Source organism: Miniopterus natalensis, chromosome 2, assembly GCF_054644295.1.
Source record: "Miniopterus natalensis isolate mMinNat1 chromosome 2, mMinNat1.hap1, whole genome shotgun sequence".
Lineage (NCBI taxonomy): Eukaryota > Metazoa > Chordata > Mammalia > Chiroptera > Miniopteridae > Miniopterus > Miniopterus natalensis.
In genome coordinates, this window is record NC_142082.1 from 7,868,626 (window position 1) to 8,156,124 (window position 287,499).

Consider the following 287,499-nt stretch of genomic DNA (forward strand, 5'->3'; position numbering starts at 1 on the left):
TCAGTCACTGAAAAATTAGTTACGTCAATAAGCAAGTTATATTGTTATTATAGATTATGTTTAATATTCTGTTTTAGAGAAAGTACAATGTAATACAGAACACATTTAAAATCATCACCTATTAAAAGTCTATCACTGGGTCTTTTTAAACTAATATTTTTAAATGAAAATAAACTTCTACTTTGGTATCACCATTAATAAAGATATTAGGTATAGGTATAGATACAAATATATACACACCTCTGTATAAATTACTTCAATGTTAAATTTTATTGCAAATAATAAAATATTCATTTTTCAATTTCATATGTATTACATTTCTTCTTTGCAACATTTCTATATTTGTTAATTTTTTTGTAATATACAATGGAAATTGAGTTTTATTTTAAAGAGGTTTGAATACACAAATGTATAATATAAAACATAACCTCCTTCCCAATAATCGCTCCCTCCCTCTCGCAGAAATAACTACCTTTGGCTGCTTAATGCTTCATTCTCCAGATGTTTTTCCATATATACTAACATAAATTATTTTGAAATAAAAGTATATTTGAAAATATTCTATCATTTTATGTTTCACTAAACCACCCTTAGATATCTGTGTTAATATTTGTATACTTAATTCATTTTAAGAGCCTATATGGTATTCCATTCTGTGTCTGTACCATAATTTATAAAACTTACCCCTAACTAATGTATATATTGGTTGCGCCTAATTTCTCCTTGTAATTTAGCTTCTTGAACGATCTTTTATTCTTTCTACTGCAAACCTCCTCCCCACCCCAATTTGGTGTTTTCTGGTGACCTAGGGCCACTTTCTTTCTTTTTCTCTTAGCCTATTTTCTGAAGTGTTTTTCTGACTTTTAAGTCTTGTCCTTTCCTTTTGAATCTTCTCTTTTCACTCTCCCATTTTCTTCCCATTTAGGACAAAGGTCCTCTTACACAAAAGTCTCTCCCCTCCGGTGCCAGTGTGCTCCCCTCACACTCTCTCCGACCCCAGCAGCGAAGAGAAAGAGGGGCCGAGTATTACATTTCTGATAAGAAACAAGAGGCTGCTACTGCCAGGGAGCCTTGTCAAGATCTCCCTCATTCTGAGCACTCCATTCCCACGTGAACGACAATGAATGGAGATTTCACCCGCCCACCCCACATTGTTCAAGTTGTCCTTTGCCCTTCCTGTCAAATCTTGGCACCCAGGAGACAGCAGAACATGTTTTGAATTCAACCCTGGGGAGCCACTGATCGGTATCACTGGGCTCTTCTTACCCATTAGCTGTTTTCTTTCTGTGCCTGCCCGGAGTGATGCCTAAGCTACTCCTTGTCGTGGCCCCTCGGTGGGCCAGGCCAGCCCCTGTAGGGTGGGATGGCGCTCTCCATGCACTGGCCAGAGCGCCACAGGCAGAGCAGTAGAGCATGGGCGCAGCTCAAGGCCTGGGTTCTCTTACTGCTTCAGCTGCAGGCTCCCAGGCTGTGGGGACAGCTAACATAGTTTACCTCTTTGTGACCTCATTTGTCAAATACCAAGAAGAGTATTAACTGTCCACTTAACTCACAGAATACTGTAAGATAGAAATTTATGAAACACATTAAAAATAAGACTCCAAAGAAACAGAATTTATTATTTTATGTCTCTTCTAGTACATATATTTTAACTGACTTCCGTTTTTACATCTGTAACTCATTCCTGGTTTTTCCTGCCATACCTCCCTGTTCCTTCTCATGAATTAGTTCTTACTCATGGGACACAGAAAATATATTTATATTTACCTCCACTGAGATCTTCTTTCAGCAGAGTTATTTTTGGGGGGTGGGAGGTTGGGTTTAGAGAGAAAGAAAGACATAGCTGTTGTAATATTTTTATCTTGATTTTTTAAAATGTTGCTCAAAAATATTTTATATATGAAACATTCTCTGGAATGTTTTCATGATTATCAAGGCCTTAATTCTAAATGGCTACATTAAAATGAGCATAAAAACTTTATAGGGAGACTAAGTTCCTAATGATAGTAAGCTAGGTACTTAAAAAAAAAGAAAATAGAATAATTCTTCCAAGCCCTGGATAAGTTGGTTAGGAAAACCAAGTATCTAAACCAACTAAGCATTTGCCTGACTCTGGACCAATGTCTTAATCTCTCTGCATTTGAACTTTCCAACTTTAATACTGGTGGAACTTGATGCTAGATGCCAATCACCTTCTCATCATAAGGTAGCAGATGGTAGGATGATTAGAACAAATCAGAACATGACACTGAACTCCTCAGGAGAAAGGTGTTTTAGTGTTTTTCAGATTTAAAAATGAGAAACATTTTAGGAATTTAAATGGGACAAGATTTCAGAAAATTGTAGATCTCATATTCTGATATTGTTTATGGTCAAAGAAAAGGCTGAGAAATTCTTTAACTGTCATGAAATATTTTTTTTAATTAAAAAATAGAGTCTTGGCCTTTGTATAAGGGTCTTCTTTTCCTTGGTTGAAAACAGCCTGTTGCTAAGCAAAGATTACTATCACTTCCTCTCTAGCTCGGTTCTTCCTTCCCCAATTCATCTTAATACCATAGCAATGCATTCTAGAGCTAAATTATTGTTTCAGCCTTTGATTCTTAAAGAAAGAGGAAAATGCAAATCTGTCTTTATTAAAAAGTGCACAATTTCTAATAGGTTATATAGTCGCATAATTCATCTGTCTGAATAATCAAGATCATTTGGATTTTCAAACACAACACAACGATGACAAAAGAAAACCCAAAGACGCAGAATTCAGGAGAATTATACAATCCTGGATACCATATTGCTGATTAGATTATAATTTAATGATCCCACTGAGCATTTCATCTTTGCTGTAAAAACGACAGAGACTCGGGCCGCAAGTAGAAGGAAAGGCCTTAGTAGAACATGTAACTTGTAATGTGAGACAGCCAATGTCCCAAGCATACAGCTTAAGTAAACTAAGGGAAATCTAATCTGCCCAGTTGGGAAATAACAGTGTATTAAAGATTTCAGAAGGGAGCTGAGCATAAGTAGTGTTAATCACTAGGACAAAGTCCCAAATAACTACATGGCTTTAATGAGGAGATCTGACATAAGTAGTACCAACAAAAGTACTAATGACATGTAAAATTAAGGACTAAGCCTTCACATCATCGAGGTCTGGGGAACTCACTCTCTAACATTCTTTCTCAAAAGGAGGATCCTATGAAACGCTGGCAGAGGCATGTGGTAAGCTGAACAGCCTGCTAGCTGCTTAGATTATCTGAAGTAGTTATGTGTCCGGATTTGTAGTTATGCTGGTCCAGTTTGGCTTGACTACCCTGAACCAGCTATGAAGGAACCCAGTCTGTCCAGAGGATTAGAAACTGGAAGCATGAACAGCCCCTGACAAAGTAAGTCCCAGACTTCATCTCTTTTTTACACCCCCTCTCCCCAGCTCTTGCCCTTTCCACGACCTGCCAAAATCTATATTCAATATGCAGCATCTAAAATGAGTCCAGAATGTGTAGAGAGCATTCATGAAGAGCATGAGTTTTAGAGCTGACAGACCGAGCTTGGCTTATGCTGGGAGTCTAAGAACGAGAGATAGACGTGAAGCTAGCCACAGCAAGTGGTATGTAGGGTCGGAGCCGACCACGCCCGACAGCCCCACAATGTAATACAAGGTGGAGGCTTTGGTCCCACATTATCAGCTGACCAGAGGGGCCGGAGAATGAGATTAGCCTCATAAGCAACCAATCATCCTACACAATGGAACCTTAATAAAAAACTGAGTCACAAGGCTCAGGTGAACTTCTCTAGTTGGCAATATTCCATCTGTTACACACACATACCAAGAAAGCGCATCCAAGACCCCATGGAGAGCACACAATGGATGCTCCGCATTTAGCATCTTGCCTGGATTCTGCCCTATGCACTTCCCCCCTTGGATGACTTTAATCCGTATCCTTTCCCTGTAGTAAGCCATATATATAACAGCTTTCAGTATGTTCTGAGTCCTATGAGCAAATTATCAGACCCGCAGGGGGTTTGGGGAACATCCCAGAACACGCAGTTGGTGCCAGAAGTGAGGGTGGTCTTGGGGAGAGCTGTTTTCCCACTAACTCTGCAGTTTCCTAAACTTCCAAGGGGTTAGCTCTAAACATCAGCAATATCCTATCTCAGTTAGGATTTTTAAAAATGTGGTCCTTTTCCCTCATCTACTACATGTGTATATGTATGTATATATGTTTGAGTAGGGTGTGTGTGTGTGTGTGTGTGCGCGTGCGCGCACATACCCCCAATGGAACACTGTGTTTTTGATGCTAGGAAAGAATCTCTTAAAAGGCAACATTGGAAGCACCTTAATATTTTGTGCTCCAAATTTTAAAGGTATAAATAGATCTCTATAAACTTAGAAAAAACATGAGAGAATGGGCATCAACTACTTAACAGAAATTATCTAGGCCAATTGGTAAGAGATAAGCAAAAGTGGGGTTGCTGTATATTATTTATTCTCTATAAATATCATTTAAGTGGTATGATTAAGGGTCATTTTTCTTTTTTACGTTTTTCGGGATTTTCCAAATTAATGAAAGAATAAATGTATACTGGGCAAATTTAGAAACATATACTAACATGTATTAGAATTTTAGAAATATAAACATTTGACAGTACTTTATGGTCACAGGAAATACAAAACATTTAATTTCATTTACATACATACTCTTGTCACAGAGAAGACTAATGGGTGAACAAAGCTTTCAAGCACAAAACATTTTATATTATTATAAAATTCTGTAGAGGCCCGGCCAGGCATGGCTCAGCGGTTGAGCGTTGACCTAGGATCCAGGCGATTGGGGTTCGATTCGCGGTCAGGCCACATGCCCAGGTTGTGGGCTCGATCAATGATTCTCTCATCATTGATGTTTCTATCTCTCTCTCCCTCTTCTTCCCTCTCTCTGAAATCAATAAAGATATATTATTAAAAAAAAAAATTCTGTAGAGGAAATAAAATGGGAAACAGGATGTCAAGGAGTAAAAGGAGTGATGTAACATAGCCAACTGTAAAGAATAAGCTTGTTCTGGAATTTTAAAAAATAGATGATGGTGGCTATCAAATCTCTATAGTACTTTGTATTCAATTTGATTTGTTTAAAAGAATGATATTAACAATTTTATTTTAAAATTTCAGGATTTGCCGTATGTCAGAAGTTATATCTCTTCTATTATCTAAACTTTTGTTGAGTAATTTTACACATGAACTTAAAAGTTTGTGAAGGGCGCATGTTTTCTAAATCATTTTAGGGGTACATGAGTAAAAGGTTTCATGGCAACTCATGTTAACTATAAACTACATTTGGCAATCAGTAGAAAATGCAATTCAATCTAATCCAAGGAGACTCTGCCACCTGGTGGCTTAAAAATCTTCATGGTTACCAGGCAGAAATAAAAACCTCTCCTTTAACATCATTAAACCTCTCCTTTAATGATGATGAACTGATTCATAAAATACAGAATCAGGGAAGTGAATTATTTGATTACAAGACATATGAGTACAGAGGAGGAAATAAAATTATTAATTCTGAATATTACCATTGCAAAAACTACCTTTGGTAGTTTTTGACTAGGCGGGAAAATATCTACAATCTCTCACCTACGATCAACTAATTTCAGAAATTCTTAAAATGATAATTCAGTTATCTTTTGTAAACTTAAGTAAAACCAATTTTCATCAGCAATTTTATTGTAGAGAAACAAAAAAAATTGTTTTTTGATCCTTTGATGTGCACTGTGGAAAAGTGAAATCACCAAAGGTCCCATTATTTGTAGCACTTTATTGAGAAAACATATGTAAATTCTTGTTACTTGCTTGCAATGGCTGTTTGAAATTCCTGTTAACTAATGATGTTTTAATTTATTAATCTTTCTGTCAAAAATAAGCGAAAAACAAAAAAATACGTACTTTGTCATAGGGACTCTGGTAGCTATATTTCTAACTTCCTGAACATCCTTCAACAACTCAAAATTATAAGGTAATAGAACTTTTTAAATGGTCCCATTTCTGGTATAAGAGAGTGGAACTTACATGTGCGTTCTTCTACTGTATCCCTAGATAACCTGGAGTAGGCAGAAGAGAAAATATATTGAAACAAATCTGCCAATTTGACTTCAATTCCAGTTAAAGTGGAGATGGGGCTGATTTTTCTCTCGTTAAAAAATCTATAGAAAATGTAACATAAAAATGATCATTTCACATCCCATGATGAAAAGAAGATACGAAGTCAGGAATCCGGCACCAGCCTTTTTCTCTGTTCCACTCATTTAAAAGTCCCTGGACGACAAATTAATTATTGAATATTTCCAGTTGATTACCCCAAAAGCATAAGGAGGCTTTATCAGCATTTAGTTTCTATCTCTCAATTTTATGTATTTATTTTAAAAATATTTTTAGTGATTTTTAGAGAGAAAGGGAGGAGAGAGAGAAACATCAATGTAAGAGCGAAACGTCAATTGGCTGCCTCCTGCTCGCCCGGGGGACCAGGGATCGAGCCTGCAACCCGGGCATGTGCTCTGACCAGGGATCGAGCCTGCAGCCTTTCAGTGTATGGGACAACGCCAACCCACTGAGCCACACCAGCCAGGCTCTGTCTCTTGATTTTAAACTGTAGGTCAACTTACGCCAACATAATTTACTCTTGCAATTTCCCCACGCCGAGTTTACTTATGCGCCAGAGTTCTGTGTGCACAAAATCATGATTTGGTTGAACTGACGGTTTTTTAGCTTCGAATAGGTTTAAGTAAAGCACTAATAGTTAGGCCTCTCAGAATAAAGAATTCCGTTCTCTTCTTTTGAGTACATCCAGAATCGGAAAATATTCTGGCTGAATGAGACTCTTATTGCAGGACGCTCAGCCGATCACTCCTGGACCCCTCGCTCACCCACTTTAACTTGGCCGGCTGGCTTTTCAGGGGGAGGGCCTGGGTGGGCCTCCCGCTCTGCACGTCATCAGTGAGAAGATTCATGTCAGCTTTTCTGTCTGGAGAGAGGGCAGTTCAGAAAATAGGGACTTGGCGTGGACCTGGCGTCGCATGAAATCAATCAGGTGACTATGACACTTGAGAAACCCAGGACCTCTGACCATCTACGTCACAGGGAGTAATGATGGAAAAGGCCATCTTGGGTGGTTCTGAAGCTGCAGCATCCGCTCAGGTACCGCAGGGGACAGGGCTGGGCCGCACTAAGCCCTGTCAGTGGCTCGAATTACTTTGTTGAGTATCTAAACCTCTAGTACTAGTTACAGGACAATATTGAACAAATGTCACAATGTATGTTTCCATAAATTAATTCACATAAACATATTCCCCCATTAGTATGAACATCCCACATTATAGTTTGGGGTAATTTTTTTGTCCAAAGAGTATTATTTGATCTCTTGGAACCCTATGAACAAAGTATCATAATGATACAATTTTTGCCTACATTTCAGAGAACTGCAATCATTTATTTGTTCCTAGATCCACTAAGTTTCATATCAGTAATATAAACTTATAAAGTCATAAAGTAGTATGAAGTACGAAGCCGTGTACCGTTTAACAGCCGTTCCTGAGGTTCTTCTAGAGTTCTCTACGGATGAATCACGGGAAGCGACTGGGGAGTCTCTTCTCCCTCAAACGCTAGCCTATAAAACGCGGTGCTCATGTTGGAAAGCCTGCCGAAGTGTACTGTGACCTCACACTTAGACGGAAGAGAACTACCTTTCGGTCATAACCAAAACCGCAAGCACCAGGCAAAAGATCCCTGCCAAAGCAGCAGTGTCTCCACGTAAACCGAGGCCTGGGCAGTGTGCGTGGCTGGGCCGCCTCAGCTGAGGCCCGGGATCACCCTCCTGGCCCACCCAGCGGAGGGAACACAAACTCCCTCAGTGCTGGGACACCATGCCAACCTATTCTAAGTCACCGTGGAACAGAGATCTCGAGGTCCTCTCCTGGTTTGAAACCAGAGCAGAGATGAAGACAAGCCTGAAAGCCATGTTGACAAGGAAATTATGAAATAAGCATAGTAATAAAAAGCAAGCTGAGTGGGAATCTCTGTGTCCCTCTTTAAACGAAGCCCCCATACAGTCAGGGGGGGCACCCTCCTTGGTCTGAAGTCAGGAGCAGGCATCTCGAGTTCTCGCCCGTTGCTGACCAGCTCCTTGCCTGGGTCCCTCTCTGGGCTCCGTTTCTGTGTATAGCAGGAGGGGAGTCGACCACATAGTTCCTAAGAGCCCTTACCCTTAGCTCTAAAATCCACTGGTTTTCCCTGTTCCCTTTCCCCCTAAACTCAGAAAATGTGTGTCTTAAATGTGTCTCTAAATGGCAACAAGGCACATGGTGGACTCATATTACGTTAATTGAATGCGTGAATTAGTTTCAGGACTAAGAACAAAAGGGTCTTCTTTGGCAATTATCTGATAAACTCTAACTTAGAGCTTTCTCTTTCAGGCTGAGAGGAGAGAATGCTACATATAGCAATCAGCTGAACTAAACTATCTCTTGTACTTGACTCCAGCTGGCTAGACCTGTGTGGCTCAGGGGCCCAATTCTCCTGTAAACTGAAAGAATGCTTTTATCCTGCCCAGATGCTCAGGTCCAGAATGGAAAATCTTGGCCACCTATGGAATGCACTATACAAACGAAGTTGAAGAGACACATCTCCTGACACAAAGAAAGCAGCTGACAGATAGATGATGTATGTTTCCTTCAAATATGAAGTGAAATATTAGAAGACAAGTTATTTTAAAACAGCTAATGTTGAACAGAAAATAAAAAGCATAGGAAACGCTGTAAATTTTGTGAAAGAACTAAAAACCTTTACCTCTATTACTTGTTTTTATTTCTTGGGTCAACTTTGCCTGAGACAAATTACTTTTCGATTTTTGAATTTCTCATGTAGGAAAAGTAAAGTTCAGGATAAGGAGAATTGGTCCAGATAAATTCTAGAGTCACTTCTAGTTCCCAGGATTCTATATAAAGCTTCTTTTCTGTTATAGAGGTAACAGAGCTCATCTCAAAAATTCATTTTAACACGGATAAACGTTAAGGACATTATGCTTAGCAAAATCAGTCAGTCACAAAAGGATAAACACTGCATGATTTCTCTATGAAGTGTATAAAGTAGTCAAAATCATAGAACAGAAAGCAGGAAGGTGGTTACTGTCTAGTGGGGGAGAGGGGAGGAATCAGTGCCGAGTGGGTAGAGTTTCGGTCTTACAAGGTGGAAAAGTTCTAGAGAGCTGTTGCACAACAGTGTGGATATACTTAACACTACTGAACTGTACACTTAAAAATTAAGATGGTGCCCGGCTGGCGTGGCTCAGCGGTTAAGCGTCGAACCATGAACCAGGAGGTCACTGGTTCGATTCCCGGTCAGGGCACATCCCGGGGTTGCGGGCTCGATCCTCAGTAGGGGGCGTGCAGGAGGCAGCCGATCAATGATTCTTTCTCATCATGGATGTTTCTCTTTCTCTCCCCCTCTCTCTTCCTCTCTCTGAAGTCAATAAAAATCTATTTTAAAAAATTTAAAAATTAAGATGGCAATTTAAACAGTATGTGTTTTTTACCGCAATAAAATTTTTGTTTTAGTAGAAGAATAAAGAGGAAATTCAAAACCACCCAAAGCTCAGTCACTTAGAGAAAATTTCTGTTAACCCACTGATGCTGTCCGCCGGGTCCGCTGACTGTCCTTCAACATGTAATGAGCGCCGACACTGGGCTGCTGTCTGCCAGGGACAAAATAGTGGACGTGAGCCAGCTCTCATGGGCAAGGAGATCAGCAACTCCAGTGAAGGGCAAGGACTCTGCAATAAGGGGACATGCAGAGAGTGACAGGCCAGCCAGGGAAGGAATGAGGGAAACAGTGGCTAACCGGAGACCTGGAGGCTGAGGCGACATCGAGGCAAAGGAAGGCACCGGCACCCTAGTCAGGAGGAGCGCGGGCAGACGTCCAGGCTACAGGTGCCCACGTGGCGCTTTGGACGGGCAGGAGGGCACCCAGAGATGAGCTGCAGGGTGTCAGAGGGCTCTGGGCCCCACGCTGCTGAACCCGAACACTTCCTGCGGGCAGCAGGGAGACATCGGAGAGTGTTAAGTGTGGAGTGGATGAGACTGGGCTCTAATTTAGGAAGACCTCTCTGGCGTCAATGTGGAAGGGACTGGAGGGGTCACGCCTGGCTGAGTGAGCACATTTAGGCGGCTGTTGCAGTGAGACGAGCAAAGGCACAGTCAAGATCACGTGGTGTTTATAGCTTTGGACTTACATTTTTTCATTTAGTTTCCGTAATTAGCATTATCCCATCTTACAAAAGTATTGGTCATCATTCTTAATGGCTTCATGGTATTTCATTGGGTGGATAGCTCATGATTTATTTAACTCCTCCTCTATGTTTCAAGGTTGTTTCTAAGCTTTTGTTATTCTGAAACAAGTGGGATAAATATTTTGGTGTAAGATCTTTATCCATATTTTAAAAACATTTTCACAAATGCTAAGATTCTACTAATTTCTAGCAGCAGATGACAAAAGAGGTATTGCGTAAAATATTATAATCTGAAGATTGAAGGCAATGCTACCAAAGGGGTGTGTGTGTGTGTGTGTGTGTGTGTGTGTGTGAATGTAAATAGTTTTATTTTGTCCTAAAAGACCAATCTGGACTGCAGACTTCCAAAGGAGACATAACCTAACACATACATCCCTTGTTTCATGGAACAGGGAAGGCTGCGGGTTTGAGCTCCCCAGTACATTACTATATCCAAGCAAAAGGTCAAGTGCTGCAAAAGGCCAAAGCTAAAAATAACGTGTGGCCCTGGTAAAATTAAGCAGTTGGTCAGGGGAAAGTGAGTCATACCAAACTAGCACTTGTATATCCCTCCGTACACTGTGGTAACCTCCACAGCCAGGGAAGGCAGACTGGTTCTTATATGAAAGTAATTTCAATAATGATACTAATAATTTTTAGTAACCACAGAGTAGTTTCATTCCTATAGCACTTTTGTTCCCAAAGAACCAAATCTGATTGGATTTAAATATAGGAAGAACTCTTTGGCTTCAATAATGGATTGGAGACGAAGGATGGTTCTCGTAGACCATCTATGGACCTGTCTGCCTCTTGTCCATTACTGCAAAGTCTGCAGGAAGACACTGCACCACAGACCTCAGGCTTCTCAGGAGCTGAGCCTCCCTGAAAGTTTACCCATGGTCTGGTAGGACTTAGTGGATTAGAAGATTGTGATTCTTTCTTCACTGTGATCCTGGACGTTTCTTGGGAGATCCAAATAACTAATGCCAGCTGGACTGTTTCTAAGGTTGCACCTCTTCAGGAAATCGTCCAAATAGTGTCCTTCAGATGCAAGTCAAACCTTTTCTGCACTGAAAAGAAACCCTCCTTTCCAACCCCTGAGAGACAGAAAGATCAGACACTGCTACTTTGCAAAGTTTCCACGTACATTCGGGTTTTTAAATATTTTTCTTCTTGTTAAGAGTTATGGGAAGATGGTGAAGAACAAGTTGGGTAATTTCTTCAGCCTTTTAAAAGAGTATCTCCTATGTATGTATAAGACATAACAGGGCTATGAAGTCCTAGGGACTAACTTCTTGGAGCTCACATTCTAACTGGAGGATTCAGGTAATGATTACATACAAAGTACACAGTCCAGAAGAGAGCTCATTCCTGCTACAACATCCAGGAAGAGAAAGGTGGCAGGAAAATGTTTCAATGGGAAGTTATTTCTTCTTAATTAGAACCCATAAGTTTAAGACAAACTTAATTTAAAATTTTATAAAATTGTGTCATTCTTAAAGTCATGAAAGATTATATAAAAACAAATGCTTAACACTTAGATCAAGCATTTTTTTCTAATTAGATAACAATCTATAGGTTCATTTTCTACCTTCATTTAACTCAACTGACTCACACCTTTGGAAGAACCAAAGCAAATTAGGTTGATTTTGTATTTTGCTTACTGTGTCCCCACCTAACCTGGGATTTCTAAAAATCAGGGATAGTTTTGCAGAGACTCACAGTAAAAGAAAAAAAAGCAGAGAGCCTTGATAAGATGTCATCTGAGAGGTCAAGACAGGGAATTAGTTACACAAATGACCACTGTGTACCTAATAAACCTTGAAATTAATAAGAACAAATCGAAAGAAAATATTCGTCATAAGAATTCTAACCAGCCTAACCCTACAAAACCTAACCACTTTGTTTCCAAGTTGATTTAAGAATGTTACTCAAATGACTAGAATTTACTAAATGCCAGCTATGTGCTTTCCAGTGGGGCTGCAGAGATCATTAAAACAAAGGACCTAACTTAGTATGGAAAAGAGACATGTCAATATAGGTGAAATGACACATTACCATTTACAGCCATTAAATCGGTTTTTAAAACTATTAAGATTGATAAATCTAAGTGTTGGCAAGTGTTATAGGCTGAATTGTGTTCCCCCCGAAATTCGTATGTTGAAGTTCTAACCCCCAGTAGCTCAGAATGTGACTGTATTTGGAGATAGGGTCTTTAAAGAGGTAGGTAAGGTAAAATGAGCATATTAGAGAGGGCCCTAATCCAATATCACTGGTGTCCTTGAAACAAGAGATTAGGACACAGATACTCACAGAGCGAAGGCCGTGTGAATGAAGACGCAGGGAAAAGACGGTGATCTGCAAGCCCGGCCGACAGCTGGGGCTTGGACTTCTGGCCTCTCCAACCTTGTCTTTCAGCCACTTCCCTACCTACATCAAGTGCATCTCTCTCTTCCTCTATTCTTGATGTTTTTCAGACATGGCTTCCAGATACGGCTAAAAAGGAAAACCACCAAAGTGAATCTTGATTTAAAATTATATAAATTCTCAAAAAAGTGAGTAGGTTTGACCCTTGGCATAAAGTATCATTTTATTTCAGGAGATAAAGATTGAAATCGGCGCCCTGCTGGCCTGGCTCAGGGTTGTGCTGTGGTAGAAACCGGACTGCAGGGGTTGGAGAGCAAGGCCGAGGGCAGGGAGCAGTCCTGATTCCTCGATGCCTGCCCTGCACAACCATTCTGCAGAGCTCCCCCAGCTCCGTGGCCCTCTGTCCAGCCTGAATGACCTGTACTAGTCATAAGGCCCTTGGCCAGGTGACATACCTGTGCAGGAGCTGTCGGTGTGGCTTGGGGCAGAAATATCTTCTCAGAAATGTAGACCCCACCAGCAGAAAGCCCGTAAGATCCACAGGACCCAAAGTGAGATATGATGGTAAGGGAACAAGGAAGGCTGGCCATGCCCGCTGTTGATGGGGCCAGGATTTGTTTCCATCATAGAAATGGCATCACAGTCATCCTCTTGCCCCGTCCCTCCCTCTCCTTCCTGATTCTGCTTAATTCACTCAGAAATTCAATCAACACCTACTGAGAACTGAGCACTTACCAAAGAGCTGGGATCCAAACTAGGCTGAGAGGAGGTCTCTGCTGCCAAGGAGTTTGGTCCAGGTGGGGACGGCTAATGTGCCACCGTGGGCCTGTGTGAGCGCAGTCCCAGGGCACCGACCGCAGCCACTGCGACCAGGAGGGCGGCTTACAGGGTGGGGCACGGGCGCCAGGGAAGTTACCCGAGAAGGCGACGCGGGGAGTGAATTTTGAAGGATGAACAGCAGTCGACTGGGCAAAGGGCGGGGGGAGCGCGCACAGAGGATGGCGAGCTGGACGGAAGCCATGAGAGGGAACAGCCGAGACGCAGGTGAGAGGCAGCAGGAGGTGTGTGCCGGTGACTCCACAGGGCTGGGGGGGAAGATGCTCCTGGACCGAGAGAGGTGAGGCCAGAGAGGGGGTGGGGCCGGGTGAAAGGGGCCTCGCGTAGCCGCCGCAGAAGCAGAGGCCGAGCAGGGGCTCCTCTTCACCCCACGGAGGGGCTGCAGGCGGAGCAGCAAACTCAGGCCCACGGGGCAGGCAGGCAGGCAGACAGACAGACAGACGCCGGCCCAGCAGAGGGCCAGGCCAGAGGCAGGGAAGACAGCCGAGAGGCACCGCGTCATCTGGGAGAGCCCGCACCTCCCCCTCGCCGAGCCCAGCCACCGCCAGCGCGGCCCGCAGCTCCGGCGCGTGGAGACGGAGAAATGCACCCTGCAAGCAGGTGCGGGGACGCGCCCCGGCCCCCGGAGGGCTCCGGGTTTTCCCTGCGGCCCCGAAGCAGGACCAGCCCCTTCCCGACCCGACCCGCACCCTCTTCCCCCCCTTCCCCCTCCGCACCCGGCAGCAGAAGCTCCGTCGGCTGACCCCGCGGCCCCAGGAGCCCACTCACCTGCGAGCCATTGCGGGGCCTCCCTGGGCACCGTCTGTCCCGGACGGGGCGGACCTGCGGGGCGGAACTGCGGGGCAGGGGCGGCCGTCGGGGAGCGCGCCGCGCGGGGGGGCAGCCTGCGGGAGGAGGGGGCGCGCTCCCCGGGTTCCCCGCCCATCCGGCCTCGCCGCCGCTGGGGACCCGCGGAAGGTCCGCGCGCCCCGCGCCTGGCGTCCTGCCGCCCGCCCGTCGGGCACCCGCGTGACGGGTCGGGCGCCCGGGTCGGAGCCGGCTTCTCCCAGCGCCCTCGGCCCCGCCCCGCCCTCGCTCACGCCCCGGGTCGCGTCGCGTCCACCCCCGGCCGCCCTACCTCGGCTGCTGTCCCCGGGGGTCCCCGTTACTGTTCCAGGAGGAGCCAGGCGGCGCTGGGCTCCGGGACGCGGGCTCCGCGCGCCGCGCCGTGGAGGTTGCCACGGGCAACGGGACCGCGCCCGCCGGCCCCGCCCCGCAGCGCCGCTCCGCACGCGGGGGAAGAGCCCCCGACAGGCCGAGAGGAGCGGTGCGGGGAGGAGACCCCCACCCGCAGGGCGCGAGCCCACCCGGCGGCTCCGGGAGCGGGTTGCGAGCGCCAGCCTGCGCCCCCCGTGCCAGGACCGGGGCGCGCCCCTTTTAGCAGTTGGTGGCCGGGCGGGGAGGCGCCCGAGGAATATCCGGGCTCTCTGAGCCCTGACCTGGGCCGGGCAGGGGAAGGGGGGGCGGGTGCAAGAGAGGAGCCGACCCGCAGGCGGCTCTGATCCCTCCGTGCGGCCGGCTCACCCCGCTCCTGCCGCGTCCAGCGGAGGGCGCGCGGGGCGAGGCGCGCAGCGGGCGCCGCCTCCACGGGCTCCCGGCCGGGCCGCCTCTGTTCCTCCGCGCAAACGCCCGGCTCCCGCAGCCCCTCCGCCGCCGGCTGCCCCGCTGCGCTCCCCTCGCCGCCTCCGCAGGACTCCCCAGGCTCGCGCTCAGCTTCCCGCGTCTTAGCGGAGTCGCGGGGCGCGGGGCGGGCGCGCGGTCCTGGGCCTTGGCGGGCACCGTCCGATAGTCTTCCCGCGTGGCCGGACCGTGCCGCATCCCCGCGAGCGGTGCGCGAGGACCCCCCTTGCTCCCCCCGCTCGTCACCCTCTTTAATTGTAGCTTCCTGGGGCCTGTAATGGTAGCTCACCGTGGGATTTTTTAATTTGTTTTTCTCTAGGTTGCATCATGGAAATGCTCATCCTTGGCTGCAGGCGCGGGGGTTGCCCGCGATCGAACCCAATACGCGTTCCCGCGGGGGTAACGTCGAACGCGTTTTCACACGCTTGCCAACCGCGCCCCTAACCTCGCCCAGGCCTTCACCCCGTTTAGGTTGGGTGAGGCTCTTTTCCCTCTCGGGCCGTGGTCTCCCTTCCCACGCTCACCCGTGTGCTGTGGACTGAATCGCGCTGCCCCCTGAAATCCTGATGTTGAAGTCCTGGCTCCCAGTACCTCTGAAGGAGAGTGTGTTTGAAGACAGGGCTTTAAAGAGGTAAATAAGGTAAAACGGGGCCGTTAGGGGTGGGCCCCATCCCATAGGACTGGTGTCCCTGTAAGAGGGGAGGTTGCAGCATCGCCGGAGGACTGCCGCGGGGGGGCGCTGTGAGAAGCCCGCCCCTGCAAGCCCAGGAGGCAGGCCTGGGGAAAGCCAAACCTGCGCCAGCCTTGATTTTCTACTTCCAGCCTGCAGAATTGTGAGAAAATAATTTTATGTTGAAGTCCCCAGTGTTTGGTAATTTTTTTCAGGGCAACCGTGGCAAACTGGTGCATGGTGTAATTGACTAATTGAAGTTTAAGAAGTCCAATTTGTCGATTATTTTCATGGTTCATTTTAGGTTTGGGTTTGTTTTTTTTACTTTTGTGTAAAATCCAGTCTTGATTTTTAAAATTTCTGATAAAATAGAATAAAATGGATAGTTTTAAAAGGTACAGCCATACAATAAAAACACTATATGGCCCCCCAAAAAAGCCAACTATCATGCTTCACAAGGAAACATTAGCAATATTACAATTAAAGTCAGGAAGAACACGGGTTGTCCGTTATGTCCGTTATTATTTAACATTTTTCTGATGATGCGGGTCAATGCAATTAAACAAGAGGAAAAAAAGCAAGGGGCACATTAATTGGAAAGATCATTTTACTTAAATGATAATAATTCACAGGTGATTTGATTTCTGACCTGGAAAACTCAAGGGAGTCAATTGAAAAATTGTTGCAGCAGTGTGAGACTTCTTTAACCTGATTCAGTCCAAATATAAAAAAGCCAATAGTCTTTCTATATGCAAACAACAATCTTGGGAGAAATATAAGAAATAATCTCATTTAAAATAGCACCAAGAAAACAAAGTATCTATTATGAATAAAAGTCACGAAACATCCATTGGTTTTCATGGGAAAACTATTGAATATTATAGAAATGTAAATTCTCCTTAAGTAGTTTTATAATTTAATGTAATCTCAATTAAAATATTTTACATTAGGCAAATATAGATAGAGACGTAGGTGTAAACAGTACAAGAGTATAGGAACCCCCAACAGATCTAAAAAAGAAGAGAAATGGAGTCACAGGAACACCACGCTGTCTTGATTCCTATAGCTTTAAAATATCTTGAAGTCCAGTAGCATTAGTCCTCTTAGTTCTGCTTTTTCAAAGTTGTTTTGGCTGTTCTATGTCCTTTGCATTTCCATATGAACTTTAGAATCAGTTTGTCAGTGTCTACCCTCCCCCCCCCCAAAAAAAACCTGCAGAGATTTTGATTGGGGTTGCATTAGATCTATTATGTCAGATTTATTCCTAACGATTTCATATTTTTGATGCTATTATAGATGTTATTTCTTTATTCAGTTTCCAAGTGTTCCTTGCTAGTATATAGAAATGCAATTTATTTTTGTACATTGATTTTGTATCCTACTAAACCTTGATATTGGATTTCTAACTTCCAGGACTGTGAAAGAATAAATTTCTGTTGTGTTACACCTCCCAGTTTGTGGTAATTTGTTACAGCAGCCCTAGGAAACTAATACAGAGATACTGAAATCTCTAATTGTCGATTTGTCTCCTTGCAGTTATATCAATTTTTGTGTCATGAATGAATCTTAAAGCTCTGGTTTTATATGCATAAATGTTTAGGCCTATTAGGTCCTCTTGATGAATCAACCTCTTTATAAAAGGACCTTTTTTATTCCTGATCCAGAATATTCCTTCTGTTACATCTTTTTCTACCTTTTCATGTTTAATCTATTTGTGTCTTTACGTTTAAAGTGCATTTCTTGTAGCCACATATACTTGGGTCTTGGTTTCTTTTCCCATGTGGCAATCTCTGCTTTGACTTAATAGCTTTTGTCTACTATTTTGAGACTGCAGTTGTATGTCTTTTTTTCTTTATGTTATTTTTTTTCCATCACTATTTATTCCCCCATGCTCCTTCTACCTCCAACCCCTCCCTGCAATCACCACATTGTTGTCCTGTCCATTTCTTCCTTTCTCTCTCTCTTTTTTAAGTTTTCGTTCAATCCCTCCACCCCAGAACCCCCTCTACCAGAACTGTCTGCCTGCTCACTATGAGTCTGTTTCTATTTTGTTTGTTAATTTATTTTCTTCATTAAATTCCACATATGAGTGAAATCGTATGATACTTGTCTTTCTTTCACTGGCTTATTTCACTTAGCATAATACTCTCCAGGTCCATCCATGATGTAGCAAAGGGTAAGATTTCCTTCCTTTTTACTGCTGAGTAATATTCCATTGTGTAAATGTCCCACAGCTTTTTTATCCACTCATCTACTGATGGACACTTGGGCTGCTTCCAAATCTTGGCTATTGTAAATAACACTGCAGTGAATATGAGGTGCACATATTCTTTCAAATTAATGTTTTGGGTTTCTTCAGATTCATTCCCAGAAGTGGAATCACTGGGTCATAAGGCAGTTCCATTTTTAATTTTTTGAGGTAACTCCACACTGCTTTCCACAGTAGCTGCACCCATCTGCATTCCCACCAGCAGTGCATGGGGATTCCCTTTTCTCCGCACCCTCGACAACATTTGTTGGTTCTAGGCATTTTTAAAAGTAGAGAGATTTTTATTTCTTAGCTTTGTGTACTATTTACAGGTGTTTTGTTTTGTTTTGTTTAAATATGTCTTTATTGATTTCAGAGATAGGAAAGGAGATGGAGAGAGAGAGATAGAAACATCAACGATGAGAGTCATTGATCGGCTGCAGCCCGCAACCCAGGCATGTGCCCTGACCGGGAATCAAACCCCGATCGCCTGGATCCTAGGTCGACGCTCAACCGCTGAGCCACGCCCGGCCGGGCTACAGGTGTTTTTTAAAAAAATATTGTTGAGGGAATTACAAATGTAGACTTAGATTACTATTTTGAGAATAGCTGTGTGTGATCTCCCTCTAGTGGCCACGTTGAATAATGGTTGTGAAATTCAAACAATTCTTCCAGAGCTTAACTTACCAATTCAAGTCCCGCATTATTTGATAGCTGTGTCATTCCTTGTTAATTTGATTTTTTGTGTTTTCTGAAGCAGTAAGTTAATATGTGTTATGGTCCCTAGAAACATTCAGTGCCTAAACAAGAAACTTGGCACTCCCCGAACCTGGCAAAATAGTAGCCACCTAAAATAACAATTGCGGTGTTATTAGCCTCTTAATAAGTAACTCAAAAATATATGTAATAGTTGACATAGGATAGACAAGGTAAATGTCATGTAAATGATGACTTTCAAAAACACGTAGAAGGAGAACAAATAGCATAAAATAAAATCAGCAGAAACAAAAATTTTAAATGTGCATAGTGATTCCTTTTCAACTTCCTTTGAGTTCATAATTATTTCAAAATAAAACCTTGAAAACGTCATTGGTCATGAGAAATGGAAATGGACCCAAACTCTCCAGCTCAAAGAATAAGAGTGTTAATTTAGAATTTTAAAAAAGGAAGAGGAAAATATAGAGTTTACAGGAACATACCTCAAACACAAAGGGTGGCTGAAAGTAAAGGAATACAAAAAGATAAATTAGGCAAACACAACCCGAAGGAGAGCAGCTGTTGCTGTGTTCATCAAGGGGGAAAGGACTTTAAGGCAAAAGTATCACTACAAATAAAGAGGACCAGACCTTAATGATAAAAAGTTAAATTCACCCAGAAGGTGTAACAGTGCAAATCCTGTGTGCCTTAAAAACAAAGCCCTAAAATATGTAAAGAAAAATTTGACAGAACTACAGTCCACCGTTAAAGTGGCTGTGATTTTATATGGCAGACAGTATGTTCTAGACAATCACATTTCTCCTGGTATAATTACTCCTGCTTTACACGATGACATTCCACACACCTGCATGTCACAGTGCACTACAGAAATGACGGTGGGTTCCTGGCGTCCCATTATTGGAAAAAATTTACGTTAGAAGTTGGAGCATGTTCTTTCCCTATTTCTTCTACAAACACTTCTTGAACAACTATTATGTTTAAGGTATCATGTTTAAAGAGTCGGTGGTTGTACGTATTTAGTTCAGCTGTTTAAGACACATGCATGAGCTGGAGTGTCATAGAGAGTTATAGAGAAAACTGCCCTGAAGCCCCTCTCCCCCGACACACTCTCAATTAAACGTGTGTCTTCTTTTGTTCATTGATTGATTGATTTTAGAGAGAAACATCGATTTGTTGTTCCACTAATTTACGCATTCATTGGTTGATTCTTGTATGCACCTTGACCAGAGATCGAACCCGCAACCTTGGCGTATCCAGATGTCACTCTAACCAACTGAGCTACCTGACCAGGGCTGCGTCTCCTTCTTAAAGAAATGTCCCCGATGGAACGAGCAATAGTAAAGAATTTCCAAAACTATGATGTCTTTAGTATATTAACTTTTAAAACCAAGAAAATGCTATAGCAAGAATGAATGTTGATCGACAAAGTCAGCTGTACAAAGCAACTTAATTTCAACCAGGAGACTCCGTTCTGCCAAGTGGTGGGAACAGTTAGGCTCCCCTTGTCTCTCTGCTGCTTTCTAATGGATTACATCTCAAGTCCAGGGATTTCTAAAGTACTAAGGATGGGGAGGGAGGCACCTGTGGCCTGGACCTTCATCTATCCCAGCTGCCAGGTCCTCGTTCCTTTCTGGTCTTCAGTCATCGCCCGTCAAGGTCACTCCTGACACCTGCCTCATTTCCAGCGGTGGGCTCTTCAGGCCTGGCTCCCCTCGGCTAACTGGTGGCCTTGAACGCGAGGCAGGAGCACCCTCTGGGCTATGCAGGGCCCCTCCCACTGGCAGGCTGGCCTCGCGCGTCCGGGAGCTCGGTGAGGCTGCCTGACCCTTGTGCGAAAACAGCTCTTTACTCTTTGATTCCCAGTCGGGGCACACGCCCAGGTTGTGGGCTGGACCCCGAGTAGGGGGCGTGCAGGAGGCAGCTGATGGGTGATTCTGCCTCTCTCCTCCCTTCCTCTCTAAACAAGCAATTAAAAAGAAGCATATTAGAGATGAGAGTGGGGGAGGAGTTGTGGATCTCTCTTCAGGGAGGGGGAGGGGAGTCCGCCTGTGCTGTTTGGGGGAGGGGGGTGCTGCCCCTGTTGGAAAGTCCCCAGGCTCTCTGCCTCTGGCAGCCGCTGAGTCCATTCTCCAGGGATGCGGGTCTTCGGGGAGAAGTCCCTCTGATCACTTTGTGTGTGTGTTTTCATGATTCAGAGGTTCCTCTGCCCCCAGAAATCACCTACTTCAAAATAATGATGCCTAAAATCCTCCTCACACAACTCTTTGGTTCACGCAATGTGAAAAATACAAGTTCTGACAGGTCACATTGAAAGGCATTCCCCTCGAAGTACAACGAGGGCCCTGCTTGGACTCACCTCACACCCTGCGGGAACGGCCTTGTCGGCAACACAAGGAAAGTGGATTCCCGAGGGAGCTGATCACTAAAGGGTGAGAAGCTCCTACAAACTCACACATTTTGCAGTTCCACTAGTTTGCTCGGCATTAGCTAAACAGGAGCTGGTGGCTGGAGCATTCTGCAGGAACGCTTGTGGTTTCTGAAGGTATGTCTGGTGTGTGTGTGTCCATTCAATAAGGTCACTATAGCCCAGCTGGGCGTGGCTCAGTGGTTGACGTGGCTCAGTGGTTGAGCATCGCCCTAGGATCCAGGCGATCGGGGTTCGATTCTCGGTCAGGGCACATGCCCTGGTTGTGGGCTGCAGCCCATCAATGACTCTCTCATCATTGATGTTTCTATCTTTCTCTCTCCCTCTCTTTTCCTCTCTCTGAAATCAATAAAGATATATTTTTTAAAAATTTAAAAAATAAGGTCACTATAAAGGCACTTGATTTTAAAGTCTATGTGAAGGCCTTGGGGGTGGGGAGTGGGTGCAGGGTGGAAGGGGTCAATGGGGAAAAGAGAGGATATCTAATATTTTCAACAATAAAGATAAATTTTAAAAAATAAAGACTATGTTAACTGAGGTATTGTTCTAATTAACTAAGCTACCCTGAGGAATAGCTGTAGAGAAATAGTGCATTTATTTTTTGTCTTTCAAAGCAATGCAGAATGAGTCTATTAAATACCTTTGACTGAAATTCAGCAATTCATATGTGACCTTATGTGATCAAAAAATAAAATTTTCAGAATTTGTTCCCCTTTGCTTAGCTGAAGTTTACCATGTAAACAAATATAATAGTGTGTTCAGGTTCCTAATGGTTTTAGATATACACCAACACACAGGCATTACATGGTCGCCACCATCAGCAAATCCTTCCGTGTTTTTCCTTCTTGGCCTTTGACTCATTAGCAGCTCCCATTCTCTATTCTCAATTTAGTAAAAGGGATTAATTCTTTAAAAGCTTCCACTAAAAGTCCAAAGACTAACTCAATACCTTCTTTCATTTCTACATAGCCCCATGCCCGCCTCCTCCAGCCTCCAGGATGCCAAGCCACGCTTGAAAGCAGAGTTTTCTCTCTTATCTCCCGGATGCCTGTCCATTCTCACCTTGGCAGAAAGCCACTGAGGACTGGGACTGGCGGGCGGACACATGTTCTGCTGAGCACCATTCTCCCAATGCCTGTGTAAGTGATACCTGGATCTTATGATCACAGGCAGCTCATGCTCCTGAGGGCACCCAAGGTCTCCCTTTTCTGAGAAAGTCAATGGAGGGAGAGGTCAGTGTATGGATTTCCATGGATAACCTCTCGTCACGGATTCTAGCTACAGCTCCTCCAGCATGGCAGGATCATTGGACGGAAGCCAGGGAGAAATATATCTCCCATTTAGAAAATATGAAAAATTAGTAAAATTAAGTATGACAAAGGTGGTATTTCCTGAGTTAAATATTAACTTCCTAAATTAAATATTAACATGGTATTTAATTTAATTTAAATGTCTGTTAAAAAGTCTTCTGGTGATGTTTAAATAATTGAACAAATTGACAGTAACAATTAATCCAGGCATACAAGCAGCTAAAACTTCTCATTTTTGAAGTGGTTGTAGAATTGCATATAAATTGTTCTTTTTTTAAAGATCAGTGATGAAATAAGCCATGGTATGGCGATTTCATAAATTAAAGCTATTGTAAGAACTTCATGCATGACAAACTAGAATTAGTAATATAAGACAAATAATTAAGAAAAGAGAATTAGGAATTAGTGTTGGGATACCCAAGAATGGTATGGAGAAAATGAAATTAGATCATACGTTCTTACAATATATAATGTAGTGTTAGATTTAAAAAATAACCACCACCCTGGCTTGTGTGGCTCCGTTGGTTGGAGCACGGAGTCATACACCGAAAGAATGTGGGTTCAGTTCCTGGTCAGGGCACATGCCAAGTTTTCGGGTTTGATCCCTGGTTGGGGCTTGTGTGGGAGACAAGCGATCGATCATTCTCTCTCACATCAATGTCTCTCTCACTCGCTCTCCCCCTCTCTCTAAAGTCAGTAAGCATGTCCTTTGGTGAGGATTAATAATAATAATAATAATAATAAATAAAAAACAAGAGAAGTAGAATAGACTAATTATCTGTTAGGACAAACAGACAAATAGGTTTACAAAAGAGATACATTTACATCAAAACATGAAGTATATCATCATAGTATAGATCTGTTCATATTTAAATAAAAGCACTTAGAACAATGTAATAACATAAATAACAAAAGAAAGACAAAATTAAAAATACTCAAGACATATTTATTGCCCCAAATATATAAAACATTGTTGTAAATATACAAAGTACTCTGCTTTCCTGCCATAAGTGGTCAAGGAACATTAACAATTTACGTAGAAGGAAACCCCTGACATTAAATTGAATCATATGGAATACGTATCATTTCATAGCAATTAAAGAGGCACAAATTAGAACTCATAAAATGACGCAAAAATAACTAAAAGATGCTTTTAAAGTTTTTTTTAAAGCCAGTGTTGGAGGAGGAGCTGTGGGAAACAAGAGTTGCATCTACATTGCTGGTGGGCTCCACATTTATGTAGCGCAACTTCTCAATATGCAGCAGGAGCCCGAAAAAACTTTCAGAACATTCCATCTATCCATTCCATTTCTGGGAATACATGAAAAGAAAAAACTTAAAGGGGAAAGTAAAATTTCTGCAGAAGTTTTATACAACAGCATTACTTTTCATAATGAACATAAGAAACATCTCTAATGCACAATTAGAAGGAAAATGAATTAGGCAATTACTCTATACTAACGGAATACAATACACTCTTATAATAAAAAATGACTGATACATGGATTGTGTTGATCCGTGGAAATCTGTATGTGAAGCTGTGGTAAGTAAAGTTAAGCAAGTGACAACTATGCCAACTGCTGAAGTGTGAGGTTCTTGGGGACTGAGCCGTATTTTGTATTGAATTCACAGGCCCAGACTTCGTTCCTGGTACTCAGTAAGTGCTCAAGTGTTTGTTGAATGAATGTGTAAATGGCTTTTCTGTTTATCCTGAGTTCCTGACCTCCTGCCTGCTGTGACCTTGGTATTTTTGCACCTTGCTGGCTTTCACACAGCTCAGCTGCATTTCTGAGCTGTAGCCTGCTTGGGCCTCAGCTAAATGCATGTCCTCCGCAGTCCTGGCACCCAGCTTGTGACCTCTGCTCTACTGAAGTCTCCAGACCCAGGGTGACACACAGTTGCAGCTCAACAAACACCTAACCTGATGTCTGCACTCATCTGCAAGCTTGTGGAAAACAAGCAAAAACAAACTTGTCAAGGTGCAAAAGAACACGAACAAACTTGGGAAAAGAATTGAGTAGGGCAAAGAGTTTAGAGTTAGAAATGAACTGCAGTCATTCTCGGGGAAGGAGCAGCTGTATTGGAAAACCTTTATGATGATAAGAACTGCCTAAAAAATGTTAAGGCTCAAAGCTCATAGTCATATATTTAAAAAGAAGAAAAAATAATTGCGATCAATTTCCTAGAACTAGAGAGCCTATGTCTCCCCAGGTGCCTGTTACAAAGAGGCAAATACAGCCAAGGATTTGACCTTCTCTTAATCTCCTGGTCCCCCAGCTACTCTGATGGGAAGGCCAGCAGTGAGAAGCCGCCAGCTGCCCGAGATGGGTCTGCCCAGGGTATGTGCTGAGATTCTGCTGAGAGCAAGAGGGGCCTATTTAAGCCCTTAAGATACTTGGAAAATACGTGCCCTATAAGGTCCCTGCTCCTAGTGTCATCAGGCTGTTAGGGATGACAGGCTGGCCTGGCAGAATAGCAACCAACACACACACACACACACAGACACACACACACACACACACACATACACACACACAGAGGCACACACACACACGCGCACACACACACACACACGCGCGCGCGCGCGCGTTGCTGAAACTATTCCCCTAGTGGCCCCGCGCTGGGCCTTTCGGGGCGCCCCTGAGCCCCAGGCACATCAATCTTTGATAGCAGAATGAATGGGTGAGCCACTGAACCGGGAGGAAAGGGGATTCAGCAGGTTGCCAGAGTCTCTTAGGAAATCACAGCATCAAGTGACTTCAGTGTTTATGTTGGAGGACCTGCGTCGTCAGAGCGCACACCTCCGAAGAGGCCCAGATGCAGGCGGCGAGCTGTGCGCAGAGGGGCACCATTCGGGGAAGAAGGGAAAACAGGCCTGCAATGCCCTGGCCAGGCGCGGCCCGTGCAGGCCCGAGGCTGGAGCCACCGCTGCGTGAGGCATCGGTCCCGTGTCCGTCCCCAAGCCGGCCCCCGCCTAAGCCTCCTTGTGCTATAAATACAGTGGCCCGCACGCTGCGGAGACACGGTGTTCCCTCGCCTCGCCGGGACAGATAACATGAATTTGCCCTTTAAACGTCCCAAGCCCAGGGCACAGCCCCCAGCCCACCCCTGCCTCCCGGAAGCGCCTTCGCCCCCTTTGCCCTCTGCCGGGGAGGGGGGCGGCGAGGGGGTGTCCAGGCACCTGCCCAGCCAATGCGCACGGCGCGCGCGGCCCCGGGGTCCCTCCTCCTCTCGCGAGAGGCCGGGCGGGGGATATAAGGAGGGATGCGGGGCGAGGCCGGCGGCCCCTTCGCGTCGCGCAGGGAAGGAGACGGGGTGGCTGTGCCCGGCCCGGCCAGAGCGAGAGCGAGAACGACAGCGCGGCTCCCCGAGGCTGTGTGCGCCCGGCTGTCATCATGAGTGACCAGGCTATGAGCTTCTTGAAGGACTTCCTGGCCGGCGGCATCGCCGCTGCCGTCTCCAAGACCGCGGTGGCCCCCATCGAGCGGGTCAAGCTGCTGCTGCAGGTGGGGACGCAGCGGGCGCGGGCGCGGGCGCGGGCGGGGGCAGGGCGCGCGGGACCCGGCGGGGCGCAGCGGCGCGGGGCGCGGGGCGCAGCAGACCCGCGCTAGGCCACAGGCCCCGGCGGCCTCCGCCAAGAGGAAGGTGCCCCCTGCGCAGGCAGGTCCAGCGTCAGTGGCAGATTCCTGGTGTCGGGTGGCGCCCAGCGGCCCGGTGGCTATATATGGAAACCCACCCCGAGTGGGTTCCAGCCAGCCAGATCCTGTGCCCGGGCCAGCACTGGCACGCCACTCGGGCCTCTTAGGTCGGCCTCACCTTCTGATTTGCAGTGTCCCCTGCGCCTTTTCACCTGCACCCGCCTTTTACAATAAAGACCTTAAAACAGTGATTACAGGAGAGCTCGGTTCCCGTGGCCCGTGCACTGTGCTAGAGGCGGACGGACGTGTTCCGTCCGTCTGTAGAGAGCCCTGTGAGATAGGTGTTCGCTCCTCCAACCTGACGGATGAAGAATCAGGCTTTGAGAGATTAGGGAGCGATTTTTGGAATGAACGCAGCCAGCCTTCCTTACTCATCCGTTCCCCACGTCTTTTCCCCTTCTGCCCAGTCACCGAATGGCATCCCCCCCCTGCCCCCCATCGATCCTGTTCTTCTCACTTGTCCCAAACACATGGGCCTGTCAGTGGGGACCTGGGCCTCTTCAGTGTGGGAGTCAGAATCATCAATAACAAGAAACCCCCCAACACATTGCTCACAACAGCCCCCCCCCCCCCAGTGGGTCACTTGGATAAGGCGCCTGAAAGCTGCAGGCCCTGACGCCCGGTGGACTTACTCTCTTTCCGTGAGGCCATGGACTCCTCAGAGTCCTGGTGTCGGGGAGGCTGGAGTGAGGCCCAGCCGCCCTCCCTCCTGCCCATCCTGCGTGCAGATCAGGGCGCGCGCCCTTCGGGGTGGGCACCTTCCATCATTTCTATGCCCCAGTGAGCCGTTAGCATGGCTCTGGCACCCAGGGAAAGTCCGATCCATAAATGACTCTCTTCGCACAATCAGATCATCTTTTCCATTTACTTGGGGCGGAACATTTTCTCTCAAATGCCCTGATCTTTGAGGCAAAATTGGATTTTTTGGCTTGTTATCCGAGTAGCTAACACTGATTTACCATATTTGAGTTTCCCTAACCATTTTTTTTTTTTTGCAATGTTCTTTCTCTCTTGCCCCCTTTTCCCTCTGCCCCCCTCCCTCCTCCTAACGCCGGACTCCTCCCCGCGCCCCTCCCCACGCCCCTTGCCCCCCCTCCCCGCGCCCCCCCACAGGTCCAGCATGCCAGCAAACAGATCAGTGCCGAGAAACAGTACAAAGGGATCATGGACTGCGTGGTGAGAATCCCCAAGGAGCAGGGCTTCCTCTCCTTCTGGAGGGGCAACCTGGCCAACGTGATCCGCTACTTCCCCACCCAAGCGCTCAACTTCGCCTTCAAGGACAAGTACAAGCAGATCTTCCTGGGGGGCGTGGACCGGCACAAGCAGTTCTGGCGCTACTTCGCGGGTAACCTGGCTTCCGGCGGGGCGGCTGGGGCCACCTCCCTCTGCTTTGTGTACCCGCTGGACTTTGCCAGGACCAGGCTGGCTGCCGACGTGGGCAAGGGCAGCGCCCAGCGCGAGTTCAGCGGCCTGGGCGACTGCCTCACCAAGATCTTCAAGTCCGACGGCCTCGGGGGCCTCTACCAGGGCTTCAGCGTCTCGGTCCAGGGCATCATCATCTACAGAGCTGCCTACTTCGGCGTCTACGACACTGCCAAGGGTGAGAGGGGCCCGGGGGCCCGGGCAGCCCACAGAGGGCTTGGTGGTCAGGACCCTTGTGTTTTCCTAGTCTCTGGGCTAAGCGGGGGCTCCCGAAGGAGGCGGCGGCAAGGTGTGGCCACGGCCAGAGGATCGCCCTTGCCCTCTCCTGAGACAGACTCTGGCCCTGAGCTATGGAGAGGAAGGGGGGCACCCTGGCCCCGCTCCTCCCGGGGCGCCGGCTGGTTACTGGGTGTCTCCGGGAGCCGCAGCCAGGGCAGCGGGGTCCCCTGGCCGCGGGCGGGGCGCAGGCGCCTCACCGCCCCCCGGCTTCTTGGCTCTGCCCGCAGGGATGCTGCCGGACCCCAAGAACGTGCACATATTCGTCAGCTGGATGATCGCGCAGTCGGTGACGGCGGTGGCGGGGCTGGTGTCCTACCCCTTTGACACCGTGCGCCGGAGGATGATGATGCAGTCGGGCCGCAAGGGGGGTAAGCGCGCACCCACGGGTCCAAGGCAGGCTCTGCCCTCGGGGAGCACTGTTTGCTCGTTTCCAATCTTCACTGTCCTGTTAAATTGGAAGGGGGTGAGCCCGCACCCACGGGTCTAAGGCAGGCTCTGCCCTGGGAGAGCACTGTTTAGTCGTTTCCAGTCTTCACTGTACTGACTGTTCAATTACATAAGAACTCGGGAAAGATTCTCAAGGAATTGATAGAGAACTTGGTTATCATGTAGATAAGGGCATCAGAAAGGAGGTATTTAAAGGTGAACCTCACCAGGTACCTAGCAGGATAGAGGCCTTAGGCCCTTTGTCTTGGAGCAGCGGTTTTCCACCACTGTGCCGCCAGCCTTTCAAAACATGCAGCACCTGCCTGTTTAGTTGGGGCACTGACCTTTCCCTTAGATTGTCAAATTAAAAAAATGACAACCGCCAACACAAAAATACCTGTCCAGTGTGGATGAATCACAATTATACCTTTTTTTGGTCAGATCGGCAAAAAGTGTGTATTTTTGTGTGTGCAGAATTTTAGTTTATGTGCCAAGAGGCGGAAAAGGCTGAAAACCGCTGCCTTAGAGCCTGGGTGCAGAAACAAGGCGAAAGAATTGAAGTAATTACCTGGTTTATTTATAAATGATTCTTAGCTAGTTATGACAAGCAGGGAAGGGTGATTTAGGTGGATGGCCTCAAGCCTCAGGCAGTCTGTTGTGATAGAAAAAGTTTTGGCTCCCATAGGTCGAAACATATGAAATAGCCATTTTTAAAGTAAAGAAAGTCAAGTGCTAGTTTCATTTGGTTCAACCTGATAGTTGTGGCTCGTTTCACTGTATAATCTTGGGCTAGTATAATCGGAGACTAGGCCTCAGTTTTCTCATCCATAAAAAGGGGCACTACCCAGTTTAATACTTCTGCTCCACTTTGCTCCCTGTTTTCCAGTTTGATGGTCTGTGAATTAGCTGGTTAATTGCCACAGTTCTCTCCTTGAGTTAAAGGAATAGGACTGACGAGAGCCTGCCTAACAGTTACACAGGAAAGGGGATGTCTAGTTGAATGCAGCATAGAGCTGGGACTTAGAGCTCAAGTGACTTTAACTCTGGTAACAGGATGTGCAGATGTCTTTCAGAGGAAAAGTCTCTTTCCTCCAGAATTACGGAGCCCTCACCAACATTTGTTTCCACAGCGGACATTATGTACACTGGGACACTGGACTGCTGGAGGAAGATCGCCAAGGATGAAGGAGGCAAGGCTTTCTTCAAAGGTGCCTGGTCCAATGTGTTGAGAGGCATGGGCGGTGCCTTTGTGTTGGTGTTGTATGATGAGATCAAAAAATTCGTCTAATGTAATTAAAACGAATTCATTGGTTCCAGACCCGTTGTGTGGTTTAATAGACTTTTCCTAGGGGAAGTAAAAAGAAAGATCTGGCATAAAACCAGACTGAAAGGAATACCTCAGAAAAAAAAAAAGCTTCACTGAGTGTTCATTAAACCACGAATGTATTTTGTATTTATTTTACATTTAAATTCCCACAGACAATATAAAGTAACGTATCATACTTGTATAATTAACTGAAGAACTGATAATAAAGAAGTAACCGAATGTGAAACCAATAAAGACCACTTAATGCATGTTCTCTACTGAATTCTTATTAACTGCCAAATGGATTAAAAATAAGACCATAAGTGCCCCTTTTCTAGCATGACTCATTTATAGATCAGTGGCCCAGCTTCTAAATGACAAATGTTATACTATGTATCATAGAGGTACCTAGGTGCTTTAAGTTCTGGCTTCCGAACCGGAGCAGGTTATGCACTCTTGCCTCATTCCACCCAGACAGAGGCTCAAAGTAATCTCCCCTTATTTCACTCACTCTTCAGGAATTCTGAGGTTCCCCTGAGAGCCTTAAATCATAGTTTCAAGAGTTTTGCATGTTAGGAAGGAAGTGCTTTGTATCAGTGCCACTGGAAAACTGTGAGACAATTTTATGGCAGGTGGACACTGCTCATTGAACATCATGGAGCATGTGAGTATCACTGACAATTAGGTTCTGCGGATTCGGAAAGGGGGCAGGAGTGAGGAGAGAGCACACTGGTAAGTAATGTTACCTTTGATACAATGAGTCTTGGTTGCGGGGGAGCTGAAATGTGGGAAGTGGTAGAAGGTGGGCCTTGAAGCAAATAACTAGACTTAGATACATGGCTCTAGAAAGCATCTGCCAGTGTTAGATACATGGCTAGAGGTTTCTGCTAACACTTCTGGGGGAGGGGGGTCAGTTTTAGATCTGAAGCATAAATTTTTGAGCAAGAGGGAAAGAATTACAATTTCAAGTGGGAAATGAGGTACTTTGGTCCAGAAGACAAACAGTTCATATAGTTCTAGCTTGTTGAGTTACCAGAAGGAAGCAAGTACCTGGATCCCAGGCAAAGCCTGAAAGGCGGGCACATTTGTTTCCCGATAGGTGGCTTGAGCCGTGCAGTGCCTCTGCACCGCTCCTTACCTTCCTTCCCAAGCTCCTCCACCTACTCAGTCCTGCATCCCCACTAAGACATCGGCTACTCTGTTGTACTTTAGTAACTAAGGTCTATGCTTTACCATATCCAAAGTTTTATCTATCCTAGTCTAGTAGATACCTCTTAGAGGAAATGGGACTGCTTCATTTGATGGCTGCCCAAACAAATTCAGGTTCAAGATTAACACACTTACTTCACTGTTAAGATCTGAGAATTACCTTTAAAAACAGTATATTTACAGTTTATAGAAGATTTCCATATTGGCAGACCAGGCAATGCAAACCAATGCACCCTCTGACAACTAAAAAAGGGGTTCTAAATATTTAAAATAAAAACCTGCATGAAGGCACTGGGGAGTAGCAAGGCATGGAAAGTTATGGGGCCAAGATTTTGGAAGAAGACAACCCAGAAGTCAAGTCTGATATATTTCCCCATCTGATGCTTTCCCCCACCGGGTGCCTCCAAGTTGTGGAAAATTCAGCTGAAAGGCTGAAGGACTGGTGAGTTTGGAAGGCACTTGGGGAGAGAGGCACAAAAATGAATCCTCGACCTGCCAAGGAAGGGGAGCCCTGGTAACCTGTTTTGGATTTAGATCCCAAAGGGGGACACCCTAGCAGTGAGAGTGAACAGGGAATAATAGTTTGGCCTTGCAGTCATGGATGCCAAGCTTCAGATCATCTCAATCACTTAACTGGATTAAGGTGATTTGAGATTTCAAGCACTCCTGCCGTCTGCCTGAAACAAAAGTCTGTCTGGAAGAAATACCATGCAGAGCAGGGGTCAACAAACATTTTCTCTGAAGTAATATTTTAGGCGTGGTTGGCCAGATGGTCTTGGACGCAAGACAGCTCTTAAGACAAGTGAGTGAGTTGTGGCTGTGTTCCACAAAACTTTATGGATGGACCAGAAATGTGAATTTCATACAATATTTACATGTCACAAAATACTCTTTTGACCTTAGAAAACCGATTCAAAAAAGTAAAAGCCACATAAACGGGCACTGAGCTGCTGATCTTGGTCCATGGCTGTCACTTACTGAGCTTGATCCAGAGCTTCAGGTTTTTCCCGAATAACTTCATATAAACCCAAACCACAAACACAACTTTAAAACATCCAACTGAAAATATAAAGAATCCATTATTTTAAAAGTGGAAGTCAGAATGGAACCCTGAAAATGTTTTGGACTTAATGAAAATAAAAATACCATGGTATCAAAACCTGTAAGAAACAGCTAAAACTATGCTAAGAAATGTATGGCCTTCCATGCATCTGTTAGAAAAGGCGGCTGAGAATCAGTGAACTATACATCCAACTCAAGAAGTTAGAAAATAACAGCAAATTAAACCCAAACACTAAAGTGGGAAGTAAATAACTAAGGTAACAAAATTAGTGAAAGAGACAATCAATGGTACTGAATGAACTGCAAATCTGAGTATGAGAGGCAACGTTTCTACAATATAGCAGAGTACCTTCACGCCCTCAGGTAAATGAAAATGTCACAAAATTAAATATTTTTAAAAAGTACTAGATAGAAAAGATTGATAAAGTGAACTAAATAAAAGAATTTCTGTTCAGAGACACCATTCATGGTGAAAAGGCAAGCCCAAAAAGGAGAAAACTCACACTGGGATTGTATCGTATCCAGAAAACACCACTGCTCCTACAAGTCAACAAGAGAAAGACATTTGACCAAGAGAAAAACAGGCCACACACAAAGGATATCCCAATGTCCAATAAAGATGAACAAGTGTTCCAATCGGATTAGAGCAGAGCAATTAAAATCACAATATCCCGCTACATACCCACCCAAACGGTTAAACGTAAAAATGACTGACACTAAATATCAGTGAGGACATGGAGCACAGGAACTAACACACTTCTGTGGGAGAGTCAACTGGTACTCACTTCGGAAATCTCTGCCATTCTCTCCCGAACGTGTAGATTCTCTGACCCAGCAACTGCACTCCGAAGAACATGTCCAATTAAAATGCACGCGCAGGAAATCAGGGCTCATCTACAGAAACCTTCCTACCATTATTCGAAATAGTCGACACCTGGAAACCACCCCCAATGCCCGGGAACCACAGGCTGGATAAATCACAACCCAGTCAGACTAGGACAGGGGTGAGAACGGTATCAGCTACCTGAGACAACACGGAAGAACGTCACAAACACAAATGTGTTCAGCAAAAGCCAGACACAAAAAAGTGTAATTCCATTCATGGGATTCAAAAACAGGCAAAATGACTATGGTGTTAAAAGGTAAGAGAGCAGTTGCCTTTTGGCAGGCAGAGAGTAACGACTGGGAGGGAGCCCCAGGGGCCTTGTGAGCTCTATTACCACAGCAGTCAGTTGTGGCCCAGGTGTTTGCTTCGGGACAACATAGGAACATTGATGTTTGGTGCCCTTTTCTGTTACTGTAAACAAAAATCTATAAAATGTCATTTTCTTGTGTATATTCAACCAAAGGACCACATCCCTCTCATATTCTTTAAAATATAATTTAAAATGAAAACTTCTCAAATTAATGAAATAATTAGGTTTTTCTAGTTAGAATGCATAACTGTATGGGAAGCAAATATATTTATTTATAATTCTGGATATTTTCTTCACGAAATATAGATTCTCAGAATGAAATAAAGAAAATCGGGCACACTCCCAACCTGGAGATCAGCTATAATCCCAATATATGAAATAAATGTGGTGTGGTTTTTGTGAAGTCTCATTGCAATAAACACACTGTATATTCAGAACCATAGGTTTTAATTCTTTTTTGGTGACTACCCAAGATCTTTTACTACCTATAACAGCAATGTGAAATTAGGTTCATAGGAAAAAACCCTGTATCATTAAATTATAGTAAAATTTTACGTTACCTCATACATTAAAAAACAGTGATCAGAATTTTTATATATTTATTTTTATCCTCACCTGAGGGTATTTTTTCTGTTGCTTTTTCACAGAGTGAAAGGGGGAGAGAGACACATCGATTGGCTGCCTCCCGATCAAGCCCCAGCGGGGCCGAGCCTACAAATGAGGTGCGTGCCCTTGGCCGGAAGCAAACCTGGGACCCTTTGGTCCGAAGGCTGACGCTCTAACCACTGAGCAAAATCGGCCAGGGCAGTAACCAGAATTTTAAAATCAGCTGGTGTCTGACAGCAAGTTTTAAAGAGTATTTCTTATCACTCATAATGCATATGAAAGGTTATAGATAGGCACTTTTAAAAGAAAAGCCTTCAATTTAAAACGGAACTTGCACTGTAGCATTGTAACAATTTTACAGAACAAATTAGACAATGTGGTTTAAAGAGATGATCAAGAACAGAATTTTAAACAAAATCTTTAAAAACTCTCTAATACCCTCCTTCCAACTTCATTCTCACTAATTCTTAGTCTTGTGCGTCATGTAAAAGTTACTATTCTAATTTTTCAAATGGGAAGAAGACCAAGCAATTGAGAGACAGACATAGGCTCAAAACTCAGTTATCTTTCTTTTCTTTCTTTCTTCACTATGCCAAGCTAGTTCTTTATGACTAAAACAAGTCACAATGGACTGGGAAATTTAAAATAGATAGTGATTTTTCAGTTTCTTACTGATCTTTATTCATGGAAATAAAGTAGTCATTAGCATTAAACACATTTTCTAGGATGGTATGCAATCATTTACAGGTAAAGACTTTGGCATTTAAGATATTACACATTTTATGAATTTAATTATAAAAATAAAACAAATTAACCTTGTATCTCCAACATTATATTGGTCATAATACTTCACAGTGTGCAGTACTGAAGTCTGGGATGCACACACTTGTATCCATCACAATGACCTCTTTTTAAAGTTGTCTAGATATCCACTTTGGACATTTGGGTTAATGGGTTGAAAACAACTCCATTCCACTATATTTAAAAGCAAACCAGAAAATTTTATTTGGAACAGTAGCTAAGAAAAGCACCTTTTTATGAAGAGTGAAAAAAGGAAGTAGGGGAAGCCCGAGATAATAACTGTCTCTTCGGAAATCATTTTAATAGTTAAAAATCTTTCACAGAATTTTATTGAAAAGGAGGCAATATTAGTTTAACATTTGACAGATATGAAAATAACTCCCGGTAAGAATCCTGCCTATAATTTAGACCTTGGATTAGTATAATTTCTAGTTGCAGAAGTAAATCTTCAAAGTATATACAGCAAGGTACAAGTGAACCAAATAAAAAGTAGTGCTAGACGATCCTTCACTTTTATGTTCTTGAAAATGAAAACAGTATAATTACCAGTCCTTCATAAAAATGCCCCTTAAACCATAACTTCAAAGTACCTTGAGAGAATATCAGTTTTCAATTTAGCTTTCTCCATACACTTATTGTATATAAATGTGATTGTAAATTGTTTTGAAGAAATGAATATTGTTCTTCTTGACTTTTCTTTCAAGTTGAATCCCTGTTATCACTAATATCAGACGCCCCTCTCATCAAGGCAGTACAAACCAAAGGCATTAATTTAGTTATCTATGAAATTGTGTTGTACAGAACATATGGCAAAGACCATATAAAATGTTCTAAGAGACTAATGCCATTATGGACATTAAAAGATTTGACATATATTTTTCCCTAACAACTTAAAATTCAATATAAATATATTGGCCACTCACTAATGAACAGATGTTCAAATGCTGAGTTTTAAATCCAGCGTTATCTTATCTCTCCTTAAAGACAGGTTGTTATACAAACATTACAAGTACAGTAAGTTAAAAAATAAAACCTTGCGTTAGTATAGCTCAAGTTCATATATAAAGCAGAACACGAAATGATGTAAAAACCTGTTTACCAAAACAAAGCATCCAATAACGATGAAGGAACATTACATCCCAAAGAAAGAAGCAGAACAACCCACAGTCAGGCTATGTTCACATGAATTATATTAGCACCACTGTTCCCAGACATTACATGCCCTACCCTACACGAAATCGATGAACACACACTAAGACCAAGAAATCCTGAATTGCTGTTTAGTAAAATGCAGTTTGTTTTCTGCATGCATGCTACAGAGCTTGAGTTAATCCAGAAAAACACAAATATTCTTACTGTGGTTACAGATCAAAAATTCCTATTAAAAAAAGGTTTGGCATTTAATATGGCAACTTTCCAAACATTCTAAGGATCTACTAAAAAGGCCAGTAATGAAAAACAGTGACAACAAGAACAGCAGACACAACCCTGACTGAGCTATAATTTCAGAGCCTACAGACTGAAAGAAAACAAAACAATTAGCAGACATTTAAAGTAGCCTCAACAAATATGTTATTTTCCCCCTTCATCATTTATATTTTCATTTTCTTTTTCAGCCCTTAAAAGCACTAGCTGGAGTTTCTAAAGTTGTGAGACAATGCACTTCTTTCTTGTTTATCTTTTCTCTTAATACAATAAATACTAACTATAACACAGCTTGTTAGCAGTATCACTTAAAACACTGTTCTGACACAACTCAGGATCTGCCTCTTGGCTCTTCAAACTGGCGGTGCTATTTTGCTGATTCAAAAACCACTTGGTTTTGCTTATGATGATCTGGTCCTTGGACAAACTATTCACAATGCAAGTAGACTGTAGTTCTAAGTCCTATCTCATTTCTCAGAACCATTACTAGTACTTTACCTGAATGTACAAAAACATGAAAAAGGAGCTTCTAAGTGGACCTTTCTAATACTTGCAGTTTGAAATGGTTTGGAATGGTTGATTCAATGTTAAGACCTAACTCAGCACACTTAGGCAGAGGTAGTAGATACCTCTGGCGAGTCATAAGGATTGCCCCAGTAAATTAGCTCCACCAATGAAAACAAATTTCAAGATTTTTTTCATTAATAAAAGTGTTACAATCAAGTTATGAGTCATACCACCTAAATCCTGAAGCAAACAGAAAACAAAGCCAGTCAAATATAGGAGTATTGCTCATGGCACAAAGCTTATAAGAAGTGAAAATAAAATAAAAATAAAATGAGACGTATATAGTTATTATCTCCAGGCCACTGTGCAGTGATACTATCACAACTGTTTTGTCAGCAGGAGAGCTGAATCGACCTCTATGCTGAGACAATATACATGCATTTCTCTATCAAATACATATACATCTCATATAAATACATCCTCATAGGAAACACTGGCTTTACATTAAATTATCTTTTGTGAAAACAACTTTCCATTGAAGTATAATAAATTACAATTTGCTGTTGTACAACTTAAAATTCTTAAAACAGCTGTTATAGATGTTTACACAGAGAATACAAGAGCACTTCAATAAAAATTGGATGAACAATGTTTAAAGTAAAAAGTTTTTATAACCAAGCTGTACGAACATTAGGAGGCTTAGGTCTTAGCAACAGGCCACCGTTTGTGTCAAAAACTGCTCCCTCACTCTTACAACTGAGACCACTGGTAGCACTAGATGTCCTGGATGCTCCTCCTGAAAATACACAAAAAATAAATGTTTTGAATTATTTAAACAAAATACATAAATTATCATCTGATATACTTCCTCTCCTAATTTTAAGTGCAGACTAAATTTTTCTTTTCTATCTCACATTTTTTTAATCCTCATCCTAGGATATGTTTACTGATTTTAGAGAGAGGGAGGGAGAGAGAGAGAGAAAGAGAAACATCAATTGTTTGCCTCCAATGCATATTTTAATTGGGGGGATTGAACCCACAACCTAGGTATGTGCCCTGACCTGGATCTGAACCTGCAACCTTTTGGTGTACGGAACGACATTCCAACTAACTGAGCCACGAACCTGGGGCTCACATATGTTTTTAATAGTTTACAGATTGCTAATTTTTGTTTTACTCAGTGAGGAAGACAAAGCACATACAAGGGCTGAAGATGCTACCAATAATTCTTAACTGGCTCCGGGAAATGTTTCAGCAACTTTTAAACAGCCCATCTGTTTACTTCTTCCTTTAATAAATATATTGAAGTTAAAAGTCTCTCTTCTACTATCTAAGAAAACTACTGGTATTTTCAACTGTTTTTTCTCCTGGTTTCCTTCCTATGCTGCTATTACCTGCTATAAATGGAACCTGAAATTAAGTGAACTAACACAAATAAAAACAAAGCATGCCAGTGAAAAATCATAAAATCCATTCCAGAAGTCAGTATTTCAAAACTCTATCATACTCTGGCGAGGTAGCTCAGTTGGTTAGAGCATCATTCTGATTCACCAAGGTTGCAGGTCTGATCCCTGGTAAGGGCACATACAAGAATCAACCAATGAGAGCATAAATAAGTGGAACAACAAATCGATGTTTCTCTCTCTCCCTTCCTCTCCAAGATCAACCAATAATAATAAAATAAAACTCTATCATAAGAACATAAGCTGTATTTTTTTTAAAAAAAGATAAAAGACACAAGCAAGCACAAAATAATCTTGAATATGCTTACTTAATGGGCTATACTGGCTGAGAGTTGACCTCGCTCTTCTTAAGGATGGTGATGAGTTGAGATAACCCATATTGCGATGATAGTCCATTAGCTGTTCTGAGCGTTTCATGCCAACAGTTGGTTTCACAGCTTCAAGTCTCTTCAATAAAGCCTTCATTTAAAGACAATCAATTTGAAAGTCAATATTAAACAGTAATCTTTTCCTAAAAGGACAACTATTTTTAGAACCTGAAATTCATGAAATAAAATAGAAAAGACTTTAAATCACTTGTTGACATACTATGTGAAAAAATATTTCAAATAATACACTTTCAGGAAAATCTAAGGGCTTTGACCTAGCCTATAGCCAAAACCACTCATTCTAACAACTGATTACAGGCACATCTCTTTTTAATACCAGGTTACAATCTTAGGAAAAGTGCTGTAAGTTGAAATACATTAAAGCTGACTTTCTCACAGAAATGATATAATGGGAATAATAATGCTTAAGAGCCCAGAAATGACCATAAACTTACTGAAGCTACTGTAAATCCTGCATCTGATTATATAGCAGCGGCTTTCAACCTGTTTCAACTTTCCAGTAGTGACTCCAGGGTGAAAGGACACTGAAGTAAGGCCCAGTGGACAGGGCTCTCCCACTCCTAATTTCTATTAGCCCAACTATGCTTTCTGAATTGTTTCATATACTGAAGATTCTGCATAAAATTTAGTTTGAAAAACACACAAGTTTTTGCTGTTAAGTATGAAAACCAACTACTATAGAATATAAAACTTTTTAAAGATTTAAAACCAGCTAGCCAAGGCAACACAGTATCCAATAACATGGTATTTTAATAGGACTCACTGAGAGTCTAATGTATAATGTTCCTAATTTTATTTTCCTTCTTCACAAATCAGAAGGTGAGTTTCTTTTGTTTGCTTCTCCCCAGGCATCAGAGAGAAAGGAATATTTAAGGAGACCAATAAATTGGGGAATTGATCCATGGCTGCGTTTTATTATTTTCTTTATTGATTTAAACTTTCTCTGTAGCACACTGAACTTTACTGAAGAAAATGCTGTTCTGCACACAAGATTCACACTAAAAATCAGCCTCATGTGTTCCATCACTGGATAAGTTTTCCCCTGCACAATCTTTTCCTTCTTCCTCAACTTAGGTTTTCTTTGCATTGTGGTAAAATATACATAACATAAAACTTACCATTTTAACCACTTTTAAGCATCAGTTCAGTGGTATTTAGCACATGTACATCATCGTGAACCATCACCACCAAACATTTCTACAACTTTTTCTCAACGGAGTGTTTTGCTCTTAGCATTTTCACCCCCTGCCCTTCTTCTATCCTGAGGTTCCATCATCAGTGTTCCTGAGCAATCCCAGAGAGGGAACAGATGGTGGTGGAAAAGTCAAAATATTCAGGGGAGAGCTGTTTAGAAAGGGAGAGGATGGACTTACAGAATAAAAAGAACTTGGAGACAAATGGCAGAGGTGCAGAGCACATGAAGCAGGCAGGCCAACTGAGAGAGCACAGCCTGCCAACTGTTCTTTTTGCATGAAATGACCTTCCCCAGTTTTTAGCCTTCAAAGGCTAGAAGGAAACTCCTCCGAAGGCTTACCCACACAGTGCTAGTGGTTCTCTTTGCTGAGCTGAAAGTTATGATTTAAACATGGTTCCATCTGTAAAGCCCATGGTCTTTCCATCATAACATTGTCCTCTTTTTGTAGACAGAGAAGCTGTATAACTTCGGTGGCAAAACCTCCTAAGATTGTACCTTCTCTATCTACAGTTTGTAGCTGCTATGAGCTATGTAAGATACTAGAAGGAATATAAGAAAAAATATAAAATACTGCCCCGTCATATAATTTATAACTTAGTTGGGAAGATAATTCCATTGCATGTCTAAGACATTTATAGCTGAGTAAGCAACTTCCTATGTATCACATCATCAATGTATTTCACTCGCAGAGCAATCTAATTGCCTAATTAGATTGCTGTTCTATAGAAAACTTGATATTGTCAGTTTCTAATTTTTTTGGTTATTTTGCTGACTGAAGTCCCAATATATTTTAGATAAACTCAGTTAAAGGAATGATTTCAGATAGAAATAGCTCTTGCTTGTAGAAACAATATCAAAACTATGAAGTAATGATACCAGCATAAATCCTAAAATCAAAAGTATATATACATTTCAATCTAGTCATCAATTTACAACTCCTGGTAAATCTTAAAAATGACTGTTCAAAATGTTGTAACACTTGTAATAGAGTGATAAAAAACCTAAGTTAGTTAGAAAGACCTGGATTTAAATCCTGGCTCTGCCACTGATTGTGTAACCTTGGTCAAAGGACTTAATAGGGATATTAACAATGAAATAAACCTCAAACAGTTTTGAGTAATAAGCGAGACAATGCATATGAAGTGCTCACAACAGTACCTGGCATATAGCAAGAACTTAGGAATTGAAAAATGGTAAGAATGGTTACTTATGTTCCAATTTATGGTTTACAAAATCTTAGAAATGCTACTCAAATCAGATTCTAATAATGAATCTCAAATTAGTTTGTCTAAATATTTTTCTTTTTTTTAAGCCTTGGAAGTTTCACCCTTTTTAGAAAGAAAAATAACCTAGCCTGAATCCTGTCTTCAGAGGCAGAAAGGTTAAAATGAATGAAAAATATGTTAATGATGTCAGCAGTTTTCTACAGAGAAGAGTTAATTTATTGTTTCTAAAGTGATAAAGCAAAGACCCTGAGGACATTAGAGAGTAACAAGTATCCTATACTGAGGGAAAATCAGGACCGTTCCCCATATTTTCTACAGCTGTAGTGATACTTAACTATCATTATATTTCTTTCTTTTATGGGAGGAGACAACAGACAAAGCAGAGAAGAAAGAAAGCCAGATTGAATGAACTACAGATTATTTCAAGATCTTAGAACAAAGGTGCCGATTATTCAACTGATCAACACTCATACTAGGGATGACATTTGCTGTAAATCTTTATCTCTGTGACAATGCATCAGCCCCCCTTTAACAGTTTCCCCTTTAAGAGCTCTAAAACTCCTCCTCTAGACCAGCAGACAAAGAACAGAAGAAAAAGGGAGGGTTTTATTTTTCACTTAATGTTTTTAAGAAAAGTCTGAATTTCTAAATTTATCTACACACTCCTTTTATTTTAACACAGGAACTCCTGAGTGGGAAGATTATGGTCTTACAATGGAAATAAGTTAACTTCATTTGAGCTCTAGGCTCTAATCCTGATACATTCCTGCAGAAATCTTACTACTTTTCTCATCTTGCTTCAGTTATTCCCCCTTCCCTCTTCTTTCACAGCTCAGGAAACTGATACACATTCAAAAGAATGAAACAATCTCATTTCTATTAGAGGGTAAAGTAAAACTATAAATTCAGTGACTCCCTCTTCTCTGCTAAGATTATTCTTGTGCTTTTCATTAAAATCACCGATTTCTAGTATGTTAAATAAAGATAATAAAATGTGGCTTAACAAGACTATTTCAAAATTCATCAATTAAAAAATGAGTCCCCTTTTAGAAATAAAAAAAGTTCCAACATAATTGAATCTATATGTAGCAAATACGCCCTCTACTGGATAAAGCTACTTTTTCTTTATTATTCCTTTGATTTATTTCCCTTGGTAAGGAGAGGGGGGAAAAGGTAGTGAAACAAATAATGAGGAAATCAAAATTCCTCAGAAAGGCAGATTAACAGAATACTTCTAACTCTAAAGCTCAGGATTCAATTGTAACCATCTCTTCGCTCTCCTTTTCCACCCTCCGTGCACAGCAGTACTACTTCGTTTTGAATGGTATCAGCCTCTGGATTGCTAAAAGCTAGACTCCTGGAATAGAACTGCTTTAGTCATCAAGCCTGTCAGCCATATGAATTGGTCTCTGTCACTGAAGACAGAGCACCAAAGGCATACAAATTATAAAAATTATAAAGTAACGGACGCTGCTTGTGCAGTACATCTGACACAGAAATAACCACAAGTGTGTGTGTTTGTGTGTGCGCACATACATGTGTTCTGACTATGAACAACCTAGCAAGCAGATTTAAAAGCATATCAGCTCAGCTCTGGACAGTGTGACTCAGCTGGTTGGAGCATCACCCTATGCATCAAAAGGCCACAGGTTCAATTCCTGGTCAAGCACATACCTAGGTTGCAGGTTCGATCCCAGGTCAGGGTACGTACTGGAGGCAACCAATCCATGTCTCTCTCACAGTGACGTACCCACCCCCCCACACTCTCTAAAATGCAATGGAAAAAAGATCCTTGGGTTAGCAGTTAAAACATAAATAAATAAAGTGAATCACAATAAAGTACCATCAGAGCCAATGTGGCTCTAAATAGCATTTAGTAGGGGGTAGTTATAAAATAAATATACAAAAATCATGTTTACAAAAGGAAGCAGTTAGAAAATGTAATGAAAAATATTTCATGCACAAAGCTTAAAAATATATAGTTTTAAACAAAACTACTCTACTTTACTAAAAAAGCTTTCAATAAATGGGAAGATAAACCATATTTCTGGATAAGAAGGTAATGCTAAGAGTGCCAACAAACTCTGCAATTAAAATGTAAATTTAACACAATTCCAATAAAAATTTATAATAGATTTTTAAATGAAAAAAGAATGTCATTATGAAGGACAAATGCAAAGGAATAGCCAAGAAAAGTTTTTAAAAGGTACAGAATTAGCTTGAAATTGCTACAATGATATACAGAAAGCTACCATGTAGATCACCACCCACCAACTCATTTCAGTGTGCTCTGCTGCTGTCTACTCCTTGCCACATGCAGAGTAACTCTCCTGAAGGACTTAAGACTTTGCTATTATTACAATTTCAGGTACGTATCTAGATAAACAGGACTGTACTGATGATGAAACATGAGTGTGAATTTTGGAAACTGTTTTAGTAGTTGTTAATATCAATTATTTTAGGACTGAATTTATGTGCTCATTAAGGATCTAATTTTAGTTTAAGACTCTGTGTGGGTTTAGAATCTTCTCTCACCCACTTACTAGCTCTATATCCTTGGGTTCACTATTTAAATCCTCTATGTGTCAGTTATTTCATTTCTAAGATGTGGATAAAAATAGTACTTACCTGAAAGAATTATTGCCAGGATTCAATAAGCTAATACTTGGAAGACACTAAGAAAAATGCCCGGCATTTAATAAGACCTCAGTAAACATCAGCAATTATTATGAATTTTATAAAGAAAATAATATGTTTCTAATGTGAAGATTTTCAATAGTCCCCATATATATTCCTTAGAACACTGAAGGATAACTATGTTTTTTAACAATGTCTTTCATACATTCAAGTAGCAGACCACCAAATTTGACCTTTTATTCTTTAAAATAAGTGATATATAAATTGTGTTAATTTCCAGGGACACAATAAAATGAAATAGATTTAGCTAGTGACTGAATACTTCACAGAAAATACATACATCTGACCCTTGGACACCTCCCTCACTACCGTAATGACTTAATAGATCTAGTCAAATAGATAAGAGTTTTCAGTATTTTCACTTAAGGTTCCCTTAAAATATGGTTTGCTAGAAATAAAATCTACATATTGTATCTTACAGGCTCCTAGTTCATTAGGTACTTCAAGCCAAATACATCTAAACCTACTTTTATATAATTGAGTTGGAAAATCAGGCTGTTTCTGGGTGACTTAAAAATCAATACAAGTGCATTTCCTTGAGGACTAAAAAATTTCAGTTACTTACCAAATTTTCTCTTTCAATCCTTTGTTGTTCTCTCTGTCTGTTGACAGCACTGTGATATAACTTAGGGGGATGACCAACTGATCTTCTAGGAATCATATTTTTGCTTCCTGGTTTTTCAGCCTGTCTCGAGAGTTCCTTCAAAAGCCTCTGATTTTCCCGATCAATCTGTCTCACCTCCTCTCTTGTGAAAGAGTAGTTTCTCCTAGGTGCTACTGAAGGCTGCTCTAAGAGATGTTTCTCTGGTCCCTTTTTATCCAAATCCAGAAAAGCTATAGAAATGAACAACAGAAGGAAAAATGACTAAAGAAAGTAGCACAGAAATATGACAGTACATGCTTTAACTCTTAAAAAGGAAAACTACATTAATTTATGAAAAGGTATGGATGAAATAATGTTAATGACATAAAATAATGGCTAGAAAATGGTAAAAACAAACTCAGAATATTCTGAAACTTTCAACTTAATCTGAAAATATTGTACTACAGGAGATTTTTGATCATAATATTGGCATTAAAACAAATACTTCTGAAAAGTCAAACATTTCATTCCTGACTAAACATAAACCAATATGAATACATTGTATAAAAAGTTTTTAACCAAGAAAAATATTTTGCATACTATGATTATCACATAAAAGTTTCTAAAAATATTAAGCTTGCTAAATGTTTCAGCTTAAGCCTGTACTAAAAATGAATACACTATATTAGATTAATAATATACTGGCACATTTGTTTTGTTTTTTTACATTTTTTAATGTAACCGTTACTTGTTTTTACTTGAGTAACTGTTAATTCTTTTACTGGCTCAGCATTTTTTACTGTTAAAAGCACAATGCCGTAAGGGGAAGAGGCATTTTTAACCCTCATCTAAAAATGTGAATGGTACAGAAAATTTAAACAGCTGAGCAAGGTCACAAAAACTGTAAGTCTACCTCCCTACATTTAACCAAAGACAATAAAAGATTACAGAAACTTAAATAAATTTTATTAACAGTGGCTTCCTGGTAGAAAAAAATGAGGAAATTAATGGTTGGTGATTTGTTGAAAACAATACCAAGTTAACAACAAAACCTGAATGAGAACACATTTAGAAAGACATAGGTGGGCTGAACATAATTATCTTGCTTCTAAATGCTCATTTTGTAGAATTTAATAAGGTTCCTAGATTAATTTAGCCATATATAAAAGCCTTTAAAATGAAATTATAAAGGGAATTAAAAGTAAATTATTCTCCTAATGGCATTTTAAGAAAGTTTCAAAAAGTAAAATAAGGCAATGGCAATAAACTAATTAAGTAAAGGAAGTTCAATTATTTTTAAAATTAGCATTCTAACTCTGATGGAAAAGTATACATATGAAGTGCTTAACTACTGACACCAGGTATTATGTTTTTCTAAAGTGGCTACAGACTTTAGTGTGCAGCAACCTCAAATATAGGGGTGGGCGAAAGGAGGTGTACAGTTGTAATACAGTAAATAAATAATAATACGAGAACAAACTGTCTTGTTTATTCACAACTGTACACCTCCTTTTGCCGACCCCTGTATATGGCCCACTGGTGTTTACAATTAAGATCTAAATTTTTTTTAACTTGAATAAACTTTCAGGGATGCAAACATTTATATAAATATATAAAAATGTAAATTCACATATTTATGAAATATGCTTTTCCCTAATTTTTTTCAATGAGACAATTTTGTTCAAACTTGTTACAGTATTTCAGTATCAGTGTCCCATCACTAGAGCCCTTTCTTGAGTCATTTAACACCATTTACTAGAAGTATCAGCTTCACCTTCACCTAAGCAGAGATACAGACAGCATTTTAAAAATTTTGTAAAGCTACCACTGAAAATTTTATCCCAAGCCATATTAAGACCTTATTCATATAATATTAGCTCTTTAATTTTTTAGCTCCATCCTGTAGGCATATTCATGATCCCTATTAAACAAACAAACAATGGTATTTGCTTTTTAAAGTGATTTTTAAAAGGTTTTTTTTTTTTTTAAATTCAAACTTATAAATTGACAGGTCACATTTCAAGGAATAATAATAAAATTTACTACATTTCTTGGTCTTTTTTGTGAACAACTTGTTAGATGAGAAATTCTGTGACATTCTTCGAGTCTCCTTCCTCTGAATCTGGCAGGCTTGTGACTATGTGGACCAATATGATACAGCCAAAGTGTGTCTTTCAAAGCTAGGTAGAAAAGGAGCTGCAGCCCTCCCTGCCTTGCTCCCTGGAATACTTGTCCTTGGGGCCTTGAGCCATCCTCTATGTCTGACTGCCCTCAGTCAGCTGCCAGGCTGCCAGGCTGTGAGGAAATCAAACCACATAGAGGGCCACTATGATCCTAGTTTTTGAGTTTTCCTAGGTTGCTGCTTTACATTACTACATTTTGTGATTTGTTATCAGAGCAGCAGTAACTAATACAAAATTTGTACCAGGAATTGGTGTACTATTGTAACAAAAACCTAAATTAGACAGCACTGGCTGAGACCATGTGACAAGTAGAGCTAGAAGGGCCTACGAGGAAGGGATTGCTGATGAAGTGGCAGAATTTTAGGAACAATGCTGGCTGTTTGACTAGTACCTAGTGCCACTGGTGGACTAGGCTAAGCAAATCACACAGAATGTTGAAACTATCAGTGGTTTATTTTATCCATAATAATAAGAAAGAAAAATGGACTGAAAAAGGAACTCGTCAATTTTCAAGCAAAATTTACAGACAATATAAAAGAGCGAGGACTTACGGGATTCAAAAATATGCTTTTCTTTTCTAGTCCTTCCTGGAAGAAGACTCTCAAAGGACTCCAAAGAGCTACAGGTAACTGAGGAACCCCGTCTGAGCAGACTCAGCTGCTCATGTCATTCCAAGCCCACACCTGACGTGAATGAAGGGCTCTCAGATGATCCTAGTCCCCTGACTTAGAGACTCTAATCTGGTAATTCTTTTTATTTTTTATTTATTTATTTTAAACATATCTTTATTAATTTCAGAGAGAGGAAAGGAGGGAGAGAGAGAGAGATAGAAACATCAATGATGAGAGAGTCACTGATCGGCTCCCTAGCCCACAAACCGGGCATGTGCCCTGACCGGGAATCGAATCCTGATCGCCTGGATCCTAGGTCGATGCTCAACTGCTGAGCCATGCCCGGCCGGGCTTAGAGACTCTAAACACTGGGGTAATTCATTATGTAGAAATAGCCACTGATACACCATCAATTGAAAAAATGTTGTATGACAGACAAAATACCCGTGGTCCAAGTGTAGTCCACAAACGGGCAGTTAAAGGTGTTTTTTTTTTTTTTTGGGGGGGGGTGTCTAATTGCTCTATCAATCTTTCATAATGATTATGGTTTTGTTAATTTCATCACTCAGCTCTGTTTTAGTTTTATCATACATTTCAAATCAATGGCTCTTAAATCCTTATTTAGAGTATTTGGTCAGTTTATTAATGTAAAACATTTTGTCCCTTTTAGTGCTAAACTCCACTATACACGTGACAGAAGAATGTAAAAAGCAAATCATATCAATATTATCAGTGAAGATAGTTTGTCCTTGCCACTCTAAAATCACTGAGCTTCACTTTTAACTCTGTTTCAAGTATTATGTTCTTTATCTACGAGTCTGGGGCTTCTCTCGATTTTAGCTTTTCTCAAATGTTTGTTAACACTTGGCAGTGTGTTGAGAATATCTGAGATTTCCTGCTCACCTACCTGAATCCTGTTCGCTGCAGCCTGCCAGCAAAGGGATAAAACACGCTGCCAGGGCGGGTGTGCAAGCAGCTAATCTCAGTACAGAACTCCCCCTCCCCCAGTTTTGCTTTCTGGGGTTCCAGTTACCTGTGGTGAACTGTGGCTCAAAAGTATTAAGTGGAAAACCCCAGAAATAAGCTATTCATAAGTTTTAAACTGTGTGCCATTCTGAGTAGCATGATGACATCTCACGCTGTCCCACCTGGGATGTCAATCATCCCTTGGTCCGGCACACCCATGCTTTCGTCCACCACCCACCCTTTAGTCACTTATAGCTGCCTGGATTATCAGATCAACTGTGGCAGTGTTGCTGTGCTTGTGACAGTTCAAGTAACCCTTATTTTACTTAATAATGGCCCCCAAGCCATTCACATTACTTTTTATCACAGTATGCCGTTGTGTTCTATTTTATTATTGTTGTTGTTAATCTCTTACTATGCCTAATTTATAAATTAAACTTTATCATAGGTATGTATATATAGGAAAAAAACATAGTATACACAGGGTTCAGTATAATCACCAATTTCAGGCATCCACAGGGTGCTTGGAACATATGCCGAGGAAAAAGGGGGACTACTGCAGAGGCACCCTCTTTCTTATGGAGTGTAATAGGGCCCACAGCTTCCCCTTGAATAGGCACTTGCTTCATTCCCTCCTATGTTGGTATCAGTTTAGCAGTAAGTTTAACCAGTGTCTTTGCTCATCTATGCTTCCTTAATCCCATTTCATTCTCTTATATTAACTTTTATTCTCAGGATATATCATCTAAAAAAATATCTATTTTATGCAGAATCTATGCAGTAAAATTTAAGGTGGAGCATTTCTAAATTATCTCTATTTTGTCCTACAGATTCTTCCTAAACTGACCCAATCTTACCTATACAAAGTACTTGAAACATATCTTCCTCTCTCTCTCTTAAAAAAATTTAAAAAAATAAAAGGCTGTCCATATCCAACTAAGTTTCAAAACTAGATTAGACAAGAACAGTGAGAGATACCTGCATTTACTTTCCATGGAACCAAATCATTTTTAGTGTCTTGGTATTAGACTGTGGTCCTTGGATCGGCAGTATTGGTATCACCAGCAGCCTGGCTAGAAATGTTGCTCCTTGGGTTCTTCTCTAGATTTACCGAACCAGAATCTGTATTTTAACAGGATCCCCAAGTAACATATATGAATATTAAGTTGGGAAGCTCTGGCCTAGTGGATAAAGTTGTTTGCCCAATTAGCATATATTTCTACTTTCCTCTTTCTTAACAGATACTTATTATTATTAATTAATTAATTAATTAACTTAAAGACATCTGTCCCTTTCCTTCAGGGAAGCTGACCTCTCTTGATTCCCACCCCTAACTCCAGGGAGTGTAACCCAATTCTGGGCAATGAGACCTAAGTGTAAGTCAGTAGAGTGCTTCTTTAAAAAGTTCCCTCCATTCTAAGAGAGCCAGGGGAAGCGACAGTTTCCCTTTCTCAGGACAGTCATGTTTGGATGTGAATACTAAAAAGTACTACAGGCATCTCCTAGTAGCCAACAGCAGGGCTGGGGAAACAAAGTGGTGAAATCTGGGTACCTGATGACATTTTTGAGCCACTGATTCTGTCAACCCTCAAGCCTTATCTATCTTGGACTTCCTAATATGTGAGAAACATTGTTTCATTAGAAATTTCTGCTTCTTGCATACAAAGTCATCCTAACCAATACAAATAATCATTGATGGTCCTGAACAAAAAGCTCAGAAATCAGACTATTTCCATTAGATTTTTTTTTAAACCTCACAATTCCATACAGTCAAGTGTTTTCATCCTAAAATAAATTGGCTGTGTCCTCTCATTCTCACTTGGAGAATAGAGTGATGCTTATAAATTTGTGGAATCAAATAGCACTTGTAAAACTAAAAAATGGGAACAGTGGGCCTTTAAAATGAAAATTATGTTTTAGACAAATAATACCATAAAGAAATAAAACCTGTAAGTCGTATTACACTCTTCAATCTTCTATAATATTATATCTTTCCAATATCCATGTTAACTTTCTTACCTAATGTTATAAGAAAAATTTCATAAGATATTTTAGAATGCCAAATGTTAAGCTGCTATTTTAAACACATATAAAACACAGTATAAATGATTAAGAACAACGCAGCAGTAAAAATTTAGCACAAAGGGGGCAAATATATATTAAGATGCATATTATTAATACAAAATATTAGTGAGCAATCTGCATTCTCATCAGATGGATTTTTATAGCTTAATTTTGACCACCTTCCAATTTTTGCATTAAAAATTGACTTAAAAAAAAAAAAAAAAAAGCCAGCCCTGTCACTACAAGGAAAACAACTGACAGTATTGTTGGCAATAATAAAACCCAAGCATTTTAGCAAAAATTTAAATTTTTGGTACACTTGAATTTGACAGCTTCCCAAGAGCTTTCTAATCAGACTGGTAGTGATATTAACGACTATGATTTCTGTGTAGTATATGATGAAATATGTCATTTGTAGCCCAGTGAACCAATATTTTCCAAATAACTCATCCATCACATTACAAAATCATTCAAAATGTTAGATAGATAATTCTAATGTAATAGACTATAAATTAATATTAGTTTCAAATTTCACATTGCAACTAACATTTAAGAAACTAATACTTTTGGAATATTGGTGTGGTAGCAAAAAATATCTAAACTTAACTGAAAAGGCTATTAAAATACTCCTCTATTTTCCAATCATATATCTGTGTAAGGCCATATTAATATACTTCAACAAAAACAATAAATCACAACAGTTGTATTCAGAAGCTGATATGAAAATCCAGTGATCTTCTGCCAGTCATTTGCAATTAGCAAAAATCAAAAAATCTTAGAAATATAACTGTTTCATAAAACATGTTACTTATGTTAATACATAATGGGTTTATTACTACTATTCTTTAATGAAATAATATAAATTTCTGATTTAACTTCTAATATGGTAAATGGAAATGTGAAAAAGATGGGATGCAGTTCTCAACTTGATGAATTATCAAACTGATGAATCATACAAACAATGTTACAGACTGGAAAGTGGCCATATTAAATTTTTTTTAGGTGAAAACTGTTACACTGGATGGCTTGATAAAGAATTAGAGAGTTTCCTTAGAGAAGAATATTTATCAAATATACTAAAGGTTATAATGCAGAAAGAGGCACATACTTATTCTGTGTGTTTCAGATGGCATATCTAAGACTAATGGATAATGGATACAAAATCAAATTTCAGTGAAACATGAAATACATTTCCTAACCATTAGAGCTGTGCAACAACAGAAGCTTCCTCAGTTCCTTCAGTTGACAAATATTGTCTATTACGTGCCAACACTTGCTGGATTTTGGGATTCTAGTAAGGAATAAGATGCTGACCCCTGCTGCTTACACTCGAAGCGGGGAGAAAAGCAAATTACACGACTTCCAGGGTCTAATAAGTATTCTGAGGAAGGAAACAGGCTTTTGGGACAGAGAAGCAGCAGTCAAGAGTGAGAAGCTACTCAAATAGAATGTTAAGAAAAGATCTCTGAAGAGGTGATATATAAACTGAGACCTGATACACAGAAGTAGCCATGCAAAGAAAAGGGCAACAGCAAAGTGCAAATGCCCCATAAGTGCAAACTGTTCCAAGAATACTAAGGAAGCAGTGAGACTGAAGCAAAGTAATAGGAGATTTAAGAAGGACGGAGGCAAAGAACATGACGTGGAGCAATGGTTCTCACCAACCTTAATAGCATAGTAGACCAACTGCATCAGAATGCCCTTGGCCGGGCCTAGGCATCAATATTTAACAGTTTGTTTTACTAGTTCCTTGGATGACACTAATGTACTGGGCCAGAGATAAGAATCACTGATACCTAGTCTGCTAGGCTATGATAAGGAATTTGGATTTTATTTATTCATTCATTTACTTTAGAGAGGGGGGGGCGGGGGGGAGAGGGAGAGGGAGAGGGAGAGGGAGAGGGAGAGAGGGAGAGGGGGAGAGGGAGAGAGGGAGAGGGGGAGAGGGAGAGGGAGAGAGGGAGAGGGAGAGGGAGAGAGGGAGAGAGGGAGAGAGGGAGAGAGGGAGAGAGGGAGAGGGAGGAGAGATACATCCATTTGTGATCTTCCCCAGGCACCCTGACCCGGGATCAAACTGGTGACCTTTAGGTGTACAGCACGATGCTCTAACCAACTGAACCACACTGGCCAGGGTTGGATTTTATTTTTAACATAAGAGTAAGCCCATTGAAGACGTAAGAAACTAGTAGAATTGATTTACTTTTAAAAGATCACTCTGGAAGCAGAGTGGCAAGAACAGAAAGTGCTTCAATCTTGAAAGTTCTAAGAGATTGAATGTCCCTTTATCAGGAAAGATATACTGAGTGGAGGCTTAGCCACTAGGTGGTGATGGCCAATGTGAAGAGTCTGATGTTTCAGACACAATACATAGGGACAATCAGAGCAAAGGGAAAAGCAAACCTACAAAAGAGGAAACATTAACAAGTGTAAACTGCTCCAAAATACATTTTTATCAATCTGACTGAGTTATTTGACTAAATAAGGGATTTATTTATGCCCTTACGTTTCCACCATTATTTAAATTACAAAGCTAAAGATTTAGCTTCATAATTCCTTCAACTACATTTCAAACAAAGAGAATCCTATTTACAACTTAAAAATGTTATGTTCAACTGACCTAACCTGCAAGCCCAATATTTTTAGCTATATTAACAAGTCCAAAGGAAAGTCTGAAGCTGCTTTTATTTCACTGGAATATATTGTTCATTTCAAACAAAATATGGATAATAATAAATTTTTACAGAAATATAGCAATAAAGATTATTCTAATAAAAATATTTATATTTTAAAGCCACTAAAATGCAAATTATGCTATTTCATCAACTACATAATCATTTTCAAGCCTTTATCTTAAAATCTGAATAGTATCCTATAGGTTACTCTGAGCTCTTTCATTTGCGAGCATTCTTGCCACTTTCCCTGGTATGAAGACAATAGGTCACGTTATTTTAACCTCAGTGCTGTTGCCTTTCTTAAAGAAGAAAGATAAATAGACGTAATGCCAAAGTTTCTATCAAATGTGGGAAAATGTGGCTCCACTTTGCTCAATTATCTTTATCCATTTGGTCCCTCTATGCACTTTGAGTTTGCATGGCATTTAAAAAAAAAAAAGTGTGAAGTATTTTCTAGGCCTAGCTGATTAGCTTTGAGATCATATAATGATATTCTTGATATTCTTATCGTAAAATGGAATATTTAGTAGTTATGATAATATCAATTATCCCAAACAACAAAACATATCTACTAGAAAAATCAACACAAATTCATAGCATTTAATATTTACACTCAATATACCTTTAAGTTTAATGTTTAAATTCAATATACGGTTTTGAAAAAGAAAAGTTACCTTTCAAGAGGTGATTCAGGTCCATTGTGTCACGTAAGGCTTTTTGTTTATATCTGTGGTCTAAATTGGAATCCAACACTGAAGACTTCGAGGTGAGATTGAACCCATGTTTTTCTTTCCCTTTGGCCGATTTCAAATTATTTTTTAAATCCTCAACATTTCCATACACTTCTTCACTCACGTTTTCTTGCTTTTTAACCTTTACTTTTTGATCGTTTGATGCGCTCAGTTCAAAAGACTGAACAGGGCTGATGTCTGGGGTTGATAAAGGAGTAACATCTGTCACAGTATCTTCAGATTCCTCAGTGTAGTCACCGACTTTTGGTTTAGTACTTGAAGGCTGTGTTCCTGTTTTTGTTCCTAGTTTATATTTCTGTTTTGGAGACAAGTGGGTTACATCAGAGAGATGTTTCAATGATGAAGAATCAGGTGTACAATTATCAGAGTCTGTACCTGAACAATCTGCACCTGAGCTTGAAGATGAGGCCAAAGAGGAAGAGGAACTGCTTTTGGAATACTTTTTACTTATGCCTTTTTTAATGTTACTGGATGGTTTAGCTGACTTGGACCTGACATGATGTTTCTTCCCATCATCACTGCTTTCCTCTCCATCTGTATAGTAATCATCTTCACCTGCCTTTCCCATTTTGGGAATTCTATTTGGAATGGTTACGTGTATTTTATGTCCTGTTGTAGCATCACACAATTTTCCTGATCCTGAAGAAGTGCTCAATGATAAAGAATTTCTGGTTTGTGTATCATCATTTTCTATATGGTGTTCTTCTGGAAGAGTTTCCTCTTTTCTTTCATTTCCTTTCTCAGTAAGATCATTTTCTTCTCTCTGCATTCCAAGTTTTGAGTTTACATTTTCCGCATCTTTGTCTGTTCTCTCTTTAGGGTTATCATTTTGCTTGTCAAAAACTGAGTTACTTTCACTTTTCTTTGCTTCTTCAAAGTCACTGTCAAAGAAAGAATGGTCCACTTCACCTTCTGATATATCTCCAAACCGATCCATAATGGCAAAAATATATCTGAAAACAGGAAAATGTAACCATCAGAGTAATTTTTGAGTACTTTTTATTTTTATATAGTAATTCATAGTTTTTCCAAACTGAGAAGATTGGGTAAACATATCAAGAGAAACATGACCTCCAAAAAAACAATAACCCAGCGAAGTGATGATGGAGCTATAGGAGCAATTACAAGTTGTGCCAATGATTTGAAAAATACGTCTAATAGTTCAGTTCACAAGAAAATCAAAATGGATCATATCAAGGCAGGCATATTACAAACATGGAAATTTAGGTGAACCCTAAGGAAAATCTGCCTTCTATAATTAAGTACAATTAGAGTGTAGAATAAGCTAAACCAGCCCACACATCATTTTAGTGAAAGCTGTCAGTGACGTTGGACAAACTTCGCCATTTCCGTACTTGTCTTTGCCCTATTCTGCTCCATCATTGCAGTGCTGACGCAGCAGCAGCAGAGAGGAGATGGCTCCTATGAAAAGTAAAGGCTGCCTCTATCCCCTCTTAAAGAGAAACTAACACTCTAAGGCACACACACAGGCTGTACAGGTAGCTCGGAGGCAAACCTCTAAAAATTTAATCACAAACTGTGACATAACCACATATGGAAGATGACGAAGAGTATGTTATGTCTCACTGTGTTAGAGGGAATCGGTATAAGACATTTTATAGTAGATAGGCTGTCTAAAATGGATAAATGAAAGGATATTATTTAGATATATGGAATTAAATATTGGAAGAAATGGATAAAAGTGTTCAAAGTAGTTGCCTCTAGCATGGTTCAGGGACCACTGTTTTGGTTATAGACCTTAAATTACCAGCTGACTTGTTGATTTAAAAATTCTTTAATACTTTATACAGTTGGAATTAAATTGGAAACAGCACTATAAAGTCATAGCCTTTAAAAAATATTTCTCATTCTTATTGGTCTTAGTAACAGTGCCACAATTTCTATTACTAATAATCTTGAATTGAGAGTGTGACCTCTATCTAATAATATTCACCACTAGAAAATTAATTAATTAAAAAAAAAATCAGGACCTTGGAAGACAGCTGATTCCATTTCTGGAACCGGGGAGGAGGGGACCCAAGAAGGGCCTGGAATATCTTACTATTGCCAGAAAGCGCAATGTTCAAACAGGCCTGAGAGAGTGGGAATAAAACAAAGGATCCAGTTTCAAAGGCGCTTTCACTGTACAAGCCAGACAATAGTGAAAACCAAAACACAGAACACACACAAAAAATGAAAAAGTAATTCTGTGGAAAGTCATGAGTTCAAACTGATATTCAGAAGGGGCAAGTAGTGAGTTATATTAAAGGAAAAGAATATATACATTTATAGTAACAATATATAGCTAACAATCCAATTATGTGCTCATTATATTCAATTTGATTAATTCCATTATATCCAATCAACCAATAAAAGGTTATATAATCTGTATCCTGAATCAGCCCTGATACTCTGCAGCCTGTAATTGTTTAAGTGACCTGGTAACTTATAAAAACAAGTATGAACATGATTTTAAAATTAATCGAAACTTGAACTATTAATACTAACGAGGTAAGTTAAACATGATTAATGACCTCTGTTTTAAAATTTTAAGTGACAGAAGGAAAACTCCTCCCAAAATTCTCAAAGTATACTCTCAAGTAATTTATAAACACTGAAACTTGTCTCTTAAAGGCATTTGGCAATTAATTTTTAGAGCCACAAAAAAGCCAACCTTTTGAATCAGTACCTTCATTTCTGGAAATTTATCCTAAGAAAATAATTTTAAAAATAAATATTATTAATTATAGCAGTTTGTAACATTGAAAACACTTGAATAGAGGAATATTATGATTCCATTAAAATAATTATCGGGGGTCAGCAAACTACTACGCATAGGCCAAATCTGGCCTGATAATTGTTTTGGTAAATGAAGTTTTATTGGAATACAGCCTGAAAAGGGTTCCCAGACCAAATTCCAATGTGGGAGAGGCTTCCCCACACCAAAAACAATTCTCAGACATCAACAGGGTGTCTGAGAATTCGACTCAATGATACTATCTACATCGGATTCCACAGAAAAAGGGCTCAGTCCCTCAAGACCACCTCCACTTGAGGCCCCAGTTGCCAACCCAGTGTGTTACCTGTGCTTTCTGACTAACCAGCTACAAGCTGGAGGTTCCAAGTGAGACAAAGCCGTAAGCCAGGACAAGAACAGGGAAACAAACAGAAGGTTAAACAAGCAGTTTGCAGCCATCTAGTAAATCCTATCTTCCCTAAACCAAGGACACTTAAGAGTATGTAAATAGTTAGCACTTCTCCTCCCCAACCACAGGATAAATAGCTTAAATTACCCACTTAAGGAAATAGCAGAAATTCAATTAGTGTTATTTGCCAACCATACTCGAGGACAGATGAAGTTAAGGGACTAAATCTCATTCTGGCACATCAGCAAAAAACTGATGAATATTCTATTGAGATCCTCCCCTAAACGCCCAGCCTTTAAAAGCCCTCAAAAGCAGCACCCTCCCTCCCAGTAGCACACCCAAGCCTCTCCCCTTCCCTGCTTCTTCCCCCTCAGGCAGAAGGACCCCCATGAGGCTTGCAACCAGGGCAGCAACGAGCAATGGCGGTTTGTCCGGGACAAACCCCCAGAACCTGTCTCCAGGGCCCTCTTTTCTCCGACTTAGTGAGCCAAAGCAGCCCAGCCTAGGCTCATTTTCCCTTCTAGTCACTCTCCTGTTATCCTAGGCCCTTCCCTGTCTCACTGTTCCCAGTTTTAATAAACGTTCTCTAGAAATCCTGTAGACTCATCTTGTGGAAATCTTTCCTGCATGAAGTCAAGAACCCATACAGTACCAGTCAGCCCTGGGCAGACCCACTCAGGGCCAGGTTCCCTTTCTGGTAATACAAGGATCCTCTCCAACTCAGGGTGCCAATCATAAATCCAGGTTGTTGCCTGTACTTCTGACTGACTGGCTATAAATCAGAGGTTCCCACAACCAGCCCTTGGGCTTGATTTGCTAGAAGAGTTCACAGAACTCAAGAAAATCTATTTACTCACATTAACAGCCAGATGAAGAGATACAAAGCAGGATGAGGTCCAGCATAAAAAGGAGCTTCTGTCCCAGTGAAAGCTCTCTGAAATAAGAACCAACCAGCTGTCGTGTCTGTGGTCCCCCTCCCCCCCCCATTTTTTACAGAGGCTTCATTGCATAGTCATGACTGACTAAGTTCTTGGCCATTGGCAATTCAATCTCTACCCTTACCCCCAGAGGAAGGGGACTGGGGGTGAGACTGAAAGTTCCTAACCTCTAATGTGATTGGTTATCCTGGAAACCAGTCCCCACCCTTGGGTGGAGTCCAAAAGTCATCTCATTAACATAACAAGAACACCATAACCACTTTCAACCCCTGGGAAATTCCAAGGGTTTTGGAAGGTGTTAGCCAGAAACTAGATGAGGATCAGATATCTTATAAATCACAATCCCATACAGCCTCACTCCAGGGTTTAGGTATTGTCTCTGACAGCTTTCTCACTACCACTGCAGAGTTGTGTAGTTGTGACAGAGACCCTATGGCTCACAAAGCCTAAAATATTTACCAACTGACTCTTCGCTGAAAAAAAGTTTGTGGATTCATGATTTACGTGATACATCAGCATGAAAAACGCAGTAAACAAAATTCTTACCCATACTGGATTAATACAATTTACACATTTAAACAAAAACTAGAAGGAAAAAAAAGGGCAAAAATTAAGAGTTGACCTGCTAGGAGACAAATCAGCAATCCCACCGTGTATTTTATATTTCCATTACTGTTATAATAGGGTCTATTCAACAAATTAAGCAAATAAATGATGACTGGGAGTCTACACAGTGAAAAAGAATGAACTGGACCTGCGATTCCCGGTTGTGTTCCTAGGTACGTGTACAAGGATGGTCATGACTGATATACTATACACCAGTCAAAAAGGATGAGCTGAGATCTACAAAATAATGTTTACTAAAAGAGCAGAATTAAACAATACAATTATGAAAAACTTAAAACACACATAATACTAAGTTCTTCATGGGCACAAACATAAAGTGACAGAGCATGGACTGGAAGGGCATATATTAAATATCTAAGAGTATGAGAAATAAAAGAGTTGTGATTATGTTTTCCTTTCTCACTTTGTTACATGGTTAAGAATACCTCCGAAGTAAAATTTTTTATAAGTTTTATGAGCCTTTGAGGGGAGAGAAGGAATAAGGGTGGGAAAAAGGGATAAAGAGGAAAAATTAAGAACCTGAGTAAAGGACTGTGGGACTGTGATCGTGGGTCATCACCAACTTAAAGAGTATGTACGACTGATGATTGTCAATCCACGTCTGCTGCCTGAATTCACAAAGAAAAACAAATCAAAAGGGCCACTGAATGGTGAACACCTCTTATAAACGTTGTTACTAAATTCCTCCCCAAAAGTTACCCTTTTTTGGTAAAATAATACACCCTGTAATTCAAAAAATCAAGGGCTGATATAAGAGTTGTGATTATTTTTTCCTTTCTCACTTTGTTACATGGTTAAGAATACCTTTGAAATAAAATTTTTTATAAGTTTCTTCAATTTTAAAAGCAAATGGTTTCACAGCACACCCCTGAACTTCTTGAATGAAGCAGCTGGTTCTGGGGGCTATGGTGAAGAGTCTAAAATGTAAATCATGATTAAGGGTTTACAGAACAGGCTAATAGCTAGTAAAAGTAACGACAAAGGATGTATTCAGATACTTAGGACTGAATGAAAAAAGATTTTAGAGCTGTTACTTGTAGTTCCAGAGGTAGAATTGGCATCAACAGATGGAGTGCATATGAAAGCCACTCTGAGTTTGAACGTTAGGACTGCTCAATAATGGACTGGGCTACTTTCTAAGATGAGGAGCCATGAGTCACTAGATAATGTTGGGGAAAAGACTGAATATCCACTTGCTGGAATGCTGTAGAGGGAATTCATGCATTAGGATATGCTCTTTCCCTCCCCTAAGATTATATGAAGTAGGTCTAACTGCCAAAGTCAAATGATTAGGTACTTCTTTGAAATTCCAGTTTTTCATATCTAACAGTTCCCTGCCTTGCTGTCCCCTTACCAGACTGGGTACTCCTCACAGTTAGCTCATCTTTATATTCCCACTGCCTAAAGCAGGATATGACAAATATTATTCAAACTATGTTTATCTGATGGACTTTGGAGACTTAAGACTGAGTGCTGGTTCTGCTCTTTGATATGTAAGCAGAAAAGTCACCTCTTTTCCCTGAGCTAGTTTCCCGGATGGTTCCCCACACCACACTACCCGGCTCCAATGCACTGACAAGGTCTGTGCAGTCCCTGCAGTCCCGCACAGATGTAAGCAGGCATCTCCCTGGGTGGCCACAGTGCGTGAGAGCTGGCGCACAGGCAAGCCTGGGAAACTTTTCAGGTTTAAATCTGCGTTGATAATATCCAACAGATACCGTTAATTTAAGGATTTAAACTAGCTCAGATGATTTAACTTAACTTACAGGAAAATTACCCAAACAATCCCATCCACTAAGCAATCCATCCTTTTGATAATATTTACTTCAAAGATAGTGAGATTTCCATTTATATTAGAGAATGTAAAAAAATACGGCATGGACTTAAAACAGTAACGATTCTCTTTACAACATATTGGGAAAGGGTAAAAAATTAAACGGTAGCTCATCAGACCTAAGCGACCCTTGCGTGGTGCTCAATGAAGACAGGTGTTTGCCAAAGCAGCCTGGGACACTCACCATCAGCACAGCTCCCAGTCAGCAGGAGAAAGGCTAACGCTCTCAAGGCTCATCAGGAGAAAGCACAAATCAGAATCTGGCATTTTTCAAACTCATTTTGCTACTGTGACATTACGTTTCTGTGGTCAGATATATAATACGGTCCAAAGAGGGTAACCGATCGCCCGCACGAAGCCCTAGGCCCAAAGTAAACAAGTCAACATCGGTGTTTCAGGAACTGAAGCTCCGTTCAGCACCGCTCCCGGCCCGCGAGGTGGCGGAGGGTAACCGACAGCCCCCCACGCCTCGGGTTCAGGTGCAAGTCCGCGGAGGTGGGCGGGGGAGACCTGAGTCCGCCTGCCGGTCGCCCCCGCTTCTCAATTCAGGGCTGAGCCCGACCCCCACGCCACCCGGAGCGCGCCATGCGGACAGGCCGTGCCCACCGAGGCTGGGGGTGCGGGCGGCCCACGGACCCGCGGCTCCGACGCCTCCACAGGGGTTACACCCGCCGCCCGAGGGGCCGGCCGGGCGCCCCCGACCCTCCCGCGCACTTCCTCATACCGACCCGGAGTGCTCGCCGCTGCCCCGGCTCCGGAGGGGAAACGGACCCCGAACCGAGAGGAGGCCGGCGGCCGCGGGAAGAAGAGGTCGCTCGCGCCCCGCTCACCTGGGTGCCGAGGCCGAAGTCGCCCCACGCGCCCCGCTCGCAGCCCGCGACGTTCCGAGCTCGTGCGCACGCGCAGGCGCGCCCCCGCAGCCTCTCCGCCCGGCTCCCAGCGGCGCGCTCGGCTTCCGGGGGCGGAGCGAGCGGAAGGAGGGACGGGAGCTCGTAGGGGCGGGGCGGCGGGCGGCGCGCGTCCGCGCTGCGCCGCTCCCCGCTGGCGGCCGAGGCCGCCCCGAGGGGCTCCAGCGGCCCCGCCCGCGCGGCGGGGGGCGCGGGAGGCCGGGTCGCGGCGCCCGAAGGGGACGGAACGTGAGGGAAGTCGTCGTCCTCCCGAGGGCCCGGGCCCGCGGTTGCCAGGGCGGCGTTCCGGCCTTAGTTGCCGCCGCCCCCGTAGTGAACGGCAATGCTGGTGAGCCTAATTGCTGTGGCTGATTTGGTGGGAAAAGTTGCTTTCATTGTCTTGTAATTCCTTACCAAAACAACACCAGGAATAATAAAAATGGGGCGGCTGTGTCTTTGTGATTGTTTATATCAGCAAGTTGCAGTTCAGACAACGCATTCCCCGGTGCAGAGGGTGGTCACACATTAGGAAGCCCTCTTACTGCTAGCAAACGAGGTGGGTAGTTCAATGTAAGAGAAAATCCATCTCTGTAGAGCACATTGAATGCCGTAATTTTTCGGTTTTGAATTCACAGGCACATAGTAGGTGTGGTAGAATAATGGTCCCAAAGATGTCCACCTCCTAATCCCTAGAACCTGTGAATATGCTACTTTACATGGGAAAGGGGGCTTGGCTATGTGATTAAGGGCGTTGAGGTGGGAAAAGGAACCTGGATTACCCAGGTGCGCACAATGTAATTACTAGGGTCCTTCTAAGAGGGGAGGCAAGAAAGTAATCAAAGTCAGTAATAGGAGACCTGGCCACAGAAGCAAGAGGTGACTAGTAGCATGGTGACTACATGGTGTACTTGAAAGTTACTAAGAGAGTACATCTTAAAAGTTCTCATCACAGGGGAAAATTTTTTCTAACTATGTGAGGTGATGGATGTTAACTAGACTTAGGATGATGACCATTTCGTAATATACACATATATCATTATGTTGTACACCCTAAGCTTATATAATGTTATATGTCAATTACATAAAACTGGAACAAATTAAAAAAAAATTTTTTTTTAATTAAAGAAAAAGAAGCAGCAAGAGATTGGAGATGTAAGGAGCTGTGAGCCAAAGCAAGCAGGCACCTGTGGGAACTGACAAAGGGAAGCAAGGGATTCTCTGCTGAAGCCTCCAGAAGGAAGACCATGCCAAGGCCTTACTTTTAGACTTTTGAACTCCAGAGCAGTAAGATAATAAATTTGTGTTGTTTTAAACCACTAGGTTTGTAGTAATTTGTTATAGCAGGAATAGGAAATTAATACAACAGGTACTCAATATTTTTTACATGAAAGTGAAAAGAAAGGAACTAAGGGTTAGCCATATCCTAGGGACACTCACTGAGGAACTGGCTCTAGTTTCATTCTTCACAGTGCGTTTTGTACTTGGTTGTAACTGCCAACAAGTACAGAGAATCATTTCTTTGTTCTTTTTGTGGGCTAAAAGGAAGGATTTCACTTGATTCTGCTTGATAAAACTATGCTGTCACCGTTTCCCAGGGATGTTGTCTTACTGTGGTCAAAGCTTATTATACAAAGGAGTTGAATAGACATTTTTCCAAAGAAGTTATATAAGTGGCCAATAAGCACATGAAAAAATGCTCAACATCACTAATCATTAGGGAAATGCAAATTAAAACCATGAGATACTACATACACATTAGGACGGCTAATATAAAAATAAAGAACAAAGTAACAAGGGTTGGCAAAGATGTGAAGAGACTGGAACCCGTGTTCATTGTTATTGGGAATGTAAAATGGTATGGCTGCTGTAACTGGCAGTTCCTCAAAAAATTGAACATGGAGTTACCATATGACCCAGCAATTTCACTTCTGGATATACACCCTAAAGAATTGAAAGCAGTCTCAGAGATATTTGTACAGCCATGTTCATAGTAGCATTAGCCAAAAGGTGGGAAAAACCCAGAAGTCCTTCAGCAAATGAGTGGAAAACAATATGTGGTATATACAAACAATGGAATTTTATTCGGCCTTGAAAGGAATGAAATTATGATACATTGCTACAATATGAATGAACCTTGAAGTCGTGAAAGTCATGTGAAGGTATACACAAAAGGGCAACTATTACATGACAACACTTATGAAGTACTTAAAATAGGCAAGTCATGGGAACAGAAATTAGAATAGAGATTGCCAGAGGCTGAGGGGAGAGGGGAATAGGGAGTTAGTGTTTAGTGGATCAGTTTCCATGTGGGATGATGGGTAGTGGTGATGGCTGTGCAACGCTGTGAATATGCTTAGTGCCACTGAAGTGTGCACTTAAAAATGGTAAAAATAGTAAATTCTGTGTATTATACCTTGATAAAAAATAAAAAGTAAGAGATTATTATATCTCATACTTTAATTTTGGCTCTTTTTCTGGGCTATGGATTTGTAAAGTTTTGCTTTTTCTCTGGTTTTCTTTTCCTGCAGGGAGCACTTCCTCAGTCATCTATATTGAATGAACAAACCAATGAATGTAGGAACTAGATTGTAAATAAGCTCCTTCAGGGCAGAGATTTTATTTGCTTTGTGCCCCTTCATAGTTCTGGTCATATAAGGTCATCAGCTCATAGGTGTAAAAAGTCCCCACATTCACTGAATCTGGACTCTTTCATCAGAAAAGATATAAATATCCCCAAAACCCCTTTTAAAATTGTTTCTCATTTATTTATAAACCTCTTGAAAGAAAATATAGGCTTGGCTATTTCTATAAAGAGCTATTAAAAGCCCTTTCCATATAATCTGGAAGTTTTTTCATCTATACTAAGCTTTTCTTTATGTTATAAGCAAATGTACACCAATGGAAAGTTGTCTTGTTTTTTTTTAAATTTAGGAATCAAGTTTTGAAGGATGAAATCTTTACTGGGTTAAGCTTATAAACCCATTTGAAATTAATTAAGTTCATATTTTTTAGTTTCTATAGGGGTAGTTCAGAATATCTAAATGCTATAATAAATAGAGGAAATTGAGAAAGCTAAATGACTTAGATTCGCAGACAAGGTAACCATTGAATTTGCCTTAACTCCTACAAAGAACAATTAGTAGCTCTCTTCTTGTCGCCATAGAACTTTGTAATGCCTTTATTATTATATGTATTACATTGCTTTATGCTTTCCCCCTCTGTCTTCTTCCTCCCTCCATCCCAAGTAGATTGTGAGCTCTTCAAGGACATAGACCATATTTTATACTATTTTCTAACAAAGCAGCTGGCTAATATTTTTGGACAGAATGAAAGAATGAGCAGAGTCACATACTACCTTCTAGAAGTTTACAGTCTATGTAAAAGCCAGATGAATGCCATTATTATTGTACTGGTTTTGTAAAGACATGATTTGTATAATGTAAAAAGCAGTGTGTGTTGTCCTTTGACATTACATTACTTGTAACTATTGTATTTGAAAGGTAGCATAATAAAGGAGAATCCTATGACCAGTTAGCTGTGTGATTTGGGGCAAGTCATTTAACCTCTCTGTGCCTCATCTGCAAAATGGGATTATAATACTTATCGCTCTTATAGAGTTGTAGTGAGGAACATATGTTGTAAAAATGACTTCCAATAGTTAAAGTTCCTATTCAAATATAGGATATTTTTATAACTGTTTTTTTTTTTGTCCACTCAATTATTCTAGATTTATTATCATAGAAGAATATCAGATTTATTCATTCAAAAATATTAAAGGCCTACTCTGTGCAAACCCTTGTTCTGGATTCTGATTAATTCTCTAACACTAATTTTTACTTCCCCAAATTATGTTCTCCTTCTTATAATAAATAAATGAAAAATCAGACACTGACTTAGGTGGTGTATAAAAGCTTTATATATAGTTGTACACTGCATCCCTTGCCCTATCCTTACCCAGGCTCTTTATCTCATAGGTAGATGGAAGCAGATTATGAAGAAATATCAAACCATCCATTCCAGGAACAAGAAATGTGAACTTTAACATTTGAGTGATAAGTCACGAGATGCTGCTGATTTTGGTGAGCGGCCAGATGAGCCACCAGAAACTAATTAGTGTATTCTGTCAAAGTACATTGTACTAGATTGTTACAGTAATGGAATCAATGAATTGCACCTCCCTATATTAAGCCCACGTGATTCCCAGTCAGGGCACGTACTAGGTTGCAGTCCGTTTCCCGGCGTACGGGAGGCAACTGATCGACATTTCTCTCTCACATTGATGTTTTTCTCTCCCTCACCTTCCTCTCTCTCTCTAATACCAATAAAAGCATCCTCTGGTGAGGATTAAAGTCATCATCATCATCATCATCCCATGTGTTGGCCCTCTCTCTCATTTAACTCTTGGTTGGGCCATATGATTTGCTTTGGCTGATGAGACATTAGCAGATGTAACTGGCAAAACCTTAAAAAGATGCACATTGCATCCCTGAGATTGCCATGTGAAGAAGCCCTAGTTAACCTCTTGGAGGATAAGAACACAGAGCAGAGACAAGCCATCTCCCAGGCCAAGCAGCCCCAGCCTGTGTACCGGGAGACCGGAACTCCAACAGTGACACAGGCAAGAAGAGCAGAACTGCCCAACTGCCCCCAGCCCAAATTGCTGACCTACAAAATCATAAGTAAATAATTGTCATTTGGTGGTAGTCTGTTATGCAACAATAGATAATTGATATACCACATTTCCCAAAACTTCAGGTCAAAACTTAAGTTACTCTTTTTGTGATCTACTCTTTATCTCGATGCCAGCTACTTTACTTTACAGTACTTTCTTTGTAACACTTTCTCTTGGAAGATTAATACAAAGACATTTCTGTCTGAAAGTTTCCAAATGTGAATATTTTTACTTACAGGCATAACTTGGAGATATTGCTGGTTTGTTTCCAGACCATCAATATAAAGTGAATATTGCAGTAAAGCAACTCGTGAATTTTTTGATTTTGCAGTGCATATAAAAGTTAGGTCTACACTAAACCGTGGTCTATTAAGTGTGTGTATTAGCATGTCTAAAATCAATGTATATACCTTAAATAAAAAATACTTTATTGCTAAAAATCCCTGTCACCTGAGCTTTGAGAGAGTTATAATCTTTGTGCTGGTGGAGGGTCTTGCCTCGATATTGTTGGCTGTTGACTGACTGGGTTGGTGGTAGTAAAAGGTTGGGGTAGCTGTGGAAAATTCTTAAAATAAGACAACAGTGAAGTTTGCTACTTTATCAACTAAGTTTATGTAATATTCTAAGTGCTTTGCTGTCATTTCAGCAATTTTCACAGCATCTTTACCAGGCATAGATTCTATCTCAAGAAACCACTTCCTTTGGTCATAAGAAGCAAATCCTCATCTGGTAAAGTTTTATCATGAGATTGCAGCAATTCATTCATGTATCTTCAGGCTCCACTTCTATTTCCACCACATCTGTAGTTACTTCCTCCACTGAAGTCTTGAATGCCTCAAAGTCATCCATGAGAATTGGATTCCACTTCTTCCAGACTCCTGTTAATGTTGATATTTTTGATCTCTTTCCAAGAATCACAAATGTTCTTTTTCTTTTAAAATATGTTTTTATTGATTTCAGAAAGGAAGGGAGAGGCAGAGATAGAAACGTCAATGATGAGTCATTGATCGACTGCCTTTGTACGCCCCCTACTGGGGATTGAGCCTGAAACCCAGGCATGTACCCTGACAAGGAATCAAACTGTTACCTCCTGATTCATAGGTCAGTGCTCAACCACTGAGCCACACAGGCTGGACACAAATGTTCTTAATGGCATCTAGAATGGTGAATTCTTTTCAGAAGGTTTTTTATTTACTTTGCCATATCCATCAGAGGAATCACTGTCTGTGGCAGCTGTAGCCTTACAAAATGTATTTCTTAAATAGTAGGACTTTAAAATCGAAATTACTCCTTGATCAACGGGCTGCAGAATGGATGTTGTGTTAGCAGGCATGAAAACAACTTTAATCTCATTGTACATCTCCATCAGAGCTCTTGGGGGAGTAACCAGGTGTATTGTCAATGAGCAGTAATATTTTGAAAGGAATCTTTCCTTTTTTTTCTGAGCAGTCTCAACAGTAGGCTTAAAATAGTCAGTAAACCATGTGGTAAACAGACGTGCTGTTCATCCCGGCTTTGTTCCATTTATAGAGCACAGGCAGAGTAGCTTTAGCGTGATTCTTAATGGCCCTAGGATTGTTGGAGTGGTAAATGAGCATTGGCTTCAACTTAGTCACCAGCTGCATCAGACCCTAACAAGAGAGTCAGTCTGTCCTTTGAAGCCAGGCATCGCCTTCTCTCTAGCTATAAAAGTCCTAGATGGCATCTTTTTCCAACAGAAGGCTGTTTTGTCTACATTGAAAACTGCTGTTTAGTGTAGCCACCTTCATCTATTTAGATCTGGGTAACTTGCTGCTTCACCTGCACTTTTATGTTATGGAGACTTGAACCAACCTCTGCTAGCTTCAGACTTTTCTTCTCCAGCTTCCTCATCGCTCTCAGCCTTCATAGAATTGAAGAGAGTTAGGGTCTTGCTGTAGATTGGGCTTTGGCTTAAGGGAATGTTGGGGCTGGTTTGATCTATCCAGACCACTAGCACTTTCTCCATATCAGCAATAAGGCTGTTTTGCTTTCTTATTATTCACATGTTCACTAGAGTAACACTTTTAATTTCCTTCAAGGACTTTTCTTTTGACTTCACAACTTGGCTAACTGGCACAGAGGCCTAGCTTTTGGCTTGTCTCAGCTTTCATATGCCTCCCTCACTTAAGCTTAATCATTTCTAGCTTTTGATTTAAAGTGAGAGACTAGTGGCGACTCGTTTCACTTGAACATTTAGAGGCCATTGTAGGGCTATTAAATGGCCTAATATCTATGTTGTTATGTTTGAGGGAATGGGGAAGCCCAAGGAGAAAGACTAGAACGGCCAGTCAGTAGAGCAGTCAGAGCACAACATTTATGGATTAAGTTCATCATCTTATATGGATGTGGTTCATGGCAGCCCCAAACATTACAGTAGTAACACCAAAGATCACAGCACCATAAAAATATAATAATAATGAAAAAGTTGGAAATATTGCAGAAATTACCAAAATGTCACTCAAAGGAAGAAAATGCTATTGGAAAACGGCACTGGTAGACTTGGTTGCCACAGGGTTGCTACAAACCTTCAATTTGTAAAAAATGCAATATCTGTGGAGTGCAGTAAAGCGAAGTGCAATAAAATGAGGTATGGCTGTACTAATTCAGCATAATTTATATATATGTGTTCTAAAAATTTGTTCAGATTCATCTTCCTCTTAGAAACGTTGCAATGTTTCCTTTAAGCCTTAGTATTATTTATTTTTAAAGTATTTTATGATTTCTTTTATTTTTGAAGTTTGGCCACACATATATCTCTATTTTTTGTAAACCACACTCTGCTTGAAAGTTACAAGAGAAAAAGAGGGGTTAACTGACCTGTTAGGGTCTTACAGTGAGTCAGTAGAAGAAAGTAAAATATCTAGGTCTTTTGATGTTAACATCTTTATTCACAGTTTTTCCCTAAGTGGGCAGGGGCAAATACTGTACTGTGGTTTTCTCGCTCGTCCTATGGCTACTTCCAAGTGGGCCTAATCCCAGGTGGGCCAGGGAGTTTAAAGAGAAATGTACTTGTGAAGGGGAAGATGTGTCACATTTTGACAGATATCAGGTGTTGTTTACCCATTTACACTGCCTAATATTTTAAATGTCATGTTTTTCACTTAATGTGTCCTCATAATGTCCCAGTGAGTTAAGCAGATGCCATTCCCACATTATGTAAGAGAATAATAAGATAGCCTACGGCACATTCAATTATGTCCTGTCAAAATGCACTGGCTTTAGGAATGCAAATAAAGCAGCCCAACTTAATTTGCTTTTTAACCCTTAGACCTGAAGGGACTCAACATCGACTTCTGGGAAGGAACACCAGGATTCTTATCTCCCTCAGTACCTCCTGATGCTACGCACTGCCTTGTACTCCCTTATCTTACCTGACTTCTGTGCTCCTCAAACCTTGCACAGAGTAGAGGCCAGTACTGCTTGTTAAGGGAATGTTTGAAGTGTCAGTGCTGACTTAGCAGTAGAATGGCATATGCTTTAAGGAAGTTTTCTCACCATTAGTGTTCATTTCTGCAGAGCTGCATTATTTTTGGGAACAGTATGCTGGTGTGTTGGAAAGATCGTGGTCTTAAGAGTTGCAGACCAGGGCTCCTAAAAGTCAGACCAGTTTCTCCTCTACTGGTTCAAGTTATAATCATTCAGCACTCGTCAGGGGCCTGGTTAAGATTAGATGAAACATGTCTAGTGCTTAGAACAGTATCTGGCTCACGGTGTTCAATTAGTTACTATTATTGTCAGCTCTGGGTTTAAATTGGAAAATGTGTATAAAGTCCTTTGCATACAGTCCTTGGCATGTAAATGATCAAAAAATACAGATATTATTGTTGGTAATAACTATATATGCTTTCCTTGAAATAATTTGGATTAGTGGAGTACACTTTGAGGAGCCCTAGTGGGATGAATGTTAACTATTTTATATATTTTTAAAAAACATTTTGATTTCAGAGAGAGGGAGAGGGAGAGATAGAAACATCAATGATGAGTCATCAATCGAGTGCCTCCTGCACGCCCCCTACTGGGAATTGAACCCACAACCCAGGCATGTGCCCTTCCTGGGAATGGAACCTCCATCTCCTGGATCCTAGGTCAGTGCTCAACTGCTGAGCCATACCTGCAGGGCAGTATTAATTATTTTAGAGACAAAAGGAATCCTTCAAAATCAGTTACACTGCTTTCTTTATTTTTTTAAAAGGGGGGGTTAGAAGGCAAGGAGAACAGTAAGGTAGTAACTTCTAATGTCATTATTTAGGCATGGCAAAGTCACATCTGGCATAAGGCATTATCTTCTTTTCTTTGACTTACAAGGTATAAGAAGTGTCATATGAAAATTAATATTTAAAACAAAAAAGATTTTTAAAAATGACACGTAAATATATTTTATATAGATATATAAAAGAATTCATTTATATGCTGTTTTGTTAGAGCTAAATGCTAGTGATAATTTTTAGACCTCTATGAATCTATGCCATTCCAGGGAAATTAATTAAAAAGACATGAATATATGGGTGGGCTGGTTATGTCTACGGACACCGTATTTCTTCTTTTGAGTAATAACCTCTTGGACAATACTTTGATTTAAAATAATAAATATCCACTAAATATTTTAGTTTACTCATGAATACTGTATATTTTCCTCTGTTGACATGACAGATGATTCCTTAGAAAAACACAGTATAGTCACAGTATTTAAAAAATATTTTTAATGCTTATTTCCCTTAACTATGCTTACTGGGAAGCAGGATATAACTGTTTTGGGAAAAAAATAGCGCTTTTAAACCTGAAATTCTTCATGATGACTGCAAACAGAGAATTTTGCTTATAAGTGTTTCCTATATCCTTTATTTCTCACTGCTTCCCTCATCTGTTTTCCTCTCCTTCCCTTTTCTATTCTGGATTTGTCTTCTCTATCATCCCCTCTTTTAAATAATCATTAATCTCTTTAGAATTCCTTATTTCCTTTAGAATTCCTTATTTATCCAGTAAAGATACATCTGCTGCTTTATTGGTCTTACTAGTAATTACTTGTATTTCTCTAGCACATTGGCATCTTCTCAGCAAGCAGGATCTGTATATTAACGCTGGGACTGTGATAGAAATATGTACTCTGAAAATTATTTGGACCACTTTCACTTGCGTGGGCAACAGCATTTGTATTGAATCCTTGGCAACAAAACATGTAGGGACTTGGAGCCAAAGTGATGAGGGAAGCTGGTACCCGCCTGGCACCAGGCCGAGTTCTTTGGGCCTTTGCACAACTAGGAATTGCAGGCTTCATTTACTCCACATTTGTCCGATTCCTGCCCCGAGGCGGCGGGACGGGAAAGGGAGGGGTGTTAGGGGAAACTGTTAAAAGTGAGTATCTGGAATGGCTGCCCATTTAATCTAAGTAGCACGTGAAAACGAGGCAGGAATTTGGGAGGCTGTAAGCAGGCGAGGAGGTTACTTGTCAGGGATGAACAGAGAGCGAGGATTAAAGGATCACCTGAGCTCCAGAATCACAAATGCTTCTGACACCTGCAGCGAAATTTTCCATCAACAGACGGTGCCCTGGGGGGAGCGGGAGGCCCGGGACCGCGCGTTTTCCGCAGCCACTGGTCGCGCCCCCTCCCCGGCGGGGCGCAGGCGGGTCAGACCCCTCCCCCTGCCCGGGGGCGGGCGCCTCGCAGCTGTCACTCAGCGGGCCACGGCCGCTCTCCGCCCCCCGCCTGACTCGCACTTCGGGGCCGCCCCCGCCCCGCCCCCCCGCCCCGCCCCGCCCTCCCGCCTCGCCTCGGGCTGCGCCGGCTTAAGTCACAACACTGCCAGGCTACCTGGGCGCGCCCGGCGGGGCAGCTGCGGGCCCCGCGCCGGGTGGCGGCGCTGAGGGGTCGCCGAGAGGAGCTCGGCGCGCCGGTCGGAGCCGTCCCCTCGGTGGGCTGCGGGCGGGGGCATGAGCGCGGACTCCCTCAGCCTCCGGAGCGGCGGCGGCGGCGAGGGCAGGGGGTGCCGCGCAGAGGCCACGGTCCAGGGCAGCGCCGGGGGACAGCGGGGCGGGAGATGTGCCTGTCCTTAGCGGCACAGGAAGCAGCATGCACCCCGATGCCACCGACAGCAGCGGCGCCGGCCTCGGCCCCGCGCCGGCCGTGGGCGCTCCGGGCGAGCGGCGGCCGGAGCCCCGGGAGGACGCGGCGGCCCCGAGGGGCCCTGGCGGCGGGAGCTGGTGGGTGCCGGTGGCGGTGGCCGCACTCGCCGCCGCGTCCCTCTCCTACCTGGGGCCCGGCTGCTGGCGGGGGGCCGGAGGCGCGGGGCCGTGCGCCGTCCTGCTCGGGCTCAGCCTGTACCTGGGCTGCGCCGCGGCCGCCTTCCTGCTGGGCACCCTGTTGTCCCTCGTCTGCCGGAGCCGGCGAGCCCCGCCGCCCGACTTCGCCGCCGCCTGGAGCCGGCTGGCCGCCCGCCGCCGGCCGGGGGTAAGTACCGGCCTCCTCCGCCTCGCGCGCCCTGCCTCGGCCCGACCCTCCCGCTTCCGGTGCCCGCCGCCCGCTCTCGGACGCGGTGGTCGCGGCGGGGCCCGTCCTCTCCCGCCCGGCGAGGGGCAGCGAGCGGTCCCGCGGCCCGCGGGGGCGGGCTCGGGGCTGCGGGGCCGCCCGCGGTGCGCGCTTCTGGGCGGTGTAGTCGCTCTAGGGCCGTCCTGGGTCTCAGCCGAGCCGGCCGAGCGACCACCCCGGGCCCTCGGGGCTGCCCCGCGGCTGGTGCACGGAGGAAGCCGTGTGTGGCGCGCCCTGTGCGCAGGCGCAGCGCCCGGCGGTGGTCGTTACGCGCGGTTCTGCGCCCGGGGCTCCCGGGAGGGTGACCTGAGGACCTTCTATGGAGGGGGAGCTCGGCTTAGGGAGAGCCCAGCGCGGCGCCGTCACTCCCGCAGCCCCTCACCCGCCGGCCCGCGTGCGCCTTCCACCACGACAGCCTGTCCCCACCATGTTGAGAAGTAACGCGGCGCCTGCTGGCCTGTGATTTAGGAAAGGCGGTGCAGAGTCGCCGGTGTGCCGCGAAAGGAAGGAGGGGTGTCGTCGGCGCGCAGGGCAGTGCTGGGGGAACACAGGAAAGACCATATTCTCGGGGAGCTTCCCCCGCTTCGCGCCAGACCCCGGCTCCCCTGCCGCGCGGCTTCCGGCCGGACCCTCGGAGGAAACGGACTGGATCGCAGCCCGGCTGCTCCGCCGAACGGTGCTCGCCAAACAAGTTGTCCAAGCCTGGGGGTAGCGGCTCAGCTCCGTGAGAGTATTTGTTTTGTGCTTGAGATACGACCTGCTTACTCCTTTGTGAAAATCATCCCTGCGCTTCGCGCAAACCACCCTCTCCCGAGCCTGAATGCGGCGCTGAGACAATGGCTGAGGGTGGCAGGTGAGGCGGCCAGGGGCTCACTCTGCGCGTTGACCAGCAGTCCAGCTTGTTAAGGAAGAGGAGCGTCTGTTTTCATAAGGAGTCTCAGAAATTAGTAGTATTTTTCTTAAAAACTTTCACTTGGCTGTCCATTTTTTTTCAGGTCTAATTTAGCGAGTCGGTGAGCAGGTATATTTTCCCTCTTTGTTTTGTCTACACTGATTAAAAAAAAAATAAGGACCCCATGATTTTGCTAGTTGGTTTGTCCATCACCGATCAATTGTAAGTGACGGTGCAATTCTTAAGAGTTACTGTGAGACGTTGTAATTCAGTATGTATGTATTGAGTATTTTGTACAAGCCAGGTGTGACTCTGGAAGCTGGGGTTGAATCAACAAGACACGAATGCCCAGCTCTCTAGAGATTATATTCTTACGGGGGATCAGATGATAAACAGATGAGGTACTTTTGGATATTGATAAGTGCTGTGAAACAAAAGTGGTTAAGAATGAAGTGGTCAGAGTGCTTAGTAAGTGGGGACAGAAAGTTTAGAAGGTGAGGTCAGGGTCAGAGTCTTAGTGTCGCCGTCTACCTCTGAGGGCCTGGAAGCCTCATACCCCCTTACCTGGAAAACGTTCTTCCAAACCTGCCAGCTCACTTGCACTTCTGGATAGGTAAAACTTGGATAATCCAGGAAGATGGTTTAGTAGACGAATTAGAGACAATAGTACTTTAAAGGTGACAGTAAATGAAACAGCATTTATAAGCATTCACGTACACCACCAGGAGATTTCCGGTATAATCTAAGGAAAGCAGATTATTGGTCAGTCTTTCGGAACTTGGATTTTTATAGTAGCCTTAAGTAAGAAAGTAAGTACATTAGGAAATTTACTTTCTAAGTTATAGGTTACTTAGAATTGAAATGCATATTATTCACATACAATTCCCTTTTTATAGTACTGGTGCCTTTAGTTGTGCTGTATTTCTAATATATGGTTAAGGGTTTAAAAAATGTTCTCTTCTTTATGAATGGAAGCATAAACATGTGGTGTAGTATAAAATATCTGCAGTTCTGTGGGGGTGGGAGCTAGACCACACAGGTCATCTAACATATGTGGAGGGGGAGGCTGCTTAGTACCGAACCAAATGGTGCTTCTTAAGATACAGAGATTACTTTACTATGGAAATTTTAATGCAGCATGAAGAAAAGAATCCTCATTTATTCTTATACATTTGAATTACTCCAGTGTCAGACATTTCAGACACTGGGATCTATCCTTCAATCAGTCTGTCCCTCCTTCCTTGGTTTTTCTTCTTGACTTCCTTCTGTAGAGGAAAAATTGCATACATTGTTAAAAGTAGGCAACTACAGAAGCCTACACTAAAAGGGAAAAGGTATTTTCACATCTAGGAGTGTTCAGATGCTTCTGCATGCTTCACAGTGTAGTTATTGGCTGTAAACTCCATGGGGTTAGGACCCACGATTGACACCATTTTTTATCCCTTGTGCTAGTAGGAACTCAAGAAGTGTTTGCTGATGATAATGAGGAAAATTATGTCTGTGGTCACTAACATAGTGTTTCCCCTTCTAATTATTCTGGTATATATTGGGCACCTCTGATGTGCAAGGATTTTGATTTTACTTGGATGAGAATCACTATTTAAAAAAAGTTGTGTTTTTCAATTATGGATGACATACAATATTATATTAGCTTCAGGTGTATAACCCAGTGATTGGACATTGTATAATTTACTAGACCACCCCGATAAGTCTAGTACCCATCTAACACCATACATAGTTATTACACTATTATTGACTATATTCCCTATGCTGTACTTTACATCCCCATGACTCTTCTGTAACTACCAATCCGTACTTCTTAATCTGTTCACCTTTTTCACCCATCCTCTCAACCCCTCCTCCCTTCTGTCAACCATAAGTTCTATCTCTGTGTCTATGAGTCTGATTCAGTTTTGTTTGTTTTGTTTTTTAGATTCCGCATATCAGTGAAATCATGCTATTTGTCTTACCCTTTAGGCCCATCCATGCTGTTGCAAATCGTAAGATTTCATTCTTTTTTATGGCCGAGTGATAGTCTGTTGTAAATATATATACTACAGCTTTTTTATCTGCTTGACTATTGATGGGCACTTGGGTTGCTTCCATAGCTTGGCTATTGTGCATATGGTCTTTCAAATTAGTGTTTTAGGTTTCTTTGGATAAATCCCCAGAAGTAGAATCGCTGGGTCATAAGGCAGTTCCATTTTTAATTTTTTGAGGAAACTCCATACTGTTTTCCATAGTGGCTGCACTAATCTTCAGGGTGGGAATCACTGTTGGTTAAAGTAGTAAAAATAATTTTTGTCTGAAGTAGAAATAACATCCAGTAGTATCTTTCAGGTACTGAGGAAACTTTTGTGCAAGGTCACGAAGGTTGATGCTAAAGTCTTGACAGTTGATACCTGGGCCTCACTTTAGGACAGCTTGGAGTTGGTTGTGGGCCAGCAGACTGAAGCTATGATGCTCTGGGGCTGGCCTTCTCCTCATGTGATAGTTGTTAGTCCAGCTTTGCTGAGTAGGCTGTCAGAGTCTAAGGTTGTGGTTTGGTCTTGTGCCAGGCCAGTTAACTCAGCTGGACCAAGAGCCTCGGATTCACTAGCCACGGTTACTTGACTCTAGTCAACAGCAAGAGAAATACGGCAAAAGTGAATCAATAGTTTAGAAAACTTACTTCCATTACTGGACCAGCAGAGTGCATCTGCATATAATAGAAAAAGGTCATGTGCTGATAACATGGGAAACTGAAGTCTACTGCCATGTAAAGAAAACAGTAATGAAATTCTTTGCAAAGTTTAGGCAGGGAAGTTCATGAACTTTGTCAGATCTTATTAATAATCATTACTGAGTATCTGCTCTATGTTTGCTATTCTGATCTTGTCAGATCATTTTTTGCTTAGTTAGTAGACAGAGTCTGTCTGAATGAATGGATTATTGTTTGAGATGAGAACAAATTTAAGTATCCCATGGACATTTTTAGATTTGAGATTTCAACCCCAGTTTCCTAGAGAATGGTCAGAGCCTAGCAGTAGGTGTCACTAAGCCCTTGGATAATTGCTGTCCGTAGTTCTGCAGCAGTCTTTTTGGTATTGGGAGCATCCAGAGATGAGCAGGATACTCCCTGAGGCAGCCCCCTCCGGCTGAGATTGGGTCGATGCAGAAGACTGGATGGACGGGCAGATGTTTGCAGAGACAGTAAAGACATTCACACAGCAATTCATAGCGCTGTGTGGCTTGGGTAGGACTTCTAGAATCCCTCAATGAGTTCTTTTACTAATACAAAAGTTCTTTGAGTAAGTTAATTTAGCTACTTGAGAGAAAAAGGAAAAGAAGTAGGAATTAGGTAGACTATACACAGCCTCTTTGTAACTTTCCTTTATTATGCTAATGTGATAAACTAATCCTCAATCATTTGATAATGGATAATGGCATAATATACTTACTGTCTTCAGAACATTTGTTTTTAGTTTAACTAGGGGATTTAATTCGGGGTGGCTAGTGGGAGAAATATTTTTGAGGAAGGTGTTTTTTTGAGAACCCCGTAAATGATAGGATCCTATGTAACTCTTGCTGTGGTGTAAGGGTTGTTTTACTTTGAATTCATACTATTTATAATTTTTAAATGTAATTTTTAACATAGGTTATATAATCACATGGTTTAAAAACATCGAACCATATAGAAGGGTGTTAAAAAAAAATCTCTCTTCCATATAGTCACTATTAATAGACACTGTCTGTTCTTCCAGATATATATTATGCTTATATCAGTAAATGCAAATATATACTCAAAAAAGTTTTTGATGCCTATAATCTCTTGATATATAAACAGTGATTACACACAAAGGAAGAATTATTTTCTGTATCTTTGTTATGAAGGAACTAGCTCTAAGGTTAGTAAACATAAGATGAAGTTATATATGAATAGTGATAGCTTCAAAGTAGGAAGATACATGATTAAACCTAGAACATAAAAAAAGCTAATCAGAACCAGCAAATATATCCTAAGGAAGAAAGTGTATATTGTATTTGAATTAGCAAAACTGTCTGAATGAAGGAAGCAATGTGTACTTTCATAATTTGTACAAAAATAAAATAAACCAAGCAAACTGTTGTACAGATGTAGTACATGTACCATTTGGGATTTGAGTTGCCAGCGAGTATATGAGATCACTCACAGGAACTGGGATTGGAAAGGTAGTTCGTCCAGGTCCTGGAAGTCCTTAGCTGAGAGAGTACAGTTGGAGTTTAGTCTGTAGGTGTGGCAGCTGTTGACATTTTCCAGCACCAAATTGATAGCATCAGGGCTGGGTTTTAGAAATGTTAAACAGAAAGATGATTGGGCTGGACTTAAGAGAAATACCGCACAGTTGTAGTGATAAAAAGTAAGAGTTAATGAAGCTGTGTGGATGGATCAAGAGGCAGTAAATTCAAGAGCGAGTGAGATTTTTCCTTGATGTTAATTATCAGTAGTAACCATTACAGATAGGTTTAAGAATCTTTTCACGAGTGTTGTAACATTGTGTTTAAACAATAAATTCATTCCCAAATCAAAGGGTCCTACTTTTTATTCACAAATGTGAAGATCTAAGTCTCCAAACTTGAATGTTCTATTTGGAGCCTTTATTTCTAACGCTCTTGAGTCTTAGGCTGCTTTTGTTTTGGGTGCATGCTATGATGTCACCCTAGTAATTGAATGTTGCCTTCTTAAAAATATCTTAGGTTTCATTTCCCAACCTTATCATTTGGGGGTAGGTGTCCTAGATTCCTTAAAATGTGTGAGTCCTTGTAGGCAGAATGTCGCACGCCATTGTAGTAAAAGTGACTCAGCAAGTTTGAGGTGAAGGGCTGAGGCTTTTCAAAATGAATAGGGTCTGTGGACGGCTGTCAGTATTAAAATGATGGCATACAAGGTTGCTGGGTTGTTTTTTTGCTTTGTTTTGTTTTAATTGCAGTTTTGCTTTTGAAAGAGAAAAACATCGCAAACTTGGAACTTATGTTTTTCCCCTTCATTCTTAGGTCACTTTCCAAACTAGGGTTGGTTGGTTGGGTGATGATGACGGGTAGGGGCAGCTCTTCCAGGGAGAGGGGTGTCTCTCCTGGATACCCGGAGGGCCTGAGCCTGGTCCAGTTACTCATTTCCACATCTTGCTTCAGTCCTGGGGTGGGTGCTTATATAGATTCTTCGAACACAGTGGAGCTTTCCAGAAAGCCTAGTGGATTTGGCTATATTTTGGTGGGCTGGTCAGCTCAGGTGCTGCTCTGGGAGAATGTGGTTATGAGTGTGAGATGGTCTGCTCTCTCTGTCCCTGGGGCTGGCCAGTGCTTATCAGTTCTTCTAGGCACGGGTCCATCCTGGTACATTTGTCAGCATCCTGGGATTTTCATGTGTGAACAGCCACAGCTGGATGTAAAGAGCAGTGAACACGGGATTCCAAGTAAAATGCCTCTGAGGTCAAGGGAAAATGGAATGCATTGTGCATTTTTAACATAAGACACATGAACTTGTTTAGGTCACTAGGGTCTATTTAATAAGCTTTCAAATTTAGTGTAGAATACATCTCTTGGAAAATTAGATGAGATTTCACAAATACTCATTTGTAAATTCAAACCTGAATTTCTGTAGTTCTCTCCCACCTGCACAATTGAGTTCACATTAATAGTAACTAAAAATTTTATAGGTGTTTGCTCATCTGCTCATGCAGGACCTCATTCGACAGTCCCCCTAACTCTGCCCACCCCATCTCCATTTCTGTGAGTCCATAGGCAGTGTCTCATGTATTTGTGAATAAGCTAACTTACCTTCTTCCATTTCTGGTGCCTGCAAACACTTGAGAGACCTATCTCTGCTGAAACCATAGCCAATGTATGAAAAAGTCCATTTCCTGCCTGGCTCCTATTGTCTCAGTTCCCTGGAGCTGCATATCCAGGAGGGCTTAGTCCTGTTGCTTTTTCTCTGAGCCAGAGCCACAGTGTGTGCTTTATCAAAGCTGGGAGTGTAGCCCTGCTGCTCTTACTTGGGCACACTTTAAATTAAACATTTTTTTACCTTGCTAGAAAAGCTGTAGTGCTTATGCCCTTGCTTGCATCTCCCAGTAATACAGCCCCTTCCCTTTTGTTTGTGGGTCCTCTTGCCACCTGCTTTGGAGCAGTCCCTGAGGTGCTAGGGCTTACTCTCCTTGCTTCAAAGCTTTCTCTAGTCTCACACACGAGCCACCACCCAAAAGGTCTCTTTTTCCTGTGCAAGTCAGTTCATGCAGATACACACTTGAGGGCTCCATGCAGGCTCTGCTAGCTTGTTAGACATGAAATTTACACTTAAATGAGCCAGAAATTTCTATATGTTTTTCCTGAGGCTGTTAATGTCATTTTTTTCCCCCTCATTTTTTTTTCCTGTTTCACTAAACTTTTCTGAGATTTTTGACCCCCTAGATAGGCTCAAGAAGTTGCTTTGTTTTCTAGATTTGAGTTTAAGTCATTCTTTTTTCCTTTTTTTAAAAAAACCCCAAAACATATATATATAATGTACATGTTATATATACATATACATATATATATATATCTTTATTGACTTCAGAGAAAGGAAGGGAGAGAGAGATAGAAACATTAATGATGAGAGAGTCCTCATTGATTGGCTGCCTCCTGCACCGCAACTCAGGCATGTTCTCTGACTGGGAATCGAACTGAGATCTCCTGGATCCTAGGCCGAGTTTAAGTCATTCTTGAAATCTCTCTTTTTTTGTTTGTTATGTTACCCTTAGGCAGTCTCACCCTTGAGCTCTGAACAATAACCATCTCTACAACTGAGGATTAAAGATTTATTCCTCAGGCTCAGATCTCACTTTGGGCCTCAGACTGATTTATTCAACTGTTTAATTTGACATTTCTGCTTGGCACTCACAATGGTGCCTGAAGTTCAGCAAGTCCAAGTGTCCCCATCCCTCTTCCATTGTTCCTTATGTCAGTGACTAGAACCTCTAAAAGCCAAATCCCATTGCCAGAAGACTGAGAGTCCTTCTTGACTTCTTCTCGCTCCCCATGTGCAGCCCATCATCAAGTCCTGTCTTTTTACCTCTTGTGTATCTTGCATTCATCCACTTATTTTTTTAACCCTCACCTGAGGATATGTGTGTTTTTTAAAATTGATTTTTAGAGAGAGAGAGAGAGAGAAATGGCTGTGAGAGAGAAACATTGATTAGTTGCTTCCTGTACGTGCCCCGACCAGAGATCGAACCTGCAACCTAAGTATGTGCCCTGACCAGGAATCAAACCTGCAGCCTTTTGGTGTATGGGATGACACTCCAACCAACTGAGCCACCTGACCAGGGCTCATCCACTTCTTTCCATCTCTTGGGCTTGGTCCCAACTACTGTCATGTCCCACCTAGATGACTGCAATGGCCTCTCAACTGGTCTGAGAAACTATTGGCTCCTCCTTCAATTCACCTTTTTTTAAAACTGCAAACCCAATCAAATCCCTCTTCAGCAACATGTTTTATTAAAACCCATCAGTAGCTTCCTGTTCTTCCTAGCTCTTCAGCCTAATCTCCTGTCATAACTGCCTTCATTCCTTCCCCTTCGTCCTCAGTTCTCAAAGTGCCAAGCTCCCTCTGTTAGTGGCTTCTTTGCTGATTGCTTCCGCTGCCCCCTTATGTAGTTAATTTTTCTAAGTCAGACTCCAGTCATCACTCTGCAGAGAAGCTTTCCCTATTTCCCAGCCGTATATATTCTCATAGTACCGTATGCCTTTCCTTTATTGTACTGACCACAATCGTAATTTTTACTCACTTGGGCAATTCTTTGTCTTTCTTTTTCATTGACCCTGAACTCCATGAAAGCAGAAACGCCCCTTAGTATCTTTAATGCTTAGCATGATTTAGTAGGTAAGCAAGAAATATTTCTTGAGTAAATAACTTGGAATCAATAGGGCATATGCATTGAGAGAATGGTTTTGGAGTCAGCTAGTTAACTGAATTTGAATCCTGGCTCTGCTCTAATAACTCAGTGACTTTGGGCAACTTGCCTAAGATTTCTAGATCTCAGTCTCCTTATCTGAAAAAATGGAGATACTGTAGTAAATACCTTCAAAGGTCGTTTGGAAAAATGTCATAGTATTTAAAAATTCAAATACTTAGTATTTATAAAAGTGCTTTGAATATAGAAAGTGTTAAATGGTAGATTTTACACTTTTACTTTAAAGAAAAACTTTTTATTATAAAATAAAAAAATGCAGAACCAGAAGATCACACAAAATAAATGTATACTTGGATGAATCATTATAAAAACAATACCCTTGTAACTTCTCCAAACCCCAATGTCAGCCCCTCCTGCTCTGCCTAAGCAACACCACCTTGACTTTATGGTAATCACTTCCTCACATGTCATTATAATCACTCAAATGTGCATCTGTGGACATTATAGTTTATTCTCATCTGTTAAAAAAATGTTTTCCCTCTTTTCTTTTCCTTACAGTTTATCTGTTAGACCTGGAGCATTTGTCCTGTAGTGTGTCCTGTAGCCTGGATTTTGCTGATTGCATTTGACTGATGCAGTTTAGCATGGTCCTCTCTCCTTCGTATGTCCTGCAGATTGGCAGCTGGGTCCAGAGGCTTGACCAAACTTGTGTTTGATCCCTTTGGCAGGACTATGTAGGTGGTGGTGTGAGCTTTCATTGGGAAGCCCATACTATCTGATTGTTATATTAGTAGTAGTTGATGCTCAGTCCCTAAATCCATTATTTGTTGGGGGTGTCAAAATGGTGATGTTTTGTCATTTATTTTTCATTTACTTTTTATATACTTGTTAAAAAGAGACACTTTCCTCTCATCTACTATTTGGTTACACAGTGGTACAGTTCATATAAAAGCAGAATAAATGCTAGATTCTTTCTCATTATCAGTGTCCAAGATAATGAGTTGGTTCTCCATCAGCCTCTGAAAGTGACCAATTAGTTGTGTGTTTTAAAAAAATATTATGAAATGGGTTTGAACATATTTGATTGGTTTCAGTCAGTTGTAATTATTATCTTTTGAAGCTTATATAATTACATCTTGGCTCCTGAGTCTTTTTGATATGACCCTCCTAGCCTTTGAAAGTTTTCTTGTATCTGATATAACAAGGTATTTCAGGTTCATTTTGAGCATTCATAATTCTGCTCCCACCTGGAAATAGCAATTTTTCCAGAAAGAGCCCTGATTTCTTTTCATAGGAAATGGTGTTTCAAGAACTCATTCTGCCTCAGCTCTGAGCAGCACAGCCACGCCCAGACCCAGCTGTTACAGGAGCCAGTGATGTTTGATAGGGTGAAGGACTGTCCTGGTTTGCTTAGAATGGTCTTGGTTTTAGCACTGAAAGTCCCATGCCTCAGGGGAAGAAAAAGAACTCATTCTAGATGTTAGGGAGGATCATTGCTCTTGTTTTGGTCATTGTTTCTTGGCCTTCTCTGTGGAGAGAGATGGAAAAAATAAATCTGGCTTTTGCAGATAACAGTCACCCAGTAGTTAAATTTTTATACACTCTATATTTTCTTAAAGGCAAGTAACACTTATTTTTAATAGTGCTTTGTAATTAGCTTTGGCATTTGCTTATCAGATCCTATTTTGGCATTGTTAGTGGCTTTAGGGAAGTGGCTTCTGTGGCCTCAGTTTGATTCATTTTACTCTAATCTGTGCCTGTGAGTACAGGGGATAAATATGTGTACTACAGGAGTCATATTGTGACTATAAAGTGAAGCCTTAGTGATTATTATAGCTAAACTCGATACTTAGTTGTACTTACTGTATGCAGGTGCATATATGCATTGCCCAAGTTAATTTTAATATCTACCATGTGAGGTAGGGACTGTCAATCTCATTTTGCAGATCGAAAATCTGAAATTCAGAGAGGCTAAAAATGTGTCCAGGCTACATAGCAAAGGGAAGAACTAAGAATTAAACCCAGGTCTCTCCTACTCTGGAGCTTGTACACCTAGCTGCTATCGGAAAGGTACCAGGCCTGGAGCGGGTCTATCTAGAGCTGGCTGATAGTGTGTGGGTTCTTGACTTTGTGCAGGAAAGACTTTACAACATGAGTACAGGTGATTTTTGAAAGTATGTTTATTAAAGCTGGTGACAGTGAGACAGGGAAGGGCCTGGGATAGAAGAAGCAACAGGAGAGAGCCTAGGTGGGGGCTGCTTTGGTTTTCTAGAAACTATGGGAAAGAAGTGAGCTAAGGTGGGGCTGCCTTAGCTCAGTGGAAGTTAGAGAAAAGGGGGCCTTGGAGACAGTTCAGGGGGTGAGCCTGGGATGAGCTGCTGCTGTCCATTGCTCCCCTGGTTGCAAGTCTCCTGGGGACCCTTAGAGTTTAGGAGATGCATGGCTGTGGGGGAAAAAGAGGAGGAGGGAAAGGGGAGGGCATGTTCCCAGGAGGAAGAGTGTGCACTGGGGTCTTGTCTTGAGGGTTTTAAAGACTGGGAATTTAATGGAGATCTTTAGGAATGATCTCAGTAGAATGTTCATCAGCTTTTCCAGCTGTATTCTTTCAGGGCCGTGGTCTCCACTGATTGGTTGGCACCAGGGCAGGGGGTCGTTAGTCAGTGCAGGTGGTCCTGGCATTGCTCGCCTGGTTTTGCTGCTTTTCTGGGCCTGGAGCTGAAATACAGCTGAGGCCCAGATGTCATCTGTAGGGAGGAAAGGTCAGGGGGTGTCTAAACCACATGACCAGCAATATGAAAAGTCAGAGGGTTAAAACCCTACTGCCAACAATATCCCAGGGGAGGAAAGGCCACCATGGGGGTGAGGCCTGCCACCAGTTTTGCCCATTGCTAGACACCTGGGGCTTTCCACCCTGGTGACCTTCTGTATCTGGCTGTAAATTGCTCTGCCAGTTTGTTCAGCTGTCTGTCTCAGTCTCCCCATTCCACTTGCCAAGGAATTTTCCTAGCTTCTTACTATCCTGCCTCATAGCCACTTTATTACCCTTCTAACTACTAAAGATAAATCTGGCCTGATTCAGGTTTTTAAAAAGCACTTGGGAATCTTTGGGTTATTCTAGGTCTGTTTAGGAATTTGTTGCTCCAGAGGTCTCAGAATGAAGTAGGATGCTGTCACAACTGCCCCTTCTGTGCTCATGACAATCATTACTAATCAAGTAAAGCTGTTGGGTTTTTTGTCCTGCTGAATCTGAATGAGGCCTCAGAATCCCTGTCAATATAGCAATCCAGGCAGCCGCTAAAAATTTACTAGTATTGGCACATCATGTGAAACCCATCTTTCATTCTGAGTGAGAACCTCATAGCCTGGCAATGGTCCCTTGGGGCTCCTGGAGCACTTTTTTGTGCCTCTCTTACTCTGTCATCACCATACTGAGTTTTCTCAACTATAATCCGTAAACACTTAATTCTAGGAGATGCTTTTAGGTGCACTGCAGAAACACAAAAGAGGAAGGATGAGACTGGTTTGATGGTCACAGCAATGTGAAAAACGAAGTTCTCGAAGCTTTACAATGAGCATTTTCATATCAACAGTCTGAGAACTACAGTAAACTGTTTTTAACTGTTTTTAACCCAGTGTTTTCTAAACATGACTGATCCTGTATCACCCTCTTTTCTTTTTTTCTTTTTTTTCTTTTTTAACACAGTCAATCAGGAGATTTATTAACTTAAAAAACAATAGATAATTCAGAGGTAGGACAGGCCCATGGGTGGGGCAGGTGCCGTGTGGGAAACATCAAGGCTCCAGCACCAGTTCTCTGTATGTTTCTTAGCTCTGCCCTCCGGTGAGTAGGATTAACCCTCAGTCCATTGGCTGCATGACTTCAGCAATCTGGGGCACACAGCCACACAAGATGATATCCAAAGGAAGAGTCACCTTTTGGAACAAGGAAAACGTTCTTAGAAATGCCTCTGGCATTGTTCCCCATCATCATCTTGGCCAGATTTGAGCAGGTACCCAATCCTGACCAGTTGTTGGCAGGGACAGGATTTCCATGACTGGCTTAGGAGTCTAGAAGTCGGGCATTTAGAGAGGAAGGAAGTAGTGGAGTCAAAACAATGAGCATTTCACTTCACATCACAGGTCTTCATGACTTCTCTTTTTAGCTTGTCTTTCACACCGTCACTCACTATTCACTTAAATGAATCAATGTGCTGCTCCTGAATTTACCTCTGTGTTGTGTGTGCGTGTGTACGCCCATGTGCCCCTGGGAAGACCTTTGCCCATTTCTGCACATTCTGTTCTGGCTGTTAAAGGTCCAATTCAATGGCTCTTCCATCCAGTCAACTTTACCATGTTCTTCATTTATACCCAATAAACATTTATTGAGGGGAGGAGAGGAAAAGTCTAGGTTAATTCCAGGTTTCTGGCCAGGTTTCTGACACAGGTCCCTTTGGTGCAGGTTTGCGATGGTAGAAGATACTGAAGTAACTTTTAGCCATGTCAGTTTTGAGATACCGTATTGATATGTTGTTAGTCCTACAACATGAGGGAGAGACTAGGGTGGAACTAGTAGATTTGTTGGTCGGTGTACATGTGATATTAAAATATAGGCTCGATGTGACTGCCAAGGGTAACCTGGAATGGTTGAAAAGCAGCGAGCTGAAGGGCAAGTAGAGGGGAGCCCACTGAGCCTGAGGAAAGCATTCAGAGACTGAGCAGGAGGGAGAAGCCCAGAGAGGCAGGGACAGATGACCAGTGGTGTGTCAGGGGGAGCCAAGAGGTCAGGAAGGAGCACTGAGACGCCTCCACTGGCTCTGACAACTCAGGTCTTAGAGACCTATGCCAGTGTTGTCTGGGGAGCTGAGGGTGGACATGGGGACAGGAATGATACTCTCCTGGGTGAAGAGCTAACCGGAGGCGAGGAAGCAGAGGCAGCACATGGACTATGCTTGAGAAGGCAGCATTTACAGGATGGTGTGTTGTGTGTGTTTGGGGGATTTTTTGTTGTTAAGGGGGCAGATTTAAGCACATTTCTGGGTTAAGGGAAATGTAGAGATGAAGGGCCTGAAACTCTCCGAGATGAGTATGCTTGGTAGCGCTGTGTGCAGGCAGACCGGAGCTGTGCACAGGTGGGGGGCCAGGCTTGAGACCAATGTGACAGTGGTGAAAATGGCAGCAGAGCTTGGTGGGAGGTTGGCAGGGAATTGAGGAATTTCATGCTGGGCCACCGCAACTTTCTTGATAAGCGGGAGGCAAAGTTAACTGCTAATGGGGAGGAGAATGATCTGTGTAAAGATTAATTTTAGGAGAGGTGGTAAATGTTTGGGAAAAGTTCTTGGAGAGAATAGCAGAAAAGCATTTATGGATCCCTCACTGTGTATCTCGCCCTATACTAAGTACTTTACATTCCATCTAATCCTCACAGTGACCCCATGAGATAGTTATTAGTATCCCCATTTTATGAAATAGGAAACAGTTTTAAAACAATGAAGTGACTTGCCAAAGGTGACAGAGGTAATGAATGAGGAATCTAGGCTTTTCCTGACCCTGAAGCCAACCCTCTTGATCTTTGTGCTCTTCTGCCCACAGGTGGATTGTTCTAGAGTTAGGGCAGGATGTGGTGGAGGCCTGGAGAATATGGTGACACCCATTGGTATGGATGTGATAATTTTGTAGGAGGAGCACTTAGCTCCTGCCTGAGGTGAAGCCATGAAGAAGACAGGCTGTGGACATGGTACTACTAGGTCTGGAAGCAGGAATGCTTGATGAGAGTTGCTCAGGTGTCAACTAGGCCACGAAGGAACTGAGGCCAGGAGGGAGCTGAAGGGTGTAGAGAAAAGGGAAGGTCAAAGGGATTGGACATCTCCTAACTATCATGCCAAAGCTTGTGGTGTGGCCATGAGAACAGGTGACCAAAGTGGAGCGGAGATGAGGGTCACTGGAGTTGAGGTCAAGGCACTTGTGGGTGTGATCTGCCCTGATGTTCCACATTGTATATCTTCTTACTCTCTTTTAACAAGGAATGGCCTCCAGAAGGTCTCTGGTAAATGTTGCCAGAGAAAGAAGAATGCAATATATACTCTGGAACCAGAGGGAATGGGAGAGGCTGGGGTGGGTAGAGTAGGGCTGCTGTCTCTTAACTATTTGCCCAAGGCCTGGTCATTCAGGGCATCTGCCTGTAACTCTACTTAGGGGCAGTTTTACCTATTGAATGCAGTAGAAATTAGGTATCAGAAAATAGAATGGTGGTTTTACAGGAGTACGTTTTATCCAAGTTAAATTTCCAAGAATTGTTTTTCATTCAGTGCCTGTACACAGTGTAGAATGTAGACCATTCCAGGAATACAATATTTTTTGATTCAAGCACAATATTTAAAATGATTCTCATTAATTTAAATGACTTTTCTTGTCTTTTAAAGTGATTAATGATTTGGTAATATTGTGGAATAGGAATTCTATACAGAAAGAGTTCATTCTACCTCCTTTCTTTATGAGAATACAAATGAAGCATTATAATTATCATTTCAGCTAACTAAGCAAAGTTGAAGTTAGGAGCAAATCTTTTGTGATTTATGTAAAATGATTGCGATAGCCCGGCCCGGTGTCTCAGTTGGTTAAGTTTCACCCATACACTAAAATGTTGCCAGTTAGATTTCTGGCCAGGGCATATACTGAGGTTTCAGGTTGTATTGCAGGTCATGGTGTGTATAGGAGGCAACCAATTGATGATTCTCTCCCACATTGATCTCCCTCCTTCCCTGCTACCCTCCCTTCCTCTCTTTCTAAAATCAAGAAAAAATATCCCCGGGCAAGGATTAATGAAAAAAAGAAGCTATTTAAAAAAAGAAAAAAAGATTACAATATACTCTTACATTAAAATAAACCTTATGAATAATAAAACACTTCTCAAGTTTTCTTTCAGGGGTCATATTTTGTCATGACAACCATTTAACAGTGTTTCTAAGTGTGGTCTAAGGGTCCATAAATAGTTCAGGAATTTTTGTTAAAAATACTGTACTTAACGCCCTGGCTGGGTAGTGCAGTTGGTTAGAGCACTGTCCTGCTACACCAAGGTTGAGGGTTCTATCCCTGGTCAGGGCACATACAGGAATCAACCAATGAATGCATAAATCAGTGGAATAACAAATCGATGTTTCTCTCTCTCTCTCTTTCTCTCTTTCTCTCTCTCTCTTTCTCTCCCTTCCTCTCTCCCTCTAAAAAGTCAATCAGTTAAAAACAAACTGTACTCATTCCAAAGATACAACTTAATCTTTCTGAATGAAGACTCTTGGGGGATAGGATCTAGAAATATGCATTTAAAGAAATTCCCTACGTGACTCTTGAAAAGTGAGTAGTGTGTTTTCATACAATGGATAGGGGCTTCCTGATGTCCACAAGGACCACTTTTAGCATTTACTCTGTTTATATACCTACGTGCTCAAGCATGCATTTCTCTGTTCTCTCTACATGGCCTATCTTTACTGTGTTTCTTTAGAGAGAAGGTTTTATTCTTTAAATTTTAGAACATTTATGTTAGAAATAGAATGAATAAATTTTATGATCTAGATCTAGTCTGAGGAAGATAACTTCTACTTACCACTTAGAAGGGATGTAAAAGTCATCCTCTTTGAGTTGATTCAGTGGAATTGTACTTTGAATTTTATGCCACTAGGATTTTTATGGCAATAATTCATTTCATACATCTCACTATCTTGTACATGTATATTATCTGGCCCACTTTGCCTGGAGCTCAGCTTTTTGCTTCAAGGGAATTATGGAAATAGAGATACCACTGATTCACATTACCAATGTAATATTTTTTTGACCAGGTACTAAATATTTTATCACCAGTTTTTATTTAAAAGCCAGTCAACAAATTAATTAGGAATGGAATTACGGTATTCCAGGACAGTAATGGAGTATAAAAAAAAAACAGTAATTGCTTTCATTGCTAAAGATCTCTGTGAAAAAGCCATTCTGTGTGACTCACTAGTTGTTGAGTTACGTGAAGGCCACGCTGGCTCCTTCATCACATATATCCTCAGTGGTTTCAGTGAGAACTCATGAAATGAGAATAATTTTTGTTATACACTTCAATATGTTTGAACTTCAAATCACTTCTGACACAATCTCATGGATCGACTGTATATTTGAATAACTTTTCTTTCGTGGCGTGGGCTGGAGAGCAAATGGTAGAGAAGATACCAGAATAGGAAGAATATTAGAATTCCTAAGCACGGCCTCCCAGAGTGGCGTGGCTCGTCAGTTACTCAAATACGAGCTTTCATCAAGAGTAGCTTAAGCCCCTTGTTCATAGAGAATGTATTTTACTCACCTTTGTCTCTCTAGTACTCAACTAAGTGGCAGACACACAGAGACCTCAGTCAATATTAGGTGATTGTATGAATTGATGGAAATGTGATTCAGATTATGGGAACCTATGCTTTCCCTTATGAACTCAAAATTGCAATGGAAGCCAGTGATAAAATGGTTACAGAATTTTTATTACACAAACCTTTCAGGAATGCAGAAAGCTAATGTTAGTTTTCAGTTGCCTTTCCTAAGCCAATTTGCTTTCCTTCACCCTTCTCTTCCAGCCCTACTGTCTGTTCTAATCTTGCCAGTTTGGTCAAACTGCTGCCTGCCCGTGTACTTTCAAGTGTATAATTTCAGTTTCCAAATCTGTGTCTGATTTGAATATACTTATATTTCTCTTGTAATCAAGTGGAGTGTGTTTTCCAAGGATCTTAACATTTGAGTGCTTGACATTGAAATAAAACACATTTTTCTTCCCTTGAGTCTAATTCTTCCAACTGAATGGAAAAGCAATCTTAAGTATATTAACCTACCTCAAATCTACCTCTATTGATAAGTTCATAGAGATTTTGCCTTTGTGTTCATATTAATTTTTCTCTTAGAACGTAGATTAGTAACCAAGAAACATTGCTAAAGGAACCTGCTTGTGACAGTAAAATGTGAACGGTCATAGTACTAATTGCATGTAATATAACTATAACCATTCTTTGGGAAGCAAGTTAACATTGTAAAAAATTTAGACTATGACTTTTGGAACCATAAGAACAACCTATATTTGTAAACTGCTTTATAATGTTTAAAGTACTTTTACATGCATTATCCTTCTGGAAATACATAATAATCTTTTAATATAAATAGGGTAGACATTGTTTACATTGAAGTGAATCTCAGAGAGGTGGACATGTTCATTATAACTCGGCAAGAAAATGACAAAGAATCAACTACAGCCTATTTTTGGGGGTCTTAATTGAGTGCTCTTGCCACTATAATGTGATATCGTATGCTTTTGCCATAGTAATAACAAGGGGATTGTGCCCCAGCACAAAGACATTTGAATTTCTTATTTGTTGAGAGAAGAGATCTGATTTCATACCCCTTCATAGGATCCAGTCTCAGGATCTATCCTGACTGATAATCATCTTTTATTATAGAAATGTAAACAGAACCTTGATTTCTACATTTGATGGATGCAGGCAGTGTTGGCCTTTAGCCTGAACACAACAATTCTTTGATAAATGGTGTAATAAGCTACAGAAGCTACTGATGATCTAATCTACTATTCATCTCCTGCCAAGTTCATTTTAGGTAAAATCATGTTAGGGGTTTATACTTCTGGAGGCCATGTTGGCTTGACTTTACTGCCTACGTTTCTCTCAGTGTAGAGAAGGCCCAGACCTGCCCCTGCCTCTTGTGTCCATTACTTATGTCCTTATCTGGAAATACTCTCAATGTTGGGCACAAAGTCCTTTGAGTGAAGTAAGGGCCTAAATCCAACTGTAAATTTCACAGGTACTTTTAGTATTTTTTAGAACATTTTTGGTGGTACATTTATAGAAATTAAAACATTTTTCATTTATAATAGGGAAAGATCGTGGGGCACAAAGTAAATGCACAGTAATAAAGAGAGAAGTTAAATTATGGTGTTTGTTATTCAAAACAATATGTTTCACATTTTTTATTACATAAAAGATGCTTGTTATGTATTATTGAATGTAAAAAGCCAAATGCAGAAGCTTGTGAATACTCTGATCCTAATTTCTTTAAAAAAATATGAAAATGAAAAAGTACCAATAATAACTGATAATTATTAATGTGTTGCCAGGCATTATTGTGCATCATGTACATTGACTCAGTTAATGCTCATAACCCTAAGAAGGTAGGTACTTGTTATCTTTACTTTACAGGTGAGGAAATTGAGGTAGAGAAAAGTAAGTTGCCCAAAGTTACGTAGTAACTGTTAGAGTCATCAAGTAGGAGAAAATACACCAAAATAACAAAAGTGATTATCTCTGGCTGATGGTATTATAGATCAATTTAATTTTTTCCTTACTAGATTTCCAGTTCAGTATGAAAGGATATAACTTAGGAACAGCCAGATGGAAGAGATGTATAGGGCAAGGTAAGGGGAAGGTAGGTACATGGAGCTTCCATGCCCTCCAAGCATGCCACTCTCCATCCAGAAGCTCTCTGAACTCCTGTCCTTTTGGGTTTTTATGGAGGCTTCATTAAAAGCATGATTGATTAAAACATTGGCCATTGGAGCCCAGCTGGGCGTGGCTCAGCGGTTGAGCATCGACATAGGATCCAGGCGATTGGGGTTCGATTCCAGGTCAGGGCACATGCCCGGGTTGTGGGCTCGATCCCCAGTCGGGAGCATGCAGGAGGCAGCCGATGAATGACGACTCTCTCATCATTGATGTTTCTGTCTCTCTCTCCCTCTCCTTCCTTTCTCTGAAATCAATAAAGATATTTTTAAAAAACAAAACAAAACAAAAAAACATTGGTTATTGGAGATTTCAGTTTAATTCTTTATAGTATAGAATGTGTCTCTGCTCTTTATGTAATTGGAAATAGCATTTTGAAAGAAATTAAAGCATGTTTGGAATCTAGAATAAACAATATGAGAACACTTCTAGGTTTGAATTTTAAAGAATAGCTTCCCTTGCTTATATCTAAAGTAGAAATTACACTTAATTAAGAGGGGGAAAAAAGACACACAAATAACCTCTGCTTTCTACCAGTATAATCTCCTTCAGTGATAACCACTCAGTATGTGTGTTTGACAATTTTCTTCTGTCGATAAGGAAAACAATCTTTTAGTTCATGATTAAACATTATAAAGCACAATGCAGGAAAGTGGCTTCTGATCAAGCCAGGTTTTGTTTTAATACTTAAATACTTCACCACTAATAGAAGGTTTAAAGGCACATACACCACATACACAGTAGAACATCTTCAGGTTACATATCCTTTCCCCTCTGTAAAGTACAGCTTCACAGGCAAAACTATTTCACGAACAAAATGTTCTATTCTATTGTGTCCTGCTCTGGTTGCTTAACTTTTCAACCCTTATTTCCTGCTTTCATTTCTACCATTCCTTTCTCTTTGGAAAATCAGTCAGCCATCCATCCAGCCAATCCACCCACTTGCCAGCCAACCAGCCAACCAACCAACCAACCGATTAGCCTGAATTTGTTGAAAGTTAGTGACATTTTGAATTTTATTAGTGATATTAGAGATATATGGCAGTATGTGCCAGGCATTCCGCTGAGTGCTTTCCGGGAGCCAGCAATTACAGACTAGATGCCCATGGTTTGATTATGGCTTGTGGTTTGGCCCAAATAGAGTAAGCAGTGATTGGAATAACAATGAATTACTTGGAAGTATCACCAAAAATTCTTGATCTCCTCTCTTTTTTGGAAGGAATTGGAACACCTAGCTGTATAGCAGTAGTAACCCCTTTAACTTGTATTCCTTACCAGGCTTCTGTTGTCTTTCTTCTTTTCTGGACCCCTGAATTAGTTTTTTTATTTAATCCTCTGATTTGTTTTAAGCCCACCTAAGCTAGAGAAGGAAATGGCTGGGTCAGGGATCCACCATTAGGAAAATGTGCTGTTGGACTTGGGAACTGGTGCTCTTTCCACTCTGCCTCCTGCCCTCATAGCTCCATAACGTGGCTACTCAGCTTCCATGGTGGGCATGACTCATTGCCTTGTCACCATCTTTTGTCAGGGTCTTAGTTAAAGGAGAGGCCTTTCAAGTTTCTTAGCCCTTTCCTGTCTTCCCGAGGAGGAATAGGTGTGATTCCTTCATTTCTTTGGTTTTAAATAAATTATTTTTTTTAAGGCTGCTGTAGAATATGATTGGTTTGAAAGGAGCCGTAGTTTTGAGAACATAATTTAAGAATGAGAATGTTCTGCATGGGATCCCAGTAAATAATCAGATGCTGAGAATATTTGGAAAGACTCTGCCATGGGACAGCTCCATGTGGTGAATGGTGATGATTGGGGGTTTATGTTTGTCTTCCTAGGAGAATTACTATTTCAATGGCTTTATAAGAAATTATACCCATCACTCCTTCAACTCTGTAAAGAGTTTTTCTTTTTAAAACAAAATACATTTAAAAATGTTTCCACGTATGAGTATATAATGAAGGAGAGAGGCAATCGTTTATTTGAGGAGTCCAGGTAATGGGCATGACAGGAACTACACGTCGTGGTTGTGGACTGGCTGTTCCAGCCCACCTGTGCTCCCGCAGGAAGCACACAACAAGCAATGTCATATTAACAGTAGACAATGAGGTATGCATCTTGGCCAGATTCCAGATGGTTCCTGGTGGTTTAGTTGCTAATGGTGTCAGAGGACCCAGGTCTCGGCAGGGATTCTCTGTGGGGGTTGTTTCCTCAGGAGAGGCCCCTGTAGCCACAGTACAGCCAGTGGTCTTAGCTCTCACACAGTTTAGTGTCTTACGGGTGTAGACTAAAAGCTGATATTCAGGAGTAAACAGAAAGCTGATGTGTTCTCAGGAAAGGGTTTTTGCATATGGCTTCTACTCCTTGATGCTGAAGATCAGGTTACATTCGTACATTAGAGACAAGCTTTCAAGTTTTACCCTGTCTCTGGAAAGCATTTCCAAAACGAACATTTACGTGTTGAGACCTCTCATTTTCTTTCTCCATAGAATCCCTGAGTGATTAAAAAGGACCTTGACAAGTGGGTATTAAGCTAGGTTTAAACCTTAAAATTAAGACAGATTTCACTTATTTTAATTAAATAAAAAATAAGGCCTGGTTTTTGCATGACAAGGGGCACTGGTTTACCAAAAGCTTTTGTGAGTGCGTAGTGTGGCGTGGATACCGAAAACCTAAGACAGGAGCTGGTCAGACTGCTCTTGAGGTCCTGATTTCGGAGGCAGGGTACTGGAGATTTCTGGAGATTTCTGTCCCTCATCCTTTGTGACAGTGGGGAAAGCGCACATACCTCTCTGTCTTTCCTGGAACCAGCCTTTTAGGAAAGCGGTTGTCAGGCAGAGAGGTGGGCTGTTCCTGAGGAAGGAGGCTCATGTTTGCCTTGAAAAGCACGTCTTTGGGGGAAGTCTTTGCCATGTGGAGTTTCTTTTTTCAAACTTGTAAATAGAAGGAAACTGAAGGCAGGTTTTGCTCGCCGTCCTCTGGGTGCAGGGATGGCTGCACCTTTTGCACTTGCTTTAGCCAGGTTCCCCCCTCCTCCCCTTTTCCTCTCTCCCCCCCCCCTTTTCCTCCCTCCCCTTCTTTCCTTCCCTCCCTCCCTTTCTCCTTTTCCTTCCCCTCCATGGGATAATAATTAATAAGTTCTGCCTTTGTAATCTGAAGTGTGTAGTAACTAACTTACGCTTGTGTAGAATTTAGAAATGAGACTGGCTCTGTAAATACTGTCCTTAAAAAAGGAATTTCCGCCCCAGCCGGTTTGGCTCAGTGGTTGGAGCGTCGCCCAGGGACTGAAGGGACCTGGGTTCAGTTTCGGCCAAGGGCACGCACCTCGGTTGCAGGTTGCAGGCTCCGTCCCCCCCTGCTGGGTCTGGCCGGGTGGGAGTCACCCGGTCGCTATGTCTCTCTCACATCGGTGTTTCTCTCCCCCCCCCCTCCACTCTCTCTGAAAAAGCAATGGAAAAAGAATCCTCGGGTGAAGATAAAAAAAGGGATTTCTATGCAGTTATGCAGCTATTTTTGGCCCATGGTGTTTTCTGTTGCCTTCCTGTTCTCCTCACTTACAGACGCCATCAGGGTGTGGGGTGCGACAGCAATGAAGGACCTTTTCCTTTCCAATCAGGGCCTAGTGACGCCTGGGGATGGGGAAGGAGAGTAAGCCAAACCACACCCTGACTCAGATGCAGTCAGGAGTGACAGCACGTTTATGTATGTTTTATATCTAAGTATGAAGCAGGGAGAGAAAAGAAATATGCAGACAGGTGGCAAGAAGCAGTAGAGCTGGACTAGGGAGACAAGAAAAAAAAGGTAAAAAGTAAGAATAAAAATACTGAGTTTTGAAGATAGACACAAGCACAGAGCATCTGCTTCTCTCCCAGCCCTTAGCGACAGCTTCCATTTTAAGAACCCAAATTCTGGGACTTTTCAAATAAGCGTAGTGCGATTTTGGTCTCATCATCTGATTAGTGTTGTACACTAAAACTACAATACCTATATCTGGGAAACTACTGAACTATTTGCCAAAGGCTTGAGAAGTTGTGATTAAAGCTATTTATCTGTATAGTGCTCTAAAAATACTAACTCAAGCAATTGTCTAAAAAAATCCATAAGTTGTTTAAATATATTCCTGATGTTCTAAAATTCTAGAATTTAAAAATTCTTCTCATTTCCTTAATTTTTTCTTTCACAAAATAAAAATTAAAAAATTTAAAAATTACAATAAAATGTACTGACCACTTAATATTCTAACAAGCTACTCAGGGACTAGAAAATAGTATTAAATAATTCAAAGTGTATTCTTTTATGCATTAAGTGGCTTTTTGACATATATGGAGTAGGATTATGATTATTTGAGGTTTTAAAAAAATATTCCTTGAGAATGTGTTGAATGTTATGTTAATTTTTAGCATAAAGGAATTATTTTCTTTCATGAGTGTAATTGTACACTTAAGGCTTTTAAGAGTATTTCAACTAAGGAAGCTTAAAACTATGGCTTTTTGTTTGATTTTAATAACAGTGATCACAAAAACAGATGACACTGTTGGCACTTGACCCAGTGGAGAGCATGAAACTAAGTCACCAACTAGAAATGTTCTACCACTGCTTGGGTGGCCCAGACGTTTGGGGTTGGTTGCAGCTGCGTTTGGGTGGCTTTCCTGAGAACAAAGTGATTGCCTCAGGCTTGTTGGTTGGAGGAGGGTGATAGTAGTATTAGCCATTTAGATCTCTTTAGTGAAGTGGTAATGTTAGTTGAGCACTTGTAAAATATACACTGCAAAAATAAAATGTAAAAAACACAACTCCACATTTTGTTAACATTACGTAGTTACTTTTTATCCTGCAAAACCAATAAGTTGGCCCATTACATTATGTATGCTTTTGATCATTTTGGTATGTGATCAGTTAGAGTTTTTTCCTCTTTAAGGCATTCTTACTAGCCTGATAGTGGGGTTTTAAATCTGTACATACAATTAAAATTTTTACCTTGCTGCTACATAGACATATGTGGAGTAAGAAGTTAAAATCCTATGCCCCTGCCTAGAGAAAACCACTTAGTCTGGTGTATGTGCTTCCAAACATTTTGCATGTTTTTGTACTTTCTACCATTCTGTTGATTTGTTTACTTCCATATTTGCATCATACTGTTTTGATACCTGAAAGAGAAAAAAAATCCTTCCTTAATTCTTTTTTTTTCAAAAAATTTTTAACCTTAAACATTTATTTGCTTTTCCAAAAGAACGTTATAATCTGATAAGCAACATTTTATTGCTGTTTAGATAGTATTTCATGCCTTTACTTTTATTTTTATGTATGATTTATTCATTCAGTAATCTGTATCTTTTCTCTTTTTCTTACATTTCAGAGTCCTGTGTATGGAAACTCACATGAGTCAGTTCAGTCTAGAAGGGTAGTAATTTCTCACAACATGGATAAAGCTCTGAAAGAAGGTAAGGAGTAAATGAGAGAACATGATTACCATGTAGCAGCAGTTCATTATATTCTGAAAGGAAAATAGTCTCTATTAATTTACCCAGCTTTCTCCTCTGCGTATAGCATTAGGATTTTTTTCTTCATGAATTTTTATTTGATGACTAAATAAGTGCATTCACGTTTTAGTAGAAGAGATGGGATTTAAACATTTTATTAAGTATGAATTCCTAGGTCACATGAAGTCAGCCAGCCATGTGGAGCTTGTTCTACCATATGAAGCAAGGATCTGTTCTCTGTTCCTAAAATACTTATCAAGAAATAGTTTCTTCTTTTAGATGTAACCTAGAGAAGGTGTATTGGGAAAAAATATACTCAGGCTGACCAATAGACAAACCAGTTAACCAGATTAAGGGATAGTGGTCAACTTTCCAAAAGAATGAAGGATGTACAGGTGAAATTTGTACTGAGGAAGGTTGAATGGGGGATCGTGGAGGGTACAGTGTTGTTATGTCTGCAAGTGGGCATAAGTCAGTGTAATTCTGAATACTAAAGTTTGATAGGGGGATAATAGATGGTAATAGAGGGAGATTTGACTTGGGGTGGTCAAATACCACATAATGTGGTCTACAGATGATGTGTTGTAGAGTTGTATACCTGAAACCTAGATAATTTCATTAACCAGTGTCACCACAATAAATTAATTAAAATTTTTAAAAAATAAAAGATAATGTATTTTAATTGAATTAAAGTTTAAAAAGCAATTTTAAAAATTAAATCCAAAAACACTGACAATTTCAGTTATATGTGCAAAAAAAGGTATGAGTTTTTCAAGTGAATACATGATATTAGATAGGAAGTTAAGAAAGAACTAAATAAATGATACATAAGCAAGTGTGTTTTACTTGTCATAGTTCACAGAAAACACCATATAACAAGTTGAAAAATGAATACTGTGTAAGTACAGAGACAGTTTGAAATTGTGTGGTTTTATAAAAATTTTAGAACAGGGACTGTAATTACACTTTAAAAATATTTCTGTTATATTAGTAAATTGTGATGACTTTGATAAAACTTACTGGATTTAAAATTTGACTTTTATTCTTAATCTCAAAACCATGCTTTTGAAAAGTAATTTCCAGTTGCTTTTATTGAGGTAAAATTAACATACTTTGAAATGCACAGATCTTAAATGTACAATTCAATAATTTCCAGAAATGTATATAATCATGTAACCACAACCTTCTCAGAAAATTTGCCTCATTAGTTAAGTGCATCCAGCAATTTTTTTATTTCAAATATTGTACTTTTCATGTTAAGAATTTCTTTGGTTCTTTTTTGCATTTTTTTGCTTCTCTGCTGATATTTCCTCACCTGTCACTTATTATTACTATTTTTATCTTTAATTCCTTGAACATACTTATAATAGCTACTTTAAAGTACTTGTATGCTAATTCTAACATCTAGGCCATCTTGGGGTTGGTTTCTATTGTTTCTTCTCTTAACTGTGTGTTACTTTTTTTGGATTTCTTCTCAGGTCTAATTATTTTTAACTGTGTACAGAACAATGTGAATGCTACTTTCTTGAAAAATGAATACTGTTTTCTTCTGGTAAATATTAGTTTTTGTTTTAGTATGCAGTTTAATTTCCCACTGATTACCTTGAAGATACATGGTTTTATACATTTTTTTTAGGGTGGATCTATTTGGATTTTGTACTTAGTCTAAGGTGAATCCCTTCTTCCTGGGATTTAGGCTTGACTCATCTGTCTCATGGTCCTACCACTGTTTCAGTGGAAACCCACAATCATACCTCTAACTGAGCAGGACTCCACCTCCAAACTGTTGCCCTGTAGTGGACAGCTATTGAAGTCTCTGCTTGGCTCTTTTAACCTTCCAGGTGTTTCAGCCTTCCACTGGTCTCCTTGTGGTCTTACCCCCATACATGTGTAGTTTAGAGTCATCAACTGGTCTGAGAGTTTATACCCAGGTTTTGTGGCTTTACCCTTTTTGGTATGTTCTGCTTTTATTTCTAGCTGCTTGGGTGGTTTCTAACTCTGTTTTTTGATATCTTAAAAACACACACACAAAACAGATGTTTAGTCTAAGTTTGAACTGCCTTGTGTGTCTAGGACCTTTGAGTGCCTTCAGGGGAAAGTTTTATAAATGTGAATTGTACCCAGTGCTAGTCCCTTCTTTCAAGGAAGTTTCTACCTACTTTGATAGCTCCTAGTGCCTTTAAGTAGTTCTTAAATTTTTTTCTTCAGTCTGATATAAACTATCCCACCATCCCTGGAACTGCAACTCCCTCAATTTTTTTTATTATTTTAAATTGTTGTTAAAGTACATGTAATGTAAAATTAACCATCTCAACCATTTTTAAGTATAAAGTTGAGTAGTGTTAAGTACATTTTCATTGTGCAAAGTCTCTAGAACTCTTTTCATATTGCAACACTGAAACTCTATACTTTATTAAACAATTCCCAATCCTCCTTGCCTAGCCCCTGGTAACCACCATTCTACTTTCTGTCTTTATGAATTTGACTCTTAAGTTCCCCATATAAGTAGAATCATACAGCATTTATCCTTTTGTAATTAGCTTATTTACTTAGCATCATGTCCTCAAGGTACATCAAGTGTTGCAGCATGTGTCAGAATTTACTTCCTTTTAAGGCTGAATAATACTCCATTTTATGTATATACCACATTTTGTTTATTCACTCATTACCCATCAGTGGACACTTGGGTTGCTTCTACCTTTTGGCTGTTGTGAATAGTGCTGCTCTGAACATGGTGTTTCTTTTTTTTTTTTTAATTTTATTTTTGTTCAAAATATTACAGATGTACCTTTTTCTCCCCAATGACCCGTTCCACCCCGTTCCTTCCCCCTCCCCAGTCCTTCTCCCCACCATTGTCCATGTCCTTGGGTTGTGCATATATGCATAAAATTCTTTGGTTACTCTCTCCCCCTCCACCCACCCGCCCTCCTCCATCCCTCTGACATTCGTCAGTCTCATCTATGCTTCCATGTCATTGAATCTATTCTGAACATGGTGTTTCTTTAATTTTTTTAAGACTTAGACATTTCTATGCACATAGGCATGGCATGTTTATCTAGGAAGGACCAATTTGTTTCAGGAATAATTTTGGGGGGAAAAGACAGGGCAGGGCTGAGACCTAGTTGACAAAAAACAGAACAAAAAACCCCCATGTTATCCTCAGGCTAATTTTTGTGCAGTGATTTCTTTTAGAAGAAAATATTATCCAAAGCCTTTGGGTAAGAACTTTAGTTAACTATATTTTGCTGCAGTAATTTTTTTGGCGTATTCTTAATGTTTACAATTTGCTGTCCTTTGTTTTAAGCCAAATGATTTACAAGGAAGTTAAACATTATATGAGCTACCAAAAGGAGAGTTATAGGCTGCTCTAAAGATGATTATTGAGAGTAAAATTTATGCAATTAGCAATAGTTATTAAAAAACAGTATGAATTTTGCAATAACTATATATGGTGCCAGTTGGGGTACTGGAAATGTTAAGGGGAACATTATGTAAAGTGTATGACTGTCTTACCACTCAGCTTTATACCTCAAACCAATACAAAATAAAATTGGGAAAAAAAGCAAACACAGGAAAAAATAAAATAAAAAAGATGCAGAGAGTACAGCCAAGAGAGTATTTCTCCCACTTAGCTCTCTGTCAGTGACAATTCTCACAGCCATGCAGACCATACCCCACACAGACCAAACCTAGAGTGAGGTTTCAGGTTTGACTAAGGTTTATCTAGTATATATATTTTAGTAATAAAGTGTATTAATCACATAGTCCTTGCCAATATGTTAACAAACTTAATATTCCAAAGCTTTTCTACACAGTAAGCAAAATAATTATTTATTTTTTAGATCCTCACCTGAGGATATGTTTTTTATTGATTTTAGAGAGAGAAGAAGGGGGAGAGAGAAAGAAATGTTGATGTGAGAGACACATCTATCGGTTGCCCCTTATACACACCCCAACCTGGGACTGAACCCACAACCTAGGTATGTGCCCTGACCAGGAATAGAACCTGCAACCTTCTGGTGTACGCTCCAACCAACTGAGCCACCTGGCCAAGGCAACAAAATAATTATTCAAAATATTTCATTGAAAACCAACATGAGACAAATTTAAACCAAAGTTACCTTCTAAAAAATTTGGACATTTAACTTAATAAGGAATTAGAACCTAAAAATGTGTTTTGAGAAGGCTAAGTGATTTTATAAGCATTTAGAATATCTGTGGTGATTATAATTTGCATGTGTAGAATATTTTAATTTACATTTCTAAACCCTGGTACCAGTATATTTAATTGAAATTCTGAATATTATAAGCTATTTTTAGTAGACTTGCCTTGATAAAATTGAGGTTCTTTTGGTATGTTGCAAATTATAACAGGGATACTTGTTAGGGCTATAGTAATTTGAGTTCAGTTTATATGAAATGCTTAAGAACAGTTATTTTAAAATTTCCCCCTGAAGTTAGTTTAAAATAGATAATGTGACTTGTTCTACCTTCGTGTAAGACTTCAGTGTGCTGAGTAGAAAGAATGTTTGGCAGGAGGCTTGGCTTTGCCACTGGTTGGCTTCGAGCAAGTTATTTCGCTTCTCAGAACCTCAGTTTGTGGAGGGGATGAAACTCAATTACTGTGTAGAAACCATGGTCTATTTGTTTGTTGCCAATAATTGAGATTGTAGGTTTGGTTCATTCCTGCTTTTGCAATTTAATTTCTTACATCTGGGTCAGAAATAATTTCTGCTTTTTTCTTAATGGAATAGTCCAGTTAGGGGCAAGATGTGTCTACTTTTTGCAGAATCTAGAAAACATAACAGCCATTTGTTCAAATTAATATCTGGAAGTGAGCAGAAAATTGCTGGAGGGCTTAGGAGATTCATTTGTTGGTTTTGCTTTTGTTTTGCCTTTTTTTCATGTTCAGTGGATATTGATTTCACCTTACATGCCAGAAGCCCTCTATAAATATTTATTTAATGAATAGTGAAAGATTGAGGTAGAACTGTTTTCTCTTTTCAGTGTCTGCCCTTAGTCCTTGCTCTTAGCAAGTAATTACTCTTAACTGTAAAGCTCAGTTATATTAGCTTCTCTGCATGAATGAGGCCAATGGAATCACTCTGAGGATTTATCTAAAAACCTTTGTATGTGTGTCTGTGAACAACATTTTTGATACTCTGTGTATGTTTTTGAACTTTGGGATTAAGATGCTATTTTGTAAATTGTTACAAAGCTGAGAAACTCTGGAAATATGGAAAAACATTGGATATGCTTTCATGGTTGATATTCTGAGAAAAATGCCATTACAGGATATTAAAACAAGAGTAATGCTTCCTCTGAGCTGTGGGCTTTTGCAGATATGTGGAATCGCCAGGGAGAGTGAATACCAGGCCTGAGCTGGAGATTCCATTTGCTACTCAGTTTTCTAAAAAAACGACACCCCCCCCTTTTCCTCCAAAAAACAAAACCAAACAAAGCAAAAAACCCAACAACTTAAAGTTGGTACATAGTGGCCAAGGTGAATAAAATGAGCACGAAATCTTAGGCTAAAAAGTTATTTGAGAACTACGGGTTAGTCATTTGGGTGCCAGGCGTGGAATAGGTCAGGGTCCTAATTTACAGTTTGTTCCACTGGATTCCTGGGGTAGATTAGCGTGTAGACAAGCAAAGCAGAGCAGGAAGATAAGTTATTTATCTGAAATGATGTATGGTCACATCAAAGTGGTGTTTGAAAAAGGAAAGGAAGAACCTAGCGAAATAAGTAGTGATTAAAAAAGAGCCCAGTGTCCTTGAGTTGGGTACAAGAGTATGTGGCCAAATGTTTTGCTTCCCTGGGGCCCTAGTAGGAGTCACCACTCAAGCCCAGACCTGCTTTCTTGCAAAGATCATTGGCTTCCTCTTTTTTTTCTATATTGACTTGAGCTGCCTTGAGTAACGTGGAAACCACTGTACACATGTGGCTTGTCCAAATTGAGCTGTGCTGACAGTGTGAAATACATACTAGCCTGTGAGGGAAGAGTCAGCATGAATAACAGCAAAATATTTCATTAGTGATTTATGATATTGATTGTATATTGAAATTATAATATTTTGAATATATTATATTCAAGCATATGATTAAAATTAATTTCCTGTTTCTTTTTCCTTTCTTAACGTGGCTATTAGACACTTAAGATTACAAATGTGGCTTTCCTATTTCTACTGGACGGCACTGGTGTTGGAGCTAAGGTTATTTAATTCCAAGGCATAGAATTCATCCAGAATTGAGAAAATAGAGACTAGGACTCTTCCAAAGAAGGTGGTCAGCCACAGCTGCTGAGACCGGTGTGATTTCTGACATATGGGGTTCTTCCTGCATTAGCCAGAGTCTTGTTAGGAGTCAGAAAACACATAGTAGTTGAACAGGGAAAGTTGTAACATAATTATTAACTTGTAATATGGGGTGAACTGAGGGGTAAAGAGAACTCTGAAGACTATGGGTGAGCAGATGATGGGAGCGCTATCTCTAGGGCTCTCTCTGGCTGAGGCAAAGCACTTTAGGAAGAGGATTCCCTCCTATAGGGAGCTGAGATCAGGTCTCAGTGGAGAGGGCACAGCCTTGGCCCACTTGTTGGTGGAGAAGTTTGGGGAGATACCGTAGGCTGGGGGAAGCCACCTATAGGGTGCCAGCAGAATTTTCTGGGAAGCTGCTCTCTGGGTGCTTTTGGAACTTGCTGGTGGTGAGCACCATCCAGTGCCCCTCATGTGCTGTCAGTGGCACGTCACAGAAACAACCCAAGAAGAGCACACAGGAACCAGGAAGAGCACCCCTTCTTCCTCAGTGACCCCCAGCACCCTCTGCTGATAAAACTTAACATTTTGACAGAGAAGAAATGGGTACAGGTCGAGCTCCAATATCAAAGCATGGCAAAAAAGGCTGAATTTGGAGCTGAGAGGCAATACATTGACAGCTGGCATGCCCATAAGTGCGTTGCCGTTGTCTAAGATGCTCTGTTTCAGATAGTTGGGCACCAAGATAGGCTATTTAGAAATTGGGCCATCCAGGAGAATCCAGGACATATGATCGCCGGTCACCACATTCCAAACTTCTAGTTAGATGAGAATCTCATTTTGAAAGATTTTAGGGAAGATTATGTCTTGTTTTGTTTTTTACTCCATGTTTCAGACAGTGAGTATTGAGTAGTAGGTGGCCAGTCTCTGGTGGAAATGCTGTTCGGTGTTGCTTCTTTCATCTGAGTTTTGCTCTCTGTTTATCCCCGGTAGTGTTTGACTACAGTTACAGAGATTATGTGCTGTCCTGGTATGGGAACCTCAGCAAAGATGAGGGACAGCTTTACAACCTGCTCCTGGAAGACTTTTGGGAAATCGCCAAACAGCTGCACCACAGACTGAGCCACGTGGATGTAGTTAAAGTCGTCTGCAATGATGTTGTGAGGACCTTGCTCACTCACTTCTGTGACCTGAAAGCTGCGAATGCCAGGTAAGTGTTCTAATATGAAAAACCTCCCTCTCCTTTTTTTCACATGGGCATCTTGTTCTCATTGACTAAGGGATCACAGCCAAGACAGAATTCTAGAATATTCTATCTTGCTGACACTTGGCTTGAAATGTAGACATATTGAGGGGAGTAATTACAGTGTTATGATGGAATAGATTTTTGAAAATAACTTTCTAACAGAAAACCACTTTAGAGACTTGTTTAATTTTGTAAATAACTTAAACAGTGAAATGAATTTTACCAAGACAGCACTATCATCAATTATTTATAGTATTATGGATACCTAGAAGTAGAAAATTTAGGTATAATGTTTGATACTGTGAAGAGTATCTGTGAGTTTACAATTTTTAGAAAAGTTTAAAGTTTGTTTTTGTTTGTTTGTTTTGTGTGTGAGTCCTGTGTTGAGCATCACCATACCTTGAAAATTGAATTTTAAAAGAAACTTAATATTGGAGCTTGTGGGATATAATTAGAGCTGTTTCAGTGTGAAAGCTGGTAATATTAGGCTTGCTGGCTTTTTGCACCGTTGCACTAGAGAGGTTTGTTCAGTAAGCGCTGGCATCCTTATTGGGCAGGTGTAACTCATATTCTTTTCCAAGAAGGGCTGTCATTTGAGTTTATCAGAAAGCCATCTCATTCTGCCCCTGATGTTGCTCAGTGGACCTCGTTGCTAAACACACTTGTAGAGCAGCCGCTGCCCATTCTCAGCTTATTGCCTCTCTCCCTATATTGTCTTCTCTCCCAGGGTCTTACCTGGCACAGGTTTATGGGACCAGAGTCCACCGAGCCAGCACATGCCTACTATTCTCCAACTTTCTGCCCCCTCAGTGTTTTGAAAACTGGCACCCATAGTAAAAAACTGGCACCCGTAGTAAAAAATACATTTTATATCCTGACCCAATTTAATATAACAGTACATGTGATAACTGATAACTGATATTTTTTGTTCTTTAACATTTTTTTAAAAATGTTGTTTGAGACTAAGTAAATTTTTATTTCTTGTGGGTCACAACCCATGGTTTGAAAAAACTGCTGTAGAGCAGTGGTTTTTGGTTTTTGGTCTCAGGAGCCGTCTGCTCTTCACAGTTATTGAAAGCCTAAAAGAGCTTTTGTTTGTGGGGTTATGTCTCGTGGTGTGCTGGGGCCAGCTTGTCCTGGTTTGCAGGAGCTGACTGCATATCTCTTCCCAACTTTGTGAGTTCAGTGGCATCACGTTATTAGCTTGTAATTGGCCATGGTGGGGTATTTACTCTGAAATGGGTGAATGCTGGGTGAAAATCAGAACTTTGTTTTTCCCGTTGGAGAGCCAGTTGTTAAACATTTACCAGCTCACCACTTATAGCTGTCAATATTTACCATATTAGATATTACAACTAAGAAACTTTAAAGTACAGGAATGCATGGTACACTTTCCATTAACCGTCAGAGTGATGATGTCGTCACACATCTTTTAGCCTCTGGAAAACCCCACTGTGCTTGTAAGACTGAGAGTGAAAAAAACAGATGACATTTTTATATTACTATGAATATAGTTCTGGCCTCAGAGACCTCCTGAAAGGGTCTTGGGGACACATAGGAATCTCCAGACCACCCTTTGAATATTGCTGTTTATAGAGAAATTAACTTCTAGTAAGGGAGTAAGTGAACTAATAAGAACACTGAGGGATAGGGCTGGTGGGTTACATCCCCAGAAGCTTCCACCTCTCCTTTCGAGGGTTTAGCAGCCCCTTGGAGCACCTGCTGATTTGCTATGGATCTGTTTATATATATAAAGTGTTCCACAGTTCTACCTGTCAGACACTGTCCAAGACTTGTTTGAATTCAGTGGAAGCTCCTTTTAAAGTAAATCATTTAAATTATGTTCCAATAGAGGACAGTATTTTAAATCAGTGTTTTATTCTAGTTAGAAGACTGCTGGATTTAGGTTTGGGAGAAGAGCAAGTGGTTAGAGAAATTAGTATTTTTATTGTTACCTAATTTTAACATGAGAATATATTTTTCATTGAGACACTTACCAGCTTCTGAAATTACTGCTTTTGTGAATAATATGAAGCTATTATAGATAAAGCATCAGAGTAATAGAAATAGAGAATTGATTTCATTTTAGGAGCTCCTTTTCCTTTGGGCTTCTAGTTGTCTTATGCCCAGGGTTGATTTATTTTACTGCTATCGAGGCTCTGCCTAGATGCTCTAGTAGATGATCCTTATTAAAGAAAAGATTCTATCACTGTCCTCTGGGATTATGGTTATTTGAAAAAGTGCCAGTAGGTCACTGGCATTTTGCATATAGATGATCATGTGTGCCCTGGAGGTGAACCCTGGAGAGCTAAGATCTGCCGGTCTATCATCATCTACACATCTCACAGTGAGACTGGTAGACTGCACATTTAGGTTTGTTAGCTGGCTCTGTCCTTGCCTGCCCAGGTGAACTGTGCCCTCGTCCTAGAAATCTCCACGAGTGTGCAGATATCCACTGGCTGCGAAATGGCGTGACAGCCTGGGAGGCTCCAGTTGAATTGGCCACTATCAGACGAGAATAAACTGCGTTAATAAAAGCAACACATCCTCTGGTGGATGGTTAGGCAGGTGTGTGGCGGCAGCCTTGCGGTCGGCCTGTGTTTATCTCCAGGCCAGCATGCTGTTGCTGCTCTGAGCCAGTCCAGACCTCGTTCAGTTCTTGCCTCTGCTTCCCCTTCCTTTGTCCCTTCTGTCTTGTTTAGCAGCTTTCAGAAAAATCTAAGAATGATTGTTTTTTATGCCATTAAATTGATAGCATCTTTAATTTTGTAGTCTCTTTCCAATCTCCGTGTTATGTGTACCAGTCAAGCACTGGCCTGCTGCTAAGGGGGAAGAATCGTCTTTTTATTCATGCATTTTCCTTTATCGCTGTGATTTTTTTCCTCCTCTCGTCTGTCCACCCTCTAACTGGAGAGTTATTTCTGCCATTTATTGCCTCTGTGATTTGGACCGTTCACTTAACCACGCAGATCCTTAATATTCTCACCTATAAAAGGGTGATGATCGTATATACTTCTCGGTGTAAATGGGAAATTGAAATAAGAATGTACATATGAAATTTACAGAAAGCCCTTGTCCTCACTCAAGGAATGAAAACCCAGAAGTAAGGAGTAGAAACTGCAGGAACAGATTCGTACTGAATAAAAAGGGTGCTGCTGGGGTTGGGCTGTGGCACACCAGAAAGCCGGGTGCCGTCTCCTGGCCTCGAAGCAGCCGTGTGACTCGTGATTCTTCCTCGGCTTCTGAAGCAATACCTGCTACCCACTTTCCAGGGAGCATCATGGGAATATCCTCCTCAGAGTTGGCAGAGGCTTCCAGGGAGGCATTCACCTTTCCCCTTTTCCAGAGACCAAGCTCGTTTGACGAGCCTTCTGACCTGGCTCACTCCGGTTTTCCCCTAACTTGGCTCTAGGAGGGAGAGGAATGGGAGGAAGTCTGAGGATCAGGCTCCTTTCATTGTCTGCCTTCTACTGGAACAGGGAAGGGACTGTGTACACTTTAAGAGGGATCTTGCTGTTATTTAAAGAAGCCTTTTTTGTAAAAGTGGATTGTGTTTTTGGCCTACTTCCCCCAGTAATAGTAACCAAATATATATCTTAAAGTGTCACCTTAAAAGTGCTAGAAATGACAAAGTAGCATCTAAATCTTACTATATAGAAATATCAACTCTAGCTGGCAGCATAGTTAGAGTTTAAAATAATTGAAGGTACCATTTTAAAAAGGTCAACATATATTAGCATATGTACAAAGGCTTGCTCTTAAAGATCTCTGTTCGTGTTGTTGGCCTTGCACATTCGGGTTGAATACCTGTAATTTGTTGGAGAAGACAAAGAGGAAACCTTTCTTTTTTAGTATATATATTCTAGAAACTGGGCTTTAATCTCTCGTGCGTAAAGAAATCACAGTTTACTTCTGAGAGACACTAGTCATAAGGCTGCAATATGCATTTATTTGTTTCATTTCCTCTGTAGTACCTAGTATGCTTCTTCCCCATCCATTTAGTGATTTTTTATTTTTTTTCCTCCCAGTATTGGCCAGAAGTTACTGTGAGAATCCCATAAACTTTGCCTCTTATCTGGAAAATATTGGAAAAATTACCTCCCTAATCTTTCTTGAATTACTATCAAGATACTGTATGGAAATGAGGTATAGAAAGTTCTGTCCACTCCTCTTCACTCAGATCCTCCAAATTAATGGCCCTTGGATGGGGATGGGGTCAGTGCCAACAGAGTCTGTGGCCAAGGTTGGCAAAACTGGGTGGAAAATAGTTGGGAGCCTCAGAAGGCGGTTTGCCATCCAGCTGTGTAGCATCAAGTCATGGTCTCTCCCCAGTGGAAATACCATAGATTTTTAATCCCATGATCACTAGTCAGGACAGTTGGCTGGTGCTCCTGGCTTATGCTTTGTTAGCGTTTTTCTTTGAAAAGTGGAGCTGTAGATCACACTTCTGAAGAGAATTCAGAGACTTAAAAATAACCTTGTTAAAGAAATACTCATACCTTTTGGATTGTTGCTATGATTTGGGAGTTATCTGTAACTGTTGATGCTACTTCTTAAGGCTTGAAATCCCAAAAGGCCATGCATTTGCATTTTTCCAGTGATTGAGAAAATGATTGACTATTGTTGTTGAGGAGTGGACACACTTATTAAAACCAATGTATTGCCCATTTGAAATATTTTTTACCTAACGGCATATAACCGAATTGTTTCTAGAATTTTCTTTCCTTTTTCCTCTCTCACGTATTTATTTTTTTAGACAAGAAGAACAGCCGAGGCCTTTTGTGTTGCATGCATGCTTAAGGAACTCGGTTGAAGAAGTACGATTCCTACAGACATGTTCTCGGGTTCTGGTGTTTTGTCTCCTCCCTTCAAAGGATGTCCAGTCTCTCAGCTTACGTATAATGCTTGCAGAAATTCTCACAACAAAAGGTAGACTTTCACAAGTAATCGATATTACTAATGCGATAATTGTGCAAATGCTTGTGCTACACACTGTGATTGATAACACTTTGTAGGACACCTGTGTGGACCTGCATACTAGAAATATGAGAATTAACATATTTTCAAAATTTACGTTTAAATGTCACTTAGAGAGTGCATCATTTGGCCATATGTGACAAACAGATTTTTATATAACATTACCAAATGCAGAGTCCATTTTGTTGTTTATTTTGACATAGGATAACCAACCCTATGCTCTCCATAGGGAAGCAACCATTTGGGGTAGCTTTTGAATTATCTAGGCCAACAATATATCATTAATGAAAGAGTATCTATAGTCAAACTCCAGTATGCATTTACTTTAAAATACCTTTGCTACAAGATTCACTGATAGTGCCTATATGTTATATCATGAACTTGGAGTAAATAAAAAAAGGAACTGTACCAATATGATGTGGTTACTAGAAAAAAGTATATCTAGGGAAATGTTTAGCCAGGATAAGAAAAATGAAAGAAGATAGAACCTAAGCAAAATATTTTCTATCTCAGAATTTCAAATAAATAGTGTTGCATTTAATATACATTGATTGACTGTCTCATTTATTATTTCAGGATTAGCCAGTGGTGCCCATTAGCTGATACAATCAACTTCAGAGAGAAAGGGAACCTTTGAACCTAAAGTTAATGAATGAATTTGTAATGGTGTCAGTGACTTTTTAACAACTTCCTCCCTGAGGTCCACTTTCAGCAGTTGGGAGAATGTTGACTTTCATCTTTTGGCAGACAAAACATTGAGTCTTATAAAGAAATAAAAGAAAGAAATCGATGTACTTAATTTTGATAGCTTTCTTAGCAATTTGGGATAAGCAGCTGTGCATTGGGTATGTTTGTATGTTTCCCACTTGGGTAGTTTAAAAATACTTCCCAAGTGTAGCTTCAAGTTTCTGATATAAAGACAACTCCTCCCTTTTTCAGCTGTGCCTTCTTCTTCCCACAGTCTTGAAGCCAGCTGTGGCGTTGCTTAGTAATCCAGATTACATTAACCAGATGCTGCTCGCCCAGCTGGAGCGCAGAGAACACATGAACGAACGTCACAAGAGAGCCTACACCTATGCTCCCTCCTATGAAGAGTTCATCAAGCTCATTAACAGCAACTCCGATGTTGAGTTCTTGAAGCAACTAAGGTACTTGGTCTTCAATTAGAGCATGATAACAGCTGCTAATTATCATCCTCTGCCTTGCTAGGTAAAGAGAAACGTGTTTGCCGGGAAGCAGAAACAAAGGAAGTCTGTAAATCTCACCACTTAGGGGATAACCAGATTTACCCTGCTTCTCCTTAGCTGTGGAATTAGATTTGTCAAAGTATAATGTTCTTCAGACAGTTAGGTTATAATAGACTGAGAGCTGCTTAGTTGGAGGGAGTGTCTGCTCCTCCGCTCTGATGCTTACTTTAGGAAGGTGTTGGAAGGGGAGGAGGTGTTTATACAGTTACATCGCAGAGCATTGTATTGATTTTCATTTTTCTTAGAAAACGTAGAGGCCCAGGTTTGGGAATAAGGGATTCTTGACTAAGTGTTTTGAGAAACTATATTTGAGATGTACCCCAGGAGTCTCTTTTATAGAAAAGTTCAACCTCACTTAATCATACTTGAGATATTTTAGGGGCGAGTGTGTGTGTTTTTGATTTGTCTTTTTATAGTAAGTATGTACAGTGTGATTATATAGTGTGTAGTTTGTGGACTTTCTAGGCTTCTGTCTTGGTAGTTACCCTGTGCTTAGTGTCCCCAGATGATGATACATGGGGAAGGAAGGAAGCTCTGGTGTGTCATTTTGCTTCTGATAAGTAATTTTGGTAAATCATTGATGGAAAAGTAAAATCTTGGCTGAAATTGGATTTTTGGACTATTTGAAGATTTTATACTTGTCTTATTTGCCTCTGAACTAGGTTCAACATTGAGGTAAGTTACAAAAAGTTGCGAAAAAACTTAAAAAAAAATTAGAACTAATTATTTTGAGCAGTGAACTATTGGTACTCTAGCATCATCTCTCATTTTGTATATGAGGACAGTTCTTCATATTATAAATGAATCTTGATAAGAATCAGTGGTTTATCTTCTTCAAAATATAGTAGCCAAAGGCCCAGGACTAGAAATGCTGCAAATAGCTTAATGTTGACAGTTCATCACCTAGTAGGTAAAGAAGTAGCTCAGCAAGAATTGCCCTTTGAAAAATAAAATCATGGTCTCTCCTACCCCAGGATGCTTGGACAACGTGTCTCCATAGGCGCCTTGTGGATCACGTCAATCTCCGTGGCCAAGGATTACACAAGAAATTCTGATTTTACATGTTCCCTTTTCCCTCTAATACATGATGAAGCAAAAACAGCATGAGCACTAGGTCTTTCTCTAACATCACTTCCCCTTGATCTCAAAATAGGGCAGCGTTGAAGGATAGCACCCTGGGAGTCCTGGGAAAGCAGCCCTCTGAGGACTGGGAGACTTACAGGGCAGGAGAAATGCTGAACCAAAGAGTGACTTTTTCAGATACTGAGATAATTCACATACCATAAAATTCATCATCGTAAAGTATACAGTTCAGTGGGTTTTAGTACATTCAAAGGCTGTGCAGTCGTCACCAGTAATTCCAGAATATTTTCATCACCCTGAGAAGAAACCTGTGCCCATTAGCAGTCACTCCCACTCCTGTCTTCTCCTCAGCTCTTAACAACCAGTGCTCTACCTCCTATCTCTATGGATTTGCCTGTTCTGGACATTTCATGTAAATCAAGTCATCTGACATGTGGCCTGTTGTTACTGGCACTTATTTCACTCAGCATAATGTTTTCAAGGTTCATCCATGTTGCAGCATAGATCAGTACTTTATCCCTGTAGTTGGCTGAATGGTACTCCATTGTGTGAATATGCCCTATTTTATTTATCCATTTATCAGTTGATGGAAAACTTGGGTTGTTTGTACTTTAAAGAATGCCCTTTGAGTAATCATTGAGCATCTTCAGTAGCATTATCAGTGACTGTTGATAAATACAGTGTGGGGCAAAAGTAGGTTTATGGTTGTGAGTACACGAAACACAAAGTGTATTCTTGTATTATTGATTAATTATTGTATTATTTTCCATATGAACAACTAACTGTAAACCTACTTTTGCCCCACCTTGTAAATAAGAGTAAAGTAAAATATTGCAGATTCCTAACCTTTCTTGACCCCCAGCTCCCCCCACTCTATGCCTGCCTCCAGCAAGGAGTAAAGGAGGGCAGACAGCAGGACAAGGCATTGCTGTTGTGCACTGTTTCTGTTTCATATGTTGAATTCTCTGTGCCTTCCACCTTACTGTGAGACTTTGTGCTTCCAACAGAGTTTTTAGAGTCAAAGGGAGGACAGTTGGAGCACTTTGGTGATTAGATAATCAGACTTGGAAAGTGCCTGCTCTATTAGAAACAAAAAGAATACATTTTGGATTTAATGAAGTTGGTGTAATGACTGAGTTCAACTGGAGTGACCTATTCTTCTGACCTCCATCTCTTTATAAACTTGCAATTCCTCATGTAAATCTTGGGACATAAGTCGATAACTTCCTCCAGAAGGGCTGCAGAATTCTCTTAGAACAAGGAATGTAGACTTCTGGAAAGAGCTGTATGTGTTTGGCAACATCAGCTATGGGATCATGGTAATCCTGAAGATTTATGGCTCCCTCAGCAAGCTTGGCAAAGAGCCTTTGCAGAAAAAGACTGTAAGAGGCATTTTTCTCGGTGATGGATATACACATGCAGAGCTTCCTTCTGATTACTTTTGCACATCCAGCATTATCCCAAGGCAGCTTCCCCTGGACCTATGACAGTGAGGCAATTCCTGGGACTTTGCCGTAGAATAGAATGTCAGGCAGTTCTGTGCTGTGGCACTGGTATATCTTTTATCCATGGGGCTGTTGTCCCTAGTCACTGCATCTTAGGGACAGACCCAAGGGCTAACCTTTCTTCTCTGCTTCTTGCACAGCTGAAACTAGAGAGGCCACCAGGAACACCTCTGCAGTGGCAGAGATTGATCACTTTGCTCAAAAAAGTAGATGGTGGTACATAAAGTATCCTCTTACTTGGCTACTTATTGTTTATCTGATAGAAAAATTGCTCTTTAGTCCAAGGTCAGGTCTGCTTATAGTTATTGACAGGCAAAATCGCTTTTTATCAGACTCCTGTCTAAAGCCTACATCAAGGAGCTTTATCAGCTGCCTGGCACTGATGGAACTGCTTTCTTCCATTGTTGTCTGAACCACTGCGTTGTTTCTGATAAAATGAGAGTCTGACTCTCACCGCTGTCTGACTTTATTAGTGTTCTCGGCCCCAGTCTTCAAATTGCTCTTCATGAAATCTTAGGATTGGCTGCCTAAGGCAGGGGATGTGTCTTATTTAGACTAAGCAGTTGAAACTGTCCACTTTTGTTTTACATGCATTTGAGAGATGCATATTTTCCAAAGGAAAAAAAGGCATTTAATTCTACTTGGCTGGAATGAATTAAAAACAAAGAAACAAACCTTGAAGGTAGTATTTGAAGTTCTGCGGTGTTTGTTTTTCTGAGTTGCCATGAGATGCTTTCACAGTAGGATTATAGAGCTAGAAATGCTTCCTTAAAATATACTAAATGAGTGTTTTTTTTTACCCTAGTTGTGTATCAAAATCACCCAGGCTTTAAAAAAATTACAGTAGGATATCTCACTTTCCTTAGCTACTCCCTTTTTCTTTTCTGGCATCCAGGAAGTCAAAGCGAGGATGCGGTGAGTGGATTGGTATAATATTTGGAATTTTCCAGGGTCTTCTAGTAGGAGCAGTGATCAATTATGTTAATAGAACAGGAGCCAAAAATCGGAATGTCACCTTGATGCAGGATAGTAAAGAGCAAGCTGAATAGACTTCCCATTCTCCATGGAGGCAGTGGGACGCTGACCACAGTTGGGGAAGACAAAGCAGAGCTCAGAGCGAGGTGCATCCATTAGTGAAACTCGACAATTGCAATCCTCCTGGAGGAAGAACTGTGTGTCCTTTGTTTTGAACATAAAGCTGGAGTCAGAGTAAACATTAAACAAGGAAATGAAAGGTTCTGCCCTCATGAGAACCTCTTGAAAAGGAGTGGGCCGATTGCTGCCTGGGAATGCAGCCTGAGCCATGTAATTCTGCAGCATATTTGTGAAACGTGCTCTAATGAAAAATATTTGCTCCTGCATGAAATGGGCAAATTTTTATTTAACTGGTTGGAGTGGAACCTGGGTGATTATACCGTACAACTAGTATTGAGAATCTCTTTTAATTGGAATACTCTCACATACGCTACCAATCTGAAGCTTTGGCTAGAGGTTTTGTCATAGAATTTGTTATATTTTAATTCTTTGAAAGCTGTTTATTGCTATTTGAGATATATGATAACTCTCATGGGAATAATCATTAATCAGGATACCTCCTTCTACCATGTTATCGTAATAAACAAAGGCCTTCCTGAGATGTGCTTAACCCAAGGTTTCTGGAAGCCTCCGTGTGACATTTCTGCTCATATTTTATTGATCAGAACAATTGTGATATAATAGGTAGTCTTATTCTGGGCAACCTCAGGCTCAGTTAAAACAGGAGGACTCTATTAGTAAGGAAGAAAAAAGGATAGGTTTGAAATAGGCAAATAGCCATTTTGACAGTCCTACATGTGCGTAGCTGCAGTGGAGCAGGACAGCACTACCTCTCACAAAGGCTCGAGGAAAACATTCCTTTCCTGGACTGGACATTCGCCAAGGTTGAAGAGATGCCAAGTAAATGCTCAAGAAGGGGGAAATGTTCTTTGTTTTTAAACTACCATCTGTTGAATATCTCGTATGTATTAGGCACAATGTCAGGGTCTTTATAATCATCACTGTCATTCTAACAGCCAGGTGTATTAGCTACTATTTTTCTCATTGTGTGGTTGAAGACAGTAAAGTGCCTTGTCCTGGATCTCATAGCTAGTAAGTAACAGAGGCTGGACTTGAACTCAAGTCTGCCTGACTTCAGATCCCACATGTAAAGCTGAGTAACTTGCTAGCCAGGTGGGTAGAAAACAGCAGTGACACACAAACCCAGCTTGTGGGCTTTCCCACAGGTGTGGTGATAATTCTGCACTGCCTTTGAGTCTTTCCAGCAATATTCTTGCATGAGAAAAACACTGCCAGGAAGTGCCAGAGTCTAAGATGGTGGTAGATCTGCCAGAGAAGCAAGTCGTAATACAATCAGAGGAACCCGTGGCTGCCATAATTTCATTTATTGCTAGTCTAGTCTCTTATTAGATTTTTTAGTTCTGGATGTGTTTATTTCTGACCCCTCAAAGAGCAACATGGAAAATCTGAAAATAGTAGAGGACAGTGTAATAATGAATGAAAGATTTAAAATTAATGAGATTAAGGGTTATTTGGCTCGGAGAAGAGAAGCAGACCTTTTACCTAGTACATACTGAGATCGTTGTGGTGTTTTGTGTTTTGCTGGGATAAAGCAAGAGCAGTGGGCATGATGACTGGATTGACTTCAGCGATCGTAACTCACAGTGAGGTGGACTACTCAGGGAGTTGGCTAAATATTTTTCCTTTGGATATTAAGGGGATAGATTTTCATCTTCAAATTAGTTTAGGTGCATTTGCACATGAAGGTAATATATTAACAATATTAAAATTCTGAAAATTGGCATGCTTCTGTGTAAAAGAATTTAAGTTATTTGAATGTTCAGTGTTCTGAACAGTGATTCTGAAACTAGATTGTGAATCATGAGCAGTAAAATAGGATTACTTTATAGAGGAACACGAAAGAAAAAAATTGCACATGGCTGAGGACTGACTGATGCAGGTTTCAGAAATCAGTCAACACATACAAGCATTGGGGAAAAGGTTAGTGTGGGCGGGCGGGAGAGAAGATCAGTGGGGAGAACAAAGGGAAGCTTGGCAAGTTTTTATAATAACGAATATAAATTTAGTCAAAAAAATCATTAAAATGCGAGGCTTCCTACGAAAAATGTTCTAAAAGATGGTGCTTTTATGAAAAGTAAAAGTTTGTTGACTTCAGAATATAATTCCCTCTGTTGGTATCTGAAAGTAGCAGAGAATGCAGAGGTGGGACTCAGACATATTGGAGAACACCGATTGCTTTCATTTAGGAGCCGGGATAATTCAATATTGGCAGCAATATAAAATCTGATATAAGAAGGGAATTTGGGCATAAAGAAGCTCAGATTGCTCTGAAATTGAGGGATTTATTCTGTGCTCCTCTCTCCATCCTGGGGTCTGGGCCATCTATGCCCGAGGAGTAAGGCAAATGAAGCCCAAAGGGTCACTCCCGTTACTGATGCATCATGGACAGTGTGGTCCATGTATGTAAGCAGTGTACTCTCTAAAACTGAGTCTCAGAATTAGACATTTCCCCGCCTAGCAGTGCTTGGCCAGAGTAGGTGGTGCTGGAGCAGAATAAGCCCCTTCCCTGCTTCTTCCCCTCCAACACCCACACTCTTGTCTCCTGGCAGGTGCAGCGTCCACTTGCTGGCCAGCCTTGGAGGCAGAGAACACATGCTTTTAAGAGGAAGGAGAACAGAGGGCTGTGTTTCACATGCCCAGTTCTTCCTCTGTGACCAGATTAAAAACCTCTTCCTTCTCTAGGGAGAGAGGAGAGGAGTGAGTGAGAGGTGGAGAAAGACCACGGATGGAACTTCTTATACTTCGGATGAAACATCAAGAACTGGGGTGAATGGGCTGGGTGGGTAATGCTTTTTTCTTTAAAAAAACACCACTAAAAACTGTGGTGCTAAGTCCTTGCCCCACAGAAAAGGCTTTATGACTCACAAGGCCTGCTAAAGAAGAGGCGTGAGGAGCGATAGAGTGGTGTGCTGGTGATTTTAAAAACTGGCTTTTGTTTGCAGGGGTGAGAAACCCTGACTCGTAGCATTTGCTGATTTCTGTGGTGTTAACATTCCAGCTGTGGCCAGTTTACAGCCACTGGCCTGACTTCACCGAGTGTGGAGGTGGGGAGAGATGCACAGCAGCACACCTTTTACATGTATATAGTGTTTCCGCCTTACTGATACAATAGGTGTAAGCAATCGTGAACATAGAAAATAAAATGAATACGTACAGTTATTAGGAAATGTATGAGTTTTGAGTACTCTTACATTTTAAAAGGTATAATTTAATTTTAAGTTTGCATAATGGTAGGTTTCATTCCTGAACATTTAACAGCCAGTCTCATGAGCTGGCTGCAGCACTGCACTGAGTAGCAGCCACACATGCTCTGTCTGTTGATGACCCTACATGAGACAAATGCAGTTCTTCTAGAGGTAGATGAGGGTTGACAATACAAGACGTCAAACCATAGTGATCAGTCAAACCTCTAAAGTAGACCTGGACTGTGACTATGGGTTTTTTAACTCAAATCCAGAGTCAGACAGACCTGCGTTTCACAGACCTGGTTTGTTTTTGCTTTGCTGCTTGCAAGCTGCATGACCTTGGGCTAGTCATGTAAACCCTGAGCCTCAGTTTAACTGTGGAATGGAGGCAATAGTTCCTATTTCATAGAGTGGTTGGGATAATTAAATGAGAGCATGCATGTAATGCATTAGCACAGTTCTCAGGACATGCTAGCCTTCCAATAAGAGCTGAAAAAATAACTGGTCAGTAAAAGGCTGTAAATTCTCAGGTCCTGACTCAAATACGGTTCATAGAAGAGATGAGGCAACACAGTAAATCTTATTTCAGAAAAACTTCACTCACAATGTATAAGAAAGTCATTAGGACATACAACTAGGCAACTGGGCAACATGAAGCACTTTCTGAGTGAAAATGCTTCATGTAAGAATTGAGAATACAGCACTGGTGCTGTACAAAAGTCTGTAAGTGTTAATAGCTGACATCAAGAGATGAAGAACACTAGTAAAAATGGTACAGATAGCAGAGAGGAAAATTTTGGCTTTCTCGAGGTTAACTAAAGAGCACCAGCTAGCCAGGGGCTTTGGACAAAGCTTTGGTTACTTCTGTAACATGTAATTCCTATAAACTAGAAAATGAATATATGGTAACATTGTTATTTTAGGAAGATTAAATGACATAAACAAGATTAAGAAAATAGCAATCACTTATGGCAAGCAGATAAAAACTGTCAATACTTGGTGTATGCATTTCCAGATTATTTTCTGTATGTGTGTGTGTGTGTGTGTGTGTGTGTGTGTGTGTGTGTGTGTGTGTGTGTGTGTATATATATATATATATATATTTGTGTGTGTGTTTACATAAGTTCAGGACACGTCAGGCTGCTCTGGCCCAGAACTTTCTAACTGGTGTGGCTGAAATACAGTGTATAGATGTGTGGAGAAGAAGGTTTCCTCAGCCCTCGAGGTGGCTGGGAAGGGCCTAGGATGACTGGTCCAGTGTTCTGTTCAGATAGTGTTATCATTTGCTGTGTGTGCCACAGTGGGGAAAGGTTCGGAAGCACGCCTCAGTCTTGTGTAGAATCAGCTCCCTTCTGCACATAGAAAAGTGGAAAACAGGTGTGAACTCCCCTGTGGCAGAAAGGGTCTCTTACTCCTCCGAATCCTGACTCAAAGTATTGGCCCTGATGGTACTGCTGCTCCCTGGCCCTGTATACCATGAGACATACCTCCTGAGAAGGTAGCTCAGAACCTTGTTATCCTCAGCAGTACTCAGACAAAAGCAAACCGAGACACTTTGCTTTGTTCATAATCTTGCTGAAGATTAGACATTTGGTGGCACCCAGTGTTGGCGGGTGGAGGAAAACAGACAACCTCGTGTGCTGCTGGGAGGAGAATTATAACCTTTTTGTCAGTTTTAGAATATGAAAAACAGGTCACAAAATATGCATTGTTTTTGATAGTTATTATAATAACTTAGCTGAAGGAAACAATCATGAATGTGTGGAAAGATTTCTCTGAGAATGTTTCTTGCAGTCTTATTTAAAATAGAGAAAAGCTTGAAATAACCAAAGTGCCTAACAACCAGGGCTGGGTAAAAGAAAAAAAATTGGCGCAGGTATATAATGGATTGCATGTAACAATGGGCTTGTGTCAGAATATTTACTAATGTTGGAAGGTAGTAACCGTAAATTAATAAGTTAAAAAGGCTCTAAGGCAGTATTTACAGCATAAATCCAGTCTTATAAAACAACAAAATATCATATTTGCCTAGAAAAATTATTATAAAGATATACCAAATGTTGTGATTAACTTTGAATATCGTGCTTTGTGTATTTTCCAGTTTTCTTTAGTGAACACATGTTCTTTAGAGAAAGTAAAAATTGGCTCAGTCTGGGAAAGTATAGTCTGTCCATCCATTTATCTGGCTGGGGTAGCAGACACTAAAGCAGCTACAAAGTCTAACAGGAAACAATCTCTCTTCCAGGTACACTCAACAGCTGTAAATGTCAGAATAATTTTCTTTGAGTGCCTACTGCTTTCTTATTCACTGAGAAACTGCCCTCTAAAATCTTACATAGACTATTAAAAACTTTGCTCTTTGAAATTCTATCTGCAAGAATGACACATCCTGCTTGTGCCTGGAGGATTTCAGTCACTTTGACACAAAGAAGCAGCCTCATTCGTCACCCCTAAGTCGAGATGCAGATAAGGGGTTTCTGGGCTCAACATTCCATGTCTACCTTAACTGCAGTTTCCAGGGCAGTGGGACCCTGGACCTACCTGAAAGTGACCTCTGTGCACAGTCTGTCCTTTCCCAGAATCCTACACTCACTGTCTTTGCCTTTGTTTGAGAGATGCCCCATGTTTCTTCTTGCTCAGTGCAGTGGGTCAATAAACCTGATTTTGTGTAACTTCAGTGGCTCTGGTGGTCTTAGATTGATTAGGCGGATGTGCTCTTATAGTCAGGAAAAAAGTAAGGCTACTTACAATGTTTTTATATATATTTAACACACATGCGCCATATCCCTAAATAGTGCACATCTAAAGAGTCAGTAGCAGGTTAAGAAACAACAGCAATAGTTAACATTTATTGAACTCTGACTGTGGGGCAGGCACTATCCCAGATATTTTAAAGGTGTCGCATTTCATCTTCTTATCAACCCTATCAGGGAAAATGCTGTTAGTCTTCTTCTTACAGATGAGGACTCTAGAGTTTTAAAGTGGAACTTTTCTCCTAGGGTGACACAGTAAGTGTTGAGAGCAGGACTTGAACACAGGCCGTCTGGTGCCAGAGCTTGCACTCTTAACTACTCTGAGACACCTCCTAGGTTGGGAAACAGCTTCAGCTTAGCTTCGTTTCTTCTCAGCCCCTTTAACTGAAGTCCCTCTAATGAAAACATCATCTCTAGACTAGTACAAGTAGCCTGTGGCAACTCTGAAAACATTATTTTTAAGTTTTCAATTTTGTCTTAAACACGTGTATATGTGTGGTGTTATTCTAATCTATAATATATCCCTGCTAATTTTAATATAAAAATAGTATTTAAAACCACTTACCATACTGTACACCCAAGACTAGGATTTGTCCAGCCTTTGGCGCTGCTAGGACATTCCAGCATGTGTATGCCCATGATGGCTTTAAAGTAATATTAAAAAAAAAATCTGTGTAAGTTGTGCCTAATGAAATGAAGAGACTATTCTTTTAATTTGGCTTGTAAATAATTTTGAAACCAGTTCTAATAGAATTCCACAGCTGTTCTGAACAGTTGACAGTAGAGGGACAATACGTCTGTAGATTTCTAAGGTGATTATTTTGAAGGACTGTGTAGCATTTCAGGTGAGCTTAAGGTTAATGGGAAGAGTTCATAAATACACACCTGCTCACCTGCTCTAAATCTTTATTCATTTAGTTAAGTGTGTAAATCCAGAGAGGTGAGGTTGTGACTCAGAGGGACAGGTGGCAGTGATCTTTGTGTGACTTTTTTCCCCCTTTGTCTCTGGGACAAAGGGGTACTGTAGGTAGGATCTTCATAGAGTTGAAAAGAGCCGAATTCTTTTTATGCTGCTTTCTCTAAATACTGGAGTTTACACTATCACTTTGGGAAACCATACACTAACAATCTCTGCACTTCTGATCCAGAGAATGTTTGCAAACGTCATTGCTCCTAATTCTTGAACCAAACTCGGCCCCAGGAAGGCCATGTCCGCCTCTGGAGAAAGAAAGCCCAGTGAGTGAGAGGTGTCCCTGTAAAGCTCCCCAGAGGACTAGGAGCCATCGAGACTAGCCTGCCCTTGGATGCATTAGTTTATGTGGCTTTGTTGAGAATGAGAAAGTCACTCATTTCCTACTTTGCCTTTTGGTATCAAGTGAAAGTGAATTCTACAAATGCATTAACCGTGTTCAAATGCCTACTATGTGCAAAGCACTGTGTGAGGAGGGTCCCGTGTAAAGACAAATTGGTTGTGGATCTTTGGCTTCTTTCCCGTGCCATCAAGGTACTAATAGTCCAGCATAGGAGACCCATGTGGGTATAAATAGTTAAATCTGAAGCAAGATATTAAGGCCAGAAGTAAAGTGTAAAGAGCTAAAGAAGTGTGGGTAGGAGCAAATATTTCATCCTGTAGAAGAGAGGAATCTAAGAAGCTTCAGAGAGGAATGGCCATGAACTGAGTGTTTAAGGACAAATAGGATTTCAACAGATAAGGGGAGGGATTGCGTGCAAGAGAGAGAAGAAACAGAGCAGAGGCTGGGAGTCGGGAAATAGCTGGAGTGTTTTGGGGGTATTGCATGTTGTCTGGTTTGGCAGGAAAATGGTATCCAAGAGGGATACAGAAGGCAGCAAGGGTGGAAAGGTTATCTGGCACTGGCCGTGCGTATATGCTTCGAAAGACCTTAGACAAGATAAACGTTAACCTATGTTGGATTTTAGGGTAGCAGGAAAATGGTTAAGAACATGAGCTTTAGAGTCAGGCAGCCCTAGGTTGTACTTTTGGCCCCAATACTTAAGAGAAGTGTAGGCTTCTTAGTCCACCTGAACTCAGCCTTCCCCCTCTGTAATGCCAGGATAATTATAGCTCCTTATTATGAGAGTTAAATGAGATTATATAAATTAAAGTACCTAAACCAGGTACCTGTAAATGTGAGCTGGTATTACACTATAATCTTATGGGTTCATTAAAAAAAATTAACTCTTTATTCAGATGATGTGTGTTAGTTTTTTCAGTACCATCAACTCGTTTGTTCCAGAGCATGAGTCACTTAGAATATCAAAAGAACGGATTGTTCAGAATATTATTTGTACCTGTTAAATGTTACAGATGTTAATGCTTATTAATGTAGCTCATTGTTTTAGTCAGTTTAGACTGCTTAAGCAACAGACATTTATTTCTCACAGTTTTGGAGGCTGGGAAATTTAATATCAAGAGGTCGGCAGATTGGGTGTCTGATGAGGGCCCACTTTCTGATTTATAGATGGCTGTCTTCTCACTGTAGTCTCACTTGGTGGGAAGAGAGCTCTCTGGGGTCTTTTATAAAAGGACAATCATCTCATGAGGACACCACCTTCATGACCTAATTGTCTCCCAGAGGTCTCACCTCCAAATATCATTACATTGGAGATTAGGATTCAACATATAAATTTGGAAGAAACACAGACTTTTAGTCCACAGTGCTCACTAGGATTGACTGAGTACCCGCCATAGTTCAGTACCATGCTAGAGATTACAAGTCACAGTCCCTGTTTTCAGAGACGCTCATGATGAAGTTGGAGAGAAAAGAGGTAGCGTATCTTTATTACAGACAAAGCCATGTTTCTGTCTTAGGCTCAGATGTGTTACCATTTTTTAAAGAAGTGTTAGGCCTCGAAGTGGAAAGAACTAGACACACCGTTTTCTTCATTCACAGCACTATTTTAAATCAGCAATATAAAATAACAGCTAAGTAGGTACTATCACAGAGCAGAGTTAAGTTAGGATTTCAGAGAAGAGAAATGTTAATGTGAACTGGGGATTGGGGAAGATTGGAGGGAAGGAGGAATATGTATAAGATCTACTTAGGTGGACAAGTAGGGAGATTGTCTCCAGAAGGAAAGTGCATGAGCAGAAGCCTGGAAAGTGACTGTAGCTTTAGGAGGGCTGTATAGAAACTGTCCTGGCTGAAGTACAGGTTTATGTCGAGGAGGGAAAGAAGTCGGGTTGGATAAGAGGTCATTGTCACATTAGAGAGGGAATGGTAGTCCAGGGTGAAACTGGAGACTTGGGTAGGGAGTGCTAGACTTTGGCGGGTGCACGCTTATGGGTGCTTCTCCTAAACTGTTTCCTATCCGTCTAGTAAGGCACAGGAAAAGCCGCGCAATGAGCCATTTTGTGCTTTATCATTATTTGGAGGAAAGGCAGTACCATCAGAAAACTTTATCGGTCACTCATGTCCTAGCGAGGCTTCCATTTGGGGGACACGGCCTGAGTGTGTATGCAGCCTAGAGATGTCTCCTCTGTGTATGACCTCTTCAGAGCGCGCTCTACCAGCTGGGATGGCATTTGGCCATGAGACAAGTTGACGTACAAGTGACTTAAGCAAGTTAGGGATTTACTTTCCTCGTATAACGAAATGTCCTGGGATGGGCAGTGTGAGGCTGTTGTGATGGCTCATTGGTGTCATCAGAGACCTAAACTTCTCCTACCTTATGTCCATCTTAGCCTGTGGCTTTCACCCTCGTGGTCGCAGTGCCTTCATCCGCTTCCACCCTTGCTTCACGCAGGAAAATGGGAAAGGGCGTGGACAGAAGACGGAAAAGCGCTTTCCTGTGGGGTCTGCCCCCGTGGAAGGCTTTCCGGGATCCCCACCCAGCACCCTCTGCTCCTCTCCTAGGTCAGAAGGGCATCGGGTGGCCTTTTCTAGCTGCTAGGGGGAAGGTTAGCGTTGGTAGCAAGGCGCGTGGCGCTTCCTGGTAAAACTGGTGCAGTCAGTGAGAAGAGGAAGCGGTTGGCAAACGCCACTGTCCGCCACAGCCTCCAGGTGGCGTGGGACAACGCTCCTGGCGGCCTGCTCCAGGCTGTGAGGCAGGTATGGTACTTACACTGCACAGGTGAAGGAGGTAAAAGATGGGAGTTTGTGAGGAGTCCATTAGGAGCTGTAACTATGATGAATTCATGACTCTCATCTAGGTTTTAGTTGAAAAGCAAAAGAATGTATAAAGCTAGCCAAATGTAAATTAAATCTTAGAATGCTGTTTGTGTCCGGAGTTACAATTAATGTTAAATAGCTTTATTAGGGCAGATTCTTTAGTCATTCTAATCGGGGACTAAGAGACATTTGGTATAAATGAGCTTGTTCAGGGCGATACTTAGTAACCACACAACAGCCTTGAAGAACTTGAGTTCAGAAAGCCCACTGGAAATGCTCAAAAGAGCCAAAACTCGGGGGTTGGGGTCAGCACTTAAAATGTAAACTTTCATTTGTCCTGATTCAAAGGTGTTCTTAGTTACACATACATATACCTGGTGGTGTCAACTTTCTCTGCGCACTAGATTTACCTGGGGCGCAGAAGCTACTGATACCATGGTCCCACTGCAGGCACTCTGTTCTGTTGGTCTGAAATGCTCTTCCAAGTGAAAAGTAATGAGGGCAGTCACAGAGCAGTGACAGTGGGACTGGAGGGAGAGGACGGCTTTGAGAGGTATATAGGACAACATTGGCCAATAGAACTTTCTTCAGTGGTGGAAATGGTCATATGTACTGTCCAACAGGGTCCATGAGCTGCCTGTGGCTATGGAGCACTTGAGATGTGGCTAACACAACCAAGGAACTAAATGTTTGGTTTAATTAATTTATGTAGCCACGTGGCTCACGGCCGCCTTACCGGACAGTGTAGATTCAGGAGGTAGTCAGTAGCTCTGGCTACCAGCGGGGGAGAGGAGAGAGCGAGAAGTTGAACATACCTCAAAGTTCTGTCTACAGGGAGCTGAACAGGGGAGCAAGTTTGTTATTCTCACTTTAGGGCCTCAGAGACCACTGGCTTGTCGCACAGCGCCCGGTCTGGTGTAGGTGCTCAGTCCCCCGGGATGGTTTTGGTGATATGTGACCGTGGGCAGGATTCGTATGGACACACTCTAAAAGGATCTCTAAGAACAGTATTTTCTTCCTATTCAACCTTTCTTTCTCTCTCTTTTTTAAAACTAGGTATCAAATTGTAGTGGAAATAATCCAGGCAACTACAATTAGCAGCTTTCCCCAGCTGAAGAGGCAGAAGGGTAAGACCCAGTTTGTTTTCTTCAGTTACACAGTCTGCAGGGCTAGCCCTGGTCTGTTCTCTCCTGTCAGTGTGCTGGCAAGTAGGAGCAGCCTTCTGCTTTCATTAAAATATTTTAATTTATTGCAATAATAGTATAACAGCACTCGCAAAAGTAAATATAATTTAATCCTAACAGAAACCTTTGTTTGAATTTCCGTGTTCCTTTATAAACTTTATTCATCTATAGTCATAATTCTCAAGAGATTAAAATTATGGTGCTTTTCTATTTTTAAACTAAACATGACTTCATGATTTTTCTCACATAGTAAAACTTAATATTTATTAATATTTCTATCTTGAAACATTACCTTGGTCATTTAAATGACTCCAGTGAGTTGCCGTTTCATAATTCATCGAACCCTCTCCTTTAGCTCAGCATTGGAATGTGAATGCCTTCTGCCCTCCTTCCACGCCTGGAGATTTGTGAAGAAATGGGCTTTATGTTGTTATTCCTGTTTGTTTCACGTGACATGAAGAGCTCGATACCCAGGCATGGTCCTGAGAAATAAGGAAGGTGTGACGATGGCTCTCAGTCCCCTTTAGTTTGCCTGGTGCTGGCTTATTCCCCGTCTCATACCTGAGGTTGAAGGACACTTTACTGCCTAGAGTGCAGAGCAGATTTGCTTGGTAGCTGAGGGGCAGCAGACACTGCCACCTTGTCGGCTGGACTTTCCCCAGAAGTGTCCAGGCCTGCCCAGGTCCCTGTCACAGAGCAGAGCACTGAGAACAAGGAAGTGTGGCCAGACCCTTGAGGCATGCACTCCGGTTTCTGATCAGTGCACGTAAGCTAAGGGAAGCTTGGGCTGGGGACTTTTCCATGTCTCTCCCAGTCACTGACAGGAGGTGAGTGCTGTGTGGGAAAGGAAATGAAGGTCTAGACTGTGGAGAGGCACTAATTCTTCATCTCAGCCCAGTAAGGAAGATTGTGCAAATGTGTTCATTCAGAAATGTTTGCCCAACACTGGCAAGGTGGGTATGATGCGGTATGAACAACCAAACTCTGCGTTCATGGAGTCCCTGAACCAGGAGGGTGTCTAGAGTGAGGCACTTCAGTCTGGGACCTGGACAGTGGTAGTGAGAGGCTTGATAAAGAAGATTATGAAGGAAAATAGCCTCCTCGGTGACTGATATGGGGAAGAATCATAATGGGGCTTTATAGTGGTGATTTCACAGATGAGGAAGTGGCCCTCTATTTTTTTTTAAATATGTCTTTATTGATTTCAGAGAGAGGAAGGGAGAGGGAGAGAGAGAGAGAAACATCAATGATGATGAGAGAGTCATTGATCAGCTGCCTCCTGCATGCCCCCCACTGGGGATTGAGCCCACAGCCTGGGCATGTGCCCTGACCTGGAATTGAACTATGATATCCTGGATCCTAGGTCGATGCTAAACCACTGAGCCACTCTGGCTGGGCAAAGTGACTCTCTAGAGAAGTTAAGTAAATCAGCCTGAGATAGTAACCTCTAGTCTGCTGCTGTTTCTGTTCTGCCCAATCGCTTCAGGCTGGTGAGATGAAATGTAGGATGTAGAGGAAAAGGTGTTGTTAGCACAGGATATAGAGACCTTGGTTCACATGAGCTTCCCTCCTAGCTTTCTAGTGAAACCTGGACAAGTCCTTTTATTTCTCTAGGACTCTGTTTTTCAGCCTGGATTGAGTGCTCTAGAGGATCATAAAGGGTTTCTCAGTGAAGACACTGAGAGTCAGGGAAGGTGGGGGGCTGGTTCAGGGGTAAGAAGGCTCGCTGGTCTTGGGCCACTGGATTTGCGACGGCAGGAGGAAGGGAAAGTGCCTTTTTGGCTTTTCTAAGCTGTGATTCATGCTGTGGAGAGAGAGCAACCCTGAAGAAAAGTATTTGGAAGTCACCAGCATAGAATAAGAGTCATTGATCTTCCATTTCTGCTGTCTCCGAGTCCAGTATCTTTGCAGAGCTGATGCTGTGTCCCCATTATCAGAGGAGAGCAATGTATTAATGCGGTGACGTGACTTCCCTAATTCATACCATCTGCTGCCTCACTGTTGAAGCTCATATGTAGGTGATTTCAGTGTTAAATCATTGAGTTGTTAAAATTTGTGTACATACTTTTTATAAAGACGGAAGATCAAGTTTAGCATTCCCCACTGTCATTTTTCTTTCAATTGAATATTTAGTGATACATTGAGTATTGCAGGAAGCAGTTCCCGTTTCTCTGTGATTTTTGGAGTTTTGATGTGTGACTGTCAAATAAAAGGTTACTCTGTAAACTGGTCCAGATAGCTGCTATACCTCATTCTTTCTCAAATTGATCTTTATTTCCAGATAAATATGTTTTTCCCCCTATAGAAGTAATTAAGGAAAGTTGGTTTTTAGCATTAAAAGGCTCCCCAAAATGTAATTGTTGAGTTGTTTTTGAAGATCTTTGCATTTTAGAGACAGTGAAAATATCATCAGGAAAAAGCCTCAGTCTGAATGTTAACCTCTTGCCACAAGCCCCACCTATCTGCACTGCTTTCCTGAAACCTGGAAGATCAGGCTGTGACCATTCGTATCTCAGTGTGACCACCAGGCTGTGTGTGCTGTTATAAGCAGTGTCATTTCCAGTGTTGTTTTTTCTTATTTCCACATTCTCTGTGAGTGGGAAACTGAAGTTTAAAAAAAGAATGAACAGATGGAAGATCCTGAAAATATTTGGGTTTCAACCTAGAGATGGGAACTTTACTTACAAATGAGGTGTATAGATGCTATAAATATTGTTTTGTTGTTGCATTAAAGATGTCTCTGATAAGTCTTTTTCAATCATAACCATTGATGATTAATAAATGCTATGCAACTGTGAAAATACTTTGAGGACTTAAAGAAAAAAATGCCATATAACAGGTTGGGAGAAATGACCTGATTGTGCCCCTCTGAAACCTTGAAGTCACCAGCTCACTCTGTACTGCTAAGTGAAAAGATCCAAATCAGAGTCCATGTAACTTGTCATTTCCTGTGGTTTCTTGTCTCCATGAATGGCATCACCATCCATCCATATAAGTCAGAAACCTAGGGCTCATCCTTGCTCATTCCTTCTGTCATGTACTATCGCTAGTCCATTGTCGTCACACAGATTGACCTCCTGAGTATATCTCAACTCTGTTCTCTCTACACCAGTTTCCACCACCAGTCCTTCTCTTCAACTTTTTATTTATAATTACAACAACCAGAGTTGTTGAGAAATGATCTGTTAAGGTAACTGGCTGCTGTGGTCTGAATGTTTGTGTCTTCCCAAAGTTCATGTGTTAAATTCTAACATCCAAACTGATGGTATTAGGAGGTGAAGCCTCTGGGAGGTACTTAAGTCATGAGGTGGAGCCCTCGTGGATGGGATTAGTGCTGTTATAATAAAAGAACCTCTAGAGAGACCCCTAACTCCTTCTACCATGTTGAGGACACAGCAAGAAGGTGGCCATTTGCAACTGCTCCCTGGAGGCCTGCACCAGAAGCTGAGCACACTTGGCACCCTAATCAGCCTCCAGACTGCGAGAATAAACTTCCGTTGTTTATAGCCGTCCAGTCTGTGGTGTTTGCTTATAGTCACCTGAATGAACTAAACCAAGTATAGGAATTCCAGTAGTAATGGGACATATGCTAAATTTTCCCTGCAGTTTGATGTAAGCCCAGTATTTCAGCTCCCTTTAAAGCTTTATTTCCTGCTCTTCAGAATCCTGAAATGTTATCAGGAATAGTTAAGGTGATTCAGAGTAATATTCATTTAGCTGACTACAGCAAAGGACACGATGCAAATTTGAGTATGCTAGAAACTGCCATACACTTGGAAGTCCACACTCAGAGTATAGGTTGGGAGGCTTTGGGGAGATTTTGCACCCTCTTTTCTTCAGGGTATAAGTAAACAGTGTTGGAATCAACTGTCTAGAACTGTAGAAGAACTTGCGTGTATATAATTTTATACACATGCATAGTTACTCACTAATAAGAACCATAATGATTTCCATTAGGAATTATTTTAATGAAGATAATATGTAGCTTCTTTGTCTGATTTGGGATTTAAATGTGTCCTTGCCTGAAACAAGGGTGCTAATTGTCTCAAGGTCCTTTCTAATGCTCTGATGTGATCTGAATTTCTGTCATTGAAATAATTCAATATAAACAGTTTCCTAATCTATTTTTTTATTTTTTTAAAAGTTTTTATTTATTGATTTTAGAGAGAGAGGGAGAGAGAGAAACATCCACTTGTTGTTCCACCCACTTATGCATTCATTGGTTGATTCTTGCATTGCCCTGACAGGGGAGCAAACCCACAACCTTGGCTCCAACCAACTGAGCCACCCGGCCAGCGTCAGTTTCTAACTTATGAATGACCTAAACTTATAAAACACCCTAGGCTGGTTCCCTGCTATTGCTACAGGGGCTCTCGCCAGCTTTTCTCCCCATCTAACCCTCACACTGTGAGTACTACGGCTTCCAGCACCTGCTGTTCCTTCACTCTCCTGCTTTGCCCCCTCCATTCTCCCCCTGAGGTACTCAGGACTCAGAGCACTTCTGTTAAACTCTTTATAGTCTCATAATTTGATAGACAACTCTACTGCCAACTCTGTCCCCCAAGAAAACTTTAGTCATATATTTTAACACCTGCATTTATACAGATAAAGCTCAGATCCAGAGATGTTCAACACTGTCATCCTGCATGACTAGAATTATCAGTTAGTCTACACACAGATCTGGAACTTGAACCCAGGTCTCCTGATTTCTAGTCCTGGACTCTTCCCACTATACTGCTCATTCACACAGGCAGATGTTATGAGAGCCATGCTCAAAATTTACAAATTATGTGGGCCAGATCTGTGTTCTAAGCATGTATGTCATATCTGTTCAACTCGTTCTCATTTGGGAGCAGGGCTCCAGAATAGTCTCACGATCTTCCATCTGTTCATTCTTTCTAAGAATGGTAAATTAATGTGTAGGTTTAATTGATATGACATTATTACTCTAAAAGTGTATTGCAAACATGTTGGAGGACCTTAAACCAAAGGCAGTGCTGGATACATTTGAAGGAAGGAAATAGAAGCTGTGCTGTAGGCACCCTGACCAGCTGTGCATGGCCTGCGAGCTCTCTGTGGTCCCCATTATAATCTGAGTAGTCCACCATCAGCTCCTGCTATGCTTTCTCCTTAGTCCTCAAATATGCTTTCTACTGAAGTGGAGTGACACTTTAGGAAATTTCAAGTGTTTGGTGTGGTAAGAGGATCCCCTTTGTTCTTAAAAAAAAAGAACCTACCAGCCTCACTTTGAGATGTAAGGGAAATCTTTTTTTAGTTCCTGGGCACCTTTGAAGCGATTTCCAGGTTACCTTTGATGTCTGTGATGATTAGTACCTACTGAGAACTGCCATCAAGAAGTCAAGCACCATTTCTCATCTGGAAACTTTACTGGTACCTAAGTAAATACACACCTGCTCTTGAGCCCTCCTCTCAAGGGGGGGGAGGTATTAAATTTCTGTTTGCATGTTTAAGAAATATTCAGAGGCTTGTTGGTCTGTCAGCGTGGATACAGGTCGGGGAGTTGGGGATCCTCTAGTGAGAATCTCCCCTAATTCCTTATTGATTGCTTGAGGATATGAGAAGACCCTACATCCTGGGAAGGAGAAACACATGCTGGGGAGTGGGGGAAGGGACAAGTGTGTGGCCTTCAACACAACAGAAGTTGTGCCTTCATGTTAGTGCTTTTCAGTGGGGTGGAGGGCACAATTTTGTGCCCCCCCCCAGGGATCAGGGGACATTTGATAATGTCTGGAGATATTTTTGGTTGTCACATCTGGGAGAAGGGATGCTACTGGCACCTAGTGGTACAGGCCAGGGATGCTGGTAAACATCTTAAGGTACACAGCACGGCCCCTACTACAAAGAGTTATCCAGCCCAAATGTCAGTAGTGCTAAGGTTGAGAAATCCTGCTGTTAGCCACTGAGTTCCTCAACCAACCTGCGGAGGTGCTGTTGTTAGGATATGCCTTGGAATTTGATAGGTGTTAGGAGAAAAGAGAAATATTCTGCCATTGGTGTTTTTTAATACCTGAAAAATAGGGGGGGCATCCTTTAATTCACTTATACTTGTGCTATTTCTGGAGTCGCTGGTTTGCACTTTAAGTTACTTCTCTCTCCTTTGCCTCATTAGAAATAGTACCTATCAGTTGTGCCCTGGTGTTTTTACTTCAAGCTCTCCATTTGCTTAAGAACTGCATCGTGGGCAGAAGGTTATGGCAACAGGTACCTCTATGATGTTGTTCATAGCTCTGCTGTGAGGTCTTTATAGCCAAAAGGGTTCACTTAACATTTAATCCAAATGTCCTTTGCAGCAAATGAACCCAAATGAATCCATTTCTTTTTGCTTTGACCTCAACAGGATCTAGACGATCTAGGAGGGAAGACAGTCAACATTTATAATTCATTCCTTTAGAATATTGTATCACTTGTGTGTTCACGTTGGCACCAATTTAAAGAGCACTGCCATCCAGTTTCACCTGCCACTGTGTGTCATCTTGGCCTTCTTTTTTAAGCTAGATTCACTGTTGTGTGATTAACCGTTTTTTAACACTGAACCGTGTTACCTAAGGCCCTGCAGGGAAACAGCCATATGAATCTGGCTTGAGCCAGGCCACACTGATTGTCATGTACCCACTTGTCTACTTTTCTTGACTTGAATATTTCTTGGCTAAGTGGGTTTTCAGGTCACAAAGACACGTATTCATCTGCATCACTGGATTTAAAAGGATTCTTGCACAGCAGACACATGGGCTGCATGAGACCCATGTTATCCATTTAGCCCTGAACGTCGCATTAACTTTCTGAGGCAAAAATAAACAGAATTGTCTAAGCAACAAGCTGCTGTTGCATTTGTTAGCAACGAGCTTTGTGCTCAGACAATGGCGTGTTACTGCCCTTTAGCAAACAGAAGGCATTCATGTTAGCAGGCGACATTCAAGGAGAACACCAGAATGTTCTCAGGCCTGCAGCTGGGTGTTAGAGGATGGTTTATTCTTTTTATTCTTCCCTTTCTTTGGAATTTGCTTCTAGTTTTTGTACTTGAAGAAAGGCTTTTACAGATTTCTTAGGCGGAGAAGAATTTGGTTGATGATGAATGTGTCAATTTTTTTCTATGTATGTCTCTTTATTAGCCTGTTTTCCACCCAAAATTAAACTTGTGGTCTAGGTTTATTTTGTAAAAAGCTTTTTTGTCCTGATTTTAGAGTAATTTAAATGCTGCACACACAATTTAGATTTTTAAGGATATATGTTTACAAATGAAATTGTTCTGAAAGATGAGCTATTCCAAGCATCTGTTTCTTTAGGCACACACTCCAAGCTTCCTAGTCTGCATAGACTGCTTTGGGCAGACTGCATTCACCTTGATCTTCCCCCTGAGAGACTCCAAGATACTATTTTTTTTCCTGAGATGAATGCTGAGTTACGGAATTCTTTGGTTAGGGCCTGTCAGCCAACATAGGACAAGTTAAGAAACAGTATGGAAGTCAAATGAAAGCTCTCCTGAGCACCCATATGGAAAAGTATCTTATATCTGACAGGCCCTCTTGAATCAGGCCATCTAGTGACCTGAAGTCTGCCTGCAACCCTGTGATAAACATTGGAAAAAGCTGCTTCAGAAAAAGAACATGTTTTGTGATACTTGTTTGAGTTTTCTCAGGTAATTTGTTCAGCCTGCCTAGGTCCTATTTAAGCATTTGTACACATTCACTAAGGGGACATGAGAGGGGGACTGATCACGTAGGGAGTTAGCTGTCTCCAGCCGAGATGTAAATTGTACTTATACTCCACTTGGAGGGGCACCAAGGAACACAGCACAGACCTTCCTCTTTTATTGGTGTGGTTCCAGCCTAAACCAGGTACATTAAGACCCACCTCCAGGTGTGAGCTGGCCTGCCTGGGAGCATCTGTAGTTATTGGTGGTCACCCGAGCCCTGAGCATTGCCCAGCAGTCTCACTGTGGTTCTGAAGTGAGCTTGCTCTTCTTTTCCCCCTGTGAATTCCCCACTTTCCCCACTTCTGCAGCCTTCTGATCTCTCACTCTTTACCCACCTCTCTCTAAGCAGAGAGCCTTACTCACTACTACAAGAAAAGGGGACTCTGTATGAGGGGAGCTGCTTCAGCTTCCGGCCACATGTGAGTCTCCAAACTTGCTTGTATCTACGTCCATCCAGGTTATTGCAGTGGAGGAAGCGGCCCTTCCCAAAGCCAATCTCTACCTGTCTTCTGGATTCCATCCCCCATCTGTCATCTCTCTCCCTTAACTGGTTCTTTCTCTCATCAGCATTAAAACCAGCTCATTTCTGTCCCATTAAAAAAACCCACAAAAAACAAAAATCCTTCCCTCTACCCCAACCCCTGCTTTAGATTGTGTATGTGAAGCAGGCCATTCTCTACAAGGCAGTGCTCAATGCTTAGTCGTTTTTAAAAATTAATTTTGTGTGAGTTTTTTGCTTTTACTTTAAATTGTATAATGTCAACTTAAGGAAGTAAACCGTTGTACAACATCCGCATATGAGTGGACCTGTGCAGTTCAAACCTTGTTGTTCAAGGGTCACCTGTATATATCCATACAAACATGCATATTGATTTGTGAGTATATGTGCACAGAGGAGGTTTCTGAAATGTTTTACATTGAGTGAGATTTGTCAGTGGTATATTTAGAAATTAATGCTATTTCTATTTGAGAATATGTGTATGTTTAGCATGAGTACTATTCTGTCCTATCCTATCCTATCCTACCCTGTCCTATCCTATCCTCACTAATCTGGCTCAGAGTCATTGTGTTCCCTTTTACCTTGTCCTCTGACTGGGACCTGTCCATCCATCCCATTCAAGGAAAAGAAACTGCTGCGATGAAAGCTGACCTGCTGCGGGCCAGGAATATGAAGAGGTACATTAACCAGCTGACGGTGGCTAAGAAGCAGTGCGAGAAGAGGATCAGAGCCCTGGGAGGCCCCGACTATGACCAGCAGGAGGATGGGGCCTTGGATGAGGGGGAAGGGCCTCAAAGCCAGAAGGTAGAGCTTTTTAGTTTCTTATTTTGACCATTTCATGTTTGTTATGAACACCAGTGGAATCAGAGATACAGTCTTTTAACTTTTTGGTATTTAACTTAAGATATATGTTCTAGAATATAGACTCACATGTTTGCTTTTATGATTGAAGAGCTGTATTACCTGCTGTCCTCCACTTCCGGGAGTGGTAATAGCATGATAGGCAGGCACGAGGTGGATGTGTGCTCGAGTTCATTCCTGTGTGTATTTTCCCATGCCCAGCCTGCCCTCCCACAATCCTAGAGAAGCATATTTATATTTGCAAGGGCCCGATCATGTTACTCACTACCACTGGGATAGAAATAGCCACCTGTGAAGTAGAAGGTATCTGTGAGTTATTTTACTTGGCTCTCACCACATTGCTCTGAAATATGTACTCGATAGCCCCATTTTACAGGTGAAGAAATTTGTGAGTTGATTTCTAATTACCTAAGGCCACATAGATAGGAAGAGGCAGAACTAGATAAAAACCCAAGTCTAGTTGATTCGCAAATCTGAATGCTTTTTCACTAAATATCATGTATCAGTGGCTGTTTTTGTACAAAACTTTGGACTGTCTGATACCAAGTCCTTAAATCATGGAGCATCGGAAAGTGTCCTGGTCCTACCTCGAACCTGTCCTCTGAGGCTGGAAGGCTCAGATAATATTACAGAATTCCTATATTTATGGTGGTTTGCTGTTCTAAAAGTAAGACTGGTTAGTTTGGTGCCATTCTGATATCTTCATAAATAGAGCAGTTTTGCTCTAACTTAATCATATCTGACCTGGAGGAATCACCACTAGCTTTTTTTCAGAACATAGCCTTCAAAATTAGATGAATCCTCCAATCAAAAGAGAATATCTGACTGAATAAATAAAAGGCAAGGTTTAATTATAATTAGTCTATAAGAAACTAAATATAAAGGTACAGATAGATTGAAGGGAAAAGGAGGGAAAAAGGCATGCCATATAAACACTAAGCCTAAAAAATCTAAAGTAGCTCATATTAACATTAGTCAAAATAGACTTTAGAACAAGGAATTTAACCAGAAGAAAAAAAGAAGGTCAAAAGTCAGTGATATTCATCTTAAAACCTATAAATTAAAACTAAAATAACTAGAAATAATATAACAACAAATCAGTGAAATAGAGAACAGACAAATAGAAAAATCAATGAAACCAAAAGGTAGTTCTTTGAAAAGATCAATCATTTTTATACAGGCTAGTCAGACTAAGAAAAAAAAGAGAGAGAAGGCACAAATTACTACAATTAGGAGTGAGATAGGGACATCACTATAGACCCTGCATACATTAAAAGGATAACAGTGATATTATGAACAACTTTAAGCCAATAATTTTTACAATTGAAATGGACAAATCACTTTGAAAACACAAATTACCAAGACTGACTCAAAAAGAAACAGAATATTGGTTTACCCCTAGATGTATTAAAGAAAATGAATTCATAATTTAAAACCTTCCCACAAAGAAAACTTCAGGCTCAGATCATTTCCCTAGTGAATTCTATTAAACATCTTAAGGCAGAGAGAATATCGGTCTTAACTACACCTGTTTAATAAATGGCGGATGAAAACATTACAAGAAAAAACCCAAAAAACTACTGGTCTGGCAGTGGGTCCTTAGTACAAACATTGTATACACCATTTATCTGCATTCTGTTGCCAAGGCTTAATGGAATACTTATTTTTTTAAACAGCTTTATTAAGGTATAATGACATACAACATATATATTTAAAGTGCATACAAAGAAATTTTGACATATTTACATACTTAGGGAAATTATCATCACAATTAAGACAGCACAAACATTTATCACCCACAAAAATGTTCTTGAGAAAAAAAATGAATAAAATATATTTATGGGGGGGGAAGTTTCCTTGATAAAAAAATAAATAAAATAAAATACATTTATGGGGGAAAAAAGTTTCCTTATGCACCTTGTAATCCCTTGACACCCCCCCCCCCCTTGGGACCCACTGATCTAATTCTTTCACTCATGTTTACTTAACTAGACAGTGACCTCTTAACTACTCTGATTTTTGGCACCCATCATTGTCTTGTCTTTCTTAGCTAAAATCCTGCTTCAGGCTTTTCCTGATTAGTTTTTGTTGTCTATTGTGATTCACAACACTTGTTTTAAGTCTCACAGCAACACACAAAGTAGGCAGTACTATCCTCATTCTGCAAAGGAAGAAACTGAGGCTCAGAGTGATGGAGTAACATAGAGCTCATGGGACTAGAAAGTAGCAGAGCCAGGATTCAAACCTAGGTATGTCTGTATGCAAATAATGTAGGTGTTACACAGTGAAATGCTCATGCAGACTTCAAGAGAAGAAAAAACAAATGCAGGAGAGAACTTGGTGTATCTACCGGCCACAATACGAGATATATCAGATGTTTAATTATACTTGAGATATGCTTACTCTCATTTATTTGGATATATTTACACTTTGAGGACTGAACATAGAAAGAGTAAAAAAAAAAAAAATCTAACAATGGCTAATATTTTAAAAGATATTTTAGACTTAATTATGCAAATATGTGAATTTGTATTTAATTTGGGATTCATTTGCTCTGAATGAAATTATACTGGGAAGACTTCCTTAGAATTTGTTGAATTCCTGCTCATCTCCTCCCTATATTAAAAATCAGTAGCTCTCTGAGTGATCTGTCATCCCTAACCAAAGTCGGTGTGGGTTCCTTCAAAGCTCTCAGGAGCATGGACGGCCAGGATTTGTACTTCAATATGCTTTACTGGTACGGTTTACATAAAGTAAAGATACATGCTACAATCTCCCAAAGTTAGTAAACTAAATACTAATGGTTGGAAATATTTATGGAAACTAATTATTAGGGGTACATAGATAGCAAGGGATGGCCATCTCCTTTAATTAGTTACTTGAGGTTGTTAAAAAAAATGTCCCTTTTGCCCACAGAACAGATTGAGAGTTTACTGTCGGCAGGAGAGTTGAATATTCATTGAACACATGCACTTGGTTTTAGAAAGATCTTACTGGTAACATTTCTGATAATTTTCTTTCACATATTAAGAATCTTAAAATGTTTTCTTTTCATTGCATTTGCGTTATACTCAGATGCCATTTTTAAAATCTCATTAAGAACCAAGGATATGGGACTTAAATTCCTTCTAAATTAATTTGGGGCATTTCTCCTAGTTCATTGAGTTATGAATTATAATAAACGTCATCTCTTTTCTCATATTATGGCAGTCCATGCTCGTGATTGTTCCCATTGTGTCTTCAGATAGTGGCTTTTCTTTTACTGTCAGCATGCAGAATAATAAAGGAGGAATTTTGGTATATTCATACAGTGGAGTAGTATGGATTAATCTAATGATGCTTATAAAAGGTTTTTTTAACGAGTGTCATATTCTAAACAAAAGGGCAAAATATAAAATCATTTGTAGATTTTCTTAGCTCTATAAAAATAGGATGGAAAGCAAAAATGCTAAATTATTACACTTCAACTTCCTGACCTTTAATACTTTTCTCTTTAATTTTTCTATCATTGGCATCTATTGCTTTCAGCAGTACATCCCATAGGGCAGAAATTTTTGTCTGTTTCATTTCCTAGGAATGTACCTGATAACAGAGTTGACGCCAAACCCATTGGAAGTTAAAGCAAACTGATATTTAAAATTTGATTTTTAAGAACTTGTTTTTAACTTCTCTTAATAGATTCTTCAATTTGAAGATATCTTGGCCAATACTTTCTACCGAGAGCACTTTCGAATGTACATGGAAAGGATGGACAAGAGATCTCTGATTGGTTTTTGGGAGTCTGTGGAATATTTAAAGAATGCTAACAAGGTAGTATATTTAGACTAAGGAATATTAATCACTAGCTGATAAAAACTTGTATGTTAGGCAGTATGTTTGTATTTCTTGGTGAAACTGTAAGATAAGAATACATTAAAAGAATATTTTCACCCATAATGCTACATAAAAATTAGATTTTTAAATTTTTTTAAAAAAGATGCTTTTGAGTATATAGTCAAAGAGAAAAAAAGATTTATAAATGCACCAAAATAGTGAATTCAATTTCAGGTTTTTCCTTTCTAACACTTTATAAAAAGCCATGTGCATACCCACATTGCTGATATAATAAATTTGGTTCTGTCACCTACAACTCAGTCTTATAGCCTTGTTACTTTTAATATCATATTTGCATATTTCATACTACTGCTTGTTCTCCTTTTATTTTATTTAAAATATGATTGAGTTAAGGAACACACAAAAAAATTTTGGTTACAGGTGCCTCTTACCATGAAAAGCCCAACAGTTAGCATTGTGTTGTGTACTTGTAAATTTCTCAGTATATATTTAAGAATTAAATTAATGTGAAATTTGTATGTATGTATGCATCTGTAAATATACATAACAATATGTATAACATATAATACATATATTTTGTGAGGCTTATTAAAAGAAGCACAAAGAGCACTGTGTACATTAAATTACTCATTTGTACTTTATACAAGTGTTGCTAGAACTGAATACCACCTGTTAGCTGTTCAACATGAAGTGTTCGTTTTAAGGAACCGGCTGTTATTTTTCAGCGTCTGACATTTACCCCTTTGCCCTGAATTTGCACACAAGCCTTGGGCCCACCCTGGCTACCAGTGTGCATTCTCAGTGTCTCCCTTCCTACTTTCACAAGCAGAGAATGCAGAGGAACAGAGTTCTCAGAGGGGCTATTTCTTACCTTTCTCATTCTCTTCCTGTCTTTTCAGAATGAAATCCCACAATTAGTTGGTGAAATTTACCAGAATTTCTTTGTGGAGAGCAAAGAAATATCTGTGGAAAAATCACTTTACAAAGAGATCCAGCAGTGTCTTGTAGGAAATAAAGGTATTGAGGTGTTCTGCAAAATCCAGGGAGGTGTTTATGAGATCCTAAAGGACAGGTATTACCCTTCATTTATTGTCAGTGACCTGTACGAGAAACTGGTGATAAAAGAGGAAGAAAAACGTGCCTCACAGTTGACTTTCAGCAAGGATGGAGTGGTGAGTCCCATTCAACTTTCCGCTTCCTCGGTGCATAAGCTTTGAATGTGGTTAGGTGAGCGCATATTGTATGAGCCAAATTTGGGTGCAGTTCACTTCACCTTTTACACACAGGGCTTCCAGGAGAACTTGAAGTTGAATTACTGTGCTGCTGGTGTCCATACACACTTCTTTTCTGTCCTTCTGACCAACTGGCTACCATTTCGCAACGTTGAGTCAGAGACCTCCCTGCCTTTTTCTGCCTGAGGCACACCCTGGTTTAACTCCTGAAAAGTGAGGGCAGACAATCTGTGAGGTGGGCCGTTTGTGGCTTAGGCCAGGTTAGAGGATCAGTAGAACTAGGCTGTCCAGCCTGAGAATAGACAAAGGATGGGGTAAAAGTGAGGAGAAGAGAATGCGGGAGGAGTCACAGGAAATACTTTGGAGTTAAAAAAATCTGATGAAATTAAGACAGTCAGAAAGAACCTTGCTAAGCCATCCCTGAAATCTGATTTTCTTCTAGCGTACCAGGTCATTCTAAAGAGCCCCCGTTGCTGTCTCTCATTTACTATTAGTGACTTATATGAGTTTTAAGATTTATGAAGGTACAAAGAAAAACCGAATATTTTAGAGTCGTCTTACACAGAAAGATTATAATTTATCTCGAATTCTTTCTGCCCAGTTCACTGAATCTCAAGCCCTGAGGATCAAGTGCTTGCTCTTGATGGCATTAGAATCTGGCATCTCTGAACTGCTGTTAAATCCATTCATTCAGGCTTTAAAAAAAAAAAAAAGTTCTGTTACTTGGTGTTACTTGATTCTTTACACTTTCAGTGTACAAAACCACTAAACTCATTGATCCAGAGCTCACGTTACTCATTGATCCAGAGCTCACGTTACTCATTGCATTTTCTTAAGACAGCCAGTTTGTTTTAACTGTTATCTCTCTACCTATAAGTTAAGATGGTAAATATGCAAATGCTGTAAAAGAGGTTATTCAAATCAATAAAAATATCAGTAGCCAACAGATACATTGAATAAGGACTTGAACTGACACTTGATACGAAAAGTAATAGTAAACAAAACATGAAAAAATGTCCATTTTCTCCTAGGATTCAAAGAAGGGTATTATGTATTACTGACCTTTTGATAGTTCCTACTCTTTGTTCCAATAATCCCACTTCTACAGATTTATCCTAGAAAATAGCTAAAATGTAGAAAAAAGTTTATGCACAGTGGAGTGTAATTTAGTACATCTGGGATAGCAAAAATGAAAAATCAACCTATAGCACAAGCAGCAGTAGGCAGCTGCCTCAGTTAAATTTCAATTCATAAAGTACTATGCAGACATAAAGTTATAATTTTGAAAACTATAATACCCTCAAAATATGCTACACTGTATGTTATATGAAAAAAGCAGGATATCCACTCGAGTGTATACAGGTGGGAATTGTGTCACAATAGATATACTGATGGACAAGGGTTAGAAAGAACCTATGAAAATGAAAACAGCTTGCTATGAAAATGAAAACAGCTTGCTATGAATATACCTTATTTTTCTTTGAAAATAATTTAATACACTGTTATAATTAATAAAAGTTAGAAGAAAAAACTGTGGAAGAAAGTTAAGGAGTGAACAAACCAGAAGATAGTTCTCAGCAGTTCTTTTCAGTGCTCTGATGTTGCTACTCATGAATCTAATTAATATGCCCTTTAATAATCTATCCAGATTTTTCCAAGTTATATAGTTCTCTGTGAACTTTGTCACATTCAAATGCTAAATAAAATCATCTATCTAATGACTTATAAAATACATCTTCAAGGACCAAAACAAAATGTATACAGAAAATACTTTTACTGGTAGAAGTTTGGAAATTTTATTTTAGAGATTTGCATGAGGTTTTCAAAATATTCTTAGGACACCAAAAGGAAGCCAAATCTCAGTTTCTTTGTCAAAGATCAGGCATAAGGACATTGGGATTGAGTTGGGAAGATAACTCCATTGCCCCCCCCCCCCCCTTGTTTCATGCACATTTCTCTTGAGTGAACCATTTGGGAAATAATGGTATGGAAACTTTCTCCTTTCTCTAGGTTATTAAATGTTTCTGTTTTTTTGTAGGGGGGTTCATTTCTGAACACCAGTTACTTTGGTTCCAAATACTTTAATTTTTCACTTTATTGAGAAAAGCAGTCTGCTTGTAGACTTTCTACTATAGATTCTTTCCTTAGTGGAACCTAATACTTCGGGCAGTGTATTATAATGCTGTAGCACCTGCCTAATAGAAAGTAATTACTGAATAGTCCATCTTGTTAAGACATGGTGGTTATGTGACTTCTTTCCCCAGGGCCTGGGAGGTGAGGCTGGTGAGGAAGCTGTGGATGAAAGCACCAGTCAGATTAATGAACAAGCCAGTTTTGCTGTAAACAAACTACGAGAACTAAACGAGAAACTTGAATATAAAAGGCAAGCTCTAAATTCTATTCAAAATGCACCAAAACCTGACAAGAAGGTAACTCCTTTGCTTTCAAGGTTGTCTTTGAAAGTTTCCAGTTTTTAGATTTGATAAATAGTAGTTTTCAGTTTATGTTGAGAAGTACCATAGTTTCTTTAAAAGGGGTTTTACTGTAAGTTCTATTGTTGTTATTATTTGCTTCTATTAAGAATTAGAAAAGTGCTTGTTTTAATCTTTCATGATTTGGGTTCTCTCCCGGTTATTCTCTGTTGAGTAACTGTTCCCTTTCCTAGCTTGCCCGCAGTACCTTTGGGGAAGTGGGCAAAGCTCTCCCTTGTACCAAGGTCATTTCTGCAAGTGAGTTGACTACTCAAGGATAATCTTTAATTTTTTAAAAAATTTTCTTACAAATGCTACAAGTAAAATACAACCTCATAGAATTATGCAAGAAATAAATTATTTTGCTAAAAGCCAACAGAATTTTAAGTTTAAAAATGTAAACACCATCTTACTAATTGGCATTTCTCAAGCGCAAGAGGTCGTGTGGCCTTTTGCTTTGTGTTCATGCCTCTCTGGAGTCTGACAGGGAGGTTTCTGTAAGGGAGGCACGGCTCACACCCTTTGGCCTTCTAACTCGATCGCCTGTGGGCGCTTTCTGAATGTTGAAATTAGGAAGTTTGAGTTTTCCAGCTTTGTCCTTTCCCAGAGTGTTTTGGCTTTTCGCCTCCCTTGAGATTTCACATGAATTACAGGACGGACTTTTCTATTTATGTAAATAAATTTAGAGATTTAGACAGGGATTGTGTTGGATCCGTAGACCATTTTGGGTGGTATTGACATCTTAGCAATATTTAGTCTTCTAACCCGTGAACATGGGCTACCTTTCTTTCCACTTCCTTATATTTAATTTCTTTCATCAGTGTTCTGTCGTTTTTATTATAGAAGTCTTTCACCTTCATGTTTAAGTTCATCCCATGTATTTTATTATTTTTATGCTATTGTAATGGAATTCTTTTCTTAATTTCCTTTTTGGATTGCCTATTGTTAGTGTATAGAAATGCAACTGATTTTTATGTGTTGATTTAGTACCCTGCTACTTAAATTGTATAACATTTTAAACAGCTTCATAACTCCTGGGATGTTTTCCCTGTGGCAGATCGTTTCCAAGTTGAAGGAGGAAATCATTCTAACAGAGAAGGAACGCACAGACCTTCAGTTGCACATGGCAAGGACAGATTGGTGGTGTGAGAACCTCGGAATGTGGAAAGCCTCCATCACCAGTGGAGAGGTAGTTCACTTGCTTTCACTCCCTATTTAAGTTTGACTTCGTAAGATAAGATTTTATCCTGGGGAATTAAGGTCGAGGGTAGAAATCTTATATTTATTCCTTTAGACTGCCTTTGTCCTGCCTTCCGTTCCCCATGTTTTTGCTCTGGTTCTCCATGAGTGGGAGCTGGACTAGGTCCTGGGTGGAGAGCTTCTCTTACTCCATTAAGCCAGAGCGCTGTCCTTGTTCACTGGAATTGTAAGAAACTTCAGACAGGAGCAATTAATGTCTTTAAATTACCATTCTATTTTTCCATTGAAGGTTGAAATAAAATGAAAAGCGCTAACTGAAATTTGGAAGTAAGCATTTTTAAATTTAAGTGTTTCTGATAGTTCCTCCTGCTGACTTCAATTGCTCAAATGTTAGTAGCTCTAAGGTCTTTAATTATATACTTTGTCTCCCAATGTAAAATTTCATGAAACTAGAAATCAATGGCTTGTTGCATCCTGAAATTGAACTGGGGAGACCCTCATTCTTCTCTAAGAGGTGTTGGTATATCTCATGCCTGTGTGCTTGCTATTAATTTGATTTTCAAGGAAACACCGGGTGTTAATTCTGCCATATTAGTTTTCCTTTGCTGTATAACAAATTATCACAAATTTCATAGCTTAAAACAACACCCATTTGTTGGCTCCCAATTCTATAGGCCCATAGTCCAGCACAATGTGACTGAGTTCTCTGTTCACTGTGGCATAAAGCTGAAATCGAGATGTTGGCCAGACTGAATTCTTGTCTGGAGACTCTGGGGAAAATTCACTTCCAAGTTCATTCAGGTTGTTGGCAGAATCGTTGCCTGAGGTTGTGAAACTGAGGTCTCTCTGTTTCCTACTGTCAGCTGGGGGTTGTTCTTAGTTCCTGAAAGTGCTCCCAGATCTTTTCCTCATGTCCCTCTCCATCTTTAAGCAGCAACACGCTGGATCCTCCTTGTGTGTCCAGTCTCCGTGACTGCCCCAGAGAAGTCTGTCTGCTTTTAAAGTGCTCATGTGATTAGGTTAGGCCCACCCAGCTCATTTCTCTGTTTTAAGGTCAACTGTGCACCATCCCATCCCAATTGTTGGGCTAGAATCCCTCATATTCACAGCCCCGGGGCTATGCAGGGCAGATTCAGCAGGGAGGGGGAGCCTTGGGGACATGTAAAAATCTTGCTGCCACACTGGCTAACCATACTTTCTGTTGTTGTTCTTGTGTTTGTTTTGTTTTGTTTTCCAAGGTTACAGAAGAGAATGGTGAGCAGATGCCCTGTTACTTTGTCATGGTAAGCTTACAAGATGTTGGAGGAGTTGAAACCAAGAACTGGACGGTCCCCAGAAGGCTCAGTGAGTTTCAGAATTTACACCGGAAACTTAGTGAGGTACGAATACTCACAGAATGTTAGAATTGCTGAGCAAGAAGAGGTGTAAGAGCTCCTTTCAATTTTTCCCCCATAAGGAAACTGGTTAACCTTTCTCTTTTGCTGTTGATACTGGCAAAGTGGTATTTTTAGCCTGACATTTAGAAATTTACTCATAAATCAGACTATCTAGTCTCATCTAAATCCTTCAGGACAGATAATTATCTGATCTCCATTGTGAATGGAGACTGGAGAACCCCGGAGCTGGGAGACTACTAGGGATCATCGAGTGATTTCGAAGCTGCCGATTGTGACCCATTAGTGGGTAGTGAAACCAGCTGTGGGTGGCAGCGATTGAACGAGAGTAGAATCCATTGGATTTTTGTCCCCAAACGTTGGGGAGTCAGGTGTCAGGACTGAAAGCACAGACGGAAGCTGGGATCCCAGTGTGACTTCTGGGACTCTCTCTTTTTTAAAAAAAATATTTTTTTATTGACTTCAAAGAGGAAGGGGAGAAGGAGAGGGAGATAGAAACATCAATGATGAGAGAGTCATTGATAAGCTGCCTCCTGCAAGCCCCCTGCTGGGGATTGAGCCCAAAACCCAGGCTGGGAATCGAACCTCGATCTCCTGGATCATAGACTGATGCTCAGCCCCTGAGCCACGCTGGCCGGGCATGTCCCTCTGTCTCTGCGCCTCTTCTTCCTCACAGTACAATACAAACCTCGATAGCACCTCCCTCCCCTGTCTAACAGAGTCGTGAGAATTAAGGGAATAAATGAATACAAAGCATTTGGAAGAGTATGTGGCTCATGATAAGCATTATCGTGGTGTTGTTATTGTAGTAGTGATGAGCATTGCCTCATGGAACTTTTGTTCCAGTTTTACATGTATGTTTACATTATTTATATAGAAATGTACGTAAGCATGTGTGTTGTGGGCTGCAACTTAGCATATATTTCCTACTGAGGGTTTTAGTTAAAAATGTTTGAAAACCACTAATTTAGGTCAGTACTTTTATTTGATAAATGAGGGAAACTGATCCCAGAGAGTTTAATTGACTTATTATAAGATGTATACGTAGTGGCCAGGCCAGGATTAGAATCCAGGTAGTCTTACTTTCCATTCCTTATTTTTCCACTCGTCTCAGAAATGTCATCTTCTTTGATTCTCCTTCTACTGGAGGTAATTGCCCTTCGCCTCAGGAACTGAAAAGTTCTCCGCTCCCTTCTGCTTGCACTCAAGTCCATTTTCTCTCTTGCTCAGGATGAACTTGTGCTGATTAAACCCTGTGGTCACCTCTCAGACTCCTCTTTCGCAAATGAAAGATGTCTGTTCCTTTAAGCTTTTCTCCTAGGGTGATTTTTTAAAATCTTTTTAATCACTAACTTCTGGATGCTATTACTTCTTTAACTGCTTTTAAAAGGATGGTGGCCAAAGCTGAATGTCATACCACAGCGTTTCCCAAATGGACTGTGACCACTCTAGCGGTGTGGAAAGCAAAATATTCACCTTAATATAAGAATACGTTTTCCCCAAAATATTGAGTATGATTGACACTACAGAAAAACGCGTCGTTTGCCTTGTGAGAAACCATTGTGAAGCCAAAATTTAGTATCAGTCTCTTGATACTAAGAAGGAAAAACAAAAGGAGGGGAGAAAGGGACTTAGGGGAGATTTTGAAATAAAATGTACGTGGAAAATAAAATGATCTTTGAAAATCAAAACAATTACACTGAAGCACGAGAGGAAACAAACTATGAAATTCCATGTCTGTTTCTTCGTCTCTGTCACCTTTCCTCTCCTGTGGTGTTTCCTGTCATGTGAGTTTTCACCTTTTGAAAGTACCCTCCCTGTTGACATCTGCGACAGAAAGCACCTTTTTTAGGTCCCTGATGATTTTAATATTCCCTTCCAACTCTCACTACCTGTTTCACTTCTCTAAAGTGTTACCCCAAATTTGGGCACCAGTTGGTACTTGTGTCTTGGGTACATGCCGTTGAACTTGGGGTGCTTCAGTGGGTTGTGTGGGAAAGACCGGTGTTTCCTTTTCCACCACCCGAAGCACTTGCTACAGGTAACTTGTGACATGTCCTTTCTTGCTACAGCTATGCCACTGGGAGGCTGCCGTAACCCTGGTGATAGCAGGAGTAAATGCTGTGGCAGGCAAGCTCTGCCCACTCCCTTTTCAATGCCTTTTGATTTCCTGAAGTGGCCTGGGTGCCTTGATGAAGGCCCGTGTTGGAAGTGGGGGCCGTCTGGGGCATGGGGAACCCACTCCCTCTTATCTGAGGGGCAAACTGGCATCAAGAGCACAGACTTTATTGTCGGATGGATCTGGGTGTTAATCCTGACCCTCAGTTTTCTCATATATTAAATAGGAGCGATCGTAGTTCCTGACTCATAGAGCTGTTAACACGTGCCAGGCTTCCAGCACGGTGTCTGGCACAGTGTGGGGCTCCATCCACGCAGGGAAGTCTGTTATTATTTATTCACACACATTATCATTGTTAATAGCTTTATATTCTGCAGTCGCCATTAAAGGTAATGATAGAGCCTCAACCCGGTAGTCTTTCTTTCCATTGTGTTCTTTTGCCAGCTTTGATGGCTTTAGACAATGATGTAAACACAGCAAGTTCTCCTGTGTGCCACGTGTGCGTACCCAGAGTGCTGTGCTCCTGAGCGTGGTGTGCAAACCTGCCCTGTCAGCCTGGCTTCAGGGTCTGGGATGAGCTTTAGCTTTTTTCATCAAACATCCCATTCCTCCAGATTCCTTGAGCCTGATTAGAACAGGTAGGTTTTCAAGGTCTTAAATCTCAGAGGAACGAGCATAGGAGGAAGATACTTGGTTTGTTCTGTGTGTAGTTCTAAATCTCTTTTCAATATTAAAATGTAAGCTCAAGATACTAACATTTAACTTTCCCCCCCACAGTGCTTCCCTTCTTTAAAAAAAGTCCAGCTGCCTTCTCTCAGCAAGCTGCCTTTCAAATCTATAGATCAAAAGTTTATGGAAAAGTCAAAGAATCAATTAAACAAGTTTTTAAAGGTAAGAACTGAAAAGTCTTGGCTATGAAAAGAAAAATCAGTTACGTTGAGTTAAAACTGTCATTACTCTAAGAGCTTGCTCGTTGGCTTCCTGTTCTTACAGGCCATGCCAGATCCTCAAATGTCTTCTTATCTTTATTTTTTGTAATGAAAGTGTACTATGCATACAGAAAACGCAGATATCATGTGTACAATTTTCTCCATTTTTACAAACTGAACACGCCCTTGTAACTAGCACTCAACCCCAGAAACAGAATATCGCTGGTCCCGCCAGTGTCCTTCCCATCCCTGCTCCCGAACCAGAGGCAGCCATGACCCAGACTTCTAACCACACAGATGGTTACAGCTGTTTCTGAATTTTATATAAATGAATCATACAGCATGGACTCTTTTGTGTCTGACTTTTTTCACTCAACATTACAGTCATGAGATTCACCGAAAGCGCTGTTTTAGTCTAGATTATTAATTTTCATGGTTGTATAGGTTTATTTTGTTTTGTTTTTTTAATTTTAGTTTACTTTCAGTATTATTTTGTATTAGTTTTAGGTGTACAGCACAGTGATTAGACAATTATATACTTTACAAAGTGTTCCTCCAATTACTTTCAGTACCCACCTGGTACCATACATAGATTTTACAATATTGACTATATCCCCTGTGCTGTGTTTACATCCCTGTGGCTAGTTTGTAACTGCCAGCCTGTACTTTCAGTCCCTTCACCTCTTTCACCCAGTCCCCCACCCCCATCTCTACCTCTGTGTGTGTACAGGTTTTTCATTGTGTGAACACACTAGTGTTTATTCCTTCTTTTGTTGATGATCGCTTGCATAGCTTCCAGTTGGAGGCCATATTAAGAGTTCTTATTCTAGGGAAGATCATTGGGTTTATCAGATTTCAACATTTGTCTGAACAGATATACTGTGAATATCATGAACTAACTCCTCTGAGACTAGAACTTAACCTCTTCTTTTTTTTTCTCCCTCAACTGAGGATATTTTTTCCATTGATTTTTAGAGAGTGGAAGGGAGGGAGTGGGGGGAGGGAGAGATCGATGAGAGAGAGACACATCAATTACATCAATTGGTTGCCTCCTCGATATGCCCGACATGGGCCAGGGATCGAACCTGCAACCCAGGTACATGCCCTTGCCTGGGAATCGAACCCGAACCCTTCACTGTGCAGCGCAATGACCTATCCATTGAGCCACACCTGCCAGGGCAGAACTTCACCTCTTCCACCTCCCAGTTCCTGTCATCAGAAGCACAGCGCACTCCCTAGTCTTCCATCTTTCCCAAGAGTTACATCGTACATGGGGCAACATTTCCCACCGCTTTATTTGTTCCTAAACTCCGTATCTTTTAATACTAGACATTTAAACCTTCTTGTGGTCGCACCATTAATTTTACTGTCTTATCTGTCAGCAGCACTTGCTTGTACATAAACTTGGTACATGTTCTCCTTCACTCTCTTCTAAGGCCAGATAAGTACACAAAGAAGTTTAGGAAATTTCCAGTTTAAGGGCCAATAAAAAGTTACATAATTACATAAATGACCGCTGCGTGGAAGGTGGCAGCAGAGTGAGCTAAAACTGCTGCCGGCGGGCACTGCCGTGGTGTGCAGCTCAGAGTTCTTCTTTCAGCTGATGTAGAGTCTGAACTTAGCCATAAAAGGGTGGCGGAGTGGAAATCCCAGCCCAGACACACATGAGCGGGGATTTCAAAGGCAGTGGTCACCGGGTCTGTAAGCTGTGTGCAGAGTAAGAACTTCTGTGGCACTGAGTGCAGACCAGAGTGAGCTCTGTTGTCGGTGCAGGACTTCCCACCCCAGAGTGGCTGGGCCCTCCAGCCTCCCAGAGGGTTGGTCTGCCATTGTGATCACCGAGAACTGATCTAATGCATTTCACTAATACGTTTCATTCCAGGGAAAGAGAAGCCGGTTTCTGTTCAGGAGCAAGTGAATTACCTTTACTGCTTGGGCTGGTTGCTCTTGCAGCACAGGCATGTCCCGCAGAGGAGTAACGAGTCCTCTTTCTCCCACAGAACCTCCTTTCCGATGAAAGACTGTACCAGAGCGAAGCACTCTATGCCTTTTTGAGCCCATCTCCTGACTGCCTCAAGGCTGTGGATGTGCAGGGGAAGAGATCCACGTTTTCATTAGCCTCATTCCTGGAGAGGCTTCCTCGGGACTTCTTCTCCCATCAGGAGGTGAGCTGCTGAAGGCCGCGCCGTTCATAGTGCGTTAAGCAGATGTCTTATTGACGGCAGTTCAAAGTAACAGATGTTTGTCGACCGCATGCTACTCATGGGGAAAGGCAGGGATGCCCATCTTCAGTTATTATTGCTGTCATTTTGGGCACCTGCTTATGCTCCCCAACAAGTCCCTTGGAGCATTCAGATACAGAAATGAAGGGACTAATGAGTGAAATGCGGGTGGGAAGTTTCTAGGAGCCCCTGCACAAGGTGGACTAGCCAGTCCGGGGGGTGGGCGACCCATGGGGGAGTTGGAGCTTATATTGAGGGGGAGGAGGCTGTGTTTGCTGCACAGTAGGTCTTTGGACTGGTTGCAGGGACAGGGGCTTCTGCAGTGGGCTAATGGACGATTAGGCAAAGAGCAGGAGGGGCAAGGTCCTGCCAGGTTGAGGAGTGAATTTTTTATTTTGTATTTTTTAAAGTCTTATAAGAGTTCATTTGAGCCAAACTGAAGACAGTTGCTGGGAAGCAAAATCCCAACGGGATGAGAAAATGCTCCATAGGGTGGCAGTTTTGCAGCTTATTTTATACATCAGAACCAAGGGAACAGGAATAAGGAGGTGACATGAAATCCGTTGGTGATCAGGGAGTTGGGAGAAAGCAAATCGGGGAAATCTGAGACTGGGTAAGAAGTAAAATGGAGAGACACACTTTTACATTGGTGGGTACAGGGTAGTTGACATTTACAGCACCTGCAGATGGTATGTGAGCAACAAGATAACAGTGTGGTCTGAGTTGTGGGGCCAGAAGCTATGCCTTGGAAGGGTCTGGAAAGAAAATTACTCTGACATTTCAAAGATATGTTATCTTAGATGCACAAAGACAATAGACAACGTCAGAGTTGAAGATTGACTAGGGCGTTGACTCTCCATCACTGCTAGCTTTTAGTTACGCTCAAAGATCACCGTTTGGTTACTGTGGTCTTTGGGTTTGTAAGGCCCCCTGGGGGGCCTCCCTTGAACTTGTCAGGTTTAGTATGTGGCCCCTTTTTCATCCACAATGCCTAGGTAATAAAGCCTCCATACAAACCCAAAAGGACAAGGTTTGGAGAGCAACCAGGCTGATGGACATGTGGGGGGCTGGGAGAGTGGTGAGCCTGGAGGGGACATAGAAGCCCCATACTCCTTCCCACGTCCCTCACCTCTTCAGCTGGCTCTCCACCTGTACCCTGTATAATATCTTTTTGCATAAACTGGTAAATGTAAGGAAATGTTTCTCTGAATTCTGTGAGCCACTCTAGCAGATTACTTGAACCTGAGAAGGGGGGTCATGGGAACCCTGATTTATAGCTGGTTGGTCAGATGCACAGGTGATAGCCTGGACTTGCTATTGGTGTTTGAAGTGGGGGCAGCGTTGTAGGACTGAGTCCTTACTTGTGGCATCTGGTGCTAGTCTCTAGGTAGGTAGTGTCAGAATTGAGTTAAATTTGTAGGACAATCAGTCTTAAGAGAATTGGAGAATTCTTGGTGGTTTTGAAAAAAACACATGGGAAGGCCTGTCCCAGGCTGCCAGCTCCTCTTTCAGACAGGACAGGGTCTCCCAGTTACCACAGTTTCCCAGGATCCCTACCTGCTTGCTGTAAACCCTCATTTATAAAGGGTGTTAGAGAAGCAACCGCATCTGCCAGCGTCACTCACCCATTTCTCATCTCCCATGTCCAGAGGTTGGCAAATGTCCATGAGTGGGATGGGGGAGTCCAGCTAGGGCCTCAGGTGGCCACAGCCTCCTTCAGTCCCCAGTCACTAAGGTTTGGTCTTCAGCTCAGAGTTCTGCTTCCTCAGTTCTCGGTAGACAGGAAGCATTGGTCTGACTCTTAGTGTTGGCTTGAGCTGCAGGGGAGATGGAATGTCTCAGATCCCAGGGAAATGGCGTCTTGGGAATAAGGAATTTGGCCGCCCAGTTCCGTATGGAAAACTGAAGGTTGAGTGAACTTGGGGTCTACCGCTTTCAGCTGGTTGGACATCTGTCACACAGGCCTGGACCGTGGGCAGAGAATGTAAGTTTGGAGTTCTGAGCATCTGGATCTCCAGCCCTCCTGAGGGAGTGCAGGCTGAGGGGTTTAGACTTGATTTTCAGGGAATGGAGAGCCCTGTCATTAGCCCTTGGTCCCACAACTTTAGCTGTTACCTCTCTGCAGATGTTAGAGTCAACTTTCTCATCTGTCCTCCCGCTGCCTGTTTGTACCCTGATCTCAGCACCTCACCTACTTGTAGGAACAGCTACCTGAATATTTGTCAGTCTCCCCAGAGAGCTGCGGCCACCGAAAGTCTGGATCCACGATGTCCTCATTGGCACTAGCCTGTGCCTGAAACTTGCTGACATGCAGATCAGGAAATGAGACTAGCCACAATACAGAATAAAAGCTTGAATCAGAGCTTTAAAAATAACTAATTACTTTAAACTATGCATGTTTTTAAAAGCAGTGAATTTAAAACCATTTAAGTTAAAAAAATAAATAAAAGAAAAACAACAAGAAAAAACACACCAAACAAAACAAAAAAGGAGCCTTAGCCAGATTTCTCAGTGGTTAGAGCTCTGGCCTGCAGACTGCAGGGCCCCTGGTTTGATTCTGGCCAAGGGCACGTACCTTGGCTGCAGGCTCGATCCCCTGCTCTCATCGGGGCGAGTTCGGGAGGCAACCAGTTGATGTGTCTCTCTCACATCGATGTTTCTCTCTCTCTCTTTCTCTCTCTTCCACACTCTCTCCGAAAAGCAATGGAAAAAATATCCTTGGGTGAGAATTAAAAAACCCCCACAAAAAACGAAAAAAGAAAAAAAAATTTTACGTTAAAAAGTCTTACTTCACTGAATGTATTGGGGTGACATTGATTCACAGAACCATACAGGTTTCAAGTATACAACTCAGCAAAACATCGTCTGCACACTGAATCATACTTTTAAAACTCAAAATGGTTAGAAAACGATTTTGTTGTCTACTAATTCACTCCTTATCAATCCGGTGACAGAGGCTTTTACAGTTATTTTAAACCCTGAGTAAAGCTTTAAGGTCAGGCTTGCCCTTGAGGTTAGATACATTTTCCCTCCTTATTGAAAATGCATGGATGTCCGCATGCAGGAAGGTTGAAGGATTGTGCGAGATTGAAATATTAGCCTGTTGTTTGGATTTACACTTGGAAAGGAGAACAGCTCTACCACTTTCTTGGAAGAGTGACCTGCTTCCTGTGACTTTTCTGCGCCCCCAGGAGGAGGCCGAGGAGGACAGTGACCTGTCCGATTACGGCGATGATGTGGACGGGAGGAAAGACTCCTTGGCTGAACCGTGTTTCATGTTGATTGGGGAGATTTTTGAACTTCGAGGAAGTAAGCTTTTTTTGTTATTATTTAGTGGTATTTTCTAGTTAAGTTGTTATACATGTACACATTTAATATCCCTTTATTCTTGAATCAAACAAGTATTTAGATTCATTCATTCATTCATTTGGCAAATACTCCTAAGGGCCAACCAGATACTGTGGTGGGACCTGAGGATGCAGCCTCTGTGCTCCTGGCACGTGGTGGTGAAGCCCCCTGTTTCCCTCCTTGACAAGGGAGAGGAAGCACCACCTTAGCCTTTCATCAGCTCGTGCTTTGCGGTACAGAGATTGAGACGTGGTGGATACGTCCAAGCCAGTCAGGGCCAGAGCAGGGCTCAAAATCCTGTCTTTGCAGCACGCATTTCCCCCATCATGTGCCTCCCAGAAGCATATTTGGTTTTGCTGGTGACATTTCCGAGGGGGGAAAAATAGAACATTGTTTATAATGAGATGCGATATCTTTACCATCAGCAAAATCCTAGTGTTGCTGCAGCTGCTCTGTGGCTTTGAACAAACGAGCCCTCAGAAGGAGTCCTTGCAGCTGTTTTATATGTGGGGTGAGGGTGGGGGTGGGGAAGACAGGAAAAAGTAGAGGAAGCGGGTGTCGGTCCCAGGAGGGAATTTGGAGCACGGCTGATTCTGCCCTAGTTCCCGCTCTAGTTTCATGTACAAAAAGAAGCCAGTAATAATGCAGCCTTTTATTTATTTTATTTTTACTTTTGTTAATCCTTACCCGAAGGTACTTTTTCTGTTGATTTTTAGAGAGTGGGAGGGAGGGAGGGGAGAGAGAGAAACATCGATGTGAGACAGACACATCAATTGGTCACCTCCTACATGTGCCCTGACCAGGGCCTGGGTTCGAACCTACAACCCAGGTATGTACCCTTGACTGGAAATCGAACCCGAGACCCTTCGGGGCTTGGGCTGGCACTCTAACCACTGAGAAACACCAGCCAGGGCAATAATACAGCCTTTTAAAAATGTAGAGCCAGTCACTCAGCTGACAGGCATTCTTTCTGGAGTGGCACATGTCCTCAGACCCTCTGAGTATAAGCCACCTCTCTCCTGCCTGAGGAAAGCAGGTGGAGTTATCGTCACTGAGAGACATGCTCCCCCAGCCTAAATGCCAGCCTCAAAAGAATAGACCTACAAGCTGGCAGTGTGCCCTGAATGCCATCAAAAATTCAAGGTGCTTTTAAGGCATGGCCCCGACTCCAAGACTTGAATCTTACTTGAAGGATTAACAACACTACTTTAACTGGTCATTTAGATCCATTTAAGATGTTGGAAATGACCTTGAAATGTTTTGAAATCTAGTACCAAGTCTATGTGAATTGCTGACTTGTGTGTATGGGGCTGCCCCACACAAAGGTGTTTGGGAATTTCCTCCTTTTAGGTTTTCTAACTCATGCAGGAGCCCTGAACTCTCGGCTCCATTATAGTCAAGTCTGAGTCTCTTGTTTGCTCATGTGTCAGTAGCTAAACATTTCAATGAATGGAGGTAAATATATAAATGGAAAATTTGGTTTAAATTCCAATCTGCAGACCTAAAATATCCTCACAGCATTTCTTTGCTTCCTTTACGTTTATATTTATATTCTGTACCTATAGAAATGTGTCTCCAAGTTAATAATAAAAGTTTAGATTTGTAGAATTCTTTACAATGCTCTTTCACACAAAATATTGACAAGACTGTCAGTGAAAAAGGACATGTTAATACTGTCCCCAGATGAGGAAACAGGCTCAGAGGAGGTGACTATTCCACTGCTCTAGGCAGCAGCAGAAGGCTGAATTCATGCCTCACTCAGAACCCTGCCTCTTCCCCCAAAGGCATAAAATATACAAAAGTACATGATGCTCTACAAACTACTGTCAAATGGGAGCAGTTAGACCTATCAGCTCGTTAATATTTCACAATATTTGTCAACATATGACTGCACATGTTTCTCATTCAGAGAAGTGTGTGAGAAAATTGGGCAACAAGCCAGGCAGTCTGTCTGCTGGTGGAAAACAGACCTGTTGTCAGGAGCCCAGGGACATAATGAAGTTAAATATTTCTACTTGTTAGCTCAGCTGTTGGTTAGGCGTTGAGAAGCTGTAAAAACTCTTAGGTTTCATCTCATCAGTTGCTAAGCAGAAAGTGAAAAGCTTACTAAGAAGAATTTCCTGGGCAGAGGTTTGCTAACCTAGATCCACATTCTGCAGATATCAGAGCCCTGGGCTGGTGTCTGGACTGGGATTGAGTTAAGTGATAGGTGTACGCTCTTTGCAGCTAGGAAAATGTCATAATTGTGCTACCCTGTGATAATACTTTTTTCTGACTTACATTTTAGTGTTTAAATGGGTGAGAAGAACATTAATTGCTCTTGTTCAGGTCACTTTTGGAAGAACCATCAACAAGTGAGTTGCACAAAATCAATGTTTGAATTCATGCCTGCTCTTTGTCTTAATAGTAAGATTACCTGTGCTGTAGTAGCCAGTGATCTTCCTCACTGAAGGTATTTTATTTTCTCATCTTGTTTCTGATACGATTCTGAGGTTGTCTCGGAAAGCAGGTTTCTCAAAGACTCTCCCACAGAACGCACGGTGAGCTAGACCACGAAAACTTGAGCTCGCTCCAGCATTCTGGTTTCAGTGTCTTGGGCACAGTGTTCTTGTGTCACATGATGGGAAGCAGGTTAAGACTTAGACTCAAAGCCAAAATGAAAGTAGGTCGAGCCTCACATGGCAAGTATGTGCTTGGAGGAAGTGTAAACCATTTTTGTTTTTAGACTTGAGTAACATTAAAATGGCAATTCCTCGTTAGTTTACATCTGAGTACCCACCGGGGGTGTGTGTGTATCATACAACACTATTATAAGCTATGTGAATATTTTAATATTACCATATCTATACACATAAAAGTTTAAGTCCACATCTAGTATTCTTCAGGAGACAAACATGGCTTTCTTGCACAATAAAAATGTGAATCAACTGCCAAAAATAAGGGGGAAAATAACTTTTTTGTACAGCAACTATGTTTTAACACGAAAATCAGTTTTTTCCAATTGAAAAACTTATAGTTGTCAAACGTGTACAAGGTTACTGTGCTAGTTGTCATATAAATCTTACACATTTTATACGAAACATAAATAGAATATTACCTTTGTATTCATTTGTAAATAGAATATATTTTCCTTGTGGTCATAAACATTTACTTCTATTTACTTCTAAGAGTTTTTAAAACTGGAACTAGTGATTTCTTAAGTTCCTATTGTAGGCTTTTGTTTTAATCAGAAAATGGCCTGTTTAACTTAAGTTTCAGTCTGAGTCAAACCTCTTAGCCTTAGTATCAACAGGCATTGGGTAAAGAAATTTCCAGAATGTCTCTATTAGCAAGTACTCCAGACTTGCTAATATATTTTCGTTTTCAGTTTCAGCAAGTCAGTCATACTTTCTTGCTCCTCTATATGATACTGGCTCTGAATTGTCACATGACAGCCGCAGTTTGTCAGCGTGTGTACATGGGGCAGCTGTTTTCATGGGACTGAGAGAGGCATCGTGTAGGATTTCCAGACTCTTCCTTTCAGTGGGCTTTTTATCCGGTGAGGATTTATAGAGCCTCTCCCCCACTTTGCCCTTTACTTTTTTGCCTTTAGCTGATGTCACATAAAAATCAGCAGCTGTACTTGCCTTGTACCAGCTACAATTTCACATACCAGATTCACTTCAAAAGCTGCCTGTGGCTTCAGCTAATAGAAAGTCAGAGCTAAAGTGATAGAAAATACTTAAGTGATGGGCTTTGGTGAGTCACTTACCTAATTTTAAGTTGCAAATTGAAATTTTCTTACTTCATTTCTTCACGTAGTTCCTGGAGTAGCCCGAAGGAAGATGGCAGAAAATAACAAGTTGTCTGCCTTTTTATGTAGACTTTCCTCAGGCTGGTGACGGGGTGGCAGGTTCTCTTAAATCACAAGTCCCATTAGTTAAAAAAATAATTTTATTTGGTCTAGATTTGAATTGCAATTTAAGTTCTAAACAATACGGGAAGTATCTTCAGAGACATGCATTCACACACAGAATGAACAGCTGTGACTTCCGGTAGAGTTTAGACTTCAGTCGTGACTGGTTACTGTGTGAAAAATACTAGGCTTAAAGCATCCATTTCAGATCCTATTTCTGAAAACCTTACATTGTCCCTTTAAATATCCAGTGGGGAAGGCTGATTCTTACAGGGCTTTTAAATTTATTGTTCATGAATTGAGTTTAAAATTCCAGGCCTTTCTGGCACTAATAGTCTAAAATGATTATTTCCCCCTATTCAACAAAGAGACTTCCTGCTCCCAATGAACAACCGCTCTTAGGCTCTTTGAACTGTGTTTGTCTCTTGACAGCAGAAATCCTGCAATTGGTTAGAATTTGACTAATAACTAATGAAACAGGGTTGTGTGGAAGCCCTGGTTATAGATAAAAGCCTTTTATTTATAACCTTGCCCAGTTTTCATTCCCCGGGAAATCTGAAATGGCTGGGTAGCAGTGCATCTTTCAGGAGTCCTTCACCTTGTGATGAGAGGGGTGATCTTTTTTTCTGTTGCCTCATGAGCTTGTGAGATACATGCCCTGGGCCAGAGGACTGCAGTGCATCATCTGCCATAGCAATGCCAGGAGACAGGGAAGAAAGATGGTTTCCCCCCGGACTTGGGAACTCAGGGACGTTTCAGACTACTTTCAACCGCCTTTCAGTAGATTTATGTTTTCACTTGATACCACTTCATGGAAATTAGTATATTGAGTACTGAGCACAGTTAGATGCAAGCTTCAAACAAATCAATCTCCTCTCAGTGAAAGGTACTGCAGAAGTCAGCACCAAAATGTAAGCTCCAGGAATAAATGGTCATTCAGTATTACCAAAATAAATAACTTCCAGAGCCGGAGTTTAAAAACCCAATTCCTAGTTGATTCATCAAACATTTAGAGCAGACTATGTTTTAACTGACTCACTGATAAGTGCCTTTTGAGACTAGAGTATGAAAAATTTAAAAACCTTATCCAAGAAATATTTTTCTCTTAAAAGACAAATTCGGGACACAGTGAACTGGATCTTCAGTGAGCAGATGCTGGTTTACTACATCAACGTTTTCCGGGATGCTTTCTGGCCACACGGGAAATTGGCACCACCAACCAAAATCAGAAGCAAAGAACAGAGTCAGGAGACGAAACAGAGAGCACAGCAGAAGCTACTTGAAAACATTCCAGGTGGGGCCTGGGTTCTGATCCTGAAAGGTACAGAGATAGTAAGGGAGTGTTTGCCCTAAGAAGGCATTTTTCATTTATCTCTCTCAGGAAACACTATTTACTACAGAAAAATAACATTTAAAAAAAAATAAATCATGTCCTGCCCCTTGCTAAGAAATTATATTGAGAATATTTTTTTTTTTTTAATGCATCTTTATTGATTTCAGAGAAAGGAAAGAAGAGGGAGAGAGAGAGATAGAAGCATCAATGATGAGAGAGTCATTGATAGAGCCCGCAACCCGGGCATGTGCCTTCACTGGGACTCGAACCCTGATCGCCTGGATCCCAGGTCGACGCTCAACCGCTGAGCCATGCCTGGCCGGGCTATATTGAGAATCTTAATAAGAACAGCACTGGTTATAATTCTTTTAACTGGAAGAAAGTTTTAGAACAGATAATAAATTTTATACTTTAAAAATCCTGCTAAAGTACAGTTTTAAAGGCTTAATTTTTAATTGTGTAGCAATATATTAAAATTAGTTTGTTATAAATCTGATGTTGAAAAATTCTAAATAATCTTATTTTCTCTTTAAACATTTGAAAAAACTGATCATTCACATTCCTCAGCCTTTTTAATCCTCAGCTGAGGATGTTTTTATTGATTTTAGAGCGGGGAAAGGGGGGGGTGGAGAGAAACAGGTGTGAGAGAGAAACATCCATCAGCTGCTTCCCGTATGCCCCCTACTGGGGATCCAACCCGCATCCTAGGCATGTGCCCTGACCAGGAACTGAACCTGCAGCCGTTTGGTGTGTAGGACGATGCTCCAACCAGCTGAGCCCCCGGCCAGGGCAGCGCCTTTATTTATTGTGTACATATCGTGTAACATCTCCCTCACTAAATAGCTATGCATTGTGCACCTTGTCAGGATCAGCATAGGACATAAACTTCATTTTTCAGATACGCTTCAGAGCCTTGTTGGACAGCAGAATGCCCGTCATGGTATAATAAAAATATTCAACGCGCTGCAAGAAACGAGAGCCAACAAGCATCTGTTATATGTGAGTAACTTAAAGTCTTCCAGAGGGTTAACTGTTTCTTTCATTTTCCATTTCTATTCACATGTGTGGTAGATTTTAATTCTTTCTATCCTTAATCATTTGTATTACTTGTAACTCTGAACCCATTTTCTCTGCCTATTAAGTGTCATGGAAAAGAAGAGAAGAACGAAGTGCCCTGTGGGCGTGTCGTTCTCATTCTGCACACTGTTCCCCCCTTGACCTCCGGTGTCTGTGACACGACTGCTTGGCCTTCTTATGCCAACAAAGCAGACTGTGCCCGCACGCTCTGATTGGAGGTGGGCGGCGAACGGACCGCGAAATAACTGAATTCCGTTCCCTTGACAGTACCGTGCTCACCGAGAATGATCGCAGACCTAGAATTAGCCTGTTCTCCTAAACGTAGGTATTTGAGAAACCCTTAGAGAAAAAAACACGTTTCTCTCTTGTTTCCGCCTTTCTTGATTCAGGTGCTGCTGGAGCTGCTGCTGATTGAACTGTGTCCTGAGCTGAGAGCTCACATGGACCCACCGAGAGCCGGCCAGGCGTGAGTCTGCGCAAATAAACCATCGAGAAATGTCTGTGCTAATAGACATGAACCATTTCCTCTTTTCCGCAGAGGGCTGCCTGAGAACAGTACTGATTCTGTTTGGTGACCTCCCCCTAGTTTTATGTGAAGTAAGCAGAACATGCTGTAGCAGGCGACAGAAGACCACTTCTGTTAATTATTGGGTTTTATTTTAATAAGAATATAAATACTTTACAGTTGAAATATAAATGTTAATGTGCTAAGAACCTAGGAAATATTATAAATATTTATGAAAAGTTTTCTTTTAAAATAAAGATCTGTGAATACTGTACAGTGGATTTCCCCCCTGAGGATTTCGAACATTCCTATACTCGTGTGTATTGAAGAACACTGTTGTGCAATGCTGTATGCAAAGCTGTTGTGAAAATCTGTCTTTATTTTTACCAAAGATTTCCCATAGTTTGAAGCACTTGAAGCAATAAAATATAAAAAGGAAGCATAGAGCCCTGTGATGTTTAAGGAACTAAATCTCAAAAAAAGGGGTTGAAACACTTCAGGCAGTTCAAATGTTTATTTTTTGTTCTGTAGGAAACACTGTGCACTAAGTACCTCTGTAAGGAAATACAAAGTTTGCTGCCCTTTCTCCAGGCACAGAATGAACATGTGAAGATGCTGCTGCTTAATGCGAATGAGAATAGCCCAGTTAGTGCTTGAACGATGTTACGGAGGTGGTGGGATGTGAGCTGAACTGAAGATGGGCGTGAGAGGGAGACGGGAAGAGGAGGGGGGCTGGAGTTTAGGCACGTGACTGTATCATGGAGTCTGTGGACCAATAGGGGCATGAGGTGAGATCAGGGCACAGATGCTGGTTGACTGTTAATAGTGACCCCACTATCAGTGGACAGCTCACTCACTTTCTCTTACGCAGTGGTAATAAAACACTTTCCCCTCCCTAACCTCTAAGAGTATTGAAAGCAAAACCATTAATAGGCAGAAATTCAGTTTGAAATCCACGGAGAAGTACTTATATATTAAAGTGGTATTGATTATATTGATCAATCAGACCTGCCACGTTCTTGATGTGAAACATAACTTCTGGAAGATAAATTGATTAAAAGTTAGTAAAGCAGATTTTATCTTTGGGATTCTTACAGTTTCAGCTCGTTGATAATTATTTATCAGACCAGGATGATAGCTGACACTTTGGATAAAAACCTAAGCTGGGTGTTTATATGGATAAGAATTATCCTCCATAGGAATGTAGAAAAGCTATTCAGAGAAGAGAAGCAGTGTGAAGTCCCAACCTCAGGACTCCTCGTAACACAGTTCCTGAGAGTGTCCATCTTCTGCATGATTTCACTAGAGCTGTTAAATTTCTACTGCAAATGAGTAAACTATATTGACTCCTCAATCTTTAAGGTAAATTCTCATTTTTCATGAGATATCTGTTATAAGGAATCTTAGGCGAGTTTTGATCTTTTTTGAAAAAGGCTAATGATGATCCGGAAGCCTCAACTCACCTGAGTTAAGACCGACTGATGCCATTACAGGTCAGGGTGTACAGCATCGTTAGCGGCAGTGGGCATTTGCAGGGCTGGCCTCTGCCAGCACCAGCTTTATGGCAACTACAGAGATTTTCATTCTGTCGGCATCACTGAAGACATTAAGCATAACATGTTACCACCAACTACGCTGTCAGATACCCGAGTTTAGGATTTCTCAGACTTGTGTTTTGGTTTAGTTTAGTTTTTTGCACATGAGGATGATTTATTATTGGTCACTGATTAGAGAGCAAGCAGACAGGCAGAGTAAGAAGAAGGATAAGTTGCATATTTTTATTCAAATAAAACTTAAAGCTCCTTGTTTGGGGGGAAAAAGCAGGCATGGAGAGGTGCAGGGTACAGCCCATCCGACCTGTGTTTTGACGGCAGTTGAAAAAGTGTCCTTTACTTTGGGGTGAAGATAGCAAGTGTGTTAAATGTGCTGTTAGAGGCAGCCTGCACTGCTTTACTGTGCTCCCACTGACAGTTCTCAAAGACGGGCGTAAGGGGCTGGATTAAGTGTGGAGGAGAGAACGCTGGTGGTGAGCTTGGATCTCCAGGTGGCTGAGGGAGTGTTAGAGGAATGGAATTAAGAAAACAAGAGCAGAGCAAGGGGGCTCGTATTGTAGAAAGAGAAAGTGAGATATTATGAAATCTTGTTGTGGCTTGAGACACTGTAATGTGTTCCTGGAGGAGAAGAGAGTCTTCAATAGAGATTTTCAAAGAAAAGAGATGGTTTTCAGGGATGGCTTAAGTTTACAATTTTTAAGAGACTTAAGGGAGAAGCATATGACCGCTTGAGGGAATGTCACAGAAAATTCTTTTGAAATGTCTTCCTTATATATAAAGACAAAGTTCAAGTGATCTAGACAAACCAGACCATGGAACAAAGGCAAGCCACCTTCTGCCAGGCAGTACTTCCTTAGTGACTGGCACCTACAGAGTAATTACATTTCCCACGCCTAAGACAAAATCTTGTTTAAATCCACTTTCAGAAAGGATGCTTGTGACTTTTTAAAGTAAAGCAACATTAGTTTAGTATGCTTACAAAGAATATATTAGGGTATCTTTAAGGCATCATTTTTGTTTCACAGATGTACCACTGTAGTCTTCTGCATAAGAATTCTATTTTTCTGTCAACTTTTGCCTTCACTGATGTCACTGATATAAAGAAAGCCTCTTGCTAATTTAATTTTTAGCCATATTCAGTTATAGTTCTATACTGATGATTTCATTGAGTTTTTTTCACATTTTATCTTGCTTTGAAATACAGCTGGGTTTTTTTAAAATGTAGAAAATGAAGCACAAAGAAAACACCTTGCTTTAATTGATTGTCTTATCAGGAATACAACAGTTGTTTCATTGAATTAAGATATTTGCCCAGCCAGGTGTGGCTCAGCAGTTGAGCGTCGACCTAGGATCCAGGAAATTTCATTTCAGTTCGATTCCCAGTCAGGGCACATGCCCAGGTTTCGGGCTCAGTCTCCAGCAGGGGGCGTGCAGGAGGCAGCTGATCAGTGACTCTCATCATTGATGTTTCTCTCTCTCCGTCTTCCTTCCTCTCTTTGAAATCAAAAGATCAATATATATATATATATATATATATATTTTAAAGAGATTTAAGTGAAGATATGGAAGGGCAAGATTCTAAGCAATTTCCTTTTTTTAAAAAAAAATATGTTTTTATTGATTTCAGAGAGAGGAAAGGAGAGAGAGAGAGATAGAAACATTAATGATGACAGTAATTGATTGGCTGCCTTCTGCACTTCCCTACTGGGGATTGAGCCGAAACTCGGTAGGGGCACATGTCCAGGTTTCAGGCTCAATGCTTAACCACTGAGCCACATGGGCCAGGCTAAGCAATTTCTTAAGCCTACTGTTTTTAAAGTTTATCATAAATCAGCCACATTATTTACAAGAATCTTTTGACAACACGAGATGTCCCAGAAGGCTTAGTGCAGTCTTAGCTTTAGTAACTTCAGAAGCATAAGTGCTACACAAATTTAAAAAACAACAACACATTACTTAAAAGTTCCTTTAAATTTCTATTTATTTATTTATTTATTTATTTATTTATTTATTTATTTATTTTGGTGAATTTTAAGTTTAAAACTTTAAATAACAAGTTAAAATGACAAATTTATTCAGAATCATATCTAAAGTTTTTATAAGTTGTAGCAATTATACTTCTGATGTTATTAAAACTAAGGCTGCACTAAGTCTTTTGGGACACTATTTAAAGAAAGAGAAGAGATACTTGCTTTATGGAATGGTTTTCAGTGTTTGCTGGGCTCTAGGCCAGTCTGTAGGCTAAGAGCTGGATTTCTGAGGACTTGTCCAGCAATATGATGCTGTAGCTAGGTTTCAAGTTGCAAAATTACAGAATACAAATTCAAGAACGAAGGTAACATGTCATCAGAAAAAAAACAAGATAATGTATCTTGAGGTGCAGAAAGTAACCAAACGTAGCTGTTACAAAAATACACACATTTTAAGGTGTTAGGATGATGACCTTGTGGAGGTGCGACCTTGTGGAGATGCTCTGTGGTCTAAATCCTCTGATGAATAAGTAGAGAGTGAAGCTCATCTGCCAGTGCAGGGTTCAGACAACAAGCCTGAAAGTCCAAGACAGAGTTGGTTATTTAGATATATGTTGAGTTGTTGGACCTTTCTTCCTTTTTAATAACTTTTCGTTTGTTTTTAAGAATAGTAAAATACAATGAATTTCAAGGGAGTTTCTTAATTAAGATACACATCTATTCTGATTTCTTAATTTGGGAAGTTCAAATTAGCCTAAGTAAAAAAGATCATACTAAAAATATCCATGTTCTTATCACTTGACAGAAAATTTTTTCAGTGTCAAGAATAAAGAGAATTTGTGCACTGATGAAAATAGCATTTCTATGATATGAATTATTAAAATAAGTAATATGGAAAGCATTAAATTTAACACTTGGCCTCAAACTTGTTATCTCATTATATGAATAGCAGCATCCATAATAACCATATTTTAAAGTATGTAGTTAATTAGACTAAAGCAAATAGTGATATGTAATAGTTCATAATTTCATAGAATGTCAAGAATTGGGATGAGACGTAGGAGGTTATCTCATCCGAACCTCACTCCATGCAGAAATTGTCCCTTCAGTACTCATGACAGTTGGTTACTAGATAGTTGCTTGGTTGTTTCTAGTGGCAAGAAGTCACCACCTTATAGGACCATCTTTCGTTATTTCCTAAACAGTTGTATTAGAAGATTCTTGTTTATATTAAGTTAAAAATTCCCTGTGTACTTTAGAATCATTGAAGGGTCCTAGGAGAACATAAAGTGCTGGTCTCATAGAAACGCCAAGAGGTAAAGTAGTTGGCAGTCCCCTAGCCTGACGGAGGCAGAGCTGAGACCAGGCTTGGGTCTCCTACCCTTTCCCATAGTGCACTGCGGGTGGCTGTAATTCTGCTCCCTCCTCCACAGTTCCTTTTCTATAGGGCAGCTTCTCATCTGGTGAAGGCCACTATTAGGACCCCTCGGGTCCTTCTTCTCTGAATAAAACACTGAGTTTCCCTTACCGTGCCTTATGTGACAGGATTCCATACCCTTCACTGGCTTGTTACATCTGAATTATCTCCATTTTAAAAGTACCTCCCATAAAATACAGTGGCCATAATTGAGTAATGGGGCCATTATCTCCCACCACATGGAAAATTGTTCTAAGAAAGCAGGTTGTTTGTTTCACTATTTTACTTAGGGTAAACATTTGCCACAATTCAGGATGTTTCTGACCCAGAGTTTTCTTCGCTTATATTTATTTAGAAAAGATACTAAGGATAGCATACAATGTGAAATTGACTTGGTTTGGAAATTGGTATAATACATTGAACATTTACACTTTTAAAAAGTTAGATAACTATTACTCATATTAATGAAAAGGGGTAGTGATAAATATCGCAAAGGTTGGTTGTGTTTGTGTGCTGTGTTTCTACATAATTTAGGGTTCCCAGACTTGCCTGCCAAGGTTCCCAAACACTGGAATCCCAAGGAGCTTCAGTATATACTCTGTGTCCCACTCCCGGAGCTGGAGATTGAGTTGCTCTGAAGTGAGGCCTGGGCTTTGGAACTTCCGAGGGATCCCCAGGTGATTTTAATACACAGACAAGCTTGGCAATCACTGCTGTCAGATCAGAGTCAGGCAGGGGGTTTCGGAAATTGTTCCTTGACCTGTCCCCCTGCTCAAGCTGAACAATTTGTGTACTCTACAAATTGCTTTATAAATTTTATGATGATGTCATTCTAATTCGGACCTCATGGATGTCATGGACCTCAGGAATGCAATCTTTTTGTTTTTTCTTATTTTATTCTTACTCTAGGATATGTGTTTATTGATTTTGAGAGAGAGAGGATGCGAGAGAGAAAGAGAGAGAGAAACACCAATGTGAGAAACATTGACTGGTTGCCTCTCGTATGTGCCCCAATCAGGGATAGAACCCAAAACCTTTTGGAGTGTAGGACGATGCTCCAAGCAACTGAGCCACCCAGCCAACGCTGTTTTTTCTTTTTTCTTTTAAAAAAAACTACTCACTTGCAGTTACTCTTCATAACGATCCATTGTCTCCCACCTCTCCCCACTTCTAATGTTTGTTTGATTTTTAGATGTGAAGTCTGTTGGGATTTGAATAAATTAATCACATGGATTAAAACATGAAAAGTCTTATTTTAACTGGTTACCTCAAACTCATGAATATTCCTCCTCAGTGTGGTAGATGTCATGTGTAAGAAGCTTTTTAAAAACATTTCATTAAGGTACCAGAATGAGGATACAGGCTCACGCTTCAGGTGAAAGATGTGAATGTTCTGGCTTTAATCTTGGCGCTGATGGCAGCCGCGTGGGAGAGGGGAATGGGACTTTTAGTCAAGCCAGTAAGAACCCGGCGGACATTCTGCGTGTCTGACAACCTCTCTGTAGGCAGAGGCTATCTGTGCAATAACTAAGGAGAAGACACTGATCCATAAAGTCAAGTCTCAACTGAAAGCCCAGAAATCCGTTTCCTGTTTGCTCTCGGGCTCACTTACCTTAGAGTAATAGTGTTTGGCTGCTGCTTCGTCCTTCATGATCCCCAGGCCGAGCTGCAGGCAGCGCGCGTGGTAGAAGGCGGCCATGGCCATGCCTCTGCTGATGAACTCCGGGAGGCAGTCCGTGACCTGGGCGATCGTGGCGATGTCGTGCACCTCGTCATAATCGGCAATCCTGCAGGACGGAGAATTGTGAAATGAACTGGACGTCGGTGATGGTGTGCATTTTCACAAGCAGCGTGGCTGGGAACTGTCCTTGTGCCTAGTGATTTCCCCTTTTCTACCTGCTGAGTGTTAACAAAGCTGCTGGGCGGTGAAGGGCGAACATACCACAGTCCCAGGAAGACTGGCTGCGTGCTGGCTTCCCTGTGATTACACCCGCCTGGCTTGCTAACCCAGAAAATAACTAGAGCAGAAAAGAAAGGTGATTTCCTTGTAATGTTAATATTTTAAAGTTAATATGACTATAGATTTCAACAATGGGGAGAAAGTATTTTCTGTTTCTTCGGGTCACTTATTTAAACATCAACCTTAAATTTGGACCTTTGTCACATAAGACCAGAAAACACGTTAAAAACCTTGCACATCTATCTTTCGTGAAAAGTGGGCAATAAACAGAGCTCGTTCTGTATAACGCAGGCACGGATGCAGAGACGACGAGATCCACTCAAGGCTGCGTTAAAACGAATGTTACGGGGAACAGGAATGTGGACAGTAATGGGGAGTTTCAAGAACTTTGTCAAGTCTTAGTTTTCATCAGATGGACACTTGGAGATTTGGGACGTCAGAGATGACGCCTTTACGTGACCTGCTGCCTGGAAGCGAGGATGTGGGAGGAGGGTGGAAGCGGCATCTTTATCATAACTCCGTTGTCCGTGGTGGCCCCACGCGGGGCTCGGAGGGAGGGGAGCCCGTGTGCGTTACTGGGGGAAATCAGCGTGGGCTTGTGCCGCTCTCCAGAACACCCGCCGCTGTTTTCCTGGCGTGTTGCTTCTGTACATGATGGGTAAGCAAATGTAGGAAAGTCCATGGGCTCAGAGCAAAGACATTTCTGTGTTTTGTGGAAATTTCCAAGTATTTGGTCAGATGCCAGTGTTGGAGTCTTGTAACCATTATTCCCATTTCACAGCCCTTATTAAGCTGTATTGCGATTGTGTAATTATAGAACCCGTGGCTAAGGATGTAGGAAGAGGTGAATTTAATATTTAATATACATTTCTAATGTGTCAAGCTATGGTAAGTACTTTACCCTATTTTTAGAAGCCTGCAGTAGAAGTATGTTCTTATAAATAAAGCAGTTGATGCCCCCATAAGTTAAGGAACTTGCTTAAGCTCACTCAGCTGGTATCCAGAGCAGATAGACCAATGGCATAGAACTGTACTGATATGGCAGCCACTAGCTACATGTGGCTACTTAAAGGAAGTAAAATCCAGTGAAATTTAAATTTCAGTCCTTCAGTCCTCGGTTGCACAAACCATCAAGCGCTCAACAGCCATCATTTACAATATTGTAGCAAGTCCTGTGAACACCTGCCACAGAACACCCAGCAGGCGTTTCTGTAAACGCTTCATCCAGCTTACCTTTTGGAAAATGCGACACACTTTGTAAAGAACTTCATGTTGTAGTAATACTCCACGAGGTTCCCTTGAGCGTAGACGTTTCCCCGCCCCGCTGCTTCCTGCAGGCAGTGCAGGGCTGCGTCTGTGTTCTGGTGGATGCCGTGTCCGTAGAAGTACATGAGCCCCAGTGCACCCTGGGACTCCAGATTTCCATTGCCGCAGGCTTCTGAATGCCAAAAAAATGCCTTTACGAAGGCAGTTTCATCTTGTTACTCACAAGGTGAAATTACAAGGGGATACCAGAAAGCAAAAGGTCTCTAATAATAAGATAGTGCTGTTAATTCATCTCTAGGAAATGTAGGGTGTCCCCCCAAAAATGTATACACACTTTTAACAGCTGATAGCTCAACTGATGTTTCTTTTCACATTTAACCCATTGGAATTATTTGAAGTGTATATACATTTTTGGGGCAACACCCTGTAGTTCTAGCTTTTGAAGGTATTTCTGGCTAGCATCAACTTCATGTGCCTTAAAGAGAGAGTGTAAGGGGAGCCCCCCTGTTGTCTGCTCCACAGTGCAGGTGAGGTTTCGGCCTAGAGTTCAGCATCTCAGGCATCAGGATTTTCAGATTTTCCACAGGAAGGATCAGAAAGGTGGGAAATAGGAACAGAGTGTGTGTGAGGCTTTGAAACACACCTGCTACTAGGGACAGGGGGAAGGGAAGAGCTGTTGAAGCTCAGGGAAGTCAGAGCTCAAGTGGATCTCATCAGAGATGGTGCTCTCAAGATCAAAGGCAACCAAGGACAAAGGCTGCAGGGAGGCTTAATACTGTTACTGTGAATGTGAATGAGTTCAAAAAATTATTTACAAGTGGCTGCTCAGTTGTCCAAGGAGGGTCTTAAATTGTTAGGTGCCTCTTACGAGTTTGCCCTTAAAGCCTCTTAGAAGTAGGACTCAGCCCTGCGCCTCCTTTCCCTTCTAAGACTTCTTGGAAAATATTTCATCATTGATGAGGAAAGAGATTCTATTTCTTTAAAAATCCTAAGTGGATTTAATTTTCTATTCTTAGTATATTTTACTTATTAGTATCATTGTTACTTCCTTAAATCAAGTGTAATAATTTATTCACACTTAAAAGGATTTGGGCTTTATCTCAGGACATCCCCCCTCCCCCCCAGCTTTATGGAATAGGAGTGCGTAGCTTTTTATAGCATAAAAATGCTCTCACATCCCCGGCCCCTTTTGGTAGAGGCGGGGAAGGCAGGGAAGATGAGTCGGGTGAAAGGAGCTTTGAGATCTTGAAAGTAAACTTTCTTTGCATTTTAAAGAAATATAAGAGAGATTCAAACCACTTATTCCTAGCACCCTCTCTGTCAAGAAGAAACAGTGAACCGGTCTCCATAGATCGCTAACATTAAAAACATCAGCACCACCTTTTCTAGCTCTTTGGGCTCCTTCGTGGAATAATACAATCCCAGGATGCTCTGAGCCTTCACACTGGCTTTTGGGTTCCCGTTGTCTGCAGCAAAGAGCCACAGCCTGGAAGAGAAGGACAGGGCGAGCTGTCGTTTGTTTCAGCTGTGATTGGAGCGGGACGTGCTCGGGTCAGATTACCTCTCAGCTTCCTCGTCGGACCGAGTAACGCCTTTCCCCTCGTAATAGGCTCTTCCGAGGTTGTACGCAGCTGCAAACTGTAAGTGTCTTGCTCTGGGACACGGAGAATCGACTATTTTCTTCATGTATTCCACTCCTTTTTCCTTCCACAAAGCAAGAGAACAGAGAACCCTAGTTTTACATTTTCCCCAAACTCTCCTTTCTCCCAGTAATGCTGTAAAGCATTCGCCCTCTGGCGTGATGTGCCCAGGCCGTGTGCTGCCCTGGGGTCTGTGGGGCTGGACTCACGGAGTGGAGGGCCACCTGGGCAGGCACCCAGGAGCCCTGGGGTAAGGCGGCTCCCTCACCTGACAGCTCTGAGCTGAGTTAACTGCATCTCGAGCCCGCCCCCCCCCCCCCCCCCATCTCTGGGCCGCCTTCTGAATCAGCACAGTTCTTGGAATTGATCAAAGTACAAAACTAGCTGCGACCTCCTGCACTTCCGTAATTCTCACGGCGCACCGTGGGCCCCGAACAAAAGCCGTCTCCTCCCTCCCAGCGCCCTTTCCCCAAGCGTGCTCGGTGGTGATGTGCATCCCATGCGCTCATCTTCAGACAACGTCCGCAGCCACAGGGAGCGCCCAGAAGACATCCTAACCACTAACGCCACAAAGCTGCGCCCTCCAAAACCCATCAGCCACAAGCTTTGAAACACTCCAAAGAAAATACTACCCGACATCCAGTATGTGTTTCACACTGCACTACCCCCCACTGCTACGCGCCACAGGAGCGTGAGAAAATAAAGGCGTTTTACTTTTTGTGAGCCCCAGGTTACGTGGATTTATTTTGGGGAATGGATGTGGTAGGCATCTACCATTTCCCCGTCACAACTGGGTAGTAAGAACCTGATGGTAGTTAAGTGGTTGTGTAAACCCTCCCATGGGAGCCTGACATGGTTGATCCTTGCTGCTCAGTTCTTTTCAAGTGTCAGATAAAATGATGGGATCACACGGGGCGGGGGGGGGGGGGGGGGGGGCAGGGGGCGGGGATGACACGATTAATCCTAGAGACAGTCTTTAGATTGATGTTAGGGAACCACCAGTGGCCAGGAAATTGATAGAACTAGAAAAGCAATCAGTTGGTATGAACGTAAAAGTAGGTACTTTGCGCCTGGGGGGAAGTGAATTGGGGAATGAAGATGCCAGCTCCACCTTTGAGCACTGCGGCAGTTGGGATGCTGGAAGGAGAGCTCGCCACTAAAGAGGGCTGCTTGGGGGACAGCCAGGTCTCCATAAGGCAAGGAAACGAAGGAGAGGTGAGGACCCGGGCTCTCTGCCTGCCAGCTGGAGGGTGGCAGTGCGAGAGGAAGAGGGCACACAAAGCAGTGCGGGGTCAGGAACACGTGAGAAGACCAACCAGACAGGCAAGCATTTGGTGTGGTGGCCCGTGTGATACAGCTGTGGAGCCCGGTGGACCAAGTGAGGTCAAGGTTCCAAAAGGAATTCCGGTGTCAAGTTCAGATGGAGTCACGATGGCTTGGCCTCGTGATGCCTAATGAAGCCCCACAGATGGCAGTGACCAGGCAGACAGCAAACGTGGGGCTTGCCCGAGGGTGTGGAGTGGCAGTTACTGGTTTGGAAACTAAAGACCTCACCAAGTAAATGGTCAGCTAGCTGGCTGTCCACGGGAACAGTCCCGATGACGCCCCTTTCTTTTGATCTTCAACATGGAAGTCTGTAAAAGTTTTTAAAGATGGACAGGACATGATCAGATTTGAATTTTGAAAAGCTGGCTTTGGTTGCTCTACGCATGAATGAGGGACAAGAGCCGAAGTTAGAGGATTTACTTTTGTTACAACCCAACTAAGGGTGTTAAGAGCCTGAACTGAAATAGGAAATGGGCGTAAAGGGCTGGAGAGAGGCTTGGAAGATATTCAGGGGACAGTAAGAGTAGGTCATTGTGAGCAGTGGAAAATATTTTGTTTCTGCTTGTAAAAGGATTCAACTTTAAGTGGCTGCTCCTAAGTTTTAAGGAAACATTTCCTAGTACTGCTTTTTTTAATGTTTTAAGGTTTTTATTATAAATAAATATTGAGTTTTACGAAACTTTCAATACATACTGAAACCATCATATGGTTTCTTTTATTCAGGCCATTAAGGTGGTACATTATATTCATGGATTTGCTTATGTTGCATTATTAAATGTCTGGGCTAAATCTTACTTGATTGTTATATTTTATTCTTTTAGTGGATTATTGATTTTGTTTGTAACAAGGGCAAGTATTTTATTATCCTAACAGCTACCACCATAATTTTTCTTGGAGAGATGTGATCTGTCCCTAGGAAAGTTCTCTGAAAAGGCCCTAAAGATACCCTGCAACAGCATGGTCAGCGAGGGGCCACAGGTTACTCAGTAAACATTGCAGAGGGCCTCCGGAGGCGGCCCCTGGTCCAAGTCCTGGAGTTGGACACCATCTCCCGGAGCTTGCATTGCAGTGGGGGGGGGGAGTCCAACAGGACCGCGGGTCCCCGGCAAGTCTGTGAAGAGGAGGAAGCCGGCTGTTTTGGTGACACGGCCACAGAACGCCTCTCAGAGGAAGTACCTTTGAGGAGGGACCTGAAGGAAAGGGTGGCGGGTGAGCAGGAGACGGAACTGCGTGTGTGAGAAAATGGGATTTGTTTTTGGATCAGTGAAGGAGAGGGTAAAGGGAAAAGCCACGGGTGGGGGGGGGGCAGGAAGAGGACCGCAGGTCTGAATCAGCAGAGGGCGACCAAGAGCGAGCTCAGGTTCCCTGTGGGACCCGGTGTCCTCCCTGGCACCGTCCATTTTAGCAGCAGCGCTGCTACAAGCAAACTCCTTGTTTGTGAGACCATCGAAGACAACAGGCCGTCACCTGCGCCAGGGAGAGGCACAGCCACAGAGATGGAGAGCACAGAGCAAAGACCTGGCGAGGAGGAGGGCAGAGGCGGTTGTGAGGACATAAACCACCTGAATGTTTTAGATTCACTTTGAAGCTCTTCGGTTATTATTTAAATCTTAACGAATGAGTGGGGTTGTCACACAACTTATTTTGGGGGGGAGGAGTTTATTGTGATTTTCTTTGCGCTCAAATGTATGTTCCTAGTATATGTTCAATTTTGGTATCTCAACCAAGGAGTCTTAAAATTTCATGTGAGGAATATTTTGGTGTGGATGCTACATAGTTTATAAAACTTACCTATTATATACTGAATATTATCTATCATGTCCAGAAATTAAAATTAAATTTAACATTTTGTCTACTTTTTAGCACATTTCCTTTATATGTTTGATGCTGTGATGTCTGGCACATATAGTCTCTGCATTATGTTTTTCATATTAAACAGAGCTTTATTACTATGGAATTGTAATTTCTTCATTAAGTTTCTGTGTGTTTCTATGCTTCTTTAAACATTTTTGTTGATCGACTAAAAAAATTTATGTCATTTTCTTAAGTACATATTTACTCTTTTAACAGGAATTTTTTTTTTTTTAAATCCTCACCTGAGGATATTTTTTCCGTTGCTTTTCAGAGAGAGTGGGGGAGAGAGAGAGAAGCATCGACGTGAGAGACACACATCGATTGGTTGCCTCCTGCTTGCCCACCAACCACGGCCAGGGATGGAGCCTGCAACCCAGGTACGTGCCCTTGGCCAAAATCGAACCCGGGACCCTTCAGTCCGTGGGCCAGTGCTCTAACTATTGAGCCAAACTGGCCAGGGCTTAACAGGAATTTAGACAAATTACATTTGTCTGATGGCTGCATTAACTATGAATTTCTTTGAGGTTTTTTTTAACACAAAATTTTTAAGCATACCCGAAAGTAGAAAGAATATACAATAAAAATAGCTACCATATAAATTTTCAGTAATAATATTTTTCTATATTTGCTTCATCTATTTTTTTTGCTGACTTGTTTCAAATTATCTACAGATGTAAATATCAGTGCAGTGCACACCTAAACATTTCAGTATGCTTTACAAGAGAAAAAGTTCTGTACAAATGCCAGGTGTGTAATTTCTAATAGTTATATAGATAATTTTTTGCATGGGGCAATACATGAAAGAATATACTTTAAAATAACAACAATGTTCATATTTGACAGCAGAGTTTGAAGTGATCCTATTTTTTGCTTATTTTCCAGCTTTTCTCCATGTCTGTGTAGCTTTGGAATAACTTTTAAAAATATAGGAAAGCATATTAAAAGAAAATCATTGACTTCTAATGGTAGCAAGGAGAGGGCCAAAAGAAATTTTGTTTTTCACACAAATGTAAAAATGACTACTGCTATCCTTTGAATGCTAAAAGGTTAGAGATCACTGAACTATAAGGGTAGAAATATATTATTAAAATATAATTTTAATTGTATCAGATAATCCATTAACAGCACAATCTCAAACACTGTGAACACATCAGTAACTTACAGCGTTTGCGGTTGTCCCCAGCCCATCATAGTACATCACTGCCAGCTGGTACGCTGCTTGATGATCATGCTCCTTGATTTCTTCAAACTGTTCTAATGCTTCTTCATACCATCCCTGCAAGCTCCCAGGAAATACTGAATTATTTTTATTAAAGTGATCCAAGTTTTTAAATTCCCACCTAAATCTAGCTGGTAGCACCAAATAAAGCAATAAAAGACAGTAACAAATCTTTGGAATTTGTAGATCAAGGAGGGACTGCAGTGCAGACTGTCACTGCAGCACCAGTAATACAGCTTCAGTCCTTCATGAACCCTCAGGGTACCTCAGAATAAATGTGGATAGAGGACAATTCCCTCCTTACTCAGCAAAGGAACATACAAGCTGCCCTTAAGTGAGATAATCAGGGTCTTCAATTACTATTAACATGGAAATATTTTATAGATATTAAATACTTTGGGCAAAAATATGAACATTAGATTTTTAATTTATAGTGTAAGACTGGATTTTTTGGTTTTCTTTTTAAAAAATCTTTATTGTTAAGAGTATTACAGATATCCCCCATTTTTCCCTAATTGCCCCCCTCCACCCGGCTCCCACCCCACCCCACCCCAGGCCTTCACCACGCTGTAGGTCCAGAAGCATGGAAGCAAGGCATAGACTGACGGGTCCCAGAGGGAAGAGGGCGGGAAGAGATTAACCAGAGACCCTATACGCCTATATGCATAACACATGGGCACAACAGCAGTGTGGGGAAGACTGGATTTTATACCAGAATGTCTCCTATAAATGACTTTCATTAGAATGACTTTGAAGTAGAAAGGCCAGATGTCTCCTTAAGCTGATCCCGGTGTATGACACTTCAACAAGCCATAGCCATAATCTATGGATTCTGACAGACTTTCCCTGATACTACAATGTAAGCAACTGTATGAGAAATTTTGCTACGAGGATATAACAGCAACATTATGGGAAATGAAAACAAACAAAGAAGGATACCTCTTCAAAATACAGTTGCCCTCGTAGGAAATACGCCAGAGTGTCCCCTCTTGTAATCCTTCCCTTCAGGAGCTGCAGGGCCTCATCCACCAAGCCAGCGTGGCTGTAATGGTCTAAGTTAAGGAAGGGAAGGAGGGCCACCTGCACCACCTGACACGAATCTCCTTTCCCGGTCAGCAATTACACAGAACCCATCTGGCTGCTTGTATGGGTTTCCTTCCTTGCTCTCATTCCTGGGCTCCTTAGCTAGAGGGGGAAGTATTACCAGAGGCCCTAACACCGCACTTTGTATAATCAAGCAATATTTGTTGACTGGTTTTCAAAGTAACTGGGTTTATTCCTAGGCAGGAGCTCTAGCAAACAATCTGTGTAATTCTTTAGGCTACGTTGCCCCAGGGGTGGGTGAAATTCTTAATTTGAGGCTTAGTTAGAGTGACTCTGACCAAATGAGCCAACCATGCCCCAATTTGATTTTTTAAAATACTATAGAATAAAAGGTAGCTTTAAAGGCCAATTTCAAGTCAAGAATGGCACTGTTCTCCTTAGTGGAAGTGACATCTGGCTTCCCTGTTCTAGAAGAGGGTCCTAAACCCCTGAGTATGAAACCAGGATGGGGCTCTATGAAACTTCACTGATGATTTACCACCTGATGAGTGAAAGTGCAATTTCTCACATTCTTACAGGAAAGCTGGGAGGACTGTAAAGTTAACCACCTCCTTGACAGCAATAAGACTCATATTTCTTGTCACCTTTCTCTGGTGCACAGATTTTTAGTACAAATATCAGAATTTGTACCAATATTGTCCCTTGTCCATTGGAATTTTGAGTTCCTGGCAGCACACTTGGATAGAGAGGCATAAAGGGAGTCCTTGGGCAACTTCTCACTGGTCAGCCTCATCCTGTTTCCACAATGTATATTCTGTAAACATAAAAAATAAGATAGAAATAGCTTCCAGAAAAACGCAGACTCCACCCCCACTTGGCACTCATTATGGAAGGCAACCTCCTCGCGTTGTCTAGGGAGAGGGCACCAAACTACCAGCTCTGGGTTGTGAATATTCCTTTTTAGGGAACTACGGCTCTTTGTAGCTATGATAAGAAGCACAGCCATCCTCCACATGTCTCCACAGCATGAGATTAATGGTAAGAGCTCTTTGCAAATCCTTTCTATGAATTCACATGCTGCGGGGGGTCATGTCTCCCACCACTGCTGCTGCCACTAGTAGGACTTGGTGTCACTTCTCATAGATATAATTCTTGTGCTCTGGTACCTTCTTGTTGCCCTGTATCTGAATCTCATCAGGCTAACAATCCATTTCACATTCAAGCACTTGTCTATTTTACCTGGGAATACACTTTATTTTAGCTGTGCTGTTCAGTTTCATCTCCCGTCTATATTGGATTGCCATGTTATAAGTTGGATCGCGGTTAAATGGAAAATCAGAGCCTAAATCTAAAATGTAGAGGCCACCCGGTGGGATGGAGGAGTCCAGGTTGGCCTAGGCTGAGGGCAGCGGGGTGGCACTCAGTAGGTGCTCTGTTTTTCTGTTTACTCCTGGGTAACCTTAGAGCTGGCTCTTGCCCATCAGGAAGAAGCTTCCGGAAAGGCTCCTGATGGGCGGTGGTGAGAACTCACAGCCCGTAGTGTGGTTGGAAAGCTCCGTTTATACAATTACGTGACACTGTTTTGGATAATAAATTTCCTCATTAATGAGAATGAAGTGCAGAAAAGGTAGGCAATTCTGTACATTGGGGGAAAAAATCACTGAAGTGTCTATGATTTTGGAAGAGTCACTTAATATTTTTAAGAGTCAATTTCCTCATCTGTAGCTTGGATTATAAGTGGTTTGAACTAGAGGATTTCACAATGTCTGTTCCTAGATACTTAAAATTCTTTGATTCTATGATTTCAAAATTATAATGGTTGCATTAGAGAATATAAAAGTTTCATCTATGTGCACAACCAATGGATACAGACAATAGTGTGGTGAAGGTCCGGGGTGGGGCAGTGGCTGGGAAGAGGAGGGTAAAAAGGGGAGAAATTGGGGGACATCTGTAATACTGTCAACAATACAATGAAATAGAGTAAGTTTCCAATGAGCTTTAGGGTGAAGCAATATTAGTGCCCGGTTGGCATGGCTCAGTGGTTGAGCATCAACCTAGGATCCAGGACATTGCGTTTGATTCCCAGGCAGGGCACAGGCCTGGGTTGTGGGCTCGATCCCCAGTGGGGGGCATGCAGGAGGCGGCCGATCAATGACTCTCATCATTGATGTTTCTCTCTCTCTCCCTCTCCTTTCCTCTCAGAAATCAATAAATAATAAAATATATATATATATATATATATATATATATATATACACACACACACACACACTAGGTAAAGTACTTAGAAGAAAAATATCCAAATGGGGTGACGTAGGTAGCAGTCAGAAATTGGTCATACAAGTTTTTATTTCAGGGAAGGCATTCAGTGCGCTACTGTCCCTAAAAGAAAACACTTGGCATATTCAGGAAGGTGATCGGAAAGAAAACGAATCAGAAAACAATACCGAACCTCCTTTAAACCCTCGCTGTCCCCGGTGCTTGCAGTACTGCACATGGTTTTGGTTGTCCTTGCTTCCAAGAAGAGTTGGAGAGGGCCTAGAAAATAGAAACAAAGAATTACTGAGCTCTTCCTAAATGCCAGGCATTGTTCTTTGTTCTAAGCACTTTGTTCTAAGGCACTAACTCCTACAAAGCTTTGTGAAGTGGGCTAGAGTGAGGCCCATTTCACCGATGTGGAAACGGCCACCGTGAAGTCGGGTGACCTGCCTCAGGTCGCAGGGCAGCGACAGCTGGGTGCCCCTAGCACCTGTGCATTTCCCCCTCACTCTACACTGTTCTCCAAAAGGCAAACTACTCTCAGTTTCAAAATGGCAGGACTCCTGCAAGAGGGTAAGCCAAAATTTAGCACTTTTTAATTTTGAGAACTAAAGATGATTTTAAAAAGCAGGAGTATGTGTTTATTTCTGCCAAATCTTAGGATTAAATATAAAATCATCACTCAGTTTGCATAATATGCAGCAAATTTAGAAAATGATGTAATATAAACTGTAGGCATTAACTGAAGATGTGAAATATGAAAGAAATCTACAATTTTAAAGGAAAGGGCAGGTGGGGTGGACGCTGACGGTGCCCTCCCCAGACCGTCTTTCCTCCTCAGTGCCCCATCTCCAGCTGCTGTGGATGTAAATGCGCACCGTGTCCAACCATCGCCAATATCTAATTCCAGAACATGTTCATCACTCTGAAAAATCCCTGTAGACATTAGCGGTCACTCCCCAGTCTCTCCCTCCCTTCAGCCCCTGGCAATCACTAGTCTACTTTCTGCCTCTATAGGTTTGCCTATTCTGGACATTTCATGTACAGTAAATGGACTCATACAATATGCGGTCCTTTGTGTCTAGCCTTTCACTTAGCACAATGTTTACAAGGTTCATACATGTCGCAGCATGTATCAGTACTTCATTTCTTTTTTAGGCCAAAAGTATTTCATCATGTGGATATATCACATTAAAAAAAATCTGTTGGTCACCTGATGAATATTTGGGTGGTTTCAGCTTTTGGCAATTATGAATAATGCTGGTGGCTTTCAGTACTAGTGTTTGTGTGGACATATGTTTTCAGTTCTCTTGGGTGTGTACCTGGGAGGAGAATTGTGGGGTCACGTGGTAATACTACGTTTCAGATTCTGAGAACTTGCCAAACTGTTTTTCAAAGTGGCTACACCAGTTTGCATGCCCGCCAGCAATGTACAAGTTTCCACGTCCTCACACACATCTATTACTGTTGTTCATTTTTTACAATAGCCACCCTAGTGGGTGCGAAGTTACATCTGGGGGTTTGTGGTTTGCATTTAATGAAAAATGATGATGAGCATCTTTTCATGTGCTTATGGTCCATTTTTAAATTCTCTTTAGAGAAATGTCCATTCAAATCCTTTGCCCATTTGTAGTTGGTTTTCCTTTTTGTTGTTATGAGAGTTATTTATATATTCTAGACACTAGATTCTTATGAGGTAATCTGCAAATATTTTCTCCCATTCCATGGAGTCTTTTCACTTTCTTGATATTTCTTTTGACCTCCACTTTTTAATTTTTTATTTTGATGAAGTTGTTTTAAATATTGTCATTTTTTTCTTTTTTTAAAAACCATTTTATTATGGTGTGAGTGATATATAAAAAGCTGTACATAATGTATACAACTTAAGTTGAAGATAAATATACACCCATGAAACCATCACCACAATCAATGCTTGGTAGGTTCATCACCTCCACAAGTGTCCTCTTATCTATTATCTATCATCTATATCTATCTATCATCTATCTATCTATCTATCTATCTATCTATCTATCTATCTATCTATCTATCTATCTATCTATCTATCATCTATCTATATCTATCTATCATCTATCAATCAAAGAACACTACACATATAACCTACCCTCATAGCAAGTTTTTAAGTATATCATACAATATTGTTAACTATGGGCACTACACTGTACAGTAGATCTCTAGGACTTATTCATCTTGCATAACTGAAACTGTATCTTCTGTCCAACATCTCCCCATTTCCCCAGCCCCTGGTAACTACTATTCTACTCTCTGCTTCTATGAGTTTGACTATTTTCGATTCCTCATATAAGTGGGGTCATGTTGTAATTGTTCTTCTGTGTCTGGCTTATTTCACTTAGCATAATGCCCTCCAGGTTCATTCATGTTATCACAAATGGCAGTATTCCCTTCTTTTTTAAGGCTGAGTAATATTCCATTTGTGTAAATACCACATTTTCTTTAGTCATCCATTGAAGAGCATATATTTCGTTTCCATGTCCTTGGTGAAATTGAGAGGAAAGGCCTAATGCTCGAAGCACATAGAGCTTCTGGTAGAGACACTGCTCTTGCCTGGAGACAGGTGCTAACTGGACCTGCAAAATGCTATTCTCTGGTTAGCTCCAATATAATGCAGTGTAGAACTATTTCTCTCCCCCCTCCTTTTTTTTAAATCCTCAAGGATATTTTTTCCATTGCTTTTCAGAGAGAGTGGATGGGGAGAAGGGGGGGGAACACTGATGTGAGAGACACATTGACTGGTTGCCTCCCAGAGCCGGGGATCCAGCCTGCAACCCAGGTACGTGCCCTTGACTGGGAATTGAACCTGAGACCCTTCAGTCCACGGGTCAACACTCTAACCACTGAGTCAAACCGGCCAGGGCCACCCTGTCTTTTAGAGTTAATTTACCCTCATTTACTTTGAAAGCATTTTTATTAGTGACTTGATGATTTTGAAAGTAACTGATTTAGTTTTCCTAAAAATTACAGCTGTCACTTTTCACTCATATTTTGCCAGTTACATAATGTTTAATTACATATAATCTTTATAGATGTGGAAAAAAATTCAAACTGATGTAAGCCGAAGTAACTGCATGTTCTAGAAAACAGCCTGATACATACAATTCTAGTGATCAATGCAGTAAGCAGAGTGTTTAGCAGAAGAGCTGAAGTATACTGCTTAATCAGAACAAATTAAGTACAGGTTGGTTGTGAGACCTTTGTGAGATTTTTGTTCCTTGTTTGATTAAAACTAGCTACACATTGCTTTAGTTATTTTCTGTCATTATTATATTTGGAAAAAGCTTACTTAAATGTGAAACGAAATATCTGAATAAATAAAAACTTCTCTAATAGCTATGGCCTACAGAAGAAATATAATACATAATGGTTTAATTTTAAGTTACCTTGCCTTTTCTAGAATAAACATTATGTTTTAGGATAATTTGCGATTTACAGAAAAGTTGCAAAGATAGTACAGAGAGTTCCCTCACCCAGTTTCCCCTTTTCTTAATGTTACATTATTATGGCACATTAGTCACAACTGAGGAAGCTAAATGGGTACATTGCCATGAACTAAACCCTATACTCTATTCTGATTTCAATAGGTTTTCCACTAGTGTCCTTCCTTTGTTCCAGCATCCCATCCAAGTTACCACACTACATTAGTCATTAGGCCTCCTAGCCTCCTCTGGTCTGTGACTGTTTCTCAGGTTTTCCTTGTTTTTCATAACATTGACAGTGACGAGGAAAGCTGGCCAGCTATCCTGTGGAATGGCTCCCCACCCCCCTATCCAGATTCATTAGATATTTTACTCATGGTTAGACTTGGGTTATAGGCTTTAGGAAAGAATAGCAAGAGGCGAAGTAACCTCATCCCATCATATCAGGGGTGCATGTGATTAACATGACTCGTCATCCAGGATGTTAACAATGGTCTGGCCCAGGCAGTGTTTGACAGGTTTCTCCACTATAAAATTACTTTCCCCCTTCCCATACTCTAATCTTTGGAAGCAAGTCATTATGTGTAATCACATTCAAAAGGGCATGGTGGGGGGAGCGTTTACATGAAGAGTTTAGAATTCTTTTGGAAGAGTTAGTTGTCTTTTCTCTCTCATGTCTTTATTCAATCATTTACATCAGTATGGACTTGAGGACATCTATTTTATTGAATTACAATTCAACAGTACACTACCGTGTTGTTCAAGCTGCTCTGGCCACTGGGAGCTCTTTTAGGTTGACTTCCGTGTCCCATTGACCCTCCTGGACTACGTAGCAAAGACAACCTTCAAGACAGTCCACACAGCTTTCATTCTTTTGGTCACTTAGTCATCATTCGATGTATATTTTTAAACTCTCACTCTAAATGACATCCTCCTTCTGGAAACATATTTACCAGCAAGTTAAATTTAAGTGAAACCATCACTGTTTAGAAGAGTGCCTGTTGAATATGCATCTCAGGCCAGCTTCCTCTTTAGAAAATGGATCCCACGGGTTACATGTTTACTACAAACTCTAGTTACTTGCCAATAAGATACTGTCCTTCAAATGTATTGATTCTGTGTATTTTTTGTACTCCACCAGCTTTGTTCAGTTCTTAGAAAGCTTTTAGGTCCATTATTAAGGGTAAGCCAGATACCCAGATAGGACAAGTATTTTTTCTAAAACAATGTGAGCAATAGACAAGTACACGGTGATTAAAGGGAGAAAAGCTTTACGAACTACTCACAAAAGCCCCTTTCCTTGTAAAACTTACATATGTACCAGGAAGTTAACAGCAATGGTCAGACTTAATGCATGCTGAACAGAGTCTTGTTTTAAAAGGAATATGTAATACGGAGGCACGTTCATCACACAGATATCCCATTATATATGTTAACTGCAGGACATATGTTTAGAATTCTAAGAACTTCTCCGATAATACCTTGCATTAGTTAGGATTCCTGAAAATGAACATTTGTGCAACCCTGAAGCTTAATTATAGCTTTAAAAAAATGCTTACCTAATTGATAAACGTGAGAGAAGTCACATGGGTAGTATGGACACGTGTTCTCATCTGACAACAATATCTTCGCCGTGGCATTTTTTAAATATCATAAAAAGGTATTGTGAGTCACTTAAACATAAAAAATACAGAACAAAATCATGATTCTATATAGGTGTTTGAACATAAATATATACCCACATTTATGTTCAAGTATGCATATGAATAAAAATGTTTAAAACTACCCCTTGGGTCAGTGCATCAATTTAATAATATAAGTTTATTATTGCAAAAATTATTTTGTGGCTCTTATTACAAAATAAACAATACACTGTAACCAAAATTATAACTAAAAGGTCTCTTACCTTTAGAGGACAATGAGCTTGTCCCCTAAAAGCAAAATAATAAAAGTATCTATTTTTCAGTCCTGCTCTCAAAGGTATCAGTAGATATGTTGCAGGCAGTTAGGAGCAGAGTAAGGACGATGGGCCACGTACAGAAGGTCACCAGGGCAGAAAGCCCCCCAGGTGCCTAGCAGTGGACAATTATAGGTTGGGACCTCACCCCCAGGGTGACCTTTCTTCCCCTAGCATATTCCTGGGCTTGGGGTTTGTACCCCTCTCCTTTCCTCCCTAGAGATAACATCTAGGCCTCAGTTGTATTTCAGATCCAGGCCCAGAAAAGCAGCAAAACCAGAGCAGAGACACCCCCCCATAGCTGACCTCAGGACCAGCTACTTAGGATAATGACCCCCTGCCCTGCTGCCAATCAATCAGTAGAGACCACAACCCTGAAAGGACACACCTGGAAAACTCCTGAATATTCTACAGAGATCTTCCCCTGGGACCTCCCCTAAAATCTCCACCTTTAAAACCCTTAGGGGGTGCCTCTCCCCCTGGGGAGCAGCCCCCCCCATCAGCTTCCTCACTCCCAAGCACCAAGGGCCCTTCCTTTGCTTCTATAACTTGTTTCCTGAGCCCATGTCTTCTAGACATTACTTCTTCCACCTCTGTGATATTGGAAGTAAATGTTCTCCTATAGTTGGAGCCTTGGCTCTGAATCCTTTCCTAGGCAGGCCCCAGACACCAAGGCTGCGGAGCGCAGGTGGGGTGTGGCCCCGCCCACCCAACACCCGGACTCCCCGCCGCCTACAGCAGGTAGGAGCAACTCCCGGGGGGCTTTTTCCAGGGAAAGGAAATACAGGGCTGGAGCGTTAGTTTTTAGCTCGATTAATCTGGGGGAAAAAAGTGCTTAAGAAAAGACAGTCAAGAGATTATATATGCGTCCAAGGGCTACAATCTGAAGCCAGGACGTCTGCTGCGAAGGTTTTACAGAAAGGGACTGAAGCTAATCAGTAAAGAGCCCCGGGAGCCCCCCACCCCCGCCCCGCCCCCGCCCCCTCCCCCCCGCAGCTGGGGGCGGCCTGCGCCCCGGGGACGAGCCGTCGTCACAAACGCTGCGGCCCAGGCCCTCGCTTGACCCAGAACTGCCCCAGGGTCGGGGCCAACGCGTCTCCTCCCCGCTCCTGCCCCTTCCCCGACGGTCGCGGCGAGCTCAGGGGTGACAGCCGCGACTCCCAGCACTGCCCCGGGACACAAGTCCGCAGCGGCTTAGCCTGTCCCCAGGAGGGGACGCGACCACGGGGGGTTTATTCTACAGGATTCCCCCCACGGGCAAAAGGGTCGGGTCTGAGAAACGCGTCAATGTGGGGCGGGGCGGTCCTGGGGGAGCCTCCCCGCCGCTCACTTTCCACTCCTCCCCCGGCCCGGCCGCGTCCTGTCCTGTCCCGTCCTGTCCTGGGGCGGGTGGCAGGCGAGCCTGGGGCGATTTTGAACTTGAGGCCGAAGGACCTCGCGGTCCCCCCTCCCGAGCTGGGGCGGGGGCCGCGGGGCTGCTTACAGCTCCCCGCTTCCGGGTTACGTGCGACTCCCGCGCCTCCGCGGGGACCGAGGGCCTGGCGCGCCGCAGGGAGACGTGCCCAGCTCGGCGCCTCCGCGGCGCACGCGCACGGGGGCTCCCTGGGCGGCCTAGGGCCCCGCCCCGACGTGGGCGGGCCTGGCGCCTCCGTGGCCAATCGGATGGCCGATCGGCTGGCGGGCCCGCGCCGCAGCCTCCCCCTCCCCCCAGCCTGGATCCCGGTCGCATGTGTCAGTTGTTTGCGTACGTGCGGCGTCCGCGGGGCTGGAAGGGCCGGGCAGCCCGGGGTCAGGCGGCTGGGGCGCGGCGGCGACGGGCCGGCCCGCTGGCCCTGGCGATCTTTAAATGCTCCCGCACTTGGGCGGCTGGTGCACTTACCTGCCAGCCTGCAGCGAGGGCGCCCGCGCTCTGCACCCTCCAGGACTCCAGTCTCTTGCTTTAGGCGGGAAATGCTGTTGCTTGATTGCAACCCGGAGGTGAGAGTCGGGCCCCTTTTGCCCTGCGGGCTTAACCTTCCCGATGCCTGCTTTCCTGGGAGCGCTGGCGAGGGTGGCGGTTGACCGACCCCTGGGCACGGCGTCCGCAGAGGTGGAAGGCTTTCAGCCGCAGGACGGGGTGGGACTGGACGAAGGCGGGAGGGACGCTGGAGCTGCCCTCTCCCTGCAGGCGGACAGTCTGCAGCATCTGCTGGAGGCCGGCGCCTCGGTCAACGCACCCCCGGACCCCTGCGGGCAGGCGCCGGTGCACCTGGCCGCAGGTGGCGGCCGTGCTTGCCTCCTGCTCTGGCAGCGGCAGATGGGCGCGGACCTCAACCAGCAGGTAACCAGGGGACTGGCGGTTACCGCGTGCAACCCTCCCCCACCCCAGTCCGCGCACACCTTTCGGAGACGCCGGAATACTCAGTTCAGTTGTTAGAAACGTGTCTATAGCAGCGATGTCCAGCAGAAAGATGCGAGCCACGTACGCAGTTAACATTTTTGTTTGAGCCACATCAATGAAGTAAAACGAAGCGTGAGATTAATTTTATAATTTAAAACCAATTTATCCACAATATTATCATCTCAGTGTGTAATCAGTGTAAAACATTACTGATAGGTATTTTACATTTTCGTATGTTTTCTTAGTCTGGTGTGTATTTTATATTTACAGCACGTTTCAGTTGAGACCAGCTACATTTCAAGTGCTTGTTGGCCAAATATATGCCTACTGGCTACAGTTTCAGAAGGAGCAATTACTACGTTATCAAATTAAAAGTCTCAGTATAGCAGCTGTAATATTGCGAGGCATGCTCACGACTATTATAGTTTCCTACAGAATTTTTTTACGGGAGTCTGCATCTTCCATTGAATATTAAAGTACGCTGAATTTTAAATTTACTTCTGTAGAACTCTATTTTGCTTTTAGGCACTTAAATTTTAATGTATGTGGCTGTGGCTGTACAGGTTTTTAGTAATGAAAGCTTTGTATTTAGTAACATACCAAGTGAACCTTATAAGAAAAAAAAACTTGAATTTAAATATTCAGCCCAGTACAATGTAGGTCCAGCTAGCTTCCTCAAACAATAATTAGACTTCCCCCACCAACTTCCACAAGAAAGTGTTTTGGAGAGAGACTAAAACATATTGTGTTGTATTTAAGGATGCTTTTGGAGAAGCTCCACTCCACAAGGCAGCAAAAGTTGGAAGCCTGGAGTGCCTTAGCCTGCTCGTAGCCAGTGACGCCCAAACTGAGTAAGTGTCCAGCTCGGTGGCTTTAAATTGGACTAAAGGAATCAGACTTCCCACGCTTAATTACATGTGCTTTTAAAAGGGATGCTTGCCCAATCGATAACTTAGTGTCATCATTTAAGTGTTAACTCAGGCTGTTAATATGATACTATTCAAGTTGAAGTAAAAAGTCGCCCTTGAGTAACCCATTGTGGCAGTATCACACCTTAGCTTTGGTTTAGGAAAACCCCTTTATACAGGTTCTTGTTGAATTTCTTGGGTACTTACTCATTGTATTGAACACAGAATGCTCTTTCATTCACTCAGAACTGAAATGCCCACTCTGCTAGCCACTGAGGATTCCAGTGAGCAAAGATGGGATTTCTGCGCTTCCTTTACCTCTTCTGTTCTGCAGCCAACATTTGTATGAGTCCACAGCTCCTTTGCTACAAAGCTATATGTTAAAAGAGGCTAAACAATTGCCAACTTTTTAAAACTCGACTTTCATTTTAAATTCAGTTTATGTAATAAGAATGGGCAAACAGCCGAAGATCTTGCTTGGTCATATGGATTTCCAGAATGTGCCAAGTTTCTTACAGCAATTAAGCGTATGCAAACAAAAAAACCAAGTGAACGATCCGATAGAGATCACTGTGTTCCAGTGACCAGACAGAAACGAAGTTTCGGAAGTGCAGAAAATACAAGCGGGAAAAGGAAGTGTTGGTAAGTCACTCATAGTTTCTTCTTTCTTCCTCCTTCAAGGGTCTCTTATTTGGCACAGAGTTTATTGTTTCACTTAAATATTGGCAGTCTTATTTCTAGTACGTCTTTTTCATTCTTATTAACACATTTTGAGACTGGTTATAGAAACTACTAGTAATTTCTAGAAACCAAAGACTGTCCTCCATGGTGGAAGGTTGGGAAACCACCTTTTAAAAAGGTCCTTAATGTTAATATGTTTAACAACAGATGTCTTGTTGGCCATGAAGAGGTGTAAAGAGGCCTTCCCTTCGTGCAGATCTGCTCAGCTACAAGCCGTGGTCCGCCTCGCCAGGTGTGTGTAAACTCCTGAGAAGGAGGAGCGCTTTCTTCTAAGTGAAGATAACATTTACGAATACATGTATTTACATGCCTACAATATTTTGGTTGTACATGCTTTGTCTTGTGACTTATTAAAGGAATGTCTAAAGAATAAATTCTTTTTTTGTGTAGTATTTACCACCTTTGGAAAGAATCAAGGTTAAACTATTAAAGTGCACCCAGGATTTAACTTAGAATTAAACTTATTTTTTATTAACAAATTTATAATAAGCTTTACTACAGGCTTTGAGTCCACGATATTTTAAATAACGTTTGGCCGCTGAGGAAGACATAAGTTATAGTACGCGTCCTTGTTCCAGAAGTCTGGGCCCTTCCATCCACACCAGCCCTAGATTTGGGAAAAGGGAAAGGAAAGCATTTTACAAAGTTACAGGACTACGGGATCAAAGTTGTAACATTTATCTTGGAATAAGACTCTTTAAGTACATATATAAGTCAAAGATTCTAATTTGTATAAAGCATAGAGAAGTAATTTATTTGGGTCCATTTCAGATAGAATTAAAAAAATGTTAATCCTACTGTATTTAATCAGAAATCATTAAAAAAAGAAAAGCTTCCTTATGGTAACTGTTAACTCCAAATTCCACATTTTATTGATTCTGAGATGTGTGGTTTTGCCATTCTGGCAGTCAGTGGCATGGGACAGTTTAATTGGCAGTCTGTTCTTAGCAGTCCATAAAAGACTGTGATATGTACCATGCAGGCATCTCAGCTATGAGGAAATGTGGTCATGAGACATCTGAGCTTGCCCCTTGAGGGGCCTTTCCATGCCCTTCATTTTTCTCCGGCTGTAATCATTCCGCTTTCCATTCACATTGGTATTAATCCATTCCTCCAGCAGAGAAAATTACTTTCAAACAAAATCTCATTGTGAACATAAAAGTTAATCAAATTTCTTCTAGGGCCATTGATTTATTTTTTTAAAGACCCTGCTAACAACTGGGCTGGTTGTATGATTCTAAAATGAAATGCTCTGTTTGCTAAATACTTGTGAGGAGGCTAGTGAGGACCCCGAAAGTACCCCTGAGGGGCGATGAGCCCCGGTGTTACTCCTCACTCAGGGTACTGTCAGGGACCTGCAGTCAAATTCAAACTTCCTACAGAAGAGGGTGTTAGCTCTATTGTTTAGTGTGGAGGCCGGCAGGTTGAGGAGAGATGCTCTTTAGTTTTTTTCTTTTTCTGATGGCAAAAATAATAAATATTCAAATGAGATGAAAATAAAAAATTAAAAAACCCCTGCCCCAGTCAGTCCTACTGCTTCTGCTCCTAGCTGTTAAATTTGGTTTGTGTTTGAGACCTGTTTCTATACATAAATAAGCCTTATCTACTAGTTTCAACAAAACTTTCTTTAATAACTTTAATGTCATAAAATCTGTTTTCCTAATGATAAATAGAAAAAAAAACAGGTTTATACTATCTCTGTTTAATTTTTTTTTTTTTTAATGTATCTTTATTGATTTCAGAGAGAGGAAGGGAGAGGGAGAGAGGGAGACAGAAACATCAATGATGAGAGAGTCATTGATCGAGCCCACAACCTGGGCATGTGCCCTGACCGGGAATCGAAACCCGATCGCCTGGATCCTAGGTCGATGCTCAACCACTGAGCCACGCCCGGCCGGGCATATACTATCTCTGTTTAATCTTTTTGTGATCCATTTACACATGTGGACGTTCTCCAGGTATCCAGACTCAATTTTTTTTTTTTTTTAAAGGGAAGTGGGAAGAGAGGGTGCCCAAACCAGAAACTGACCGGAGTGGACAGGGTGCCACGCTTCTTTCCTTTGAGGTGACTGGCCCGGGAATATCAAGCAGGAAAGCTCCACAAGAGAGAGGCAGACCTTCCCTGTGGCCCCGGTATAGACTGAATATTTGTGACTCTTCAAAGTTCATAGGTTGAAACCTAACCTCTAATGTGATGGTATCTGGAGGGTGGGGCCTTTGGAAGGTGACTAGATAAGAGGGGTGGAGCCCTCATGAGGAGGGCTGCCCCCAGTTTATTATCTGACCTTCTGTTAACAGCCAGTTTACTATCCTTTGGTTCTAGTTTCTTTGTCTTCTCTCTAAATTTGTGTTCAACAGATACTTACCTTTTCCAAAATAACCTGCAGATCTTCAGCGCCTGTATAATGTGGATCTAAAATCAGAAATTTTATCTGCCCTGTAATCTCATTCCATGCAACTCCCAGTATTGTGTGGGCCAAAACTCCTCCCCCTAGAGAAGAGGAAATATGAAATATGAGAGGGCATACGTTAATCTCAACTTCCTATTCAATTTCAATTTTAAAAAGATCGCTTTGCCTATTAATTGATCTAACAGCATTAAAATTTACTAGTCTACATTGTAAAAGATCAGTCAAATATACTCTGAAAAGATCAAATTAAATCTTTAAGACAGAAAAGATATAATCATATCTGTAATCATCAGGGTTATATTCCACTCCCGTATCAATGGAATTGCCTACACTGGATTTAGAAGGGGCCATAGAGGGTCCAAACTCTTCCCACCAGAGTAAGTCACCGCTGTGGTCCGACCCCAGCAGACGGCATGCTGCCTCTGCTCTGAGGACGGCCAAAGAGGCAGCCATCCACTCCTGCAGTTCTTTCTGAAATTCAGCTGAAATCTGCCTTCCTCCGTTTCCTGCACACCCATTTTACCTTTCCTCTGCCATCACACGATAAATTTTGTTCCTCGTAGAATATGAATCTTTAGATCAGCGAATCCAATCCTCTTATTTTACACGTAAAGCCCAGAGAGATTAAGCAATTTGCAATCAGGTAACACTGCTGGCCAAGTTAGTGACACAGCCATGACATGATGCTCAGTGAGTGACTGTGGCCTCTTTTCCATACCACTTTCAACTCTTTATATGAACACAGTTATCATTTACCTTCTCTTCCGGTTATTAAAATCTTTTTTCTAACTTCTGCCTTGCACATTTTAAAATAAATATGAGAGGTCAGTCTGTATGGTGTAAAAGCTAATTTTAAAATGGTTTAAAATGACTGATTTTACGTGACATTCAACATTTATACTAATGGTAAGCTTTATATTTTCTCCACACTAAGGAGCCCAGGATGTCCAAAACCCCGTACCGATCATCACTGGAGTCCCTTCACTCTGGAAGTGATTGGCCAGTGCCCGTCCCTGCGAGGCCATTTCTGAGCCCTGGCTGGAGAGAAATCATTTTCCATTAGATGAATCATTTCTAATACTAAGTTCACATAAATGAGCTTAGGAACCAATGTTTTCTACATTTTTGTTTTCTCTTTTGGTTAAAAAGCCCCTCAATATGAATTTAAATACAAATAAGTGGTAGGAAATTGATTGAGAGCAAGTGAAAGCACTATAACCTTTCTAAACATTTAAGGCCACTAAGTATGCTAGGAAAGAAGCAATGCCACCTGGATTCACTTCTGGAACTGCACAAAGAGGGTCTGGATTTTTAACAAGGGATTGAAAGTGGTCACCTTGATACCCAGGGGGCTCCTATGCGTGGATTGAGTTTTAGAAGAATCAGCTTTAAGTCCTGGGTCTTGTCTTCTTGCTGTCAGACTCTGAGTCTGTATGTCCTCACCTTTAAATGGGACCAATAATACCTGCCCTGTCTACATGGCAGGGGAGTGCAGGGCTAAAACAGGCAATGTCTGCGCAGACAATGTGAAAAGTACAAAATGTCTGCAAGTACATTGTTTTTATTTAATTTTTTTTTTTTGATTTGAGAGAGGATGGGAAAGAGAAACATCGAGTTGTTGTTCCACTTATTTCTGCATCATTGGTTGATTCCTCTCTGTGCCCTGACTGGAGATCAAACCCGCAACCTTGGCGTATCGGGACGATGCTCTAACCAACTAAGCTACCTGGCCAGGGTGACAACATATTATTTTTAGTGAATATTTCAATGTTCTGTACAATTTGTACTGTTGAGAAGACAAAGAAAGACGGACAGATGGAGATTTTTTTTTAGAATGGAGGTGCCAGGTGGTGTTAAACCTTAGCTCTTGCTGTAAAGAATGTAATATTTTAATGTACCCAAACTTCCACTGTTTAATCACCAGATATTTCACTGCTTGATCTGTCATTTATTTCTTCATTAGCACTGATTTCCACAGCCAATCCAGACTATAATAGTGAAACAAGATAAAGTACTTGGTCAAATAACGATAATGTTACTGTATTTACCAAGGCTGCCCTAATAGAAAATGTATTTAAAACAGCTCACAAAAGGAAGAAGCTAGGTATGGTCCCAGAAATCAATCTTGTTTAATTTAGATTTGCTCATAGTTTAGTGCTGGAGTTATGGTTAAGCTATATTGGAAAAAGTGAAATGAATATATTATATATATTATTTGGACACATTATTAGTTTAAAGTGAAGGAGATAAACAAAAAGGTCAGTCATAGATCAACATTTGATTTTCTCCTTTCAAGACTTTCTAAAGTCTTGAGCATAAAAACTTGATTTTCTTTAACTACACTCAAAGTTGACATATATCCAAGTTTTTTTCTCCTCGCTAAAATTAGGCCTCAACCATGTAAGTATGTATTACAGATCATAAACTCTAAAGTCGTCTAAAAATTAACTAAAAAAAAAATTGGGGGTTAAAAAATGAGATTTATAATACAATGAGGCAATGAAAGGAGGGAAAACAAATGCAGGGGAAAGATATAATTTTTCTGTTATTTTAATAAAGTGACAATCTCACTTTGAAATGATCTCTCTACTTTCTTACAGTGTCCTTACCTGACAAACAATATTTTTGAAGTTATGCCAATCAGTTGGTTCAGTACCAGCTGTACCTCGATGGAGCCAATCCACTGCCGTGATCCCACAAATGTTGCTGGTTTGTCCCCGGCATCAACTAGAGCCTTTTTTTGTATCGAAAATACAAAATAATAATAAAAACCATACACAAGACAGCTATTAAAAATTACACTTAGGGCATTTTCCATGATTACCAGGATATTTTTTCCTTCAAAACAGAAACAAGTCTGAACCATGAGGTAGTAATTATTAATGGTATATTAAAGGCTCATGAAATGTACACTGAGCATGTAAAATGGCATGTTCTGTACCTGCTGGATTTCTCTGTGTGTGGGAATGGCTCTCTCCGTGTATCCTTGGTGTTTGAACCAAGAGCAGATGGTCTGCAGAGATCGATAGGCGCAGCCCCAGCCATTGTCATCCATCCGATCCTGCATGTAATGGTGATAACCGTACATGCCCTGGACCGTGTAGACCTAGATGAAAAGAAGGAACAGTCAATATTGACTCAGAGAGATGCATTCTATACATATTCCCGAGCCATGTCTACTGTACTCAGAGCCAGACTGTTACTTTAGTTCCTTATGAAAGTGCCTTCACGGAACTACAGTTGAACATTTTACCCTCCTGGGTTTTTATTAAATGTCCCACGTCCTTACCAAGGGCTGTAAGGTTTGGCAAGTCCTGCCTTCTGGCTTCCTCTCCGACTTCATCTCCTACCACTTCCCCCTGTTGCTTGCTCTGCTTTAAGTTCAGGTAAGTCAGGGGCAATCTGATATCAGAGCCTATGGTTCTCTCTGCTTGGAATACTCTTTCCCCAGATAATTTCAGAGCTCGCACCCTTACTTCACTCAGTTCTCTGTTCAAATGTCAGAAGCCTTCCCTGATGATCCAACCCAAAAGCAGCATGTTCATTCCCTCACCACCCACCCTGCTCTGTCTGTCACTCTATCCTGTAGCTCTCTAATAGAGATAATGAACCCATTTCATTGTAAAAAAAATCAATCATTTATTTAGTACCTTCTGAGTGTATGGCACTTTGTAAGGAACTATTAAGAACGAAAACAATATATGATAATATCTACCCTAGAGGAGTTCCAAATATAGCCTGAGAGAAAACATTTATAGAATAACCTACTAGAAAACCATCAAGTTTTATTGTTTGAGAGTCTAAGTTTTGTATTTCCTCTTCTGTGATTCTATGACTGTGACAGAGCAAGATTTTAAACTAGAAATAGGCCTCAAGATTTCCTCCTACTATAAGCAAAATAAAAGAAAGCCCTTAGATCACTGATAAGTTAAAAGACACATTTGTATCAAGTAACAGTGAGTGCCCAGCCTAGTCTCTCTACGGGAAGCTGGTCTGCCCACAGCTCTTGCAGACGGAACTGCTGTCCCAAGCGCACTCTGATGGCGAGGACTAGCAGTGGGCCCCTAACTCCTCTAGGTAGACACTGTATCAGATATTCATTTTTACTTATTTCCTTACAAAGCATCTGGAGACTCAGCGGGTACTGAGTAAATGCCATGACAAGATGGCCAATTGAGCATCCTGTCTTGGGAATCTGAAGGTGCAGAGTGAATGGGGCAGAAAGGAGCAGGGAATGAAGCTGAAATAATGCATAAATGAGCAGCTACGAGGAAGAGTAGGAAAAGTTATAGAGGAGCGGCAACACTGAGGAAACAAACAGAAGCTAAGAGGCTGAGAGAAGACAGTAAAGGGAAGAACAGGCCAGTTAGGATCAAAAGCAGACACAGCAGGAGAAAGGCCATTGAGGAGTCAGTGTAGGCCTGAGACTCAGGCAGCTGCTCTGTTCTGAGGCCAGCTGTACAAACATCCCTATCTTGGATGTCACAAGATCTTTTCTAATTGGCCTACGTGCATCCTTAAAGGAACCCTTCCCCCACACTCCTTATCTCAGCAACCTTTAGTGAAGATTTACCCTTTGCAAGCAGGTACATGCTGCGCAGAAAACATTGTAGTATCTTATTAGACTGCAGCTAGGGTGCGGTTTGGGTAGAATATGCCCTTAATTAGCATGATTTCTCAGCTTCAAAATGAAAGTGAAATGCGAAAAGTCTTAAAAGAAATTGGGGAATGGAATTTTAGTAGATGAAATGTGGGGCATACTATCCCTAACCTTTTTAGAGTACTACCTACTGCTATCTTAAGCACTTGATTATTAAAAGAAATGGATGGTAAATTATGTTTTAGGGATGACATACATTATGAATCAATCCTTACAAACTCCACTGGGGACAAAAAACGAATGACATTAATGACCAATTGACCCTCATAAACAATTCTTAAACTTACCATACCAGTCTCGATGTTGGGTGGACTGAGATAAGTGTGTGGGTTTCTAATGTAACCATCTTTGTATGGCTCATCTGGAAAGTGATAAGCATTAGACCTTTTGAAATAAGGCCTGTCATGAGGCAGATTGAAGAGATCATGTAACTCCTAAATGAAATCAGAATTGATAGGAAAGAACAGAAAAAAGGCTAAACAATTTAGATTTCTAGTCAATAAATAAACTAAAGATGTAAAACAGAAAATTAACTATATATTGCTTGTAAAAGTTATCAAACACACTTATGATTTAATCCACTATGGTCAAAGAGGGTGAGAATAAACTAAAACCAAACAAGATTTATTTTTGCATGGCTATGTATATGGGTAGAGACTGGAAGGGAACAGAGAAAAATGAAAATAATTTGTTAAATGTGAGAGAACTGAGGTAATTTAAAATTAATTATCTGTTATAACACAGTCTGTTAACATATATCCAGGATAAAGACTGGTTTTGAAACAGGCTTGTGAGTAAATTATAACTAACAGTGATATAATTATTTTAAAGTGTTTTTAAAAATCATGCCTAGAGTACTTAAAATTATAAGGGGTAGTGATCAAATTTCAGAGTAGAAATTGGTGGTATGAAACCAACCAATATGGCATTGAAATAAAAATACACATGGCTAAAATGCAAAACTATTCCCAATTGTATAAAAATGTGTAATAGTTACTTTGAGAAGTTTAACATTCTCTCTCTCCATCTCCTGTGCACTCCAGCAGTCTGAGTGGGGCCGGCAGCTCAAGCAGCTGCCTCCCTATCAGTTCATCTAGCGCAGACACAGAGGGTGGGAGTATCGCCCTCCTCTCGGCAGATCAGGAAGGTGCGCCCACCTTACACACTGCTGGTGCCGGGCGGGGCCACACGTCAAACACATGTACTCTAAAACCAGTCATTTTGCCAGTAAACCTCATTTCTTTGAGTGCCCATCATGTTTCTTTCAAATGCCTCCAATAAAACTCAAATAAGCCTGGGAAGTGGGGGAGGGATGGACTATTGTTATAAATCCCAATAGAATTAGTATAAATCCTCATTTCCCTTCCCTACTGTAATCTTGTCTCTTTCACAAATTTGAAAGTAATGAAAGGGAAAAGGGAGTGATCAACACTCACCAGCTTCTCTAGGTATATAACAACCTTTTCAATCCTTTATTTCATTATGTAAAAATAAAAAATTTCATGGAACATATGATCCACACTGAGCATATAAAATTAAAATGTTACATACGGGTTTTACCTATTTTTGACTCATCATACTTAAAAAAATTCCATGAGAACAGAAATTAAATAATATATAAAATAGTCTGTTTCCACACTTCAAAATTAAATCATAAAATAATTTCCATTTATTAAAAATATGATAAAATGAATGACAGTCATACTTTTTCTAAGAATACATGACTTGCTCTTACCTTTCTATAGGCCTGCAGCTGCCCATCTGGAATTCCTGATGGATATGAAATTGTTACAAGATTTTTTTGCCCCGGTAATAAAAAGTGCAATGGTTCAGGGACCACAATAGATGTTCCTTTCATATATTTCAAAATGCACTTTTCCATATCAGTTAGCTGATTATGAATTGCATCCACTAGAAGTTTACGAACTCTGCAGGGGGAAAATATACAAGTGCATTAACAGAAGTTATAGTGGCTATGATCAATGATAAATGAAAGTGTGGAGTTAATATATCCCTGATGTAGTAGTAAAGAAACTTGATTGAGCCAGGTTTATTAAAGGAAGTCTAATTATGAAAAGTTAAATAAACTCTGTGTAGATAAAGGGAAAGCCCTATATCTAGGTTTTGCAGACAACACTATTTCCTCCAATAAACATTTAATTGCTAGATGACTCTTAGCTTAATTTACAAAAAGGGAGTAAGTTATACTAAACAACTACCACGCTGGATATGCCTACATGATACTTTAAAGTGGACTCTGGTTACTCTGGGCAGGATCCTCACTGAACAGGGCAGCAGTACCATAAAATACGTACTTGCCCCACGCTTCCTCAGGAGCAACAGACAACACTGCATCTACTGGTAAAGTCATGGTAACGTAGTGGTGTCCTCCGCTTTCTCTTTCAATGACGGGGGTGACGGCGGCCAGAGAGGTTGACATTTCCAGCATGAGATCTATGTTTACTATTTGATGCTATAAAGATAAACGGTAACAGTCAACCTATCACACATTGACCACTAAACACAAAGGACTTTTTAAGGACCAAAGCTACATTACAGTAAATTGTTTAAAAGCTCAAATCTTATCTTAACAAAAATTCTTTTCTGCTTCAAAATAATGTGAGGAGAGGTGGACAGTGAGTGGGGAGTGAAGATGAAATCAGACTGACTCTGTACTGCTAAACATTAAAGCTGGTATAGACTCACCAAGGCTCATTATACTATTCTCTCAACTTCTGGATAGAATTAAATAAAAAAAAAATCAAATAAGCAAGATACAATAACCTCACACTGAAAGAACTTTTAAACTATATACCCCTGCTCTAAAGACATAAAGAACTATAACAAATATTGAATTCTATTACTAGGATTGATTTTGGCAGTGGCATGGAATAAGAATTCTGAAAATACTTTTTTTATATTGAATAAATGTTGCAAAATAGTGAGGATACTGGAAGCCAGGTTTCTTACTGGGAAAAGGTTAGGAACTGTGTAAAGGTGAAACAGAACTGGAGGTATAAATATGATTTACAGAGATAAATATGAGTGTAAGTGTTGTGTGTGTGTATGAAGAGTGTGGATTTATAGGTGTGTGTGCTCCTTGGAGAAATGGCTGACTCCTGAGTTTGATCAGCCTGAACAGCCTGTGGAAGAAAGTAGGAAGTTCTGAAAAATAGTGTCAAAAAACACTGGAGCTAGCGTGAAAAAGTTTCTGTTGGCCAAATCTTGGAATATGTGAGCCTCAAAATAACTAACAGTAACAGATTGTAACGCATTGCATAGAGTAAGGATCCATGCCTCTGTGCAGATAACACATAAATAAGGGAAAGGAAAAGCTCTCCTCACAGTATAACCTCATCTCATAAACAAAGGAGATGATAAAAGTATCTTCCCAGGAGATACTTCCTAATTGTAAAGGAAAAACCAGTACTTCACAGGAAGCCAAGCGGCAGGTACCACACTAAGTGATCACAGCGAGTATCACCCACGCTAGGACAGCACGTACCCCTTTAATACCATGTGCTGAGGACACACGGGACCTCTGTGGTACTCCCACCACCAGTGCACAACCTGAATTTAATCATGACGAAGAGTGAGACAGATCCACCCTGAGGGACATCCTGCAAAATAACTGACCTGCACTCCTCACAATGCTAAGCTGCAAACATTGGTCATTCTCAAATAATTATTTACAGACAACAATTTTGTGTACACTTCAGACTGGTAAAACTAACAGCTCGTGGGACACCTCACTGGTATCTAACATAACATGACCCAAACCAACCTCATGTCTTCCCCAACTTCCGTTTTTACTCAAGCAGGAAAATGGTCATCCCACCTCCAATTAGTTTCCAAGTCCAATCCGTTTGATCCCCTAAATATCTCTTGTATCCTTTCCCTCCTCTCTCTTACCATAGCGACTAGTTCAGTTCGGCTTCTCCTGAAATGTCCCCTGCCCACCTCTCAACCTCCCGTCCACCCTATTTCCCCTACCAGCCTGGAAAAACATTACTGTCAAATTAATTTCACACAACTTCCTGCCTTGAAGAAGTAGCTCCATTTTTTTAATCTCCAATAACTGGCAAAGTCTGTGACACATGGCAGGCAGGTACTCAATAGTACTGGTTCAAAAATCAACAGAACCAAGAACAGTATGGTCCTGGGGGGGGTGTGGCTCAGTTGGTTGGGCGTCTTCCAGTGCACCCAAAGGTTGCTGGTTTGATTGCCAGTCAGGGCACAAGCCTGGGTTGCAGGCTCGATCCCCAGTAGGGGGTGTGCAGCAGGCAGCCGATTGAGATTTTGCTCTCACGTCAATGTTTCTCTCTCTCCCTCTCCCTTTCTCTAAAAAAATACTTTTAAAAAAGAACAGTGTGAAGAAAAGTAAATCATTTAGTATTTACCATCTCACTCAGCATAATGTGTCACAGTCATGTTTCAGAATGATTCCTTTTTATTTTTAAATAATTTGTAAATGTACTCAAGCTGTTTTATTTTTGCAGGAATAAAGAAAGCATTCAAAAAAATTTAAGATAAGTACTATAATGGGACCAAAGTTTAGATATGAAAAAAAAAGAGAGAGAGAACTTCTGGCATGTCATTTATCTTTCTGGACCTCAATAATCTGGCCTGTAAAAACTAAGAGAGATGGAATAAATAATTTCTAAGGTCTCAACTCCAAATTCAAGGTTTGTTGTTTTTTTACCACTAAGAAGACAGGTGAGTTGCTTACCACGTCTGATAACTTTTTGTCTTTCTTTCTCATGAATTTTCGTTTTGTATCTTCTTCTTGTTCAAATCTAAATTTTTAACACACAAAGATGTTTATAATATGAAATGACATTTTAAAAACATTTCCAGCAATCTTCAAACATACTCACTGGATAAAGCGCATTATGGTCTTACAAGCAGAACTATCAGTCAGTTCTCTGGGAACGGTGTTTCTGTCACTGTTGGGCCACATATACACTGAACTGTGGCAAATTCTGAACACCAGTGCATTTGAAGAAAGCTTGTTTGACAGGTCACTCAACACATGCTTTAGTGCTTTCTTGATAAAAATTTCTAAATTCAAAGAATATAAATAGAAGTTGAGAAAAATTTTAAACTTTTCAAATGAATGCTTCCAAACACACAAAAGTAGAAGTAAAACTGACTCCCAAATATCCATTCCCCAGATTCAATAATTATAAAACATTTTTGCCTTTCTTTTTAAAAAATTGAGATAAAATTCATAGACCATAAAATTCATTCTTATAATGAGTACAGTGCAGTTGCTTTTAGTATACTCACAAGGTTTTATAATCATCACTCTCTAATTCCCCAAAATTTTGATAACCCCAGAAGAAACTCTGGACCTCTGAGCAGTCATTCCTCATTCCCCCTACACTTACCGATGGCAATTGCTAATCTTTTTGTCTTTATAGATTTGTCTATTTTGGACACTTCATATAAATGGAATCATGCATCATGTGGCCTTGTGTGTCTGGCTTCTTTCACTCAGCATAATATTTTCAAGACTAATTCATTTAATTTACTAACCTATATGGTCTTAGACAATTTATCCTATCTCCCACTCAGTTTCATTCACAAACTGGTGAGAACCTCAATATAGTTCATCATCAATTTTATAATTCAAAAGGAGAGTTTTTGGACAGACCTACCATTAGCAGTAGCTAGCTGAAAAGCTAGTTCAAGGCCTCCTCTTATTCTGAAGAGTATATCCATAGTCTCTGAAATCACCTGAGACAAATGAAGCAAAAATTCCACTGTGAAACAAAACAAACTCATCCTCATATAAATTACAGTCTAACTGAGCTTAGGTTAAGGCACTAATTAACCTTGACTTTTCAAATTTCATGAGTTAATTCTTTGTTTTATGAAGAAAAACAAAACACAACACCCTAAATTCTAAATCAGCGGTTCTCAACTTTTGTCTCACACTGGAATCCCCTGAGAAACTTAAACTACTGATACCTGGGCGGCACCCTTAGAGATTCTGATTGAGTCTAGGCCTACGGACATTTAAAAGCTCCTCCAAACCAGTGATTCTACTGTGAAAAAACTGAGGCCCACTGCTCTAAGACCATGTTTCTATATTTTTCTCTTTTCTTTTTTTCCAGTTGTGCCACTGAGCAATAACTCAGAGTGTGACTTTCCACACTGGGCTTAAAGACTCAAGGCTTTTGTTTTAATATTGCACTTCTTGGACCCAGCTATCACCACACATCACAAGCCTTTGACACAAGGCTAGGATATAGATAGCTCGGTTAGTATCAAGTGCTATAAGACCACAGTTCTAAATTATAGTCTTAACAATGGGTTTAACAATAACACGAAAACATCAATGGTAAAGAACTAGTTTAACAATGAGACAAAAACACTGAACCTAATATAATAATACTTGGTGGTCAAGATGATGAGAGAAAACTAATACATCGCTAATGGTAGGAGTATGAATTGTAGAACTTTACATAAGGCAAGGTGGTGATAAAAACCAATAGCCTCATATTCACATTCTTGGAGTAAGTCTGCATTTAAAAATTTAGTCTAAGATTCAGGTATAGGATGTTAACCTAAATGTCAACAATAGGAGATGGGTTAGATAATTATGAATAATGAATATTATACAGCCATGAAAAAATCATACTTTAGAATATTTCACAGCATAGGAAAATACTTGCAACTTATAAAGGGAAAAATGCACTTGTAAAATGGAATCTATCAGCAGTTCTTAATTTGGGTCCATATGCTGAGTTTAGGTGGCTGATGACTTATGATGAATGACATGTACCATTTTGTTGGAGGCAGGAGAGGAGGAGAACCTCTGGGAAGAGGCTTCAAAGAATTCGTCGAGTCTCAAAATATTTTCCAAAAAGGCTGAAGAACCACACTACGTACGTAGTAAGAACACTATTTTGAAATAAATAAGTAAGTACTAACACTTACTGAGCTCTTAAAATGTAAAAGGCACGGTGCTAAGTGATTGGACAAAGATTAATCCTCAGAACACTCTGAAGCAGGTGCCCTTACTGTTCTTCTCATTTACAAACCTCTTGCCACATTTTTTAAAGGGTGATTTTTTTTTTTTAATTTCATAAATTGTAACCTGTTGAAAGGTCATATACCCTTTGCCCCTAATTCTACTTCTGGGAATTTGGTCTAAGAAAATGATCAGAAAAGTTCAAGACAAATTTAGCTTCAACGTTGTCCACTTATTGTCTTGTTCATCATAGCGCCTCACCCCCCAAAACCCCACCTAACTGGCTACCAATAAGAAGCTGGCCGAATAAAGACCACCACCGTACAAAAATACTATGCACCCATTTGAGAGAAACAGATTTAACGGCAATAAAAGATACTGAAGCAGATAAAAGTTAAAAGGACAGGCAGGAACAAATTGGACTCGGTGACTTACTGGATGACTTTGCACAATTTAACTAACCACTCACGTCTTCTGGACTCTTCTGTAAAGTTGGGAAAATAGACAACTTCATAGGACGGTTGTAAAGATTCTATAAAAGATCATATGCGAAAGCACTAGAGTCTCCCTAGACTTCTGAAGAAATACTATTTAAGCAGAGATTGGAAGGGTCGGCAGGAATGAGTATGAACAATTCCAGAGGAAAGACGGGGTGGGGGTGAAGACCCCTTCCCGGCGGGGCGCAGGCTGGGGAAGGTCTGCTGGAAAGACCACGCGGGAGAGACCAGGCAGCTGGTCAGATGGCGGCGGCACGGCCAAGGCCGGCGGGCGCGCGGGGAGTGGGAATTCACAGCCACTTAGAAGTGGGCTCCGCAGGGCTTGACTGTTGATCAGATGCGCAGGAGTTGAGCCGAGGGAGGTGTCAAGGAGAACACGCAGCTTTCTGGGTGCACGACACGGTGGAGGTGGCTCAGGTACCCGAGGGGGGGGCACCGGAGGAGGGGCAGGTGTGGGGCGCAGGGAGGCGGAGACGGGCGTTTGAGATCCATGCGCTATCCGCCTAGATATGTGGACCACGAGTCCAAAATAAAGGTCTCAGCTGAAAACAAACGTTTGGGAGAAGGCATAGGGTGTAAGGAAGTGTCGACACCATCACAGGCAGGACGGGGACCTGGAGGACCCGGCCGAGCACGTCCACGGCAGGGAAACCGGAAGCGTGACATCCCTGGAACTAAGGGAGAAGGCTATCTGCAGAAAGGTATTCAGCCTTCCCAGGGACGCTCCTTCAAAACCTTCAAAAACGCCGAATAACCCCTCGTCCTCAAAAGGCATTCGTAAGGAAGAGGCGCGGGGAGCGCGTGTCCAAAGGCGGGTGAGCGGGGCCACGTCCCTGCGGTCCCCGCCAGGAGGCGCAGGGCAGGGCGGCCCCGCCTCGGAGCTGGCAGCTGCCATCGTGGGTCCCGGACGACCAGCTCCTTCCCAGAGCTGCGGAGCCGCAGTCGCGGCGGCCGCCAAGGCCCCAGGGGAAACGCCGGGGTCGGTGACCGCAGACGTACTCACCATGGCTGCGACGTGGCGAGGACCCGGCCGCCGCCTTCCGCCCGCGAGCTCCCCAGGCTGGGCCCGGACCGCGTCGCCGAGGGGCGGGGCCTGGGAAGGCCGACTACAACTCCCAGCATGCTCCGCAGCTGCGGCATGGGCCGTACCACTTCACAGCTCCCGGCAGAGAGTAGGGGGGCGGGGAGCAGGGGTATAACTGTACCTAACTTTACAACAAACTTTATTAAAGCTTAAAGTTAAATTTTATTTGTTGTGTCACGCGCATCCCAACCCACTCCTAAGTCTTTCCGCGTGTCCCTCGCTGCGGATTCGAGGTCTCCCCGTGTCCTCCCGTGGCGTCCTTGGAATGGATCCTCCCGTTCCCCAGGCAACGCGTCTGGCTAAACCCGGCTGGGCGCCCGGCGTGCGGCTCCCGCCCGGCGAGGTCCCGCGTGGGAACGCATGCGCGACGCTGGCTCGCCCTCCTCGTCGCTCCTGCGGCTGACTTAACCCGACGGCAGCTGAGACGACGTGGTCTCGGTGGTCGCACTGAGTGCCCTTCTGACAGGTGACTTGGTCGTCGGGGCCGCCGGGTGTTGCTCTTTAGATCCCCCCCTGCTCCGAGCCTCCGTTTCCCAGGTGGGAAATCGTTTTCTTCGCACGTCAGCCAGAGGCGGTGCGCCCCTCTGCACCCCACCCCGCACTGTCTCCAGGCCTCTCGAAGGGAACTTGCCTCGTTCCACGTGCGTTAGCTTAGCTCGTACCTACCACAGTGTAAGCTCTCTGGGGGCAGCATCTCTGCCTTTTAAAAAATCTCAGTTTTCTTTGACCAGCGAGCTTTACCCTGAGGAGGGTTTGCGGAGAACCTGCTAAGTAAAGGAAGGAATGATCCTGTAAATGTGGCTCCAGAAGCGTGGAGTGGAAGAACCCAGGGCGAGAACCCTGTGTCCCCTCGCCCTGCTGCGCCAGGTGCTGGGAATAGGGCGCTAAGAACCAAACTCGCGCCAGGGTTCCAGCCCCTGTAGAGCCGACAACCGAGTGGGTGGTGGGAGGGGGCGGGGCGGGGGGTGCACACGTGCAGTTAAGGGATCCCTGCGCAGCGGTTGCAAAATGATAACCCGTTGGGTAGCCATGCGGAGGGCCTGGAGGGAGAAGTACACGCGGCTACGATGGAGGGAGCTAAGGAAGTGATGCCCTAAATCATACGCAGGGTCAGGGGCAGTCGGGGGCGCGAGGGGCTTGGACACAGAGAAGTAACCTGCCCGAAGTGAAGCAGCGGGTGCCTGGGTCCTGGGGCTTCGGAGGGGCGGACCCGCGAACTTAAAGACGTGTGGCGCTCAGGTGCCAGGCAGCGGGGTGACAGGTGGGGGCGACGGCGGCCCCTGGAAAAGCTTCTGTGGCCGGGCGGCGGGAGGGAGCTTTGAAATCGCACGAAAATCGAAGTAGTGCGCCCCCCCTGACTGCCGTCGAGTTTGCAAGCGGACCTGACCCGAGGAAGAGGTAGGAGGGGGGAAGGGGCCGTGACTGCTCAGCGTTAGCTGCTTGCACCAGGGCCTTCACTTGCTTCACGCGCGGGAGAAACAACTTGCTCTAAATTCAAGGCGTCCGCCAGGGTTTCAACCACTCGCTCCCGTATGCCCCGTGCCTAGATCAGCTTGGTGCTTTCAAAATATTAGGAGGAGATGGAGGCAAGTTTTCTTGGCCCTTCGGTTCTCTCTCTCTCTCTCTCTTTTTTTAGAACAGGCCTAGTTATAAAAATAGTATCTGAGGAAATAGTTGCATGTTTCATGTGATACTTGAAAATCACAATTGCGTTCTACCCCTTAACAAATACTTTTTGAGTTCATTGCGGATTTCTGTTTTGTTGTTTTTTGTTTTGGTTTTGTTTGTATCTTGCCTAGACATTGTCCTCGCTGCCCCCTGAAACTTGAAAAAAAGCTCAAGAACTTCAGGGTAATGCCTGTGTGTGTGGTGCCTGCCCTCTGAAAAGCTGAGCTGTAACTTTCAGTAGGAGGGACCATGCAATGTGCTGAAACCATTCGATCTAAATGGAAGCCGCCTGCATAATTGCAAAGTGTGCGTGATTCGCGTTGTGATTAGTGGGTATTTCACCTGGAAAGGCAAAGGGGAGGGTTCATGGCCATAATTTTGAATCCCATATTCTTCCTCAGCCCCACAAAGTAGGTTCCTTCCCCACATGGTTTGGGATTATTATTTCACAGAGAACGTTAATTTTCGGACTGAAAGTAATTTAGACTGAAATGGAGTAATCACTGTTTTCCTGAATGTTGCCTCCTGTATTTTTCATCCTAGGGTAGCACTGAGCTGTCATAGAAGGAGCCAAAGGAACCTTTTGAAGTTACCCTTATAGAGAACAGGTCCAGCAGGGAGCAAGCATGCCTGCAGAAGGAGGGAAATCTGATATGGAGAGGATTGGCCTCTTCAGTGAAATGGAATATGTAACTGTTGGCGATAAATATGTGTCACAGTATAACAGTAAGTATATTTGGTTTTCTTTCACAGCCTAATAGTGGACAATTTCTCTATGAAAATTTGGATTTAATATTTAAGTTAAATTTTGTTAAAAATTTATTTATTTGAGAGAGAGAGGAGAGAAAGAAACATCAATTTGTTTTTCCACTTATTTCTGCATCATTGGTTGATTCCAGTATGTGTCCTGAACTGGGACGAAACCCACAACCGTGACATATCGGGATGATGCTCTAACCATTTTAGCTACTCAGCCAGGGCCTACATGATATTTTTAATGGTCCATATTTTAAAGTATTAGTTCTAAAGTTGAATAAACTTGTGAAATTTCAATAGAGTTAAGAGAATTTCATTTTGTAAGAGCAGGAAGCTCATTTCATTGCTCTACCCTACCTTTATATAACTCCTCATAGGTAATTTTACTTCTTTCCAAGGGTAAAGGGCAGTTTTCTCCCAGAATATTTTGTTTTTAGCTTTTTTTTTTTCTTAAATGGGACACTCTACTATGCAGATAGCATTTATATTTGCACCTGAAAAGGACTTTTGCTGTCCCTTCTTGAAAAATGAAATGCTAAGTGAATAGCTGAGGGGTTTTTAGAAGAGTTATAAATAAAAGCTAAAGTAAATAATCTTTATAAATGTCTCAGTTAAATTTTTGGTTATTCAGTGACCTCTATATAACAATAAAAAAAATATACTCATATGAAACACCTCCAAGATACATTACTAAATAAAAAATTAAGGTGCAGAATAGTGTATGTAGTACGCTGAGCATTAAAAATTGAGAGGAATATATGTGAAAATACTTATTGGAACATGCCTAAACATTCTTTGGGAAACAAATTTAATATCATGATTGCCTGTGGGAGAGGAACTGAGTGACCAAGTGTGAGAGGAAGATTTATTATAAAATTATTTATACTGTTGCATTTGGAACCATGTGAATATGTTACTTTTCAAAAATTTAAGTTAAAATAATGATACAAATTCACATTTAATATGGTTTTTCTTTTAATTGATTTCAGAGAGAGGAATGGAGAGGGAGAGAGAGATAGAAACATCAATGATGAGAGTCATTGATCTGTTGTATCCTGCACACCCCCTACTGAGAATCGAGCCCAGACCTGGGCATGTGCCCTGCCCCATGACCCGGAATCGAACTGTGACCTTCTGGTTCATAGGTCAATGCTCAACCTCTGAGCCTTGCTGGCTGGGCCAAATAATATTTAAATAACCAGTAGATTTAAGGATTGTTTGCACTTCAGAAAGTTCTTACATGACAAAAGGGCCTCCCAAATTAATTCAAATTATAAAAGTTCTAGATATTCATAAAAAGAGTCTGTAAAAAATTACAAGGCTGCTAGCATTTCATTGTATAAATATACCACAATTTATTTCTCTGCTTTCCTGATGATCAACATTTGAACTGTTTCTTGTTTACAATTATTATGAATGAAGTTGCTATGGACATTCTTGTTCCTGTCTTATAGTGGATAAAGGCACTTATGTGTCTTGAGTATATACCCAGGAGGGAAATTGCTTCAGCCTGAGTGTGGAGCACCCTCCCCTTCAACCTACTCTCTCTCTCACATCTCACACAAACAGTATTTCCCAGTATGAAGGTGGGGAAGCATTGAATTTGATGGCCTCTAAGGTTTCTTCCAGCTCTGAAATTCAGAGTCTGTAACCAGAACCTTAATCTAATTATTAAAATATTTTAATGTAACCCTTTTAGTTCTTATTGTCAACATAGTCTTTCATATAGAGCTTTTAGTGCACACTTTGAAACAAGTTTAGGTCTCAAAACTAATTGGCCTATATCACATTTTGAAACTTATTCTAAGTTATTTTTTATGTTCTTTAATTACTAGTGAGCTCAAAATTCTGATATTCCTAATTTATTTTTAAAGGACCCTTTAATGAAGCTGCAAGCAAAAATAAACAGATGCTACCTGGGGGATCCAAAGAAATGTCAAGTGTCCAGGCAGGTTACTTCGATCCCCACTTTGTAAGGATTTTTGAAGGTGAAGGCTATGTAAATATGAATCAAGTGAGGAGACGGTATTTGATGGAAGAAGCCAAAAAAAATGTAGGCAAAGCCTTCCTCCCTAGTAGTGGCGATAGAAAACCGTAAGTGTTTGGGGAAGAGTCTTAAATACATCTGCAGCTTTCCTCTAGCCCAAATTAAGTGTTCGTTTTTCTACAGAACTGACTTATAGATGATTCATTTTTTAAAGTATGATCTTTTGGTTATTTTGTCTTAACTGGGGACAGTTCTATTGGAAGATTTAGGTCGACAGGTAATTTTGATTAAATTGATCCTCTTTATCACTTTAAATTTGGAATTATCTATGTCACTGTTCTCTATTAGTTTATTTAATAAAGGCCAACTAAATAATGAAAGTAAATTTGATCAAAAACCTGGCAGTAGTCAGGATAGGGAAAAAAAATCACTGTGCGTCATCATATCTGTGCCCTGACTATTTTTTCTGCTTAAAAAAAACTTTTACAGAGTATTAATTAAAAAGTGAAATTAGGAGAAGACTTCTTTTTTGATAAAAAAGATAATTGATCAAAAATAGGTTATTTAAAAATCATTGTGAAGATACATGCATGGGGTTTAATAATAGTTTAGTTTTGACAATTGTCAATGTGAAGATTCTTTGTGTATGTTTTTTAACAGAAATCATGCTTCATCCTTCATTGCAGTGCTAATGTTTATGACACATCACTCCCCCATCTCCACCCCCCAAAGTTTTTTTCTTAACTTTAAATCATTAGACAAATAAAATCATATGGCCTATGTTATATCATATTATATAGCTGAGTTTTATGACATGTTAATTTACACTCAATAATGTTACTCTCTCAATTTATAATTTATGGTAGACAAGTATTGGTTGAAGGCTATTTTTGTGCTTATTTGTGGTATTTTCTTGAGAATAGTAAAGCTTCAATATTCTAAGTGAAATTTACTAAGCTTTTATTAAGAGTGAGGAATTTCTTCTTTTCTGTTATTATAGTTTAATCTTTTCCCACCGTTTCACACTTTGGGTAGCTTTGAATTATTTATTATTATTACTTTTTTTTCTCTCCTTAGATACTGCATTTTTTTGAGTTTCTACTTATTTTCTTTTATGTGTAATATGGGTATTTTACCCTTTAAATAACTTTTTCCTATTTTTAAGTGCTCCCCCCATGAACTCTAACCTCTTGTAATAACTGGGCATTGCTGCCTTGATGCATTAGGTTTTAACAGCGATTTTCAACCTTTTTCATCTCATGGCACACATAAAATAATTACTGAAATTCTGTGACACACCAAAAAATACTACATTTTTTGCCAGTCTGATGAACAAAAGGTATGATTTTGATTCATTCACACTGGGCAGCCATTGTGTTGGCCGTTGTCATTGTTTTATTTGACAGTCTAAGGAAAAAGAGGTTAGTGCCCTGACTAAATAGTCAGATACTGCATGTTTTTTTTAAACATTCTTGCAGCACACTGGTTGAAAAGCGTTGTTATAATGTGCTTATATTTATTCATCAGTCAAGAAATGATAACAGTTTTGTAGTTAGACTGATTTTACTTTCTTTTTAAATCTCACAACTATGTGAAAAAAATTCTGTAACTTAGTAGGATACAGAAAGTGTTTCCCAAAAGAGAGACTATTGGTAGAAATAAGCCTTCATACTGGTTCTTACGCACCACCAAATTATGGAACCATAGGCATTTAATAAATTTTAACTGTACAGATATTTATTGCTTGCATTAAATCACATTCTACTTAAATTATGCCTGTGCATAATTTACCACTTACTGCAACAACATTGCTTTATCTCCTTATTATATTTTATGACATATTCATTTCATTAATTGCTGTTTATGAATATCTTCTCCTAATGGAACCTTTATTTGTAGGCCAGAGATAGTAAGTAATCAGTGTTGATGTCTTTCTAGTTTTTAAAATGTTTAATTCAAATGTATATACAGTGCCAGGTTTTGATGATGATAAGGTTTCATTTCTCTTAGAGACCATTTTCTGATTATTAAAATATATTTACTTTATTGATAACTTGGAAATTAGAGACTATGACTGTGACTAACATTAGTTGTCCTTTTTATTGTGAGAATTTTAAAGATAATATTTGTTAAAGTACTGGGTGGTAAATGGTTTAATGATTACATACATACTGTGGATCCAGAAAATTTAACATTAAAACATTTTAAATTTGGTTAATTTTTTTCCATAATAAAATAATCCGTACAAACCCAAAAGAAGAAAATCAGCAAAATTCCATGAGATTCATTTTACCATCAGCAGTGGAAACATTACTTGTATGTTTTGAAAGTGTAGTTTCTAGTCAGTGGATGGTCATGAGTAATTAGCCACTTATTAGCTGATTTGCCATAAAGTATCTAAATTCATCTAAAAGACACAAAAAGTCTATATATTGTTAGAGTTAACAGAATTAGTGGAAACTATTTAACTTCCTAGAGATTATGAATTTTGTTTATGTGAACATTTAAAGTAAGCATAAAAACTTAAAAACTCGTCTCAAAATTTGTCTTTGAAAAATGGGGAAAATTGCATTAAAAACTAACAAAAATGGGTTGTTTTTCCTTACCAAAGGTAAGTCAATTCCACTGCATATATTTTGCTCCTTTTTCAATCATTTTAAAATAAATTATGGAAAGATATATATGTAACAAAATTGGCCATTTTCACCTGCTTCTGGTTTTTTTTTTTAACTGTAAGATGTGGAGTAGGAAGCTACTATGGAACAATAGGTGGTCCAGTCCCATTCTTCAGTGCACAGTCAAAACCCAGAGAAAAATATGTGCCACCTGGGAAGAATTTATACACAAGCCCAGGAAAGAAAGGAACTGGATATGGGTAAGATATATTTAATACTTTTATATCACTTGTTTTGAACTTAAAAAAATTTAAAATTTCTGAACCCTGAAGTCATCATTACTTATTTTCTTTCCTTAGCTATGCAAATGTTACGATAGGTAAACAGTTTTCACACTCTGCTGATTTCTACGATGCACCAAAACTAAATTATAAGGTAAAAGAATCTATTTTAACTCTTTTCAGTCTTTCTCATTTAGTTTACTTAGAGAATTCACTTGTGATCTAATGATGGTTTGTTTTGTTTTACATATTTGTATTAGTAGAGCAGTGGCAGGCTGATGTTTATGAATTGTGATAGTTTTATATTTTTGATATTAGATTTCCACATCTTGCCATAGATCCTCTCATTTCTCCCCAGGATTAGCTTTTATCGGCTGCTCTAGTTGACTACATCTGTCTTCCATCTTTCTAAACTAGCTGTGAGACTTCTGTTAACTTGGCCTGATCAACTACATTCTATTTTGAGTAGAAGAGCCATATCCTAACCCTTCGCCATGTTCCCGCCACACCCTGATATCTTGTGCCTAATGAAGTAGTGGGAGTACTTTGGAGAAAAGTGATAAAGTAGAAGTAGAGAATGGATGCGTACCTACAGGGAGAAAGTGAAAGGATGGAGAAAACTGCTTACTTCATTAAATGGCAGAAATAAAAACTGGAATGTGCTGGCATATGTCTTTTACACTCACTTTATACAATATTTGATTTTTAAAGAAACATTTACTTATGTGGAGAATGCCTACATGTGAGTGAATAGAGGAACCCTTATACATTTTGGAGCAGTATAAACATAATTTAACAATATCTACATAATTAAAGAGAACTGGTAGTAATAAAAAGTCAAGTTTGTTTGGACATTAACAACAGAAATTAAATGGCAGTTGTTTAGTGTTTTTGTTTCTGTATTAATAGGCATGCAGTTTTCAATAATTTTGCTGTGGTGATTCTAAGTGGCATTGGGGCTGGGAGATAGAAGGACAGTAGTCAGTTTGGCAAATGGACATGTACAAATCCAGGGAAAGTTTTCTATTAAATTGGGCAGAAACCTTGGTTACTTGAAATTAAGCATCTCTGTTCCTATGTATGGGTTATTCAGCATATATAAAATTACATATAAACTACTTTTCATCTGCAGGAATAATAATAATACATAATATAGAAACACATACAAGGCAGTTTTACCAATGGCTCAGTCATTAGCCTTCCATCCTAAACTTTATGGGTATAAGATACTTTTCCCTTCTTACAGTACAGCTCTTTTGTTCTTACTTTCAGAATTTATTATTTATAAGTGAAAAATCTTATATTCCCTGGCTTTCCTAAAATTTATTTTGAAAATAATTTAAAAAATGTAACCGTTGCTTTTTCTTTTAGAATTTTAGAGATTACTCCACTGTCTTCTTGCTTGAATTGTTTCTGAAAAAGTATCTGCTGTCATGCTTATTTTTGTTTTTCTGTATGTATGGTCTTTATTCCCTCTGGCAATGTTTAAGATTTCCTTTATGTCTCATTGGAGGAATTTGATTATGATGTGCCTTGGTGTTTTCTCATGCTTCTTGTGCTTGGGGTTTATTGAGCTTTTTGGATCTGTGGGTATATAGTTTTCATTAAATTTGGAATATTTTCAGCTATTATTTATGCAGATCTTTTTTTTCTGTCTCTCCCTCTCTCTCCTCTCCTCAGGGACTCCGATTACATGTGTATTAGGTCTCTTGAAATTCCTACACTTTACTATTTGTTAGGCTCACTTTTTTTTTTTTTTAAACTGTATTTTTCTCTTTTCTGTATTTCATTTTGAATAGTTCCTATTGCTGTGTCTTCAAGGTCACTAATCTATTCTGCAAAGTCCAATATGCTGTTAATGCCATCCTGTATATTTTAAATTTTACATATTGCGGTTTTACTCTCTAGAAGTTCAGTTTGAGTATTTTTTCATATCTTATTTGTCTCAGCTTTATGAGTGTATGGAATGCAGTTATAATTATAGTTTTAATGTCCTTCTCTGCAACTGACATAATATCTATGTCAGTTCTTGACTGATTTTGAATGATTGATTTTTTTTTTCTTAGTATGGGTCATATTTTCTTCTTTGCATTACTGATAATTTTTAACTGGATGTCAGGCATTGCCAATTTTACCTTGTTGAGTGCTATATGTTTTTGTATTCTTATAAATATTCTTGGGCTTTTTCTGGGATGCAGTTAAATTACTTGTACAGAGTTTGATTTTTTTTCCAGGTCTTCTTTTAAGTTTTGTTTGGTGGGATGGAAGCAGTGCTCAATCTAGGGCTCGTTGTTCCTCACTCCCAAGGCAAGACCTTTTTGTGCACTTTCCCCAGTGCACTGGGAATCCTGGTTTCCAGCACAGCTGATGGAACATTATCCATCCCAGCTCTATGTGAGAGCTGAAGAGTTTCCTCTGATCTTTTTATGTTCTTTTCTTGACTTTGAGCAGTTTCTTCACAAATATGTAATGATCAGTACTCAACTAAATACTCCGGAGCAGGGGTTGGTAAGACAAATATAATATTCAGATTCTTAAAGCATTGTCTTATTATAACCTGCTTCAAAATCACTAGGTGACTGTTAAAACTGCAGATTAATTGGCCATACAGTAGACCAACAGGATCAGATATCTCTGAGGAAAGAGCTTGGTAATTTGTAATTTAAATTATAAAGTGGTTCATGAAAATGAAAATTTGATAAACATTGCCCGAAAGAATAAATGGAATGGTTAAATTATCAGTACCATTGTGGTGTGGGAAAGGAGAGAGGAGCCCACCAAGAAGGGGTGAAATTTGTGTAGGCTGGAGGGAGGAAGAGGGCAAGCTAAAGGAAGAGGAAAATCCAGAGTGAAAAATTCTGAGTGTTAAGCAGGGTTCTTAAGAATGAAAGTGCGTCCTCATTGGATTAACTATTTTAGATTTTAGTTACCAGGCATTTCCAGTTTTCTGTTGAATAATGAAATACAATTTCATATTTGAAAAAACTGAAAAAATATATTAATATTCACTTTACAGTTGTTTTTGAATGTATATTTTATAATGTGAAAATTACTTTATTAACAGCAATTTTCTTTCTTTTTTTTTTTTTTTCCCCAATCCTCACCCAAGGATGTTTTTTCCATTGCTTTTCAGAAAGAGTGGAAAGGAGAGAGAGAGAAAGAGAGAGAAACATCGATTGGTTGCCTCCAGCACGCACCCTGACTGGGGCTGGGGATCAAGCCTGCAACTGAAGTATGTGCCCTTGTCCGGAGTCGAACCCAGGACCCTTCTGTCTGTGGGCTGACGCTCTAACCCCTGAGCAAAACTGGCTAGGACTTAACAGCAATTTTCATAGTTAGCATTGCCCCATAGAGAAGATTGCAGTATAAGGAGGGAAAAAAATGACCTCTGTTTTGCTTGAGTGCTAGGTAGCAAAAAATACTGTAATATAAAAATGTTATAAAGTATTCCTCATTTTCAGAAGTAAAAACTAACATTTATTAAGAGCCTACCATATGCTAGGTACTTTATACACAGAATCTGATTTAATCTTTACAACAGTGTGCTGGGTGGGTGGGTGGATGGGGAATATTATCCTCATTTACAGTTGAAGAAAATGAGGCACTAAAAGTGCCCCAGAGTCCTTCAGAAATGCTAAAAAGCAGGAAGGAGTTAAGGTTTGAACTAAAGACCAGTTTTTTTTTTTTTTTTACTATATCATTTCACCCAGATAGTTAATATAGATTTGCTTGGGTGATAAATAGATCTCTGTACTTCAAATAAATTTATATCCCAAATGAACAATCATAGTTGTTGTTATTCATAAATAAGTATATCTTTTGTGTCATAAAACCATAACAGCCCGGCCAGCCAGTGAGGCTCAGCAGTTTAATGTTGACCCAGGAACCAAGAGGTTACCAGTTCGATTCCTGGTCTGGACACAGGCCTGGGTTTCAGGCTTGATCCCTGGTGAGGGACATGCAGGAGGCAGCAGATCAGTGTTTCCCTCTCCCATCGATGTTTCTCTCTCTCTTTTCCTCTCCCTAAAAAATCAATAAAAACATTTAAAAACAAATAAAAAACATAACAAAGGAATGTCTTGAAAAATGTGAACCTAGCATTTAATATTTAAAAATCTATGAACTTATATTAAAATTTAAAACATTAGACTGTACACCATTATCAAGTAACTTATGCTATAAAATTTCAAACTCTTTAATTTACAGAAGGAGAATGAACAACACCATCGTTTAGTCAAAGGGACTCCTTTCAAGTTAAGTCTTTACCCAAGAGAATATTTTGATGCCAATCCTTATTTTACTGAGAAACCTTTACCACCGATTAGGAAAACAGAGAAGAAAGAAGTAATTTCAGGCCCTTTTAAGCCCCCTTCTCCTGGTAAAAAGGTAAGTGAAAAATTTTAGAATGAAAAGATATTAAGCATTTAAAAAAAAATCTTTATTGATTTCAGAGAGAGGAAGGGAGAGGGAGAGAGAGGTAGAAACATCAATGATGAGAGAGTCGTTGATCAGCCATGTGCCCTGCCTGGGAATTGAGCTATTATCTTCTCGATCATAGGTCGATGCTCAACCACTGAGCCACACTGACCAGGTAATATTAAGCATTTTAAAGAAATGGTGCCTCTTGCTGTCAAATTATTTTATTACCCATGTAAGTAATACACTTTTGTTTGTATTCACGACAAGAATCATGAAACCAGTTTTTATAAAATTATGAAAAGTCGCAAAGTATGGCTAGCGTATGGGAATAAGGAAGCTCTTACGTGAAGTAATAATCAGTTCAAATATATTTGAATTTACAATAGCTTTTTCTAAGTGCCTCTCTAGATCTTAGCTATAGGTTTCTCAAAATCATAAAAGTCAGCATCTTTTAGTTTTTGAAATGATTAGAATGAACTATCTCACTTTGCTGAAGTTTACAAGTCTGAATAAAAATGAAAATGCTTCTTAGTTTATGCTTTTTTCTTCTGTGAATTGCCTGTTTATTTTTCCTGCAGATTTTCTGTTGGGATATTTGTATTTTTTTATACTGATTTGTAAGATCTTTTTGTACATTAAGGATATTGTTCTGTTTTTATCTGTCTTAAAAAGAACTGTTCTAGATTGTTGAATGTTTTACTTTGACTATGGTATTTTGTGCTCTTCAGAAATTTAGTAATTTGATGTAGTCAAATTTGTGAGTCCTTTGTGCTGAGTTTTATGACATCATAACCTTACCACCAATATTAGAAAAATATACATTTTTGATTTCTTCTATTAGTCTTATTCTTTTGCATTTAAATTTTCATCTGAGCCCTGGCCAGTGTGGCTCAGTTGGTTGAGTGGTATCCTGTGCACCAAAATGTCGCCAGGTTGAATCCCCAGTTGGGTTGTGTACGAAAGGTAACCAACCAGTCAATTTTTTTTTCTTCACATCGATGTTTCTCTGTCTCCCTCTCCCTTCCTCGCTTTCTAAAAATCATTAAAAGTATATTAAAATTTTCTTCATCTGAAATATAACAAGGATGGGCAAACGTAGGTTTACAGTTGTTTGTATGGAAAATAATACAATAATTAAAAACAATACAAGAATAAACTCTGTGTTTTTCGTACTCACAACTGTAAACCTACTTTTGCCCACACTGGTATTTTGATGAAAAGAGTGAGGTAAGAATCCAGCTTTTATATTTTTCAAAGTCCAGTTTTTACGGCGGAAGAAAGCTTTGGGGGTAGGGTATGTTGTGTATCTTGATTGTGCTTGAGGGTGCATATATCTGTCAAAACTCATAAAATGGTCAACTTCAAGGGGTGCAGTTTACTGTGCATGAATTAGATTTTAGTAAAACTGATATTTTAAAAAATGCTAATTGTTCCCAGTCTTACTGATAGAATGATTTTTAACACTCCTGCTTTGAAATGATACTCATCAAATCAAAATTCCCATATTCTGAGGATTTTTTCCTGAACTTCCATTCTATTTGACTGGTATTTGTTTATTCCTACCAGCACCAAACTACTTTTAACTATTACTATTGCATTTCAACATTGGGTAGTCTAGTCTTTTCTTGTTTTTCTTTTAAAAAGTTATATTGGCTGTTCTCCTACATATATTTTCTGTAACTTTGGAATTATTTTATAAAGTTCTGGTTGGGGGGAGACCTTTGATATTTTGCTATAAAATTAAATCTTTAGATTTTGGGATGCATTAGGTTATTTACCGTTTGAATCTTCTGATCTAGAAATAATTGACTTATAAAAACCTTCATTTCTCTTGTATAATGTTATATTTTACTTCACATAGGTGTATATAGCTTATATTTATTATCACTTATTTTAAGACTCTGGCCAATAGTTTGTTTTCCCCCATCATATTTCTCCTCATATTATTTGTTCTTATAAAACATTTGATTTTAAAAATAACTGGCTGCTTCATTAAACTTTTTTATTTTCTAATGGGTATTCTTTTGATTCTTTTTAGATTTTCAGTTATCTGATTATACTATCTGCAAATAAGTTTGCTCCCTCCTTTCCAATATTTATACCTCAATGTGATGCTCGTGTCCAGTTGCTTAGGCCAGCGATAATGGCCACACTTGTCTCAATTTTGAATTTAATGAGGATACCTCTGTTGTTTCATTTTTATAGATGCCAAAAATAGGAATAAATCAGGAATGCATGTAGAATTATATTGACTGTTTTGGTGTAATCTATTTAGACCATCATTTTTCTTTTCTCCCTTTGACTTGTTATTAGGTGAATAGCAATAGATTTCTTGGAGTGAATCCTACTTGGCCGTGCTGTATTAATCTTTAAGTGTAATACTGTGTTTTATTTGTTAATATTTTATTAATTGTTTTCGCATCAGTAATTTTCATTTTTTTGAAAATCCTCACCTGAGGATGTTTTTTCCATTACTTTTCAGAGAGAATAGAAGGGGGGGAGACAGAGAGAGAGAGAAACATTGATGTGAGAGAGACGCACATCAATTGGTTGCCTCCCGCATGCACCCCGACCAGGGCAGCAGATCAAGCCGCAGTGGAGGTATGTGCCCTCGGTCAGAATCCAACCCGGGACCCTGCAGTCGGCCGCAGGCTGGTGCTCTAACCACTGAGCGAAGTGGCTAGGGCTGCATCAGTAATTTTGTGACTGCTCTGTACCTTTTTTTGTATGCCTTGTCCCATTTCGGTGTAACTAGGTGCTAGCATCTTAAAATAATCAGAGATTTCCTTCTTTCTCTATGTTCTGTAGCAGTTTAAATAGCACCAGAAATGATCTGTTCCTTGAAAGCTTGAAAGAATTATCATAGGGAATGTTCTGGACTTAATTTCTTGCATGGTGCCTGTTTTCTGTAGGTTTTCTATCTCTTTTTGAGTCAATTTTGACGTATTTTCTTTGAAAATCATTTATTTCATTCAAGTTTTCAAGTTTATTAACATAGAGGTTTACAAAAAAGCATTTTAGTATTCCATACATGTATGAGTTTCCGCTACTCCTTTCATGTTCTCAGTTACACTATAGACTTATCTATTTAATTTATTTTGAAATGCATCATCTGCTGGATTGGTATATTTACCATATATTTTATTATTTTTAACTTACCCATTTGCTTTTACATTTATTGAACATATTTTACTTTTCTGAAGTTTTATGTGCTGCTCTTCAAAATAATCCCTGTCCTCAATCTGGAAATTTGAAAAATTACAACCATATCTTTCAAATGAATTAAATGTTTATGTATATTTGGCTTAGATACTGTAAGAGAAAGGATGCCTAAGTAAATAGGTTATTGTGCTTCTATAGAGTTTTCTTGGTAACTATATATAATATAAAGATTAAAGTCATGGTAAATCAGTTTAAAAAGTCAAAGCAAATATTTATCTGTTGTGGACTTAATAGATTGTAAGTAAATATAAAGTAGATCACATTTTCTTCTCACCTTGTATTTCTATGTGCTATTCCTTTTTTAAAGAAGTATTTTTCTCGCCCTGGCTAGGTGGTTCAGTTGGTTGAAAGTTATCCCACACACCAAAAAGCTGTGGGTTCGATCCCAGTCAGGGCATATGCCTACCTACATTGCAGTTCGATCCCTGATTAGTGCTGGGTAGAAGGGGTCAGTGGGGGGGGGGGGGGGGAGGGAAGAGAGCATCCATTATACTTTAAAAAATAAAGATAAATTAAAAAATTTAAAACCAGCTCCATAAACAATACACAAATATGTATGAACTTCAAAATCTAATTTTTTTAGAAGCATTTTACAAAACCACATAAAATTGTCTCATTTTTATTTGTAGGCTGGTGGAATGAAGGCAGGAACATTTGACCCTTACCCTTCACATTCTGCTGACCCTTATGTGGCTAAACTGGGAAAAGAGACTGTTGGCAAAGATGCTAAGATTTTCCACCCACCAGGTGGACCGAAAGGCAGACCAATTGAGAGTATAATGACTTTGAATGTCAAAAGGTAGTAATATGTTACATTTAGTTCATAATGCAAGAAAAGTGGCTTTCAACTTTTAGATTTCTTCAAAATAATATCTTTTATTTGTACATATTTTTAAAAGTGACAATTTTGGGTGACTTTAGAAACCTCAGCTCTTTCCATATACCTGCCCTCCCTTGCAGGAGTTCTTTCCCATTTTCCGAAATTCTCAATTGAAAAAGCTTAATTTATCTCTACCAAAGTATTCTTTCCATAATTTTTAAAGCAATGTAGCATCTTATTATGAGCCATTTGAAACTATTTAGATATAGTTCAGTTAGCTGTGCATGTGAACATTGTCTGTTTCTCAGAGAGTTTTTGACCCTTGTTATAGGGCTACAGGCTCTCAGGAGAATCCTAATGACACTTAAGATTTCTGTTCTCAACTTTTAAATACTCTTTTATGAAAACAGGAATAGTCTTGTTAATTAAAAATGCTTTTAGCATCACTTTATAAAACTTTGAGGAAAAGTATCCTAAAACTTCAATGTTACCCATGGTTGGAACACTCTGAAAACTGAGTTCTCAGAGGCTTAGAACATATATTAGAAAAGGACAGTCCATCATTGTGTGTGTGTGTGCAAGACCATAAACAAGTGAAAGAATTCATTTCTATCAGAAAATAAGAACATACATTAGAAAAGGATAGTCCATAACTGTGTGTATGTGCAGGACCATAAACAAGTGAAAGAATTCATTTCTATCAGAAGATAAGAACATACATTAGAAAAGGGCAGTCCATCATTGTGTGTGTGCATGTGTGTGTGTGCGAGATCATTAATAAGTGAAAATTCTATCCATTGAAAAAGTTTTAATGCGAATTAAACTAATTTACGTATTTCTGACTTCAATGTAACCACACAGTGGATTAAGTAAAGGACACCAGGTTCACATTCTTTTATAAAATCACTGGTACATCCTCTCACATGTAGACAGTGATTGTAATACCAACATTATTATTGTATCATAAAAGTTAGGCTGCCCTTTAATATTTATGCAATTTAACTGTTTTCTACAGGAGTAATATTCTGGGGGCAGTTTTCTGTGAGTTCTTTTCTATCCAGAGAACAGACCTGAGAAATTTCTATGATTTGCCCTAGCATGTATGCTTAGACAGAAAAGAGTAGCTGATGATTGTTCTTTTGAAAAATCGGAAGTTTATCTTCTGTTTTGTAATTTTGAGTTTATTGAAATCTTTTTTTTTCTTCATTATCGCAACTATTATCCTAAACCAAGTTTAAGCTCCTTTTAACTCATTTTAAAACTTGTAAACTTCTGGATGGTGGTATTTAAAATTGGTCTCATAAACCAATTTTTCCTTCTTAAGTTACATTTTTAAAGTATATTTGATTTATACACAGTGAAGCTTTTTAATTTGATGAGGAAATGTGGTTTTGGATTGTTAATTTTTTAAATTGTAAAACGTTTTTACAAAAATATACAGATATTTTATCTGTACCTATGAAATTAAATGGGCGTTTATTTTCTAATTTTAGGGCACTAAATGTGAAGAACTACAAGACTGCTTCTGTACAGTCCTATTAGCACCTGGAAGACAGATAGCTTTCTAGATCCTGCCTACCAGTAATTCATTATCAAGTGCTAGTTATTTGAAAAAATATCAGATGATGTGGAACAGATAGCTGGAGCATTTAAAAGAAATTTAACCCTACCACTCTAATACTCTTGTTTTAGTACCATTAATGAATAAATAGTATTTGTTGTTAATTTATGATTGCTGATCTGTGTTTAGATCTGCTTCTGAGAACATAATGTTTAGAAATTTTACAAAATCTGGAAGTGTAGTGTGTCAATTGAGAGCTTTTACTCCTAATGTTAAAAAGTTGCAGGGTTGTGGAAGGGGGTGGGGTGGGATGTGGGAGCTGGAGGGGTAGAAAGTACACAGTAAATTCTTAATGCGCTATTTCTTCCCCGAGGTGAAAATTGGATTGATAGATATCCAAGTGTCATAGCCTGTTAAAGCATTCTTATTAAAGATAAATATTGATCCATTCACATTGCATAGATCCATGTATACACACTTTCTATAGTAAGGCAAATGGCTCAGTGTTTGGGGTACCATGCCTTCTATGTCTGCAAGCATCAGATTAGCCGGTGCAGCCCCAGGAAGAGCTGGGGAAAGGGAGAGCGGGGAACACACTTTTACTTCATTATATTATAAAAAAATTGCAAAGTTAAGGTGGATGAAGTTTGTCCTTGGGGTCCTCTCATGCCCCTCCCATTGGTAGCTGTCCAGGTATACAGCTGGCTTTTAAAGGGTTGCAGATCGTACAGAGAATTTTTACTGCCGTCAAATTAAATATATATATACATATATGTGTGTGTGTGTGTGTATATATATATATGTATGTATATGTATTTTCATGCCTCACAACTGTTTACTTTTTTCTAAAAGAATATTTAAAATTCTTATTTCCTATCCAAAGTATAATGTGGAACAAACATCTTAAAGACATTATCAAGGGTATAATGTAACTCAAAGGGGATACATTTGTCTTCAGAATAGGAGTCGTTTTACTGGGTGTGCATAACTGCTTAGAATTCATTTAGTTAGACAATGATAACTTACCCAATAAGCCTTATATTGATGTTCTTTTGAGATAAGCTTATAATTTCAGATTTTATTAAGATCTAAATAATTGCTCATTTTTGCCTTTTGTTACTGTAATTTTTATTAAGGCGCCTCTCATAGCAATGCAGACTTCATATGACATTCATAGATATGCATCTGGTGCCTGACTGAAGTGTAAGAAGTAGGAGGATAATTGGCAGAGCTTATCTAGAGTTTACACAAATGCATATGTCAATTTACAGAAAAAGAAATGCAGAAACCAGTAATAGGAACAGTGACGCATGTAGAAAAATTAAGATTTAAAAAATGATAGAACACACATATATACACATTTTATTTGAGGGGTGCTTTATTTATGGTGACCATTGATAGATAAGAGTTAGTGGACACTGGCGTCCTGTCTCTTGATAACTTGGGCATCTAGTGACCTGCTGTCCCATTATGATGCCTCATTACTTGAGTAGCGTTTCGCATCCACCGTCAGTGAGTAACAGGAGAAATAAGCTTAGGAGCCATTAATTTCTGCTGTGAATCATCCAGCCATAGCCATTTAAGGCTCAAAACTGAAACAAAGACTGGGGATGTTAACCTGATCATGGAAGAAAGGCTTACCTTTAAGAGCGATTTAGGTCAACGAGAAGCTCCAGGCAGAACTGGAGAGAAAGTTAAGCAGCAGCTTATCGTATTGTTTGGAAGTCTTATTTTGCTTTTTTAGAAGCTGATTTTTGAACAAAGCGATAAAGTTGATTAAACTCTAGCAAGACTGATAGAGGAAGAAAAGGAGAGACCCCAACTTACCAATGTCAGAAATTAAAGATGGGATATCATCACTGGTCCTCTGCCTAGTCCTTATTATAATAAGGAATATTAGGGACAACTTTATGCCAATAAACTTGAGAACTTATAAGAAATGTATAAATTTCTCAGAACATACAAATGATCAAAACTAGCTTAAAAATAAATAGAAAATCTGAATTGTTCCATATCTGTTCATAAAATTGTTGATTTTGTAATGTAAAACCTTTCCATTTGGAAGACTCCAGGCCAGTTGGTGAATTCTATTATGTATTTAAGGGAGAAAGAATATCAGTAATGCCAATCCTACACTAATTCTTTCAGAAAATGGAGGAGGGTGCTCGCTTTAGCAGCACATAATGTAAAATTGGAACGATACACAGAAGACTAGCATGGCCCCTGCACAAAGATGTCACTCAAATTCGTGAAGTGTTCCATATTTTTAAAACATTAAAAAAAGAAAATAGAGGAGGAGGGAACACTTCCCAGCACATTTTCTGAGGCCAGATTTTCTTAGTACCAAAACCAGATAAAGATATTAAAATAATATAGAGACCAATATCTTTCTGAACATAGAAGAAATCCTTAACCAAATATTATCAAATTGAACCCAGGAGTGGATATTAAAAGGATAATACATGGCCTAGTGGAGTTTATTCCAGCAATGCAAGGTTGGTATAATGTTTCAAAATTAATCAATATAATTACCATATTAACAGGTTAAAGGAGTAATACACCTCAATAAATGCAGAAAAAGCATTTGATAAATAACAAGTTTATACAGCGAGCACTCTTGGAAGATACAGTGTCTTCCTCTGGAGCAAAGGGCAGGTTTGCTTCTAGCCTTGGAAGCTGGTGTCTCCTCTGGAGCAGGGGCAGATATGCTAACTGACCTATATAATAAAGGCAGTGTTTCCATCTAGAGCAAAGGGCAGGCATGCCTACTGCACTTATGAAAGATCTGAGTTCCCTAACCTCGGAGCGCTCTCCTGTAATATAACTCACTGTGGCCCTTTTCATGTTATTTATAGGAATTGGGGCTTGGAGAACCAATGCAAAAAAAGCTAATATTCTGGCCACTGCTGTTGCTGTAACATACTGTCCTTTATCTCTGACCCAGGTGTCTCATGTCTTCCACCAGAACTCAGGTAACTGTGAGGCTAACATAATAGCCTCCAAGCTGGGTGAAGTCTCATACTGTTCACAGTTCTTGACAATAAGATAAATATATATGCCTAAATCCAATTTCTAATTTAAAAAACTATTCTACTCTGATAAATTAGAGTAATTCTAATCATATGTAAAAGCAAACTTAAAATTATTTTGTAGGAAAAAAGTTCTTGGATGAAGGATTTTGAAACATTGATTTTAGAAATTTATTTACATCTCTTGGATGGAAGCAATTGATACCGTTTACTTGGAATTCCTGGGAAGAAAGAAGAATTTGTTTTAAGGTGGGAGTGCTGAGTATACTTCAGAAAAACAATAATTAAAAAAACCCCCACTCCCTCCCAAAGTTGCTTTATGCACATACAATGTGTAGTAGTAGTATAAATAAAACCATGAATTTTATAAAAAAGGGCAAATCTCAAAATAATTCCACTGTATAATAAATCGGATAAGAATCTTACAAAACTAAATTGTATTCCTCTTAAAAGTTTCCTCCTTATGAGTGTCCTCTGACTAGTGCCCAGTAGGCTAAAGGAATCTTAAATACTTTGTGCTAATCCACCACAATATACATACCTTTCAAATCAGGAGCTAAAGTCCTCCTGGGACTAGAGGTGTCTTCATAAGTATCATAGTTGTCAAAATGGAATTTCTCTCTCCTTGAAATGTAACCCATTTTTGATAGGTCACCATGCTGGCCACAGATTTTTTCGGATAGACTTAAGTATTCTTTTTGAAGATTCCGCATCTCAAATTCCAAGGTGTCTCTTTCATTCTCTATACTTCTTACATAGTTCTCTAAAAGTAGTTTGTCTTCTGCAAGCCTACTGATGCTGTTTTCAAATTTTATATTTTCTTGACTATGTTTTTTAAGTTGTTCTTTTAGAATCTGATTATCTGTTTTAATTTCCAATACCATTTTTGATAGTATTTCACACTCATTCCCCATTTCTGATAAACTATTCTTATAAATACTTGCTTCTGATTTTGCATTTTTTATTTCGTTCAGAAGATTCTCTTCTGCAGTAGATTGGTATGTGCGAATGTTCTCAATTTCTCTTTCCATCATTTGCCTGGCAGCAGTGGATTCTTGTAATGTTGTTTGAAGGTTAAGTTTTTCATTGTTAACTGTTTCTATTATTTGAAGAAGTGTCTCATGTTCACTTTTTGCCAACCTCTCTCTTTCTTTCAGCTGCATTATCTCTACCTGGTTTTCTTTTAGTTCGTTTTCAAGTGAGCTTTTTTCCCTTAGAAGCTGGTATGTTTTTCTCTCTAACACTTCTTTTTCGTCTTGTGCCAACCGAATATTTGTTTTCATCGATTCCATTTCTGAACTCAGTCGACTGTTTTCATCACTGGTGATGGCCATGTCACTCTGAGTTTTGTGTTCTTTGCTTTTTAGTTGATCCAGGGCTTCTATCGTTTGTTGCTTCTCCAAAGAAAGTTGACTGTTTTTCTCCTCGAGAGTTTTATTTTGTTCTTGGAGACCATTATACTTACTAATTATTTTTTTCAATTCTTTTAGGCATTCTTTGCCATCTTCTTCTGCTTTAATTAATTTGGACTGAATAGTGTTCTTTTCTTCAGCCAGATTCTTAAGTTGCTTTTCATATATTTCAATTTTCTGTATCAGAGATTGTGTGGTAAAGACAAGAGGTTTTATTTTGGTCTTAAGGGTGAGATTTTCATTCTCCAGTTCCGCTACTCTTTTCTGTATCTGCATAGATTCTTTTAGGTAATTCTGTAAGTACTGAATTTTTGCCACACACTGCTCAGTCATAGAGTTGACTTTGGATGTTTTCTCGTTTTCAAATAATATCGATCCTCGTTTTACTACAAATGGTTGCTTTTCTTGGTCTTTCGTTTCATATTTTGTTGAGTCAAAGAATGGTGATGGATGCTTCGGAAGTCTGGCATGGAATTTTAAATCTGCAGTATTCTTATCGGTGATAGGAATTTCTTTGTTGTTTTTCTCTTCCTTCTTTCCCCTGTGTGTTTCACTCCGAGACAATTTTTTACATTTCCTACAAAAATTCAAATGGAATTTTGACACTGATTCCCTGAATGGGAGTAATTTGTTTATTAATGCCTCTAATTCTAAAATTCTCTTTGATTTTATATCTTCATTGAAGTTACTTTCTAAATTTTCTTCCTTAATAAAGTTAATTTTTTCCTTGTGAAGCGGGGACAGGTCATAGCTAGTATTACTTTGAACATTTGTATCCATTTTTAAAGTTTGAAGTTCACTTGTAAGTGCCAGTTCCCTGTCGTGTGACTTTTGAAGCTCTTCCTTCATTTGTTTGATAGAATAGCAAATATCGTCTAAATTTTCACAAAATCCGGGCTTGGGAAAAGGCACAGTAATTTTGGATTTATTCAGAATTACTGTATGAGCTTGAGGCATGACATTTTGAGGTTCATTAGCTAGAAAACCATAAATGTTATAATTCTTCATGTCAGAATTTTCTGAAGGATGCATAATTATGTTTGAAGCCGAATTATCTGTTGAAGTTCTGAGAGTTAATATGTCATTGAAATGTATCTGGGGTGGAATATTTACACCTTGAGAGAGACTGTTGACACTATTGCTATTGAATTTTTCCTCCACTGAATCAAGAGTGCTGGAATCCTCAAAATGATGAATTTTCTCCACAGCAAGGATTTCTTCTTGATTCTCTATAGGCTAGTAACAATAAAAAGTGCAATGTAAATGTACTGTCATTTGCCACATGACCAACAAATTAACATAATATTTTGTTAGGAGGATTCATTTTTGCAAGCAAACAAACATTTTAATCATGTCTACAGCTAACAAGTAGGATTCACTTTCTCCAGAAAATTTAACAACAGTTGAGACCTGTAACTCTGGTCTTCACAATTTGCTTAGAAATTGTACTTATTTCCTTTTGGGGAGAGATACATGGGCCAACCCCTCAATTCTCGAAATAGACATTTAGCATCTCTCAAGAGACCACAGATAGATGGGAAAGGTAGAAGCAATAGGCCTAAGAGAAGTTTAAGGAAAATGAATATTCCCGCTTCTGGGCTATTGGTCAACCTTAGCTTGCAATCCTAGTTTCAGATGATTCTAGGGCTGTGACTGTGTGGAAATGTGAGTTCTAATGAGTATAGACACGGTGACACTGGTTTGGACCTGTCCTAGGGAATTTGCCCCAGGTCTAGGTCAATCCTAAGAGTAGAAAACTCAAAAGTGGGCAGATAGGCAATAAAAACTGCCTTGTGTTTTATTTACTCGGGACTCTCTAGGTATCTATACTAAGTTAAATACCCTTCACACACTCTGCTAAGGGAAATGGGATGTCGCAGGAGTACAGGGAAACGCACGTCTTTTAGGGTTTTCAGGACAGGAATTTCCTTATTTCCTTCTCTGGCAGTCCAATCGCCCTGTGAAGAGGGGGAAAATGTAAAGTTGAAGATGAACTGGTTGTAGTAACATTTTTGAAATACCTAAATATAGAATGATTTTGTACAGAATAACATACCTTTTCAATGTGTGTGTTGAATACTAGATTTTTTTCTGAGCCAAATTGTGGGTTTTCTACTTCAATAATACTTTTGTTCAGTATTTCACTGATTTCAGACTGTACCTTTATGAAGATAAATTGAGAAGGGTAGAATTTGATTTCAGGTTTATGAACTTATGAATGTACAGGAGTAACAGATATTACAATTAAAAGATACCTTTTAGTTTCCTGCATGTGAAAGTTCTTTCCTATCACATAAAATATAAATTAAACTTATCATATTGTTATCTCTATAATTTAAAATCTTTAAGAAAACGATGCCTTTATTATATGATTATGAAATTAGACTTAGCTTAGGAAAACAATGAAATCTTACGCGGTATATTCAAATAGTTTTAGATGTTTGATTGTCACATTGTTGACACATCAGACACCTTTGATCTCTGGCATCAGAATGGAACATATTCTGTCATCCTCAGGGGTTTATCTTCTCTTCCCATTTCGGTGCAGTTGCTTTTAGTATAAGGTTACGGGGTGAAGTTCATATTGAGTCTTTAGTGAATATGTGCTGTGTTCTGCATCCCCCATATTCATACCCTAACCTTAACAGTACCCTGTATTTCCTCTGGATAAAGTCCATGCACCTTTGCTGGTACTGATCCCCCCTCGCTCCAGGTGACTCAGCGTTAACCAGTCAGAGCACTGCCTCCCTTTGCACAGTGATTGGTTCCAGCATCGCATATGACAGGGTCTGGGCCAACCAGAGCAGGCCGAGAACCTCAGCATAAACTGGGAAGAAGAAAATCATGGTCTTCTCTCTGTCTGACTGTGACCTGGAGGGAGGGACAGAGGCTGGAACTCCTAGCAGCCCCTCTGTCACCACACAGCTCCTGAGGATCCATTACTGTGGAAAGCAGATGCAGAGTGTGACGGATCCTTGATCATGTGAGTCCTGATCAAGTGGATTCAGCCTTCCTCGAGTGACAATCCCCAGCATTTATTTTCAGTTACCGGAGCTAATGCACTTTCCCCCTTAGTCAATTTGGGTTAGATTTTAATGAGAATCCCTGTCTGTAGACTATATATAGTCAGTCTAAAAAATCAGCACTATTTCTTTTTGTCTCGTATCCAAATATATATAACAATATAGTTTTCTCCAAGTCTTGAGCCTAGAAATGTTGTGGCCTGTGTTATATTACATTCTATATCAACTAATCAAGTGGTCAGTGATAATCAGCTGAGAAATGTGGATGATGTCGTCTTCAGTTTGGATATTTCCTGTGTGTAGACTGGGTGAAACGTACCATGCTGACATTCTGCAAAGTTTGTATTCGGAGAGCCTGAAAAGATTCCAGTTGATGCTGAAGGGCCTGTAACAAAATTAACAAGGCATGGGGTTGAGGATTTTTGGGTAGGTGAACATATAGCTTGAATTGTTATGATTTTTAAAAATATCCCCAAAGTTGCCATTTACCAAAAAAGATCCGATGAGGATCAGGTGACACATTCTTTGTCATTCTTGCTAAATCTCCAGTGTGTTTTCATGAAGATTTTTGTGGAAAACCCAGATGCATTTATTCTGAAAACGATCAGCCTTTACACAAATTTTCGGAGAAAATAAAATGAAACATACTCACTTTTAATGCTGATTGTGGTTGAACCTGATTTTCTGATTCTGCTATGCGGCCGTATTCTAAAAAGAAACATCGAACCACTGTGTGCTTTAATTCTTAAGTTTTGCTTTTAAACAACTGTAATGGAAAGCAGTCTCCTAGCTGTTTTGGATGGCGGGACAAAGAGATGATGAGAATTTGAGGTTCACGTTAGGAAGAACCCAATGCTGGTCACGTAAGTTGAAGAAATAATTATTTTCACTTGACTTAAAATATCTAGTTGAGGTTGTAGTAGTGGTTTTACTTTTAGAACCGTTAACTTGTGACACCAAACTCGAAACTTTTGAAAACTCATATCTTTGCCTGTTTCTGGGATATAAACTACACTTTTTGGGTTTTGGTAAAAATACCAATAATCCTCATGTTATGAGAGACCCTAGGCAGACTACTGTATAGGTCTCAGTGTCTATGAAATGGCTTTGTAATGTTTTTTCTCCTTATGGAAATCAAGTTGGGTTCACGGAGCCTAATTTTTGTCATGCTCTTAAAGTAGTATGAAGATCCACATGCACCTTCTGAGAAAGTAGGTTACAGATCTGCTCTGGGGAGAGGCTATACATTTCCTGACATACAGCCCTTTTTATTTAAATGGTTGGCTACTTGCTTGCTTTGTAAATTTCTATTAAAGAATTAAAAAAAATCATGCAGTGTCCTGAATGAAATGAAAGTTAAGAGAGAATGAGCCCCTAGGCTGACAATTTCTGCCCTAAGAGAAGGTTTGGAAAGAGGTCAGCACATCGTCATCTTTGGAAAGACAGTCGGCCAGGTTGCCAGATCTTATAGAAGCTGGTGGCAAAGTATAACCTCCCTGCCCCCTCCCTGCCACCTGGCCCTCATCCCTGAGACTGCAACTCTGGGTCAGAGCCTGGAGCCATTTAGCCAACTGAAGAATCCCGCCTTCATGGGAGGGCAGGGAGGGACAGCAAGTCCTGTTGCTCAGCTTTGCATCTTACTGGTCTGGGGGAAATGTAGTCTGAAACTCTTCGAGAGATGAAAAGGAACTCAGAGGAGGTCTGGACCAGTGCAGCAAAGCTTCCCAAAGTTCTTCAGACTCTAAAGCAACCTCTACTGAGGAACTCAAGTAGATCAAAATGCAAATCAGAAAGAAAAGACCACCTAGAACCTCACCACCCAGAGCTAACCTTTGTTAATTCTGAGCACTCATCATCCCCTATGCATATATGCGGGAAAAACAATGATTTTAGAACAGTGGGATCATATCATACATGCTACTTTAAAACAGATGGTATTAAATTCATATTTAATAGAATAAAAACTGCAGGTTATTGCTAGCACTCAGGTCTTTCTCACTACATGAGAGTATTTCTTCTCAGAGCACTCTAATGAAAATAGATCATGAAAAGGATTATGAGAGTGGAATTTTAATGTTTTTTTAATAACAAGCATTTCTATTTTATTCAGTGTTGATTTATCCCTGCTAAGAAAGGGAGTAAATTATGCAGAAATTAGCATTATACTTCCTCCCACAGCTACTTCCCACTTTTCATGTTTGCTAGTTATATTAGTTTCACACTGTGAAGTTTTATGATGTCTAATTTTGTTATAACCATAATTCCCACAAAGCTATTTAACACAAAGATATATTATTATTGTAAATATTTTCAGCCCAACTTTATTCATAATGGATTAACTCTCCATTACGAGATGAATTCTCTCTCCTTCCTGCACCTGCAGCAACGGCCTCCCTTTTCTGCACAGATGTCCTTGGTCTCATTACGAGGACTTGCAAGTTCAAGGCTAAATACAGTATTTCTTTTACTAAAACCGAGTAAGGAAAATGGGGCCAAAAGAAACCAAAGACTTAGTCCTTTACAGTAAACAAAAGATTGTAAAGAAAGAGCGTGGTATTTATATACTGGCTTAAATTTTACATCACTTATAAAGAGGGTCCCTCCCTCCATCTCTTCTTTTTTAAGCTCAGTATGTTTGCAGTTACCACGCTGGTTTTCATGTGGCTCACGGGCAGCCTGAGCAGCTGCGCTCAGCATTTATATTCTCTGTCATCGTCCTTCCCCGAGCCCCTTGGGTCCAGCCCCGTGATACCGTTTGGGAGCCAGCGTGTTTTCCAGTGCACGCTTCTGTGGCCTCAACATTAGGCGAGGGGGCCGGGGGAGGGGAGACCATTTGGAGCTGTGTGAAGCCTTTGTTGGAGGACCTGCTCTCTGCTGTTGTGTTGTGGCTTGAGACTTTTGTTAGAAATCTAGTGGGAGGTGCATCCTGTTTCCATAGAAAAGACTCTCCTGATGGGGATGGCCCCCTCAGTGCAGCGTGGAGACCTGGACGTGGGATCGCCACGCAGGACTGTGCAGGTTGTCCCTGCACGAGGGCTCCTGCCAGAAGGGTGTGTGCAGGCTGAAATCCATCCCAAGCTCCGCTCCGCTCTGTTAACTGCACTCCCTGTGGGTTTGCATCCACTGAGAGGATGCAAACCCCACAAAGACAACTCCATGGGCAGGTGGCACCCTACCCAGAACCTTTCCTTCCTTCGAGCAAAGTCAGCTCCTGTTGATGAGCCTCTACCTTTACCATCTATTCTAGCAGCTGCTCCCCTCTACCCACCCAAACCCCAATCTATAGAAAGACAGTATTTTCTCATCTTTTTATATTCACATTGGCGGGGGTTGGGGGCATTCATGAGTTATTTTCAGGATTTTGACTTGCCTTATTGCTTCCAAAAGTCAGAGAGAGAGTTACGAGCCAGGCTACAGTTTGCTTTGCCGGAAGTTCCTGTTTTTATCTTTGGCCTGCACTTTCTAATTTTATGTCCTGAGGGGTGCTCCTTTCCTTCTTCAGTTGCTGCTGTGATGTTTTTACTGGTTTTCCATCCTTTTTTTAATATAAAAATTGCTATTCATTTTATTTGGTACTGAGGGAGGGAGGTCTGGGCCTTGCCTTGCTCTAAAGTCCCTACATGAAAGCCTAGAATAACTATAGGTTAATGATTTAGCCTTAAGTAATGTTGCACGTTTTAGTGGCTCGCTCCTTCAACACCGCAACATCACTCACTCAGAACTGAGCGCCCGCTGTGTGGTGCCCGACTGCGGGTGCCGCGCACGCAGCCCTAGATGAGACTGCGTGGCTCCCGTTTCCAAAGGAGTAGACAGAGAAAAACACAAAGAAGGAACCAAGCTACTTTCATACTTTCAAGGCGTTAAGTACAGAGGAAATGGGCTAACGTGACAGCGAGTGAGGACGGTGACAGCTCTGGGGAGGAAGGTTAGGGAAGGTCTGTCTGGTTGTGTGCCCCTAAGTGCTAAGAAGGGGCAACCATGCGGCCGTCTGTGGGGAGAGATTTGTAGCAGAGGCACAGTGAGGTCCTGCTGCAGAAGAAGTTTCTGTGTTTGACGAACCGGAGGAAAGACAACCCGGCTGCAACTTGAAGAGCAGGTGGGAGCACGGTGAGGTCAGAGGTCAGGGGGGAGAGGGCCTAGTTCATGGAGGGCCTTGCAGGCCAACCCGAGGGGTTTGGCTTTCATTTTCAGTGAAATGGGAAGCTTTGGGGGCTTTCAATCATGAGAATGACTTAATCGGACTACAAATGTGTACAGGGGCCCTGGCTGGTGTGGCTCAGAGGTCAGAACGTCGGCCCACGCACCGAAGGGTTTTGGGTTAGATTCCAGCCAAGGGCATGTGCCTCTGTTGCAGGTCTGACCCCCTGGTTCAGGTCGGGCATGTTGGGGAGGCAACCAATCGATGTGTCTCTTTCCCTCCCCCCTCCCTTCCTTTCACTCTCTCTAAAATATTGATGGAAAAAATAGCCTCTGGTGAAGATTAACACAAAAATAAAAAATGTGTACAGATCACTCTACTGCATGGTAACGGGTGATAAGGGGGCAGTTGCAGGACTATTACAACAATCCCAGTGAGAGACCAGGCAGCTGACAATGGAGGAGGAGGAAAAGAGGTGGATCCCCGATGTGTTTTGGCGATAAAACCAGCAGCTCTGTTAGAGGATTGGATGTGGTGCAGGCAGGAATGAAAGGCGGCCCTTCGGTGTTTGGTGAGAGCAGATGGATGAAAGATGACATCATTTACCGAAATGTGACAGAGCGGAGTAAGAATGTATTTTAGGGAAAACACTTTTAGATCTGTTGAAGCTAAGTTTTCTGTTAGACATAAAAGTGGGTGCTCCAGTCTCCGGTTCTGGGGGTGGCTGTGAACACTGTCCTGGGCAACATGGACATCCCTGCTGGCCTGGACAAGGGCGGTTTCTGTGCAGCGACTGGGACAGAGCCAACGTGGAGTGGCTTGAGAAGAGAATGGACTGTGAAGATTTGCTCAGCACTGAGTGTAGGCAACTCTTTCTAGTTTTACTGTGGAAGGGAATAGGCGCTTATTAGAATAAATAGGTACATGTTGGAAGAAATGCAGAGGTCAAGAAGGCTTTCTTGATCATGGGAGAAGCCAGTGGGCCTGATTTCTGTGGAATCCTGCGGCAGAAAGAGGGAAAGGATTCTGGGGAAGGAGGGAGGCTACTTGCAGAAACTAAGCGCTTGAGAATTCCAGGAGAGCTGGAGGTGATGACCTGTGGCCGAGACGGGGAAGGCACAGGATATGGGTACCCAGCTAGGTGGTTAACAGGTTCCAAGGCTGAGGGTGCAGGAGTTTGGGTCTGGTTGCTTCTGTTATTTTTCATGTAGTATGAGATCATGTTACCCGTGGAGAGGTGGTGGTGAGAGGTGTTGACACAAGAAGAGTGAAATAGTTACCTCGGAGTGGGTTTGAAAAAGCATTTTCTAGGAAATAAATTTTCCAAATAGCGTTGAGCTCCATGGTATGACTCAGAGTGAGTGTTTTCCCAGTGATACTCAGATGATTCAGTGAAGATACAGAGCAGGCAGAGAGGTGCATTTTTCTATTTTTAAAAGCTATTAAAGTAATTTTTTTTCTTTTTATGAGTTTCTTATGACTACTGCTTATTCCCAAAGGAAAGAAAAATGTAAAATTCAGCAGTACTTTAAAAAGCCACATAGAATGATGGGATTCTAGAACGGGAAGGGAAACTATTGAAGAATCACAGGGGAGAGAATATAGTCATCATGGCCATTTATTAAGCCCCTGCTAAACATACAGTATTGGGAGGTATGCAGACAAAGTAAAAGATTGAGTCCCAGCCCCGAAGAAGCCTATACTCTTGGGAAGGCAAGAAATAGTATTCATATTACATTAAACTTAAGCTCTCTAGCTGTTTCATATGTAAGTGTCAAAGTGAAAAGCAAGATAATTACCAGTGGCATGACTTCCGAGGTGGTTAAGTGAAGGTTTGGGGGATTTATTCTGAAGCTTGCAGAAGATGGCGTCACGTTCAGTGGCCGCAGAAAGTATCAGGTGCAGAAAAGCTGTGCGGGCCTCGGGTGTCTGGTTCATCACCTCTGGGCACAGCAGGTCTGTGCCTGCATTACCCATGTACCACATGTAGGTCAGGGGCACCGGCCGAGCTTGGCCCATCAGTCTAGACAGCGCCTGCCGCCCACAGTGCTCTGCTGCTTCCCTGGCGGGTGGCGCAGCCTCGGGCTCCTCTGCAGGAAGACTGCACCCTTCTGAGTCCCCTGGCTGGCACTGACACACACCCTAGGCATGTGTGGCGGGGCTTGAAAACGGAGCTCTTTGGTTATTTCAGACACCCTCCCCACAGTCTATCCTGTAGTCCACAATTATTTAACGTAAAAAGTACTGATTTTGGAAAAAGTATATATCATTTTAGTGTCTCTAAAAAAACCCAACATTTCCTACTTGGTATCAAGGGGAGTACAGTGTGGTGTTTAAGGCCTGGGCTCTGGACCTACCCCGATGGATACTGGGCTCTATCACTTGCTACCTGTGTGGCCTTGGGGAGTTAACGTCTCTGTGCCTCAGTTTCCTCACTTGTAACATGGGGATAATGGTAGCACCTACTTCACAGGGCTGGCCTGAGGCTGAATGAGTTGATACGTTTAGATGCCGTGAACAACATCTGGCACAAAGCGCGCCGCTGTAGCTGCCCCAGGTGAGCGCCGCGGCGTGGCTCCGGGGCGCTCGGGCTGGGCGGGGACTCGGGCAGCCCGCGCCTGCGGTGAAAGGCGGGCACGGTGTCCCGCGCGTCCTACCTGTTTCGCGGCCCCCGCTGCCCGGGACGCGCTCAGAGGACTGCAGGATCTCGGACGCTGAGTGGAGCACGCGGTCCACCTCATCCCTTTCCTGACCACGCTTTTCTGCAACAGGACCAAACACGGTTTTTGGACTCGGTGGGAGGAGGGGAGGCGGGGCGCGGGGATTCGGGGTGCCCATGCCCACCGCAGCCACGCGAGGGCGCCCCGGGGCCGCGCAGCGGGGCTGAACCTGGATGGGCTGCGGCCGGGCGGGCACAGGGATGGAGGAGACGCGGGGGAGGAGCCCGGGTGAGCGGAGGGCGCGGCGAGTCCGGGGCTCGCACTCCGGACGGACAGTCTAGGGGACGAAGGGGCCGGGGCGCAGCGGGTGGCGCCTCCCCCGCCCCCCACCGCCCCATCGCAGGCCCTCACCCGGGCTCATGCCTGCGGCTCCAGCGCTCCTTTCTCCCCAACCGCCCGCTCCCCTGCATTCCGCTCGGTGGCTTCCCGCCGCGGCCGGTTGCCTGGTAACGGGCGGTGGACGCGGGGAGCGCACGTGGGCGGGAGCAGGGGTGGGGGCGGGAGCAGGGAGGTGCGCGCTGGGTGCGGGGTCCCGGCCCCCGCCAGAGCCGCTCCGGGGCAGCGCGGAGGTGACCGGGCCCCGCCCTTCGCTGCGCCCTCCCAAACCCAGGGACAGCGACGGCGTTTCTCCCGGTGTCTTCCCCGCAGACCCCGAGCTTGATGGAGCAAAGCTGCGCCCGGGAAGGGCAGGGCTCGGAGACGGGCAAACGGCTGGAACCTTCGCTGTTTGTGCGCTTTACGCTGTTTCGTTCCTTTTACAACCATCCGTCAGAGCAGTTTCGGCCTGTGGGGCTTTGAATGGACCGAGACCCATACTGTAAGGGACTTTTGTTTGCTGTGGTTAAAAGAAGGCCCCTGTTTCCAATAACGAACTTAAAATAACAATGTATTAAAATACACACGTTAAAGCTGTCGCAGGGGCACGGTTTTCCTTGGTTGGGGCCGAGCAGGCCAATTCCCTGCGCTCCTGGGGAGACCGCTGCAGACGGTGGGCACTGTGTCTGGGGCCGCAGCTGTTTAGCTAAGAGCCGGCTGGCCCGCAGCCCATCTTTGTGCCGCTCAGAAAGTGGCGCTCTTTAGGTAAACATTTTACATGAGCAGATATTAATTCTGCAGTAACAACCGTTACAGATTTTGAAGGGGAAATGTGGACAAAAATCCACTGCACATGTCTCATTACTCCTGGATGCACTGATGTGTGTCTTACAAGGACACGCTTCAGCATGGGTACAACAGAGCCATGAAAATTAGGACGTTAGCATTGACCATTACTGTCATCTATCCTCAGACCCGACTCAGGCCTCACCCATTCTCCTGATGACGTCCTTTATAAAGGGGAAAGGATCCCGCCTGAAATCTTGCACGCATGTAGTTGTCATGACACGTTTCTTCACTCAGAGTCTTGTGGACTCGGCATTTCATATTTTATTCAGTGGGTTAAAGTGGATTATTGTCTGTTGTGAACATGACTTATATTGCTGCTTACATTTCCCTAACTGGGTCCCTTGGAGTTTCTCTGGCTGGCTTCTGTGTGTGTTTGACATGCCTCCTTCATTCCCGGAGCATTTCTTCATTTTCTCGACATACCCGGACATCCCAGGCTCACTCTATGCTTTTCCTGCCCAGCCTGTTAACTGGCCATTTCTCCCAGAAGCTTCTGTTTCTTTTAGAGGAGAATGGTTTTCAGTGGCCAGAGTGTGAGTGCTACGTGAGCACGTGGCTGACCAGTGTAGCTGCCCACAGGCCATCTCAGTGGACAGAACTAGGGAGTGTCTGCATGCATGTGTATATATGTTTACACATACAAGCACGCATGCACATCCATGCTATTTCTATATCTGTTTATGTTGAGTACCATGAATTCACGATGCCTCCAGTTCTGATCTGACAGCACAGTGCTTTCTTGTTTTTTCCATTTCCATGCTTGTCACTTACCAGCAATGAGAAAGCTGATTCAGTTACCCTTTATGTACTTACTTATGTGAGCAATGCTCTCGGAAATATTCATTCCCTCAGTGCCAGTCTCTCACCGTAGCCCCCACCAGGATGCCCTGCTCATCCCCTGTAGGTTCCAGTACCCTGCCGCTTCCCTCCTGCTCTGCCTAGACTCTGGACCCTTGTCAGGCCTCTCCTCCTCCTAGACACGCTCCTCACCCCTCTTGGGCTCTGTCACTCTATGCTGATCCCCTCTCTGTGTAGAAGCCCCACATCCTCCCTGGGCTCTGGAACCACGTACCAGCCAGTCCCATGCAGGGCCATGCGCCTCACCCTACCCGAGCTCTGCACGCTGATGCCAGCTCCTCGGGATTGGACACCCAAAGTCTGCTTTTGCAAGGTCATGAAGTGATTCTTCCATGCTTTTTTACAAGAGCTGTATTGTTTAACCTTTCATGTTTAGATTTGCTATTTATCTGGAACTGATTTTCGTACAGTATGAGGTCGGTGTCAGTATCCATCGTCATTCAATTGACCCATCATGTACTGTAAAGAATATAATCATCTACAGCAGCTACCTACTTTAATTGTAAAATGTGTTTTTCTTATGTGTGCTCTCATTCTACCATCTTGACCCTAAGGTTCTCATTGCCAAGTTGCTAAAGTCAAGTAAAATGAGCATTTGCTTGCCAAGAGCATATATCAGGATCAGATAAAAGGGAGTAGTATAATGAAATTTCCTTTAGACTTCCAAAATGGAGAAAACCCCGTTCTCCTGAGACCTGGACCACTGAGAGCCTCATAGGCTCTTGGTGCTGGTGAGCACTCAGGTCTTCAGTGCCTAGAAATCTGGGTCAGTGATGTTTGGAAAAATTTGGCACGAATATGCATTACACTTGCCTGGCCCACCTGTCACTGTTCCTGCTCCTGTGACACTGACAGGTTCATTATCCATTTCAAAGCAGTAAACAAAGTTTAGAATCAAGATGCTTATACTGGGGGATGTTAAATTTCCTCCCTTCCTAATGTAATTAGACTCCCAGTATTTAAGCTTTTGGTGAAATATTCTTGCTTATACTTAATGGTGTTGAGAATTGCAGAATTATATGAAAAAAGGTTATTTTCCAGATTTATATGGGATACAATTGGCACATGGGAAGGTTAGGAACTTTTCAAATAGTCTGTAACTTTCTGGTTCTGAAACTGGGGTTTTGCCCAAATCAGTTTAATGTTTTCCCCCATAACATTTACAGTTTTATGAGATAGGATAATATTTCATCTAAATTTTACAAAAGCATAGAGGTGAATATAGCTAATGCCAGAGCTGAAAGTTCCTAATATGACATCACATGTCACCAGTACAAACTCCCCAGTGCACGGGAACTGCTTCCCTTTCATTCGGTCTCATGTCAGATTGACAGTGGGAGATGCTTTCTCTGGTCACACATGGCAGTCAGTCCAACGGCTGCCCTAAAAGGGTCTGATTTTTCTTTGTGAGGTTCATTGCTAAAGGACAGAATTAAATTCTGTACTGCCAATTTAAAATAATCCGTGAGTCACAAAATTTCAAAATCCTCAAATAGTAGCCCCTCCTACAGAATGCACTGTCACCTGTTGACTCACAGCTGCAGATTCAAGAATCCGGAACCAATTCAAGAGCACGGCACCCAAACAAGCCTGCCCAGTCTATTCTTAGCAGTGTATCACCCGACTACAATACTTCTGGGTTTCTTAGTTTCAGAAGAGCTTTTCTTAATCCTGAGATCACAAGGCTGTCATTAATCAGAGCTGAGATCTATAGTATATGCAACAATAACCAAACAGCTCCTGGTATCTAACAGTTTGGGCATTTGTCCTAAGCCTGGTGCTTTGGTCAGAGAAAGGGGCCTATGTGCTGGCGACTCAGGAAGTCCTGAGTGGGTTGTGGACCTCCGACAGCTCAAAGACTTGATCCCAACGCAAACACCTCCACACCAGCCCTCTTGAAGTTTCTTCTAGTGTTCATTTTCACCTGATGACATCTAGGCAGGAGGATGAACCCCACTACTCACCAAGGCGAGCCACTAGCTCTGGCTCTTAGGAAGCTGATTGCCACTTTAAGAAGACATTAATAGCCCTGGCCAGTATTGCTCAGTGGTTAGAGTGCCAGCCCTCAGACTGAAGGGTCGAGGGTTCAAGTCCTGGTGAAGCGCACGTACCTTGGTCGCAGGTTCAATCCCCAGCCCCGGTCCACGCCAGTCGGGGTGGGTCTAGGGAGGCAACCAGTCAATGTGTCTCTCTCACATCATTGTTCTTTCTCTCTCTTTTTCTCTCTCTCCTTCCCTCCCTCACTTCCTCTCTCTCTAAAGGTCAGTGGAAAAATTATCCTTGAATGAAGATTAAAAAGAAGACTCATTAATAGCGGTATGGTGGGGACACTGGGAAGTGGAGTTGCTCTAACTCCGAGGCCTTTGGTGTGCTACAGGGATGGACACAGAGAGATCAAGGTGGCTCGGGCAGGAAGAGATGCAGGGCAGGGATATTTTCAGGACAGTATGGAGTGTCTGAGCGGGTTTGCAAGCCGAGAAGAGCGAGCGGTGGCAGAGAGAGATCGAGTGGGAAACTGAGCTGGAAAGAGAACTTGAGGAACATCACTTGAGGACAGGATCGGGACCAAGGAGACAGAGGGTTAAGAGCCTCTTTGACGCGAAGCTTTTGCATTCTGGGGCGATGATACAGGCTTCCCTCCCTCTGAGGAGACTGAGCAATGGGAGTGAACGCCTTTCTCCCCAGCTGGGCGCCTGCCGGGGTCAAATAAGTGCCCTGATTGCAAGTTTACTGAGGGTGCGCAGGTGACTGCTTTTCTCACAAGTCTGTCATTCGGGCTTCATCTAACCCCTCTTCAGTGGGGTGCCCTACTCTCCACTGGGCTTCCTGACTCCAGGTTGGAGATGCTGGTGCACCCCCTCCGAGTACTACCTGGCAGACTGGGAAGTGCCCGGGCAGTGTTACAGTGCAGGGCAGAGGGGGGACACCTTGGGGTAACAGCTTCTCCTCGAGCCTCCTTGTAGGAACTCGGCCTTTACCCTCTAGTCCAGAAATGCTGGTTGGGCTGCCGTCAATTCCCCCACCTTTTCAAGATTCCAGAGGGAAAGGTGGGTTGGTTTTCAGTTTTCTCCACTGCTGCTTTGGAGTTTAACTTTCTCAGGTTTTCTAGGTCAGTAGCTTCCAAACTTTTAAGTTTGTATCTTTCCCAGAGCAAAATACTTTAACAACTGAACCAAAAATGTAATGTATTTTGGATCCATTCATTTCTTTTATGTCAGAGTCTTTTATATATTTTATCTTAGTAATTCTGTTAAGGAATTTATGTTTGGGTGCAGGGGTTCCAGTTGCAATCTCGAGGGCCTAGAGTGGCCAGACAGGTGTTCTGGCTCCTCTCACTGGATCAAAACCCTGGACAGGTCAGGGTCAGGAATATTAGTTAAGTTTGGGAGAATCTGGGAGCAGTATGACTTGTGCCTTACTACTTCTCATTGCGGGCAATAGGAGAAAACTCGCTCCAGGCTCGTACACAGCAGCTGCCGTAGACGAGAGGTGATGAAGTCATGAGACAGGGCACCTGAGACAGTCCCCACCTCCCCACCCTGCTGGTTCCCCATGCTTTGTCCTTGGTGGGGACAGTTTCAGACGTTCCCCCGTGTCCCCAGTGAGGAACATGGGAAATAGGTGAGACATGCAGGTCAGGGGCATTGTCCTAGCACCACCTTAGGAGAGAAAAGGTGACGGAGCAGAGCCAGGGGCCAGAACTCCCCTGGAGTTCATGTCTGACTCCAGCAAAGGCCAAGTTGACGCTTTTGGAAGTGTTGGTAGAGATGGGGTTATTGCTTAGTCCCAACTATGCTGAGAAAACAGACCATGAGGGAAACCAATGACTTAGGCAGTGGCTGCAAGCAGGACCCCAGGCGTCCAGCAGCCCCTCACTTCCTCAGGAGGTCCCCTAAACTGTCTCCTCTTGGAGATGCTATCTTGGGGAGGAAGAGGAGGTGGCGGTCAATCTTTGAGCACAAAGAAACAGACTCGATGGAGTCTGCACCTTGAATTCGACTGAATATGTGAAAGAGACATTTAAAATGAAAGAGACAATTTCACAGCAAAAGAAATGATTTTAATCTGAAAGAGGCTGCATGACCTTTAACTAGCAAATTGAAGTGCCCCTCCTATCAGCAGAAACTGTGGGCACCTAAGAAAGAATAAATGAGTAATAAAAGTGGAAGAAGCCACGTTTTCTTAAAATACCCGGGTTGTTAGTGTATGTACGACTGGGCCCTCTCACTGGAATGTTGATTTTAGCTGAATTCACCGAGCGCCGCTTCATCAGGTATTTTAAAAATGTTTTTTGTGTTTCTTACGTACGTTGCATCCAGCAGCATGATTGTTGCGCATGAAACTAGAGAAATCCAGGGACTTTCTCCCTGACATGCACTTTAATCGTTAAAGCAGGCAACAGACAACTGCAGGGCGTGTTAGAATACAAGGGCATCATTTGGCATTTACGACAACTGCAAAACCAACTTGCTAAGGAAAGACCATTAGACTCCCCCAAACAGCGTGATGTTTACATGTTTGACGGTCAAAATAGGAACTGAAATTGTGGAGTAGGACATACAAAAAATGATTGGTTTAAATGTCGTCAAATTACTGCTAGCCCCAAAGAGAAAAAGAGTTGCAAAACACGAATGCACGTTTGTGCCTCAGCGGCACTCGCCTCCCATGCCCTCGCCTCAGTGCGCGATAAGATAAACATCTACAGGCCTTGGTTTTAGCTTTGGACTCGGCAGTTTGCTACACTTCTGCCCAGGGTCCTTAGGGTCTTCCTGTGTAAGTGCGCGTGCGTGCCCGGGCTGCACAAGCCTTAAGCTTTGGGGTAGAGGGTGACTGTGTCGTAGCCCTCCGGGGGCCTCGTGCGGGCCCGGGCGTGGGTTTCGCAGTACAGCTCCCCCTCCACGAAGAAGTAGCCCTTTTGCTTGAGGTTGAGGCTGCAGTCAGCGCACACGAAGCACTCGGGGTGCCGGTACTTATCCCGCGCCTTCACCACGGCCCCGCTGGGGAGGAAACCGAGAGCAAGTCAGAATGACAAAGCCCAGAGCCTGGTGCCCGGGCCACACGCACAGCTAAGGCAGGTGGCCCCCGTTTCGCATCCGGGAAGCTAGAGCCTCCAGCTGTATAAAGGGGCACAGCGGTGACGCTGATGTAATTGTCAGGGGGATGCAGTCAGCCAGAATAAACCATCACATGTCTGTCTCCGGTGGGAATATTTTTCGATGTTCAAGCAAGTCACCGACTTAAAAACTATAGGTTCTAACTTCATGATCTCTCCCCACTGTCTCTGTGAAAGAGGGAGACGATTCTGCGGAGGGAGAGGGTTCTGACTTTGGCCCGGGTTGCTGTCAACACACCGACAAGGCCCTCTGACTGCTCTGTGTGTTGGTGGCCCAGCCTCTGTTCTGCGGAGCACAGAAAAAACAGCTCAAAGGGCAGAGGTGGCATTCACACAGCCGAGGACGCGGCTCTACTGTCAGGACAGTGTGCCGCCGTTTAGGAGCAATAACTGCTTTTGCTACGGTCACCAGCTGCCCATTTTAGGAGGCCCTCTCCACGCCTGGGCTTCCCGTCCCGCCTGCTTCTCTCTCGCCCCCTTTGCTCGGACCAGGCTTACCTCCCGCTGCCCCCCGGGATGGGATAGACGCTGGGTAAGTGGACCGATGGTGCCTCCCTGCGGGAGCTGATGGTAGCAGGACAGGAAAAGGGGTGGGAGAGGGGCCCTGTGGCACTTGCGGCGGGGGATGGAGATGACCTGGTTCCCTGGAAGATCTGAGCCAGCGAGTCTGGGTATTCAAACATAAAGGGCCTTGAAAAGGAAGCTGGGACTCTATTTTTAAAAATTGCGTTGGGATGTCTGTGCGACTTAAGAAACTGGGGAGAGATCATGCGTTTTGATGAACAACCTGATGACCATCCTATTTGTTTCCCTGGGTTTATACAGAAAAGGAAATACTCCGAGTTTGAAGCTTAACAAAGGGGCGCTTCTTGAATGGAAGTTTTGATTCTTGGAACTTATTTTAAAAATATACTCTGGGCATTTTTTTTCCATGAGAAAAATCTGAAATTATAAGTCAAGATTGCTGACTCATATTATATGCCTATTTTAGGGTATATCTACGGAATTCTGGTCAAAATGTGCTAAGTGAGGTGGAGGTTGCATTTCAGGTCAGTGAATAGAGATGGAGAGCTGCTACCCAGGCGAACAGGGAACTGCTGGGTTAAAAGTGAAACTTACACAATGCCACTCCCGCATTTGTCACAGAGCGGCATCTTCTGCCCGCTGCCAGCGCCGCCGTGGGCTTTCGTAACCGGAGCTCTCACGCTCCGAGTTCCAGAGGGACGGTCATCTGAAAAACAAAGTGTTTCCATTTACGGCAAGGGAACAGCTGGCTCCAATTTGTGCTCCGCTTCTATTTTAAGGTGTGCACTTTAACCTAAGGAATTCTTAAGTTGCACCGTAGTATCATTTTGGGTCGCTCGGAAACAGGGCCTTGCAAAACAGAATTAGTTACCAAGCTTTGTTGTCATAGGGAGCTGTTAGAAAATGTTCAGAGGAGCAGAGAGCATGTTGCTTTTTTTTTTTATTGTGGCGAAATATACTTAATATAAAATCGACCATCTTAATCGTTGTTAGGGTATAATTCAGTGGCATTAAGTGCATTCTCGATGTTATAAAATTACTGCCTATATGCATTTTTTAGAAATCTTTACCATCTCGAACAGAAACTTTGTGCCGATGAAACAGTGACTGCCCTTTGCCCTCCCCTCCCAGACCATGGTAACCTCCATGTCCGTCCTGTCTCCATGACTTGCCTGTCCTAGGTACCTCATACTCGCAGAAACGGAATCATACAATATTTGTCCTTTTAGGCCTAGCTTATTCCACTTAGAGTGTCTTAAAGGTTCATCCGTGTTGCGCCCTGTGTCAGAACCTGATTCCTTTTTTAGGGTGAATCATGTTCCACTGCATGCCTGCCCCACAGCTTGTTAATTCATCCATCCATGGACGCTGGGGCTGTTTCCACGCTTCGGCTGCTGTGCATCACGCTGCTGTGAACATGGCACAAGTGCCTTTACACGGCTGTTCAGCTGAGCCCCCCCCTCGCTTCTCTTGGTGTGTGTACGCCTGGGGGGGGCTTGCCGGGTCGGATGGGGCCTCTATGGCAACCTTTTCAGGAGCTGCCGTGCAGGGGCTACACCATTTTACGTTCCTATCAGCGGTGTACAAGGGTCCTCATCTCTCCGCATCCTCACAACACTTTTTTCCCTTTATTTTTGAAAATAGCCACCCTAAGGGGGCATTTTGCACTTTCGAGCGGCTTTGAAAGGACAGTCTATATCTTGGGGAGGGGGGAAACGTTGGTAAGAGTATGAGCCCTGAAGGCAACAGGAGCAGGCTGCAGACCCAGCTCTGCTGCTTTCTGGCTGGGTGACTTGGGACAAATCTACCCGCTCTGTGCCTCAGTTTCTCATTTGTGAAACAGGGAAAATGCTAGCTCCTGCCTCATGGAGTTATTGTGAGGATTAAGTGATCATGCATGCAAAGTATGTAGCACAGAATTGGGAACACACTAAGGGTTCATGACGTTGTTTTTAAATTTTGATGATGATACCCTGGAGTATGGGGAAGCTGAGAAATTTTGCAGTGTCCACTTAAAACTATTTAAAATTTGTCAGCTCAGATAGCCCTTGACTACTGTGGATGGGATTTGTGTTTGGTGCCCTTTCTATCAAGTTGGTGGCTACCTGGGGACACGTCCTGGAAGCTCCTCTCCTAAACCAGGCACCACCCAAATCCTCTGCACAAAGAGTCATTGGACTTCTGAATAAAATCAATATTTAGACTTTGATTCCCAGTCTGTGTGCCGTCCTCCCCTCCCCAACCTTGCAACAGGCTCTGCCAATAACTGGCCACAGACGTTCACGGCGACTCACCGTCGTTAACTAATTCCTGGAGCACCCTGAAGGAGCCTGACTGGCGAGGCTGAGTAGGCTCGTCCCGGTTGTCGTGGAGCATCCGGTACACGTCCGACTGGGGGGGCACCGAGGCTGTGGGTTCACTGAAAATACACGGCAGGCAAGGCGGCGTCAGGGGCACTCAAGGCAGCGACGTGCGCGACGCCACAGACATCAACAAACAGTCATCACTCATCTGCAGCAACTCCTGAGAGGAGATGCAGGATTTTCCAGTTAATCTCTATTATAGGTCAAATACACTGTTTATTCGCATGGCTGCCTTAAAAATGTCATTCCTTACCCTCGGGCCCACATCAGCGCTTCTCCATTTGGCAAAATACTATGGAGGGCAACTAAGATGTGACTGTTAGGGAACAGTAATTTAAAAGACCTGCGTCTGCTGGATATATAATTGTAAACAGGAACAAAATAAACGTTTTTCTCAGCAAAAAAGGCAACATGCACATGAGAGAAAGTGCAGGAGTGAGCCCAGTTCCATTATTCTTAGTCATAAAGTTGTCATTAAATTCAGATTCATTTCTGATACGAAACTAAAAGTATGTGGTTTAATTTTGTTTTTAAGATTAATTTGCTTTGTTAATTTCTGGAAACAACAAAGGTATCATTTTGCTGGTAAATTGAAGGAATTCAAATTGCCAATGTTTGGAAACACATAATGTAGGAACTTTCACGTATTTGTGAGTTACGTATTTGACTACACTGCTTTTTGTAGCCACATTATAATTCATTTACAACAATAAAAGCTTTATTTTAATAAACTTTCTACAAATATATTCATGATAAGCAAAGAAAATGCCGCAATAAAACTACGTGTCAGGCACTAAATGCTCTATTATTTTATGTCATTTAATGGCATTACCTAGAAAAGGTAGTTACTATCTGCATATAATTTTATTACCTATATCATATGTGGAAATAATTATCTTATGTATCTGAATTTCCTTACAAAATGGCTTCAAGATACATTATGCTATTATTATCTTACTGTATTCATCCCAAGAGATAGCTTTGGATATTGTTACATAGCACACTTAAGCATTATACTACTTTAGTTTATAAAAAATGGTTCTGTAATATTGAAAAAAATAATATTTTCTTATAATAAATTTTTAATTGAAAATATTTGATGGCAAAAGTACATTGAACAAATACTTATAATAAAGAAGAAATTAATCAAAATAGAGACCCTTGGAAATTAAATATGCACATTAATAGCTTAAACCCTTATTCATGGCAGAAATTTTAAATGGAAAAATAATGACCTCTCCCCAAGATGCCATTGGAAGAGAAGTATCACCTCTTTTAAAACCCCTCCGACCTCCCATCCCTTCCCAATTTTTGACCCGCAAAGGAGAAACAGAGAGTACACTAGACTCTTAATCACTTTTGAGAAGTATTGTACCAGACATTTGTAAAGAACATTGTGGCTTTTCAAAACGCATATACATTTGGTCCTTCCATGATTTCAGTTTATTACGATCCATCACATAAAGCTCTACTCAGTTCATTCTTCAAATCACCTTTATCCTTAGGCCTAGATATTTGCAATAGATCCTCAGTGTTTTTTCTTTAAAGCTTTTCACATAACTTTCTTGCAATCAAGACAATGTTAAAAGACACCCGTGACGTTGACATTGCCCATGTGTTTAGTTAGTATGCCCGTGGTTCAAAAAGACTCGCATTACCTCATTGAGGGTGCTTCCCCTAGAGCTGTTGAAACCTGACCCTGAAGTGTTTCCATAATATTGTCATCTGAGTACAACTGCATAGGTGTATTAAACTGGGCATGTACAATCTTCACCCCGGGAAGTTCCATTTCCAAAGGAATGTTAGGGGCCATCTTAGCAGCAACTTTCAAGTCCCCTGGGCAAATGGTACTAACAGTACTGACAGAAGAAGGGGTGCTACGTCCGCTGCTACAGTCAATACCGGACGGAGTACTGCATCCACTGTGTTAATGACCACGCGACACAGGGATGGCCCAGGAGCCAGAGGAACCAGACAGGAGAACACAGAAAACAAGGACAGAGAGGTTAAAAGGCATTGAAGACAAAAAGTGAGAAGTGAATTAAATATCAAATTAAAACAAACTTTCTGGCTAAAAAAAAAATTTTTTTTTTTTTAAAATAGGGAGGACATTTAAAAATTCATGATTGAGAAAAATTTCACAAGATTAAAAGGGACAGGTGATGTTGCATTTCTTGGCTCTGTTCTACCAGGCGATCTGTAAGTCAAAGGCCAACGTAAACAAGTTGTATATAAAGTAGAAAAGATGTGACCACACTCACTTTTTAAAAATAGGCCAGATCATTTTAAACTTGACAATATCACAGACAAATGGTGCAGGGAAATTGCATTGGCTGGGTATCCTTTTACATTTCTGAGATTCAATATTTAAAATTAAAAGATTAATGAATGATCCATGCAAATAGGAACTGGATATGCTGCGTGAAGGTCCATTAAATATTTAGTCTAGAAATTTCAAAATAAATACGCTTCAGAAATGCAGTTGAGTTTACTTGAGTAGTAATTAGAGACATGTAGGTTATGTGATAAAGATTATGTTTTAAGGTTACTTTGTAAATGTTTTATTTTGACTATTTTAACTTTTTCTACTTTCATTTTTTAATTTTGTGAGGAATATGCTTTTAAAAATTGTTCAGTGATTTAATACAGGCTCTAGAACAGCCAACAAATGCTTGTCACCTTGATATATTAATGTTTAGAGAGCAAGTAAGGTGATTTCGGACTCTTTGGATGCTACCTTGGGGTAAGATATGCCTCTTTTATACTCCACTATTTCATGCAAACTTTTGAAAACACACATATTCATGCATATTTATCATTTCCTTTTACAGACAAGTTGAGGGGCTTTCCTATTAAAACATCAGAAAGGCCAGTCATGCAATTTTCAGAATGGCTGGGGAGAGCTCATGTTCTCTATGAAGCCGGGTAGGAGGCTGGTCACAGCCGACACACCAAGAACCAAAACGCCAGGTTTCTACGTGCATTTTACGTGCGTCATGACAAATGCATTTTAAGAGAAAATGTACAATACTGAGATTTTTTTTTTTTTTTTTTTTAAAAAGCACAGACAGTTAAGACACAGCCAAAAGAAATATTAGTATTAATGTAAACTCTGTCATGCCTGCAGGTGAGTGTTGCTGCAAACTCAAGACAGAAAACAATTTATATGGTGCGTTCGTCTCAACGGCAGTATTCTCTTAGGGCTCAAGTAGGACCCTTCTCTGTGTTTACTCTCTGGGGCTACTAATGCCAACCTCAGCCCCATACAGAGAGCACAAACCGAAAGGATTCAGGGCCCTGATTTTGTTGACTTCATCAATGTCACAGCCTGATTAGTCTCTACAACCCGTGTCACTAATGGAATAATTTTTTTTTTTTGGTCTTGTGTTATCCAGTTCAACCACCCGCAGAGCCTAAATGGGGCAGGTGAATATGGACCTGCTCCTTCACTCCTTGGCTTGAAAGCCTGTTTAAAACACAACTTGTGAACTGGGCGATCACATACCAAAATGTCAAATGCCCTATTCGCCGTTTCTGTAGGTTCAACACTACACTGGCTCCTGAAATCGACTTTTTAGAAAAAATCGAAGGAACATTTCAGTTGTACTGCAGTTGAGTCAGGGTCAAGTGATTTGATCTAAGCGTAATGAAGCTTATTAGATTAGGGATTTGAAACACTTAAGTCAAACCTTGGAAGATGTGGGCTTAAAATAGTGAACCTTTCCAACAAGCATTTATAACTGCTCTGATCTTACTGTGTGCCAGGCATGGTGCTAGATAGTGGACAAACTAGGATCAGTTCAGAACTTATAGACAGACCTCTTTTTATAGTTGTAGTTAGCAATCTTTTTCTGTTTTCAGTGTTCTCTATACATGCATGTATATGTATATCACTTTATTGAAGCAAAGATTGTGCTCTATTTCCTAGTTTATTCTTTTTAAGGGCCCCTGCCTATTGATTAGATAGGAAATAAACTCTAAGCAAACAAGAATTAGTTTTTTATGAATTTCTGGGACAATTTAAAAAGATCTCTTGAGCTGATGCTTTAAAAAAAAGTTTTGGCCCTCGCCAGTGTGGCTCAGTTGGTTGGGTATTTTCTATGAACCAGAAGGTTGCCGGTTTGATTGCCAGTCAGGACACATCAAGCCTGGGTGGCAGGCTTGATAGGCAAGAGGTGGCCCATTGATGTCTTGCTCTCACATCGATGTTTCTCTCTCTCTCCTTCCCCTTTCTCTCTCTCTCAAAATCAATAAAATATCTTTAAAAAAAGTTTTTTGGACTCCAGTCACTGAATATCATCATGGGTCACCATGACCTATTCCTGTGACTTGGAAAGGTACTTGCTAACAAGTTTTCTTGACGTTGACTTACTGACTTGGCAAGACCACCTGTAAGGTTGATGATACACCCAGTTACTTTACTCCTGGATAGGTCGTTAGAGAACGGATTTCTCTGGTGTGTATACAGACTTTCTGGGATGTGCTTCTGGAAGCAACTTGTCCAAAACCCTTCACAGGATTGTATTTAATCTTTTGGATCTATAAAATACCTTGCATATATTTTTAATGATATCGTTGGCTTTAAAAATGTACATGTTTGCATATGAAAATACTGGCTTTTTAATATCTTTCAATAATGATGAAATAATTAAGAACCATAACTAGTAGTAAGACCTTAGGGCAGTGATTTTCAACCTTTTCCCTCTCATGGCACATAAACTAATTACTAAAATTCTGCGGCATACCAAAAAATATATATATTTTGCCAATCTCACGAAAAAATAAAATAGGTACAATTTTGACTCATTCATGCCAATGGCTATTGTCGTGTTGGCTGTTGTCATTTTTCTATTTGACAATCTCAGGGAAAAGAGGTCAGTGCCCCTGACTAAAGAGTCAGGTACTGCATGTTTTAAAGAGTTTTGTGGGTCTCTTGTGGCATACCCATTGAAAATTGCTGCCCTGGGGGGAGATGAACATACCAACAATTTGGCATCTCCAACTTACTTGTGATTAAAAAGTTGGTCATTAATGGTGTAGCTGTAGCTTGGTATGTAGCCACTCAAATTCCACCTTGATGAAGGACCATTTGGAGAGAAGAAGGAATTCAGAAGCTAGAGCAAACAGTGAGGGGCCACAGGAAGAAAGGAAGGAAGCAGAGGTGCTTTCACAGTTCTTTCCGATTTGTGTACTGGCACCTGGTTTTTTTTAAGCAAATCTCTCATCCCTGTTTCTCCTCTCACCCTTTCCAAATTCAGCTATATTGAAAGGCATCTAACAATGATAGAATTATGAAGGACTTGTTATTATCACCATACTTGAATTAAAACGAAAACACAGGGTGGGGCAAACATAGGTTTACAGTTGTTCCTATGGAAAATAATCCAATAATTAATTAATAAATAATACAAGAATGAGCTCTGTGTTTCACCTGCTCACAACTGTAAACCTACTCTTGCCCCACCCTATATAAAAGAAGGGCCTCGTGTACCTGAATCTCTCCGACTTTCCCTGAATTTTTGTAAAATCAAATGTCACTGGTTTTTAGCAAAGGCAAGATATGTGTTACTCCAACCTATAATTTTGCTTAGGCCTCTTGCAGTCCTGTAGCTCAAGGTGGTGGACTTGTTATGCTAACCTCAAAAAAATGCAAGAAGATTAGGTTAACTGTGTTTCTTCAGGAGGACGCATATACAGATTGGGGCGAAATAGGTCTGCAGTTGTTTGTATGGAAAGATAATAGAATAATTAATAGTCATACAAGAATAAACTCACAACTGTAAACCTACTTTTGCCCCACCCTTATATTTATTCAACAGTAAAAGAGCATTTTAACTCTTAATTGGGTGCTGTTATATTATCAGGAGTGGAGTTGGGAAAGCTGTCGAGTGTGGAGAAATAGGGAAAAGACACAGAAGAAAATGGAGTGGGAACAAGGGGACAAACAAGCAGGAGTGAGGGAGGGATCATAGCTCCTGGTTCTTCTTGCTGCTCAGGAAATATCAGGCGCCCTCCACATCTGGCTCCTTTATCTAGTGAACATTTACTGCAGATTTGCTCTGTGCCAGCTGCATTTGTAAGTGGCGGGCTGTAGTCATGTCCTTCCCTTCTAGTGGGGAAAGATGTATTTTGTAGTAACCGCCTTGTTAGCATCTTTCTCCTGCTCTTTCTGAGTCTGATATCACGAGGTTGTCTGGCTTATTTTGAAGCAATCCTGTGCTCCTGACTCTAGCTTCTGGAAAGATCTGCACATGGACATCACATATACGTGATGATTGACCATCCACAGCGGGCGTGATAACCTCAGATGTCTCCGGGGGCCAGGAGGGTCGCACATGTAGGAAAATGAACCAGGAATCACGCACTTAGAGTGATGGGCATTTATCTGGACAAGCTGGAGAATAGATGTTCCATCTTAAAGGCACTTACCCAAGTTCATTTAAACAGTCGGAGTGTTAAATAAAACACTGTCTGTGGATGAATCCACCTGTGGCCCACTGGTTTGGGAATCCTGATATAGATCATTAGTCAATGTTCTAACCTGCCAGGATCAATGCCACCTAATCACCCACTTCCTTCCTCTGGGCTGACTGGTGTAGCTGAGGTCGGAGTAATGGGTTTGCCATTCCCTGATGTGGCAACACAGGGCATTCATTTCTTCCCTCGGAGGTTGGAGGTCAGTTTCTAGAGAAGATTCTGAGAAGGGTCATCTGAAGATGATCTGTTTCTCTGACTGACAGCACTGAAGTTGCTCACTAGTCCAGTGCGTGCACAGTTTTCCATGAGGGTAACCAATCTGTGCCCCTCCCCCCAACTCTGTCTTTATTACTTATTTCCCCCCAGGTGGAAAAGTTCCTTCCAAGTGCCCTCTCTTCCTTTGCAAGTGTCCCTAAGAATGCAAATTGATGTTTACCTTAGGGCTAGAGTGAGTGGGGCTGCCCGGCAGGCTCTGACCCGGGTGAGATGCAGGTGCTGAGGGGGTGATGAGAGTCTGTCTAACATGGAAAGCGACACCGGCGTCCGCATCTGTGGCCCACCTGCTTGCTTACTCCTGCCGGGAGGGCTGGTTCCCATTTTTGTTCCTGCTGGCTGGCCTTCCTGAGCCGGATAGGGTGCATCTGCCTGCCTCAGAGGTCACTGTGTTCTGGATGGGATCCCCAGGGGTGTTAGTTATAAATATATGTGGTGACTGCTCAACATTTCAAGGTCTGTAATCCTGTCAGTGTTCACTCTTGGAGACGGAGGTTAGTTGGCTCTATACTCTGCTGAGCTTGTTTCCTTTGCTTTTGAAATAAGCTTCAAAATGGAAAAACTCACTCCAAACACCCAACAGTTACTTTTCCGGGGCATTAGTGGGGTTTGTTAAAGAAGCATGCACTCCAAACTCCACAATCTCAGAGCGTATGACCTGCTTCGGCCTGGGATTATGAAAGGTTTGGGCCGAATATTGTGCTTGTGTTCAAAGTAGTTCACATCCTGCGGAAACAAAGGGTTAAAACGTCCCTCAGTGGAAGCCTGGTCGGTAGTTTCAGATAAAAGTAACTGTACAGAGCGGGTTATTTACCACCAGACAGTGACATGACTAAGGTGGTGAAGGGACCAGAGCTGTCCCTTCCCTTTAACCAGCTGGCCACTGAATGTCCAGGGACCAGCGACTGCAACCACGGTCTAGATGCTTGTCTTTAAAACAAAGATCTGATCGCGCCTTCGGGAAAGTAAACGTGAAACAGCAAGAGCTGGACTTCTGAAAGGAAAAGACACCGGGCCGGAGCCGGAGGCCGGTACTTACTTTTGAGGTGAGCTGGGAATGAGACCCCGCAGCTGTCCGTGAAGCGCGTCTCGTATATTGCTAGTTGAATAGAGCCCAATGGGTGAGTTATAGGAGGCGCTCACTACCTGTCTTTTGTCATCAATGTTTGCCGCTGCAACAAAAGGCTGGGCCCTTCTGTTGTGCGTGGTACCAATGGGTTTGAACTCCTGTACAATGGCAGACAGAATACACAGAGCCACACAATGCACAACGAGTGGTTAGCGAGCAGACCACCAGCGTCTCCGCTGTTAGTCAAGGCTTCTTTCCCCCTACAAGATTAATGCAAGGTTAAAGAGGAGTTAGGAGTAAACATTTCTGCATTTTCCATGGAGTTTACGTGTGCTGTATTTACCCACCAAACGTTAAGGTGCAAAGGAATTGACCTTACTTATAGACTGTTATAAAATAATTCAAACATTGCATCTTTTTGTGTCCCCTGCTGACTTCTAATACCCACAGCTTTTAGAAAATTCTCGTGCAGCCCATTTGAATAGGGAAATTTTGCGTGAGAAATGAGATTTTCAGCTTAGAAACACTATTCTACTTAACATTTTCTCAAGGAGACTTACGTTGGCTTTATCTTCTATTAATATTTCAATAACGTGTCCCCCGTTTTAGGAAACGAAGGAATAAAGTGGTCAGAGCGGGAGTGAGCATTTGTGAATAACTATTCTGAACCATTTTCACTAAGCCAAGGAAAAGTTCTGTTTTTTCTTCATACCCACAACAAAACCCCCAAATTCTTAATGTGGGTTAAGTTATAACTTAAGTTTAGAAAAAATAGTAATTAAAGGACTTGTTTTTTATGAAAGCAGGAGTAACATTTATAGACCCCCCCGTCCCCTTTTTACTGTGATGACTTCATTGTCGTGTGTTTAAAGGACTCTTCGTGTTGGCTCTAGTCCCGGAAAGACTAGAATCAGCAATGTAGAGGCAGCTAATGTGTATGATTCACAAAAGGATTTTCACTTTATTGTTTGGGGAAATAGGTCAAACACCAGAGTCCTAAACTCTGAATTTGAAATATACCCGAATGATCTGAAGCTCTATATTATTATTTTAATGTTGGAATCATATTTTCTAATTTTTATATAGATTTATAACTTCATCAAGTTATTACATTTTCTTCTTCTAAGCAACAGAAGAAAACCAAAAGCAGTGCACATAAGCTGATTCTCTTTCCAAATCTTCTCCTTTGGCAGACACTAAAATAAATCTTCACAGCAATATTTTCACTCACACATTCACATCAACTTCACTTACTTTTGTGAATGTGTCACCAGTGTTTCACACAAATTTCAAGTAGTACAAACATTTATGATTATTTGGAATGTTACTGGAAAGAGACATTTTATTAAAAAAGAAAAAGATCTTGTAATATTCTTGTTCATGTCAGTTTTTTTCCTTCTTGTCACTACAGATGAGTAAGTTGTGGGATGGTGCTTTTTTTGTTAGAAAACAGTCTTTCTCCCCCTTTTTAGGGTTTTGCATAGAGATTCCTGTGCCTGAGAACACCAGCAACTTTCTGTAGGGACCCCAGCAACATGATGCTTTCTTTTGGTTCCCCCGAGCAGGCAGTCACTACACATACTCCGTTTCCCCACCGAGGCCTATTGGCAAAGCTCCCTTAAAAAAAAAAAGTTATGACGAGGCAAATGGGATGTAGCGTCAAAGGAGTCTTTGACTCCAGCTGCCCGAAACCTCGTTGTACCTAAAATCTGTGATGCGGTCAAGAGCAGCTTCTTCCTCATCAGCCTTGGAGAGCATATTTTAACAGCCTCCTGAACTTGACAAAAAGGTCTAAGTTGACTACATTAGCCTGTGAATCTATAGAGTGATTGAATTGACTACTAGCTTATTGATTCCATTTTTTCCCCTCCAGAATAATGGCCCATGCTTCTGAGTTGGTATGGTGACAATATAGTTACCGTTATTTGATAGCAGAATGACTGAAAACAGCCAAATGTGGCTTTAGAAAAATGCCGAATCCCAGAACATGGGAAAATGTGTGTAGTCCAACATTTATAGAGTGGTACAATCTGATTTTTTTGGGCTGATTTAATAATGAATTTGGATTGGCTGTTTTATGATTAACCATTATGATTAGCCATTATGATGGCATGAAATTGTGAACTGGAAATAATTTTAAGTAATGACAATGGCCATGATTCAAGCCTTTGTTATTTTTTCTTTTTTATATGAAAGAAGACAGAGGCTAATTGCCTAATTTAGTTTTAGCGGATTATAAATCTCTCAGGCTAATTAAAAGAGTGAATCAGGCAGGACTGAAGGTCTCAAGCTATTTGGAACGTAGCTTTATTATTATTCTTTAAATAATGATACACTTTCAAGATCTTGGTAAACAGGACTGAATTTATAAAAATTAGTTAACGTCATGTGATGGCTTTATGGGAAAAATCTTTGCCCTTATTTTATTAGTCTTAAAATGGTAAATTAACATGGATGGTGGTGATTGTCCTGTAAGCTAGGGAACTTTCCTGAAAGTATATGTGCACTAATAATCTCTCGTGGTACTTCACAATAGCAGCACATAAGTTAATCAGCTCCAAGCTTTTCTTTGCTATTTTCAGTTTTGGTTATATGTTGCAAAAGTCACAAATGTGTAATTTGTTAAGGAAAAATATAACCCCTCTATTTTCTAGTCAGATCATAAAAGGAAGTTTTTCTAATACAGGCTTCAAACATTCATATTTAGGCTTTGCAAAGCATTAGTTCATGGGTTGCTAGAGTCATTCCAAAAAAGCACAATGAAATGTGTACACCAGAGGTAAACAAAAAATTCAAGATGGCACAGAGGCAACATTCTATCCAACCCTTACATCACTGTTGATGGTCAAACAGAATGGAAAGACAAACCCAATTAGAAGTTTGTTATTCCACTTTAATTTTTTATTTTATTTTATAGGGGAAAATCATTAGTCATGGAAAATACCAGTAAAAACTTTATATAGCAGTTACTAGAGTCCAGCTCTTGTGTTTATTCTACCCAGACAAAAGCATCCAAGTGATTCTTACCTCTTAGGCATTCAATAAATAACCATTGCAATTAATTACATTTTTAAATATTTTTTTAAATGTTAGGAGTTTATATTAATAAATGATATTTTGAATTAATGAAATGCTAGGGCTGTCAGATTAAAAGCAGAGATCTGCTGATGTCGGGAGAAAGCAACTCTCCTCAGCTATCTCCCAGGTCCTGGAACGACCTCATCAATGAGAACATTCAAAGACAGTTCACCTTTCAGCTTCTCACTGGGAGAAGTTGTCACAGGTAAAGACTGAGTATGAGAACGGAGGCAACTGTCAACTCCAACAAACAACATGTTTGATAATATACATATATATTATTTATAAGAAAAAATGGTGGGGAAATAAGGGAAAGACTATATCAGGTGATCATACATTTGATCAAACTACACTGACTAAATGATTATATTTTATAATGTCTGCAATTTATGAACAATCACTCCCCCTGCCTCAGCCTCACCCTGCAAATGAAAAATAAAGTTACCCTTATGATCACTTTCTGCAGGGATCTGTTTCATGTTTTCCCCATTTCTCACCAGGGAAGAATTGGAGGACATGGGGATTATGAAAACTTGGCTCTGTGTAGGCTGCCACCCAGTTATCAAAACATTGTAGAACGAGGTTATTTTATGAAAATATAAAGAACTTCAACCCTTACCCCACCTGACTGTGCACATAGTGCGTCTTTATTATCAAATCTGCTATGACAAGTTTCAGGCCTTTATCTGGAAGTGGAAACAGCTATCTTCTCATTTAGAGAAGAACCATTTCTGGGTTGGAAAAGCACCCTTCCTGTCTTGTGATAGCTACATTATCACTTTTAGTTGTTCAACTAACGTGAAACAATGATGAGGGTAATTTTTTATTTAAGAATGTGGGCTTTAAAGAAGGACATAGGACTCTAACATACCTTTAGTCTAGAACAATGCTTTGTACAGGAAAATGCATGTGTCAGCTCATAGGCCAGATTCAGGGCTGTATGGAAGGCGTGTATTCAATGGCTGGGGTTGATCTAAATATCCTCTAATGTTTGGGGTCTAAACTCATAAAAATAAAATTTAACTATTTAATAATGGCATGGAAAAATGAAAAAAAAAAAAAGCCAGATATTAAAAATTTTGTATCAAGCATTACTATAACTGTGTAAGAAAAAGTCTCTAGAGCATAGCCTTATGCACAGGGAAAAAGACTGGAAATAAATATACTGACATTTTATTATTTGTGGCTGCGTTTGGATGGTAGGATATATAGTAGTCAGTTTTTTCCCCCCAACAAACATATATTATTTTTTAAATGAAAAAGAGTATTTTATTCCAATAGCAAAAGCCACATAACTTACAGTAAACTTGACTTGGGCTGAGAAACAAGAACCACATTGTGTACTGCTCAGTGGCATTTCAGTGTTCACCTACGAGGCATCTTAAATGCGTTAATGGCATTTGTTTCTCAGATGACACACCTTTGTTGTCCAGTTTGTAGTTCTCATTTGGGGGGGAGGGCGGGGCAACTCTTTGCATAGCTTTGTGCTAATTAAAAAAATAAAAGAAGAACATAAACATGACGGCAGTTTAGCTTTTCTCGAGTCTCACTCTGCAAGTGAAACTCACCGCTTGGCCTTTTATCCCTGTGTGCTGTTCTGTGCATGCTGTGGGAGTCCGGGGAGCAGAGGCTGTGCTGCCAGTGAGCTGTGTTGGGTAGGGAGTGTCTGTCCCAACTGCTGATCATGCTGAAACCTGGCCTGAGGATGTAGGAGCAGAAATCCTTTGGTCCATTAGGAAAATAATTGAAATGGTTCTTATCGCAGAGCCCTTCACACGGGCCTCTTGGAGAGAGTGTCAGTAAGAATTACTCATGACTCAAGCTAAAGGAATGTTTAAAGGCTCCATCTGACTGGCGTCTGTAGCCCTTAACCCAACCTTCACCTTTTTTTAAAACCTATTTCCTTCTCTATCTTTCCCCCTTGTAGTATCATAAATGTCCGTATTGTCTAACCCCCAAAAATGCAGGGCACATGGGCCAACACGTGATTGTCGAGAGGCCAGAAAATTTCAAATTAGGATTATATTTTAAGATTCAGTTCTTGGAATAAGCAGTCATAAATCAATATTCAGAGTTTACAAAAGGAACCTCTTCTAGTGCTAAAACTCAGACAATTGCCCTTAAACTCCAGTTCTGGAGAGAGATGTTAGCAAAGCACAGGCTCCCATCTCAGCCTAAGGTCCCCCTGCACCGCGTACAGTAGTTGGCGAGTCCGGAGTCAGTCACCCACATGCCAGAGGGGGCGCTGCGACATCATAAGGGATCACTGGGGCTTTGGGACTTTGGTCAAATCTGTCTAATTGGCCCCATATCTTGGCATCTGACATTGATGAAATTAGGTTTATAAAATTAGGAGAAATTTTGGAGGAAAAAATAATTTGCAAAGGGGTGCAGTATACTTTTGGATGTGTACTGTATGTGGAAAAGGAAATTCAGAATTCTATCCAGTTTGTCCCGGTGATAATAAGAGATCGGGCGGTCAGAAAATGTGTGTATCTGAGCCTTAAACTTCTGTTTTTTTGTCTTGTCTTTTTTTTAAAGCATCACATGATCACTTTTTCTCACATGTTGCCTGTAAGTGATGAATTGATAAGGGCAGGAAAAAGCCAGTGGGTGTGGCATTGCTGGGAAGGGCTATATACAAGTGACAGCTCTGCATCAAGAACTCTGTGTTTTCTTCCTCTAAGCTTTTCTTCTATCAAAGATTAGCGGTATTCTTACTCACCAACCCGCCTGGGAGGCCAGGGTAAACCACCACCAGCATTCAGATCCCTTCACCATCACATTCATTATCTGTCTTATCAATTTTTTGCTCTCCTGCCCTCATCTGACCTAAACATCCCTCTCTCCTTGCACAGTCACTTTTATCTGCAAAGCGGGGGTGGTGGCAGAGCTGTATTCTGAGAATTGGTTCCCAGGATTGGTCCTGGGCAATGTTAGAAAATGCAGTTTATCTTTAGACCCTCCTGTTCCTTCCATGTTTGAATCCAAAGTAATCTTGTGACAGTAAGGAGGAAGGCTTTCCTGGTCTCTAGGAAGCCCTGTCATAGAGGCAGCTTCCTAGGGGGCCTTCTGATCACAGCTTGGTGGGAGGGGGGCTGGGGAATGTACCAGTAATTACAAGAGCTCCCACTTAATATCTCTGTGAACAATTCAATGTGCCAATTTTTTTCTATTTTATTTTTACTTAAGTCTTTGAGAAGCCCTATGAGATACATGTACATACGCTACTCTGCATGTAGTTCATAGAGAAGAGAATGGAGGCTGATGGAGACAAGTGGAGACCCTGCAGGACAAACACAGGGGTTGATGATCCCAATTGATGGCTGAAGCATCAATTACAAAGATGCCTTCAGTTCATTTTCATCCGATACCTTGGGAATGTCTCCTCTGTTTAGGAGGAACACTAAACCAAAGGGATATTGAATTTATGTATCTGTCTCTCTAAATTTGGGGAGCTTCTAAGTAGAGGTTCTGAAATCCTTTCCTTAATTACATTTGCCATACAGCACAATTGAGGGTTGGTTTAACTTCAGATTTTTGGAGCCTTTGAGGGCAGACATGGTCAGATAAGCATCAGATTATTAAATGAATTTTGCTCAGTAGATAGAGTTGCCTCAAGGGAAAATCCTTTGTCTTTGTTATTCAACTGCGTGGGCAGAATATCACCATGATTACATAATGCAAGGCTTTTCATGGAGTAAACTTAATTACAGAATGCCAGAACTGAGAATTAAAGAAGGGTGTAAAATAGGATCTGGGTGAAGACCTCGAAGGATTGAAGTTACAATAACAGATTAGATACCTGTTGCAAATGGTTGTTTCCCCTACTCTCTTTTTTTTTGCTTTGTTTTAACATCTTAAACTCTTGGATTACCTCACGGTCTTTTGGCAGAAGTCCATCTTAAAAATGAAAAAAATAAGCGGACTGTATGTAGATATAGCCAAATTTTCCTGGTGAGAACATATTTGTCTTTTAACAAGGTGTTTGTCCAGGCATCCGTCTTTGTTTTCTTGATGTGAGAAAGCGGGATCATCTAAATCTCAGAGAAGACAGACAGCGGCTTCATCAGGTGACTTACTCCAGAGTTTGATATCTGCCACTGCTTCCTCGTGGAAGTCACCCACATCATTTAAAAGGAAAGGTAAAGCGAGCGTCATTTACTCTAAAATTCATACCTGTGGTTCTGATTCTAAGTTGATTTTGAAAGGATGAGCCTTCCCGTCTTCAGATACCTGTGGAGACCATAGGCGAGTTTCCGCCCTGTAAATAAAACAAAGTTGGTAAACTCCGAGTTCTAATGATACTCCCGCTGTGGCATCCTTCAGTTTCCTATGGTGTTTGTGAAAATGCTATTCACCCTTGATAATTTAAGCAGCAGCAATAGTCCATGCTCATGATACTGTATTCTCCCATCTCATTAGTCTTACGTATTGAGTGTACTTTTAGGGAACCCTGAATGCATCAAGATGGACTGCTACGGATGGCGTTTGTGCTGCCCTCAAATTCATATGTTGAAACCCTAATCCCCAAATGATGGTATTTGGAGGTGGGACCTTTGGGGAGAAATTAGGCTTAGATCAGGTTATGAGGGTAGGGCTCTTATGGTGGGATTAATGCCCTTCTAAAAAGAGGAAGAGACACAAAACCTCTTTGTGGTGCACCTGGAAAGGCCAAGCTAGGACATAGCCAGAAAGAGGCCTCTCACCGAGAACCTGGGCATGCTGGACCCTGTCTCAGACACAGCCTCCAGAACAGTGAGAAATAAGTGCTTGGTGTTTAAGCCCCCCAGTCAGTCCAAGGTATTTTTGTTCGAGTAACCTGAACTGACCGAGGCAAAGACATTGTACAGTTTCTGGAGAATGTGGGTGTCTGATGCATGTGGAAAACAGTACAGGAGGGAGATTCTTCAGGGCCCCCTGCACACAACCCCAGAGCAAGCGCCCTAGGTCTCCTCTACTTCCTTCCTAGCCTACCCAGGCCAACAAAGGAGACAGTGAGCGAGTGGCCAGGTGGATTTGCCATTGGCATCAAGGAACGTGCTTTGTCTTATCCTTCTTATGTATCTGTTTGGGACAGTGTGCTTGGCAGGAACACAGGTTATGCATAGTCAAGGAAAGAGTCAGTTTCACCCCATCAGATGGCAGATTGACTGTGTGTCTTCTGTACCAGCAGGAAAAATTATGAATACAGTAGTAACAGGATAAACACACTAACAACCACTGTCACAGAACATTTATTTCCACAATTGCTTGATATCAGGGCTCTGATGGCAAAAGATCAGGTTCAATCTCCTAACATTGTTTTTGGTTCGAAATGTTTCATTATCTAATACACTAATGTGCACACACATATTCTCACATCTTTTGAGATTCTTCTGGGCTGAATTCTGTGCAAAACAGCCAATGGCCTACAGCATATTAGCAACCAGTTTTTAACGTTTCCACATTTTGTCAAGTCAAGAGATTCTTTTAGGAGAATCTTTGAATTCCATTTTCCACCACATTCTGAACAGCAGGACAACTGGCCATGCTCTGTAGTGTTCTTATGGCCGATGTCTTTAATGGTTCTATTTTCATAGTCAATTAACTGGATCAGAATAGGAAAAAAAATTCCACTAGCCTCTTTCATTATTTTGACATTCTAGAGAATTCCTTTTAAAAATGGTTTGTTGACAACAACTAGACTGACTGACTTCAGGGAAGAACAGACCAACGTGACTGATACATAAAAACCAGTCAAAATTCTAGTTTCTGTGACACCCTTCTCACTGGGAAGATGAAATCATCTATTGTCTTGGTTCAGGTTCCCCTGCCAAACAGATCACATTATAACACCATCAGTTAAAGAGCACCTGTCAATTTTGAGACACAGCTGGTGGGCCGCTGCTTTAATCCTGTCCTGTGCATCAGCATGAGTCATGGACTCTGTACCGAAGCCATCAATAGCCAGGATGACATCTCCAGGACACAGGTTGGCAGCAGCTGCCTTGCTTCCTGGAGTAATCTGGAAGAAATCATGGCACCACTTAAAAAAATCAACATCTTACAATATCTTGAGTTTTGTTCCTAACATTTGTATTTCAGCTTGGTTACATTTAAAATGTTTTACTGGGCAGGCAGTTATAAGTCTAACTTTACAATAATTCTTGGTTGATCAATTGTGTTAGCTCTATTTTCGCATCATGTTAAGTAATTTTGTTTCTTACTAACCACATTTTATTTATCATGACACCTCTTATTCTTTTTTTTCTTTTTAAATATATCTTTATTGATTTCAGAGAGAGGGAAGGAGAGGGAGAGAGAGAGATAGAAACATCAATGATGAGAGAGTCCCTGATTGAGCCCTCAACCTGGGCATGTGCCCTGACCAGGAACCCAACCCCGACCACCTGGATCCTAGGTCGACGTTCAACTACTGAGCAACGCCCAGCCGGGCACCTCTTATTCTTTTTAAAACTCCTCCCTATCTCCCTGTTTGAATCATATTTTCTTTGCTTTAAACAAAATAATCTGTTTTTCAGGTTTCTTTTGTCACCCCAGACTCTCTACTTGGGAATAGAACTTTACTAGATTTAGGGAGATTTTATATTTGAATTGAAACTACTTTAGCATCCCTGTAAGTTATGATTCACATGAGGGAGTACTTGGTAACTTTTCATGAACTCCACAGAGAGCTGAAGTTGCAGGGCAACTAACTAGACTGGGATTTAAGGAGTTCCTCCAAGGACAGACAAAATGTAAGTATGGGCTATCCTGAATCAACACAAGGAGGCAACTAGCTGTTAAAGAGAATTCAGCTAAAATTATGAACAAATTGTTAAAGGCTAGGTATGAGTTAGTATTGAGAGTCTAGAACCCCTGGGAACTGCAAACACAAGGGAAATTTATATCCATGAGTCTCTTCTCCATGAATGAGGAACAGATGGAACAAATAGAAAACAACTAACAAGATGCAACATTTTAATTAAACTTTATAAGTATTTACATTAAATGTAAATGGTCTAAACACACCTCACTTCTTTTTAACAGAGATTGTCAAACTAGGTAAAAGAGCAAGTTCCATTTTTATGCTGTCTACAAAAAAAATCCATGTTAGTTTCTTTTTGGGGGGATGGGATGAAAGGAATACTTAAGGATATGCGGAAAATATGGCCATTAAATGTTTAATTTAAAAGATAAATATGAAGTTATTACCATGTTGAATTCAGTGATTCTTTTGATTGCTCTACCTACTCTCAGTTTTTCTGGGTAAATCCCAACTATTTACCACTGCCTAATTGTCAACCACCCGGTTTTTCCTTGCCTACTTTTCTATCATCATCTTACACCATTCCTGCTTCCCCACATCTGCTCTGTAGCTATTCTGATTTGTTAGGCCCAACTTGTACCCTTTTGTTGTTTTTGCCTGAAATGCTTCCCCTCATCTTTATCCAGTTGTCCTTTCTCATCCTTTAGGATAGGCTTAAAAGTCACATTCTCAGAGAAACTTCCCTGAACATCTGAGGCAGTTTCTCCAGCTCCTACCCCACTATTCTACGCCATTACCCCCTCTTCATTTCCTTCATGAAGACAATTTGCACTTTTATATTTGTTTATTTGCTTGTGTATTATTTGTCTTCCCAACTAGTCTGGAAGTTCTTGAGTCTAGGTATAATATTATGAATATTCCTAATGCTTCACAGTGTATACTCCAGTGTTTGGAATTAATGAATAACTAATTGAAAAATGAATGAAAAGGCTATTTAAATCAGAGTTTATGAAACAAAAAGAGCTAGTCCCTCATGCCTGAAGAATACTGCCATTAATGTCAACCTATCATTGTTACATTTGCTAGTTTCCACTGTTTAGAGCAGCATGATACATACATAGAACCTGACTTAAATCTGGAAACTGCTCCAGAAATAAACTAGATTGTTCCTAATGTTTTACTTGAGGCTCAGGCATTAATCCATTTCTCCCTTCTATTTTCTTAATCTAGCTACTGATTCTATTTAACTTTGCAGCTCTAAGGGAGATCCAAGACTCATCTAAAGAAACAAAATTGCTAAAATAGTAAATTCTCATGTGTCCTAGATCTTCAGCCTTATCACTAAGATGTTTGTTGTACTCATTTTATTTCTGTGAGCGTCCTACTGCAATCATCAGGATCATTTTCCATTAGGAATGGTTGATAGGATCTAGGTGAAGACAACTGGAGATGGTTACATCTCAGCCTTTCATAGGTGTTTTCCACTTAGAAATTCTCCCAGACCCAGAACTGTTAGAATAACAAGTTTCCATCCCCAATGTCACTTGTAGGGATAAAAATAATCTTAAACTTTTAATTTTTCTCTAGCTATGCTTCATTAAAATCAGTATTATTTGTAAAATTCTGAGATCAGAATGCTTTCCTTTGAGTGAAAGCATGAGAAAGCATGGCTTAATGTATTTGCTTTTCTAATATAATCAAGTAGATTTCAGTTATATAACACTCACTTGATTTAGAAAAGGCTAACTTTTAGCTTTGGTTAGGATTGAGTGAAAGGTAGAGTTGTTTGTGTATCTGTTTATATAAATTTTAAACAGAGACATCTGGTGTCCTAAATTTAGATACTGAATATTCTAAATTTTATTAACAGTGTTAATATGGATGTTAATGACACTATTTTATATTTACCCAAACTATTACATTTGCAGGGCTCTTTTTTAAAAAAAAATATGTATTTTTATTGATTTCAGAGAGAAGAAGGGAGAGGGAGAGAGATAGAAACATCAATGATGAGAGAGAATCATTGATCAGCTGCCTCCTGTATGCCCCCTGCTGGTGGTCGAGCCTGCAACCCGGGCACGTGCCTTGAGTGGGAATCGAACCATGACCTCTTGGTTCATGGGTCGATGCTGAACCACTGAGCCATACCGACTGGGCTGCAAAGCTCTTTCTAATAACTGACCACTACAACAGCTCTAAGACAGGCTGCACAAAGGAGACTGCTCCTATTTTCAGAGAAGTGTCTAAGTAACCTGTGGCTTCTTACTAAATTTGGGAGCAGCTGTACACAGCTATGTCACCAGGTGTTTCAGAAGTCAGATAGGCAAGGTGGTCGATAGTGATGCCCAGAACCCACTTCTGACTTTACATTCGACATGGATGTCCTGGGACCTCCAAGGAGTCAATAGGAAAGAAGAAAGTGTGCAGAGACAGGGATGCGGGAGAAAGAGAAAACATTGTTCTTTCATTTCTTCCTAGTTCTCAAGTTCAGTTAGTCTAGTGATCAGACAGTGATCACTAAACTGGCCTGGTTTTAGTAAGTTAAACTATAAGTTTAATCATAAGAACATATTATTTCCCTGCATTACTTTATATTATTATATTATTATTTTATATTATTGCTCACAGTTTATTCTTAACATGTTTTCCCAAATTAGTAGAAAAGAGAGCTAAAACGAGGTAAAGAATTTTTCAGTGGATTATTTATTATTCAGGTTAGTAGGGTCTCAAATGTCAAAAGCATTGGAGAGATCATTGGGAATAGTATTGCCGTCAGTCACTGAGCTCCATGTTTTCAAACTCTTCTGATGAGAAGAATCACTTGGGCTCCTTGCTGAACATAAAGACTCCCCCCATCCTGCCCTGCCCTCTGGATCTCTGTACTCATGAATCAGAAGCTCCATCAGAGGAGCTCGTGAATTTTTGATTTTAACAAGATGATTTTCATTATTCACGTCAACCTATTACTTGGGTCTGTTTGGAAAAAAATAATTTTAAACATAGATGGAGCATCTATAATGTTCTATTCATTGCAGGCAACACAAAGGAAGTCCAAGATATGGCCTTTATGGGAATTTTATGTTAAGAATAAAAATGACTGAAATAGTTATGGAGCAAGACAAATATACAAATATATACTGAAGGGTTGTGCTGAGAAACCCCATTGTGTGGTTGTTCCCCATTGTCTACAAATAAAGTCTGGTGCCTTTCTGGCACTCAAGTCCTCTCGCATCTGCAATCTACATCTCTAGAGCCACACCCACTCCAGTTAAACCAGACTCTCTTTAAGTAGCGCCTGGGCCTGGGTATTTTCAAATTACCAGGGTGAGTTTAATGTGCAGCCAGGGTTGAGAACTATTATAACATTGTTATGATTGTTATTGTATTATTATTGAGAACTATGACCTCACTTAATTCTCAAGCCAGTGTTTTATGATGAGAAAACTGATGCCCAGAAAGTATAAGAAACTTGCTTAAGGTCACACATCCAGTGAAAATCTGGATTTCTGTCATGGGCCTGTGTATCTTTACAGCTTGCACTCCTCCACTGTCCCAGCAAGCCCCTCCTGCAGGTGCTCTCTCCCCCGACTCCTCCCATCTCTTGGGTCATACTTCGTTTCATGGGATGCTGGACAGGTTTCTACCACAGTGGTTTATGTACACATCCCTTCTCTTCAACTGATATATGAGCTTCTCAGGGCATAGAAAACAATTAAGTTATAATGGTGCCCCCCCCCCCCCCCGCGCCTTCCACATACGATACAGTCTGCACTTAATAGATATTTATGAGGTGTATGAATGTTACGCACATAGGAACCAGTGCTTCTGTGCAGGCATGTCTTTGGTAGAACAAAACCGAATAGGTTTTTATTCAGATCAACCTTCTTACTACACTTGAATCCTGGAAAGGGGCTGCATTCAGCTGTACACATTTCTTTCTAAAGGTTCAAATTTCAGATACAGTTTATGTTAAAGTAACACCTCTCTATGCTACAGCCTGCAAAACGTAAGAATGCTCTAAAATTTTGTATGTGGGTACCCGAGTCCGTGTGGCATTCTGTTACAGTGATCTTGAACCTGGGCGTGCTCAGAAGAGGGCGGAGGGCGGAGGGGAGAGGAAGGGGGCGGGAGAGGACACGCTGGCATCGGATGTATCCCATCACCCTCCCTCACGCACAAGCGAAGCTTGCCCTTTATTCCAGATTGGACCACTTGCGAAAACAAATGTCTGCAACTTGGCAGTGATAGTAGGCCCACCTTCTGGGTGGTCCAAGCACTTCAGAAGGAAGGACTTCTTGGAACCTTCCGGCCAGCAAAAGAAAAGCTGCTCACTTAGAGACGTGACCCCTAAGCTGTATTCTGTGAAATTCTTAGGCCAGTTATATTTGGTGGCTGCAGAAACTTCCCACTCTCCCAAACGGAACACCACGACATAGTTTGTATTGCGCCAAGTCTAGATACTGCTTTCCTAAAAACTGTGTATCACAACCGGTTGCTCAGTTTTTTGAGAATGTCTGGTATTTGATTTACCTTCCTTCTGATGTGCTTTTACGATACAAAGATAAACCCGGCTGGATAATTGGGTTGTAAGCAGTTATGGTGTAATTTCAATGGATGGAGAGTTATATTTATAACCCCAGCTGTGGTGGGGCAGGGGAGCACTAACCAGGAGCATTCGTAGAGTCTGAGGCAGGAAGGGAAGGGGTGGCTTGTAGAAGGACAGAAATGGGTTTAATTGACGAGGAATACATCTCATTTATGGGACTTTTTGTGGCACTAAATGCAGGGATTGGTATTTCCATTCTTTGCATACTTATCTAAAATAGACAAATCAATTAACAAAATAATTGTCATTTTTATCATGGAATATTTTTGAGGACACAGTCTGCACTTATTTGTGATAGTTATGTTTAAAAGTGAGCCATTTAGTCAATCATTCATATTGTGTCATATTTATTCTATAACATATGAGATGGGCAAGGCACTGTGCATGGCACTGAGCAACCCCCAAGTTTGAAAGTTCCTGCCCTTGGGGAGCAGGTGGTTTGTGGGATCACATGCTACTCGACTGGGTTTCCACAGGCACGGAGGACAGTGGGGCGGGTGGGGAAGAGAATTCTGGAGAAGACGATAGAGGAGCCAAGACTGTTGGAGAAATCGTGAGTTGTCCCGAGTCGTGGCACCACTGCCTGTCTGTGGAGTGGGAGGACAGGGAGAGAGAGGGCCAGGGAGGGAGCAAATGGAGCTGGAATCTCGAGTTGGGAAAGAGGGTGGAGGCCAGGAGCGTGTAAAGACCACACAAGTCACTCACTATAATCTGGTGATGCTATCGAGGGGTGTTTAAGAACAGGGGAGACAGGAGCAACCTGGCGTTTCCCAAAGATGGCCGGGGAAGGACATGTGGTGAGTTGGAGAGGGAGGCAGACAGCCCGGTGGGACGTTATGAAGTCTTGAAGAGGGACAGAGGTAGAAACAAGAAAAGTGGTAGATCGCAAAGATGTGGAGTCAACAGGACCAGGTACGAATTGGATGGCACAGAACACCTATTTGGAAATACCTGTACAATAAGCAGAATTTTTTCACACCTGTGGACTCCAGAATGCAGATTTTGGAGGCAGGCAGACCTGGCACCTAATTCTGTCCCACTGCTTGTGGTCATCAGCAGGTTAATGAGTCTCTTGAAGCCTCACTCTCCTCTTCTGTAAAATGGGATAATAGCGCTGCTACTCTACTTGGATTATCGTGAGACTTAAGTGAGTCAGTTCCTATCTAGGGCTTAGAAGAGAGCTTGGCAAACAACCCTGTTCACCTCCTTTACACAAAATATAAAGATGATAAAAATAATAGACTAATCCTACTACCTAACTACAGCACTGGTAATTTCTTTTGTGCAATATCTTTCAGTCTATTTCCAAATGATTTTTAGTATTCCTGTAGTTTCAGTGGAAATAGTCCCAATTAGGTGTTCGCTAAGGCAAAAACGTTCAAGAGAATGTGTTTTCATTTGTTTAGCATGAATTTCAAGGGACACTTGGAATTCAAAGCAGTTTAGTTTCACCTGCTCTCCTTGAGTTAAATTAATTGATGAGAAGAGGCATGGAAAATGAAATAATCATGTATGGTCATGCACTGTTATTGAACCAAGTGTCAAAATGAGTGATACAAATTAGTAATGAGTTAAAAATGCAAACCAGAATCGGCTCCCCAAGTAATAATTGTCATCATATCAAATACGTTTACAAAGAGCGCCTGCAGACCAACTGCACAATGTAAACATGGCCTTAAGTAAATATTTCTTCAAAAGTCAACAACCCGAATTTCAAACACGAGATGAATCACATTGACCTGCTGCATAGTAATAGCAAGAGACTTCCTTTGTAAATCACTTAATTACTTCTTTAGGATTTAACATAAATATGATTTATCTTTTGTTAGAATTCAAAAGCTTATTTCATATAAACAAATGAGAAGTGTACTTCAGAAACTTTAAAAATATTTCTCAGTAGAGATAATGGAAACTGTTTTCTTTGGTAAATCCATAAAAGGCAGTGCTTGGCCCAGATCACCAAACCATTTTCTGCTTAGTTTACTTAGGAACATTTTTGGGGGTATGTTAAGTTTTCATGTCTCACACAAAAACACATGTCAGATGTGTTTTTATGTTTTTAAAAAATGTAAAACAAAGCCTGAAGTGTTCCGTAGTATTCGTATGTATGAAACATGTTCGGAGATATTTTTAAAAGGCGTTGGTTCCCGAATCTTACAGACGTATTAGAACAGAATATCAAAGGTATTACCTTGTTCAAAATCTATGTGAGTAAATCAGATTATAAAGTATACATTGATAAGATGCAGCATAAACAGTAAGGAAGGAAAAAAAGCGTTAACAAGTTTTAAGTTTAATATGCTTTATATGCGATAATTGAAATAACATTTTTCTTTTAAGACAAATACTTGTGTTAGAAAGAAATGAACTATACCAACTAGAAATGTACTGACGACAGAAATTCTGAAGTTTCCGTTTTCTTTTCCCCGGATTAGACAATACTCTGAAGACTACTGAGTAGGGGAAGCCTGGCTTTGACAGTAAAGCATTATTTTCAGTTAGGAGGCCGAACGGTCACTTTCCATCAGGCAAACGAAACTCTCTTTGTCGTTTCAGTTATAGGAGATGATTGCCCAGCCAAGTTCCCAGCTTTGGGAAATATTTATTCAAAATGCCTGGAAACCGAGGGATACAGATTAGCCATGTTTCCCCCGCCTGGGCTGATAAGAGCGGCTCCAGCTCGGCGCCCCAGCAGCGCCGTGAACAGCGCCCTGCTGAAGTTTCCATCCAGACCAGAGAAGCGCTTACGCGCCTCCGGGTCCGAGAAACAGCCTCCAGGGCCAGGCCTCCCTCTCTCCTTCCCGTCCCCATCGCGCCCTCCTGGGTCCCCATCTCTCCCTCCCCTGCCCCCGCCTCGATTGTCACCAAAAGGAGGCCTGAGTGGAGGGCGGGGGGCGAGAGGACCCCCAGCCCCGCAGCCTAGCCCTCCCCGCGCCCCGAGAAGTCCTGTTCTTGGAGAGTGGCTGGGGCCCCGGAGGATGCTGGCCGACCAGTGGCGCTGACTCGGTCACCTCGGTGCGCTGCTCTGCCCCCTCCAAACCTCACTTTGCCCGGTTGCTGCCGCCGCTCAGGCCCCAGGACGCACCGAGCGCACCGGGGCTCACTGGCCACTCTCCGCTCCAGGCGGACCCGCCCCAAGCCGGAGCCCCCGACTTGCAGCAAAAGAACAGAAAACACCTACCCTGGTGATGACCAAAGGCTGGTTGAAGTCTGTGCCCCCCGAGAGCCTGAAGCCCCAGGGCGCAGGGCCCGGGAGGACCACGTTCTGGGGCATGGTGCCTCCTGGCGTCTCCTCCTGGGCTGGGGCGCAGCGAGGGGCGGCCTGCCCGCGGGGAGCGTCCGAGCCCGGCAGCCCTGTGCGCTCCCTGGGCAGTGTCCTGGCTCGGACTGTGGCCCGGGAGCTTTATCCCCGCTCCCCGTGACGTCACCAGCCCCCCCTCCCCGCCCGTCCCACCGAGGGGAGCTCCAACTTTGGAAGAAAGAGACGCGCCAGGCCCAGGGGAGCGCGCGGCGCGCAGGGCTGGGTGCGCGCGGCCTCCGGGGCGGCTTCGGTTACGGCTCCCGTCCCTCTGAAGTCGCACCTGTCCTGCTGTTTATTTTCTCCTCGTCATTCGAAGCTGAAAGCGGCTAAACCACAGCCTCTGCTTTCAACCAGAGCAGGACGCAGCATCGTCGATACGAGGAGTTCCTTAGCAGTTTTGAGTGCGATAATATTTACCTCCTAGCTGCGTGACCTTGGCTAGGTTCCCCAACGCCTTAAGCCCTTAAGGAGCAGTTTTCTCAACTGTAAAATAGGGGTTGTCAGTGTGCTTACATCGTAGGGCTGCTGTGAAAATGATTCCCCCGCACAGTGAACTTCTGCACCAGCGAGCCAGCGACCTCTGCGCAGCGCCTGGCACAGCATAAGTGCTCAGTTAAATACTCAGAAACCTAAGCATGTACGTTCTTTTTCACAGGCAAAAGGAAAGAAACCATGATTTGTACAGTTGATCCTGGAAAATATATGGAGTTTGTATGATGCCGACTTTTAAATGCCGCCTTTTCAAGGTTAAATACAGGCCGTCATTTATATTGATGGGTGTACGTATGTATACCGATATAGTCAACGTTTATTTTTTAACGTGAAGAAGTCTAAAAGTGACAGTGTCATGCACACGTACCCAATCCAACGGATCTTCTAAAAGTACACATGAGTGGGCGTTCAATCAATAGCCTGAAAATATATTTTCATTTTGATTGGAGCAACTGTCACCTCCTTCAAATGCAGTCCCTAAGCTTATGTTTTTGACACATGGGAAGTGAGCATAACAGAAACCTAGGAGTTGAGACTGTCCTGTGTGGACCCTGCAGCTGGGATGAGGGTGATGCTTTTGGTTTGGGTATTGTCCTAAGAAGTTCTTTTTGGATGAGTCTTCCATTTCTTTTATATTTCCCTTTTTAAAGGCTTGTGGTAAACTCTTTGTGATTCTATTAAGTATTACTTTTGTAATTATTATTTTAAACCATGTTTAGAAAGTTCTTTAATTTGTTCCTTTTAATTTTATTATTATTATTTTATTTTTAATTAAAAAAAAAAGTCTTTATTGATTTCAGAGAGAGGAAGGGAGAGGGAGAGATAGAAAGAAACATCAATGATGAGAGAATCATTGATCTGCTGCCTCCTGCACAACCCCTGCTGGGGATCGAGCCCACAACCCGGGTCTGTGCCCTGACCGGGAACCGAACCACGATCTCCTGGATTCTAGGTCAATGCTCAACCCCTGAGCCACACCGGCCGGGCTAACTTGTTCCTTTTAGAAGAGGGTCAACTGTTTATTCTACGCTGATATAACTGGAAAATCTTTCTGTTGGTTAAAGCAATCATCTCTCCAATTTTAATTCTCAAATCTATAATTTTAACCTTGAATTCTCATCTATTTTCTGATCCTGTTTTTCTACTTGCCTACTGGTGCAAATACAATTCAGCCTGAGCAAAACCAAACCCATCATTGTTGTTACTCACACCAAACCGATTTCCTGGCCCCTGTGCCTTTCCGTTTCCTCATATCTGCCCTTCCCTTCCCTTCCCTTCCCTTCCCTTCCCTTCCCTTCCCTTCCCTTCCCTTCCCTTCCCTTCCCTTCCCTTCCCTTCCCTTCCCTTCCCTTCCCTTCCCTTCCCTTCCCTTCCCTTCCCTTCCCTTCCCTTCCCTTCCCTTCCCTTCCCTTCCCTTCCCTTCCCTTCCCTTCCCTTCCCTTCCCTTCCCTTCCCTTCCCTTCCCTTCCCTTCCCTTCCCTTCCCTTCCCTTCCCTTCCCTTCCCTTCCCTTCCCTTCCCTTCCCTTCCCTTCCCTTCCCTTCCCTTCCCTTCCCTTCCCTTCCCTTCCCTTCCCTTCCCTTCCCTTCCCTTCCCTTCCTTTCCTTTCCTTTTTAAATATATCTTTATTGACTTCAGAGAGGAAAGGAGAGGGAGAGAGAGGGATAGAAACATCAATGATGAGAGAGTCATTGATCAAGCCCACAACCCGGGCATGTGCCCTGACCGGGAATTGAACCCCAATCGCCTGGATCCCAGGTCGATGCTCAACCGCTGAGCCACGCTCCGCCGGGCTCTGCTTTTTTTTCTACTACTGTCCCAAGCTTCTAGGGTTGTAAATTTCCCCTCTTTTTTATTTCCTACATAGCAAACGTTGCTATGTATTGTGGTTTCATTCGTTCATTCATTCATCATTCATTCATTCATTCAGTATGTGTTGAGCATCTATGACTGCCAGGCACTGGGCATGCAGAGATGAGTAAGACCCGCTTTCTGTCCTCTAGGAGCCAGTAAGTAATAAAAGGAGGGAGATGGAGATGCAAAATGCCGTCGCATAATATGACGAGCGCTGGGACAGCATCCTGTACAGAGATGGAGTAAGAATGAAGGGCGTAACCCACTCTCCTTGGGGAAGGTGTCAGGGAAAGTTTCCAGAGGAAGGGATGTTAGAGCCGGATCTTAAAGGGTAAGATTTCCAGGTGCCTGGGAATTGGAAGGGGACAGGAAGGGGGACATTCAAGGCAGACAGAATTGTATAGGATGTGCAGTGGTGGGAGGCAAGAAACACTGGGTAGGGACGGGAGACAACGGTCATAGCATTCAGGAGCCATGTCATGGGCTTTCGTATGTTACACTAACATTGTTATTTTATCAGGGGCCTTGGAAGAGTTTTAAGCTGCAGGTATAATAATCAGATTTGCCTTTTATAGGCTTCATTCTGGGAGGTGGGAGGGTGAGTCACAGTTGAAGGAGACAGGGAGGCGGAGTCCGTTGGGTTAGAATGCACTGTAATGGCCCAGAGGGAGCTGCTGACTTGGGCAGTGGGGATGGAGGAGGGTAGGCAGATGTGGGCGTCTTTAGGAAGGTTGATTGACAATCTGGGGACAGATCTTACTTGGAAGGTGAGGGAGTGGTTAGGAGATTTGCAAGGCTCCCAAAGCTCTTCACTGGGTGTCACGTGAATGGTGGAATTATTAAAATAGAATATATAAGAAGTACAGAAAGGTTTTTTTGTTTTAATTAGGGAATGGTAGAGTAAAGCACAGTTTTGGCCATGTTAGGTTTGAAATACCAATAATAATAATAATAATAATAATAATAGTAGCAGCAAATGTGCTAGACACACTTCTAAGCACATTTCTAAGAATTTTGTACTTACTAATTCATATAAACCTCACAAGAATTCTAGGAGGCTAGTACTATTACTATCATCATTTTAACAAACATGTTAAATGACTCGGCTAAGATCACAGAGCAAGTACAGTGGAGCTAGAATATCACTCAGGCATCTGGTTCCATATTTTAGTCTTTAAACCAGTGCACTCTACAGTCAGAATAACTCCGAAATCTTAGGGTAACTTGTTACCCGGCAGTAGTAACAGATACGGGATGCAATCGCAGAAGGAAATTGGATATGGGAGGTGACAAGAAAAGAAGATTAATGATTAAGGTCTGAGAAACAGCAGCATTCAAGGGGCAGGAGACTAGGAGGGCCATAGAATAAAATGGCTTTCCCCTTGCAAAATGTTTAAAGAAAACCGTGAAAGTGCTGGCGCAGAAGACAAGCGAGGAGAAAGTTCAGGGAGAGAAGGCAGCTATCCCAGGGAGGGGAGGTGGACGTGGTGATGATACGTGCCCATTGCATACAGGCCTCAGAGCAGCAGCAGAGGACAGAAGCGCACCTCGAAGAGCAATTCCGGGAGAGGTGAACACAGGTGGCCTTTTCAAGGAATTTGTTAAGGAGAGGAAAGGGAAGGTGCAGGGCGGTCAGGAAAGGGAGGGATGCAGGTCAAGAGAAAGCGCTTTATTTGCTTTAAGGTGCGAAGCTTAGCAATATTTTCCAAAGTCAGGATAAAGATGTTGAAGAGCCAAGAGGTATGTGGATGAAAGAACTTCAGGGGCTTGACATGAGGGAAGTACAGGTCTCGAAGAGGACAGTGCCTTCTGAGAGTGGGGGGGGGGGGTTCCCAGAAGTTGAGGTGTGTTATCAGTAGAATAGACTATCTACTTCTCTTCATTTAAAACTCTACCTGCCTCCTTCAGGAACTCAGTGACTTCATCTCTTGATGGTGGCAAGTGTTCTGAGGTTGCCTCCTTGCCAAAAAAATCTCCATTCTTTGTACCTCAGAGACGACTGCTGGACTGAAACACTGCCACTCCCTTGGGTAGGAACCTACAGTAGCGCTTCATTGCCCCTAGGACAGAGCCAAACTGTTAATGAAGTTCTTCGATGGCCTTTTACCCTCTGACATGTGCCATGGATGTGGTCTCATCACCACAGTCACTGCAGAGCTTGGCAAGGGGGCTCTGACCCCTCTTCCCAAGTTGTTTTCTGTACTTAAAAAATTCTTTCTTTGTCTCCCTCCCCCCCCTCCCTCCCTCCCCCCCCTCCCCTCCCCTCTCCCTCCTCTCCCCTCCCTCCTCTCCCCTCCCCTCCCCTCCCCTCCCTCCCTCCCTTCCCTACTTTTTTTTTTTTTCCTTTCTTTCTGCCTGTCTCTAAGGTAAAAGTATGTCTTTGTTTGAGTATGAGATTGTCTTAACCAATGGTTCTGAATTTTGATGAGCATTAAAAGGGCCTGGGTGCTCATTAGAAATGCAAACTCCTGGGCTGCACTCTCAAGAGATTTGAATTCTGTTGCTGGGGCCATAATCCATTGTGGGTGGTCCGTGGACCACCCATTAAGAAACTGTAATTCAAATCAACATGTAGGATTATAATTTCTTATACTATGTCTTTACATGTGCCGCACCTCTTTTCTGGTATGTTCTCTTTGCCCTATCACTTCTAACTTCCCACACTTTCTGGGAAGACATGATTGACCACCTATGTCTACATCAAACTTTCTCATTACTCAGCTCTTATTTCTGGTCAATATATCATGATTTTGAACTTAGCTATTTTCCAGTTTAAGCAAGCGCTGGCAGTGTGCTGGGTGCCGGAGTTAAGCAAAGCAGCAGGCATGGATCTGAACTTTGAGAAGACAAATTTACAAGGATGACTTTTCATGAGAGCTATTTTTGCATTCCCAGCCAGACAGTTGGCTCCTCCAGGACAGGGACTGTATTTCTTTGGAATCTTTCCCAACTGCCGTCCAGTTCTGGGCCCTGAGGAGGTGGTCAGTAATTATTCATAAGTAGGAACAGGTTTTGGTCTTGAGATTTGTTGGATTGGGGAAGCTAATTCTTCCTTCTCAAGTCTTCCTTCCACAATAGTCCTACCAAGAAGCACCTCCCCTGACAATTGCCGTCACACCGTTGTCTACAGTTTCATCTCTCTCAACCTCGCCTCGCTGTGCCCGTATTTGCATGTACTAGCTGGTTTGGCTGTGCAAACCAGCTTATCCAAGAGCCCAGGCAGCCAGCCAGGGCTCCCAAGCCCTTCCATGCATTGTGTCTGACTTCCTCTTTGGTAAAAGTCCATGTGATTTTCATACTTTGGAGGATTTGGGCCCTTGTGAAATCTCTTCTGGGGAATTAGCCACCCTGAATTCCATGCTTTGTGTCTGCCCTCAGTGCTGGCAGGAACCTATATTGTTTCATTCCCATGTCATCGCACTCCTTGGGACAATGTGGTGGTTCGGCTCAAGTTCATTTGGTATTCCCCTCTGAAATGCCACTGAGTTTTCCCACTGTTTGTACTGAATTAACCAGTAGCAGTCAAGGAGATCTTTAGGATGCTCGAAACAGAAGCTGAGGCATCGTGGGCTAAACAGCAAACAGGGGCCTCTCCTAGCAGCTTCTGCTACTGCTGGTGGCCATAATGTTCATGCTAGTGGTTTTGCAAATGCAGAGACATGGGGGTGGGGGAAGGGAAGGGGAGAAGAGAAGAGTTGGTCAGATAGGGGAGAATTCAGCATGTTTTCCTGTTGAAGCAGCTTGCCTGGAATATTTCTGTCATTACTGGATTGTCTTCTGGGTGGAGTTCAAGCTGAGTGCGGGCATCTTGGCTCCTGCCTCTGGCAGGTTGAGAAAGCGGCTTTTACCTTTGTGGACTAATGACCTGTTTCTGATTCTGTGGAAGTGACCTTGATCAGAACATGTACCATAATAGGTCTGACACTGTGTTTAAGCATTTAACATGCTAATTATTTCTAGTTCTTAAAACAGTCCTGTCAAATAGGTCTTATCATCCTAGGCTACGGAGACTGAGGAGATGAGGAATTTATCTGAGATTTTATACCTGGTGACAGAGCTGGATTCAAAGCTAGCCCTGCTCCTCCCTGTCACGTCCCGATTCTTATTCTCCCACGGTGCCTCTTAATGCACATTCCCTGGGCTTTAGTCACCCCGGAGTGCTTTTAACAGCTCCTACAGGCTGTTTATGGCGGTGGCCTGAGGCTGTTGAAACGCCAGCAGCTCCACTCAAGCCGAGGTGCAGTTACCCCGGAGGACTAAGGTAGAGAGCAGGGGCCACTGTGGGAAAGGCCTCCTCAGAGGCCGGGGCGGGCTCAGCCATCGCAGCCTGGAGCGCTGCCGTCGGGGCCCCGAAACCCCGGCCTGTGCGCCCCTCGGCAAGCCAGGACCCCACCTTCAGTGCAGGGGAATTTACCCCCTAGGGTTAACTAGCGGTACTGCCCCCAATTCTCTCCCGATGTCCCTTCACTTTCTTAATGACACCAGAGAGCAAGCGGAAGAGCCAGGGTGCGTAGTTCCAACAGAAACACATCTGAACCCTCAGTAACAGAGACCATGTGTCGGGGGCCTTTTTATTTGGAGGCCGTTTATCATCATTATAAACACATTTCAAAAGTGAAGGAGTGAATGGAAATCCAGGGGAGGCATCCGGGGAGCGCTCTGTCTGGAGGCCTGGCCGCCTGGCCTGGGTTTAGTCACTCAGATTCCATGCAGCGCACACATGCTCATGTTTAATCTGTCACAGTCGCCTCGGCCATTGCCCTGAGCAGTTCCACCTGCTTCACCATGGGCCCCACCGCTGGTCTCTTGACAACTAAAATGCGTGTGTTCTGTGCTCAACATGTCAGTTAAGGCGAGAGAGGACTGAGCTCCACATACAGTCATCCTGTAGCATCTAGTTCTCTTAAGAAATGCTTTAACTTAGGATGAAAAATGTGGATAATAACTAATGACTGATTGCTGTGTATCGTCCATATTTAAATTATATGGAAAGTGTCATCCCTCTTCTAGCACAGTGGGCTCAGCCCCCTCTTGTGTGGGGGACACATTCTGGAGGGAAGAACAAAAGTCCTTCTGCCCCACTGTGCTCAGATTCCTGGTGACACTGGGCAGGAAATGAGCATCTTAGGGCCCACTTTCAGCCAGGTGGCAGTGGTTGAAGGGAAAGTCTTCTCTCCATGGGAAATCCATCACAAGGGAAATGCACCCGCTGCTCCTGGGGATAATAAAATCACTGGGTTTTGGACACAGACTTGGATGGTCATGGTACAAACTAAAACCAAGCTCAGCGAAGGCTCTGGGCCTAGGCATTCAGTTCATCCATCCCTTGGATACTGTTATACCAGAATCTTCTGGGTCTTCTCTGACAGATGTCACTGGATGTCCCTCACATCCTTCAGAAGGCCCCTCCTCTAATTGCCCCTCCAATGTCAGTGATTCCCAGACTCATCTCATGTTTGGAATATCACTGGGAATTTCATTAAAATCCATGGCTTTTCTACTTAAAAATTAAAGCCTGTCTCCCCCAAGCAAATCTATATCCCATTATTACTTTTTTTTTTTCTGGATGCAAGATCCATATTTTGAAGTGTCTATTCAGCTTTTTCTCTCAGAGGAACTCAAACTTAACTTGTCCAAAATCCAAATCTTTTGCTTCGTTTCCTTCCCCTGCCCTCTGTTGTGGTGAAGAGCACCACCATGATAGTCATTCAGGGTCAAACCTGAGCGTTGACTTCCACTTCTCCCCTCAACCACCCAAACATGTGACCGCTCGCAGAGTCTCATAGATGACCTCAGTACATTGCTAGCTCTTGTCCCCATGCCCATGCCTTTAGTTAAGGCACCTGCAGTTCTTCCTAGGATGATTAGCATGTTCTCCTCCCTTCTTTTCTGGCCTTTGGTTCCCCTGCCCACCTTCCAATTCACTCTGCACACTGCTGCCAAAATGTTTTCTTCATGTACCTTATCTATTTAATATTCCTCATGGGCTCTCCAGCAGCATTCAGGATAAATATCAAATTCCTTAGCTGAACCCACAAGGCCTCCATGCTCTGCCCCAAACCAGATCTCTGACCTTAACGTCCGTACTCCTGACCAGACACGCTTTCTCCAACCATATAACACTTCTCGTGGCTACAGAACTCTCTGAACTTCTCAGTGTAGAAGTCTTTGACCATAGTGCTTAAATGCTTCTTTGGCCTGGAATTCATCTATTCATTCATTTATTAAATAATTTATTCAATGAATGTTTATCTAGTGTTTATTCTGTACCAAGAGATGTTCTAGTTACTGCGAGCATAACAATGAACCTGAACATGATAGACAAAGGTTCTGCTCTCAGGAAACTCACATTCCAGTAGAGAAGACAGTACAGGGTAGATCAGGAGTTGCAGACAGTTCTGAAAGTTCTGAAGGCAATGAGCCAGGATAATGAAATAGCAAGCCCTAAAAGATACATATGAGTGTGTGGGGGTGTCCTTAAATAGGGCTCTCTGGGAAGGTTCTCCTGAGGAGGCTATTTGAACAGAGATCTTGGCTAGGAGGGAACAGCCATCAGGTCTGGGGAGCAGCAGGGATAGAGGCCCTGAATTGAAATTACCCTTATCATTTTCAAGTGATAGTAAGACCAGTGTGGCTGTGGTTCAGAGATTGCGGGAGGCAGTGCTAGGAGGTGAGGGTGAAGAGGCAGGCAGGCACCAAATAGTGTTAGACTTTGTAGGCCATGGCAAAGAGTCTAGTTTTTATTTCAAACAGGGAGTGATATGATCAGATTTGTATTTGTAAAAGATCATTCTGAAATAACAAGTGCTGGCAGGGTGTAAAGAAATTAGAAGCCCCGTACACTGCTGTTGGGAACATTAAATGGTACAACTGCTGTAGAAATCAGGCTGGTTGTTCCTCAGTAAGTTAGCTCACAGAGTTACCATTATGATCTAGCAATTTCACTTCTAGGTATATACCCACAATGATTGAAAACAGAGGTTCAAACAAAATCTTGTACGTGAATGTTTCTTAGCAGCTCTAGTTAAATAACCCAAAATTGGAAACAACCCAAATGTTTATCACCTAATGAATGAATAAACAAAATGTGGCATATCCATACAATGGGATATCATTCAGCCATAAAAAGCAAGACAGTACTGGTACATGTTACAACATGGATGAACCTTGAAAATATTGTGCTAAGTGAAAGAAGCCAGATACAAAAGGACACAGATTGGATGATTCCATCTACATGAATGTTCAGTATAGGCCAGTCCACAGAAACAGAAAGGAGATTAGCTGTTGCCAGTGACTGGGAGATGGTGAGAAATGGGGAGTGACTACTTAAAAACTATAGAGATTCCTCAAAAAAACTAAAAGAACTACCATATGACCCAGCAATCTCCTTTCTGAGTATATATCCAAAGTAATTAAAATTTGGATCTCAGAGATAAATATGCCCTTCCATGCTCACGACAGCATTATCACTATGCCCAAGATTTGAAAACAATCAAATTCCCATTGACAGATAAAGAGAATGTGGTATATAATACAATGGAATATTGTTCAGCATTTATAAAGGACATCCTGGCACATGTGACAACATGAATGAACTTTGAGGATATAATGCTAAGTGAAATAAGCCAGTCACAGAAGGACAAATGCTGCACAATTCCACTTATTTGAGGTACCTATAAGAGTCAAACTCATAGCAACAGAGAGTCGAATGGTTATTACCAGGGGCCATGGAGAGGAGGAAATGAGAAGCTGCTCTTCAATGAGTATAAAATTTCAGTTATGCAAAATTGATAAATTCTAGAACTCTGCTGTACAACATAGTGCTATAGTTAATAATACGCTATTGTGCACTTAAACATTTGTTAAGAAGGTAGATCTTATATTAAGTGTTCTTAGCACAATAAAAAAAAGTTGACTTGAATCACAGAAAAGATTGGATCCATAATTCACCTGTCATTATTCAACTTACAGAAGATGTCCAGTGAGGCAACTGGAGTTCTTTCATGTTTTTGATAAACTCATGACTGTGATACTCAGCTGGAGTTTGTAGTTTTCTTTGAAGGTTTTCTGACCTGCCACAGTCATGGAGTGATATCTTTTGGATATCACTGATTGTCTGAAAGACAATCAACTACATCAAGTTAACATGCATTTTCAATCATTGTCATAGTGAAAGATAACTGTATTCTTGGGGCCGCCTATATTCTCAGAAAGTTGAGAAAAGGTATATATAAATTATAAGTACAAAAATGAATGCCTGTCAAGAGGTTTTGGGGAGTTTTCTACCAATGGTTATGGTTTTTTGCTGTTCTGTACATATGTTCTCATCTAGTTTCCCTGTAACTAGGGATCTCATTATTTTTGGTGGTTGGCTATGCTCATGACTGCAGCCTGATGGTGTGAAATGGTTTGAAGCTGGTTTGTTGATATGGCAGTTGAATTCTTTGACTTGCATTTCTTTAATTTCCTTTCTCCAACCAGCAAAATGACTTGCCAGAGATTACAAATTTTCTAAAAATCAAACCATAAAAGATATTTTGATTGAAAAGATATAAGATGTTTCAAACATCTTGAAAAATGTTAGTTGATTATGTGTTTTATAAGATATGGTGATGCCTAAAAGTATAGGCAAAATAGCATGAACATTATGCTAGTTGACAAATGATGAATTGTGTATTTACCTGGCTGCATGCTATTTAAGAGAAGCCAAGAAATAAAAGGAAAAAATTGCATCCATATGTGTCAAAGAGAAGCTACTTTAAAGATTGCCTGCTTTTCACATGCTACATGTTCATCTATTTAGTGGAGATATGCTCGACTAATTGTGCTGTATTGTGTCTCTCTCTCATGGGTTAAATTTAGGTCCCTCCAGCTTACAATATACCTTTAAATAACACAGGGCCTCAGTAGAAGCAAGATATCTTTTTAGTTAAATATTTTTTTGAAGGTGGATGAGATGGTGATTGACTCGAGTGGTTGGTGGGAGGCTTAGGCATTCTTAGAATTGCAGGCATGTCCGATTTTATTTTACAAAGCAGTTTAAAATAGAAGACACAGAATTAGCCTGTCTAGGAGTTTTACTCTTCCTGGTCATCCACCTGTGATGAGGAGACCAGAGCAGTGGCAACCGGGTCACTCAGAGCCCTCAGCAGTGCCTTCTTATGGATCTTTCACTGGGGCCTCACATTAGAAAAGGTCTCTTCATCACAGAATTGTCTAAGAGAGTCTTCAGATCCTCACATTTTTACCAAATATAATTGAAATTAAAATATAACTGATTACTGCAGTTTTAAGTGAATTGTCAAGAAGGTGGAATTTCTTTAATTGATGTTAAATATATTTACCATCTTCTAATAAGGTTTTGATGGGCTCTCTCTTGGAATTAGGAGACAGATTTTAACTTATTTAAAGAAGATCATGGGCCCTGGCTGGGTGGCTAGGTTGACTGGAGCATTGTCTTGTATACCAAAATGTTGCGGTTTGATCCCACGATGGGGCAACCAATCAGTGTCTTTCTGTCACATTGATGTCTCTCTTTCTCTCTCCCTCTCTCTCTAAAATCAATAAATTTATCTTTGGGTGAGGGTTAATAATAATAGTAATAATAATAATAAAATAAAGAAGATCATGATGTTATTCTAGGGGCATAAACAAAGAAAAAATCACCAAGTGGTCAAAATGGAGCTGACTGCTTAAGCTTTTTGCAGCTCAAGTTTTGACCTTCTAGGTTTCTCTGCCATTTGGCACGAATAAAGATGAGATCATTTCTCATTGCCTTTGAAGTAAATGCTTTCAATAAAAGATATTTGCAGCAGGCATACCCTGGACTTCAAAATTATCTGGGCATGTGTGGAGGACTGGTGAGCCCATGGGGTACTGATTGGATATTTAAGTGAAGGGTAGTTACATGAGAAAGCCCTTTAAAGAAACTGATCCCAAGAGAAGAGAGAATAAAAGGTTGGATAAATACTCAAAGGTTGGTGCAAGTCCAAGGACTGGTTTCGAAGGGGAGGAGCGTACCCAGCAGTTATTCCAGATCAGCCACATCAGTGTGTCTCTAAGCCCTAAGGCAGGAAGTTATAAGAATGAGAAAGACTGATTTTATCAAAATAGCTATGCAATTTAAGCATATGTGAGGCCAGTTACACAGGTGCCAGCCAACGGGGAGCTCCAGGGAGCAATTTCCTTAGCCGATCGTGCCCTCGGCACCGGGCGTGGGTAGCTGCTGGGCACTGGTGGCTGGACGTAAGTCAGTAGACATTAGCAGCTGTACCGTTGCCTCTGGGAAGGAGCGCGTCTCAGACTTGGTGCAGCCCTATTGCCCTCTCTCCTGGGAACGGCTATCAGGATGAGTGACTTCGGTGGGCACAGGCAGGGAGATGGGGGCTTCTCCAGGCATTGGGGATTTTGACTTTATTGAGTTTCATTGGCATAAACTGCTATTTTTGGTGTAAACAACTGTAGCAGCTGGCCCATGAAAGGTGGCATGGGGAGGCACATGCAGATACTCCTGGGGAGGTAAAGGAGAATTGGGGAGGGATTCAAGGGAAGCCTCTTGAAGTTATGTGGAACTGTGGGGGCAGAGCCAGTGCCGTGGGCTTCTGTCGTTAATTGTGACCCTCTTTTTTCCCCAGATTAGAACAATTTGAGATTGAGATTTGACTGATTTTGATCAGACATTCAGTTTAAATTTTGATGTTCTGAAGTTTTAGGTGTCTAGGGGGAACCCCTGGATAGTTGAGAAAGGGGATTCATTGTAAAGACCTCCTTTTCTTAGAATCTTTCTTCTATTCATATTAAAAAATGTTTAAAATTTCCTTCATTTCAAGATTTCCAGTTAATTTTACATTAAAAGAAGCATGTAAAAGTATTCTGCATACCTTCTTTCCACAAATGTGAAAAGAACATAGACGAGGCTGGGTTTAATGGAAGCCCTACAGGTCAGAGCCAGCTGGCAGGTCCTTTAAAACGACGTGACGGCTGTTACTCTGGAAACAGCCTCGGTATTTTCCATTTTGCCATTTACTCCTCGGTGGCTCCGCTCCATGTTGATTGTTAGAATCAGGCATCACCTTGACAAACAGCTGCTCTGTTTGGTTTAGGGCTACAGCCTGTTCTGGCAAAGATGGATGTGCTCGTTCCAGACGAGAAGGTTTGGATGGAAACGGCGTGGCTGCCGGCCAGGGCTGCGGGGATCAGAAGGAAGGGCGCCGCGCACGTCCACTGTGGGCTGGACCCGGAGCACGCTGAACTCTGCAGACCTGGGGCCCGTGTGCTAGGATCAAACAGAGAGCTCTCAAGCCAGAAAAATCCAGTCCTGGCACAACTGCACACTCTTGGATCTGGGTGTGTTGCATCATATCCCCTGAAAATACTTACACTCGGCCAAGGTCAGAGCTATCCCAGTTCTCTTACGAGAGGAGTGTTAGCCTGATTCTTCATACAACCTCCTGCCCATATATCATGCGTAATGATCATGGTCGTAGAAATAGTAATTCATTACTAGTACACATATTTTAGATAAGACTGTATTACATTAACCATTAAGTAGCCACTGTGAACCTACCAGCTTCTTGCTTATTTGTTTGTTTAATAAACTTTTATGGGTCTAACATCATGGAACAGCAGATAAGCATGAAACAAGAAATGACATTTCCTGACTTTGAGAAGACAAGATACGCTGCATAAAATAACTTCAGGGCGACACCTGGGTAGAATGAGTGTTAGAGGTTTCAAAAGTGCAAGACAATACTGGGGGGGGGGGGGGGGGAGTGTAGGCATGGGAAAGAGCCAGGGAAGGCTACCTGCATGTCTTGCACATCGTCAGGAAAGGGTTTGGTCTTAGTTGGCAGGGAAGAGAGGGAGAGTCTAGCTTTGCAGGCAGGTAAACATTAGCAGAACTGTGTAGTAGAAAAGAATGTCTTGTAAAGATTTAAGGTAATGGAAGAGGCGGTGGAGAGCTTCGATAACAGTTGGAGTGGTGGGAGGAATACTGAGTAATGCGAAGACCAGCCAAAATTGTTCTTGTTAAGGTTACTGGAAGGAAACGTTGGCTAGGTTAGGCGGTTTCATTTGATGGAGGCTCGGAGATGTCTGGCAAGGGCCTTTGGGCCATCATTCATTCATTCATGTGTTTATTTATCAAATGTGTATGTGTTAGGCTCTGGACTAGACCTTGGAGTCTAGCAGGACTGATGCTTTCCCTAAGGAATTCCTATGAAAGAAAAGACGCACATAAGCAGGCATTGTAACATAATCATGGCTCTCAAAGAGGTCTGTAGGAAGTAGCCTGGTGACAAAGCAGAAGGATTAATTTTGCCTGGAATGGAAGCAGGGCTGAAAAAACAGGGCTGAAAAGTCTTGGGGAAATAAATACGTTTAAGCTGATGGAACTGATGCAAAAAAATCTAAAGCAGATGAAACTAAAGAAGCAGGCCGTGGAAGCTGTTGTGGAGCAACCCCGTCACAATGAGAACAGAGCAAATGCTGTAACATAAACTGCAGTGGGTGCCACAAGGAAGGGGGACCGTGGAAATACCTTGAAGGTGCAGCTGAGATAGGTGTGCAGTAGGCCCAGAGCAAACTAAGCCTGCAACATCACCGGAGGCAAAAATGACAAAACTGAAGCTGTCCTGTCCCACTTTTGGCACATCATGAGTAGAGCGGGTTCTTTGGAAAAGACAATAATGCTGGGAAAAACAGAAGGCAGCAGCAACAGAGGAAGACCAGCTGAGATGGGTGGACTTTACAGAAGCTCTAGGCATGAGTCTCTAGGAGCTGAGCAGGGCTGTTGAAGACAGGACACTGCGGACATCACCCATTCATAACGTTGCCAGGAGTCAGGAGTCGTAGCTGACTCAATGTCATGCAGCACACACAGACCTAGGTGTGAGCTGCTGGAAAAAGGAGTGACACAGAGCAGTTTGGTGCTACAATTAGAAACTGCTGACTTGTCAACCGAGACAACTGGCACCACAGCAAATAGAGGCACTCTTGGTGGGGAAGGATTGCTGGACTCCCAAGTTCTCATTCACAGGCCTAACATTTTGGTCAATTTTCTTTGCTGACCCTCCAATACCTTGGGCACTTGTTGCGCCTCTGAATCTTTATTTTACCCCCTTCCCTCCCTGAAGGCCCTGTCCTTCTGGAGAAGTTCTGTTCACCCAAGAGCTTTCCTCACTCCCGCAGGTACATCTCTCTCCTTTGTATATGACTCTACTTGAGTGCATATCTCACTCTAATAAATAAAGTACACACATAAGACTTACTTACACATAAGTCTTCACTGTAGGTTTTCATCTCCAGGACAGGGGCTCTGTCTTATTTATAGCAAAAGCAGGGTTGAGCCTAGTTTTGGCCTTGACTCCCTGCTTTACCACTTACTAGCTCTGTCACTTAAGAAATGTGGTTCATCTTTTCCCACATTCTTTATTTATAAAATTGGGCAAATAATATCTACCTAATAAGCTTACTAATTAAAAATGAAGATAATGTATGCTGAGCACCTGTCATAGTGATTTATTCAGACACTCAATCAACGTTCATTTTTTCTTCTTTCTTTCTCGCCTTTTCTACGCACAATGCTCAGCACAGAGCCCGATGTGTGGTAGAAACTCAATACATTTTGGTTGAACTTACAAGCTTTGAAGTTCACTGAGTGCTTACCACATTCCAGGCACTGTTCTAAGGGCTGTAAGTATATTAACTCACTTAATACTCTCCACAACACCAGAAGGAGAACACTGTTAATAGCCCCATTGTGTTTATGAGGTAACTGAGACACAAGCAAGTTAAGTACATACTCAGGGAAGCCCGGACCAGACAATAAATGGCAGAGGCAATATTTGAATCCAGGTAAATGCAACTCAAGTCCAAGCTCTTATCTTATTTTTTATTCTGTAGGTTGACTCTATGTAGTTTTCATATGATGTTGAGCTTTCTGGAAATTTTTTGCTAGTGATGATCTGGCCCATTCAGAGAGTTTCAAAAGTAGCATTGGCATGTGCCTTGAACCAATCCATTCCTACTCTACCTCTATAAGGACTTCCGAATGCTCTTAGATCCTTGAGAAGGTATTTCCCATAAGAAAAAAGAACCTATTCTTTCTTTCATGGGAACTTCTCCACTAGTGTGGACATCCATTCAAATTAGTCTATGAATTCACTAAGTAACACATTTATCAGAGTCCTACTCAGAAGTTGCTTAATTGTTGTTAAGCTCTAGAGGTATAAGGTATGGAGGTGCCCTTGACGAATAACCCTAACTACCACAACCACCAGCTACAGTTTACTGAGCTTCTATATGGCAACACTATGGGAGAAAACTGAAGCTCATAGAGGTAACTAATTTGCCCAAGGCTATAGAGCAACAAATGTTTATACCTAAGTCCTCCTGACTCAGGTTCAGCTGGGGAAACAAGAGCAACATAATTAGAAAAGCTGATGATGGCTCCCTAGTGGCTTGTCCTTGGTTTGTTTTAAGAAGAAAGAGTAGAAGATATGTTATCAGTACCCTAGGGGAGAGCTGTCACTGTGTGTAGAGCGTTCAAGGGGAACCTCCCACTACTTCAAGTTAGCAGCAGTGCAGAAGAGGAGGAAAGAAAGACACAGAGCAGGCTGCCTTGGGTTTGAGGCTGGCTTCCCCACTCAGGTTGCCTAACTCCTCAATTTATTACAAAAATGAGAGTACTAATGGTCCTTGTCTCAAAGGGTTGTTATGAGGATTAGTCAACATTTTGAAGGTGCTTCAGTGAGATAAGGTGCTTATAAGGACTTCTATTGTTCTGTCTGCCCACTTCTTTGAGACAGAGAGAGACATTCACTTATAAGTGTGAACATCAATACAAAAGACACATAGGCACAAGGCAGGAGGGTCCCGAAGAAACCACGAGGAGTCATGAGTGTGAGGAGCCAGAGAATGAGGATGGGGACTGTGTGTCTCCAGAATGGTAGGAATTGTCACATTTCTATCCCTGAGGGTAGCTCACTGTATTAGTTTTCTATTGCTGAGTAACGGATGACCACAAACTTAGTGGCTTAAGACAAACAAATACATTATCTCACAAATTTCTGTGGGCCAGGAATCCAGGCACAACTTAGCTGAGTCCTCTCCCAGACTGGGAAGTCAAGGTATTAGCTGGGGCTGCTGTGGGATGAGGCTCAGGGTCTTCTTTCAAGCTCACTGGTTGTTGGTAGAATTCAGATCCTTGTGGTTGTAGGACTGAGGGCCTCAGCTCCTAGAGGCTGCCTGTCATTCCCTGCTTCTGGTGCTCTCCACCACATGGCAGTTTGCTTCTTCAGGGCCAACAGGGGGATCTCATTCCA

The 287,499-nt window shown here is 41.4% G+C and overlaps 9 protein-coding genes and 2 non-coding genes across 23 annotated transcripts; 5 read left to right on the plus strand and 6 right to left on the minus strand.

Moving 5' to 3' along the window:
- Positions 1-25,851: 25,851 nt before the first annotated feature.
- Positions 25,852-29,937, plus strand: SLC25A4 (solute carrier family 25 member 4). Its single transcript, XM_087814086.1, has 4 exons — positions 25,852-26,043; positions 27,349-27,835; positions 28,164-28,304; positions 29,493-29,937. Exons 1-4 carry the CDS (start codon positions 25,933-25,935, stop codon positions 29,648-29,650), a joined length of 897 nt encoding a protein of 298 aa, XP_087670212.1. The 5' UTR covers positions 25,852-25,932; the 3' UTR covers positions 29,651-29,937.
- Positions 29,938-34,397: 4,460 nt separating this feature from the next.
- Positions 34,398-60,712, minus strand: CFAP97 (cilia and flagella associated protein 97). Of its 4 annotated transcripts, none has more exons than XM_087814084.1 (5): positions 60,651-60,712; positions 53,198-54,228; positions 44,010-44,278; positions 38,246-38,396; positions 34,398-37,270 (listed from the first exon to the last, which is right to left on the minus strand). In XM_087814084.1, exons 2-5 carry the CDS (start codon positions 54,210-54,212, stop codon positions 37,143-37,145), a joined length of 1,563 nt encoding a protein of 520 aa, XP_087670210.1. In that variant the 5' UTR covers positions 54,213-54,228; positions 60,651-60,712; the 3' UTR covers positions 34,398-37,142. The 4 variants fall into 4 exon arrangements, with proteins under 4 accessions (XP_087670210.1, XP_087670211.1, XP_016066776.2 ...); XM_087814085.1 differs by lacking the exon at positions 60,651-60,712 and adding an exon at positions 60,549-60,602; XM_016211290.2 differs by lacking the exon at positions 60,651-60,712 and adding an exon at positions 60,005-60,270.
- A 229-nt stretch (positions 60,713-60,941) lies between these two features.
- Positions 60,942-160,464, plus strand: SNX25 (sorting nexin 25). Of its 5 annotated transcripts, XM_016211292.2 has the most exons (21): positions 60,942-61,056; positions 61,833-61,991; positions 64,682-64,786; positions 96,588-96,672; positions 103,960-104,176; positions 108,969-109,141; positions 110,151-110,337; positions 125,265-125,335; positions 134,228-134,409; positions 138,145-138,276; positions 139,200-139,472; positions 141,797-141,961; positions 143,061-143,192; positions 144,442-144,582; positions 147,494-147,607; positions 149,646-149,810; positions 153,059-153,176; positions 155,503-155,569; positions 158,223-158,404; positions 159,342-159,442; positions 159,910-160,464. In XM_016211292.2, the coding sequence occupies exons 3-21, from the start codon at positions 64,772-64,774 to the stop codon at positions 159,988-159,990; spliced, it is 2,601 nt and encodes an 866-aa protein (XP_016066778.2). In that variant the 5' UTR covers positions 60,942-61,056; positions 61,833-61,991; positions 64,682-64,771; the 3' UTR covers positions 159,991-160,464. The 5 variants fall into 5 exon arrangements, 4 of the variants coding, with proteins under 4 accessions (XP_016066778.2, XP_087670213.1, XP_016066780.2 ...); XM_087814087.1 differs by lacking the exons at positions 60,942-61,056; positions 61,833-61,991; positions 64,682-64,786 and adding an exon at positions 71,469-71,846; XM_016211294.2 differs by lacking the exons at positions 60,942-61,056; positions 61,833-61,991; positions 64,682-64,786 and adding an exon at positions 72,648-72,777.
- A 2,803-nt stretch (positions 160,465-163,267) lies between these two features.
- LRP2BP (LRP2 binding protein) lies at positions 163,268-182,644 on the minus strand. Its single transcript, XM_016211296.2, has 10 exons — positions 182,545-182,644; positions 177,727-177,812; positions 175,965-176,088; positions 175,170-175,282; positions 174,174-174,287; positions 169,753-169,895; positions 169,572-169,677; positions 168,159-168,382; positions 166,578-166,752; positions 163,268-164,124 (listed from the first exon to the last, which is right to left on the minus strand). Exons 2-10 carry the CDS (start codon positions 177,769-177,771, stop codon positions 164,059-164,061), a joined length of 1,110 nt encoding a protein of 369 aa, XP_016066782.2. The 5' UTR covers positions 177,772-177,812; positions 182,545-182,644; the 3' UTR covers positions 163,268-164,058.
- Positions 182,645-184,732: 2,088 nt separating this feature from the next.
- ANKRD37 (ankyrin repeat domain 37) lies at positions 184,733-188,684 on the plus strand. 2 transcript variants are annotated; one of them, XM_016211302.2, is made up of 5 exons: positions 184,733-184,919; positions 185,110-185,262; positions 186,082-186,173; positions 186,669-186,872; positions 187,119-188,684. In XM_016211302.2, coding segments are annotated over exons 1-5 (477 nt in total). In that variant the 5' UTR covers positions 184,733-184,892; the 3' UTR covers positions 187,120-188,684. The 2 variants fall into 2 exon arrangements, with proteins under 2 accessions (XP_016066788.2, XP_016066787.2); XM_016211301.2 differs by having other exon boundaries at positions 186,669-188,684.
- Positions 187,415-201,663, minus strand: UFSP2 (UFM1 specific peptidase 2). 2 transcript variants are annotated; one of them, XM_016211299.2, is made up of 12 exons: positions 201,491-201,663; positions 199,703-199,781; positions 198,920-199,103; positions 198,772-198,838; positions 196,358-196,515; positions 195,778-195,970; positions 194,330-194,476; positions 192,324-192,488; positions 191,992-192,116; positions 190,344-190,420; positions 189,338-189,462; positions 187,415-187,578 (listed from the first exon to the last, which is right to left on the minus strand). In XM_016211299.2, exons 1-12 carry the CDS (start codon positions 201,533-201,535, stop codon positions 187,492-187,494), a joined length of 1,452 nt encoding a protein of 483 aa, XP_016066785.1. In that variant the 5' UTR covers positions 201,536-201,663; the 3' UTR covers positions 187,415-187,491. The 2 variants fall into 2 exon arrangements, with proteins under 2 accessions (XP_016066785.1, XP_016066784.1); XM_016211298.2 differs by lacking the exon at positions 201,491-201,663 and having other exon boundaries at positions 199,703-201,257.
- Positions 200,160-200,324, minus strand: LOC148093628 (small Cajal body-specific RNA 1). Its single transcript, XR_015714146.1, has one exon.
- A 3,233-nt stretch (positions 201,664-204,896) lies between the features above and the next one.
- Positions 204,897-220,091, plus strand: CFAP96 (cilia and flagella associated protein 96). 2 transcript variants are annotated; one of them, XM_016211330.2, is made up of 7 exons: positions 204,897-204,996; positions 206,901-207,120; positions 209,751-209,888; positions 209,988-210,063; positions 214,116-214,295; positions 218,180-218,349; positions 219,864-220,091. In XM_016211330.2, exons 1-7 carry the CDS (start codon positions 204,897-204,899, stop codon positions 219,910-219,912), a joined length of 933 nt encoding a protein of 310 aa, XP_016066816.1. In that variant the 3' UTR covers positions 219,913-220,091. The 2 variants fall into 2 exon arrangements, with proteins under 2 accessions (XP_016066816.1, XP_087669728.1); XM_087813602.1 differs by lacking the exons at positions 204,897-204,996; positions 206,901-207,120; positions 209,988-210,063 and having other exon boundaries at positions 209,680-209,888.
- A 2,001-nt stretch (positions 220,092-222,092) lies between these two features.
- LOC148093629 (U6 spliceosomal RNA) lies at positions 222,093-222,199 on the plus strand. The gene has a single exon (XR_015714179.1). It is a non-coding gene; the product is annotated as a U6 spliceosomal RNA (small nuclear RNA).
- A 1,279-nt stretch (positions 222,200-223,478) lies between these two features.
- CCDC110 (coiled-coil domain containing 110) lies at positions 223,479-234,371 on the minus strand. The gene is made up of 6 exons (XM_087813411.1): positions 234,191-234,371; positions 233,333-233,623; positions 228,048-228,103; positions 227,715-227,780; positions 226,429-226,533; positions 223,479-225,608 (listed from the first exon to the last, which is right to left on the minus strand). The coding sequence occupies exons 1-6, from the start codon at positions 234,369-234,371 to the stop codon at positions 223,479-223,481; spliced, it is 2,829 nt and encodes a 942-aa protein (XP_087669537.1).
- Positions 234,372-240,313: 5,942 nt separating this feature from the next.
- PDLIM3 (PDZ and LIM domain 3) lies at positions 240,314-269,868 on the minus strand. Of its 3 annotated transcripts, XM_016211303.2 has the most exons (8): positions 269,712-269,864; positions 261,029-261,180; positions 259,353-259,437; positions 251,685-251,752; positions 245,935-246,198; positions 244,208-244,332; positions 242,508-242,619; positions 240,314-241,272 (listed from the first exon to the last, which is right to left on the minus strand). In XM_016211303.2, the coding sequence occupies exons 1-8, from the start codon at positions 269,802-269,804 to the stop codon at positions 241,083-241,085; spliced, it is 1,089 nt and encodes a 362-aa protein (XP_016066789.2). In that variant the 5' UTR covers positions 269,805-269,864; the 3' UTR covers positions 240,314-241,082. The 3 variants fall into 3 exon arrangements, with proteins under 3 accessions (XP_016066789.2, XP_016066791.2, XP_016066790.2); XM_016211305.2 differs by lacking the exon at positions 245,935-246,198 and having other exon boundaries at positions 269,712-269,868; XM_016211304.2 differs by lacking the exons at positions 245,935-246,198; positions 251,685-251,752 and adding an exon at positions 252,066-252,253 and having other exon boundaries at positions 269,712-269,868.
- Positions 269,869-287,499: the final 17,631 nt, after the last annotated feature.

Coding starts and splice junctions, on each gene's coding strand:
- CCDC110 (XM_087813411.1), bottom strand. CDS start 234,371: ATGGGCACCCCGAATCCCCGCGCCCCGCCTCCCCTCCTCCCACCGAGT. Junction 233,624..234,190: donor CAGCGGGGGCCGCGAAACAG/GTAGGACGCGCG, acceptor GTCTTCCTGCAG/AGGAGCCCGAGGCTGCGCCA. Junction 226,534..227,714: donor CTTTGCAGAATGTCAGCATG/GTACGTTTCACC, acceptor ATCTTCATAAAG/GTACAGTCTGAAATCAGTGA.
- SNX25 (XM_087814087.1), top strand. CDS start 71,469: ATGCACCCCGATGCCACCGACAGCAGCGGCGCCGGCCTCGGCCCCGCG. Junction 71,847..96,587: donor CCGCCCGCCGCCGGCCGGGG/GTAAGTACCGGC, acceptor CTTACATTTCAG/AGTCCTGTGTATGGAAACTC. Junction 149,811..153,058: donor ACTTCTTCTCCCATCAGGAG/GTGAGCTGCTGA, acceptor CTGCGCCCCCAG/GAGGAGGCCGAGGAGGACAG.
- PDLIM3 (XM_016211303.2), bottom strand. CDS start 269,804: ATGCCCCAGAACGTGGTCCTCCCGGGCCCTGCGCCCTGGGGCTTCAGG. Junction 259,438..261,028: donor CTGTGTCTCAAAATTGACAG/GTGCTCTTTAAC, acceptor TTTTATTTACAG/GGCGGAAACTCGCCTATGGT. Junction 244,333..245,934: donor GGGGAAGCACCCTCAATGAG/GTAATGCGAGTC, acceptor GTGTATTTTCAG/TGAACCCACAGCCTCGGTGC.
- CFAP96 (XM_016211330.2), top strand. CDS start 204,897: ATGCCTGCAGAAGGAGGGAAATCTGATATGGAGAGGATTGGCCTCTTC. Junction 207,121..209,750: donor AGTAGTGGCGATAGAAAACC/GTAAGTGTTTGG, acceptor TTTAACTGTAAG/ATGTGGAGTAGGAAGCTACT. Junction 210,064..214,115: donor CACCAAAACTAAATTATAAG/GTAAAAGAATCT, acceptor TTTAATTTACAG/AAGGAGAATGAACAACACCA.
- SLC25A4 (XM_087814086.1), top strand. CDS start 25,933: ATGAGTGACCAGGCTATGAGCTTCTTGAAGGACTTCCTGGCCGGCGGC. Junction 27,836..28,163: donor CGTCTACGACACTGCCAAGG/GTGAGAGGGGCC, acceptor CTCTGCCCGCAG/GGATGCTGCCGGACCCCAAG. Junction 28,305..29,492: donor GCAGTCGGGCCGCAAGGGGG/GTAAGCGCGCAC, acceptor TTGTTTCCACAG/CGGACATTATGTACACTGGG.
- UFSP2 (XM_016211298.2), bottom strand. CDS start 199,835: ATGAGGATGAGTTTGTTTTGTTTCACAGTGGAATTTTTGCTTCATTTG. Junction 195,971..196,357: donor CCTGAGGAAGCGTGGGGCAA/GTACGTATTTTA, acceptor TTCCCCCTGCAG/AGTTCGTAAACTTCTAGTGG. Junction 192,117..192,323: donor CACACAGAGAAATCCAGCAG/GTACAGAACATG, acceptor ATACAAAAAAAG/GCTCTAGTTGATGCCGGGGA.
- CFAP97 (XM_087814084.1), bottom strand. CDS start 54,212: ATGGATCGGTTTGGAGATATATCAGAAGGTGAAGTGGACCATTCTTTC. Junction 38,397..44,009: donor GGATTGAAAGAGAAAATTTG/GTAAGTAACTGA, acceptor CTTTAAATGAAG/GCTTTATTGAAGAGACTTGA. Junction 37,271..38,245: donor CAGCCAGTATAGCCCATTAA/GTAAGCATATTC, acceptor GTGTATTTTCAG/GAGGAGCATCCAGGACATCT.
- ANKRD37 (XM_016211301.2), top strand. CDS start 184,893: ATGCTGTTGCTTGATTGCAACCCGGAG. Junction 184,920..185,109: donor TGCTTGATTGCAACCCGGAG/GTGAGAGTCGGG, acceptor CTCTCCCTGCAG/GCGGACAGTCTGCAGCATCT. Junction 186,174..186,668: donor GCCAGTGACGCCCAAACTGA/GTAAGTGTCCAG, acceptor TTTTAAATTCAG/TTTATGTAATAAGAATGGGC.
- LRP2BP (XM_016211296.2), bottom strand. CDS start 177,771: ATGTGCAGTACTGCAAGCACCGGGGACAGCGAGGGTTTAAAGGAG. Junction 169,678..169,752: donor TCCGACGAGGAAGCTGAGAG/GTAATCTGACCC, acceptor CTTCTCTTCCAG/GCTGTGGCTCTTTGCTGCAG. Junction 166,753..168,158: donor TGTGTCGCATTTTCCAAAAG/GTAAGCTGGATG, acceptor TCCGTCCTGCAG/GATTGCCGATTATGACGAGG.